General features: G+C 45.4%; 2 protein-coding genes and 1 long non-coding RNA gene across 5 annotated transcripts; 2 read left to right on the top strand and 1 right to left on the bottom strand.

Moving 5' to 3' along the window:
• The first annotated feature begins 13,919 nt into the window (after positions 1-13,919).
• On the top strand, positions 13,920-90,811 carry LOC146075480 (zinc metalloproteinase-disintegrin-like protein H3). Its single transcript, XM_083184769.1, has 25 exons — positions 13,920-14,144; positions 27,682-27,764; positions 29,450-29,526; positions 39,186-39,264; positions 41,880-41,956; positions 52,368-52,545; positions 53,805-53,867; positions 56,492-56,563; positions 59,919-60,082; positions 60,440-60,524; positions 62,222-62,352; positions 63,592-63,769; positions 65,068-65,157; positions 69,567-69,762; positions 70,534-70,636; positions 72,199-72,343; positions 73,687-73,767; positions 75,220-75,295; positions 75,621-75,720; positions 77,027-77,111; positions 78,169-78,216; positions 78,937-78,978; positions 80,815-80,850; positions 80,954-81,112; positions 88,030-90,811. The coding sequence occupies exons 1-25, from the start codon at positions 14,090-14,092 to the stop codon at positions 88,054-88,056; spliced, it is 2,430 nt and encodes an 809-aa protein (XP_083040895.1). The 5' UTR covers positions 13,920-14,089; the 3' UTR covers positions 88,057-90,811.
• Positions 76,270-100,466, bottom strand: LOC146075481 (uncharacterized). Its single transcript, XR_014473578.1, has 4 exons — positions 100,404-100,466; positions 78,678-78,737; positions 78,375-78,469; positions 76,270-76,375 (listed from the first exon to the last, which is right to left on the bottom strand). It is a non-coding gene; the product is annotated as an uncharacterized LOC146075481 (long non-coding RNA).
• An 18,252-nt stretch (positions 100,467-118,718) lies between these two features.
• On the top strand, positions 118,719-233,273 carry LOC146075479 (zinc metalloproteinase-disintegrin-like VLAIP-B). 3 transcript variants are annotated; one of them, XM_083184765.1, is made up of 24 exons: positions 118,719-118,827; positions 126,224-126,306; positions 129,412-129,488; positions 130,560-130,638; positions 141,026-141,102; positions 142,302-142,482; positions 146,138-146,200; positions 147,270-147,341; positions 149,387-149,556; positions 152,683-152,767; positions 162,704-162,828; positions 168,142-168,319; positions 184,702-184,791; positions 186,544-186,739; positions 192,305-192,398; positions 193,047-193,191; positions 217,001-217,081; positions 217,735-217,810; positions 218,497-218,593; positions 220,012-220,105; positions 221,762-221,815; positions 224,558-224,632; positions 230,466-230,528; positions 233,026-233,273. In XM_083184765.1, exons 1-24 carry the CDS (start codon positions 118,776-118,778, stop codon positions 233,050-233,052), a joined length of 2,334 nt encoding a protein of 777 aa, XP_083040891.1. In that variant the 5' UTR covers positions 118,719-118,775; the 3' UTR covers positions 233,053-233,273. The 3 variants fall into 3 exon arrangements, with proteins under 3 accessions (XP_083040891.1, XP_083040893.1, XP_083040892.1); XM_083184767.1 differs by lacking the exon at positions 224,558-224,632; XM_083184766.1 differs by lacking the exon at positions 230,466-230,528.
• Positions 233,274-250,923: the final 17,650 nt, after the last annotated feature.

Raw genomic sequence — 250,923 nt, 5'->3', positions numbered from 1 at the left:
TGGAGCTGCTGCGAATCGCGGGGGTGCCACGAATTGCGGGAGGGGGGGGTCGCGGGGGGGGGTGCCGCGAATCACGGGAGGGGGGGTTACGGGGCGGGGTTGCGGCGAATCATGGGAGGGGGGGTCGCGGGGGTGTGCCGTGAATCACGGGAGGGGGGGTCACGGGGTGGGGTGCCGAGAATCGCGGGGGGAGGTGTGTGTGTGTGTGTGCCGTGAATCGCGGGAGTGGGGGTTGTGGGGGGGGGTGGGGGGGGATGTGACGCAAATCGCCACAAGAAAAAATCAACACAGAAAGGTCAACACATGTAAATGTTGACATAAGTGTGGCACTTCATTGGTGTCCATGTCGACACATGAGAATAAATATGAAAATATTCAAAAAATGAAAAAAAAACTTCAAAAACTCATGTCAACCTTTTTCATTGTCGACCATAGCCATGTCAGTGTTTTCCATGTGCAATTTAATTCTGGAGCTGCCGCAAATCACGGGGGGTGCCGCGAATTGCGGGAGGGGGTGGGTCGCGGAGGGTGCCGCGAATTGCAGGAGGGGGGGTCGCGGGGGGTGCCGCGAATTGCAGGAGGGGGGGTTGTGGGGGGGGTGGATGCTGCGAATCGCGGGAGGGATTGCAGAGAATCGCGGGAGGGGGGTCGCGGGGTGGGTTGCCGCAAATCGCGGGAGGTGGGGTACGGGGGCGGGGGTTGCGGCGAATCATGGTAGGGGGGGTCGCGGGGGTGTGCCGTGAATCACGGGAGGGGGGGTCACGGGGTGGGGTGCCGAGAATCGCTGGGGGGTGTGTGTGTGCCGTGAATCGCGGGAGTGGGGGTTGCGGAGGGGGGGTGGGGGGGGGGGTGTGACGCGAATCGCCACAAGAAAAATCAACACATGTAAATGTTGACATAAGTGTGGCACTTCATTGGTGTCCATGTCGACACATGAGAATGAATATGAAAACATTCAAAAATGAAAAAAAAAACTTCAAAAACTCATGTCAACCTTTTTCATTGTCGACCATAGCCATGTCAGTGTTTTCCATGTGCAATTTAATTCTGGAGCTGCCGCGAATCGCGGGGGGGTGCCACGAATTGCGGGAGGGGGGGGGGTCGCGGGGGTGGGTGCCGCAAATCACGGGAGGGGGGGTTACGGGGCGGGGGTTGCGGCGAATCATGGGAGGGGGGTCGCGGGGGTGTGCCGTGAATCACGGGAGGGGGGGTCACGGGGTGGGGTGCCGAGAATCGCGGGGGAGGTGTGTGTGTGTGTGTGCCGTGAATCGCGGGAGTGGGGGTTGTGGGGGGGGTGGGGGGGATGTGACGCAAATCGCCACAAGAAAAAATCAACACAGAAAGGTCAACACATGTAAATGTTGACATAAGTGTGGCACTTCATTGGTGTCCATGTCGACACATGAGAATGAATATGAAAATATTCAAAAAATGAAAAAAAAACTTCAAAAACTCATGTCAACCTTTTTCATTGTCGACCATAGCCATGTCAGTGTTTTCCATGTGCAATTTAATTCTGGAGCTGCCGCGAATCGCGGGGGGGTGCCACGAATTGCGGGAGGGGGGGGGGTCGCGGGGGTGGGTGCCGCGAATCACGGGAGGGGGGGTTACGGGGCGGGGTTTGCGGCGAATCATGGGAGGGGGGGTCGCGGGGGTGTGCCGTGAATCACGGGAGGGGGGGTCACGGGGTGGGGTGCCGAGAATCGCGGGGGAGGTGTGTGTGTGTGTGTGCCGTGAATCGCGGGAGTGGGGGTTGTGGGGGGGGGTGGGGGGGGATGTGACGCAAATCGCCACAAGAAAAAATCAACACAGAAAGGTCAACACATGTAAATGTTGACATAAGTGTGGCACTTCATTGGTGTCCATGTCGACACATGAGAATGAATATGAAAATATTCAAAAAATGAAAAAAAACTTCAAAAACTCATGTCAACCTTTTTCATTGTCGACCATAGCCATGTCAGTGTTTTCCATGTGCAATTTAATTCTGGAGCTGCCGCAAATCACGAGTGGTGCCGCGAATTGCGGGAGGGGGGGGTCGCGGGGTTGGGTGCCGCGAATCGCGGGAGGGCGGGGTTCACAGGGGTTCCGGTGGGGGGTTGCCGCGAATTGCGGGAGGTGGGGGGTCACGGGGGGTGCCGCGAATCGCGGGGGGGGGGGGTTGCGGGGGTGTGTGACGCGAATCGCCACAAGAAAAAATCAACACAGAAAGGTCAACACATGTAAATGTTGACATAAGTGTGCCACTTCATTGGTGTCCATGTTGACACATGACAATGATTATGAAAACATTCAAAAAATGAAATAAATCTTCAAAAACTCATGTCAACCTTTTTCATTGTCGACCATAGCCGTGCCAGTGTTTTGCATGTGCCATTTAATCCTGGGGCTGCCGCGAATCGCGGGGGATGCCGCGATTTGCGGGAGGGGGGGTTGCAGGGGGTGGGTGCCGCGAATCGCGGGAGAGCGGGGTTCATGGGGGTTCCGGTGAGGGGTTGCCGCGAATTGCGGGAGGGGGGGGTCGCAGGGGGGTGCCGGGGTGCCGCGAATCGCCGGAGGGGGGGTTGCGGGGGGTGTGACGCGAATCGCCACAAGAAAAAAATCAACACAGAAAGGTCAACACATGTAAATGTTGACATAAGTGTGCCACTTCATTGGTGTCCATGTTGACACATGACAATGAATATGAAAACATTCAAAAAATGAAATAAATCTTCAAAAACTCATGTCAACCTTTTTCATTGTCGACCATAGCCATGTCAGTGTTTTCCATGTGCAATTTAATTCTGGAGCTGCCGCGAATCACGGGGGGGTGCCGCGAATTGCGGGAGGGGGGGTCGTGGGGGTGGGTGCCGCGAATCGCGGGAGGGCGGGGTTCACAGGGGTTCCGGTGGGGGGTTGCCGCGAATTGCGGGAGGGGGGGTTGCGGGGGGGTGTGACGCGAATCGCCACAAGAAAAAATCAACACAGAAAGGTCAACACATGTAAATGTTGACATAAGTGTGCCACTTCATTGGTTTCCATGTCGACACATGACAATGAATATGAAAAAATTAAAAAAATTAAAAATAAATCTTCAAAAACTCATGTCAACCTTTTTCATTGTCGACCATAGCCATGACAGTGTTTTGCATGTGCCATTTAATACTGGGGCTGCTGCGAATTGCGGGGGGGTGCCGCGAATCGCGGGAGGGGGGTCGCAGGGGGGGTGCCGCCAATCGTGCAAGGGGGGGTCGCGGGGGGGTTCTTTTTGCCGCGAATCGCGGGAGGGAGGTCGCGGGGGGGTGTTTTTTCCGCGAATCGGGGGGGGGGGTGTCACGGGGGAGGGTTTGCCGCGATTTGCGGGAGGGGGGGGGGCGCGGGGTGGTGGTTATGCCGCGAATTGCGGGAGGGGGGGTCGCGGGGGTGTTTTTGCTGCGAATCGCGGTAGGGGGGGTCGCGGGGGAGCGGGTGTTTTTGCCGCGAATCGCGGGAGGGGGGGGGGCGCGGGGGGGGAGGTTTTGCCGCAAATCGCGGGAGGGGGGCGCTCACCTGGTGGCTGTGGAGTAGCAGTGCTGGGCAACATGGGAAGGCAGTGGGTGTCTGGCACTGTCTGTGGGCTCACTGGGCTGGTTCTCTGTCACATACCTCCCAACATGACCCTCTCCAGGAGGGACACAATGCTCTGTTTCTAGACTTCCCCTTAATGTATGATTGCCATCACCTGTTTTAAACAGGTTAATTTCTCAGAAAGGTGTTCAGCACAGATGAAGGCAATCACACATTAAGAGGAAAGTCCAGGAACAGAGCGTTATAGACACAGACACCCACTTTGAGTGACAGATGTAGCCAAATATATAGGAGATACATATATATACACATATATATACATACATATATATACACTAGGTGATTCATCGCGCCCTACGGGCGCTCTTCACACCGTCGTAAGGGGCTGCGCCCCCTTAATTTGTGAACGTTTGTATATGAGAAATATGGTTAGAATTGTATGAAAGATGCCCTGTATTGCAACTTAGGTGTCCGCGAATCGCGGGAGGGGGGGTCGCGGAGGGTGCCGCGAATTGCAGGAGGGGGGGTCGCGGGGGGTGCCGCGAATTGCAGGAGGGGGGGTTGTGGGGGGGTGGATGCTGCGAATCGCGGGAGGGATTGCAGAGAATCGCGGGAGGGGGGTCGCGGGGTGGGTTGCCGCAAATCGCGGGAGGGGGGTTACGGGGGCGGGGGTTGCGGCGAATCATGGTAGGGGGGGTCGCGGGGGGTGTGCCGTGAATCACGGGAGGGGGGGTCACGGGGTGGGGTGCCGAGAATCGCTGGGGGGTGTGTGTGTGCCGTGAATCGCGGGAGTGGGGGTTGCGGAGGGGGGGTGGGGGGGGGTGTGACGCGAATCGCCACAAGAAAAAATCAACACATGTAAATGTTGACATAAGTGTGGCACTTCATTGGTGTCCATGTCGACACATGAGAATGAATATGAAAACATTCAAAAAATGAAAAAAAAAAACTTCAAAAACTCATGTCAACCTTTTTCATTGTCGACCATAGCCATGTCAGTGTTTTCCATGTGCAATTTAATTCTGGAGCTGCTGCGAATCGCGGGGGGGTGCCACGAATTGCGGGAGGGGGGGGGGTCGCGGGGGTGGGTGCCGCGAATCACGGGAGGGGGGGTTACGGGGCGGGGGTTGCGGCGAATCATGGGAGGGGGGGTCGCGGGGGTGTGCCGTGAATCACGGGAGGGGGGGTCACGGGGTGGGGTGCCGAGAATCGCGGGGGAGGTGTGTGTGTGTGTGTGCCGTGAATCGCGGGAGTGGGGGTTGGGGGGGGGGGGGGGATGTGACGCAAATCGCCACAAAAAAAAATCAACACAGAAAGGTCAACACATGTAAATGTTGACATAAGTGTGGCACTTCATTGGTGTCCATGTCGACACATGAGAATGAATATGAAAATATTCAAAAAATGAAAAAAAAAACTTCAAAAACTCATGTCAACCTTTTTCATTGTCGACCATAGCCATGTCAGTGTTTTCCATGTGCAATTTAATTCTGGAGCTGCCGCAAATCACGGGGGGTGCCGCGAATTGCGGGAGGGGGGGGGGTCGCGGAGGGTGCCGCGAATTGCAGGAGGGGGGGTCGCGGGGGGTGCCGCGAATTGCAGGAGGGGGGGTTGTGGGGGGGTGGATGCTGCGAATCGCGGGAGGGATTGCAGAGAATCGCGGGAGGGGGGTCGCGGGGTGGGTTGCCGCAAATCGCGGGAGGGGGGTTACGGGGGCGGGGGTTGCGGCGAATCATGGTAGGGGGGGTCGCGGGGGGTGTGCCGTGAATCACGGGAGGGGGGGTCACGGGGTGGGGTGCCGAGAATCGCTGGGGGGTGTGTGTGTGCCGTGAATCGCGGGAGTGGGGGTTGCGGAGGGGGGGTGGGGGGGGGGGTGTGACGCGAATCGCCACAAGAAAAAATCAACACATGTAAATGTTGACATAAGTGTGGCACTTCATTGGTGTCCATGTCGACACATGAGAATGAATATGAAAACATTCAAAAAATGAAAAAAAAAAACTTCAAAAACTCATGTCAACCTTTTTCATTGTCGACCATAGCCATGTCAGTGTTTTCCATGTGCAATTTAATTCTGGAGCTGCCGCGAATCGCGGGGGGGGTGCCACGAATTGCGGGAGGGGGGGGTCGCGGGGGTGGGTGCCGCGAATCACGGGAGGGGGGGTTACGGGGCGGGGGTTGCGGCGAATCATGGGAGGGGGGGTCGCGGGGGTGTGCCGTGAATCACGGGAGGGGGGGTCACGGGGTGGGGTGCCGAGAATCGCGGGGGAGGTGTGTGTGTGTGTGTGCCGTGAATCGCGGGAGTGGGGGTTGTGGGGGGGGGTGGGGGGGGATGTGACGCAAATCGCCACAAGAAAAAATCAACACAGAAAGGTCAACACATGTAAATGTTGACATAAGTGTGGCACTTCATTGGTGTCCATGTCGACACATGAGAATGAATATGAAAATATTCAAAAAATGAAAAAAAAACTTCAAAAACTCATGTCAACCTTTTTCATTGTCGACCATAGCCATGTCAGTGTTTTCCATGTGCAGTTTAATTCTGGAGCTGCCGCAAATCACGGGGGGTGCCGCGAATTGCGGGAGGGGGGGGGGGGTCGCGGGGTTGGGTGCCGCGAATCGCGGGAGGGCGGGGTTCACAGGGGTTCCGGTGGGGGGTTGCCGCGAATTGCGGGAGGTGGGGGGTCACGGGGGGTGCCGCGAATCGCGGGGGGGGGGGGGTTGCGGGGGTGTGTGACGCGAATCGCCACAAGAAAAAATCAACACAGAAAGGTCAACACATGTAAATGTTGACATAAGTGTGCCACTTCATTGGTGTCCATGTTGACACATGACAATGAATATGAAAACATTCAAAAAATGAAATAAATCTTCAAAAACTCATGTCAACCTTTTTCATTGTCGACCATAGCCGTGCCAGTGTTTTGCATGTGCCATTTAATCCTGGGGCTGCCGCGAATCGCGGGGGATGCCGCGATTTGCGGGAGGGGGGGTTGCGGGGGGTGGGTGCCGCGAATCGCGGGAGAGCGGGGTTCATGGGGGTTCCGGTGGGGGGTTGCCGCGAATTGCGGGAGGGGGGGGTCGCAGGGGGGTGCCGGGGTGCCGCGAATCGCCGGAGGGGGGGTTGCGGGGGGTGTGACGCGAATCGCCACAAGAAAAAAATCAACACAGAAAGGTCAACACATGTAAATGTTGACATAAGTGTGCCACTTCATTGGTGTCCATGTTGACACATGACAATGAATATGAAAACATTCAAAAAATGAAATAAATCTTCAAAAACTCATGTCAACCTTTTTCATTGTCGACCATAGCCATGTCAGTGTTTTCCATGTGCAATTTAATTTTGGAGCTGCCGCGAATCACGGGGGGGTGCCGCGAATTGCGGGAGGGGGGGTCGTGGGGGTGGGTGCCGCGAATCGCGGGAGGGCGGGGTTCACAGGGGTTCCGGTGGGGGGTTGCCGCGAATTGCGGGAGGTGGGGGGTCACGGGGGGTGCCGCGAATCGCGGGAGGGGGGGTTGCGGGGGGGTGTGACGCGAATCGCCACAAGAAAAAATCAACACAGAAAGGTCAACACATGTAAATGTTGACATAAGTGTGCCACTTCATTGGTGTCCATGTCGACACATGACAATGAATATGAAAAAATTAAAAAAATTAAAAATAAATCTTCAAAAACTCATGTCAACCTTTTTCATTGTCGACCATAGCCATGTCAGTGTTTTGCATGTGCCATTTAATACTGGGGCTGCTGCGAATTGCGGGGGGGTGCCGCGAATCGCGGGAGGGGGGTCGCAGGGGGGGTGCCGCCAATCGTGCAAGGGGGGGTCGCGGGGGGGTTCTTTTTGCCGCGAATCGCGGGAGGGAGGTCGCGGGGGGGTGTTTTTTCCGCGAATCGGGGGGGGGTGTGTCACGGGGGAGGGTTTGCCGCGATTCGCGGGAGGGGGGGGGGGCGCGGGGTGGTGGTTATGCCGCGAATTGCGGGAGGGGGGGTCGCGGGGGTGTTTTTGCTGCGAATCGCGGTAGGGGGGGTCGCGGGGGAGCGGGTGTTTTTGCCGCGAATCGCGGGAGGGGGGGGGGGCGCGGGGGGGGAGGTTTTGCCGCAAATCGCGGGAGGGGGGCGCTCACCTGGTGGCTGTGGAGTAGCAGTGCTGGGCAACATGGGAAGGCAGTGGGTGTCTGGCACTGTCTGTGGGCTCACTGGGCTGGTTCTCTGTCACATACCTCCCAACATGACCCTCTCCAGGAGGGACACAATGCTCTGTTTCTAGACTTCCCCTTAATGTATGATTGCCATCACCTGTTTTAAACAGGTTAATTTCTCAGAAAGGTGTTCAGCACAGATGAAGGCAATCACACATTAAGAGGAAAGTCCAGGAACAGAGCGTTATAGACACAGACACCCACTTTGAGTGACAGATGTAGCCAAATATATAGGAGATACATATATATACACATATATATACATACATATATATACATACATACACACACACACATATATATATATATATATATATATATATATATATATATATATAGTAGACGCAGGTGGCCGCACTCCCAAATAAGCAGTCAGGAAACAGGTCTCAAGTGGAATAACGTTTGGAGGTCTTTAATGCCTCTTCATCAGACTCTGGAGTCTGATGAAGAGGCATTAAAGACCTCGAAACGTTATTCCACTTGAGACCTGTTTCCTGACTGCTTATTTGGGAGTGCGGCCACCTGCGTCTACTATTATTGGGATCCAACATTGTGGAGTCCCTGGACCGGCACCCTGACAGTTATTAGCTTGGCGGAAGTGCTGCTTCTAAACAACGATTTCTATATATATATATATATATATATATATATATAACACTAATGCACATAAAATATTTGCCTGTTGCTTACTTAGCAGCCGTTTTGCCACCTCATAGATGTGCATGGCAAAAATCCTGCTGCACCCGCCCTGCACACGATTCAGGAAGCCTGGGAGGGGACGCGGAGAAACTTTAATACTGCTGCCGCCGCTGTTGATGCCTGTCTGTGCCTGCCGTGCACAGAACTTCCTGGAGCCTGGGAGGGTACCCGGCGACACTCTGTTACAGCCGCCGCCGTTAATGTCCGTCTGTGCATGCCGCGCACAGCATTTCTGGCGGGAAGGCAGCTGCAGCGTCATCACGTCCCCTCCCACGCTCCCTGTAATGCTGTGCGCGGCATGCACAGACGGACATTAACGGCGGCGGCATTAAATAAAAGTAAACAGTATGATGTCAATGACAAGCGGCTATGTCAGATCGGCGGGCCAGACCTAAGCGGCTCGTGTACAGTAGCTGTAGGCCATAGGTTTAACTTTTGTTGTTTAATATTGTCTTAGTTTAAATTGGCTTTGGCACAAGATAGCATATTGTTGTAGGGGACCATTACGTCTTTAGTTCTCTAAATAGATGCAACAACCCCATTTTGTTTTAGTAAGAGCACTAGACCGATAGGTCAACAGCTCATCATGTCAACATGTTGACTATCGACGTGCTCAGCATGCTGCCTTTGACCGTTTGGCCATGTTAACATTCTCACACTGGCCTGACAAGTCATACCACACCCCCTTAGATAGCAGGTATAATGCATGATGCTCTAGCATCATCTGCAAACATTTCATGTATAACAAGCTTCTGTTTTCTCCCCTCAGCAAGGCATATACTCATTGCATACAGTTTCCTTAGACCCAGTGTTATCGCTTCTGAGAAATATAAATGAATCACATACATGACATCGCCAAGATCTACTCTCCAACTTCCTCATAGACAGATATATTGTGTTTGTGTGTCTGTGTCCGGTGTATTAAGAAAGAGGTTGACTTTTCATTTGTTTATTTTTAGCAATGTATTTGTGGGTTTATCATGTTTCTCTACCAATTCCATCAAAGATTTGACCCATCACTGGGTTAGGATTTTCCCATTGTACCACACCTGCCTTCTGCCTATCTTGTAGTACTAATCCCATTCTGTAATCCTACTGAATGTAATGCTGGGTACACACCAGGACGACTAGGGCCCGATCCCCTCAATCTAGATCCAATTCCGACCAATTGGATGTAGATTGTGTGCTGATTGGGCCCTTTTCTGTCCTGGTGTGGACCGATACCGATCCGATGCGCGGTCCCGCGGGTCGGTCGGTCGTTATTGAGATCCTACCTGCTGCAGGTAGGATCTCAATGACGACCATACAGCTGGGTGCGGGTCGCCATCGGATCGGACCCGCTCACGGTGCACATCGTGAGCGGGTCGTGCCCCCCCGCGTCACCGTGAGCGGGTCGGACGAGACACTGGCGACCCGCTCACGATGTGCATCGTGAGCGGGTCGTCCTGGTGTGTACCCTACATAAGTCCCAGGCACAGATGGGTGCATTCCATCTGGGAGTCTCTCTTTGTTCTGGAATATGGTTACAGGCTGGCAATAACACCGCTGTCACCGGTAATGATCCTCGTTGGCAGTAAGACGATAGCTTTGGCATACCTTACATGGGGAAGCCTGTTTAACAAATACTGTCGCAATACCTGTCCTGTTAGTGCCCTCTCAGGATGATGATACCGCAACTACTGTGTGTGACCTCTTTCAATAATGAGTAAATATTTACAGTATAGATAGTTACAGAGACTGCATACACTCACTGCAGTTTAGAAAACAAATTAAATTAACATTGTACAGTATACACATCAATAAGAAGAATATCTGGACCGTCTACAGATAGAAGGTTACCAATGGTGGATTTTACCTATGGTTAATTCCAGCAGCCAGCTAAGTGCAATTGAAGTCAGATGCAGTCTGTGAGACTGTACTGGCTCACTGTGACTGGCAGTGACTTATACCTCCCAACATGACCCTCTCCAGGAGGGACTTCCCTCTTCATTTATGATTACGATCACCTGTGATGAAACACCTTTCTTAGCAATAAACCTGTTCAAAACAGGTGATCACAATAATATGTTAAGAGGGAAGTCCAGGAGCGTGCACCCGACGATTTATTGCTGCAGCACAAACAAATTGCTGGCAATATGGTCGCTCAGTGACCATATTGCCAGCGATATTGCACCGTGTGTACACAGCATTGTCTTTATCTCCTCATTTCCAGCTTATACCTTCTCACCGCTTACTGTTTGTCTACCCTTATTAATACTCAAGCGCTTGATCTGGGTTGTGTTTACACAGCCTTTTACTATACTTAAGGGACATTAGTGTGTAGCGTAGGGTTACCACCTAGGACCTTTAATTCCGGACACATGTTAATTACACAGGTTCTGTGGCAGTTTAAAATCAAGTGAAGTGGAGTCTTGAAGTCAGCCAGCCACAGAACCTGTGTAATTAATATGTGTCCGGAATTAAAGGGACTAGGTGGTAACCCTAGTGTAGCGTAATGTGAATCAGTGGCACTACATGCAATGTAATGTGGATAAGATTGTGCTACTGTGCATAACTGGAGAACACAGGGCCCATTTCAGCCCTGATCGGAGGGCTGCGCTTGCACACAGTCTGCGGTGCACATGTGCGAGCCCTCCGTGCAGTCACAGCCAATGAAAGCCTGTGATCACAGGCTGTATGCTGGCTGATTGACAGCTGGATTATGTTTGTGGGTGGCATCTTCTTAAAAAGGGAGGGTTGCTGACTTCATCAGTGACACGATCTCCCCACAGCCATAACAGTACCGAGTAAGTATTGACTTACGCGGTGCTGCACATGGGGGGGTCCATTCAATGGCAAGTTGGTTTCCCCCTCTCCGCACGTGAAGAGGCCAGCATGTTTTAAAAAAAGATTGCCGTTAACGCCGACAACTGGCAACATGGACCCCCAATTAGCGTAACGTGAACCCGCGCATGGTTCGCTTTGTTCGCCATGTTTCAGGCTTATTGCACCTCCACGCTCGTCACACTATTATATTGTCCCTCTGTGTCGACATGGATGGTGAAGAACAAGACGGTTTGAATAACAAATCATGAATCCTTTTTCATTTCAACCTTTTAGTGTAGACCTATGGACTGTCCATCTAGATAATGTAGATCTATCAACCGGAACCACACCTGCCCCATTGTGAGAACACATCCCGTTTTCGGGGAGCATGCCTCTAGCCTGTGCTCTTTTATAAGGAGTGGGATCGAGGGTGCAAATGTATTTATTAGTCTGTAGGTGGGTGAAAAACACCCTAGAACCAGCCCTATATATATTGGTCATAGGGCCTTACGTTCAGTGTTCCTGTGGACTCTGGTTCAAACTTTGCCATGTCAGAGCCAGATTAAGGTCTAAATGGGCCTGGAGCTGAATGATCAAGGGCCTATTATGTGCAATAATAGGGGTTGTGGCCAGCACCTAATAATGTGGGTAACGTGACCAGTGTTCTGCCCTGTCTGAAAAGGCAGGGGGATGGCATAAGAAAAATGCAGGGAGATATATTGGCGGGTGCAAAATTCACACTATGGCACACAGATTGAGTCACAATTCACGTTATGCCACACAGATTAAGGCAAAATTCACATTGTGCCACATGGATTGAGCCAAAATACACTCTACACCAGGCATACCTAAACAGTGGCCCTCCAGCTGTTGTGAAACTACACATCCCAGCATACCTTGACATAGTTTTAGCATCCCCTAATAGCAAAACTGTGGCAATGCATGATGGGACTTGTAGTTTCACAACAGCTGAAGGGCCATAGTTTGGACATGCCTGCACTATACCAAACAGATTGAGCAATAATGCACAATGGGCTTTATTCTAGTTCACTCTTTCTGACAAAATTCTTCTTAGATGGACAAAACCATGTGCACTGCAGGTGGGGCAGATGTAAAATGTGCAGAGAGAATTACATTTGGGTGGGGTTTTACTTCAAAGTGAGATCTATATTGCAATGTAAAAATAAAGCAATCAGTATTTTCCCTGCACAGAAACAAAATAACTTACCCAAATCTAATTCTCTCTGCACATTTTACATCTGCCCCCTGCAGTGCACATGGTTTTGTCCATCTAAGAAGGGTTTTGTCAGAAAGAGTGAACTAGAATAAGGCCCAATATGCTTCATAAATAGGGGCATTGGTGTGCATTAAAAATGTACACCATAATGCCCATTACATGTTAAGACACACACCATAATCGCCATTACGTATTATGTCAAACACCATAATGCCTATTAAAATGTATGCTACATAAGTGTTGCTTACCTACATGTTCATTGCCAGGGAGAGAAAACCACCCACCCCCCTTTAAACAACCAGCTATATCTTCGGAACCAACTGACCCATTTACATGTAGGCTTCAAATGATTTTGGTCCCGTGAAACTGGGCCGTTTGGTTCCAGAAAAATCTGTCAAACAACATGAACAGCCATGAAATTACATTTCAGAAATGAAAACAAATTGGTTTACCTGCAATATCTCTAGAACCAATGAACCCATATAGACCAGGTATCAGATTGAAGGCCCAGCAATTTGAGTTAGACTGAGATCAACCTCGAGCTTCTGTGATGCCGGAGGGGGAACTGGCAGCCGTTGGAACCAAATGGAAGTCGGAATTAGAGGGTCCCATGTTATCCTATGGGGAAAACGTTCCAGGTTTGCCTGGAGATATTCCAATTTCCCGGGGGATATTGACACGGGGCTGGGGGCATGGCTAGAGGCTCACAGAGCCTCTGGGTCATGCCCCCATAGCGGCAAAATGGGGGCGTGGCCTCGCGGGGAGCCGCGAGCATAGGCCACGCCCCCGAATTAGGTCACGCCCCCGAAAATTTCGGCGCGCCATAGGCGCGCAGTAGCAGCCTCCCGACTGCTGAACGCGCAAAGTTGGGAGGTATGCTTGTCCGGTCCGGTTTTTACATAGCCAGAGCCTTTTATGATAAAATAATTTGAAATAAACCAATGATACTGTACTATCAGGTGCCACTTCTACTGTATCTGTGTTGTTTTGGATTGCTGTGGAGCCCAGAGGGAATCTGGAATTGTGGAAGGGAACAGTGGTCCTAACACAAGGGCCTGTCTCTGTGAATTCACATGGAGAAACCATTGGAAATTTGTGCACTAAATTTGTTGTTTTATTATATATTTAATTATTGTTTAGATCATATAAGTCAATTTAGAGTGAGTCAAGTGTTTTGTTACAATATAATAATCTAAAACCTTGTCTGAAACGTTCTACAATGAAACACTTGTCATTGTTGGCTAATGTAACATTCCAGCACTGCACATACTGTATATGCCACTGCCTCTCTCCCATTGATCTCTCTCTCTGATATCTCAGCGGACACATGGTCAGACCAATCAGAAGAAAGCATTGCACACCTGGTGCCAAGGTAAAGAGCCCAGGTATACACAAGAAGAGAACACCCCACCGGGCAGGAACACAATAAGAAGTGGCTCAGGGACAAGCATGCTGTCACTTCCGCCGAGTCTGGATTGTTGAGTAACCTGTTTGCTCATGTGAGGCTATAAAGTGTAGAAAGCACAATGTACAGTGTGTAGTTCGTCAGTGACTAGTGCCGGGGAGAGAGTGTGTACAGGAGATCACAGACCATGCTGCAAGCTGCCCTGCTCCTGCTGCCGCTGATGGTGGGCTGCCAGGTCCTAGGTGAGTCCACACTAAAGCCACCAGCAGCAATTACATTTTATTTTAATTCATGATATAAAATGAGATGACTGTGTCCGAGCCAATGCACGTGTAAAGTGAGGCAGGATATAGTGCGGGGTCTTTGGTCTGTATATATTAATTACATGACGTCATGCTGGGGCAGTTCTAAATAATTGGATCTGATTGTTTTATGGGAACAACCGAACCTCCTACAGTGTGTGCATTGTCTGGTTAGAGTGCAGGGACTTGTGGACTGGATCATATTACCTGTAACTGGATGTCTCCTGCGGGTTGGGAGTGGACTGATAAGGGTAAAACTGCTGTGGCTGGAAGACAAGTTCATACACCTCCAGGTCTCACCTTTTCTCCTCTTGGAAGACTCCTATCCCTAGCCCAGAGCACAGAGGCTATTACGTGCCCAGGTTGCCTGTAATAGAAGGTGTGGCTGTTATTATTGTGGCTTCTCCCCGAGGGTTAGTTGGGGTCACTGAATGTAAAATGTAGCATTTGTCTGCTGATGGGGGAACTCCATTGCACAGTGGCAGAATCTGAGAATGTGAATGTTTGTCTTTCTCTTGTGGGACCTTTCCCCTATATTGAGAGTATCAGGCTGACTCTTACCTTGGCTGTTACTAATTATGATTCACACTAATGAATAGCGTGGGCATAGCAGATCTGGCAACTAGATCTATGCTGCTGCCTTCAGTGCTGTACTTGTAGTGATAAGGGGCATTTGGCACATACCACACTTGTGTCTGTGGTTGCGAAATACTGGCCACACCTGATATCGAATTGTGTTCTTATTGTACGTACTACCTAATACTCAGGTGATCTATTGGCCTGTGTGTGAGAAGCACTAACTGGCTCCAATGCCCCCAGCTGTCCTGCCTTATTGCCTGTTTCAGAATGGGTGGCAGAAGTATGGAAATCCCTATTCAGTGGTTTCTGCGCATGTGCGCGCCAGAACACACACACATGTGCGATCCCCAAAACTGCGATCACAGTGCAGTTATAGTGCTGGCAGGGTTGTGGGGGTGGCATGCGGCGTTTTGTGGTAGCATTCTGGGCAACACAGGTAGTGAGAGGGGTCTGTGTCCTGTCCTATTGTCACACTGATAGTGAGAGGGATCTGTGACCTGTCATATTCTCACACTGATAGTGAGAGGGGTCTGTGTCCTGGCATATATCACACTGGTAGTGAGAGGGATGTGTGTCCTGTCCTATTGTCACACTGACAGTGAGAGGGGTCTGTGTCCTGTCATATTGTCACACTGATAGTGAGAGGGATCTGTGACCTGTCCTATTGTCACACTGATAGTGAGAGGGATCTGTGTCCTGTCCTATTGTCACACTGATAGTGAGAGGGATCTGTGACCTGTCCTATTGTCACACTGATAGTGAGAGGGGTCTGTGTCCTGTCATATTGTCACACTGATAGTGAGAGGCGTCTGTGTCCTGTCATATTGTCACACTGATAGTGAGAGGGGTCTGTGACCTGTCATATTATCACACTGACAGTGAGAGGGATCTGTGACCTGTCATATTCTCACACTGATAGTGAGAGGGGTCTGTGACCTATCATATTGTCACACTGATAGTGAGAGGGGTCTGTGACCTGCATATTGGGCCTTATTCTAGTTCACTCTTTCTGACAAAATCCTTCTTAGATGGACAAAACCATGTGCACTACAGGTGGGGCAGATGTAACTTGTGCAGAGAGTGTTAGATTTGGGTGGGGTTTTACTTCAATGTGAGATCTATATTGCAGTGTAAAAAAAAAGCAGTAGAAACAATATAACTCACCCAAATCTAACTCTCTCTGCACATTTTACATCTGCCCCCCTGCAGTGCACATGGTTTTGTCCATCTAAGAAGGATTTTGTCAGAAAGAGTGAACTAGAATAAGGCCCATTGTCACACTGACAGTGAGAGGGGTCTGTGTCCTGTCATATTGTCACACTGATAGTGAGAGGGGTCTGTGTCCTGGCATATATCACAGAGATGAGCGGGTCCGGGTCTCCGGGATCCGACAGATCAGAATATCGCGATCCGAGTCTGGATCCGACCCGGCTCGGGAGTTACCGCCTAAATTCTGGACTGAAAACGAGGCAAAACGTCATCATAGCGCTGTTGGTTTCTCACGAGATCTGGATTCTATATAAGACGCACGCGCGCCCCGCCATCTTTACTCCAGCATAGGAGCGGGAAGAGGGTGGTTGTGCTGTGTGCTGTGCTATAATAATAATATATTATTTTGCTGCTGCTCACTCGATTAGGGTCTACAGGGGCTGCAGTGGCCAGTGTACAAGGGGCTGTACAGGGCCTGTGTCCAGTGTGTCAGGGGCTGTGTCCAGTGTGTCAGGGGCTGTGTCCAGTGTGTCAGGGGCTGTGTACAGGAGCTGTGTCCAGTGTACAGGAGCTGTGTCCAGGGGCATTGTCCAGTGTGACGGCTGTGTCTAGTGTATAGGAGCTGTGTCCCGGGGCGGTGTCCAAAGGCTGTGTCCATTGTCCACGGGCTGTGTCCAGGGTGACGGGCTGTGTCCAGGGTGACGGGCTGTGTCCAGGGTGACGGGCTGTGTCCAGAGGCTGTGTCCATTGTCCAGGGGCTGTGTCCAGGGTGACGGGCTGTGTCCATTGTCCAGGGGCTGTGTACAGGGGCAGTGTCCAGTGTCCAGGGGCAGTGTCCAGTGTGACGGCTGTGTCCAGTGTACAGGAGCTGTGTCCAGAGGCTGTGTCCAGTGTGACGGCTGTGTCCTGTGTACAGGAGCTGTGTCCAGAGGCTGTGTCCATTGTCCAGGGGCTGTGTCCAGTGTGACGGCTGTGTCCATTGTCCAGAGGCTGTGTCCAGGGTGACGGGCTGTGTCCAGTGTCCAGGGGCAGTGTCCATTGTCCAAGGGGCTGTGTCCAGTGTGACAGGCTGTGTCCAGTGTAAAGTAAGAAAAATAAATAAAAGTAATAAATAAAATAAAAACACATTTTTGGAGGATGATGGAGGAGGAAATAGTGGGAGATCAGCAACCTGATAGAAGTGCTGAAGCTGCTACCACCAGTCATGACAAGGCCGATACCTCTTTGTATTTTATGCTCTTTGGAGCATTTCTCTTTTTTTGGGATAGTTTATTAAACTGCCACCCTGTCTGCCCCTGCAGTGCCGCTCTGCCAGGTTGGAAGTGTAAGGTCCACATGTATGTGATGCCCACTGCTGTCGCTTAGCTTAGTCATCCAGCTACCTCGGTATACCCTTTTGGCCCAACTACAGTAAATGAAAACAATTTTGTAAGCTGTGAAGTGATCAAAATAGACAAGAAATGAGTGGAAACTAATGTTATTGAGGTTAATAATACTTTAGGGGCAAAAACAGGCCCAAATTCTGTTATTTTAGCCATTTTTAGCATTTTTTCATAAAAATCCAGATCCAAAACCAAAACCTACAAGGGTGGTTTTGCCAAAACCAATCCAGATCCAAAACACGGAGGGAGATCCAGATCCAAAACCCGAAAAAGTGGCAGCCGCACATCTCTAATATCACACTGATAGTGAGAGGGATCTGTGACCTGTCATATTGTCACACTGACAGTGAGAGGGATCTGTGACCTGTCATATTGTCACACTGATAGTGAGAGGGATCTGTGACCTGTCATATTGTCACACTGACAGTGAGAGGGATCTGTGACCTGTCATATTGTCACACTGATAGTGAGAGGGATCTGTGACCTGTCATATTGTCACACTGATAGTGAGAGGGATCTGTGACCTGTCATATTGTCACTCTGAAAGTGAGAGGGATCTGTGTCCTGTCATATTGTCACACTGATAGTGAGAGGAATCTGTGACCTATCATATTGTCACACTGATAGTGAGAGGGGTCTGTGACCTGTCATATTGTCACACTGATAGTGAGAGGGGTCTGTGACCTGTCATATTGTCACACTGATAGTGAGAGGGATCTGTGACCTGTCATATTGTCACACTGATAGTGAGAGGGATCTGTGACCTGTCATATTGTCACTCTGAAAGTGAGAGGGATCTGTGACCTGTCATATTGTCACACTGTTAGTGAGAGGGATCTGAGTCCTGTTATATTATAATGCTGATAGCGAGAGGGATCTGTGACATGGCATATTGTCACACTGATAGTGAGAGGGGTCTGTGACCTGTCATATTGTCACACTGATAGTAAGAGGGGTCTGTGACAATGCATCTGTGTCCTGTCATATTTTCACACTGATAGTGAGAGGGATCTGTGACATGGCATATTGTCACACTGACAGTGAGAGGGATCTGTGACCTGTCATATTGTCACACTGATAGTAAGAGGGATCTGTGACCTGTCATATTGTCACACTGATAGTGAGAGGGATCTGTGACCTGTCATATTGTCATACTGATAGTGAGAGGGATCTGTGACCTGTCATATTGTCACACTGATAGTGAGAGGGATCTGAGTCCTGTTATATTATAATGCTGATAGCGAGAGGGATCTGTGACATGGCATATTGTCACACTGATAGTGAGAGGGGTCTGTGACCTGTCATATTGTCACACTGATAGTGAGAGGGGTCTGTGACCTGTCATATTGTCACACTGATAGTGAGAGGGGTCTGTGACCTGTCATATTGTCACACTGATAGTGAGAGGGGTCTGTGACCTGTCATATTGTCACACTGATAGTGAGAGGGGTCTGTGACCTGTCATATTGTCACACTGATAGTGAGAGGGGTCTGTGACCTGTCATATTGTCACACTGATAGTGAGAGGGATCTGTGACCTGTCATATTGTCACACTGATAGTGAGAGGGATCTGTGACCTGTCATATTGTCACACTGATAGTGAGAGGGATCTGAGTCCTGTTATATTATAATGCTGATAGCGAGAGGGATCTGTGACATGGCATATTGTCACACTGATAGTGAGAGGGGTCTGTGACCTGTCATATTGTCACACTGATAGTGAGAGGGGTCTGTGACCTGTCATATTGTCACACTGATAGTGAGAGGGGTCTGTGACAATGCATCTGTGTCCTGTCATATTTTCACACTGATAGTGAGAGGGATCTGTGACATGGCATATTGTCTCACTGATAGTGAGAGGGATCTGTGACCTGTCATATTGTCACACTGATAGTGAGAGGGATCTGTGACCTGCCATATTGTCACACTGATAGTGAGAGGGGTCTGTGACCTGTCATATTGTCACACTAATAGTGAGAGGGATCTGTGACCTGTCATATTGTCACACTGATAGTGAGAGGGATCTGTGACCTGTCATATTGTCACACTGATAGTGAGAGGGATCTGTGACCTGTCATATTGTCACACTGATAGTGAGAGGGATCTGAGTTCTGTTATATTATAATGCTGATAGCGAGAGGGATCTGTGACATGGCATATTGTCACACTGATAGTGAGAGGGGTCTGTGACCTGTCATATTGTCACACTGATAGTGAGAGGGGTCTGTGACCTGTCATATTTTCACACTGATAGTGAGAGGGATCTGTGACATGGCATATTGTCACACTGACAGTGAGAGGGATCTGTGACCTATCATATTGTCACACTGATAGTGAGAGAGGTCTGTGACCTGTCATATTGTCACACTGATAGTGAGAAGGATCTGTGACCTGTCATATTGTCACACTGATAGTGAGAGGGATCTGTGACCTGTCATATTGTCCCACTGATAGTGAGAGGGGTCTGTGACAATGCATCTGTGTCCTGTCATATCGTCACACTGATAGTCACACTGATAGTGAGAGGGATCTGTGACCTATCATATTGTCACACTGATAGTGAGAGGGATCTGTGACCTATCATATTGTCACACTGATAGTGAGAGGGGTCTGTGACCTATCATATTGTCACACTGATAGTGAGAGGGATCTGTGACCTGTCATATTGTCACACTGATAGTGAGAGGAATCTGTGACCTGTCATATTGTCACACTGATAGTGAGAGGGATCTGAGTCCTGTTATATTATAATGCTGATAGCGAGAGGGATCTGTGACATGGCATATTGTCACACTGATAGTGAGAGGGGTCTGTGACCTGTCATATTGTCACACTGATAGTGAGAGGGATCTGTGACATGGCATATTGTCACACTGATAGTGAGAGGGATCTGTGACCTGTCATATTGTCACACTGATAGTGAGAGGGGTCTGTGACCTGTCATATTGTCACACTGATAGTGAGAGGGGTCTGTGACCTGTCATATTGTCACACTGATAGTGAGAGGGATCTGTGACCTGTCATATTGTCACACTGATAGTGAGAGGGATCTGTGACCTGTCATATTGTCACACTGATAGTGAGAGGGATCTGCGACCTGTCATATTGTCACACTGATAGTGAGAGGGATCTGTGACCTGTCATATTGTCACACTAATAGTGAGAGGGATCTGTGACCTGTCATATTGTCACACTGATAGTGAGAGGGGTCTGTGACCTGTCATATTGTCACACTGATAGTGAGAGGGGTCTGTGACCTGGCATATTGTCACACTGATAGTGAGAGGGGTCTGTATCCTGTCAAATTGTCACACTGATAGTGAGAGGGGTCTGTATCCTGTCAAATTGTCACACTGATAGTGAGAGGGGTCTGTATCCTGTCAAATTGTCACACTGATAGTCAGACGGGTCTGTATCCTGTCAAATTGTCACACTGATAGTCAGAGGGATCTGAGTCCTGTCATATTGTCACACTGACAGTGAGAGGGATCTGTGACCTGTCATATTGTCACACTGATAGTGAGAAGGATCTGTGACCTGTCATATTGTCACACTGATAGTGAGAGGGATCTGTGACCTGTCATATTGTCACACTGATAGTGAGAGGGATCTGTGACATGGCATATTGTCTCACTGATAGTGAGAGGGATCTGTGACCTGTCATATTGTGAGAGGGATCTGTGACCTGTCATATTGTCACACTGATAGTGAGAGGGGTCTGTGACCTGTCATATTGTCACACTGATAGTGAGAGGGGTCTGTGACCTGTCATATTGTCACACTGATAGTGAGAGAGGTCTGTGACCTGTCATATTGTCACACTGATAGTGAGAAGGATCTGTGACCTGTCATATTGTCACACTGATAGTGAGAGGGATCTGTGACCTGTCATATTGTCACACTGATAGTGAGAGGGGTCTGTGACAATGCATCTGTGTCCTGTCATATCGTCACACTGATAGTCACACTGATAGTGAGAGGGATCTGTGACCTATCATATTGTCACACTGATAGTGAGAGGGATCTGAGTCCTGTTATATTATAATGCTGATAGCGAGAGGGATCTGTGACATGGCATATTGTCACACTGATAGTGAGAGGGGTCTGTGACCTGTCATATTGTCACACTGATAGTGAGAGGGATCTGTGACATGGCATATTGTCACACTGATAGTGAGAGGGATCTGTGACCTGTCATATTGTCACACTGATAGTGAGAGGGATCTGAGTCCTGTTATATTATAATGCTGATAGCGAGAGGGATCTGTGACATGGCATATTGTCACACTGATAGTGAGAGGGGTCTGTGACCTGTCATATTGTCACACTGATAGTGAGAGGGATCTGTGACATGGCATATTGTCACACTGATAGTGAGAGGGATCTGTGACCTGTCATTGTCACACTGATAGTGAGAGGGGTCTGTGACCTGTCATATTGTCACACTGATAGTGAGAGGGGTCTGTGACCTGTCATATTGTCACACTGATAGTGAGAGGGATCTGCGACCTGTCATATTGTCACACTGATAGTGAGAGGGATCTGTGACCTGTCATATTGTCACACTGATAGTGAGAGGGATCTGTGACCTGTCATATTGTCACACTGATAGTGAGAGGGGTCTGTGACCTGTCATATTGTCACACTGATAGTGAGAGGGGTCTATGACCTGGCATATTGTCACACTGATAGTGAGAGGGGTCTGTATCCTGTCAAATTGTCACACTGATAGTGAGAGGGGTCTGTATCCTGTCAAATTGTCACACTGATAGTGAGAGGGGTCTGTATCCTGTCAAATTGTCACACTGATAGTCAGACGGGTCTGTATCCTGTCAAATTGTCACACTGATAGTCAGAGGGATCTGAGTCCTGTCATATTGTCACACTGACAGTGAGAGGGATCTGTGACCTATCATATTGTCACACTGATAGTGAGAGAGGTATGTGACCTGTCATATTGTCACACTGATAGTGAGAAGGATCTGTGACCTGTCATATTGTCACACTGATAGTGAGAGGGATCTGTGACCTGTCATATTGTCACACTGATAGTGAGAGGGATCTGTGACATGGCATATTGTCACACTGATAGTGAGAGGGATCTGTGACCTGTCATATTGTGAGAGGGATCTGTGACCTGTCATATTGTCACACTGATAGTGAGAGGGGTCTGTGACCTGTCATATTGTCACACTGATAGTGAGAGGGGTCTGTGACCTGTCATATTGTCACACTGATAGTGAGAGAGGTCTGTGACCTGTCATATTGTCACACTGATAGTGAGAAGGATCTGTGACCTGTCATATTGTCACACTGATAGTGAGAGGGATCTGTGACCTGTCATATTGTCCCACTGATAGTGAGAGGGGTCTGTGACAATGCATCTGTGTCCTGTCATATCGTCACACTGATAGTCACACTGATAGTGAGAGGGATCTGTGACCTATCATATTGTCACACTGATAGTGAGAGGGATCTGTGACCTATCATATTGTCACACTGATAGTGAGAGGGGTCTGTGACCTATCATATTGTCACACTGATAGTGAGAGGGATCTGTGACCTGTCATATTGTCACACTGATAGTGAGAGGGATCTGTGACCTGTCATATTGTCACACTGATAGTGAGAGGGATCTGAGTCCTGTTATATTATAATGCTGATAGCGAGAGGGATCTGTGACATGGCATATTGTCACACTGATAGTGAGAGGGATCTGCGACCTGTCATATTGTCACACTGATAGTGAGAGGGATCTGCGACCTGTCATATTGTCACACTGATAGTGAGAGGGATCTGCGACCTGTCATATTGTCACACTGATAGTGAGAGGGATCTGTGACCTGTCATATTGTCACACTGATAGTGAGAGGGGTCTGTGACCTGTCATATTGTCACACTGATAGTGAGAGGGGTCTATGACCTGGCATATTGTCACACTGATAGTGAGAGGGGTCTGTATCCTGTCAAATTGTCACACTGATAGTGAGAGGGGTCTGTATCCTGTCAAATTGTCACACTGATAGTGAGAGGGGTCTGTATCCTGTCAAATTGTCACACTGATAGTCAGACGGGTCTGTATCCTGTCAAATTGTCACACTGATAGTCAGAGGGATCTGAGTCCTGTCATATTGTCACACTGACAGTGAGAGGGATCTGTGACCTATCATATTGTCACACTGATAGTGAGAGGGATCTGTGACCTGTCATATTGTCACACTGATAGTGAGAGGGATCTGAGTCCTGTTATATTATAATGCTGATAGCGAGAGGGATCTGTGACATGGCATATTGTCACACTGATAGTGAGAGGGGTCTGTGACCTGTCATATTGTCACACTGATAGTGAGAGGGATCTGTGACATGGCATATTGTCACACTGATAGTGAGAGGGGTCTGTGACCTGGCATATTGCCACACTGATAGTGAGAGGGGTCTGTGACATGGCATATTGTCACACTGATAGTGAGAGGGGTCTGTATCCTGTCAAATTGTCACACTGATAGTCAGAGGGATCTGAGTCCTGTCATATTGTCACTTTGATAGTGAGAGGGGTCTGTATCCTGTCAAATTGTCACACTGATAGTCAGAGGGATCTGAGTCCTGTCATATTGTCACACTGATAGTGAGAGGGGTCTGTTACCTGTCATATTGTCACACTGATAGTGAGAGGGGTCTGTGACCTGGCATATTGTCACACTGATAGTGAGAGGGGTCTGTGACCTGGTATATTGTCACACTGATAGTGAGAGGGGTCTGTGACCTGTCATATTGTCACACCGATAGTGAGAGGGGTCTGTGACATGATTCTGTGTCACACTGCGCATGTGTCCTGAGATGCAGATCAAACTCCGATATAGAGAGATTGAATTTCAGTCGGTGTTCCGGGGAGGTAACAGGGTTATTCACAGGCGCGGAAAATGATGAGCACCCACAGATGGTTCCAGCGGGTACCCATGGGCCCATGGATAGGCCTCAAAAAATCCATCCCTAACTCTCACACAAGGAGTCCGCATTCCCAGAGGTACATTGCAGGTGCGACATACCCAGCTCTGCGGACTCGCCCATACACAGGGAACAGCCTGTGCAGACATGGCAGGCAGGGTTGGATTGCCAGAGCCGTGACAAGCAACCCCCAGCAGCCCATTGGGGCCACGCACACCACTGGGATGGACCACTAGCACAGCAGCAAAGACAGGTAGGTGGCGGCCCTCTGACCCCTAACAACCATCCCGGGACTCCGGCTGCATCCCCCCCCCCCCCCCCTACAGCAGTGTTTAACTCATTGAGCACTCGCCAGAAAAAACATAAATCGTCACCTCGGTGGTCATTGTGAAAGGAATCTGTGACATGTTCTATACCTTTATATCACACTGAGGAGTACTGATTCTGACTTGCAGGCAATGTCAGTGGTCACCTAAATTGGAAACTTTTTGTTACTGGGCATGCAGGAAAATCCTTAAAAACTTGCTTGACACACGTCTTCCATGTTGTGCACAAGGGGCCTGATTCAGAGGTGGACGCTGTTAAGGCATTGGACGCATCAGCTGTTTTTTTTTTTTTGTTATGTGCATTTGAGTTGCACTCCCCATGTATTCCATTGAATACAGGCACAGTGAATTTGGATGCAGAGAGAGGCCATTTTGGTTGCTTTTCCCGGTGTGTTGCAGCCAACGACTGCAGCCTTTTCTGTCATTTCACTGAATTCAGCAGCCATGCCGAGAAGGACATTCTGCGCCTCTATGGGGTTGATGAAATGTTCTATGAAGCATCTGATGGTGCAACCTTTTACTGACCGCAACAGATTAGCACAGCAGCCAGTTGGGGTGTCTACAAATTCCATCGGCTGCGACAATAGCATAATGGTGCAGTCGCCCTGCGTAAAAAGGCACAGCCTAGATGGCATTGGCGTCCGCCTCTAAATAGGGTCCAGTACCAAGTGAGATGCATGGTATCTGAAATTAATTGGGAGTTTGTAGTTGGTGACTGGCATGGGCCCACGACAAGTGGTGTGGCCTTGCAGGAAAATACTTCTTTATACAGTGTATTGCACCCTGCATCCTCGGACATTGGCCACCATGGGGGAAAAAAACAACACAACAAAGTATAAATCTATACAGCCCCTTGCCCGTATGTATGCCATGTCAGTGTGCAGCAGCCTGTGGAAGGGCAGTACAATCATCAATAATAACATAATGCAAATGTTGTATATTACATATCTGTTGAAGCTACAATTAAACCTTAATCATGCTACCAAATTGGGACATTCAGGATTGCAATCCCCCCTAATAGACACGTACATGCCTTCATGTTCCACCTGCAGCAGCCAGAGGATGACGGGGTCTAAAGGCCCAAACACACTGGGCGACTTTGAGCTGAAAGCCGCTCTTTTTACTTGTTTGAGATGCTTTCAACTCGAAAGCCGCCCAGTGTGTACAGGACAGCGATGAGCGCTGATGTGCGCTCCTGTATCATCGCTGGCCCGGCCACTCATCTTCTGATATTGCCAACAAGTGAGCGACAGGGTGGATGGCTTTCTATAGCGTCCTGCTGTGGAAAGTCTTCTTCCCCTGGGAAAAATGCTAAAACGTGCGAAAAACGCTCATTGTGTATGCACTGAATGTTTTTCAGCCCAGCGATGTTTTTTTTTTTTTTTCCTCCATCATCGGTCAGCAAAAATGCTCAGTGTGTATGCACCTTCAACTCACAACAGAATCTGCCTTCCTCATCTCAACCCAGAAAAGGCAGCCTAGAACTCTGGGGGGAGTATACACGCGCTGCATGCGCAACTTTCAAAAGAATAATTCAGGACTTCGTCCACCTAAAATAAACAAGCAAAAACTAAATTATCACAATACAAGAAGTACTTTGATAAATGGAGGCATAGATCACAATGTCATACCTCCCAACAGTCCCGATTTCAGCGGGACAGTCCAGATTATCAGGTCCTGTCCCGCTGTCCCTCCCACGGCAGGCAGTGTCCCGCGGTGAGGGGGGGCTGTTGGGAGTCCCCCCTGTCGGCTGCTAAGCAGCTGGGAATAAACGCTGTGCGCATGCGCACAGCGTCTATTCCAGTAGCCAGGGGGCTGGGGCATGGCTAGAGGCTCACAGAGCCTCTGGGTCATGCCCCCATAGCGGCAAAATGGGGGCGTGGCCTCGCAGGAGAGCCGTGAGTATAGGCCATGCCCCAAATTAGGCCACGCCCCCGGATTTTTCGGCACGCCTGCGGCTCACAGCAGCTCCGTCCCGCATCCTTCTCCTCCAAAGTTGGGAAGTATGCAATGTAAATACTACAGACTCCAAGCCCTCCATCCTAAAGGCCCCCATACACTAGCCGATTTTGGTCAGATTTCAGCCAGATCAGTCGGATCTGGCCGAAATCGGACCAAAATCGGCTAGTTTTGATGTCCCCTCAGATCCGATGCGCGGTCCCGTGCGCATCGGATCTGCGTCGGGTGGTCGGACCTGCTGCACGTCCGACCACCCGACTTGGGACCTTTATAGTAATTTCCTCTTTCTCCATAGTGTAGTATGTGGCACTGACTGAGCGCAGTGCTGCTCTGGCTGCTTCTCTCTCTCCCCTTTGTACACAGCGCTGCTGGTCGGATCCTGGACTAGAATAGCCTCACTCGCTCAAAGCAGTTGTGGATCGATCCCAAGTTACCCTTGGGGCGGCGCGGCGGTAGAGGGAGCAGGGGGGGCTGGGGACGCTGCGGGGGACACAGGCGGCATAGAGCCGGGCAGGGGGAGCCGGCGGGAGCTGTCAGTACTGAAAAAAAAAAAAGCCCATACAATGATTGGGCGGCCTGTGATTGGCTGAGCGCTCTCTCAGCCAGTCAGCAATTGGCTGAGAGAGCGCTCAGCCAATCACAGGCTGCCCATTCATTGTATAGGCTTTTTTTTCTAGCACTGACAGCTCCCGGCTCTATGCCGCCTGTGTCGTCCGCAGCGTCCCCTGCTCTGTAGCGCCCCCCCCCCCCCCCCTGCTCCCCGGGTTTTTTACATGTGATAAATCGAGACGATTTATCACATGTAAAAAATGGCACATCAAGTGCCAATCTAATCAAGCTCCCCCGGGGAGCAGCCGGGGAAGCTCAGGGGGAAGTCGAGGGCGACTTGTCCTAAGGACAAGTCGCCCTAGTGTATGGGGGCCTTAACTTCAAGACTAATTGGAATCCAAATCTCTAGTGAGCAGTGCACTGAGTGAGGTATCACACTGGTAGTGAGAGGGATCTGTGTCCTGTTACCTGTATAATTGTACAGTGACTCAAGGTTGATGCATCTAATGATACATTTTCTCTCCCAGCATTAGGCAGAATACCTGAGGGACAGAAATATGAGGTGGTGTTTCCTGAAAAAGTTCATTCTCTACACAAAAGAGACACCCAGGTACTGTATAAGTAGTATCGCCAGGCTTGCATTCTTATTTGCCAGATTTTGTTGTTGTACCACACGCCTGTATATTGTTCTCGGTACTTCTGTATTATGATTTTATATAGTGTGGTGAGCGCAGCGAGCCACTGAGCCTGAAGCATGGTGAGCGGACGCGGATTACTTTACATGTATTCTGCGTGCGCTCGCCACGCTTCGGGCTCGGTGGCTCGCTGCGCCTGCCACACTATATAAAATCAACTCCATGCGTACTTGGATAGTGGGGGTATGAAATCACCCATGGGTGACTATACAATGAAAAATCGGGTCTTTACAATCAAAAATCGCATCGCATGAATTGTATGCCACTATATTGCATGCGATGCAATACAATGAAAAAATCGGGCGCCCAGATATTACACAAGTACCTTGTTCTCTTGGAAAATCTTTGCATTTCAAAGCATTTTTCAAATGAAAGGTTTAGGCCACCATAGGTGTAGAGACTAGGGCAGAGTAATACTCGGGCAGCATCATATAATTATAATATATTTCCCCTTTGATGCACACAGTACGCGGCACTCCCAACAATCCTATAACCTGCCGGGAAGATAAGTTCTACAGATCCTGTTTTATAACAGTCATGTGGGATCTAGGCTGCACATATTCCCCACTGTCCTACACCAAGCTATCAGAACTGCATAATGTAAACCATGGAGAAACTACAAAAGAATGAATTGTTCAGCCGCTCCTTTTCTTATCAAGCTGTCAGGTTTAGGTAAAGGCTTCCTGCTCGTTGTTACATTGTATTAAGCCACACGATTAGACACGGTGAAATGACAATGGCTTACTGTGGCTGAAAGTGTAACTTCTGCAAACCAGCCTGACCACTTATGAGCATTAATAATAATTAATATGTCCATAGAGGAGAGAGAGCTCCAAATGTCAATGCTGTAATTATGCTAGTGTGTCTCCCAACTCCTTTATATCCAGTGTAGCGATGCAGTGGTCCTAATGGACAGGCCGCACGGAATATATTGGATTTGTACCTATTCTCCTATATTGTCTGTTCTGTGCACGTCCAGGTGTAACACTACACTCCGAGAAGTGTACACAAGAGGAACGCACACCGAGAAATGTTCCTCTCTGTTGACAAGCAACTGGTGCTGTAGGTGCAAAAGGCGCCCCATTAAAAGCATGGGACATAGGGGGTTATTCTGATTCACTCGGAAAGGCACAATCACTCTCTAATGGACAAAACCATGTGCACTGCAGGTGGGGCTGATGTAACATGTGCAGAGAGAATTAGATTTGGGTGGGGGTGTACATCAAACTGATATCTATATTGCAGTGTAAAAATAAAACCGCCAGTATTTACCCTGCACAGAAAAAATAAAACCTGTGGGAGCTGATCAGCTGCAGAAGCATTTATCATATGCAACAAGTTTTATCATTCACAAGGGGCTTTATCACCTGTTGATAAATGGGCCCTAAGTTTCATGTGTCATGGCGGTAGCTCATGTTTTGCAGTCTTCATGGGACGTTTATGACACAGAAAGTCTTTACAAAAAAATTGTATTCCTGTCACAATTGAGCCCAATGGGCCTAGAATTAATTCTAAAAGGAAAGGGAGTTTGTAGACACGGTATAATGCTGCATCTTACTGTTTACTAATACCTATTGTGTCTGTCGTCTGCCTCTCCCAGAGCACATATCCAGACCTGATCCAGTACCGTGTACACGTGGAGGGAAATCCCTTACTCTTACACCTTGAGAAGACTGAGTGAGTGTCATCACTGTCACACGACGATACATGTATCTTTATTTATTAACCGTTTCTTCTATAGCGCAGCATATTCTGTTGTGCTTTACAATTGAAGACCGTGATACAACAAACTGGGTATTTACAGTCAACAGTTATGACGACCCTGCTGGCAAGTTTATAATCTATAGGGAAATAGGCATTGATACACTAGGATGCGTATTCTCTATTTGCAGACTGCAAAGGTTCTCTCTCTCTCGCCTAATGGTTCCCATATATACCTCATGTTCTGTATACTAATGTAAGACCTATATGGCCACAGGTAACAGTATGTATGTGCCCTAACAGCCTGCCAAATCCAATCATCATCTGCGAGGGCTATTTCAAATGTCATCCAGAGCAGTTGGTTGATCAAGTCAGATGATGACCCCTCCTAATGCTGTATTTAGTTCTCATCTTACAGGGCCGAGTTCTCTATTACCTGTTCATTTGGTTGGGGCTGTTGGCTTAGAGTAGACCACACATGGGTTTATGGGAGTTAGTGAGCAGTTTAACATATGATAATGCAGGAGGAGATGCAAACCACCCCCTTCCTGTATTTGTGATCCCGCACATTATAGCGCGATGTCTGTTAATTAGGCCTAGTGATTTCCCAATATAAGGAATACTTTCTATCCTTGTTTGGGCCTAAATCTAAACGTACTCGCATGGTGACTAGCAAGGACAAGGAAACTTTGCCTCGCGGTGCAGTACTTGGCCTGGCCACTCCCAGATAATGGTGGGCCCCTTTCCGGGAGCTCTCTGTCCCTCCACGCAAACATCTCTGCCTGTCAATCAGGCAGGAGTGATCGAAATTTGCTATACGATTGCAATGTTTAGTTTGATCCGAACGCAATATTTTTGAAGGCTAGAGGCTTTCACCTTGCACTGTATTCATGTTCAGTGTTTGTCTGGTGGTGGACTCCTAAACACTGACTTTAACAAGTGCAAGGGAGGCCTGCAGGTGGGTGCCCTAGAGATCTTGTGGATTATGGCCCTTATTCAGATCTGATTGCAGTACAAATTTGTTCTCAAAATGGGCAATACCATGTGCACTGCGGGTGGGGCAGATGTAACATGTGCAGAGAGTTACATTCGGTGCGGTGTGTTGAAACTAAAATCTAAACTGCAGTGTAAAAATTTTGCAGCCATTATTTACCCTGCACAGAAACATTAATTCACACAAATCTAACTCTCTCTGCACATGTTACATCTGCCCCACCTGCAGTGCACATGGTTTTGCCCATTTTGAGTACAAATGTGTACTGCGAACAGATCTGAATCTAGGCCTATATGCATTGCCCTTAGAATGATTGTATTGGTCATACACTTATAGGGGCAGAAACAGTGATGTTATCTACGTGTCAGCGCACCAGGTGTCACTGAACCCAGAGGCGCCCCTGATATATGGGTATACTGTATCTTTGTACAGTATATGTATAATAATAAAAACGAAAATAGTATTATTACACAATGTGGGCCAGATACTGTGGCTTCTGTACTAGTCAAAGAATCAGCAATGAGTATTCTGTTTTCGGTTCCTCCGATTTTCTATGTATATCACTATGTGTTTTTTGTCTATTCTATTTTCATGTATATCCTGTATATTAATATTGCATTGTTTAGGGTGCGTGAATGGGAGTATAGAGTAATAGATTGTTCAGAGACTAGCACCCAAATCTCCTGCACGTACATTGGATATATTCCAGTATTTCCGTTTACATATAAGAACTATACCCGAGTGGTGTTGATATCGCCACAACCCCATATAGTTTCTACTGCATCCCCCCTCCCCCCCCCCCCCCCTGCAGTAGTAATGTGGACCCGATATACTGGGCCCTTTTGGTTTTCCCCTATTACCCCCTTTGCTATCCCCTAGTTTATTCCCTTTTTCTTCACATGGGATACCTGACGTTTTGGTATTTTTTTACATGTTAAGCTGTTAGTTAGCTTCAGCCCTGGTTACTTTCCTTTAAATGTTACGGGTTTATTCTCTAAATGTCAAAGGTTGAAGTAAAAATCCGTCCAATCACTGTCCAGATAAAGACAGACTCATTACTTGACCAGGTCTCTGCACAAATGTAACATAATTCATTTGCAGTAAAGACACTATCCTAAATCTGCAACATTGTATAACAGTCCTAGACAAACATTAGCCTGGGCTCTGTGCCAATAACAGAATCATACACTAGCAATATAGCTATACACAATGTATAACCAGCGCTATCTCCTCAAATAAATAAATAAATAAACGGCACAACGAATAGCTCTGTACTTTTAAATGCTATTCTTTGCACAATTTTCCCAACTTTATCCCTACACACACTAGATGTTGTTTTGTCAAAAGTATATGTGTTTTTTTTTTTTTTCCAAAGTAGTTTTTATTAAAGGTTTTGTTCCGTTAAACACGGAAGGGGAGAAGGGTACAGAATAAAGATGGGGGGTGGGGGAGGGGGGAAAGGGGTACAATCCAACATACGTCGATATACAAGGAATACAACAATAAGTATAATATGTAATAAGAATATCACAATGGACCAAAATGGAAATAGTAACATTAATATGATACATTTTATAATAAGTAGTACTATACTGAGAGGGTTCTCCAGTAAATTAGGCCATATCAAATAATATGTTTGCTCCTTCAGTTGAGGTTATATAGTCCTGCCAGCAAGACCATGACATCCCTGTAGAAGAAGGTTTGAGGGAAGAGGGTAGACCCATCGTTTCCATTTGGAATGAATGGTGAATTTTCCTGATAATTTTGCAGAGTGGGGGGGGGGGTGTGGATTTTTTCCAATGGGCTATAGTGGCCCGGGTGGCTATAAAGATGTGACCCAATACATAACATTTGAAGTGAGGAATATCTGATGGATAAACATGAAGTAACACCGACATAGGCGACTCTTGGACCAAAACCCCCAGGACCTTTGAGGCAAGGTTGAAGACTTCCCTCCAGAGTGGTCTTATTTTTGGGCAGGCCCAGAAGATGTGGAAGGTGTCTCCTATCTCATTACATTCTCTCCAGCATATGTTGGAGATTGAGGGCCAGATTCTATGCAGTTTAGCAGGGGTAAAGGTTATGTAGGAGTTTAAAATGCATTTCTATGTGATTGCTGCATTTAGATATCTTATGTGATGTAGAATAGATTTTTTCCCATTGTTGTTGGGAGAGAGAGCACGCCAAGCTCTCCTCCCATTTTGTTTGTATACGGGCTCTAACCCCTGGGGAAGCAACTTGCAGCCCAGAATATCAGAAACTTATGGAACCTTTAGAGTTACCCATAGCCAGTTTTGTTAATATGTTCGGCGGGGGGAGCAATATTGGACCTGTTGATCTTATAGCACACTTAATCCAATGAACAATTCGGTTATAAGAGAAAAGTTCACTATCTGGGATGTTAAATTGGGATTGAAGCGAGCTAAAGGAGGTTATGGTGGCACCGTCTACTAATAAAGCTATAGAGTCAATGCCGCAATCTGTCCAGTTGGTTAGATTTATATTAGGCAACAATTTCGATAGGGCCTGTATGGAAAGGGAGCGTGAGGGGAGGGAGACATGTTTTGAGGATATTACTAGCATGTCCCAAGCGGAAAGAGAATCGGAGATAGAGCGTATGTTAGCAAATAAGGGGGGTCTTAGTTGGGAAGGGGTCCAGAGTAGATCCACCAGTGATATGCGGGAGAACAGCTGGCTCTCCAAGTCCACCCATTGTTTTTTGCCTTTAGGTAGAGACCAGTCATTTATTTGGGCCACTAAACAGGCTTGTTGGTATTTCTTTAAATCCGGAACTTCCAGGCCCACGTGCCTCCTCAATCTAGTTAAACTCTTATACGCTATACGGGGAGGTTTTTTCTTCTAAATATATTTCAAGATTGAGTGGATTTGATTAATGGTTTTCTGTGGGACTTGATAGGGAATCGCACGGAAACGATACATTAGTCTGGGTAGTATTGACATCTTAAAAGCAGCAATTCTACCGAGCCATGATATCTCCAAGCTAAACCAAGCTTTTAATAATGCATCTCTTTGGGATATTAAAGGGGTGAAGTTGATTTCTGTGGTAGTAGCTAAAGAGTTGGGGATGTTAATTCCAAGGTATACAATGTAATCCTTCTTCCAGTTATATTTATAATTCTGTTTAAAAGTGGAAATTTTGTTAGCGCTCAAATTAAAAGGTAAGGCCTCAGTCTTGGTCGTGTTAAGTTTGTAGAATGATGCTGCGCCAAAGCGATCAATTATGTCATGGAGGGCTGGTAGTGAAGTGTCCGGGTTTGTTGCTATGAGAAGAATGTCGTCAGCAAATAAACTTATTTTATGGAGGGACGAGCCCACTGCTATACCTGGGAAGTCTAGAGACTGACGTATTGTCATTGCGAGGGGTTCTATTGCCAACACATACATGATAGGGGGCAGCCTTGCCTTGTTCCGTTGGAGATCCTAAAAGGGGGCGAAGTAAAACTGTTACTGTACACTAACGCATTAGGTGAACTATAGAGAGCCAGTATAGAGGAGAGAATCGGGCCCTGAAGGCCAAACCTTTTCAAGGTCTCAGTGAGAAATCCCCAATGAAGCCTGTCAAAGGCCTTCTCAGCATCTAATGATAAAAAAATCGCTTCTTCCCCTTTATGAGAGATATATTCTGCCAGGTCAAAAACTCTTCTAGTATTGTCGGTTGCTTGGCGACCTCTAACAAAACCCACTTGGTCCGGATGGACCAAGTTTGGTACCAGTGGGGCCAATCTGTTTGCGATTAGTTTAGAGAAAATTTTTAGGTCAGTGTTAAGCAAGGCTATTGGTCTGTAATTTTGACACTGTGAGGGGTCTTTTCCCTGTTTATGGATTGTAATAATACGGGCTTGTAACATTTCGTCCAGCAGGGTACCAGTATCGGTAGCGTAGTTAAACAATGAAGAAAGGGAAGGGGCGAGCTCATTAGTATATTTTTTATAAAATGAGTTGGAAAAGCCATCCAGGCCTGGGGCCTTCGCGTGGGGGAGGGTTTTAATTACCTTTATAATTTCTTCCTCTGACCATTTTGCGTTAAGCGTTATTAAGTCTTCTGGGGAGACCTTGGGAAAACTTAGGACTTCTAGGAAGGAGGTTATTAGATTTGGGGTAGGTTGGGGAGTAGCAGGGTCTGAATTGAGGTTGTATAACTTGTCGTAAAATTTAGCAAATGCTGACGCTATATCAGAGGGATTTAGGAGCTTCCTTCCTTCCTGCGTCTGGATAAGTTTAATTCTATTTCTAGATTGGCGGAGTCGGAGTTTATGCGCTAAAACTTTGCCTGATTTATTACCCAAGGAATAGAATTTCTGTTGGAGTTTGGAGTATGCATATTTCATGCGGTTTAGAAACAGTTTTTGGAGTTGATTGCGGATAGATACAATTTCCCGCTTTAGGGCCCTAGATGGGAGCGATCTGTTAAGGGACTCAGCCTGAAGTAGTTTCATCTCTAGCTCCTCTTGGTTTTCTAGTCGTTGCTTTTTTAACCTGGCTCCAATTTGAATGATAACCCCTCTAAGGACCACTTTTAATGCGCACCAGTGGGTTGGGATTGAGGTGTCAGATGTAGAATTTAGTTCCAAATACGTGGAGATAGTTTTTGAAATAGTTCCCAAGGCCTCGGGGAGTCTAAGATGTAATCAGGGAGTCTCCATGGTTTAGGGAAGAATTCTGAGGGATTAGGGCCCCACGATCAGGACACTGCTGCATGGTCAGACCATGTCATCGGGACAATATGTGATTTAATCGTATTTTGCAATGACCATTTATCTGCTAGTATTAGATCAATACGAGAGTACGAGTTGTGAACGTGTGAGAAAAAAGTATAATCTTTAGTTGAAGGGGATTGTGTTCGCCATACATCATATAGGTCGAACTCATTTAGAAGGCGACTGAAGGTGAGAGATGTACGAATATTCGGGAGTGGGTTGGGCGGGGCTTTGGAAGTTTTTCGTCTAGCACTAGGTTAAAATCGCCCATAACAACTACCCGACCATTCTGGATCCGATGGATCGTGTCAAAGAGTTTTCGTAAGAAAGCAATTTGATTTGTATTTGGGGCATACAGTGAGACCAGGGTAATTTCCACGTCATCCAATTTCCCCACCAAAATCAAGTATCGCCCTTCTTTGTCTGAATATTGAGACCGTTCTGTAAAATGTACAGAGTTCTGAAAGAGGAGTGCTACACCATTTCTCTTAGCAGGGCCATTGGAGAAATAGCCTGTGGGATAGCGAGTGTTGTGAAATTTAGGAGGGGCAGAGGCCAGGAAGTGGGTTTCCTGGAGAGCAATTACTTTGGCACGTTCAGCATGGAAAGTTTCTAAAGCTTGACGTCTTTTGTTTGGAGAGTTTAGGCCATTTACATTTAGAGAAAGGAATTTAACCATTTGGATGGAGAAATCGGATTAGTCTTGACCTAATGAAAGATGAGTTGGAGTTGGACCTCATAATAGGAAGGAGGGATGGGGAGTGGGGGATAGAGGGGGAGGGCATAGAGGAGGAAAGACAGAGCAGGAATAAGAAGACAGGATAGGCCCTGAGACCAGGGCCACAGTGTTTGTCACAGGGAAAAGGTGGTGACAAAACAAAGACCATTGGGGGGTGACCTCCAATGGGTCTCACACAACTTAAAGCAGTAAAATGACAAATAATAAAATTACCAACTTTGCTAAACAAGCGGATGAAGATTGCGGAATGTTGGGTGTCTCGTTTAGAGGCAGAGCCCCAAAACACCAAATAGGTATTACTTATAAACTTCTAGTAACTGTAAAATTAAACTTGCATCAACAGACATAGGAATAACAGTTAGGTGGTCTGGTGGGCAGCTCCCACCCCCAGGTGCAGAAAACTGCCCGGTCCATGGGGAAGGCAGCCAGCCCCAGTAAGACCACCAGAACAAGGTATAGGGGCAAACACCCCCCATTAAGTTTCATATGTGAACAGTTAGAGAGTCTTACGTTCAGGTCGGAGACACTTGCGCCAGTGCTGTAGCTTTGGTTTGCGGGATCTGGATGTCCCACTCTTCAAGCCGTTTCACTCCGGCCTTGAATGATGAAATTATGAACGTTGAAGAGTCATAGCGAACAATCAATTTGACCGGAAATCCCCACTTGTACTGGATATCATTGTCTCTGAGAGCGGTGGTAATTGGACGATATGAGCGTCTCTTATCCAGGGTGAATTGGGAGAAGTCGGGATATATTTGTATGCCTCCTAGGGTGTTGGAGGAGTCCGCGCTCCTAGCTGCTTTGAGGATATCTTCTTTCACGTGGAAAAAGTGGATTCTTAGGAGAACGTCTCGGGAAAAGGTGGTAGAGTAGCCACTTCGGGGTTTAGGCAAGCGATGGACACGATCGATGATCAGGTCTTGTGAGGATGCCGAGGGGAGGAGCTTCTGAAAGAGCTTGGTGACATAGTCTCTCAATTCTAAGGGTGCCACTGAGTCGGGGATCCCCCTTATCTTGAGGTTGTTCCTCCTTGACCTGTCCTCGATATCCGCTATCTTTTCACGTAGGGAGGCTACTTCATTTTGGGTCTCCGCGTGTGATGAGAGAAGGTCATTGTGCGATGTCACCAACTCCTGCATTTTCTCCTCGAGGTGATCAGTGCGGTTTGTGATGCTCCCAAGGTCAGCTCTGAGGGACTGGATAGATGAGTCCAGGCCTGTAAGGATATCTGTACGAAAAGCTGAAAACAATTTAAGCATCGTGTGGGTCGTCGGAGCTTGAGGGTCAATGTCCACGCCCAGGTCTGCCGGTGCAGCCGAGGTCGGGGAACTCAACATGGTTGTGGGAGTGGTGGAATGTGTGGAACCGCTCGAGGAGGAATTATGGTTCGGGGTCGTGTTTTTTGGGAGTTGTATGAGAGCAGGTATCCTAGAGGCCCTGCCCCCTTTCTTTGATGGCATTATAGGCGAGCTAAGTGGACAAGGCAAATTGTAAGGGTATAGGTCCCCAAAGTGGAGGAGCCTGGGGCTTGCCGGTGTAGTTGAAGTGTTATAGAGGATCCAGTAAGAATTTGGGGTTTAGTCTCTCATGGGGTATGAGATGTTGGTTATGGTGTGAGACCCATTTCGGTAGGTGGATTGGAGAGCCATTATATGAGGAGGACCACACAGCAGCTTGATCTCCTGCAGGATAGTAGCCCGGCCTGCGGTGCTGCCCATCCAGAGATAGTGGGCAATTACACTGGCGGAGAGGACGTCAGGCTGTGTGGATTCAGTGGGGAGGCACTGGTGTTGTTATGTGGGCTTTGAAGTTATATATATCTGTGGGCAGAGGGAGGGCTTCTCCAACCTGTCTGCTCCTGCTGTCTGCTAATGCACTCCACCAGCCACAGCATACACACAAGTTTAATGTTGGCAATAGACAGATATCAAGTGGGGTCTGGGATCCCCACCAAATACAGGGGCCACTGGTACCCAGACCTCAGTGCCCCTTTAGCTGGCTCCTGCGTGCAGTTTCTATAAGCTGCATGCAGGGCAGATCCAAGATGGCCGCCGAAGCAAGGGAAGGAGGGAGACACCCAGCGCTTCACGCTCCCCACGGGCTGGCCACAACCTCAGGTCAGGGGAGAATAGCTGGGATAGGGAGGGGGGGGTCACCGCTCACCTCACAGAGCCGAGCGGCACTCTCCAGAGTCCCGAAACTGCAGCGAACGGGTCCCGGAGCTCAGCCGCCGGGTGCGCGGCTGAGTCCCCGGCTTCACCCGAAGTGTAGGCCGCAACCCGCAGGTCAGGATTTTTCCTCCCCCGGCTCCGCAGCGCTGTCAGCTTCCGATCGGAGGGTCCCCACAGGGCAGGTGAATGTGCCTCCAAGGCGGAGGGGGCCTGGGGATGGAACAGGTGTGAGTTTTAGGGGATGTTTGGACGGAGCTCAGTAAAGGTGCGTCCTGTCTCTCTGAGCGCTAGGCCACTCCAGTATATGTGTTTTTAACCCCTTAATTCCACCGTTTCTTACCCATGTTGTGTGGCCCTGAGTTTCCTCACAATAAAAGAAAAACACAGGGGTCATTTTTAAATAAAGATTTATTGTTCAATATTGATTATTGACAATAGGTGTGCATTAAACTCTGCAACCGCTTTCTTCTTTTCTACCCCATTGTACCCAAAAGGTTGTTCTGATAGCACCCCCACCATATAAACAATAAGGTGAAACATATCCCAGTATAAGGGATTCAAGTAATCAATAAGAGTGCAGACTTATTCTCTCTCACCCCCTGACTATATGTCATTAAACCCATCGTCCTGGACAGCAGATGGGTTACATCACCTTCGTGGGTGGGTTGCCAGTTGGAGAGTTGTTCACCAGTGGCTGTTGGGTATGTGTGTGTGTTTATGATACCCTTGACCGTTCTTTAGTGCCACCACCACTTATAGTCAGATTTAATAGTCAACTTGTCAATCACTAAATTACTTTGAACTGTCAGCACTTGTGTCCGTGTCTTCTTTTAGTGGTTAAGGGATTAAAATGTTGAAGTTATTTTGAAGTGTCATGCATGAAAGGTACCTGTTGGTCAGTTTATAGTGCGGTTTTTAGTGACCCTGACCTATCGTGTGTGGTGAAAGGGTTTTTTGCTTTATGGGGAAAGCACTGCTCATTCTGATACTGTGCTCCTTTGTCTCTCCTGCAGGAATCTTATATCCAATGATTTCACAATGACCCTATACAAAGAGGACGGGACTCTGGAAATGACTAGACCGAAGGATCAGGTGCGGGTGGATTTTGTGATGTAATTTCTGAACGTTCTGTAGTTGTATCATAGAGGGAATATCAGAGACTCCAACCATTAGTTCTGCCTTCGTGGTCAAATGCCTGACTAGTGCCTTGATAGACTTTTCCCACTGATTTCTAATTGCTGAATGAAATTAAATTGTTTGTAATGATTGGCCAATGAGAAGATAATTTACACCAGCAAATTATCTTTGTTTTTGGGCTTTGGTTGCATTTCCCACATGCACTGAGCCCTGGATGCTGGGGCTTCAGTGAGGAGGGTAAGCTGGCGTAACCCTATAGAAGCCTATGGGCTTCTCTCCTCATCGTTGCTGTCAAAGGGATCTGATCGGATCAATCCCAGCATCCCTTGCAGACACCGCATCCTTCTGCACATCTGCAGATAGAGTTCCGGGTCATAAACCCGGAAATCCAGGAACAGGCCTCATAGAGCAGTTCTTATCGGGAGAACTGCCCTTTGCTTTACCATGTTCACACGTATTACAAGATTTTAATAATGTAAAGCATTTAAGATACAGTATTGGTGCTAAACTACCAAGCGTCCCTAATTCTCAGCGACTGAGCAATGCTTTACAGATTTCTTCCCAATAGTTAAGTTGCAGGGTTATTCAGAAAAATGAAATCTGTACATTTCCAGAGGAGAAAGTCTTAACAGAAGTCTCAAAACAAAAAGTTGATAAACCAGTGGGGCAAAATCATGCACGTGGGTCTCAAAAATCCAAAGGCTAAATATAGTATTAATTGCACTATTTTGGAAACTTCAGAGGAGGAAAGGGATCCAGGAGTCACTATTTCAGGGGAATTTTTAAGGCAGGTAAGCAATGAGGAAGGCAACTCAGATGTATGGTTGCTTATGGAGAGCAAATAGCAGCAGAAAATTATAATGACACTTTATATAGGTCATTGGTATGACATCATCTAGAATACTGTGCCCGGTTCTGGAGGCCATAATTAATTCATTAGAGACTGTACAAAGAAGGGCAACTAAAATGGTCCATTGCCTACATCAAGACTAAAAAACATTTCAATATTTATAGTTTGGAGAAGAGACGTGGGGACATGATAGAAACTTTGGTACTTGTGTATTATCTGGGCGCCCAAGATTTCCATCGTACAACAAAGTTTTCATTGCATGCGATCGCATTCGATGCGACCAAATAGGACCTGATTTTTAATTGTACAGGCACCCTGAATAGTGATTTTTATGTGAAATGCACCCCCATTGTTAACGCCACCCCCACTATCAACGGGCACCGGAACCATGGCGAGCGCAGCGAGCCCGCGAGGGGCGGCGGTATGCGTCCTCCGACCTTTTCATACCCCCACTATCCACGTCAGCGTGGAGTTGATTTTAGATACTGTGGGGAGCGCACGCGGATTACATGTGAAGTAATCCGCGTCCCCTCACGGGGCTCGCTGCACTCGCCACGCTTCGGGCTTGGTGGCTCGCTGCGCTCGCCACACTGAAATCAACTCCATGCCGACGTGGATAGTGCATTTAACATAATAATCACCCATCAGGGTGCCTGTACAATTTAATAACGCATTGCATCGCATGCCATTTGTAATGGCATGTGATGCGATATTTTATTGCACAGTGTGGGTCTGTGCGCCCGGAAATCGGGTCCCATCGCATACCTTAATTAGTGGTATGCGATGCGATGGGCGCCCAGATAATACACAAGTACAGAAACTTTTGAAATATATGAAGAGAAGTCTTAGAACATGAGGGCATGCAATGCAACTGGAGGGATATACAGATGGAGCACATCTCGTTCAGCACTGGGACTCGCCAGAATGCCCCCGCTGGTGAGCCGGCGCTCCATCTGACTGGGAGGCACGTCCCAGTTACCGTGCGGTCCGGGACACGAACCCTGCCTGTCTCTGCTTCATGGAGACGGGCTGGGTTAGAGGGGGGAGCACATCCCCCTTCTGGCGGGGGCTGGCAATCTGACCTCCAGCCCCTACAAAGATTAGGGTCAGGGGAAATTTGAGGAAAAATTACTTTACAGAAAGGGTAGTGGATAAGTAGAATAGCCTCCCATCAGAGGTGGTAAAGGCTAAGATAGTAGAGCAATTTAAACATGCTTGGGATAGACATAAGGACATCCCTACAAAGAAATAAGGATCAACTAGGGTTTGAGGTAACAATGTGGTTAAAAATGGGAAGACTAGATTGGCCGAATGGTTCTTATCTGCCATCATGTTCTCTGTTTCTATGTTTAGAGATTAAAGGGGGGCATTCAATCCCGGGCAAATGCTTTGCCAGGTGAAAAATCTGCAATTTTAATCCTATTCAATTCAACTGTCCATTTTTCACCTGGTTGAAAAATCCAGCATCGGTGAAAAACTGCCTGGATCGGTGAATTTGCTGCAAATCTATGTGGTTTTGTCAAATTCAGTGTATGTTGGATAGAGATACCTGTACATCTGCTCTGCAATATACTGGCAGTCATGATATGGATAAAAGACAGGGCAAATCTTGTTAAGCAGAGTTTAGAAAAATGTATTTTAAAAGTTACTAATGAATGCCTGTACCACAGAGCTTACAATCTGGTCTCTAAGGTGGAATACTTGTGTTTGCAATCTGCAGGACCACTGCTGTTACCAGGGACACGTGAAGCAGGACAGTGATTCCTCTCTCAGCATCTGTACATGTAAAGGGCTCAGGTAAGTTGTCAGAAAAATATTTGTACAAGAAATGTCATTTATAACTAGAGATGAGCGGGTCCGGATCTCCGGAATCCGCCAGATCCGAATATTGCGATCCGAGTCTGGATCCGAGCCGGCTCGGGAGTTCCTGCCTAAATTCCGGACCGAAAACGAGGCAAAACGTCATCATCGCGCTGTCGGATTCTTGCGGGATCTGGATTCTATATAAGACGCACGCGTGCCCCGCCATCTTTACTCCAGCATAGGAGAGGGAAGAGGGTGGTTGTGCTCTGTGCTGTATGCTGTGCTATAATAATATATTATTTTGCTGCTGCTCACTCGATTAGGGTCTGCAGGGGCTGCTGTACACAAGTCCAGTGTACAGGGGCTGCAGTGGCCAGTGTACAAGGGGCTGTACAGGGTCTGTGTCCAGTGTGACAGGGTCTGTGTCCAGTGTGACAGGGTCTGTGTCCAGTGTGACAGGGGCTGTGTCCAGTGTGACAGGGGCTGTGTCCAGTGTGACAGGGGCTGTGTCCAGTGTGACAGGGGCTGTGTCCAGTGTGACAGGGGCTGTGTCCAGTGTGACAGGGGCTGTGTCCAGTGTGACAGGGTCTGTGTCCAGTGTGACAGGGTCTGTGTCCAGTGTGACAGGGGCTGTGTCCAGTGTGACAGGGGCTGTGTCCAGTGTTCAGGAGCTGTGTACAGGAGCTGTGCCCAGTGTGACGGCTGTGTCCAGTGTACAGGAGCTGTGTCCAGGGGGGGTGTCCAGAGGCTGTGTCCATTGTCCAGGGTGACGGGCTGTGTCCAGTGTGACGGCTGTGTCCATTGTCCAGAGGCTGTGTCCATTGTCCAGAGGCTGTGTCCAGGGTGACGGGCTGTGTCCAGTGTGACGGCTGTGTCCAGTGTACAGGAGCTGTGTCCAGAGGCTGTGTCCATTGTCCAGGGACTGTGTACAGGGTGACGGGCTGTGTCCAGTGTATTAGCATCCCGCGTAACATGTTTCGGAGGTAACTCCTTCTTCAGACGTGGATGCTAATACGTTGAAGGCTCCGGTATTTAAACCCATTTCATCAATTCAAACGTCCCACACCTGTGGGGTACTTCCGCGTTTTTATCGTATTTGCGGAAGTGACGTTTTCTGATCTGTCCGTCTGGGAATAGTTTCCCCTTCACAGCGTCATCCATTCTAATCGCAGGACTTCCGGGTATCAGATGCCGGATATGACGTTTATGCGTGTCAAAACGCTTTTTCCTGCGTTCCACTGCTCCGTTTTGCGGAGCAGTCTGTGTTGGTACTTTATTCCTTTTAGATGTGGCTTTTATATTGGGGAAATATTCATGGTCGAAAACCGCTTTATGTTCTCTGTATGATGCCATGAAATAGATCGTTTTTTCTCTCCCTTCAAGATATATGAAACCGATTCCGCCATTTTGAAAGAGGGCATTCTTTTGCTTTTATGCAGCGGTTTTCCATACTCCTGGTGAAGGACCTAACAGATAGGATGCCACATCTAAAAACTAAGCCCTACTTTATATTCAGGCTGTGTCCATCCCTATATGTGGCATCCTCTTTTTCCGGATGGATTAACTAATAATAAAAACGATATATAAAAGAGACAATAAAGATAATATTAATAACATGGATAAGATAAGCACAAACTACAATACAAATCATTCTAAAAACCTTTTGAGTTCAAACTCTATATTTAACCCATTAGGGACTAAAGTGTCAAGTGCAAAGATCCAGCGCATCTCGCTTTGGGCCAGACGTTTTTCTGTATCTCTATCTTTCCAGCTGTTTTTTATGGTTTGAATCCCCAAAAATCTTTTTATGTGCTTTTCTTTGCTTGAATGTTTGGTTTTAAAGTGCTCCGAGACTGAATGACTTACAAGTCCTTTTCTAATATTGTAGATATGCTCGGCTAGTCTTACTTTTAGGCTTCTAGAAGTTTTGCCCACATATACATAGCCGCATTCACATTCAAGGAAATAAATTACGTTCCTTGAGTGACACGTAATGAAATCTTTGATTTTATAGTTTTTTCCTTTTATATTAAATTCTGTGCTCTTTCTTTCAATATTAGATTTTGTAGTTGTTTTGCACATTAGGCATTCTCCACATCTGTGGAAGCCTAAATTTCTTGTGCTTGGTGTTTTTTCTTGCAGGGCACTTTTAACCAATTTATTCTTCAAGGAGTTCGCTCTCCTATAAATTGGGCCAATTCAAAAGGCTCAAAAGAAACTGTGCGGACCCAGCCATCCTAAAAAAAGAATTGGGGGACATGAAAGGATGCTTCCAACAGAAAGGATACAATTAACAAAATTTAGATCAGGCCATTGTAGAACTGGAAAAAAGTAGAAAGAGACCACCTCCTTACAGAAAGGGAAAAAACTGGAAACAATAGTAAAAAACATGAGTGGTCCTTCATAAGCCAGTACGGGAGTCACTATAAAAAATTAGAACATGTGATATAGAAAAATTGGAACATACTAAGAGATGATCCCGTAATAGGTAACATCATACCCCCCAAACCCTCTTTTATTTATAGGAGAGCGAACTCCTTGAAGAATAAATTGGTTAAAAGTGCCCAGCAAGAAAAAACACCAAGCACAAGAAATTTAGGCTTCCACAGATGTGGAGAATGCCTAATGTGCAAAACAACTACAAAATCTAATATTGAAAGAAAGAGCACAGAATTTAATATAAAAGGAAAAAACTATAAAATCAAAGATTTCATTACGTGTCACTCAAGGAACGTAATTTATTTCCTTGAATGTGAATGCGGCTATGTATATGTGGGCAAAACTTCTAGAAGCCTAAAAGTAAGACTAGCCGAGCATATCTACAATATTAGAAAAGGACTTGTAAGTCATTCAGTCTCGGAGCACTTTAAAACCAAACATTCAAGCAAAGAAAAGCACATAAAAAGATTTTTGGGGATTCAAACCATAAAAAACAGCTGGAAAGATAGAGATACAGAAAAACGTCTGGCCCAAAGCGAGATGCGCTGGATCTTTGCACTTGACACTTTAGTCCCTAATGGGTTAAATATAGAGTTTGAACTCAAATGTTTTTTAGAATGATTTGTATTGTAGTTTGTGCTTATCTTATCCATGTTATTAATATTATCTTTATTGTCTCTTTTATATATCGTTTTTATTATTAGTTAATCCATCCGGAAAAAGAGGATGCCACATATAAGGATGGACACAGCCTGAATATAAAGTAGGGCTTAGTTTTTAGATGTGGCATCCTATCTGTTAGGTCCTTCACCAGGAGTATGGAAAACCGCTGCATAAAAGCAAAAGAATGCCCTCTTTCAAAATGGCGGAATCGGTTTCATATATCTTGAAGGGAGAGAAAAAACGATCTATTTCATGGCATCATACAGAGAACATAAAGCGGTTTTCGACCATGAATATTTCCCCAATATAAAAGCCACATCTAAAAGGAATAAAGTACCAACACAGACTGCTCCGCAAAACGGAGCAGTGGAACGCAGGAAAAAGCGTTTTGACACGCATAAACGTCATATCCGGCATCTGATACCCGGAAGTCCTGCGATTAGAATGGATGACGCTGTGAAGGGGAAACTATTCCCAGACGGACATATCAGAAAACGTCACTTCCGCAAATACGATAAAAACGCGGAAGTACCCCACAGGTGTGGGACGTTTGAATTGATGAAATGGGTTTAAATACCGGAGCCTTCAACGTATTAGCATCCACGTCTGAAGAAGGAGTTACCTCCGAAACATGTTACGCGGGATGCTAATACATTGACGGGAGACGATCCATCTGATACCGGTATTGATTAAGCCTGTGCGGTGGTGCACCCAGCTGCTTCCCCGGGATTACCATCTGCAAAGCACCAAGCCCACCGCACCCCCTTTGTTTGGTGAGATCAATACCTTATCTGTCCCCGTTTTTTGTGAAATACATTATATGTATATGTATTATATTGCATTTGCACTTTTGTCAAAATTGGCACTTGCAATTTTTACTGCTTTTTTAAACTGTTTTTGTTTTTATGTACAATAAAATTTCTGGTTATTATATTCCCTAAACGGGTCCAGATTTATTTAAGCATATCAGCTCAAATACCCTTGCGCCATTTCTCTGCAGACCTAAAGAAAAAAGTTTGGTACCGTGTTAGCCAGTTGATAAGAAAAGTTTTATTGTTCCTCAGTGAGAAAAACAAAATAGCAATCTAGCAAATATGATACCTTTTAATGGCTAACAAAAATAAATGTTGTTAAAATGCAAGCTTTCGAGACTTCTTAGGTCTCTTCCTCAGGCATGGTATAACAAGGTGTGTGAAGAACCACATATATATACACAGCAGAGTAGGAACAAGATGTGATAGATGGACATTCTTAAGATCAAAACAAAACAAAATAACAGAATGAGCTTGTAAATTGAGTCCTTAATTGGTTTGTAGATAAGTAGTGTGAAAGTTTTATTGTCTCTAAGTTGATGACAGACCAGAGTTAGAGCTCCGATGCCCTCACTCTCTCTGGGCCAGTGTCCTCAGATGTTGTAGTGGGCCATAAATCCCTCGGATAGATTCAGTCCTGTGTTAAGGGTGTCAAACGTTGTCATTAATTTGTATTCCCAGACCCTCCTGTCTCTTTGTGATTTGAAATTTCCTTTTAGTATAATCACTTTCATATGATCCTGATTGTGTCCTGGGCTGCAGAAATGTTTGGCCACAGGAAAGTGTGCCTTTTTTTCCTTTATTGTGTGGCGATGGGACCTCATCCTTGCCTTAACTTTTTGTCCTGTTTCTCCAACATACAGACCCCCAATAGGACATTTGGTGCACAGAATCAGGTACACTACATTGGTAGTAGAACATGTGAATGTCCCTGGGATCTTATAGTCCTGTTGTGTGTTGGGGATCCGTACACTGTCTGTAGTGAGGATATGGGCACAGGTTTTGCAGCTCCTTACATTGCAGGGATAGGTTCCTCTTTGTGTAATGGATGGCAGTGAACTTCGGATTATAATATTTTTCAGGTTTGCAGGTTGTCGGTAACATAGTAGTGGAGGGTCTGGGAATATTGTTTTCAGGCGGTCATCTTTGTGTATGATGTGATGTAGTTTTTTTGCAGTTTTTCTTAGCACCTCAAGCTGTGGGTTGTAGGTGACTACCAGAGGTACACGGTTGTTTCTTTCTCTTTCTTTATATTGGAGAAGTTGATTTCTGGGTATCCTGATGGCTCTGATAATCTGATCGTTGATTGATGTGGGATGATATCCCTGATCCAGGATACCCAGAAATCAACTTCTCCAATATAAAGAAAGAGAAAGAAACAACCGTGTACCTCTGGTAGTCACCTACAACCCACAGCTTGAGGTGCTAAGAAAAACTGCAAAAAAACTACATCACATCATACACAAAGATGACCGCCTGAAAACAATATTCCCAGACCCTCCACTACTATGTTACCGACAACCTGCAAACCTGAAAAATATTATAATCCGAAGTTCACTGCCATCCATTACACAAAGAGGAACCTATCCCTGCAATGTAAGGAGCTGCAAAACCTGTGCCCATATCCTCACTACAGACAGTGTACGGATCCCCAACACACAACAGGACTATAAGATCCCAGGGACATTCACATGTTCTACTACCAATGTAGTGTACCTGATTCTGTGCACCAAATGTCCTATTGGGGGTCTGTATGTTGGAGAAACAGGACAAAAAGTTAAGGCAAGGATGAGGTCCCATCGCCACACAATAAAGGAAAAAAAGGCACACTTTCCTGTGGCCAAACATTTCTGCAGCCCAGGACACAATCAGGATCATATGAAAGTGATTATACTAAAAGGAAATTTCAAATCACAAAGAGACAGGAGGGTCTGGGAATACAAATTAATGACAACGTTTGACACCCTTAACACAGGACTGAATCTATCCGAGGGATTTATGGCCCACTACAACATCTGAGGACACTGGCCCAGAGAGAGTGAGGGCATCGGAGCTCTAACTCTGGTCTGTCATCAACTTAGAGACAATAAAACTTTCACACTACTTATCTACAAACCAATTAAGGACTCAATTTACAAGCTCATTCTGTTATTTTGTTTTGTTTTGATCTTAAGAATGTCCATCTATCACATCTTGTTCCTACTCTGCTGTGTATATATATGTGGTTCTTCACACACCTTGTTATACCATGCCTGAGGAAGAGACCTAAGAAGTCTCGAAAGCTTGCATTTTAACAACATTTATTTTTGTTAGCCATTAAAAGGTATCATATTTGCTAGATTGCTATTTTGTTTTTCTCACTGAGGAACAATAAAACTTTTCTTCTGCAGACCTAAAAAACTCTTTTGGTCCACTACACAAGAGTCAGTGTTGCTCTTAAGATTGGTCAGCAGAGGGCAGCAGGGTTGGAGAGCTAAAATAGTGCGCAAACAGTGTCATCCAAAACCCACTTCAATAGGCTGTGTCCAGTGTAAAGTAAGAAAAACAAATAAAAGTAATAAATAAAATAAAAACACACTTTTGGAGGATGATGGAGGAGGAAATAGTGGGAGATCAGCAACCTGATAGAAGTGCTGAAGCTGCTACCACCAGTCATGACAAGGCCGATACCTCTTTATATTTTTTGCTCTTTGGAGCATTTCTCTTTTTTTGGGATAGTTTATTAAACTGCCACCCTGTCTGCCCCTGCAGTGCCGCTCTGCTTCCAAGATGTGCCAGGTTGGAAGTGTAAGGTCCACATGTATGTGATGCCCACTGCTGTCGCTTAGCTTAGTCATCCAGCTACCTCGGTATACCCTTTTGGCCCAACTACAGTAAATTAAAACAATTTTGTGAGCTGTGAAGCGATCAAAGTTGACTAGAAATGAGTGGAAACTAATGTTATTGAGGTTAATAATACTTTAGGGGCAAAAACAGGCCCAAATTCTGTTATTTTAGCCATTTTTAGCATTTTTTTCATAAAAATCCAGATCCAAAACCAAAAACCGAAAAAGTGGCCGCCGCACATCTCTATTTATAACCATGCTTACCACGCAGTCTTTATTTAGCTCCCTCCGCTTCCTTTGCAATTACACATAATTATCTTTAATTACAACAAATATTGGTGTTCTGATCATTTGTTTTCTGTTCGTATATTATGTTTAGATAGACCTGACCACCTCACAGTGTAACGCTTCTATGTTCCGAATCACTGGATTAGTTTATTACACAACCCTGTGATGTCAGACAGTAGCCAGTCCTCAGACACACCTGTGTACTATTGTATGTTACTGTGTCAGACAGCAGCCAGTCCTCAGGCATTCATTGTACTATTGTATGTTACTGTGTCAGACAGCAGCCAGTCCTCAGGCATTCATTGTACTATTGTATGTTACTGTGTCAGACAGCAGCCAGTCCTCAGACACACCTGTGTACTATTGTATGTTACTGTGTCAGACAGCAGCCAGTCCTCGGGCACACCTGTGTACTATTGTATGTTACTGTGCCAGACAGCAGCCAGTCCTCGGGCACACCTGTGTACTATTGTATGTTACTGTGTCAGACAGCAGACAGCCCTCAGGCATGCATTGTACTATTGTATGTTACTGTGTCAGAAAGCAGCCAGTCCTCAGGCACACCTGTGTACTATTGTATGTTACTGTGCCAGACAGCAGCTAGTCCTCAGGCATTCATTGTACTATTGTATGTTACTGTGTCAGACAGCAGCCAGTCCTCAGGCATTCATTGTACTATTGTATGTTACTGTGTCAGACAGCAGCCAGTCCTCAGACACACCTGTGTACTATTGTATGTTACTGTGTCAGACAGCAGCCAGTCCTCGGGCACACCTGTGTACTATTGTATGTTACTGTGCCAGACAGCAGCCAGTCCTCGGGCATTCATTGTACTATTGTATGTTACTGTGTCAGACAGCAGCCAGTCCTCAGGCATTCATTGTACTATTGTATGTTACTGTGTAAGACAGCAGACAGTCCTCAGACACACCTGTGTACTATTGTATGTTACTGTGTCAGACAGCAGCCAGTCCTCAGGCATTCATTGTACTATTGTATGTTACTGTGTCAGACAGCAGCCAGTCCTCAGGCATTCATTGTACTATTGTATGTTACTGTGTCAGACAGCAGCCAGTCCTCAGACACACCTGTGTACTATTGTATGTTACTGTGTCAGACAGCAGCCAGTCCTCGGGCACACCTGTGTACTATTGTATGTTACTGTGCCAGACAGCAGCCAGTCCTCGGGCACACCTGTGTACTATTGTATGTTACTGTGTCAGACAGCAGACAGCCCTCAGGCATGCATTGTACTATTGTATGTTACGGTGTCAGAAAGCAGCCAGTCCTCAGGCACACCTGTGTACTATTGTATGTTACTGTGCCAGACAGCAGCTAGTCCTCAGGCATTCATTGTACTATTGTATGTTACTGTGTCAGACAGCAGCCAGTCCTCAGGCATTCATTGTACTATTGTATGTTACTGTGTCAGACAGCAGCCAGTCCTCAGACACACCTGTGTACTATTGTATGTTACTGTGTCAGACAGCAGCCAGTCCTCGGGCACACCTGTGTACTATTGTATGTTACTGTGCCAGACAGCAGCCAGTCCTCGGGCATTCATTGTACTATTGTATGTTACTGTGTCAGACAGCAGCCAGTCCTCGGGCACACCTGTGTACTATTGTATGTTACTGTGTCAGACAGCAGACAGCCCTCAGGCATGCATTGTACTATTGTATGTTACTGTGTCAGAAAGCAGCCAGTCCTCAGACACACCTGTGTACTATTGTATGTTACTGTGCCAGACAGCAGCTAGTCCTCAGGCATTCATTGTACTATTGTATGTTACTGTGTCAGACCGCAGCCAGTCCTCAGGCACACCTGTGTACTATTGTATGTTACTGTGTAAGACAGCAGACAGTCCTCAGGCATGCATGTGTACTATTGTATGTTACTGTGTCAGACAGCAGACAGCCCTCAGGCATGCATTGTACTATTGTATGTTACTGTGTCAGACCGCAGCCAGTCCTCAGGCACACCTGTGTACTATTGTATGTTACTGTGTCAGACAGCAGCCAGTCCTCAGGCACACCTGTGTACTATTGTATGTTACGGTGTCAGACAGCAGACAGCCCTCAGGCATGCATTGTACTATTGTATGTTACTGTGTCAGAAAGCAGCCAGTCCTCAGACAGACCTGTGTACTATTGTATGTTACTGTGTAAGACAGCAGACAGTCCTCAGGCACACCTGTGTACTATTGTATGTTACGGTGTCAGACAGCAGACAGTCCTCTGGCATGCATGTGTACAATTACATCTTATGGTGTCAGACAGCCAATCCCCCAGGCATGCGTGAAGGGCCTGATTAAGGGTTCCAGATGCCCTAGGCTAATACAGAAGTGGTCGCACCCCACTTTCCCACAACTTTTTTTCCCCCGATAATTATATACAGTTCCCAGGAGAGATCTTAGGAGACCTTGCTTGGCCCCCAACTCCATCAGCACCAGAAATCACTCCCATCCAAGCGCAATCTATTGTGCCGGTGCTGCGCCCCCCAGGACCTAACACTCCAGGCTGCTGTCTAATCAACCTATTGGTTAATCAGGCCCTGCATGCATATGTACTGTTATGTTACATACACACACACACACATCACTCATGCGATGCAGTAGTGATGTGTGCTGACCAGTGTTCTCTGCTGAGAACGCTGGTCATCTGACTAGATGTTTACTGCATGGTGACACGCTGTCATTATGGGCTAGACACACAGGGCAATGTGTGCTTAATTTCTAAGCAATCTATTCAGATCCCTGTGTTGGATGTTTTTGATTACAATGGGCCAGATGTAATAAGCCTTCAAAAGTGATAAAGTGGAGAGTGACAATCGGCTCATAACTGACTTGTTATGTTTTTGAAAAAGGACAGCTAGGATTTGGTTGGTGGTTTATCCCTCTCCATTTACCACTTTTCAAAGGCTTAGTGCATCTGCCCCTGTATTTGAAAAATGAGTTAGGAGCTGGTTGATCTGGAAAACATGCACTGTAGGGTTCCATAATCACTGGGTATGAAAGAACACAGTTTTATTACAATAGTGAAAGGTATTGTATGAGGTGAAACGCAATCTTCTTTATCTATGGGGGTAAAGTCAAATACTTTTTTTTTTTTTTTTGGTGGGGGGGGGGGGGGTGTTTCCTGTGTGCCATCTCACAAATAGTATTTTCAATAAAATATCTGTTCTTTACCCCTGTTCCGCTCCGCTCCTACCATCGGATGGTGACTGCAGGGATACGCTCACACAGGCTGCAAAGCATTACCTCAGCCATCATATGGAACTGTACTCCAGTGATACATACATTTAAGGTCCTTTTTAGAACCCCTCAGATGGGGCCTCTATAGCCACAGTTGTGTTATAGCCGTGGTCTTTGTTTTGCAGTGGTCTCATCCGTATTCGAAACCGACGATTCTTGATTGAGCCATTGAATGGAACGGATGCTGGGGAACATGCAGTGTTTGATGCCAAGGAAGAGATCCCTAAAACCTGCGGTGTGACTAATACCACGTGGGTGGAGGGCAAGACGTCCAAATCCTCTCGATCTGGCAACAATGCTGAGGTGAGGCAGTGGAATACACCCTTTTTATCTGGCATTTAGTTAAAAAGTGAGACACTAGCTTGGCTACAATTTCCACGCAATGCAAGTACATTGCTAGCAAATCCTCCTTTCCTTTTCTTTTCGTTGAGAGTGGCATGAACAAGACTGTCGGGGGAAGGAGGAGTTATTGCCCATAGCAACCAGTTTGTTGCGATCATTTATTTAGTACAGCGCTTCTCTCTGTGGGCCAGATTCTCTAAGCTTCAAAAGTGATAAAATGGAGAGTGATAAACAGCCAGCCAATCAGCCGGGTGACCGACGGCCACCCGCTATTTTCCCTCGTGGGGGTCCACGACCCCTATAGAGGGAGATTAGAATAGGTGGCTCGCGTAGCGAGCCACCGTGCCCGCAAGGGGCTTTTTTTGCACTCGCCATGCTGTCTGACTCCGGGCAGTCGGGATCCCAACATCGGGATAATGACTGTCGGGATCCCAACTGTTGGAGTCCCATACCACACCCTTCTGGAAAGCTCTGTTATTGCTACATGGTTGTCCTGCCATTTCTATTGCTAGTAATCTGTATGCAAATGGTTAAACACTGGAACCCAGTGCTTGCAATACCTGAATGTAATAACAACATGTATATTTACTTGTGGTTTGTGGTGAGTACAATGTCTGTGTAACTTGCATAAATTATACAGTTTTACATAAATTCATGTCGCTATTCTCATACACAGTATAACTGTATTTGCCTTACAGAAGGGGCACAGAGTATGTACACGTTTGATTGGGATGCACTCCTGTTCCACAATAAATAAAATGAAATTGTACCTATATATAGGTGTATATTTTATTAATTCTCGTTTTTTTATATTATTGAGTTTTTTATTAAACTTTTATAAACTAGCAGGTCATCATTCTGTGTTGGTGCTGTATGTTACACAAAAATATATTAATATGAGACCTTAAAGGTAAGTAGCGAAAGTATTAAAAAAAGAGTATAGATATAAAGAGAAAAAGAAATATTAAAGATTACAAATCACTCTGTGATTTGTAAGCACATATAAGGCTAGATGTATCAAGATTAAAATAGTGATAAAGTGGAGAGTGGTAAACAACCAGTCAATCAGCTCCTACCTGTCATTTTTTCAAACACAGCCTGTAACATGGCAGTTTATTACTCTCCATTGTATTCCTTTTTGGTGTTGAGTTCTGATTATCCTATTAGGCTGTGGTTTTATGTTACTTTACCTTACTTAAGACTATTTAAATTCATTCCAGAAAACGGCATTTCTGAAATCCCTGAAGTTTGTACAGCTGTACATTGTGACAGATAAAACTATGGTAAGTATAACATACAAGTGCATGTATTTGTAGTATGACTGGTGCTGACGCTTTTTGGTTCAGAAAGTGTTAACAATATATAAGTACGACCCCTACAAAGTATCATAGTAATAAGAACTGTTATACATTTACAAGTTCGAGAACTCCTAACTGATTATCAGAAAAGATTAAAATATACTCTGAAATGTCATTTGGTTTTTTAATAATGTATTTGATTGTAAAGTGATAATGGGCCAGATTCTCTAAGCTTCAAAAGTGATAAAATGGAGAGTGATAACAAACCAACCAATCAGCTCCTACCTCACATTTTTCAAACACAGTCTGTGACATGGCAGGTAGGAGCTGATTGGCTGGCTGTTTATCACTCTCAATTTTATCACTTTCGAAGTTTAGAGAATCTGGCCCAATCTGAGGTACAGTGGTTCCAGATTAAAGTAAAGAAACGAAAGCTGGGTACCTGCTATACGATGTGCAAACTGTATGCTATCGCGAATGATTTCCCTTGAACTCCCAGTCAAACTACAGTATACAGTGTGCACACCAAGCCACCAATGAGCTATCATCTGTGGCCAGGCCCAGGAGGATGCTATTGTTGATGAGATCCTCAGATTGAGTTGCATGTAAGGACAGCATTGTCACAAATCTGCCGGACCATGCGCAATGTGAATGATTTATCATTACAAATCACCTTGCAATAATAAATTGTCTAATATTGCTTACTGCTAAATCTTTATCAAATGGGCAAAACCATGTGCACTGCAGGTGGGGCAGATGTAACATGAGCAGAGAGAGTTAGATTTGGGTGGGGTGTGTTCAAACTGAAATCTAATTTGCAGTGTAAAAGCAAAGCATCCATTAATTATCCTGCACAGAAACAAAATAACGTGCCCGAATCTAACTCTCTGCACATGTTACATCCGCCCCACCTGCAGTGCAGCATTCTTTTGCCCATTTGAGATTTTGTATCTGTAGTCCGGTCTGAATCGGGCGCAGTGTGTTTACCGCTTAAGGGGGTGATTTCTGCTTGGATTGGAGGGGCCGAATTCAGACCCATTCCGATGGTGGAGGGTCTGCACATGCGCACATATGCAGATTCCCTGTGCGAATGTCTTTAGCGAGGCACAGGCATTCACACGGGTATGGGGAGGGATAGCGGCGGAAATAAGTCAGCTGACTTTTATTTCCAAAGAGGAGAGAAATCATTCAATGGTGTTTGGCCACATCCCTCACATGTTATTGAGGGGATGCGGGGGGGAAGAGGGAGGGGGGTGTTGGGCGTTCAGTGTTTAGCCGCTTGCTAAGCAGTGAAAGAATGCTGCTTAGCGAGCGATCCTGAATGAGGCTTTTAATCTTGAAGATCAGAAAATTATAATTGCAAAAAAAGGGGCAGTAACTATGAAATAATGGGGCAGATGTATTAAGCCTTAACAAGAGATAAATTCAAGGGTGATAAGGAGAGATGAACGTCCAGCCATTCAGCTCCTTACTGACTTTTTTCAAACACAGCCTGTAACATGGCAGTTAGCAGGTGATTGGCTGGACATTTATCTCTCCTTATCACCCTTGCATTTATCCCTTGTTAAGGCTTAATACATCTGCCCCAATATCCCTTCCTGAGATTGAAAGTGTCAAAAAAATAAATAAATAAAGGAATCTGATGGCAGATCAGAATTACTTGGCCCATCTAGTCCAATCACATGCACACCCACTCACAGGCTAGGGTCAATTTTTGTCAGGGACCACTTAACCTAACATTATGTTTTAGGAGTGTAGGACAAAACCGGAGAACCCGGAGGAAATCCACCCAAGTACGGGGAGAATATACAAACTCTGCACAGTTAGAGGCAAGGTGGCAATGAAGCCCATGACCTCAGTGCTTTGAAGCAGTAATGCTAACCATTACACCATTTTGTATTGCGCTAATTCCCAGAAAATAAATTCTTATATATAATGATAAATGTTTGTCATAATACATATACAAGGAAAGTAGCAGTAGTTCAGTATTGATGATCCAGTAAAATTTTGGCAAAATATTACCATGTCAGTCACACACGCGGCACACACTCCCATTGGGAGGCATTGAGACTGTCATACTGGACTGCAATAAGCAGAGAGCGTGCTTACTATAGGAACACTAACATTATGCTGGCCACACATTAGACCAACTTTACTCCAATCATCCTAGTTGTTGGATGGAATAAAAATCTGGTACTGGATGGCAGCAAAGGACAATCAGTAGTGTGCTCACAAACCCAGGAAAATGGACAAAAACATTCTGCCAAATTGTTTAAATCAAACAGGTTCAACTACAGTACCATGTCTGAGCGACAGTTTTTGTCATTTTCCAGATTTTGGGAGCAAAGTTCTGAAGTAAATATTACATTTGCTCCCATTCAGCACCATATATTTATTCCATCCAAGCAACTAGTTGGATGGTTGGAGGAAAGTTGGTCTAATGTGTGGCCAGCAGCCTTTCGCACAGACCTAGCCAGCTGCAGACTATGCAGTTTATAAATGTAATGACCTATATAGGGTTAAACTGCTCCTTAGGCAACAGTGAGTGGCGCAAAGTAATGTATATGAGCATTAACATTAATGTGATTTCCTTCTTTTATTCTCCTTAGTTTGTCAAGTATAATCGGAGCACAGAAGTCATTAAACAGAGAATAGTTGAGATGATTAATTATGTGAACGAGGTAAGCGAACACACAAACTTGGTATCTGGTTTCAGAATATTTTTACATTGTGGGTGACTTTTTTTCAGCTGTATTTAGTAGGATATTAATACTGGATAGCCATTAGAAATTCTAATTGGACAATGGGCCTGATTCTGGTTCACTCGCAAAAACAAATTCTCTCTCAAATGGACAAAACCATGTGCACTACAGGTGGGGCAGATGTAACATGTGCAGAGAGAGAGAGATTTTGTTGTTGTTTTGTTTATGTGCAGAGTAAATACTGACTGCTTTATTTTTACACTGCAATATAGATTTCAGTTTGAAGTACACACCCCACCCAAATCTAACTCTCTCTGCACACGTTACATCTGCCCCACCTGCAGTGCACATGGTTTTGGCCATTAAAGAGAGAATTTGCTTTTGCGAGTGAAGCAGAACCAGGCCCTATGAGTATGTTTGGACTGTGCCCTGCAGGGAACCTTATGAGGGAACCTTATGAGGATGGATGAGATCCAGCTGATCTGTCTGAGTCCTGAATAACTGGATCTCCTCCTGTCTGACCAGACATATGCATTGCCAACCACAGCAGCTACTGTTGCAGTAATTTTGCATATGTAGCTGACCCCAGTATGTCAGAACTGTGCTTATACCCCCAAATGTACAATGTATGATTTGTTGTACTGCCCAGTTATTGTTTTATACAAGATTAAGTATTTTTTTTTTTAACGAGACCGATGGATATATTTAAAATACAAAAATGTTTATTATTTTATGATCAATAATTATCATTATGAAGATTATTATTGTCAAGAAAGCTAAATATATGGGGTTGTTACTATGGAGCTGATGAGTTAATGGGTTTGAGTAGACGTTAATTACAGATGAGGGAATGATATTGTAATGATAGTCAGTAAATGTATTGTATGGTGGACCCAATTCTCTATGTTAGGACAACAACCAATGCTTGCTGTATTATATGGTGGTATTATTGCTCTGTTTTACATGCCAGTCACTGATGTTGTGTTGTCGGGTGCTCACTATGCGGCTCATTGCTTTATATGGTATTGTGGTGATCTTTGTGTTATTATTAAGCCTAGGATTCTTACGTTCTAACCTATACTAATCCTTTCCCATTACATTCAATTTAATTTCATTTTATGTACCAGGGAATAACATACTTAATTTATATAGAACCTAAAATGACCTAATCTGGATGTTGGTTCCTAAAATGACCTACTGTATTTTGACCTTTGGAAACTAGAAAGACCTAGGGGTCCTAGACCTAGTTGATTGGCTGTCGGGCCTCGAGCCCCGATTTACTTAAAAGTTGACGCAATATTTTTAATGGACACCAGTGTCCGGAGGTGAAGGAGAAGCCTGCGCTTTGGGAGCAGTGTGACCAGAAAAACAAGGCAGTAAGTGAGGGGGGCTCAGACTAGAAGTAAGTCCTGGGCCCCAAAATTTGTAGTGGCAGCCATGCTGCATATGTAATGAGATTGGCAGCTCCAGAGGTTCACGGGTGCGAGCATTTGAACACACCTGTGATCCATTCACTTCTATGGGAAAGCTGATGCTGCAAATGGATAACCACCTCATGCCGCATGATGCTCCCACAATGCTGCAAGGCAGTAGCAGGACCCATCTGCAGTGGCATCACAAGGGGGCTGCGGGCTGTAACCGGGTCAGTGGGTGACACCCAAGTGCAGGTACTTTCTCAGTGACTGTTCCTAAGTTCTGCGCTGTATCATTATGTGCAGAATCGGCTTCTGTCAGTGTAGGACCAGGCCATTTTTGGGGACATCTGCATCTCCTGCCCCCCCCCCCCCCCCCCACCCCCCGTCGGGACTGTCATAAACTGGGGTCTTGATGCTCGATGAAAACCTGCTGAGAAATTACACCCCTGTACATGGGAGCCACACCAGATGTGGAAGGTGTTGTGACGCCACTACACATTTGAAATAAAGGCAGTGTTTCATAATGATATAATTATGGTATGGGTACTTGTGAGTTATCCGGGCTGCCGATTTTTTTCATCGCGCCCGAAATCGTGGGCATCGCGTCGGTCGTGGCCGTTTTAAGGAGCCGCGACGCGATGCCCACGATTTCCCATAGACAGTAATGTTAAAAGACACGATGGACCCGATTTCCGACCCGATTTCCCATTGACAGTAATGTTAAAAGACGCGATGGACCCGATTTCCCATAGACAGCAATGTTAAAATAAAATGACAACGTGAAATTGGCCATTTCACATTGGATCTGTTTAAAAAAAAAATGTTTCATGGCCCCCCACCACCGTTAACGCCACCCCGCTATTGACGCCAACCGGAAGCGTGGCGAGCGCAGCGAGCCCGCGAGGGGCGGCGGTACGCGTCCTCCGACCTTTTCATGCCCTACTATCCACTAGGGCGTGGAGTGAGAATAGAATAGTGTGGCGAGCGCAGCGAGCCACAGAGCCCGAAGCGTGGCGAGCGGACGCGGACACCTTCACAGGTATCCGCGTGCCCTTGCGGGCTTCACAGGTGTCCGCGTCCCCTCGCGGTGCTCGCTGCGCTCGCCACGCTATTCTATTCTCACTCCACGCCCTAGTGGATAGTAGGGGTATGAAAAGGTCGGAGGACGCATACCGCCGCCCCTCGCGGGCTCGCTGCGCTCGCCACGCTTCGGGTTGGCGTCAATAGCGGGGTGGCGTTAACGGTGGTGGGGGGCCAAATTTTTTTTTAAAACATATTGGCCAATTTCACGTTGTCATTTTATTTTAACATTGCTGTCTATGGGAAATCGGGTCCATCGCGTCTTTTAACATTACTGTCTATGGGAAATCGGGTCCATCGTGTCTTTTAACATTACTGTCTATGGGAAATCGTGGGCATCGCGTCGCGGCCCCTTATAACGGCCACGACCGACGCGATGCCCCCGATTTGGGGCTAAATCGCGGGCATCGCGTCGGTCGGGTGTCCTTAAGTTAACCAAGCTTAAGGACAAAATCGGCAGCCCGGATAACTCACAAGTACCATGGTATGTTTTTTTTTCATACAGTGGGTACATTTTTAAAACCTATAAAGTCCTAAAACATGGATCGAAATAATAAAAAAATTCATAAAATCTGGGTTATAATATACATCCTGGAAGGAACAATGAATAAAAATGTGTGTGTGTATATAAAATGCGCATATTCATCCACCAGTAAACTATGTGATCATACTGAGCCTTTTTATTGGCCCAGCGTACATACAGTATATAATTATATGCATACATTTCTGGTTGTAAAAGGCTGGCTTTATAATAACCCTTAAGAGTGATGTTCCCTTGCTAAAGATCTGTCCTTGTATCGAAAGTAATAAATCACATCTAAATACAATTGTTTCCCTAGGTGTACAAACCCTTAGCCACTTTCGTGGCATTGATTGGCATAGCATTCTGGGAAAAAGACCAGTTTGAAGTGTCGTCTGCGGCCAATGTGAATCTCGATCGTTTCTCATCTTGGAGGAAGAGCGAACTGTCAAAAATACCCAATGACAATGCCCAGTTCATAACGTAAGTCTCTTCTTATTGCAGCCCTTATGTGCGCGCATCGCTTCTCCAGCTGCCAAAGTGGGGGGTGATCTATTCATTGTGTCCCGACTCTGGGAAATGCACAAACTAATTTAAATGCATTCATTAATGCTGGCTTATGCAGCACCTATCCATAGAGATGAATGATCTTGGGGCGATCTTTCACTATTGTGGGGGACCCCAGGCTACAGGACTCCTTTTTGGTGGAAACCAGCCCGGGCTCTCTTGGGATTGATGAAGATGTGGGGACTCGGTGCTCTGCCAATAGATGCATTTTATTTGTCTTCTGATCTGTACACAGTACATTGTGCATGGTGACCATTGTATTCTATATCTCAGGAACACAGATTTTGATGGAGCTACAGTTGGACTGGCCTTTGTGGGTACCATGTGTAGCGATTCCCACTCATGCGGTGTTATTCAGGTCAGTTTGCATTTCAGTCTTGCGTTAAAATGAGGGCCACTTATGTTGGTTTAGTTTATAGAAAGTTTGTTTGATTTATAAAGCAAAAAATAATCTCTTGCAAAGTAGAACAAGGAGTAATCAGCCGCCGCCATCCAGCTAAAGGGGGCGCGCGCTCCCTGTTCCGCCGCTGCAGCTCCCCCGATGCCCCCAGCAGCTGCCTACAGATCCCACCTAACCCTTCCATGTCTCCCTGAAGCGGAGACAGGCAGGGAAAGTGCTCCCCGCCGCCGTGTTGAAGGAGACATGCGCAAGATGCTTCCGCATCCCCGTCAGATGGAGAGCCTCTCTGCTGATGATTACCAGTTAAGGTAAACTGGCGATTCCCAGCATTGGCTGAGAGGCGCTCCATCTGCACATTGTTGTAAATATCTTTTTTATTCTGAATACTCCTTGCCATGCTGATCCTCATAGTAGTGTAAGTTTACGTTCCGTCTGCCGAACTCTTTTCCAACTATTAAGTTTGAATAATGCAAAAAAACGGCAGGTATGTAATATATCTTCATACCCCACAACTTTTGTCCCAAATTAGGGTGACTGGCCACCCTAGAAAATGGGGCATGGTTGGAACATTTCTGGATGCCAAGTATATAGCATGTATATAAAAGGACTAAATGCACAAGACACCTGTCATCTTGAAAAAATCATAAAATTGTGTTCCAGACCACAGCACACACATTACCAGCACTTTACACTGCATGTTTAGATGTGCATTGTAATGCTGGGTACACACCAGAATGATCATGATCGTGAGACGGCCATACGATGGTCGCACACTCTGTTGGAGTCCATGATCTGCTCACGATCTGCATACAATCCAATCCCAACCTGTATCAAATCCTGACTGCAGCAGGTAGGATCTGCAAAATGACCAAAACCACCAGCGGGGACACACATAGAATTGGAATCAGATCTAAAACATGCCGAATTTACATACGAGATTGTATCGAAATTTGGGGAATTGAGGCCAAATCGTTCTAGTGTGCACCCAGCATAAGACCCAGATACAGATGCGACCTCATACACACAGCCTTAATACGCCACAGAGCGCAAAATGCCTGGCAGTTCTGCTAACATTGAGCATATTTTCTATAAAAATCAGCTTCCCAGCCTGCTGCCAGGTAAGTCAGTAGCTAATGACTGCCCGCTCATTAAAAGTTGGGCAGGTCCCATGTCAAAATCATCACGGCCTACCGGCGAATAGCCCGGTTCCACGCCGGGCCAATCCGAGCCTGTGGAGTCTGTATACTAATCAGAAATTGTATAGGGAAAAGAGCTGCAGCTGCTGCACTGTAGCACGTTGTGTACAGATCCAGAGACTCGGTCGTACACAAATATACAGGTGTCCTATATTACATTAGCGTAGTCTCTATTTGCATCCTAGTCACATAGCTTTTGGACAAAGATGCATTTTTGACCAAAAGACTCCCAGTGACAGAAGATTCTTGCGCAGCCTGGCATGCCAAGAGGGGCTGTTTGGCGTGACTGCAGTAAACCTGTATAAGGACATATCTGTAGGAAGATTTACTGTAGTGAAAATCTCTGAATGAATTGAGCTGCCGCTATTACCATAGATACTACGTAATAGCAAAACCAGCTGTACCTGTACTGTAAGTCTCTGTCTGCCCGTCCTGTCTAACACTCTTCTCCTCTCCTAGGACCACAGTAGGCTTCCCATCGGAGTTGGGGCCACCATTGCTCATGAGATGGCCCACAACCTGGGCATGAATCATGACACGAACAACTGCAACTGCCCTGCAGATTCCTGCATCATGTCACCCACTCTGAGGTGGGCCCTCATACATACACCGCAGCGCTGCAACATTTCGGAACACTGGGGCCGATTCAGGCCTGTTCACACAGTTCTGAATTTTTCCCCTCCGGCGACGGTGGGGGTCTGTGCATGCACATTGTCGCCAATGGGCATGCCCCGGGTGCCAGCGGTTTTGGCAACTTTTCCCTAGGCTCTGAAAACACTTAGCCTAGCGAGCAGGACTGAATCGGGCCCACTTTCCTTTTGCTTGGGCCTTACTTACAATGCACTAGCCACCTCTTTGTGTCTCCTCTCCAGGAGAAGCCCAGAGAGGTGCCGCTGCTGGCTCCTTAGTGGGGCAAGGCGTTTTGGGTAATTTTGCTGAGCCCCTCCACACTGCACTGAGGTTCTGGTGACTATCTCCCCTTCTTGCCTGCTTCAGTAGGAATGTGTGAGATCCACTTACTCTCCTGGGGGTGCGGGAGAATACCCGAAAAAATGGTCAACTTCCAGAAACAAATATGGGGAGATGGATCAAACAAGAGAAAAAGTTAATTAAGTTTCTAATCACCTTCTAGTTATCATTTATCAAGCAGCTTCCATAAAATGACAGTTAAACCCCATACACATTACCCCCCCCCTTTAAAAAAAAAAAAAAAGCTATTGCACAGAAGGGTCCTTGAGCCTGATGTATCAAGCTTCATAAAGTGATAAAAAGGACAGTGATAAACAACCAGCCAATCAACTCCGAACTTTCATACTCTCATTTTTTCACTTATTGAAGCTTGATACATCTGGCCCTTTTTGAGTGATGTCTTTTGAAAAGATTGGATAGTGTATATGCTCAATGTTGTTAACGATGCGCACTCCCATTGTTAAAGACCCTCCCCCTTGTCGGCTGAACATGCAGGTTCAGCGGGTCCCTGGGGCTTATTTACCAATAACGTTCAGTGTATATGCTTAATTTGCCCACCCGCGGCCGATATCATTAACGATATTGACTGCGTTCAGGTCTTTTAGTGTGTACAAGGATTAAGACACTGGTTGCGCCACTTTTTCAGTTTAGAAGGCTTGATCGATCTTCCCCATAATACAGTATTTTAATGTTTTTTCTCAGATTCCATAATTACTGCAGACTTTTATGCATCCCAACAAGTAGAGATACTGCAGAATTTATATAGTAATCGCCATTTCCTCTAAATGCGCCAGGCCAGGTAGATGGTCTGTAAATGACCTATGTCTCCTCACACTGTTCTCCATTTCCCTTTCGCACAGTTATAACACCCCACGTCAATTCAGCTCCTGCAGTCTCAGCAATTTTCAGGAGTTCATCTTCGACCGCATGCCGTCCTGTATGAGAGACGAACCATCAAAGCAACTTATTCAGACTCCTTCCGTGTGTGGAAATAAATTCACTGAGCTGGGGGAAGATTGCGACTGCGGCACTGTGCAGGTAATGGCTGATGGTAGTGCTGTGCAGCTGCCTGGAGCATTCATCTGAATAGTAAATTGTCACAGGGATAAAGTCACTAAGTTTCGAAAGTGATCAAATGGAGAGTGATAAACCACCAGCCAATCAGCTCCTGCCTGACCTTTTTCAAACACAGTTTGTGACATGTCAGGTAGGAGCTGATTGGCTGGCTCTTTATTAATCAGCTCCTACCTGCCATGTCACAGGCTGTGTTTGAAAAATGTCAGGCAGGAGCTGATTGGTTGGTTTTGTATCACTCTCCATGTTATCACTTTTGAAGCTTAGTGCATCTGGCCAAAGGAGTCCTTTAGATCTGCACAAGGTAGAGATGTCCATATACATTGTGTATCCATCCGTTCGACCCACTGGAAATTTGCCATGTTGTATTACCAAGGCATCAAACTTCAAAAAGTGATAAAATGGAGAGTGGTAAACAGCCAGCCAATCAGCTCCTAAATGCCATGTTACAGGCTGGGGTTGACAGGCAGGAGCTGGTTGTTTATCACTCTCCAATTTATCACTTTTTGAAGTTTGATACATCTGGCCCAGTATGTGATGTGTTCGCATAGAGGAGGAGCAGAAAATACGCGTGCAGCAAATGCTCTCTTACAGTATACACAGGATGTAGCTCACAGGGACATCATGAAACGCACAGTAATCTCACCATAAATAATCATTTATTAATAGTCCTATTCAGTTGTAGCTCTGCATTATAGATTTGTATTCATCTAGACCAGGCATGTCCAAACTGTGGCCCTCCAGCTGTTGGGAAACTACACGTCCCAGCATGCCTTGCCATCATTTTAGCATTCCCTAGTAGCAAAACTGTGGCAATGCATGATGGGACTTGTAGTTTCACAACAGCTGGAGGGCCATAGTTTGGACATGCCTGATCTACACGCTTCTATATCTATTTGATCAATCGCATACCTAAGGTCACGACAATATTAAATGGCAGCGCACATGTTACAATCTGATAGTAAGTAATGCCAGATTTCATCAGTTCACATGTATATCTCACAATTACAATAAACATATTTCGATCTGCTCAATCTACATATGATGGAATATGATTGGTTCCTCTTCGGGTGCAGCAGCCTATCAGAGAGGGAGGAGAAGTCTGTTTACACGACCTGCGGCATCAGCATACTACTGCACAGCTGCTGTATGGAAAGTTGCTTCCTTCTCTGAATTAGGGAATGTTCTCGTATGTGTGACCTGTGCCCTTGTACTTTGCCATGGTTTCCTTCAGCGTCCCTTATAGCTCACTTGTGTTACAGGAATGTACCAACCCTTGCTGTGATGCTGCCACATGCAAGTTCAAGGCGGACGTTCAGTGTGCAGACGGGGAATGTTGTGAGAACTGTAAGGTAAGCGAAAGCTTGTATAACAACATACTGCTCCTATCCCAGCAGGCACCTGTCTCTTCATAACTAGGCTCCCCTGTCACACAGAGCAGAGTGACGACATATTTGCTTTATTATCATGTCTGCTGCATAGAGCAGTTATATAGGTTCTATTCCATAACCGGTATCCGGACTATTGTTAGACAGACCTTACATCGACAGCCATTACATCGACACCATTAGTTCGACAGCTCAATAGGTCGACATGTCATTAGGTCGACATGTCATTAGGTCGACATGTCATTAGGTCGACAGGTCATTAGGTCGACAGCTCATTAGGTCGACAGCTCATTAGGTCGACATGTTTTTAGGTCGACACTACCATTAGGTCGACAGTGTCTATGTCGACAGTCAAAAGGTCGACATGGGTTTTTTCACTGTTTTTTGAGCCGACATGTGCCGACAGGCGGTATTTCATGCCCTACTATCCACTAGGGCGTGGTGGGAGAATAAAATAGTGTGCCGAGCGCAGCGAGGCACCGTGCCCGAAGCATTGCGAGCGAAGCGAGCGATGCGAGGGGCTGCGGTACACTTCAAACTGTGTCCATGTCGACTGTGTCGACATTTCGGCCAAAAAACAGTGAAAAAACACATGTCGACCTTTTGACTGTCGACATAGACACTGTCGACCTAATGTAGTGTCGACCTAATGACCTGTCGACCTAATGACCTGTCGACCTAATGACCTGTCGACCTAATGACATGTCGACCTAATGACATGTCGACCTAAAACCATGTCGACCTATTGAGCTGTCGAACTAATGGTGTCGATGTAATGGCTGTCGATGTAAGGTCTGTCTAATATCCGTCCCAGATCCCCATAACCACAGTAAGCTACACTATAGTTACCAGAAACCAACCAAAAGCCCATACCCAATATTGGTAATGATGCGTGCTCCTGCCCATCGGTAATGACCCCTTCCTCGTCCAGCATGTTAGGGGGAGGAAGGTCCTCATTAACGATGGGCATGCTGCATTGGAAGCAGCGCTGTCATCCCCGCCATTACTTATTTCAAAGCCGGCAACCTCAAGTTTGCATGCACTTGCCAATGCTGTGCCGCCGATATTGGCTTAGGCAGGGTCCCCTAGTGTGTATGGGGCTATAGAGCTGATGGCTCAGGCTAGACTAGATTTGTTTATTTTTGCAGACAAATGTTCATTTTTCTTACCACAAAAGTGCACAAATAACATATATTCTGATCTACATGCTGATGCTAGTGTATATCTCGTGCTTACTGCTTCTTATGGGATTTGGGATTGGAAGGGGGAAAAATCACAGGCCTAGTGCAGTAATGGTGTATTCATGTAACTGAAAGTGCATTAACACCATCATACACTTCTGTAAATTGGCCTCTTTTTTTATCCGATTCCGACGGATCGAGCAGAGAAAACAATGAAAATTGGGCAAATCGCAGGTGTTTAACATCTGATAAGATCCAATGCGGGTCTGAGTCAGAGGATGAGCCTGCAGCACATAGAATAAATTGGAATGAAAGTCATCTTTGCAGTGTTTTATTAACTACATTGTGCTGTAGTGGCAGTCGGGCAGCCTAAAGCCAAAGTCCCCTTCATACACCACAAGCATTAGATACATGCCAGTTATATATACCCTTCGTTACATGAACGTGGGCAGTATGAATGGCGAGTCTCTGAAGGCCCATTCACATGTGTTAAGCAGCATTACATGTATTAGCCTAGGGCACCTGGAACCTTTAATCATGCCCTGCATCAGAGGCACAGGGTGGGTGCTTTTTAGCACCTGAGACATATCTCATATCTTATTTGGTGTCCTGAGGACCGAGTTTGAGAACATATGTGCTAGTGCACTTTATATGTTGGCTAAGTTCATCAGCCCTACACTGATAATACATACTAACATATGCTTATTTGTGTGGCTGCTATGTCATGGTGTTTAGGGCAATTATTTGGATTTCATTATTTGATATTTGTATTGCGGATTGCAGCAGGATAACAAAAAGTACTTGGGCAGCTGGTGACTCCAGCATCCTTGAATGGGCTTGCAGAGGACGGCTCTCCCAATAATTGCTGTCCTTTGCAATCACTGGACTTCCGGGTTTAGGACTGGGAGTATTTCTGTGTATGTGCAGAGTGACGAGGCAACTATGTGGGATGCTGGGAGGGACCAGACTGTACCACTCTCAGGGCAGTATGAGTAAGGAAGCCCACATGTTTGTATTGCCAGCTACAGATGGCGTTACACACTGCTCTTGAATTCATCGCATTCTGGAGCTTGGTGTATACGGGAATGCAGTAAATCTCAGAAAATTTGATTTTGTGAGTTTATGCTACATTTTTGGCGTCAGTATATCCCGCACCTTCATATTGTGCCACATTACAGTGCCCCCGTTCATATTAAGTGTAGACACTATAGTGTGGTATAATATAAACTGGGGGCACTGTAATGAGGTCTAATATGAAATGGGGACACTATATTATCATGTGAATTGGTACTGTGTGGTGTAATATGTATAGACAGCTATACAAAGTGAATTAGAGCACTACTATGGTTCATAAAATAAACTGTTGCACTACCACAAGTCATAATATTAACAACTGTTAACAACATTAACAACAGAGAGGGGTCTTTTTAAAAAGATTGGGGCTGGGGTCATATTGAAACAAAGGAGAGGGTGGGGTTCCAGTTGCCCAGAAACACCTTTTGCCCTCAGCTGGGCCAGCTGCCACTGAATGCAGTATAAATGTCAAATGTTGTGAGGCTCAATAGGGTTCTGGCTAAAAAGTACTTTTTGCAGTATCTATTTTATATAGCAAAATAATAAAGACATTAGTAAAAGTCTGAAAAATGGCTACTTATATGTTAGTTGGGCGCCCACTATAGTTAGTACGCTCATATCCCCACTATCCATGTTGGCGAGCCCGAAGCGTGGCGAGCGTAGTGGAAAACTAAGCAAATAGCTTAGTGGGCGCCCAACTAACATATAAGTACCGAAAAATGAAATAAGTGATTAAATAAAATGGTCAAGAGATGCTTGTGTAATAAATATTCAATCTACCGGATACATAGCAAAACAAGAGAGTGATTATCACAAATAATTGTGATCCACGCAGTGGGTTCCTGGCAGTATTCGTATACTATGCCCATAAATATGTTAGTATCATGACCTTGTTGAAATTTATGAAGTCCCTACAATAGTTTGTATTGGTATAACCAGTTAGCGATAGTATTATTTATAAGAATGATTAAACCTTACACAGGCAGATCCAGTCATACACTTAACTTATCAATAATGACACTGACAACAGAAGTTGGCGTGAAAAATGGTCAGTTTTTTTTTTTCAAAGGAGGGCGGCCTATTTGAACTAACTAATTTTTAAAAGCTAAAAATCGAAGAATCTTAACTACCCTCACTATCTATGGTGGCGGGGAGAAGAACGGGTCAAATTTGGTAGGACCAAAAAACATTAATTGGAAAAATAAAATAAATTCTCAAAAAGGGGGCCACCTGCCCCGATGATCAAGGATCGGCCATCTGCCAATATTCCTGACCACCAAAAACAACTCACGAAGGAATACCTCAACGCCCTTCCCTCGTGGGGAAAAATAAAAGCTAAAACAAATTAGGGCCACCTGCCCGTCCTACCACATCTGGAATGATGATGCCCTCTAAAGTAAAACTGTAAAAATTAAAAGCCATTTTCTCAATTGGAGCAACCCCCCATAAAATATGCAATCAGATTAACTCCCGTTCTGAAAACCTGCCACCTGCTGACACAGCTATAACTAAAATAATCCTAACAATAGGGAGGGAGGGAGGGTGGGCAACGACCAAAAGCAAAGATGCCAGGAGTTACTAGAAGCTCCAGCATACCTATCACTGTCTCCACCCATTCACTCTCATATCACCAATTAAATCTCAGCCCTCAATCTAATGCCCTCCTTTAAACCAGAAAAGCCAAACCCCTTAAGTGTCAGTCTAATCCTGAAGGCCTGTCCTCACAAGTTTGTCATATGCACACAAGGTACCCTCCATGATCTTCTCCAGAATAGGAGAAAGCAGAGGACCGGAGTGTGGAATTTTCAATTTTCTGCATTGGATTTCAGTGCTTATTTCATTTCTTTTGATTCCCAGCACCCTACTGATAGTACAGTCCCGCTTACTGCAGCAAATTTGGACTACAGAATATAGGGATTATATAATAGGCTACTAGTTTAAGGATTTAACTAGTTCACTGCTACTTCTTTAACCTTGTTCATAAGGCTGATTAGGTCTTAAAACTAATCATCACTTAAATGTAGCTGTCAATCGTGTAGGCGGAGCTGTATACTTAGATTCATGCAAATATATTCATTATTCAAAAGATTACCTGCATCCTATCTTGTCTATGTGTAGATTAAGAAAGCAGGAGCTGTGTGCCGACCCGCTAAGGATGACTGTGATATCGCAGACATGTGTAATGGGAAATCTCCAATCTGTACCTCCGATCGCTTCATTTACAATGGCTTCCCCTGCAGCAATGGCCAAGGAACGTGCTACAATGGGAAGTGTCCAATGTTGCAAAGCCAGTGCACTGTCCTATGGGGAGCAAGTGAGTGAGCATTAATATTCATGTACTGTGACCTTACATTGTGATTGGGGGGTGAGCGACCTGAGGCTTTGTAATTGTTAAAATGATCCAGCATAATCCAAAATTCAGATAAGCCCCATCAACTGCCAGTGAGTTCCGGACAGCTTTCTTATTGGTTTGGGTCACTATTCGAAGTTTGGACTGTACTGCAGTCTCCTGAACCGCCACTGGATGTAACACACTGCCAGCTACGGTCGCACCACATACAGTAGTGCCAGGAAAGTGGTGAACCACACTGATTCTTTGGGGCAAATTTACCAAGATGGAAGTTCTATTTCAGATGGGATGTTGCTATGCGAAACTAATCCGATTATATAATCTTCTAGAAGGTAGATTCTGATTGGTTGCCCATAGCAACATGCCATCTGAACTAGAACTCCTATCTTAGTAAATAACCCATTTACGTATGTCCAGGTTTAATAAATTAAAGTACATGCCATTAGCATACCTTCCAACTATACCTTTTTGGTCGGTACAGTACTGTTTTTGGTTGTTTATTTGTAGCTTTTTGTACCAGGTTTCAGCATTTCCCAGCTCTATTAATTCCTATGAGTGCCACAAGGCCACACCCCTTTACCTGTGGCCACACCCCTTTTAAATTTGTACCGGTTTTCTGTGTTGAAGGGTATGCATTAGCCCATAACATTGTCCCAGATTGTCTCCTAGATTATACAGTACATGACCTGTCCGCCCCTGCCCAGATCGCTCTGCTAATCACTTTCTTTGCTCCAGGTGCTACAGTTGGAGAAGACTCTTGTTTCAATACAAATAAAAGAGGTACCAATTACGGGTACTGTCAACTCCTGGAGGGCAGCTACATACCATGTGCCACTAGGTGAGTGCTAGATTGTCTCTGCCTTACAAATTGCCATGTAGTCATCTCTGCTTACGTAGGGCTCATGCTTGTTGGAAACACATGGAGATTTATCAAAGCGTGGAGAGATGTAAAGTACTAACAGTCAATGTCTGTCATAATATTAACACACAGGGCCAGATGCACCAAGCTTCAAAAAGTGATCATGTGGAGAGTGATGAACAACCAGCCAATCAGCTTCTGTCATGTTACAGGCTGGGTTTGAAAACTGACAGTACCGATCTGATTGGCTGGAAGTTAATCACTTTCCACTTTATCACTTTTTGAAGTTTGGTGCATCTGGCCCAGAATGTGACATGGCAGTTAGGAGCAGAGCTGGTGGTATCTTTTCTCTCTCCAAGCTTTTGTGATGATATGATCACCCAAGTCCTAAAACTAGTTCTCAAGAATAGCGAATGAATCAAACCACACACAAAAGGAAATACTCATTTATTACTAAATTCATCAGAATGATCCAACTTTACATCTTTTTTTTTTTTTTTTTGGGGGGGGGGAGTTTGAACACCTAGTATCCTGGAACATCTAGGATTATCTGTCCGAATCAGTGGATAAGTCAGGAGTGACCACTGCTGGGGGCAAGAAGATACTGTCCTACTTTGTATTTTTGGAGTGCAAGATTTGGGGACATGTGTTTGGTTAATATATATATATATATATATATATATATATATATATATATATATATATATATATATATATATATATATATATATATTAGATAAGAACTTTCTAACTCAAATGAAACTTCTATGGGAAAAACCAAGCACTACATTCCAATGTAACGTCTTTCCAGCCATGAAACCCATTGGTGACTGTATCATGGTTTCGATGCTCTCTCTTTGATGGAACAATGTTTTCTGGATTGCTCCGGAAAACTGTACAATAGGCCTTAACCACACAGAATGGGCCATCATTCTTCCAAGGCGCACTTGGGTGCCTTCAAAATTCTGTGTCCTGATCCGTGATGGGAGCTGGATACTGCACTGTAACATTCCGTGCAGCACCTGGCTCCTTTCACAGAGTAGGAGCCGGCACTGCAGATGAAGCAATCTATGAGGGGAAGCCCACATCACCGGGACCTTCGGAGTAATGGAAACAGGGGTCAGGATGTTAAGCCATGCCCTTCCTGTGATAGCACACCCCTCCAATGAAGCTATGCACTTCCCACAAAACCAAGGTATTTTTTCAGTGCATGTCTACAGTGTAGGCATGGACCCCCCTCTGCCGCACCAGGTGTCAGGCAGGTGAGGGATCCCACTGGGGATGGTCGTAGTTTTGTTTAGGCTTATACAAAGGTTGTATGCCCAACGTTGCATAAGCCACATAGGAACATACCCTCCAACATCTGAAGGGCAGAAAATGGTACAAATTCAGAAAGGGGAGTTACGGCAGGTATAGGGAGCATGGCTGGCCAAAAAGGTACAGTTGGGGGATATATAGGAATTATAATTTATAACCAATGATATCTTGTCCGTATCAGCACTGCAGTAACATGCTGAGTGTCCATGTCTGTCTTTCCACAGCGATGTGAAGTGCGGCGTAATCTACTGCTATGGCGGCAGTGACACTCCCACTGTCTATGCTTCTGTTGCTTCATTTTCAAAATGTCGGGGGGTTATGGCTGCCGCCGGATTGGTACAGACTGGAACAAAGTGTGAGGAAGGAAAGGTAAGTGCGCAGTGCAGCAAGATGGAAAGTGCTGTCTATCTCCAGATTTTGCTTTATTGGCTTGTACATACCATAATGCAACATTTTATTATAAACATTCTTTCTGTGACTTTCCAACATGGTATAGTTACTCCCTTAACAAAATAGGCAGAGCCACCCCACCACCTAGACCCTTGATGGCTATCCTTGACACTTCAGATGTTTTTAAACTACACATCCCAGCATGCTCTGCTTCAGTTTTGCTATTTTGGCCATGCAAAATCTGATGCAGAGCATGCTGGGATGTGTAGTTTAAAAACATCTGGAGTGTTAAGGTTAGCACACTGCTCCATAGCCACACACACACCCTGCACCACCCCTTGGAGCTCCATTCTCTTCTTGTTACCATTCTGGGTGCTGGTTGTTTTAGTTTGAGAGCTGGTGGTCCATGCATTGAGAGAGGACCCAAGTGGCAGCATGGTTGATTGAGACCACTGGCAGACAACCAATGGGGGGGGACAGAATTAGTTGTGGTATTTAAAAAAAACATTCTGACTGTGAGACAGTCTTGCTTGTGGGCTTGCAGCCAATCAGGATCTTGGCTGCTCATGATTTGCTCCAGGTCTACAAGCTCCAATTGGTTTGTGGCTGGCACTAAAATCAAAATAATGCTGCTGGCTCTGTCCATCCATAATTGTCTGTCGGCGATCCCGATCTACCCTGTTGCCACCGGGCCCCTTTATGGTCTGGGCCTTGAAGCATTCAAACCCACAAATTCTGACATATGTATATGGCTGCAGTAGCATAACGATAATTGCAGAGCTACAACCGCTGGCATTCTGGGCATTTGGCAAGGCTCTGTCATGCCTTATAATAAAGTGCAAACACCCTCCCCCTATCCGAAAAGACCCACTGTAATAATAGTACTACAGTTTTTGTAACTCTCCACCAGTCCGCATTTTTCAATGCTTCTTTTTTTTTTTTTTTTTTTACTTTTTTATTATTTTATTTGTTGTTTTTATGCCAAATCAGTGGTCAAGAATGCATAAAAAAAACCTTGTCCTGGCAGAGCTTCAACACAAATGACACCTGTGTGCAAGTAACCAATCAGCAGCAGCACTGTGAAGAAAGACAATCGTATTGTCTTTTTATGTATTATCCAAATGTGGGGTATCTGTTAACTTTGGTGTATCAATAAGGCTCATTGATTCATTTTGAATAAACCTTTTTGATCTAATCTAATACTACATTAAACACCCCATTCCTTATGGAAGAAAAATAACCTCACATTCTAGCTCTAGGTGGCCCTATCTTATGTTTGCATTTTTTCTAATAATGGCCTGTTTCTGTCTCTGCTTGTTCAGGTCTGTTACAGTGGAAAATGTGTCGACGCCGACAGTACCTATCGGTCAGCAGATTGCTCTGCCAACTGCCCGGGACATGGGGTGAGTGCCAGGACGTCATCTGTCCAGCCTGTTCTAATAGAACCAAATAGCAGCTCAACTGAGTAATACTGGCAGAGAGACTCCTCAAGCAGAGCAATGTCCTTCCTGTATAGTGTGGTCCATTTGCCTGTTTGCTATGTGGGATGATCGCAACTACATTCCATTTACATTGGCCTTGGTATTGTAAGAAAAGGGACTTTGCCACAGGGATGCCACCCCAGACTCCCCTCCTATGAAAACGCTCTTACATTAAAGTTCACATCCACTCAGTATGGTGATGTCACATATGTAGCAATGTCCCAAGAGTTTGGAGAAACTGGTTCACTGTCCGCACAATTGTGAATCTCCTGACTAAGGGCCTAATTCAAACTTGATTCCAAAGCCTATTTTTTTCTCAAATGATGACGCACTGCAGGTGGGCAAAATGTAACGTGCAGAGAGAGAGTTAGATTTGGGTTAGGTGCGTTGAACTCTAAATTGCAGTGTAAAAATAACGTAGCCAGTATTTATACTGCACCGAAACAATCTAACCCACCCAAATCTAACTCTCTCTGCACATGTTACACGTGTCTCCCCTGCAGTGTAGCATGGTTTTGCCCATTAGAGGAAAAGTTGCCTTGCGATCAAGTCTGAATTGGGCCCTGAACTGGGACAGATTAGAGGAATATATTTAGGGGGAAATTTACTAAAATGGCAGTTCTATTTCACATGGGATGTTGCTTTGGGCAACCAATCAGAATCTACTTCTTATTTCAAATCTAGAAGATAATAGTATCGGATTGGTTATTCTTAGCAGTGTACTTTCTATGTGACTTTGAGAACTCGCACATTAATAATACAGCCTATGTATAAATCTAATTAAAGGGTGTTCATTCCATACACCTATATCATTCTTCAGAATAGCTGCTATAAAATATATCCCACTTTTTTTTTTTGCATTATAAATGCTTTAGAGTTCATGTGATCATTGCGAGCCAATGTCCTGCGAGCTGACAGCTTGATGATGTCACAGGTTGTTTCTCAGGAACACACTGCGCCTGCACCTGCCTGTACACAGGCTGTCCACACTTCCACAAATACTCAATATTCATTATAATACAGAAACTAGGTAGTCTAGAATACATAGTACAGCTCTAACAGTATATGTTTAGTTTATATATCTATGTGGTCTGGTTAGATACCTCCTAGGTTAGGTTATTCACCCCGGCTGTACAAGTCTCAATTTCAGGGACTGTATAGCTGAAATGCTGAGACATATGTGCCATTCACCACTGCTCTCCATAGAGGCCCCATATGAGATGGCCCCGCCTCCATTATGACCACGCCTCCTTTTAGTGTTGCATGTCCCACTATGTTATAATGTAGGTAGGTATGGTAGCCTATGCTCTGCACATTTGGTTTGTATAACACAGCACTTACAGGCTGATTGACAGCTGCCTTGTTCTCCTCCAGATTTGTGACCATGAGTTGCAGTGTCAGTGCCAGGAGGGATGGGCACCCCCCAACTGTGATGACACCTCAGGATCTAGTACGTACTTAATGTGGGTTGTGCATGGTTGTATTAACAAATCTGTAGGTTTTCACCTGGGGAGTGCAGGAAGTCCTAGTTCAGGGACAGTGGGTGCGGGTTATGTCACTGTACAAGGTGGGATCATGTTCTGCTTACACTTGTACACTGTTACATATGTAAAACGACTTATTGTATATAACCTATACGAAAGCTTCTAGTAGTAATAATATTGTCATGTACAGAACATTATGTAGAATAAGGTTGTTACATAACAGTCTCCTAAAATAAGGAACTTATTGCATCCCAGCGTGCTGCGCTTGACCTAGTGTTATTGCCCTTGCAGATATTGTTATCATCGTCGTGGTGATCCTTATTGCCCTGGCGCTCCTGATCGGACTTGTACTGATGATTGTGTTCCGCAAGAAGAAAATGTTCTGCAAGAGGTAAGAACGGTAATAATGTCGGGGAAATCGCAGCTCGCACATGTAAGAACTAGCAAGACTACCGTACAGCAGGCCCATCTGCAGCTGGCCGGGGCCCCACAATTCTAGGGACCGTCAAGGAGGGGCAGGTTAGGTCCCCCCAGGCCAATGCCTCTGGATATTCTTCAGAGGCAGGCAGAGAATGCTGCTCGGCTGCTCTGATTGTGATTTGCACAGAGTGGCCAGGTATCTAATTTCCCAAGCGGGGGAAGTTGGCGGCTGCAGCTATCCACCAATCAGAGTGCAGCATTCTCTACCTACCTGCCTTCCAGCCTGCAGCCAGACAGTGAATGAATGCCAGCATGCTGATTGTTGGGTGGCTTGATCTATCTATCAATCAGAGTGCTTACTGCCATGCACTGTATGGAATCATGTGGAGCTCCCAGAGAAGTGTAAGCAGAGCGAGAGCATACACCTAGCGTGCACCTCGCTATGCTGTGAGCAACGCAGAAACCATTCAAAAGTCACACCTGTGGTTCACAATGTTACCTATATAGTACATCCTGTGCTGGAAGGGTTAAAGTGTAAATGAAAGGTTAAATGTGGACATTCAGTTATTTCCTCTTTTTGGAATCCTACGGCTTCCTGTGCATGGTTACAACGGAAGACGTTCATTCTGATAAATTGAAGAAAAATAACATTATTAAAAAAATGATTTATTGTGAGGGAACCTATTTAGGGAAATGGGTTATAGGCTAAACAACCGGACCGAGAGAAGTGTAGACTACAGATTACAGATCTGATATTACTTATACCCCTTTCACACTAGCAGAGCCGGGTCATACCCGGGAATGTGTTCCCAGATGCTTCCGGGACACTACCCAGGAATGTACCCTTTCACACTGCACTCAGACCTGGGAATTGACCCAGGACAGCCCCATTCACACTGATCCCGGGAAATCCCTGCAAATACATATGCATGTCATTAGAAATGGACTCCAGGGCTCTGAAAGATGACATCAGCATTTGTGAGCCCAAGAAAGCTCTAATCAACAGCTTTTTTAAAGTCCCGTGTACCCAATCCCGGGTACGGGACCATTCACACTGACCGCATCCCGGGTCGATTCCGGAATCGACCCAGGTCAGGATATTCTTTTAATACCCTTTCACACTGAGCTAAATCTCAGGTTGATGCGCGTTCATGTACAAAAACCTGGGATATTTTTGCAAGTGTGAAAGGGGTATCAGATAAAGGTGACAGAGGATAAGTTGCATGCACCTAGTGTCCCCTATCAGTCTAGGATGACCATTATCTGTTCTGTTACAGGGGTACTGCTGCCACTGTATCCGGTGCAACAAACCCTGCATACCTGGAGCAGGCGCGGAAGAAGTCTAATGTGTCTGCGCCAGAGGTAAGAGAGACAGAAGCAACAGAAATATCCCCCATTATATGCAACCAGATACGGAAGACATGGGCAGCTGTTATCCAGAGTGGTGGGGCCAAAGAGATCAGTGACAGGCCTGGGTGATAGTGGAAGCCTGGCCAAATGTTGGGGTGCGTTAACCCCTTCCCCTCCAAAAAGGAATTTTACAAAATATGCACGCCCCCTGAGAGGGAGGGGGTCATATTTCTCAATGCAGAGGCAACTTTTACCCTGCAGGGCTCTTTATATAAGCCTGGATAATAAGTACCAGCCCCCTGTTCCCCAGATTAAATCCACAATATTCATGTTTGTTAATACAACACTGGCTTCTGTAAGCTTCTTTACAGATACCTGCTTCCAGGTTCGTAACTAGACGTTGGTAGGCCCCATAGCTAAACTTTGCAAGGGCCCCCTATTTAGCAACTGATAATAAATGTATATAGCACATATAACTTAAGCTGGTCATACAGCTACAGATTTATTGTCTGATCTGGCTGGTTCCTACTAATATCTGAATGACCGTTTTTCTGTTTTCTGCATTTCGAAACAAATGGTCAACTGTCATTTGCTCTCATCCATTACCAGGTTTTTGTTCCAACCAGCCAGATCGGACAATAAATCTGTAGATGTATGGCCAGCTTAAAGCTGTAAAGACAGGCCCCCTTTAGCTCTGGGCCCCATAGCAGCTGCACCCCTTGGATTTATGGTAGTTACGCCCTTGCCTGCTTCCCATTTTGTGGAGAGGTATCTCTGGGTGACACTGGTTTTGGCCACAAATGGCCTTTCTCAGGACACAGCAACTCTCACAACTGTTCAGGTGTACACCCTGGTCTCTGGAGCTGAAGAGTTGTGAGAGTTGCTGTGTCCTGAGAAAGGCCATTCGTGGCCGAAACGTCCACCCAAAATTACTTACTATTGTGTAAGAAGTCCACAGTTCTGCATGCTTAGCAGCCAGATACTCTGTCTGACAATAGCGTAAGCAAGCCCAATACCTACATTTACATATGCCTGTGATTAATCTTATCCGTATTTCTTTAATGAGCAGCAGACGTCCAGGAACCTGCTTCACCCAGTGCCAACTGCTCCGATGCATGTAAGTTTCTTCTGTTCACTTCAGTTGTTGACTAATAATATACTATGTCCTTATGGGCAATGGAATATCCACTGTGGTACACTGTCTGTCTCAGCAGAAGGTAGACATCGCAACAGTGATCTATAGACTACCATGAGCAATGCTTTATCTGTGCTTACCGGGCTTTCTCATGACATCAGTGTCTGTACAGACCAAGGGTTCACATCAACAACTCTCAAGTACTTCCAACAGGTCATGTTTTTAGGATTTCTGTCTGTGGAAGCAGGTGGAATAATTACTGAGAAGGTTAATTAAGAATGGCATACCAGAAAAAATATGACTGTTCTATATTGGAATAACTATAATGCCAAATAAATAAAGGATATTATTGTTCAGGAAATAGATCACAATCTACTTAAATAATAATACAATCTACTTAAAGTGTCTCAACCTTCTAGTGAAAGCCAAAGAGGTTATCTTACCATAGGAAGACCTACAGGTAACCTTGAGTACTGTACATGCCAGATCCACTTCATTGTACTCTAGGTGGGGAAAAAAATTAATGATCTTACAGTATATAAGATATTTAGTTAATCTTTACTAAATCAGTGGATATTACAGATCTATTGTAGAATATCTTTCTGCTAATTTATAACATCTGAATATAACCATTCTTTCCATAACGGCACTATCGTTCTTTATGGATTCCCCTGTTTAAGCTGCTTCTCTCCTCTCACACAGCCCGCCAGCCGCGATGGATACCATGGCCCTCAGTACAGTGTGGTAAGTACCTATTCACTAAACTTGTTACACCATCCAGCATTGTTTTCTGATATGCAATCCATGAATCACCCGGTTTTATTATAAGAAAGTATAAAGGTAGAAAAGTTAGAGCAGTGATGTTGTTAGTTTTTTTTCTATTTATTGAGATATGAAAAGGTATTAATATTTCAATTTGGAAAACAGGGAACAATTGTTTGGGATCCATGACCGTTTTGTGATAACTTACTGTATATTTAAATCCTATAATTTAAAACTTCTTAGAACACATCCAGTAATTTCTTGTTGGTCCGGACACACTCACTGCTCTACATTTTTAATTATTCCTGCGCCCCTGCGCCCAATAGGTCCCTTTGGTACTTGTTTCCTAGCACGGCGCCACAGATTTTAATCTTATGGCATCGGGTCTATCAGATCAGGTCGCATCGCATACGACTAGATCGCATGCGATGTGATGCGATTAGACCCGATTTTTTAAATTGTACAGCCGCCCTGATGGCTGATTCCTATCAACGCCAACCCGAAGGGTGGCTAGCACAGCATACCCGCGAGGGGCAGCGGTACGCGTCTTCCGACCTTTTCATACCCCTACTATCCACGTTGGCGTGGAGTCTATTTTATATAGTGTGTCGAGCGCAGCCCACAGATTATTTCAGCGAGTCCACAGATTATTTCACATGTATTCCGCATCGCCTCGTATTCAGCGCTCGCCACACTATTTAAAATCGACTCGACGCCGACGTGGATAGTAGGGGTATGAAAAGGTCGGAAGACGCGTACCGCCGCCCCTCGCGGGGTCGCCGCGCTCGCCACGCTTCGGGTTGGCGTTGATACTGGGGTGGCATTAAAAATGGGGGGGCATTTCACATAGTAATTACCTATCAGGGTCGGTAAGTACCGTCCCTTTTATTCATGATGGAAAAGAGCCACGCCCCCTGAGCGTTCTCCTACTTGCATTGAAGTGAAATCCTCCGTATCCATGCATATGCGCCCTATAGCAGGTGCAAAATATTGTTAATATCCTTGCAGGCATATACGAGTGTTTCTTCATGCCTTACGGAACCGTATTTATGTAAAGGCACCTTAGCTGTTTGCTGCATAAGTTCTTGTCCCTTACCTCTCTGTCACATGTCTGCAGGGGCGGATTGGGGGCTAATTGGTGGAATAATGCAAGTCTACATACAGATGAAGTCATCCTCATCTAGCCATCTCTGGATAGCCATGGCGAGCCAAGGCTATCCAAGGCCTACTGTTCTCAGCTGCAATACAATACAGTAGGGGATTAGCAGAGTAATCCTATTACTCACTTAATTCTATTAAAGGGTTAGATGAGGATGCTCCATCTGTATGTGTGCATCACTTTCTAAGCATGTGTACAGTAAATGTACACAAACTGGCCTGAGACTCTCCCAGTATCATCCCCATGGTATCGCAGTACCTTGGGTTACTGCAGGGTTGCCGACTTTAATATTCTCCTCTCTGGGAGAAGCCCGGACCATGACGTCACTAAGCCCCGCCCCCATGATGTCAAATAGGTGAATTTGCGGATATCTGTGGAGGGGGCAGGGCTAAAATGACGCAGTTTTGCCATTTTAGCTCCGCCCCCTCCTCTGAGACCCGCAGATTGCGGCATTTAAATGCCGCGATCGGGGGCACAACGGGGGGCCCCTGAATCCGGGAAGGTTGCCCACCCTTCCGGGGGGCTGGGAGGGGGACCCGATTTTCGGGAGACTCTCGGCCATTCCCGGGAGGGTAGGCAACCCTGGGTTACTGTGGCAGACAGGAGAAATGTGAACCATTACTGGCTTTTCTTTACATCTTTATTTATTTTGTTTTCAGACCACAACATCCGTTGAACTCAATAAAAAATCCCCGGTAAGACACAAATATACTTTATGTTCAAATGTGTGAGGAGATTTGTGTGTGTGATGGTGTAATGCAGTGTATGAAATGGATTGGTATTGTCATTGCTTTTTAGGCATTACAGAGGCCGTCTACTGCTCCACCCCCAGTACCCAGTAGCAAACCAGCTGTGCCGAATCCTCCACCCGAAGTACCTGCCAACAAACCAGCGCTTCCCAATCCTCCACCCAAAGTACCTGCCAACAAGCCAGCACTGCCCCTTCCGCCACCAAAGGTATGTGAGGTTGTTGTACCTGGCCAATGGTATAATGCTGATGTCCTTAAAGACTCATTCAGGATTCTGAATAAATCCAGCTGAGGGCTGCAGATTCACCACTAGACAGACAAGTATGACTGCAGTTCAAGAGATGCGAATGTAAGATTATATTTGAATTTGGGGAACATGCAAAAACTGTTTCGATCCACTTTGCGAATTCGTACAACGGCAATTAGCCCCCTTAGTTCAATTCAATCCCTGGAGGGAAAATAGCACCCCCCACCTATTCACTGCTGCCGTTTACGACACCAGTGGAGGTGAAATTCGACAAAACAGATCCGACTTGTCAAAAACGGCTGGGGATTGTCAAATTCACACCCATTTTTAGACAATCCAATGCCATTTTCACTGAACTTTCCCCTTTTCCTTTGCCCTTTTCAACAGTGGACAGGTGGAACATTGAATTCCGCATGTCGAACTGTTGAGCAGGGTGAAAACGGCCTACGATTCTGAGTGTCAGGATGACCGACTGTAGGAATCGCACATTGAATACCCCACTAAATCTGTCTGCACATTTAAAACTTGTCTATATAAGTGAGACTTTAAAATCCATACAGATGTGTACTCATACATTCATCCATCAATACACTATGCCCCACAAGAAGCCTGCTGGGAGTGAGCCACCAGGTCCCGTGCAGCATTTGTGTCTTAAATACAACACAATGCAACTAGGACTCATGAGGACACTGTGCTGATTTATATGATCTAGAACACTTGTATATCTGTGTACACAAAGCCTAACAGAATTTTGTATTGATAAAAAGTCAGAGCTGATACAATGTAGCACTTCAACTTCATGCACAGACTGTGAGGTTAGTGATATAAGCTCCTGCCCGGATCGGCCTGTTCCTATCGCAGCCACCGAGTAAGTCCTGGGTTACGCACAGACTACACGCACTGGGAAAACCATTAGCTGGTGAGTGAGCTGTGTATGGATTTGCAGGTGCGACATTTTGCGGGGATTTCACTGTGGCTGGTCAGCGGCTATCTGATCGCAGGGAAATGCAAAGTAACAGCACAGCAATCATCTGTCTGAATAACCCCCTCAGTCACATACCTGGAGTGCCATGGGGGTCTCTGTTTGTATGACAACACCTCTGTATATGGCTTTCGGAAATCCAGAAGCAAGCCTCCGCAATATACACACTTTGTATGAGAGACGTGACATAACCAGCAGGTGCACACGGGTGCATTCATTACTCACTGACACATTCTTTTTTTAAAATTCAATCATTTTTATTGAGTTTTACAACGTAAATCGAGCCAAGAAAAAATAAACTCCAAGAACTCCAATAAAATAAACTCCAATTATGCGAAGGTAGACATAATGGACCAAAGAGACTAGTATAGTATGACACTAAAGTACAGTAACGGACACAGATGATATCAAGGCATCCCTTAAACCATTCGCGCCAGATCAGTAAACTGGAGTATTTAGGGCAAAAAACATGTATAATATAGTAACTCCTACCTAATTAATAAAAATAAGTTGCATACAAATAAAACAAAACTACCCAAAGCAAACCTTCACATAACCCCCCACCCTGTATAGCCCACCCCCAACCTAGGTATACCTGGGTCCCAAAAAACAGTAGTCCCTATTCCCACTAACTATACTATCTAACTAATGAGTTTGTCACTGTTTGTTGCTGTCAAAGTAGACCTCCCCATATAGGGCCTTATTCTAGTTCACTCTTTCTGACAAAATCCTTCTTAGATGGACAAAATCATGTACACTGCAGGGGGGGGGGGGCAGATGTAAAATGTGCAGAGAGAATTAGATTTGGGTGAGTTATTTTGTTTCTGTGCAGGGTAAATACTGGCTGCTTTATTTGTACACTGCAATATAGATCTCACTTTGAAGTGAGATCTATATTGCAAATCCAAATCCCCACCCAAATCGAATTCTCTCTGCACAAGTAAAATCTGCCCCACCTGCAGTGCACATGGTTTTGTCCATCTAAGAAGGATTTTGTCAGAGTGAACTAGAATAAGGGCCATAGTTTAGCACCTAAACCCTGCTGCACTTGGCACAATTGTAGGTCACGAAGGGAACTTGCACCTCCCTCAGGCTGTTCACAATTCATTAATAGAACTCCTACTTTATTGCAGCATACATAAAAAAAAAAAAAAAAAAAAAAGTTTTCAGATAATCATACAGAGAAGTACATTAATACATTTTTCTTTTAGTAAAAGGCAATAGCTGATCATTTTGCTTTTGAAAATAAATGTGATGGACAGTAGAGGGCGCTGCTTGCTGTTGATATTTGCATGCTGCTTTATAATCCTATGCAATGTACAGTACTTACTCAAACAAATCCCCAGTTCACCCAGTTTTTTATTGCTCTCCATTTTATCACTTTTGAACCTTAGTACATCTGGCCCACAGTGCTTGAGCTTGCGAGGAAAATCTGCTTAACGTGAGGATGCAGGAGTTAGCCATGGTGTAATCCTTGCAGCTAATTTTGATATGCCCCTTAGTCTTTGCCGTCAAAGTTATTTTAGATCGGGGCTTATTCCATGAAATAATTACAAAACAAAACCCAAAAAATTCTTCATTTATAAATCTAAAACTGTCATATCAATTTTATATCTAACTATGACTATCATAACTATTCTCTGTAAAGCGCTGCGGAATATGTGTGTGCTATATAAGAAACTTAGTAAATAAATAAATATATTCTAATAATGAGACTGTTATTTATAGTTGCCTACCCTACTGCATTCGGGATACGGTCATTGGGTCACCACCAAGCAGGTCGACATGCAGTAAGGTTGACAAGACTTTAGGTCGACATGGTTTTGTTTTTTTACTGTTTTTTGAGCCGACATGTGCCGCCAGGCGGTATTTCATGCCCTACCATCACTAGGGCGTAATGGGAGAATAAAATAGTGTGCCGTGTGCAGAGAGCCATGCAAGTGGATGCGGTGGTACGTTTCGGTGTCCATGTCAACACGACATGTGCCGACAGGTGGTATTTCATACCCTACCATCAACTAGGGCATGGTGGGAGAATAAAATAGTGTGCCAAGCATAGTGAGGCACCGTACCTGAAGCATGGTGAGTGCAGCAACCCATGCAAGCACATGTGGTGGTACGTTTTGGTATCCATGTCGACACAACATGTGCCGACAGGCCGTATTTCATGCCCTACCAGTGGTACGTTTTAGTGTTTGTTGACTGTGTCAACATAAGAGTAAAAAAATCAATAAAATAAAAACCATGTCGACTTTTTCACTGTCAACCTTACCCCTATCGACCTAATGACCCTGTCGACCTAATGACCCTGTCGACCTAAACCATGTCGACCTTCCTGCATGTCGACCTAGACACATGCCGACCTAAATGCATGTCGACCTAATGACTGTCTAGCAACTTGCTGGTGACCAGCTGATCCACACCCCTGCATTTTGCAGGAGACTCCCTGAAATAGTAGCAATCTCCCAGACTCCCTGAAAGATCTAACCATCTCCCTGATTTCAGCTAACTTACATTACACAGTGGTTACATTTTTATATCTGCCCCAATGATCCCTAGGGCTGAATGCATTCTAGGTATGGTTTCCCATGGCCACTTAATTGGAACGACTTGTAAAACACAATACATGAACAAGCCCTGACACATATCATTTCTTCAACAAGTACAGTAGATCTTACTAATTGCTTTGGGGCTCATTTGCATTATGATGGAAATCATTTTAGGACACACCTCTCGGATGTAGTAATGCTTAAGTGCTTCTAAGGTGCCACCTTCCAGGGCCTGCCTAAGCCTCCCCAATTCTCTCCCCTAAATACTTTCAAAAGTAGGTTAAGGATGGTTAATTGCATTTGGAAGTTATTGCAAAGGCATCAAATATAATACGCTGAGTTAAAAGAAAGTAAATATCACTCCGGCCAAAGGGCCCCTTATGACAGGAGGCACTGACACCCTGGGCCCCCCACTTAATCTGACTCTGGTCCATATACGGAATTAGATATGCCTTTTTGGTGGTTCATGACACGCCACCCTCAAGGGGGGCACTGTGCAAAATTCTAATACCAACCATAATCTCCCTGAAACTAGGTTTCAAATGTATGTTGTTTTTTTATTTTTAGATACAAGGCTATATTTTTTGTGTGTGTGTGTGTGTGTGTTTTAGAAATTATTCTTTCTGTTTTATAAAATTTCCGTTAAACTAAAAAAATTTGGAATGCATTTAATTGTTAGAAGTATAATTTACCAACAGCACCCTCTCCGAGCTTCTAACCACAAAGCACATGGTGGCAGATGTATTAAGCCTTAACAAGAGATAAATGCAAGGGTGATAAGGAGAGATAAAACGTCCAGCCAATCAGCTCTTTACTGAATTTTCAAACACAGCCTGTAACATGGCAGTTAGGAGGTGATTGGCTGGACGTTTATCTCTCTTGCATTTATCTCTTGTTAAGGCTTAATACATTTGCCCCAATATGTGCTAAACAGGATAATCAGTAGATGCTGTTTCTTATACTGAATCTTCATGTCACTTGCCGTACTGACGCTGTCATTAATAAAGCGCTTATCCGTTCTCCTAAGCATTGCCCTTCTGTTAGCTCACGTCACTTCTTGAAGTCCTAGAGCTCATGCAGATTGCTTGTCAACAGCACATTACTTGTCACAGTTATCTTAAACAATAGCATATATCTAGTAATATGGGGCAAATGTAACATGTGCAGAGTAATGCTGAGTACACTCTTGGTGATTCCTGGCGCTGCTGATATTGATAACAATATTGGCGGTGCTGCGGGAGTTAGTTATCACTCAACAACAGCACATTACTTGTCACCGTTTTCGCTGAGGAACAGCACATCATTTACAGTATAAGTTGATTTCTGAATTGATCTTTTGAATATGAAAAATTATGTCTCAAAATGGACACTCTATACACAGCGTTGAGTTTCTGTATGCAACATAATCTTATAAGAATACAGCCAGGGGATTTTCCTCACTGTGGGGGAGATTCTCTAAAACTTGCCACCCAGCTCTGCCCCCCTTTGCCGCCCATCGCAATCATAATTATCGCATATGTTTTAACATATGCGATAATTATAGCAAAGGACAGCTCTTGCGTTAAGAGCTGTCCTTTGCGGTGAGAGTCGCCGGGTCCCAGCAGGTCCCGGCGGCTCCCCCCTCCCTCCCTGCACCCGGAAGAGGATCAGTGCAGGGAGGAGGTCACAGATCCGGGAAGCACAGCTCTGTGTTTTGCCCGGACACAGGTGAGGGGGCGGCGGGGGTCCGTGCGGGGCGGCGGTGGGTTTGCGTTAGAAGCCCATTGGCTTCTATGGGGCATCGCCAGATTTTTCTGGCGATGCCCCCCGCCGGGGTAACCCGGCGGGGGATGCTTAGAGCATCCCGAAATGCAGTAAAAACCCAGATAACAGGGTTTTTACCGCATTTTTACCTTCGAGAATCTCCCCCTGTGTTCAGAAGCGCTGGTGACACATACAAAGTAGTGGGGGTGAATACAGTATCTCTATCTCTGGACTACAATGGTGGGTTTGCAGGACGGCACTCCACGAAGATACGTACTTGCCGGTGCCAGGTCTATATTGAAGAAATGCAGTACACTTACCCCCCCGCAGAAGAATGAAGACCAGCACTCAGGCGAATTTCAGGTGAAGAAAATAAGAAGTTTATTCCATGTGCAAGTAGATAGCAACAATGGCTTTCCCGACAGCCGTTTCAACTGGGCTTTAGCCAGCTAAAGCCCAGTTGAAACGGCTGTCGGGACAGCCATTGTTGCTATCTACTTGCACATGGAATAAACTTCGTATTTTCTTCACCTGAAATTCGCCTGAGTGCTGGTCTTCATCCTTCTGCGGGGGGGTAAGTGTACTGTATCTCCGGACTACAAGATTTTCTTATGCACAGAAAATGGGTTGCTATGGGCAACTTAACCTAATTTAATTTTTAGAAACTATAGTAAATTTACCCCAAAGTGTCCCTTGTTGTTGATGTTATTATTCTGTGTCATTTTTTTGTAGACATTGGATGATCTCCTATTATTATTGTTATTATTATCATTTTATTTATAAGGCGCCACAAGTGTTTTGCAGCGCCGTACAAAGGAACAGTACAAGGAGACAAAACTTGGCATAACATTGAATAAATAACAAAAATAGAGTACAAATAAAGAGCGTCACAGTTCAATACACATTACAGCTTAAATATAAATAGTGAGGACTCAATCAACATACTATAAGCGACTTGAGGCCAATCATGGAGAGGAGTATGCGGACGAAGATGGTCACTGAGTGTATGAGTATAGGAGAGCTGTGAGTGAAATGTGAAGAGAAGTGGGCTTTAACAACAGGAGGGAAGAGGGCCCTACTCGGAGGAGCTTACAATTATGACATATGGCCTTCGATCATCGGTAATGGGATGACCTGGAGCCGTCTAACTTGCCCCGATAAGGGGACACTTGGTTGCAATTCCTTGGTGGGCATGGGGTCATCAAGTCTTGGAGGCTCCCTCCAGCTTACAGGTTCTCAAGACTAGCTAGAGCACAGGTTCTCAAAGTCGGTCCTCAGGACCCCACACAGTGCATGTTTTGCAGGTTTCCTCACAGAATCAAGTGACATAATTAGCTCCACCTGTGGATGTTTTAAAAATGTGTCGGTCAGTAATGAGTGCACCTGTTGTGTGACCTGCAATACATGCTCTGTGTGGGGTCCTGAGGACCAACTTTGAGAACCTGTGCTCTAGCTAGTCTGGAAACCCTACACCAAACCTGCATCATACCACCTGTATACATATTTACATTTCATTCCGTTGTTCATTTTTCCTGTTCTCCCATTACTCTTGTTATCAATTATGTTGTCGTCTAACTATAATAAAACTCCTGTTCTAATTTCAGCCATTGAAACCCCCTGTGAAAAAATAATATAGACCACATTCGAAACGTATCTCCATGACGCTCCATTTGAGGACTAAGGTTTTGTACATTAAGTTTGTTAGTCCTTTGTGAACTGAGAAACAGCCCAGAAGCCAAGAATCAGAGAGAAGGCAGTGCAGCATTACAGCAGCCTTCACCTGTGGATTCCAGCTCATCAGGGATTGCTAATATTTCAGTCTTCTGTCCCTATGGTCCTTTATTACTGTCAAGACAATGTACTGTCTAAACAGGGTTATGGAAACCGGTGATTCTTCGCCGCTTTCATGTAATACGCTACAGTATATTGTCTATTTTTTTTATATATATATATATTTTTTTTCCATTTTGTTTTATTTTTAATGCCATGTAAATATTTTTACTGTTTAGATGCAAATTTTTGTACTATGTAAAAAAAAAAAAAAAGTGTTGGTAAATAATATACCTTTTTTATGTGTTTTGCCTATGTATTTCATCTCAGGATACTTGCAGAAAAAATTATGGTACACATAGAGCTGCTATGTCAAGGGGTAACTGCCATATTCTGATGGGTATAATTTGCACTTTTTATTAATGTTATAACAGATAAGTACTGTATGTGACCTATGTCCTTTCGTATCATAAAATATGCACAAATATGGAAAAGAAAATTGCTGAGCTTGCACAGGGAATTATGGGGGAAAAAGCATTAACCAATAGGAGCCCTAAGCAGACTCTTGATTGTCACAATGTAACTTTACCGCTAATTGCATATTCCTTTTTTTGCTTTACTTCTAATTGATCCCAGTGCTTTCAGGTTCCACATTAACAGCAGCAAACTTCAGGTAAGATGGAAATCCTGCATTTTAAGTAAAAAAAATTTGGAGGACCTAATAATGCAGACACTCCGACCCCCAAAGATTGCCAACATTTTTCATAGTAACAGTTTAGAACCCAAAAATGTCATTGTTGGTGCAATAAAAACACAGTTGGTGTAAATGAAATGACTGGTGCTACATTGTATTGGGCAGAAATTCAGGGAATATGTCCCAGTAGCAGCAAAACATTAATGTACAGTAATATTGGATTGAATGTCTTCACAGAGCCATTTAGACATACAGATGGACAAAAAGGCATTTCTACACAGAGACGGACTGGCCCATAGGGACACAGGGGAAATTCCAGGTGGGCCCTCTGCCTGGGGGCCCACCCCGTACTCTATGGATCAGGTTCCAGACCTGCTTTTGAATTATACAGTAATCACATGTACAGTATACTGCAAAGGACTTTGGTGTATTGTTATTACTAGTACAGGCCTGGCCAACCTATGGCGCTCCAGCTGTCAAGCCCCAGCATGCACTACAACAGTTTTGTTATTATGGAATGCTAGAACTGTGGCAAAGTATGCTGGGATGTGAAGTTTCACAACATCTGTAAAGCCAGAGCTTGGCCAGGCCTGTACTAGTGAGTTATATAATTTTTGCTATGATGCTGGTTGAGTGGAAGTATTTCATATACTTGCAGGATAATACACTACATTATAATGTCCTAAGGCAGTGATTTTCAACTCGCAGCACGCCAAATAAGATTTTTAAATTGCCAACGCACACCATCAGACCCTCCACAGGGAAAAACACATGGTCCCCACAGAAAAAAAAAAAAACACATTGGCCCCCATATGAAAAAACAATCACACTTGTCCCCACGGTTTAAAAGAAAAATACATTTGTACTCACATGAACAAGTGAATAACCGTTGAACTGGTGGTGGTGGTTGTAAACTGGTGTGGTCATCTCTAAATCGGGTGGCACACTTGAGAACAGTAGTGTGCCATGACCCAATGGTTGAAAACGCTATTCTAAGGACTAGTAAAAATAAGGTATCTTACTCTTCTGTCTCTCTCTTCTGTTAAATTCCCAATAAAGCTTGTTGCTATCTTTTTTGTACAGAATGTAAATAAATTAAATGAATATTTTATTATGACACTGTGGAAAATTTAATGGATTCCGATTTGGCATATACAGTATGCTAATCTGATTTTGTTTTTGCTGTGGGACTTAAAGCTGCACATTTTTTAAAAGGCAAAGCTAACCTGGGGTATCACAGATGGTGTAATGGTTAGCATTCCTGCCTCGCAGCGCTGAGGTCATGGGTTCAATTCCCACCATCTCCCTAACTGTGCAGAGTTTGTATGTTCTCCCTGTACTAGTGTGAGTTTACTCCGGGTACTCCGGTTTTCTCCCACAATCCAAAAATATACTAGTAGGTCAATTGACTTCCAACAAAATCAACCCTAGAATGTTCGTGTACATGTGTTAGGGAATATAGATTGTAAGCTCCACTGGGGCAGGGATGTGAATGTTCAACCATACTCTGTAAAGCGCTGCAGAATATGTGTGCGCTAAATAAGAAACTGTTAAGAAATAAATCTTTTTTAAAAATGTGCTGATTTAAATCCCATAGAAATCTGACAAATCTGAACCTACTGTATTACATCACCCCTCGTGTGTCTTACTGTATCGTTATGTGGTATGAGTACTGTATGTCAGTGTGCGGGGTGACTGGTTACTGGTGTCTTATGATATTTAAAAAGCACAACACTGCTGGCTGCATTTTTTTCATAGCTTAAGAATAAATTTGGTACTTGTGAGTTATCTGGGCTGCCGATTTTTTGATTGTATGCCTTAAGTTAAGGCATACAATCAGATGCGATGCGATATCGCATCGCATCGCATGCGACCATCGGATGCGATGACCCGATTTTTCCATAGGAATCAATGTTAAAATGGACTGAGTCCATTTTAACATGGAATTCAATGGGAAAAAGGGGTCCTTTTCATACCCCTACTATCCAAGTGGGCATAGAGTTGGATATAAACCTGTGGCGAGCCCGAAGCGTGGCGAGCGAACGGTATTCTGTGTCCCCTCGCGGGGCTCGCTACGCTCGCCACGCTTCGGGCTCGGTGGCTCGCTACGCTCGCCACAGGTTTATATCCAACTCCATGCCCACTTGGATAGTAGGGGTATGAAAAGGACCCCTTTTTCCCATTGAATTCCATGTTAAAATGGACTCAGTCCATTTTAACATTGATTCCTATGGAAAAATCGGGTCATCGCATCGCATCCGATGGTCGCATGCGATGCGATGCGATGTGCCCAATCCGACCCGATTTAGAAATCGGCAGCCCGGATAACTCACAAGTACCATAAATTTCACTCTTACTTTTTAAGAAGCTTTGAAAAATCTACATGTCTACATATAAATGTCTACATATGTCTACATAATCTACATATAAATGCATAATGGTAAATGCATAATGGTTTTATTTTTTTTAATAAGGTGACAATATGAAATAAATGGTTTATACCATAACCAGTTTGATGCAATGCATTTTTTTTTCTTATTTTAATAAATATGGTAAAGTAATACACTAACATTTGTCTTATAATATAAAAGCAAATCTGAAAAAACCTTCTGAGTATCTGCATGCACATAATATTGTGTGAATGTAAAGCCCCGTACACACGGTGCGATTTCAGCCATTATCGCAGGGGATATAGATGCTAAGCGTGCTCCCGTGGTTGCTGAGCATGCTCCCGCGACCAGCCCTGGGGTGGTCGTTGGTTTTAGGAGCATGCTCCTGTGACCAGCGGCTTCCCCCGGCAATCATCTCTTTACCTGTGCGCAGAGGCGTAGCTACCGTCTGCTGTACGGGGGCAGCCATTTTGTCGTGTCATTTTTCATTACTGCAGGAGACGGAGCCCGGAGGCTATCTGTGGTGCCGGACTGAATGCGGGGCCAGCGGCGGCGGCATGCGGAGGGGTAAGGTAATTTTTTGGCGGGGGGGCGCCACAATATTAGTTATGCCTCTGCCTGTGCGGCTTCCCCCAGCAATGTCTCCTTTCATCAGCAACCATCTCTGGTCACTGATGAAAACGGGACACTGAGCAATATAGTGCTCCGTGTGTACGGAGCTTTAGAATAGTCAGACCAGGCCATGAACGGGTAGCACTGGTTTATCAGCTAGTTAGTTTTGTGAGTCCATAACAACCAATCCTGGTTCTTTTTATAGCACATTAACAAAATGAATGAAATGCCTTGCTGGTTGCTTTGGGCAACAGTACACATAGGCCCTTATTCTGGTTCATTCGCTCGGATGCGAATTCGCACTCTTACGAGTGAATCAGAACCCTCCTTACAAATGGTGTTACGCCGGCGCACCATTCGCAATATGCGTACGTTCGCACTGGTTGCGAATTAATGTTTTACATAAACGTCCATTCGCAGCCTACGGGTAACATCCTACGTGGAACGTTCACGTAGATATTAGATTCCTCAGAGCAACTTTAGATCTGCGTGCACATTCGGAGGGAAGCACCCGCGTTGTTGGCCCACTACCATAGGAATGCCCAGCGTTTTCATGGGAACGCCGCTGGGTGTTTCCATATGGTAATGTCCTGCCCCCACCCTTCGTCTGCAATGCAGAAACATCGGCCCCGTGCGAACATAGACGGGCCTGCGAACGGACCATAGTCTAGACAATTTCCTGTAGAACTGTTTTTTCTTAAAAGTCCACCGTTGTCGATCAGGCCAAAGGGTACCAAATGATTTAGACCACACAGTATTATTAAGGGTACATTTTTAAATAATGGAAGGATAGCAAAAGTTATTTTTTTGGGAACGTTACAGTACTAAGTGACATTTTACTTTTGGCAATTTAGAAAACACCGCACCTGTATTAACACTAGTTTTAGCTCTTTGCTGCAGAATTTACAGCAGTGTGCTGGATGTTGTATGTTGGGTTCAAGCTGCGAGAACTGTTGAAAGAGACTGGGAGAGATGGAGTTGTGGGTGAGTATCCTCAGTCAGGGCTTTGTCACCGAATGTAAGGTCCACTTCACACTGCTCTATTTCTGAAGATAAAGCCGTATACATGTAACAGTAGGGGACTACCATACTGCCAGTGCATTTGTATGGGATCGGAAAGGGGAGAATAGCATCTCTTTGCAATATATATTCATATTCAGGGTCATAAAGAACTTTTTGGGGGAGTGGCTGATCACTGGAGTTTAAAAAACAAAAAATCTGTGTTTTTGGATGCTGCAACCCGATGCTTTCTGGGATGTTGTTTGCTTGCCTCCGATAAAATCCCTGATAAATTACAGCACATGCCGGATTACCGGGGCTGATTGGGTATCCCCCGGCGATCACGGGTAATTGGCATTATTTAAATGCACATAGTATCACCTTGTCCTGGAGCTATAGTTATTCCCCTGATGAGCACACAAAAAATGTATTTGCTTCACCATTTAATACCAATTATATTTACAATATTTCTCGAATATACAATCTGAAAAAGCATAAAATGTGTGTATATATAAAAACATTTGGTTCACAAAATTAAAATAAAGCATAAAATAAATGTAAGGCTTATGGGGTGTACACATGGGGGGTGATTCTGGTTGGTTTGCAAAACCATGTGTACTGCAGGTGGGGCAGATGTGCAGAGAGAGTTACATTTGGGTGGGGTGTGTTCAAAATTAAATCTAAATTGCAGTGTAAAATAAAGCAACCAGTATTTACTCTGCACAGAAACATAATAACTCACACAAATGTAACTCTCTCTGCACATGTTACATCAGCCCCACCTGTAATATACATGGTTTTGTCCATTAAACAAGGAGTTTTTTTGCAAACCAACCAGAATGGCCCCCACGGTGCAACGTTCTTTATATTCGATACCGATTCAATCCCGATCAAAGCACACCCTTTACACCTTTGATTTAGACTATATGGTACAGATCTGTACCATATAGTCTTGCCTGCACAGTCTATTTTTATTATTAAATTTGATGCCGCTGGGCCATGTATCAGGATCGAAAGTGTTTTGATTTCGATTCAATTTTGCTTATATAAACAAAATCAAAATAGACTATATGGAACCTTGTATATGCTCTACTACTCATTGTGTAGTTACAACACAGTACATCTCACAGACGTTCTAGATTCTCCTACCAATCTCACAAGAGGAGGAAAAAATGAATTTGTTTTTGCCCCTGTGGTGGCCAATGTCTGTGCGTGCAAGGGTTTCTTTTTCAGCATGGCCACACCCCTTTCCAGTGAGGCCGCACACCCATTTTGGAATATGAATACGGCAAGTGCACAAATATACTTGATTTTGAAATTGTCTAGAGGGCAGGGCAAATTTGTAACCGTTCTCACTAATTAGAAACAGTCCTGGGGGGGGGGGGGACGACCGATGGTGTGCATCTGCGCAGACGCATTTCTGCGCATGTGCAGATGCAGGTCTGTTCGCCGGGTGCACCCCGGACAGCGAGTGAGGGGCGGAGAGGGGCAATGGGCAGCTCTATTAGCATATGGGAACGCCCAGTGTTTCATGGGCGTTCCCATAAGAACTCTGGGCATTCTCATACATATGAGACTGTGAAGCAGGGGAGGGGGGGGGGGAGGGAGGCATAGCTGATGTCACCGGATGTTAGCTGACCGCCCATTTCCTTCGCATCATACATGCATATGTAATGTAAGTGACATGAAACTTCCACATCTTTCAATGGTTGGCGACCATCGAAAGATGTGGGTGTTCTCTGCAGCATGCGAATGGATGTTTGGTAAACCTTCGCAGCCTGTGCATGGGAACACATGCAGCAAAGGCGGGGACAGCGGGGGGGGGGGGGGCACTTTGGTGAACTTGCAAGGCTATGAATTCTGGAATCAACCAGAATAAGCCCCCCAGTGTGCTGTGGCAACTGTCCTGCAGCAAGCAGGTTACCATTGAATGTGCTCCTAGTGATTAGTGGGATGTTCCAGCTGAATGCTGATCTCAACTTCCTTTTTTACCAGAAAAACCACAGAATGACGCGATTGAGAAATAGTGTGAGCTGTGCCATTTATTTTTATCAACTGCGATGTTGTGCACAAAATGTAGCACTTCTAAAACCAGTGATACCATAGAACCGGAAACAGTACTTCCTTGAATATCAGTTATGCGTCTTGTTTGGGATGATGTGTTGTAGTTGCTCACTTCCACTTAACTGGACAGAATAAGATTTATATATGAGTGTACAGTAAATCAGTAGTGTTGATTATACAGTGGTCATACTAAGAGCTATTGAGTGCCCCCCTGGGAAGACGATACCATAATTACATATTAACAGTGGTGGTTTCAAACTTGTGCAAGAGTTATTGTGATATCTCCACCAATGCTGCCTGATAAAAGAGCTCAATCTCATTCAAAATAATTGGTATAGTCTATGAACTTCGGTCTTTAATGATATGACCTTAATATACTGAACCTTGTTTTTCCATGAAAATATATGAAAATGTTGTTGTACTAAAATATCAATATAGGGACAAGGTTAAATCCGTAACCAGAATGGGATACCGTACCCGAAAAGCACCATTCTTCAATTCCTGCCATTTCCAGAGTTTGTAGTGCATGTCCCCATCTGGAGGGGGGGGTCCTGTCCAGGTGGTGCCTTTGAGCACTGTCTTCTGAGAAATCGCATACGATGCGATATTTTATTGCACAATATCGCATTGCATACCATTGTATACCTTATTTAGCACAATGGTATACCATGCGATGGGCACCGTGCTAGGAAACATGTACCGTAAAATCTTATTGGTTGATTGTTTACTGCTTTCCATTTGGTAATTTTTTGATGCTTGATACATCCAGCCCTATAACTCCTTTCCTGAAATCCAGGCTGGAGCCTCATCTCTTCCTGCACTGTGTATGGAAGCTACGCAGAGCTGCAGTGTCAGTGCGTCCCTCGGAACTTCATGCAGAAATGATAGTGTGACAGTTATGATGAATGGATTTTTTCATATTGAGTTCCTGAGTTACAACTTTGACTCCTCTCTACAATAATAAATTCCAAACCTCCTCCTGGCATACCATGAACCAAGGTAGAAGACCCCTATCTCTATGGACCAGTTACCATCCTGACATCTCCAACGCTGTTGACAACTCGACAATCCACCCTACCCCACAAGCTCGTTGCTTAGGGGTCATCCTCGACTCTGAACTGTCCTTCCCCACATTCAATCTGTCTCCAAATCATGTTACATGCATCTAAAAAACATATCCAAAATACGACCCTATCTCACACAAGACACTACCAAATCTCTTATCCATGCACTCATTATATCCCGCATTGATTATTGCAATTGTCTCCTAACTGGTCTCCCCAAGAACAGACTCTCGCCAGTGCAATCCATTTTAAATGCTGCTGCTAGGCTGATCTTCCTTGCAAGACACTCATCATCTGCCGATCCTCTCTGCCAGTCCCTCCATTGATTGCCTGTATCTTACCATATTCAATATAAAACACTTCTACTAGCATATAAAGCTATTAACCATACTGCTCCAGCATATATCTCTCTACTTGTCACAAAATATCTCCCATCTCGACCACTACGCTCTGCACAAGATTTGCGTCTCTCTTCTGAGCGGATCAATAGCTCCCATTCACTATTACAGGACTTTCATCGGGCTGCTCCCATCCTATGGAATGCCCTTCCACGCACAATAAGACTTTCCACTAGCCTCAAGTGTTCCCTGAAAACTCACCTCTTCTGACAAGCCTGTCATATTTAAGTTCTGCACGCATAACCCTCTGAGGCACTTATGTATTATATAGTTTCCCTTCTGGACTTGTAACTTGGTGGGACTGCTATGCTATTACTGGTGCCTGTCCTTGGCCCTTATTCTGATCTGTGCGGCCGGAGCCGCATACGTTGCTCCGGCCGCACAAACCAATCCCCGCCTACAATACGGATCGCCACGTACGCGGACGGCCGGCGATCCGCATGAAAAATGGTGGGGCGTACGCCTCCACCATGGTGGGAGCTGCCCCCTGCATTCGATGGTCGGCGACCATCGAAGGCAGGGCCGCACGCTCCAGCAGCTCACGCAAGCTGAGACCACACGGACACTTGTCCGTGTGAAAGCTTGTTTGGGGGCGGAGAGCTGACATCCGGCGATGTCAGCTTTCCACCCCCATCACTGGCGTCATAGCCTCATTACCATGCATACGCCCCGCGTTTGCATGGGAACGCCCATAAAACGCGGGGCGTATACATAGGTAAATGAGGCTATCAAGCCCCTCACGCCCCTATACGCCCCCTTTGCGGCGTATAATTTTTGTGTGCGGCGATTTCGCCTGCACATGCGCAGAGTGACCTCTGCGCATGTGCAGAGTGAAAACATCGGCGGTACGGCCGCACGCGGGCCGTACCGCCCAGTTCAGAATAAGGGCCCTTGTGTTTTCCTCCTATGTCGTTATAGATTGTAAGCTTGCAGCAGGGCCCTCTAACCCCCAAGTCTGTCTGTTGTTACCCAATTTGTTTTATCACGGTCTACTATTGTAAAGCGCAACGGAATCTGTTGCGCTATATAAGAAACTGTAAATAAATAAATAAAATGGACAGCAATTGAGTTAAATTGCTGCCAGCACCAGCATAATGCTGCAGAACCAGCTAATGGCCTATTGAGTCCCCAGCTTGCTTTGTGGAAGTTTCCTACCACTGAGCTTAGCTCTGATAGGAGTCCAGTGGTAATTAGGATAATATAAATCACAGTGATTATGTAGGGTCACCTAACCCAGATGGCAGCAAGGTCATGCCCCTTGAACAAAGCCATGTCCTCTTATGTGTAGATACCCCCAGCCGCACAGGGTTTCATCGGGGAAGTGACACCTCTGAAGCAAGAGCCTAAGTGCCTGATACAAAGGGGACAGAATTCAGATAGTTCAGATGATTTTTTCTACTGGGCATGTATCTGAGTCACATTGCATACAAGCTGCGATGGTCTTGCAATGGCGGTGGTAGTGTAGATTAGGACCCACTGAATGACAGATGCCAACAATGTCGGACAGTTCATGATAGCTGGCAGGAATAACATTGGTACAGTATGTAACAACCATTTTGTGGGCATGTCCCAGCCTGTGACCGTGTCCCTGTACGCAGTCTCACTGACCGGGCAGCTTAGTTGCAAGTACATTCCCAGCTACCATAGGGTCGTTCAAAGTTCCAGTGGTGCAACCGATGTTCCTCCAATGCTGCATCTTTGTTTTGAAAGTGGTCCGTCTGAAAAGCTGGTTGTGGGCATTTCTGTATGAAAAAATATGGTGGCTGCAAAATCACGGGTGCGACCCGGCTTGCTGGTATCAAAGTGGTATTAGTTACACTTTGCAAGTTATTTTTAAATTTGACTGTGATAACTGTACTGGTATATGCAGGCGTTAATAGGTAAGGGTGTAAGTCTTGATTAAAGGGTAAAGGTGCCTTACATGGTGTGATGTGCTCCATGCATTTTGTACTAGATCGCATCGCGACCCTCATTCTGGTTGACTCAAAGCTCGGACTTCACAGCTTTGCAAGCCAACTAGACGCTGCCCACACTAACGTCCTCCCCCCTCTCGCACCGTGAATGTCCGACCATCAAATAATTTCCTATGCGCTCGCAAATCTAAGTCACTTTCTGGTGACTTAGTTTTGCAGCACCTTGATACGGAACAGGGGCGTAACTATAGCACCGCAGCCCCCGCCACCGCGGGGGGGGGGGGGGGGGGGGCGCTGTGCATGTGGGGGCGCCGGGGGCTGCGGTGCTATAGTTAAACCCCCCCTCAATCCCCCGCAGACTTACCTATCGCGCTGGTCCCGGCGGCTCCGTTCTTCTGCTGAGGACCACCACAAAATGGCCGTCCCCATATAGCACACAGTTCTCTGAAACTGTCTGCTGTATGGGGGCGGCCATTTTCTGGTGGTCCTCAGCAGAAGAACGGAGCCGCCGGGACCAGCGCGATAGGTAAGGCTGTGGGGGATTGAGGGGGGGGTTTGCATGGGCGGCGGGGTAGGGGTGCTCGGCGGGGCGGCGATGGGGGGGGCGCCCCCCCCCCCTAACGGCGGGGGGGCGCCCAAAACGTAGCTACGCCACTGATACGGAAACAGGACGGGCTGACATCCAGTAAAATCAGCTGCCCGCCCATGACACCCACATCATAGCGCAATTTTAATAGCGTTCCCATGGGCTCTACCTGTGGCAAATAATTAATTTGCCTCTACCATACGCACAAAGAGGCTGCAGATGCGCAAAAATGTTCTTGCGCATGTGCAGTTGCACAACATCGATTTTTGTACTTTGCGATGTGATGTGCACGGGAGCACAAGGCAAAAATGCACCATGTATGGGCACCTTTAAGTCTTCAATTGGCAGGATCCAATAATGCAACCGCCTACAATAAAGAACCTTAGAGATTAGCATGGGACTTATAGGGAGTATTGCATAATGCTGCTCCTTACAGACAAATATTGTAATTGTTGCCATCTAATATGTATTTATGAAACCATTTTTAAAATGTATTGTTGACGTTTTGACATTGTTGCAAAACTAACTGCTGTGTAGGATCATCCAGACCTGGTAGAGAAGAAGTCTAGTCTGATAAAAACGAACCTGTAATTCTTTACATTAGGTTTAGTAGCGACAACTTCAAAACACCTTTTTGTTATTTAACAGCAAGGTTAAATCACTTGGTAACAAATCCAACATAGTTTTATTTATAGCACCAGAAATACAACATACGGCCCAACAGTTGGGACTGCTTGGCCGCTGAGCCTGGTATGGCAGAGAGCAAGAGCGGTCTCCCTGCCTCCTGCTGCAGTCCGACACACTGCACATACTGTAGGCCAGCGTTGGTGCTGAAAGCTGACAACAGCAGTCTCATCCTAGCAGACCCTGTGCAGCTGCCTCCATAAAATTGAATGTAAATAAAAAAAATATGGCAGGGGGGCAGAGCACTATGACTCTGGAGGGCCAATGGTACCTAAGACACGGGGCCCTAAGGTCTAAAATTCATCAAAATCATAAAATAAATATATATTATATAAACACTCACATTTTATAGCTATCTAAATACAAATATTTACACACACACACACCTGGGGTGCACCTAGAACTCCAGAAGTCTTTTGATAAACTCCAGACAAAGATGATTGTAAAAAAACATCTCTACATGTGATAGCTTCTTTACACTCTTCAGTTTTCAGTTAGCAAAGTGATTAGTGTATTGTACACAAGAAGGGTTACATATGGATGTTCAGTGGTCAGTATACTGTTGTGGCATCCTAAAGGAGAGATTCCTGACAGAGGCCAGGTAAGTATACTTGCCCTTCCCTTGCCCCCCTAACCCTCCCTTCTAGCAGCCCTCCCTAATCATCCCCCCCCCCCCCACAACCTAAACCTAACTCCCCCTTCTAATTGCATATCCCTAACCCCCTCTCCCACAGCCTAATTCTAAATCCACCAACTATTGCCTAAACCTAACCCCCTGACCACACGCTACCGCTCCGAACATACTTTCCAATCGCGTTGCCAGCTGTGAGTTTTCCTGGCATCAGCAGCTTGATCGATTCGATGTTGTTGCTCCGGCAACAGGAGTTGGGATACCGGTGGCAGCATCTTGACTGCCACAATGCTTACTGTATCTCCATAAGAAAATAACATACTGTCGGTTTTGTGTTACATTAAAAACAAATAATTTAAAAGACTGTATCTATGCTATAATACTGCCACGAAACAGGTACACCACCAATTTTCTGGCAACCGATGGTCCCGAACCTACTTTAATCCGGACACATTGGTGGAAGTTAGTATTGTTGGGTTGTTAGACATAGAGGGAATTGTGGGAGGGCTTAGAAGTAGTTACGAGGGCAGTGGGAAGGTTTACAGAGGCAGTGGGAGGGTATTGGGATGCAGGGGGGATCGAGGTGTGTGTGTGTGTGTGTGTGTGGTTGTGCTGCAATGACTGATATGCGGGAGCTGGAATGCCCTCTGAGCTGGAGACCAGCTTTGGGTGGTATGGAGGGGGAGCGAGCCAGGCTGCGGGGGTCACGCTGCTTTAAAATGGTATCACCAATTATCCGGCAAATTCAGTAATTCGACTTAATGCTGGAACAGACGATGCAGATAATCGGTGTTCAAACTGTACTACCTTTTTGCTAATTAACTATAATAATTAATCCTTTCTCAATAGTCCTACCACTCTCTTTTACTTCATCCTTTACCCTCTCTTACCCATATTCCCCAGATCCCAACCTACCTCTCTTAAATCCTAGCTCCCAATCCTAAACCCTACAGAAACTATTCCAACCTTATATACTGTAGGTCTGTCCCTGGAGGCAGTCAGTGGGCACACGGGCGGGCTCAACTTCACGATGAGCAGACGAGGATCTGAAGAGGACGGATACACTTCCTGGCCTCTCTCCTTGGCTTCAACTGGGTCCCCGTCTCCTTCACATAATGGCAAAATCAGCCGTCACAGCCCTCTCTGCTTGTCAGCACCGTAGGCTGTGACGGCTGTCATTAGAGACAGCAGCACTGCTGATTGGTTCATTAACAAAGATCCAATTTGTGGCTGTTGGAGAGGGGCCCTTCCAGAGAAGCGGTTCTGGGAGTACATACCCCCAGAGCCCTCCCCTTAATCCGGCTCTGCAGGGGGGAATGTGCCTGGGTGCCCCCCCCCCCTTAAATACACCCTGTTGGCAACCAATCACTATTATACAAACCATAATAAATTGACCATAAATAACTTGAATTGGTCCTGGACCACCAACCCAAGGCACAGGTGTGAATTTAGGGCACAACTTTTTTCAGGACAAAGGAGAATATAAGGTGTGCAAAACAAGTGGCATTTGGTAATCTAACAAGTGTAAATTATCTTTGTGAAGTGACATATATACATACTGTCACGGGGGACTCACGGGTGGCCATGCACTGTACATCAGCCGGCTTTGGCGGTAATGGGGAGAGGCAGCACAACCCGCTGCCCATGTGTGTGTCGACCTTGGCTAGTACAAGTCCCAGGCAACAGCAGCAGTGCCAACACACGCTGCCATTATCTTCATCCCAATATGTCCAGACACCGCAGTGCTACACACACACGATCAGTCATCGGGATCTGGTAGAACATAGGACAGAGGGACAGGCTGATCATGTCAGCCGACCTCTACGGTCGGCTGATGACTGTTGTCTCTCCTCCACCCTGATCACTGCTTCCCATGCTAGAGTACAGGACTTTGCCCGTGCTGCACCCCTTCAGTGGAACGCACTCCCTCGCTCCATTAGACTCTTCCCGACCCTGCAAAGCTTCAAACGGGCACTGAAAACTCACCTATTCATCAAAGCATACCCTCCCACTGCATAAACCATCTGGTTCTCCGACCCCTTGCCTGTTTACATCCTGCTATCTAACCACCACCCACTTGCTTGCACCTCTTGTAATCTGTCTGTCTCCCCCTCCTACTAGATTGTAAGCTCCTCTGAGCAGGGCCCTCTTCCCTCCTGTTGTCAAAGCCCACTTCTCTTCAAATTTCACTCACAGCTCTCCTATACTCCAACACTCAGTGACCATCTTCGTCTGCATACTCATCTCCATAATTGGCCTCAAGCCTCTAGTTGTATGTTGATTGAGTCCTCACTACTTACTTTTAAGCTGTAATGTGTATTGATCTGTGGCGCTCTTTATTTGTACTGTATTTTTGTTATTTATTCAATGTTATGCCAAGTTTTGTCTCCCTGTATTGTTCCTTTGTACGGCACTGCGAAACACTTGTGGCGCCTTATAAATAAAATTATAATAATAAATAATGTTGCTGGTCAGGGAACAGACAGCCTGCCACCCGTAAAAGCAGGGCCGGATTAACAATGGGCCTGATGGAGCTACAGCTCCAGGTCCACTCTCCAATATTTGTAGCTGAGAGCCAGGGCTTTCCAATGAGCCCAGTCCCGTGTCACTAGCCCCCCGGGAACCGGAGATACAGCCAGGCAAAGCTGGAAAGTTTTTCCCATAGGATAACATGGGACCCGTTAATTCAGACCCCCACCCAGTTCTAAAGGCTGCCTGTTCCGCCTCCAGCATCACAGAAGCTTGGGGTTGATCTCAGTCGACCTAATATCGCTGGGCCTTCAATCTGATACCAGGCTGGTCCATATGGGTTCATTGGTTCTAGAGATATTGCGGGTAAACCAATTTTTTCATTTCTGAAATGTAATTACATGACTGTTCATGTTCTTTGAGGGCAGATTACTCTGGAACCAAACGGCCCAGTTTCACGGGACTAAAATCATTCGAAGCCCACATGTAAATGGGTCAGATGGTTCTGAAGATATAGCTGGTTGTTTAAAGGGGGGGTTCTTCCCCCCTCACACCAGAATTGCAGAAACTAGGCTGGTGTAAAAGGGGCCAGCCCTACATTTTCTGGTGTGAAGGGGGTATTATTTCAAATAACCTGGACCTGCAGTGCTCTGAATACAGCCGGGTAGCTGCCTGCTCTCTGCCCGGCTGTCATTTCTGCCCGGCGTCGGCTGTCCCCTGGTTACCATGAGCATGTATTCCCCTTTGGCAATGAGCATGTAATCTCACATGGCAATGAGCATGGAACCCCTGGCAATGAGCATGGAACCTCTGGCAGTCAGCATGTAGGTAAGCAGCACTTTTGTAGCATAATTTTTAATAGGCATTATGGTGTTTGGCATAATATGTAAGGGACATTATGGTGTGTGGCTTAACATGTAATGGACATTATGGTGTGTGGCTTAACATGTAATGGACATTATGGTGTGTGGCTTCACATGTAATGGGCATTATGGTGTGAATTTTTAATGCAAGCCTTTGACGCACAATGCCCCTGTTTATGAAGCGTAATGTGCATTATTGCTCACTCTGTTTGGTATAGTGTGTATTTTGGCTCAATACATGTGGGAAAATGTGAATTTTGCCTTAATCACTGTGGCATAATGTGAATTTTGACTCAATCCATGTGCCATAGTGTGAATTTTGGCTCATTATGGGTGGGATGTACTATGATGAAAATGTGGTAAAACCCCTGTTTTACCGCATTTTTTAATTTACCAAAACCTGGCCGCACCGTCTTCGGCAGGCAGGGTATCGCCGCCTTTGGGTGGCGATACCCTATAGAAGCCTATGGGCTGTCCGCACCCCCCCCCCTCCCCTCCGAGCTGCTCCTCCTCCCCCAGCAACATGTCACAGCCGGGGATGTCCTTCCGGCTGCAGGGGGGAGGAGGAGATGCCGGGAACGCCGCAGATGCGCGCTGGCATCTCAGCGGAGGCGTGGCAAGGGGTGGGGATGTATGGTAATACATCCCGCCCTCCATGTGGCATAATGTGTAAGAGGCAAGTACAGTATAAGGGGTTACTATTGTGTTGCATGATTTGTATAAGGGTTATATGGTGTGGTAAACTTAGGTGACCACATAAAAGGTGCTGAAATGTTGTCTACCAAGTTTCGGCTTTCAGTATTTTTTTATGACTGGAGTGCCGCCTCACCTTGCAAGTATCTTAGGACATCGGCATACTGCAGGTCACCTTTGAAGGGCACCCGCCAATATATCTCCCTGCATTTTTCCTATGCCAGCCCCCTGCCTTTCCTAGGCATATAGAATTAGTTGAAAGTATTTACACAAATAGAGACACACCCATGAGCAGACCACCCAACCAGAACACTGGTCACGCCCCCCACATTATTAGGTGCTGGCCACAACCCCTATTATTGCGCATAATAGGCCCATTTAGACCTTAATTTGGCACCGCGTAAAAGGTGCCGCCCCTAGGCCCGTGTGGCTGTGCCTCACAGGCCTAGTGACAAATCCAGCCCTGCCAAGGCACCCCTGCTGTAAGTGGTCCAATGCACAGAGGTGCAGGAAGTCTCCAGACTCTATGGTAATTAGCAAACTATGCAACGTACAGTAATTGACTTATTTTGGCTTTTTGTGATGACAAGTTCTCTTACAGTACAGTATGTGTGTTTTCACAAATAAACACTCAAGGATGTTTAATCACTGTGCTCATATAAGGCTCACATCATCTCTTGCCCAACTAGTTGGCATTGTTTCTTTATGTATAAACTGTTATTCACGTATTGAGTATGTCATTATATATTATAACACCATAAAATAAATAAATAAAGTATATAAGTCTCCAGGGTCTGATGGTCCATTGGTAAAAGCATGATAGGAAGTCTGTGCACAAACATACAGTACCTGCTTCCTGGTTTAAGAAGTCAAGGGATCCAATCAGATCCCTATTTAAACCCCAAACCTCCTTCCTATAGGTCAGTGGTTCCCAACCTTTTTTGTCTCCCGTACCCCTTGATTAGGCTTTTCATTTATGAGTACCCCCTCGTGAAATGGTTTAGGGGCGTGGCCTAAAAAGGGGTGTGGCCTCATTTGAAGGGTGTGGCTTAACAGGGACAAGTCATACTGGCAATGACGAGAAAAAAAAGTGCAACCACTTGACCACAATATAAGCTCAGCCCATTCTGCGGACAGCATATAAAATAACAGAACACTGTCAAATCTCTATTACTGAAGCAACAGACATTCCAACGGATCACGTTAGCCTTCCAATAGTGCCAGATACACATATGCCCCCAAAAGTGCCAGATACACATATGCTCCAATGGTGCCAGGTATGCCCCCACAGTGCCAGAAACGGGAATGCCACCACGGTGCCAGGTATGACCCCATGGTACTGGGTATGCGCCAACAATGCCCCACAGTGCCAGCAACAAGTATGCCCCACAGTGCCAGCAATCCCCCACAGTGCCAGCAACAAGTATGCCCCACAGTGCCAGCAATCCCCCACAGTGCCAGCAACAAGTATGCCCCACAGTGCCAGCAATAAATATGCCCCCACAGTGCCAGCAATATGGTATACCCACACAGTGCCAGCAATGCCCCCATAGTATTTCCCAGCAGCAGCACACTCACCATTGATGCTGCTGCTGGGGAGAGGACAGTCCAGTGTCCTCCTGCTGCAGCCGCTGCTTCTCTCACTACAGCACACTGCGTATCTCTCCTTCCCTTCACTGTGACTGGGCTGCCCGCCAATCAAAGTTTGCGGGCCGGCTCCTGATTGGCTGCCGGCCCGCAAGCTCTGATTGGCGGACGGGCGGCCAGTCACATGGACGCACACTGAGGGGTAGGAGAGATGCGCAATGCACTCTCCTCCCCTCAGTCTCAGAAGCCGGCGCCGCATTCCTCAACCTCCAGCAACCTGTCTGACTGCCACGGCCGCCATTACAGGCCAGGCCGCCGCGTACCCCCGAGCGGGTGGACACGTACCACAGGTTGGGAACCACTGCTATAGGTAAAGCAGGGATTCAGGAACAAACACCCTCTGAATATGGCAAAGGTTCTCACTGTAATAGCAAAACAATGTAATATTTCTGATGAATTTTGGTCCCCACCAGTGGCAGCTGAAGAGGTGGACGAGCAGCACAGTACATATAGGGGAGCAACACCAACTGACACCACAAGTACTGCCAGCATCGCCATCTGGGACTCACTGGCAGTTGGTGTGGCTCCCCTATTTAAATTTTGGACTGTGCTGTAGCTGCTACTGGTCATGGGGACTGAAAGGTAAGCATTTGTGATATCTACACATGATCCTATATCCAATGGCTAAACATTTGGACAATGCATAGGTGTATATGGCAATTTTAAAGCTTAAGGGACATACACACAGGATGAGTTCAGTCCCTTTTCTGAGCGATCTTCCTAGATTGTGTGGGGATTTGCTTATAAAAACAATAGTGAAAAAAGAGGGTTTGTGCTGAGCTCGGTCCTGGTGTATAAATGTTTAAGGCATAAATTCCATGAAGAAGGCTCTCAGAAGCTGAAACACGTTGAGGAATCACTGACACTATACACATTCAGGACCCCCCACGGACAATGCCCGGCAACACTGCTGTGCAACCCCAGAAGATCGTGCGGCAAGCGCCAAATTGGAGGATGCAGTACACCGGCTGTGAGAAAGAAGGGTTCGTTGGAAGCAGGGACTGCACGAGAGGCAGGAGGGCTCCCAGTCAGGCGGCGGGACACTGCGCACACACCGACACCATCAGTGTTTCCGTCCCCTGCTCCAAGTGCAGACGCCTCTCCACATCAGGGGCCTTATTCTGGTTGGAGCGTCCGGGCCGTACGCGTACGTCCCGGGTTTTTTTACGATCTGCGCATGTGCAGATACGCTAATGCGCCGGCGCGAGCACTCCACAACGCTTACGGCCGGTGTCTCAACGTGCGAAAAAACCTGTACGCGAGCGTACGGGTAATGGGGCGGCATAGGGGCGTGTTGATGGGAGCGGCCGAAATAATGAGGGAAAATGGGCGTAAATATGGGCGTACACGGGGGTGTGCACCAGAAATGAGCGGTGCTACTACCGCACGATCGACTAAGGCACCGTTCGTTTCGGACACCAAACAGGCGGCCGCCAACCGACAGCTAAAACCACTCCTACAGATACCGCTTGCCAGCGTGCGCCTGAGTTGGCTAATTAACGCTGATTAGTACTCAAACACATACACCTGAATGTAATAAGCAATGCTGCAGTCTATTAACTCCAAACCATGATTTCACTGCCTGCAAGCCACACATGCAGCACGCAAACACATTGGAAGCTTATGTTTCTATACTTCTCCACATTTAAAGGTTTGTTTAATTTAAGGTAAGAATCTTTTTATACGCTAAGGTAGGTATTTGATAAACAGACACATTCACTACCTGCTTTCATAGACTTTACGCAGTAGCACACTCAATCTACACAAGTCGACATGTGTCAACGTGTTCACTCTAATACTAACATAGGTTTTGTATTTAGGATACAATAACATAAACCACATCTAACACCTACAAACGATGTTTCTGCAATGTTTGAAGCACATGACCACTATTTTCAACACAATCTTTGTATAGTACCCCAAATTATGACCTGTACCACTATCTCATCTGCTATGATTTGGATTTCACTACACTCTGGATGTAAGATGCCACCAATCACATTATTGCACTCTCATCTCTCTAACAAAGGATTCCTACATCTGCTTATGACACTGTCAAATCATATATATTTTAAAAGTTATGCATGTTTGTTCACAAGCTAATTTATCATGTTTGGCCCATTCACACATCTTTTTTTAGGGAGGACACATATGAATTCCTACACAAATGTACCTTTTCACCCTTGTTTGTCTGCCTCACCCACTCCATGAGGAAAGCATTGTTCTGGACCTGCTTTTACCTACTACTGTAGGAGCTACCTCACCTGCACACAAACTGCTTTCTCACCTATTAAGTTGCTCTGCACATGTGCTGACACAAACTAATTAGCAGGGAAAAGTTGGATAGGAACATGGGAATGGCCATGGAGAGGGTTACACATGGGAAACTTCCACCACACTTCAACAAATGTTCAAAAATACCCTGGTCAGTAAGTACACATAAATCTAGTATTTGTTTCACACAAGAAATTACACATACCACCATTTAGATTTAATTTGTAAAATTAATTTATTTGCTGTTCAGCATCACAGCTTGACACTTTAATGTGAGAAATCAAAAAAAAAAAAAAAAAAATATACACACAAATAATAAAACAGCCAGAACAAGAGGTTGCATATCTCCAAACATGTGTTACCCTGCAAATGCAATGGTGAAAGAAATGGGGACACCAGAATACGTACTGCAACAACCAGGGTGACTACTAAGCAAGATACACACCACCAAAAAAAAAACCTGCATTTGTAGAGGTCAAAATACGAACTTTCATGCCCATGGCACGCAAATGGATCGATGGGCAACTCAGGAAGCGGATGTCCAGTGCAATTTAAACCTTTGGCCTCCAACCACAGAGGAAGTGACCCAGGTCTCATTTGGGCCCTTTTTTGCCCCTTTTAGATGGGGCCTTGGGGACAGGGGCCTTTGGGTCAGCTGGCTTTCGGCGTCTTCCCCTAGTCGCCACAGGAGGGTCAGCCGAGGTGGAAGGTTGGGGAGCAGCTTGGGGTGGGGCAGCAGATGGGGGATTGTCCCTTAGGGACCTGGCGGTGGACAGCTGCTCCGCAAGAAGTTCATTCTGGCGGCTGAGGTGTTGGCCAATGCTTAGCATGCCAGCCGCCAGAGTTTCATTAATGCGGTTCAACGCCTCAACCTGCAGCTGGTTTGTGGCCTTCCACTCCGCCAGAAAATCCGCCACCTGCTGCTGACGGATCGCAGCATCCACCCCTTGCTGCTCGATCCTGTCCAGCGTCACCAACAGGCTCTCATCCCATGTCTCCTGTGGCTGGGGCTGGGGGCGACGTCTTGCTGGAGGCTGGACCACCTGCTCCACCTGTGGCTCTGCAGAGGCCGATGCTGCCGGTACATCCTGACTTTCTGCTTCTGCTAGGATAAGAATTGAAAACAATGTCACCATCACATACGCAATAAAAAATATCTTTCTAAATACAATGCATTACTGTGACTTACCATCAAAAGCAGCAGCAAAGACCTCCACCGGGAGCTCACTGTCCATATTGGAGATCCCCCTGATCTCCCCCACATCGATCACGTCACAGGAGTCCAGCTCCAGGGGGGTAAACTCCAAATGGTCAGGCATAGGACCGCTCCCGGTGGACATGCTGTGGTTGTACCGGTCAGTCATCTTCCTCTTCAGGGCACTTTTGAAGTCAGTCCACCTACAAGTTTAAAAATACAAATATCACCATGAGATATGTGCACCACTGTGCTACGTGTAGGGTTACCACCTAGTCCCTTTAATTCTGGACACATGTTACTTACACAGGTTCTGTGGCAGTTTAAAATTAGGTGAAGTGGAGTCTTGAAGTCAGCCAGCCACAGAACCTGTGTAATTAATATGTGTCCGGAATTAAAGGGACTAGGTGGTACCCCTAGCTACGTGACATTTCCTAGTGTGGGTGATCTTTTGTGCCATGTGTGGCCAAATATTTCTTTGATGGACCAAACATGTGCACTGCAGGTGAGGCAGGTGTAAAACCCCACCCAAATCTGATTATCTCTGCACAAGTAACACCTGCCTCACCTGCAGTGCACATGGTTTTGTCCATCTAAGAAATATTTGGCCAGAAAGAGAGAACTAGAATAAGGGCCTCAGTTCCTGCTGGAGACTGCTGAACAAATTGCCCTGACAAACACACTAACCTTTCTTCACCGCGTCCCAAGTTCTGACCACTGGTGACACCTGGTTCACTTCCTCTGTGATCTTGTCCCAAAGGTTTCTCCTTGCACTGGCACCTGGCTTCCTGGTTGCCAATTCAATCCATTCGCGTGCCCTGGGCACGAGAATTCGCATTTCGGCCTCTACAAAATGCAGGGGTTTCTCCTTCTGGTGGTGGTATCCTGCTCAGTCATCACCCTAGATGTTGCAGCACGTTTTCTGGTGGCCCCAGCTCTCTCACCATGCACCTGCTGGGTCACACCTGTTTGGAGAGATGCAACCTCTTGTTCTGGCTGGCTGCTTGGCCCTTGTGGAGCTGGTGGAGGTTCACCAGGGCCTGTTACTGAGGGGCCCGCTTGATCTTGCAGGCGACTCCTCTCTTGGGCCCTCCTTCTCCGCTCCTCTTCCCTCTTCTGTAATGCTTGAAGCATGGATTCGGCTTGTGCTCTCTGCAGAGCGTCCTCTGCTGCTGAATCGTCAGAGTCAGACATGTTTGCAGCAATTGTGGCCTGCATCTGACTGAATATTTATATGTTAATCTCCCGCCACGAACAAGGGGGCGTATATTTTTCCCGCAAGGTAGATGCAAATTTACGCCGATATTTCCCGCCGATATTTGCCGCTTAAATTACGCAGGTCTCAATGCACCTGATCAATCACCCGTATATGTATCTACACAGGTTGTGGAGCATTGTGGGCTACATCGTGAAATGTGTGCACCTGTCATTCCAATGATGAGTGTTGTCAGCTGGTATCTGTTGGAGTTCGTGTATGCTTTGTGAGTCACATTTCAAAACATCACGTTATAATGCTTTCCTTACATATGTAATGTGTATGAAATTGTCATACAGCAACATGTTGCATTGTGGCCCTTTAGGCAGCGTAGTTATAAGTAGAGTGTTGCGTGTATCATTTTCCGCCTACTGTATATACAGTACTCCTCCCCATGCATATCGCTGTATCGTGCCCCCTTTAAGCAGCGTAGTTATAAGTAGACGGTTGCGTGTATTAATTTCCGCTTAATATATATACAGTACTTCTCTTCATGGCAATTGGTGTATTGAGCCCCCTTTAAGCAGCGTAGTTAGGAGTAGACGGGGTGCGTGTATTATTTTCCGCACACTGTAAATACAGTACTTCTCTTCATTGAATGCATGCTGTTGGTTGTGGTGTGTATATCGGAACGGTCCGCGTAAGTTTCTATTCGCATCCAGTTTGTTAATATAAGAGGGATTAATAAAGTTAATACCAAACAAACAATTTTTTCGACCAATCAGCAAGCACCAAAAGTGATATATGTACCTGCAATTAATAACTGCGCCATTGCCAATATGACTTCTACAAGAGCCAGGCCCTTTTCTACATGTGAGCTTTTGGCCCTGGTGGAAGTGATGGATCGTCACCTGGGGCCCAGGGGCCCATATGTAATGCGGACAAGCGGCGGGCGTATAATGCTGCCCGCCGCCTGATATTTTCAACAACCGGCGTCCGCAGAAGCCTGGGCCAGGTTGAGCGGCGCTGGTCCGACCTGCGCCGGCGGCAGCCGGTTCTACTCAGCAGCCTTCGCCGCCATATTGCCCGATGTAAGTTTTGATTACTAGTATGTCAGCGTTTTTTAGCAATGTTTGGTGTACTTTTTATAAATATGTTCCTGAGTATGGGGGTGTATATGGGGTGTATAGGGGGTGTATATGGGGGTGTATATGGGTGTATATGGGGGTGTATAGGGGGTGTATATGGGTGTATAGGGGGTGTATAGGGGGTGTATATGGGTGTATATGGGGGTGTATAGGGGGTGTATATGGGTGTATATGGGTGTATATGGGGTGTATAGGGGGTGTATAGGGGGTGTATAGGGGGTGTATAGGGGGTGTATATGGGTGTATATGGGGTGTATAGGGGGGTGTATATGGGTGTATATGGGTGTATATGGGGGTGTATATGGGTGTATATGGGGGTGTATAGGGGGTGTATATGGGTGTATAGGGGGTGTATAGGGGGTGTATATGGGTGTATAGGGGGTGTATAGGGGTGTATATGGGTGTATATGGGGGTGTATAGGGGGTGTATATGGGTGTATATGGGTGTATATGGGGGTGTATATGGGTGTATATGGGGGTGTATAGGGGGTGTATATGGGTGTATAGGGGGTGTATAGGGGGTGTATATGGGTGTATAGGGGGTGTATAGGGGGTGTATATGGGTGTATATGGGGGTGTATAGGGGGTGTATATGGGTGTATATGGGGGTGTATAGGGGGTGTATATGGGTGTATATGGGGTGTATAGGGGGTGTATATGGGGGTGTATAGGGGGGTTTAAGTAGTTGATCAGTTTTTGGGTGTAGGATATCAAATAGTTTGCATGATAAATGTCTGAAATTTCACAGCAATGATAATTTTGAAGGTTATGAGCATGACTAATGTGAATTTTTCTTTCCCCCTTTTTTATGAAACCCAATCTTCGATTTCTATGCCATCAACATGAACATTTCAGCACGGGCAAGGGCACGCATTGAAGCCCGGGAGCAGGCAGCCCGGGACCAGGCAGCCCGGGACCAGGCAGCCGAGGAGGAGGAGGAGGAAGAGGAGGAGGAAGAAGAGGAGGAGGAGGAGGAGGAGGAGAAGAAAGAGGAGGAGGAAGAGGAGGAGAGAGGAGGAGGAAGAAGAGGAGGAGGAGGAGGAGGAGGAGAAGAAAGAGGAGGAGGAAGAGGAGGAGGAGGAAGAGGAGGAGGAGGAAGAAGAGGAGGAGGAAGAAGAGGAGACCCAGGGTGCAGTTTTCACCCACACAATTTCCCCATCCCCCACCCCCTCCACAACCCCCACCCCCTCCACAACCCCCCCCCCCTCCACAACCCCCCCCCCTCCACAACCCACACCCCCTCCACAACCCCCACCCCCCCCCCTCCCCACCCCATTTCCAACCCCCCTACACCTCTCCACCACCCACCCCCAAACCTCTCCACTCCCCAGTAACACCCAGTACCTCGGGCCAAAGACCAGGACCATCCTCCTTGCTCCTGCCTTCCCCAACCACTCCACAGCCAACCAGCGGCGCCCAGGATGGCTCAAGTAGCCGTAAGTAAATAATGTGTCTAATGTTGACCTACACATTTCTACACATAAGCAATCACAACAACCACATATGTGTATCCAACATCAACATTAGTTGCAACATATCACTGCAGGGCGACCATGAGGTGTGTCCTGTCCTTCTCCAGGAACAAGGGTCCCCTTGGTGGTTTTTTTGAGTGTGGCCATGCCTCACCCCTTGAATAATTGACATAACAGTACCAATGAGATATCCGACATTAGTGGTGTGGTAGTTATGTGGTGTTGGGTAACTCCAGTTCCCAGCATGATGTGCAACACAGGGCCAGATTATAATGGAGGCGCAAGGGGTCAGTGCCCCTGGGACCCCCTCTAGCTATGGGCCCCCTGTGGTTGTCATTTTTTTTTTTTAAAAAGACAATGTTTAAGTTATGTTTTTTTTTTTTTGCTAAATGTTTTGTGCATGGGTGGGGTAGTGCTGCAGCTTCACCTATCTGCCAATGTGACAATGATTTATGGTGCTGAGCATCGGGAGGCAAGGCACACTGATTGCACAAGTGTGCAGTGCTTTTCTGGGAGTTGACTAAGTCCCATGACACTTTGCACCAGAGGACAGAGGCTGAGAAGTTTGTGCTGAGCTCTGATTGGTGGAGCTCATTACATACTTCTCAGGTCCATGGAGAACAGCAGCAGCAGCTTAGTCATAGGAGGGTTTTTAATCAGAGGCAGCACTAGGACTGTGAGGTCTCCTCCAGAGTAAGGGGCAGAGGGACAAACACAGGCTTTTCATGTGGTGTGTGTATATATATATATATATATATATATATATATGGTGTCTATTATTATTCCGAGTGCCGCCAACCCCCTGTCTATATATATATATATATATATATATATATATATATATATATATATCCCCTGCAGGTAACCATTGACCAAGTTTATTCTGCCTTTACTCTATGTTTTGACAGTATAATATTCGGCCATGCAGTGTGCGGCCAGTAATGACAAGTGCAAGGGGGCCCCCCGCTCTAAAGTACCCCGGGCCCCCCAAAGGCTTAATCTGCCACTGGTGCAACTTAAATGTCGAGATTGTTTTGGTAATAGTGTGTGAGGCCATGCGGATGCATGCTTTACAAACATAGCTGTAGGCCTATAATTTGTACAGCAATGTCCTAAATTTAAAATAGTAAGGAGTGCTTAAGCCACAACAATGTCATAACCCTTAAATAGCACAGGCTAATTGTGAGGTTAGAGGACAGTCCCCCAAAAACAAAGTACCAATTGGGATACAGCATACATTCATTGATGAAGTAGTAATTGAATTAATGTTATTTACTATGTACAGTATGTGTGTGTTAACATATTTTTTTTTAGTACTGTGTTTACAGCAGACCCATCTTCAATGTAGTTTAAAAATGTATGTGCCCTTCACACATAACTCACAACTTTTTATTATGTACAAATACAACAAACATTTGTTTATGTTATATATTAATTTTTTTTTTTATCCCTTCACTACAGACACTGAACAGCAGCAGGAGGAGGTGGCAGCCCTTATTCGGGAGATCTTCCTGACCCTTTTTTATTTTCAACTTCTTTTTGGCCTACTGGAGGCCCGCATTTAATTTTTTTTTCATCCCCCCCCCCCCCCCTTATTATGTTTGTAATAAATAAAAGTTGATATTGTATTATAAATTGCCTGTGTTTTTAATAATAAATATGTTAGAGGGCTTGTAAGGGTAGGTACATACAGATGTGTAATGTAAGTTATATTAGTAATTTGAGGTGAGGGGTAATGATTGATGTGTAAATGTGTGTGTTTTGGAGTAAAATAACACATAGTGAAAATGCATGAATGTTTAATGTTTTTCGATTAAAACATCACACATAACATCAGGGTAGGTATACATGTTACACATTTTGGACAAACTAATTATGGACATAATTTAGTACATATACAGAAACACCAACATAACTTGATTTAAAAGTAACAGCAATATGGGGACACATAGATAGTGATTAAAATGCCACATTAGAACATAACAAATATACATGTAATGTGGTTTAAAATGTAGTTTTATTAGGTCTTTATTAAGGTAGACAATTGAGTTAATAGAAAACAATAAGTGAATAACAAATAGATTAATTAATCAATTGTCAGATTAGTAGTTGAGAGGCAAGATTTGCAGGTCCATATATGTGAAGGGTATGCCAGCGTGCACGGACGTACGCTCACTCTCACGAGCGGTGACATAAGCTGAGTTTTCCATTGAAAACAATAGGGACCCGTCCGTGCAAGCTGGCGTACGCTCAGATCGCCGCAAGAAGGCGGTGGGGAGACGGAGGAAAGACGGCCGTAGACGGCGCCGTACGCTCAGTCGTACGCTAGTCGACGGAGTGTAAGGGCTGGGCCGACCGCGTACGTTGCCGTACGCTCATTTGTACACCACTCCCCTTCTACGTTATATCTGCCCGTACGCAAGCGGCCGATTTGTGGGTGGACTTAACCCTAACGGCCGCGTACGGCTAGCGTGCGGTAATTGTGAATGTACGCACGTTTGGCCGCTCCGATCAGAATAAGGCCCCAGGATCGCTACACGCTGTGGTTACCACACGCGTGCGGCGCTCTTACCGTGACAGGCTGACCGCACACTGGCATACCTTAATCTGCACCATCAGTCACTCTCCCGAAAACCCGCACCTACACCGCGGCCACGTAAAGGGGTACCCGAATTCCTTATATTGATCTGAGCTGTGGGACGCAACACTCAGAGACTTCCTGCATTTGCTATTTCATCTACTAAACTTTTGGGACATTGACTTTAAACAAGGAGACCACCCTGCACACCCCCATTCACCTTGGCAATACGGGCTGCGAGCCCGGTGCGCAAGCTTTCTGGGGAGACAGTGGTCTACACCTATCATTCACCATCTAGACAGGTTACTGTTGCAGACTGTAACCTTTTTGTGTAACACCTTCAATTTTTATATTTATTATTTTTTTCTAAGTAAAGCATTGTTACATTGTACCACTGTGTCACACATCATTTATGCCTTAAACATTTATACACCATGATCGAGCTCAGCAGGGCTGCCACTAGATATTGTGGGGCCCAGGACAGCCCAGACAGACCGCCCCCCCCCCCCCCCCCAAAGAAACACATTGGTATCGGAGTCCCCTCGCGGCCTTCACAGGTATCCGCGGCCCCCGCTTCGGGCTCGGTGGCTCGCTGCGCTCGCCACACTTTCTATTCTCAACTCCACGCCGACGTGGATAGTGGGGGTATGAAAAGGTCGGAGGACGCGTACCGCCGCCCCTCGTGGGCTCGCTGCGCCCGCCACGCTTCAGGTTCACGTTTATAGTGGGGGGGGTAGCGGGGGGGTGCATTTAACATTGTAAGCACCCATTAGGGGGCTTATACAATGATTAATCGCATTGCATCACATTGTATATCATTGTATGCCATATACAATGTCATACAATTTTAAAATTGTATGGCATTGTACAATATCGCGCGATATCGCGTCGCATCGCATACCATCGTATGCCTTATGGTATGCGATGCGATGGGCGCCGCCAAAATACACAAGTACCCAAGCAACATTTTTTAAAGAAAAATAATGTGTTGTCCAATAACACAGTAATAATAGAGATATAAGGATTGCTAAACAACTAAATGAGTGTTGAGGAACCAAAAGAAAGGAAAATAAGGGACAGGAGTCGTCTCATTATACACCAATATGCTAAATCTATACAAGGTCATCAAAGCCGCTAGCAAGTACCAAGCACAGTAGTTTTCGAAGTCATCTCATATCACGGAGTATATAAAATACTAGTAAAAAATTTGGGTAAGGCAGCAGTGCAGGGAGGAGGAGCTCACAGGTCTGGGGAGCACAGTGGTGTGCTGCCCGGACACAGGTGAGGGGGGGGGGTCGGTGTGAGGCAGTGGGGGTCCGTTTGGGGTGGCGTGGGTGTGTTACAAAGCCCATAGGCTTCTATGGGGTATCGCCAGCTTTTGCTGCATATTAAAATGACAGATAACAGGGTTTTTACCACATATTTAGATGAGAGAATCCCGCCCATAGTTAGGAATGGGATAAGGAGTTTCTTAGAGTCAGAGAGGTTCCAATTACCATGAGGGTGAGGGACAGTTTTTCCTCAGATGCAAAAACTTTTACAAAGCTGAAACTGCCAATGTTTGTTTGATGACATAACACACACCGTAATTCCCATACCGCATTAGACCACACCAGAGAGGAAGACCGAAGAGCCACCGTGAGAGGATTCAGGGCCAGAGCAAACAGTGGGTATAGGCGACAGCCCTGGTTCGTTCTACGAAGTATAGAAAAGGGGGCAGACATCAGGCCATTACATATTATACGGCAACAGGAGCCATTGTGAAGAGTTTGTGTCCAAGAGATAAAAATATCCTAATGGTCCCAATGCATAACACTGGCCCTTATTCTGGTTGGTGCGGTAATGTCCGCGTGCGGTCGGTCCGCCGATGTTTTGTGTCTGCGCATGTGCAGAGGCGTCTCTGCGCATGTGCGAGCGGGGCGTACGGCCAGATCCCGCATGAAATGTGAACACTCCGAACAGGGGGTGGAGAGGGGCGTGAAGGGCTATTTGGGCTCATTACCCTATGCATACGCCCCGCGTTTCATGGGCGTTCCCATGCAAACGCTGGGCGTACGTATGGTAATGCAGTCGTCACGCACGTGTAGGGGGCGGACATATGACATCGCCGGATGTCAGCTGCCCGCCCAGATCCCTGCTTTTGCACGGAAAAATGTCTGTGTGGTCTAAGGTTGCGGGAGCTGGTGGACCACTCGGTCTGCGACCATCGAATGATGGGGGAGGTTCCCTGAGATGGAGGAGGCGTATTCCATGAAAAATACACGTGCGGTCCGTTTGGCCAGCTTCTTACCGTGTACGGACGGAGTTGGCGACCCGTATGGAAGGCGGGGTTTCGCACACACGGTCCTGGCCGCATATTCGGATCCGGCCGCACCGATCAGAATAAGGCCCACTGAGAGGACTCTCCTGATACTCCACACTGGATTCTTGTCCATGACAAAGCCAGTCTGATCAGGATACACTGTGGAGGGGGTATGGATCAATAGGTCAACAGCAAGGCTTACGATCTACATGACTTAAGTTCGACATGCAGAAAGGTCGACATGACTAAATGACGACATGGGTTAGGTCGACAGGGTCATTATGTCGACATGGGTAAGGTCGACAGTGAAGTCAAAATTTTAATTGAATGTCGACACAGTCAACATAAACACTAAAATGTATCACCGCGTCCCATAGCATGGCTCGCTACTCTCGCCATGCTTCCGGCATGGTGCCTTGCTACGTTTGGCACACTATTTTATTCTTCCACCATGCCCTAGTGGATGGTAGGGTGTGAAATACCACCTGTCGGCACATGTCGTGTCGACATGGACACCGAAACGTACCACAGCTTCCCCTTACATGGCTAGCAAGGATTTGGGAAATAACATTGATACGCTGATGCAGTTGTCAAGAACACTTCTGTATGCAAAATAATTGCACAACCCATTGTACTGTGCAGGATTTGTACACTCACAGACACTTCCTCCCTCACTTGAGCTTCAGGGCATTGGAGCAGCACATTGACAATGCTGAGACCTGCGCTGTTATTACTTGTACTGCTGGAGGTCCCGGCTCTAGGTGAGTCCTTACATTTAATCACCTTATTCAAGTCAATGGGGCAGATGTTCTAAGCCTTAGAAAGAGATACAGTGGAGAAAGTACCAGCCAATCAACTCCTGTTATTTTTCATACACAGCCTGTAAAATGACAGTTTTTGGCTGATTGGCTGCAACTTAATCTTTTTCCACTTTATCACTCTTCAAACTTTAGTAAATTTTCCCCAATATGTTTTCTCCCTATGGGAAGATTAACGCTTTGTTTGCCAAGGGAATTTGTTAAAATAGGTGTGAAAATTGGAACACATTCCTTTTTATTAAACCCTTTGAGTGCCAACGTTGCTGTGAGAGATCCTCAAAATATCCGGTAAAAATGCCAGCGCCGCTCACAGCGACTGTTCTTTGTTTGGTCGCAATATTTAACTAAACTTCAATGAATTGAGTTGGCTGTAATTGTATTTATTTTAGGGATGAGCTGGTTCGTATTAGGGTTCCGAACACCCCCAATCTGAACCCGCTTCCGGGCCTGTTCGGGTATTCCCGCCCAGATCCAGAGTGAAGCCTCCGGAGCTTGCGAAATCCCGCCATCGGATCACGTGAGATCCGGACCCTATAAAGGGGCAGGCGGCCGGGCGCCATCTTCGCTCCAATTTAGGAGAATGAAGACAGCATGTGTGTCCTGGCCGCCTGCCCACCCGCCAGCGTGCTTACCTGCTCACCCGCCCGCTGTCCCAGTAGTAGTTTCACTACTATTATACTGCAGCTGTTGTGTTGTGTTGGAAGAAGTGTAACTTGTCCCCTCTCACCCGCCCCCCGCCCACTGTTCCAGTACTATTATACTGCAGCTGTTGTGTTGTGTTGGAAGAAGTGTAACTTGTCCCCGCTTACCCGCCCCCGACCGCTGTCCCAATAGTAGTTTTCACCACTATTATGCTGCAGCTGTTGTGTTGTGTTGGAAGAAGTGTAACTTGTCCCCGCTCACCCGCCCCCGACCGCTGTACCAATAGTAGTTTTCACTACTATTATACTGCAGCTGTTGTGTTGTGTTGGAAGAAGTGTAACTTGTCCCCGCTCACCCGCCCCCGACCGCTGTACCAATAGTAGTTTTCACTCCTATTATACTGCAGCTGTTGTGTTGGAAGAAGTGTAACTTGTCCAGTCCAGTGATACTGATAGTACTGTAGGCCAATCCAGTGAATATGATAGTGCTGTATAGGCCAGTCCAGTGGCACTGACGTTAAAGTCCATTGGTACTGCTGCATAAGTCCATACTGCAGTTAAAGTCCAGTGATATTGCTGCATAAGTCCAGTGGCACTGATGTTATAATCCATTGGTACTGTTTCATAAGTCCGGTAATACTGCCCTTAAAGTCCAGTGATATTGCGGCATAAGTCCAGTGGCGTAACTATATATTTTGCGCCCCCCGCCAAACTTTTTCGGCACTCTGCTCCCCCTCTCTCTCTCCCTCCCCTCGGCGCCCCTCCCCATGCCCATACCTGACAGAGCCGCATCTGCAGTCACTGTCCCGTCCAGTCTCCCGGCGCCGGCTGATAATGAAAAGTGACTCTTAGAAAATGGCTGCCAAAACTGTCTGCAATACGGGGGCAGTCATTTTCTAAGTGTCAGTTTTCATTATCAGCAGGAGCCGGCGCCGGGAGCGAGTGACGGGACAGTGAACGCAGATGCGGCCGGGCAGCAGCGCAGCGGGTAACTATAGCACCGCAGCCCCACCGGCGCCCATAGTTACTCTGCGCCTCCCCGCCACGGCGGGGGCTGCGGAGGCATAGTTACGCCACTGCCAGTGGAACTGATGTTATCGTCCATTGGTACTGTTGCATAAGTCCTTACTACTGTTAAAGTCCAGTGATATTGCCGCATAAGTCCAGTGGCACTGATGTTATCGTCCATTGGTACTGTTGCATAAGTCCGGTAATACTGCCATTAAAGTCCAGTGATTTTGCTGCATAAGTCCAGTGGCACTGACGTTAAAGTCCAGTGATATCGCTGTATAAGTCCATACTGCTATTAAAATCCAGTGATATATGCTGTATAAGTTCATACTGCCAATAAAGTCCTGTGATATTGTTGCATAAGTCACATTCTGACGTTAATGTCCAGTGATATTGCTGCATAAGTCCATACTACTGATAAAGTCCAGTGATATTGCTGCATAAGTCCATACTACTGATAAAGTCCAGTGATATTGCTGCATAAGTCCATACTGCCGTTACAGTCCAGTGATATTGCTGCATAATAAACAATATCAACAGGTCCAATTATTCGTCCTTTGATTTTATAGTCTTCTATTGTATATTGTATATTATACATAATAAATTGTGTTATATGATAAATTGGTTGAATCATTACAATTTATGAGCGCTGCAATACCATTTTTTTCCTTTTTGCCATTATCAAGGGGCCTGACTAGTCCCTCTTGCAGCTGCTCCGTTTGAGTAACCAACCCTGACCAGCGCTCTGAACAGTTTTCTGTCTTTTTCTTATATTGCTGCATAAGTCCATACTGCCGAGACATAAGTCACCTTCTGCTGTTAATGTCCAGTGATATTGCTGCATAAGTCCAGTGGAACTGATGTTAAGTCCAGTGGTACTGCCAACAGCTGTATATGTCCAGTGACAGTCCAGTGTGCACTGTAAAAACTAAAGATTTATCTCAATCCATGTAGTTTTTTCAGGCTTTGCCGTGAGTGTGTGATACACTCTCCTATGCCGCCCGCATATAATACTTTTTAAATAACCCCAAAATAAAAGGGGTATTAATCCGTCTAATTTTTTCAGGCTTTGCCGTGTGTGTGTGTGTGTGGTTTAGGGGTACACTCTCCTGTGCCGCCCACATATAATAATTTTAGGGTTAATAATCCGTCTAATTTTTTCAGGCTTTGCCGTGTGTGTGTGGTTTAGGCGTACACTCTCCTGTGCCGCATATTATTTTAACTTCAGAAAGATAATGGAGAACAAACTTTGGAGGACCACTTCCTCCTAGTACTGAAGCTGCTGCCACTAATCATGACATAGAAAATAAAATGCCATTAACGTCGTCTGCCAAGGCCAATGCCCAAAGTCATCATAGAGGGCATGTAATATGAAAACTGGCAAAGTTCAGTAAGTTGAAGAAATAAAATAAATGTAAATAGTTGGAGGAGAAACGTAAGTTTGCCAATATGCCATTTACGACAAGGAGTGGCAAGGAACAGCTAAGGCCCTAGCCTATGTTCGTGACTAGTGGTTCAGCTTCACACAATGATCGAAGCCCTCCTCCTCCCCCCCTGCTAGAAATTTTCAGAGAGTTAAGCTGTCATCAAAAAAGCAGCAAACAACTGTGCCTTCTAAAGACATGGTATCACAAATCCCCAAGGAGAGTCCAAGGGTGTTGGTGGTTGTGATGCCTAACCTTCTCATCACTGTACAGGAAGAGGTGGCTGGAGGAGGATATTGATGCAGATGGCACTGAGGAGGATGCTACTGATGGTGATGTGGTTTGCTTAAATGAGTCACCGGGCGAGACAGTTGTTGTACGTGGGATGCAAAAGACCGGGGCAGAAGACCAATAAATCCACCTCTCTGGCCTGGAATTATGTTTATCCAGATCCGGACAACAATTGTCTCGCCATATGTAGCTTATGTAAAGCTGTAGTAAGCAGGGCTAAAGCACCTAGGAACATCCTCGCTTATGCATCACTTGAAGTTAGTTCATAAGTCACTGTTTAGTTCTGTGGCTAGGACCGTAAGCATTCCAGGGACACCTAAATCCCTTGATCCTGTTGTATCCAAGCACCTGAAAACCACACCAGCAAGTCACTCCTCATCAATTTCCTCCTCGATCCGCATAGGGCGTAGTCCTGCAGATCATGTCATGACTGACTCCTCTTCTATTCAGGATTCCTCGGGAGTCGGTCATCATCCCAGAGGGGAAGTCGGAACACTGCTACATCTTTCACTTAGCAGTCAATTGTCCAACAGTCGTTTGCGACTGACAGCAGTCATCCTACGGCAAAGCAGATAACTGCGGCCTTGATGGCTATGTTGGTGATAGATGTGCATCCCGTGTCCGCCATCAGTGGAGTGGGATTTAGACAATTGATGGAGGTATTGTGTCCCTGGTACCAAATCCCATCTAGATTCCATTTCACTAGGTAGATGATAACCAGGATGTACAGAGACATCAGAAAAAGTATACTCAGTGCCCTGAAAAATGCAGTTGTACCCACTGTCCACTTAACCACAGACATGTGGACAAGTGGTTCAGGACAAACTAAGGACTATATGACTGTGACAGCCCACTGGGTAGATGTATCACCTTCTGCAGTAACAGCAGCAGCATCTCCGAAATGCCAGCTCCTTCCAAGGCAGGCTACGCTGTGTATTACTTGTTTCAGTAAGAGGCACAACGTCGACAACCTCTTAGAGAAACTGAGGGAAATCATCTCACAGTGGCTTACCCCACTTAGATTATCCTGGGGATTTGTGGTATCGGACAATGCTATTAACATTGTGCGGGCATTACATATGGGCAATTCCAACACGTGCCATGTTTTAACCACACAATAAATTTGGTGGTACGGCATTTCTTCAAAAGTGTGTAGTAAATGCTTGTGGTGGCCCGCACAATTGCTGGACACTTTCGGCATTCTGCCACTGCCTGCAGAAGACTGGAATGACATCAAAAACTCCTCAACCTGCCCTGCCATCACCTCAAACATGAGGTTGTGATGCCCTGGAACTCCACCCTCTATATGCTGCAGAGGATGGAGGAGCAGCAAAAGGCCATTCAAGCCTGCACAACAACCTACAACATAGTCATAGGATCGGGGATGCAGAGGAGGCTGATTTCCGTGTTGTTCAAGGTTCTCCAGCCGTTGAACTTGCCACACTTGAAGTGGGGTCAGACACTGCCAGCTTGAGTCAGGTCATTCCCCTGATCAGGCTGTTGCAGAAGAAGCTGAAGAAAGTGAAGGAGGAGCTAAAGCATTGCAATTCCACAAAGCATGTAGCTCTTGTGGATGAAGCCCTTCATACGCTTTGTCAGGAAATGAGGGTGGTCAGTCTATTAAAGTCAGAGGAATACATTCTGGCCACTGTGCTGGATCCTCAGTTTAAAGCGTATGTTGTGTCTCTGTTTCCAGCGGACACAAATCTACATTGGTGCAAAGACCTGCTGGTCAGGAGATTGTCATCTGAAGTGGACCGTGACACGGCAACTGCTCCTCCTTAATTTTCTCCCACACCTGTGGCTGTAAGGAAACAGCTCAAATTTCCTACCCGACCCGCTGGCGGTGATGCAGGGCAGGCAGGAGTGAGTTTGGACATCTGGTCCGGACTGAAGGACCTGCCAACGATTGCTGACATGTCTAATGTCGCTGCATATGATGCTGTCACCATGAAAAAATGGTGGAGGATTACTTTGGTGACAGCACCCAAGTAGACATGTCAGACAGTCCGCACCTGTACTGACTGTACTGACAGGAAAAAAGGCAGTTTGGAGACCGATGTACAAACTGGCTCTATTTTACCTGAGTTGTCCCCTCTCCAGTGTGTACTCCTAAAGAGTTTTTAGTGCAGCCAGGAACCTGGTCAATGAGTGTCGTAGGAGGTTGCTTCTGCAAAATGTGGAGAAGATGATGTTCATCAAAATGAATGATCAATTCTTCAACGAAGACCAGCAATTGCCTCCCGAGACTACAAATGGACATGTGATTGTGGAGTCCAGTGGGACAAATTGATAATGTTTGAGTATGAGGAAGTACACACTGATGGGGGTAAGGAATCGGAGGATGATTACGACATCTTACCTCTGTAGAGCCGGTTTGTACAGGGAGAGATGAACAGGGGAGGATTGGGACTGCAATCCAGCCCGGGAAAAAAACTTTTGCAGCTGCAAAGGCAGGCGTGCCGAAGGGTTTTCAGGGAGGCTTTGTGACATCAGCTCTGACCCCACTTTGGGAATCCACATCCACGGATGTGATGGATTAAGTCAACAATGTCTACGTTAAGTCCAAAAAGTCGCTATGTGCATGGTCAACCCTGAAAAAAGGTCAAAACCAGCAAAATGTCAGCACATGAAAAGGTTGACATGAAACATTTATTTTGTGTCCGTGTCGACATCTGAGCACGTGGACACTCAGGTAGTACACCGCATTGCTCACCATACTTCGTGCTAGGTGCTGCGCTCGGCATACCTGTCCACGTCGATGGTAAAGTATGAAAACATTTTTTAAAAATAAAAAATATCCCAAAAAATTCATGTCGACCATTCCATGTCAACCATTGCCATGTTCACCTTTTGCTTGTGTTGACCTTTTGACCTTGTGGATCCATTGGCTGTTGCCTAGAAATTGGGCCTGCCCTGCTGTTACCTTAGTTACCATAACAGCCAAGAACTGAAAGTGCTCCTCAGACTGGGAGTATGGCGATGTCCTTAATACCTGTGAAGTTATTTCAAACACAATCTGTGACATGGCAGGTAGGAGCTGATTGGCTGGCTGTTTATCACTCTCCATTTTATCACTTTTGAAGCTTAGAGAATCTGGCCCTTTACCAGAGATTTGTGTGGACCCCCCGTGTTTTGATTTTTGGTACTACAGTATATTAATCCTTGTGTTTTGGTTTTGAAAGACCACCCTTAAGCGTTTTGGTTTGGAATTGGGTTTGGGTTCAAATCAATGAAACAAATAATAATATTCACAGATAGAATAAAATAGATATTTTGCTGTAATCCAAAATTCGATATTCTGAATTGTGAATGTTGGGAAGATCTGAACCAGGTTATGCTGTTTAATGACAACTAATTTACGACTAAAGCTTAGGTTCAGCCAATGATACCATTGATTGTCTCTGTTGCTAACGTCTTTGTTGCTAAAGGTCACGCAAAGCAAAATCCATGATAACCAGCCCTTAGAGACATATTTTTCCACAATAACACATGAGTCTGGGGACTTATCTGGAATCCTGTGTTATCACCTGTAAACAGCTCACTTACCGCACAGTAAAACTGGTAAATATTTGGATAACCCAATAATTACCATTGGTCAAAAATCTTGCTAAAAGCCTGTTTTTGCTGTGTGGTATATTACTACTGGCAATGGGAATTCCTCCAATAAATTCACCTCCCAATACAGGAGGTGCAGTGAAGCAATTTGCATAATCATTGCCACGCCCCTACTGAGTAATGCTGTGATTTGCTATGATGATGCAACTGACACCCCCACAGAATAAGCCCAACCCATTGCATTAGGGAAGAGGGCAGTGTCTGGGATTTTACACTACTTTTCAAGGAACCCAGGAGAACAATGTCCCAGACATTCCAGTAGTGTACTGTAGGCAAGCATGGTACGCTGTCACAACTGTACTCAGCCTTAAATGTTTCATTGTGTAATCAAATTAATATTCTTGTGTCTTGTAGCATTCCATCGAGTGCCTGCAGGACAGAAATTTGATGTGGTTTTTCCTAGGAAACTTCATGCGCAACACAAGAGAGACACAGAGGTACTGTACTGTTATGTAGGAAAATGATTATGTGAATACTGTAGTAGAGTTTCGTTATTTGTAGAGAAAGAGGATCTCAGCAAAGAGGTATACAAATTATAGAGAAAAAGTCTTCACATGGAGGTTCAGGGTTTGTCTATGGTAAGGGAGAGTCAGCGGGAGGAGGCTTGGGTCAGTGTACAGGACAGAAGTGATAGGGTTATATTTCGGGAGTGGAGGGTTAGGCTATAGAAGACGAGGACTAGGGTTCCATAGCGGGAGTGGAGGGTTAGGCTATAGAAGTGAAGGGCTAAAGTTACATTGCAGGAGTGGAGAGTTATCATTAGGGTACAGGAAGTGAGGGTTAGGCTATGAGAAAGGAGGTTAGAATTAGGCTACAGAAGAGGAGGTTTAGGAGTAAGCAGTGGAAGTGGAGGGTTAGGTCAGAGCTGGCACTAGCCTAAATGATGCCCTAGGCAAGATTTTGGCTGGTGCCCCCTAGCACCGCCACTAGTTCCGCCTCTGACCCTGCTCCCCTTTCCCAGCACCATCAACCCTCATCATAGCATTGATGCTCCTACCCGCAATATTTTAAATAGAAACAGGGCACACATTTGGTGCGCAGCCCAAACAGGGGTGTGTTCTTGCTGGGAAGGGGCATGGCCACACAATAGTACCCCCAATTCAAATTATGCCACACAGTAGTGCAACTTTATTCACATTATATCATGCAATGGTGTCCCTTATTCACGTTACATCACACAGTAGTACCACTTTACCTTATGTACATTACTCCTCATATTATTCACATTATACCCTTAGGAAAAAATCCTGAGAATATTGTATTTTAAGCACCTCCATGGCCACACTGCAACCAAGCACAAAACAGTGTGTGCTGGGCAGAGGAGAAGATCTGCAGCTGCTGCTGTCACTTAAGAGGACGGGGCCCGGGGCCCCCACTGGGCCCTTCCATCAGACTTTGGTCTGGGTAATTTGTACCCCCTACCCCTTTTGGTACTTGTGTACTAGCACGGCGCCCAAGATATTTGGTCGCACGACATATAATCGCATCGCATCGCATGGCATACACCCGATGCACTGCGATGCGATTTAAAATTGTATAAGCACAATAATGGGGGCTTACAATGTTAAATGCACCCCCATGCCACCCCCACTATGAACGTGAACCCGAAGCGTGGCGAGTGCAGCGGTATGCGTCCTACGACCTTTTCATACCCCCACTATCCACGTCGGCGTGGAGTTGATGTTATATAGTGTGGCGCGCGCAGCGAGCCACCGAGCCCGAAGCGTGGCGAGTGCAGCGAGCCCCGCGAGGGGACGCGTATTACTTTACATGTATTCCGCGTCCCGTCGCGGGGCTCGCTACGCTCCCCACGCTTCGGGCTCGGTGGCACGCTGCGCTCGCCACACTATATAACATCGACTCCACGCCGACGTGGATAGTGGGGGTATGAAAAGGTCATAGGACGCGTACCGCCGCCACCCGCAGGCTCACTGCGCTCGCCACACTTCGGGTTGGCGGTAATAGTGAGGGGTGCCATTGGGGGGTGCTTTTAACATAGTAAGCGCCCAACACATTTAATTAACTTAGAGCGGCCACTTTTAACATGGGGAAACCCTTTAGGGTGCTTATACAATTTTAAATCGCATACCATTGTATATGCGATAGAATGGCATACAATGCCATACAATTCGATGGTATACAATTTAAAATTGTATAACATCGCATCGCATACCATCGCATGCCTTATGGTGTGCGATGCGATGGGCGCCGTGCTAGTACACAAGTACCCCCCTTTCTCTCAGCACCCCTGATAATACCACACAGTAATGCCCCTTACACATGACACACATAATGGCCATTACACATATGTTGCACATTATTAATGCCCTTATACACATGACACACATAATGCCTGTTACACATATGTCGCACATTATTAATGCATTTATGCATGACACACATAATGCCCCTCACACATATGCCGAACACTATTGCACAACCAACCCACCCGCAGACAGCACTCGCACAGCCGCTAACACTGTGGCCTCTGCCTCTGCTTGGATACAGATGTCTCCTCATACATCTTGACTCAATAGGCCATGCAGCTCCTGGCCAGTTCTGCTAACGTTGGGTGTCTTTTTTGCTGAAAATTCGTCTTATTTGCATTGTTATGATCAGCACACACAAGGAGCTTCCGATGATTAAAATGATATGTGGCATGCCTATATTCTGTGTGCGACTGTGGCTGTACCTGCATACAGAATGCTATGTTACAGTGATTTCCATGAATACACTATTTCATATGCAGATACAGCCTCACTCACACACAGAATATAGGCATGCTGCATATCATTTTAATCAGCAGGCAAATGCCCTAGGCAATTGCCTAGTTTGCCTATGCCTAAGGCCGGCTCTGGGTTAGGTTACTGGAGGAGAGGGTTAGAGGTAAACAGTAGAAGTGGAGGGTTAGGTTACAGGAGGAGAGGGTTAGGTTATGAGAGTGCTGGTGATTTGGCACTAGATGTGGTGTTGGTGGTAAGGGTTAGTTATCACTGGAAGTGATGCTAAGATCCACCAGAATTCATTCTGCTGTTACTGCCGGACCCACAACATACGCTGTATGCTGACATTATGACCAGGTCAACAAAATATATCAGACTGTGTGGGACAGATAAGAAACATGACAGTGCAGAGCATTATGCCTGTGCTGTGGTACCATATGACGGCTTTGACATACTTGGCACCTACTGTTATGCTGCATTCATTTATTAGGGAAGATGATGCCTTCAAGAAAGAAAAAAAGTTCTGCTATGGACATCCAACCAGAATGTTCTTACCAATACTAACAACATAATTATGAAGATATTCTGATCCTAAATTGAAAAATGCCGTGTTTATTGTCAAAGTATCAATTTTCTAAAATTACCTATTATCTGCATTCTTGCCAACAGCCTTCAAAATGACAATTGTATTAAAAACAAAACCTGTCATGTTTTTAGAGATTGTCATTTACACCTTGAACCCCACAGAAATTATCCCTCTTATTGTATGTGTGTAATTCCTCCCCTCTGTACATGTGACTGCGTCCACTCTCTCCTCAGGGGAGGCATCCGGATCTGGTGCAGTATGGCTTTGAACTGACGGGCAAACATTTGGTCCTTCACCTGGAAAAGACTGAGTAAGCGTCCCCTGGCCAATACCATGCACTTACCAGGGACCATATAATGAGACAGCCAAGGGCAATACAGGGGGTTCATTCAGTAATGTCAATACCAAGAGTATCTGGTGAAAACAGTTATAGAAGATTTACTGGTATTCGGAGGAACATTTAACTAGTGGTGATGCCAGTCTAGAGATTCCTGTTGCAACCAGTAAAATAGCTGAAATTGGCAGAAATGTGCACGGCAAAACATAGGGGATAATTCAGCCTGGATCGCTATATAGAGTAAATGAAGTGGATGGCGAGCAAAAAGCCAACGCCCAGAATTAAGGAAAAAATTCACCTTGCAAAATTGCATTTTTAGGTGCAATTTAATGTCTCGTGCGCAATCAACCGATAATTGCTTGATTTGTGTTTTCTAAAATTAGCGGTCCATGCTGAACTAGCCCCATAGAAACATATAATTTGAAGGCAGATAAATACCATGTGGCCCATCTAGTCTGCCCTTTGTTTAACCTTTAGTTACTGTAACCTCAACCCTATTTCATCCTTAGTTGTTTGTAAGGATATTCATAAGCCTATCCCATGCAAGTTTAAATTGCTCTACTGCCTTAGCCTCTACCACCTCTGATGGTTGGTTATTCTACTCTTCTGTGAAGTAATTTTTCCTTAAATTTCCCCTGAACTTACTGTACCTCTCTATGGTGTCACTGCATGTCCTTGTGTTCTAGTATTTCTCTTCCTTTGAATAATATTTCCACCTGTTCCTTGCTAAACCACCTGATATGTTTGAAAGTCTCTACAACGTCCCCGATTTCGCTTTCTCTGTTTGAATATAAATACATCAAGATAATGAACACTGAGCAAAATAAATATTTAGATGTAATTATTTACATCTATTATTACCTTTGTCTAATTTTTCAAAAATATTTTGATTTGTATGAATCTACTAATTGTTTAAAAACCATACTACTGCTGAAAGAGACTTCCCTGTAGGAGTCCCATGTATATTTGCTGTGACAAATGTTCATATAGAACAATTACTGCGCACACTAGTTTATTTTTATTTGATTCCTGTTCTAACAATAGAGACCTGATATCTGCGAATTACACTGAGACATATTATCTAGAAGATGGCACGCCAGTGACAATCAGCCCTCAGGAGCAGGTATGTGTCTATGTTGGGTTGTTGCTTCTGTGTATGAGGCCTATTCATCTCTCAATATTTGAGGTTTTTTTTCTCCATGAAAACAACTATTATAGTATATATTAAGTATCCCCACAAATATTAAGTATCCCATATCGGTATGAAGGAGGGACCGAAACTGATATTTCTTTTGTGGTCACTCAAGTTCACTCAGGTTCCAGCAGATCTGACAGTTCTCATAGGTTTCGATGGGGACTGCGATGCTATCAGACTTACCAGTATCGTCCCGACAGTTAGCGCCATCTGAAGAATGTAGCCTATGGGTTATATTCTACGAAAAGTGCCACCAGGGGGTTGGTCAGTAGACCACACATGGGCAGTAGCGTGCAGAGGCAAAAAACAGAGGTTCCTTTCCGAGCCCCCGTTCCTGAATGTGCTCTTGAACATTTAGATAAATGTAAATTTTTTATTGTCATATATTGGAGTAATTACAATTTATAATTATTGTATCTAACCTCGATAATTGATACATATGCCAAGGAGGCGGATGTACTTCTGTTTTTGCTCTAGAAGGCAATACTTTCTGACGCTGGTATTTGAACACCATTTATATTTAGCATTATGTATAGAAGCCTTTTCATGTAATTCCCCCCTAGAGGGATCTGACAGGATCCCTCCTGGTGTCTTTGTGTTTTGCACATTTTACTATATAAATAATGGGTGCCTAAAACTTGTATCTAGAACCCAGACAACAATGTATACCAGAGGGGAAATGTAATAGGGTGCAAATAGACAGAGGTGCGGGAGTTTGTTCAGCTCCCTCCAGTTTCTTGCACCTGTTAATGGTGATTAAACTATGACCAGAGATACAATATGTGAAAAGCGCAGGTTACGTAATGTGTCCGTAACCTGCTTACCCTTTATACCTAACTGCGTGCGAACAAAACGTAGCGCAGCGCAGCGTACAGTCTATTGTATGTTATACACCAAGAACCGATACCTTAATAAGAGATCCTTTCGCAGGACTTGTCTCCAATTGTGAGAATATACCTTAAAGGACAGAGTCCGCAATGTAAGGACAGAGTCCTTAATGTACCTTATCGCTATTATGCGAATAACTAGACACGACCACGGAATAGAAATAAGGAGGTTAGAACTCCATAAAGAGATTGTATTAAAGTCCCTAATGGACAAAAGGGGGTTACAGAATTAAGAATAAACAGGTATAACAAGTGATACAATACAATAACAATGAATACTAAACACTCTCTGCTAAGGGGAAAGAATACAAATACAAGACACAATCAGCCAACAATAACTACAAGGATAAATACCGTGATAAATGCAACCGTTTACCGTGGTCATCTAGTATGTGAAAAGCAGTCCGGTCAGAGCTCACTATCGTTCAGGAATGAGCGATAGTCCGGTAGGAAGGTCCAGGGAAAGTAGTTGTGCCGAAAAGACCCTGGCTGCTCTGTGTCGCCTATCTTATAGGGTCAGAAGGGGGAGGTCAAAGGCCATTCTCATTGGCCAGAGATCATATGTCCGGTCCACTGCAATTGGAGGTTAGACGCTGTACCTGGTCTGACCAGGTGTAGGGGAGTGAACTTTAAGAGTCCTTTGTTTGGTGGTTTCGGCGTCAGCAAGGATAAGAACCGGTTTGAGCTAGTTTCCTTTGTTAACTACTTACAACAGAAACTGTCTCTGGAATATGGATTTAGTCCATAACTATCGGACAGTGTACATTGCGAAATATTCGCAATGACCGGAATACTTTGCATGATGAGCTGAGCGGAATGGTACTAAACACGATACAGACAGCTGTGTGCAGGGCTAACTAAGCTATGTGTGGCGTTCTAAACCTTTTAACTATATTTCCTTTCGTGTAAGTGTGTTATTATGAATTTATGTGTGATAGTATGTCTACTCTTCTGGTCCACATTGTCACACATACTCGGGTATGGAACTTTATTTGCGCAACTCTGCGAACCAAAATGGCGGCCATACTATCACAAAATGGCGTGTGTGTACCTAGACTTCCACAGTCCACCCTTTAACAGTAAATATAAAACTGTTACATTACAAAATATTTCACACGACAAGACAGAAATTCATAATCCTAACAGAGAAATTGGGATACATGAAATAAACATATAAGGGGAGTAAACCATCTGCTCTCGGCCGATCCAGGATCATGGATAAACGATGGGCCGCATTTATCGAACAATCTACTCAGGGTCACGAAGGATAATGTACAATTTTTGGGATAAAAATAAAAACAGGGGTGGTTACAACATATACACGTTCTTCAGATATGGCATCCTTTGGTAGGTATTGTTTGTGACAACAGACTCTTGAACTCTTTGTTGTCTCTCTTTTTGATATGCTTTTAAGTATGATGGTATTAAAACATCCGGTCCTGGGTAAGGTGTCAAGTTTATAGATTCTACCTTGACCTAAGCTGGGATGGGTAACACACTCTCAGAACTCTGTATCGTCCGTCCAATGCCTGGCAGCAGGGCGGCGGCGGTATCCTTGATTTGGAAGATGAGAACGGATAGTGGGGGGGGGAAAGACAAGAATAGGACCCACAACAGTAGAGAAAACTGAGAAAGGAAAAATTTTGTTAGTGATCCTTTCAACCTGTTACCAGTGGGGTGTGTCACAGTCCCTTTTGTAGCTTGTACAGGTTGCTTGACCTTAGCTGCTCTCCAGTCCTCCCGAAATGGTGCCTCTTAGCGATTTCTTTCTTTCGCCCTCGAGTGTAAGGACCTTCTGGTTTTCAGTTCCTTTGGCAGTAGGACGAACGTACCCGAATCTCTCTCTCTGCGACTTTGTTATTGAGGTAGTGCTGGTCAACAAGATTTTGGGGTGGTTCTTTCCAAAGGTCTATCAAGCAACCTGTATATGGCAAAGCAGGGGAAACAACAACAACATCTCCTGGTTCATGGTTATGACAGTTCACAACAGGTGTCAACAAAGTCCTTTTGCTGCAGTTTTCCAGGTGTGGATACATCACTTGCATTTGTGGTCTAGGATCTTCTTGTGGGATTACCATAACCTGTGGCTGCCCGCCAAGCAATGTTTCGATGGGGACAAATTTTGGTGGGGTTCTGAGAGTGATTCTACTATTACAAAAGGAGTTTTATGGGGTGTACCATCAGTCCCTAAAGGTTCACACATGACTTAAACCTTTTATATATATATTTGCATACTCAAGGGTGCTTCTGGGCTGCCATATCTATACACACAAACGTCAACACCTACATATATATATACATAAAAAACTAATAATAAATAAATAACTATAATGATTCTAGAGTGGACTGTGCAAAGCCAATTTTTGTATTACCTGCAGAGGATCCTGCTGGAGGAGGGATGTGGAGATGGCTCTGTGGGAACAGCCGTTGCAGTTTCTTTCCTCCAGACAAGTAAGGCATGATTCTGTCGTCTTACCTGTCTGTGGCCACACCAGTAATTTCGGACTAATTTTTCCACATACCTTCCCTGTCAAGACAAGTCAGGCCATGGGCTATCTCTGTCCTGACAGTTTGGCATGTTCTCAGAGTCACTGGTTTTCCTTGTCCATCTTTCTATTCCTGTCCACATCCCTTCGGCTTCCAGACTGCTTCTCCTGCAGGGGACACAAATCTTGTATTACTATGTGAATATACTGACATTTATAGGGGGAACACAAACATTATCCGCAGAGCGCATGGCTCACCCAGCTGCCTTGCCAGCATGTTCATTATCAAGTGACACTGAATCCTCATTGAGGATGTGGTTTTTACACTTGATAACAGCCACTCTGTCCGGCAGCTGTATGATTGTCAAGAATCTTTTAAACTTACAACGCTTGCGCCACTGGAGTGCCAGCTACTGAAACAGAACATCTGAGGCGCCATAGGGCCTAAGATCTTTTGTATTACCCCAACAAACATACTTGGAGTCGGCATGAATATTGACTGTTTTTTTTTTCTCTCAGTTCGCAGTACTATTAATGAGACTGCTGCTGCTGAGTGAGATGTCCAATGGGTTCAGCCTCTACTATGCCTTTTCCATCTATTACAGTATAGCCAGTGTACAATTTTCCCTCTCGGTGTTGTGGAAAGAACGAGAAAAAAAAAAAAAAAAAAAATGAATTACCTCTTCCAATGGGTTGTTACCACCCTTTGGGGGCATGCTGCAAAGGTCTGATTCAAACATGTCATGCAATCATATTCATCTCGGCTCCCACTAAATTCCACTATTCCAGCAACCTCAGCACCACTCCACCCTTTGTGCCTTAGTGGGCACACCTGGTAAGAGTGTTGCTGGGTTTACAATATTACCCATTTTTCATGGTAACATCAATGCAAGTTCCCATTTAGTGAACTTGGCTGATGAATATTTTTCACATGTTTTGGCAGAATTTTAGGAGTGTCCAGACTATACGAGGAGCATAAACAGTTAAAACACACCCCAACACCACATTCTCAGTTTTGTTTACCAGTAGTGCTATGGCAACTACACTGTGTAGACAAATATGAAGTGCTTAAGTAATAGGGTTTTAATTGTACACTGCAGTACGACATTGGTCAGGCTGGCATCACCAGGTTTCTTACGTCACTATATCTGTCGCCCCCTCAGCAGGTCTAATACTCTAAATCACATGGTCTCTTGTGTCAGTTTTACCCATGGCAAAAAGCTGTAATCAGGCCTGTTTCTCCTTCTTTATTGTCCACATCTGTCTGTGAAGACATGGGTATTGTGATTGCACCTATTTATATGTAAATGCGTTTTACAACCCTTTTCATTCTTTGTAGAAGGGAAATGCTTTGTGTATTACTTGGACTGCTTTTCACAAGATGGTGGCTGTGGTTGCCCTGGGTAACATTAGGAGTAATGCTTACAGTTATTGGGACTTTGTTCAAAATTTACTGAAAAATATCTATATTGTGACTACTTGCTTTACAGGGTACCGCATATTCACAATGGTATTTCTGTGCTGGGGGTGCGACAGATTCTTCGAACTGTTTTTCTATGATTTGTGGGTCTCTGGAACAGAAGGGTAGGGGAAGGAGAAAAAATTGGAAAAAGAGAGAGAGAAAAACTCAAAAAAAAAAGGGTAGAAGATATTAATGACAGTAATGTGTACATTTATTTTCAACAGAAACATTTTTCTTTTATTTTGAGGACGCCAGGATTTAGCACTATGGGGGAATTGGCTCTCAACTATTTGGTTCTTACCCTTTTCAACTCCTGTTCTGCTTCTTAAGCCCTCCCTTTCTTTCTGTTTCCCAGTGTGGTTGTGACTATGGGCTGTGTCTAGGGGTATTTAGCTAAAAGTTCTCTTTTGGGAACCTTGTTATTTCACTGGGTATTTTCCCAGCTCAACCTCAGGTTTCGAATGGTGAAGCTGTACTTTGGGGCGCTATACTTTCTGTTTTTTAACAGGGTTTCTATTGAAGCTATGGTTGCCATTGATCCTGTGTCCTTCCCATCTTTAGTTCAAAGGGAACTCGGTATTTGTGCTGTAGTTTTTAGCTACCTTAGATGGATTTGACTCTATAACAGTGGAATACAACATTAGCCTCTGAGGACTGTCCAGCATATCTTGCACTTCTTGTGTAAGATTTCTAGGAGTGTCCAGAAATACCCCATCAGGGGTGCAATAGATGACACATCCCATTTTACATAGTAAATCTCTACCCAGGAGGTTAGTCGGGCCGCTGCAGCCAACAGAAAAGAGTGTTTGGTATGCAGAGGCCCGCTTGTAACATCTGCTGGTTTCGTCAGTGGGTAATGCTGTATTTTTCCTGTTACTCCAATTGCTGCTACTAATTGCTTGACACAACCTAGACCAGGAGGGAATGTTGTTAACGGGTTAGGTACAAAAAACTTTATATTTAAACTATTCCACTTACCCATCTCTGAGGCTCCTCCCTAAGGTATTGAATTAGTCTAACTGGTTGTAGGATGCAGGTATGACCTGCTTCCTATTGTCTGACCTGGGTTGCCCTCAGCACAGTGTCAGTCATCAGATGGGGAGGAGGCATGTTGCGTGACCTGTCTGTCTCCTCCCATTGTCTAGGGGCTGGGTATCTCCGTGTCTCACCTTTGTGAGATTCCCATTCTCGCTTATGTGTCTTGATAACTCCTGGGGTTTCCTGACCTACAATGAGCTGAGTAATGACCTTTCCTATTGCAGTTGTAACAGATAATTGGCTTTCTACCTGTGTCCCTGGTGTTTCGTTGGTAGGCAGCTTTGTTTGGGGCATTAGTAAGGGCTTGGATGCTAACCATCATCAGTTTGTCAGTTTGCAGTTCCCTGTGCTTCTTAATGTTGCGGTCGTGGTCCACAGCAGATTCCCGTAGGGCATCCACTGTCATTCCACGCCAATTTGGGAAAGAGGTTTGGACTCTGGCTCTCAGGTTTTCCCTAAGCCCTTCCACCAGCACAGAGACAATCATCTCCCTCAGGTGGGGGTCGTCCTTAGGCTCGGAGACACCAGTGTACTTTGATACCTCCAGTAAGGCTTTTGTAAAATAATCAGCAGCAGTTTCGCCATCTTTCTGTTTGATGGTGAAAATCTTGCTATATTCTACTGCCGCAGGAAAATATACTCCCAACTGTAAGTTAATCAGGCGTATATTCTCCTGATTGATCTCATCATTTATCTCCTTGTCCACTTTCAATCCACTATCCTGAATGAATTTCGGGATGTCAATGTGAGTGGGGAGACAGGCCCTCAACATGATTCTCCAATCCTTGTTGGTGGGCTCATCAGAGTTTCCCAGATCCCTTACAAATTTCCGGCATATTGCCAGATCTTTCCTAGGATCAGGGAAATCTGTAATGATGGACCGCAGCTCTAACCGTGTCCATGGGTTTAGCATGGTCATCTTTCTGGTAGGTATCACACCCTCTCTGTCTGCCTTACCATAGGGAACCTCCAGTGTGCGTACAGGGTATGTTTGTACCACCTCTGCATTACTGGGACCTGCTTGGGAGTCGTCTGTGTCTGTGCTGTGTAGTGCATCCTTACCTGAGTCCACTTCTATGCCGTTGGCACCAGCTGCCTCCTCCTCCTGTGCTGGAGCCCCAGCAGTGGGTTGAGCTTTACCCTCAAGCATATTAAGTGCATGGGAGACGGCCAGTGCCAACAGCTGCTCGTTTTCCTCTCGGGTTTCCTTATAAGGGGATAAAACAGGATACAAGTTAGTAACTGTTGCATTATTACTTAGGTCTTTCTTATGAGACATTAACCCCTTCGGCACATATGGGGGTGGGGGAGCTGATTCTATTGCGGCAACGGTTGCATTTTTATTGTGGCTGATTGTGTCCGGCACTGCCAGACCTTTGATTCCCCATTGTTCCTGTCCTTCCTTCTGCCACAATTTAAGAATATCTATATGCTTCACTCTCTCCTTACGACTGGAGAGTAGGCATATTTCATCTTTTACTGCCGATAAGATTTCTGGATCGAAGCTACCAACACTGGGAAATTCTAACTTGCTGCCTTGTGTCATTTTTCTCCATTTATTTTGGTAAACAACTGCGAGTTCACCGTGCTTCTTGCACATAATAAAAGCAGCCGATCCTCCTGGCCAGCTTGCTTCCTCCCTATCCTGCACGTTATCACAGCGTGACCCGTTATTACCCATAGTTACAGGAATAAACGTTCACAGCTTAATAGATAATCGGTGGGTTATTAATTATCTGAGAGCTCCCCAAACACTCACTTCTCCACACAGCGACACTTCGACGCAATCAAGCGAAGAGCCCACAATGCGAGGTATGATACTCAATCACCAAGCTCTCAACTAGCAGCGAACTTCTAGCCAACTTGCTTGATGCGGCACAATTTTTCCAGGGTATAACAAACTTGCTTTCCTATACCCCCAAAAATCGGATTTCTAAAGTAGCTAATCGGAAACAAGTGCGTTCCGATATATCTTCTTGTACCCTCCTAGCGGAATTAATTCCACTGAAGGGGCAGTTCCTATGGGCACGTCGTCACGTGAACCCGGGTCCTAACTGGACTGTCCTACACTGGACTACACTGCGCTGAGTCGTGCCGTCACACACCCGTTCGCCTCAGTTATTTTTCACACTGGGCGCTAGTTACACCTTGGTCTTATGCTAATTTGTGAAATATTTCTGTACAGAAAATTTTCCCAGGCTGGTAGCTTTTCACTAGATTCTTATGCAGGTATAAATCCCTTATAATAAACTATAGGAATCTATTAAAATAATGCTTGAGTTGCTTGCTTATGAGAAAATGAACAAAAAGAAAACCTTATTTTCTTTTCTTAATCACCGCTTCATTCGCAGTATATTACTATACTGTTTAAATAAAGCTAGTGGTTTAAATACTGTTCACTTCTTCCTATGTGTGCTGCGTGTGCAGTACCAATGAACAGCCACGTGCGTACGTGCGCTTGTTCACAGGCCGCCGATGAATCGGCCACCCACGTGTTCTATAGTGTATTTGCAAGGTTGCGCTCGGGTTTCGATATACGCAGTAATTGCGCCTAAATGTGGAATAAATCCCTTAACTCTGTCCGAGAGTTACGTATCAAGATGCGAAATAAATCCCGCACTTAATCCGTAAACCACGTACAAAGATGCGAAACTTTCCCGATGTGGGCACGTGCGCGCGCACCTTGCGTAATACACAATAGACGCTTTACGTTACTGCAAAAAGGCCCAGGACTTGTCGCCACGTGGCGGAGTCCCTGTTTTTGCGGTAGCTAACAATAAACAATTATAGTTTTTGCACAGAGGGGATCCTCTATGTACTATAATAAACACAGATTCCACGTGTGCGAACCTTATCGCACGTGGTACATATACTGTAATAAACAAGCAACCCAAGACACTATACCCCGTTAAACTACTTGTGGCAGGCAGAAGTACAGTTTACTAAACACTTAGGTATGATATACTTTAAAACACGTGGCTTTCACCTATTGTACTCCGGGTTCAGCGCTAGCACTTCCCGAACCCCGCACCGCCGCGGACCTGGCCTATCCAGCAATGGATAATACTTCCACCCTTTTGCTGGTATAGGTCGGGTCGCACGCCTGGTACTGAGTTCTGGAATGTGGAGCGGACGGACGTGCCCCCAATTGTTAATGGTGATTAAACTATGACCAGAGATACAATATGTGAAAAGCGCAGGTTACGTAATGTGTCCGTAACCTGCTTACCCTTTATACCTAACTGCGTGCGAACAAAACGTAGCGCAGCGCAGCGTACAGTCTATTGTATGTTATACACCAAGAACCGATACCTTAATAAGAGATCCTTTCGCAGGACTTGTCTCCAATTGTGAGAATATACCTTAAAGGACAGAGTCCGCAATGTAAGGACAGAGTCCTTAATGTACCTTATCGCTATTATGCGAATAACTAGACACGACCACGGAATAGAAATAAGGAGGTTAGAACTCCATAAAGAGATTGTATTAAAGTCCCTAATGGACAAAAGGGGGTTACAGAATTAAGAATAAACAGGTATAACAAGTGATACAATACAATAACAATGAATACTAAACACTCTCTGCTAAGGGGAAAGAATACAAATACAAGACACAATCAGCCAACAATAACTACAAGGATAAATACCGTGATAAATGCAACCGTTTACCGTGGTCATCTAGTATGTGAAAAGCAGTCCGGTCAGAGCTCACTATCGTTCAGGAATGAGCGATAGTCCGGTAGGAAGGTCCAGGGAAAGTAGTTGTGCCGAAAAGACCCTGGCTGCTCTGTGTCGCCTATCTTATAGGGTCAGAAGGGGGAGGTCAAAGGCCATTCTCATTGGCCAGAGATCATATGTCCGGTCCACTGCAATTGGAGGTTAGACGCTGTACCTGGTCTGACCAGGTGTAGGGGAGTGAACTTTAAGAGTCCTTTGTTTGGTGGTTTCGGCGTCAGCAAGGATAAGAACCGGTTTGAGCTAGTTTCCTTTGTTAACTACTTACAACAGAAACTGTCTCTGGAATATGGATTTAGTCCATAACTATCGGACAGTGTACATTGCGAAATATTCGCAATGACCGGAATACTTTGCATGATGAGCTGAGCGGAATGGTACTAAACACGATACAGACAGCTGTGTGCAGGGCTAACTAAGCTATGTGTGGCGTTCTAAACCTTTTAACTATATTTCCTTTCGTGTAAGTGTGTTATTATGAATTTATGTGTGATAGTATGTCTACTCTTCTGGTCCACATTGTCACACATACTCGGGTATGGAACTTTATTTGCGCAACTCTGCGAACCAAAATGGCGGCCATACTATCACAAAATGGCGTGTGTGTACCTAGACTTCCACACACCCTATTACATTTACCCCCAGGTATCTCCATACTTCATACACCCTGTATGGTCTAATTGTATGTACTGTACTTGCTTCTTGCAGGATCACTGTTACTATCAGGGCCATGTGAACAACGACAGCAGCTCACAGGTCAGCCTCAGCACATGCCATGGATTAAGGTGAGACATTGGACACAGAGTGATCCCATTTTACCTTCAACAGTTAATGTAGCTATTCATATGGGACAATGTTTATTATAAGTAACAAATCCAATGTGGTTGATTTATTAAAGACATTGTTAAAAATGATACATAATACATGGTACTATTATTGTCTGGTCCTCAGGGCATTCTAACAGTCCAGGTTTTTTGGATATCCATGCTTAATTATTACCTCAGTCAATTTAATTTAAGTTGGAATGGCCAATTCTGGGATCCCAGGATTTAGGGCCTAAACTGTTGGCAATTGAATACCAGGATTGCTTTGTCCAATCCTGGGATTTACAGATTAGGTGGCGCATGCACACTCTTAGGGCCTTAATCTGCTTGTTGCGGTTCTGTCCGCGTGCGGTTGGACGGCCGATGTTTGGTGTTTGCGCATGTGCAGAGGCATATCTGCGCATGTGCGAATGCCGCGCACGTCCAAATACAGCGTGAATTTTGTACACTCCGAACAGGGGGAGGAGAGAGGTGTGAAGGGCTGTTTGGGCTCATTACCATATGTGTACGCCCCGCGTTTCATGGGCGTTCCCATGAAAACGCTGGGCGTATGTATGGCAATGCGGCCGCGATGAACGCGTGGGGGGCGGACATTGACATAGCCGGATGCCAGCTGCCCGCCCATATCCCTGCTTTTGCACGGAGAAATGCCCAAGTGGTCTGAGCCAACCAAGCAGCCATGATTCCCAGTAGTACCGCACCATACTATTTGAAGTGAAGTTGGGACTCCCCAGTTGCTGTTCTTTTGGATTTAGACAGTCGAAGAGGGTAAGTCAACTCAGTGAATATATGTTATTATATTGTGTTTAGTCTGGTGTTGGGAACACAGGGATGGCCATGATTAGGACTATGAAAAAGTAAAGAAAAAATTATATTTTTATAGGCCCACTCAATCCAGGGATTGCGAGTTTTTCAATCCCAATTCCCTATATTGCAAAAACGACACGGGATTGGCATCTCAATTTAATCTGGTGTCCAAAAGCATGAATATCCTTAAAACCTGGAGTGCTAGGCTGCGTAAAAGAAAGAGGTTGTGTGCCACAGAGATAACACCTAATATCTGAATTAGGACCTAAATAATATATACCATAAATAGTAATTTACAGATACTGTATGTAGAATGATGAAAGCGTATTGATAGTCCCTGTGTATTCTTATAGTGGCATGATTATGACTGAAGAACAGAAGTTATTGATTGAACCACTAAATGGGACAGAGACTGGAGCACATGCAGTGTATCCGTATCAGGCCCAGGAGATGCCAAAAACTTGTGGTGTGGACAACACAACATTCAGTGAAGCAATGATTACTAAAACCGCTTTCTCAGGCACTAATACAGAGGTAAGAGGATGTGCGTGCACGCCTGTGTGTGTACTCGCCTGTGTGTGTGTGCGCGTGTGCCTGTGTGTGCTCCTGTGTGTGTGCATATTTTTTTCCAACTCTAGCGAATGGCACTCCCCAGATTTTAAAACTACAGTATGGGGCGGATTCATGGAGGTGCCCACAAAAATGGTGGGTGCACACATGAAAATCCGTGCCAATGTCTGCTTGGGGTGTGTGGCTGATGTCGCATCCCCGAATTCGGCCATCTCTGGAAAAAATAAAACTCAGTCTAGACCTGGGGTAGCCAACTCCAGTCCTCGAGAGCTACCAACAGTTAATGTTGCCCTGAGGAAGCTCGTTCTTGAGAAGCGTACGTCAGCTCCACAAGAAACATAGCAACATAGAATTTGACGACAAATAAGAACCATTTGGCCCATCTTATCTGCCCCTTTTTGTTATCCTTCAGGTAATCTCAACACTTTTTTATCCTTTTTTCTTTGTAAGGATATTCATATGCCTATCCCAAGCATGTTTAAATTATACTACTGTATTTGCCTCTACCACCTCTGATGGGAGGCTATTCCACTTATCCATTTCCCTTTCTGTAAAGTAATTTTTTCTAACATTTGCCCTGAACTTACTTCCAGCTTCAGTGCATGTCCTCGTGTTCTATTACTTCTTTTCCTTTGAAGAAAAATTCCCTCCTGTACTACTGTATGTTAAAACCCTTGATAAATTTGAAGATTTCTATCATGCCCCCCCCCCCTTTCCCTTCTCTGCTCCAAACTACTGTATACATGCTAAGATCTTTTAGTCTTTCCAGGTAAGTTTTTGTAGGCCATGTACCATTTTAGTTTCCCTTCTTTGTACATTCTCTAATGTATTTATAGCCTTCTGAAGATATGGTCTCCAGAACTGGACACAGTATTCCAGATGAGGCTGTACCAATGACCTATGAAGTGGCATTATTACTTATTTTTTTTCTGCTACTGATTCCTCTCCCTATGCAATCAAGCATCTGACTAGCCTTCCTCATTGCTCGTATAATACTGCTACTTCAACAGCAGTACTATACGAGGGCGGAGCTCTTCTGTGTTTTTGTCTTTCATATTCTACGACAACTACCCGAGAAGATCTAATCCAGTTGTGTCTACATAAACAGGGGAGTTACATTTATCTTTTAGCGCTATTCTGAGGTGGAGGGCAACCCTATATTCTGTTGCATTCTATTTTTCATTGGAGGTGTGGTGTTTCCTCCAAGCCCTTACCTGGAATTGCTGCTTGGTTGTGCAAAAAAAGAATCTCATCAACCCTTTTACTTCACTTATGATCTCCCTGCAGTAAAACCATGCTGTTTTGGATCCTGTAAGTTGTTTAATTTAAGATATTCCACTATTTTTTCTTTTAATAGTGTTTCCATTAATTTCCCTACTACTGGTCTGTAGTTACTTGCTTCTTCTTTGCTTCCGTTTTTGTGCAGTGGAACTACATTTGCTCTTTTCCAGTCCTCTGGAACTGCACCTGTATCTAGTGACTGGTTGAATAAATCTGTTAATGGCGCTACCAGCACATCTTTTAGTACTTTTAGTATCCTTGGATGTATTCCATCTGGCCCCATTGATTTATCCACTTTCAGTCTTGAGAGTTCTGTTAAGTCTCCTTAGTAAATGTACTTCCATTTACCTTGTTTTTATGAATGTCCTTGCAACTTAACTGTGGTCCCTTCCCTTCGCCTTCTATAGTGCTTGTGCCTTGGCACGCCTGATCACTTATTTAGCCTCCTTGCATCTGGCAAGATACACCTCTTTGTCGTTATTATTTTGAGTCTGCTTGTATGTCCTAAAGGCCATCATTTTTGCTTTTACACTAGTTGATATCTCTTTAGTAAACCACACTGGCTTCCTTTTCCTGGTGCTTTTCTTAACCCTTTTGATACAAAGGTCCGTTGCCTTTAGGGGATGCAGTTACAATCCCGGCGGTCGGGATCCCGGCGTTCAGAATCCCGACGCCGGAATCCCGACCGCCGAAATGCCGACACTTTCTCCCTCCGTGGGTGTCCACGCCACCCCTGGAGGGAGAATAAATTAGTGTGCCGAGCGTAGCGAGGCACCGGGCCCGCTGCGTGGCGAGCGCAGCGAGCCCGCAAGGGGGGGCGATCCACGTCCCCCCCTTGTCGGCATTTCGGCTGCCGGGATTCCGGCGTCGGGATTCTGAACTCTGGGATCCCGACCGCCGGGATTCAATACTGAATCCGCCTTTAGTATTGCACTTTTTCATTGTTTCCACCTCTCCTGCACTCCTTTCAATTTCCACCAATCTGCTAATGAATAGCTTAAATATCTCCCCATTTTTGCAAAGTCAGCCTTCCTAAAATCCAACACCTTAGTTTTGTGTGACTGGAGTTGGACCCTGCCTTGATACTAAACCATACTGCTTGATGATTAGTGGATCCTAGGTTCTCACACACATATATGTCTGATATCCTGTCACCATTTTTGAGTATTAAATCTAATACTGAGTCTTTGCGAGTAGGCTCCCTCACCAATTGCTTGAGAGATGCTCCCTGTAGGGAATTTAGAAATTTGCTGGGCGTTTGTATGGTAATGCGGCCGTGACGCACATGTGGGGGGCGGACAACTGACATGCCGGATGTCAGCTGCCCACCCATATCCCTGCTTTCATACGGAAAAATGTCCGAGTGGTCTGGAGCACTTAGTGCTGTCTGACCACTTGGTCCATCATGCGATGGTCAGCAAACATCGGAGGACGGGGGAGGTTCCCACAGATGGAGGAGGTGTTCACATGAAACATCCACTCGCAGTCCGTACGCTCAGCATCTAACCGCATTCGGACGGTGTCAGCGATCCGTACGGTAGGTGGGGCTAAGAACACTTGGTTCCTGTCCGAAATACACATCCGTCTGAATCAACTAGAATTAGGGCCAGAGAGTGGATAACATCAGGTGAGCGGTGTATACATTTTTAAAGAGCAGTTACAGTCATACGTTCTGTAGATGAAATCAGACAGAGCATGTCACAAACTCAGTGTCTCCATGCCAGTCAAACCTATCTAGCAGTGACATCACTAGGGCAGTTCAGGAGTTGCTGGCTGCACTTGGGTGTCACTCACCAGGTTACTCCTGCTCAGCAAGAGGAGCCAGGTGCTGCGCTTTAACATTAAGCGCAGCACCTGGCTCCTGTCCCTGTGTGGGAGCCGTCACAGTAGCCAAGCCATTTCCCAAGATCAGTCTGCATCATCCGGACCCCATAAATCCCATAAAAGCATGGGAATCTGTGCATAAGACCACACCCTACACCCCAAGGCCACATCCCTTTTCCCTGCATGCACCTTTCCCATACGGATTAAACAGGTAATTGACCTTACTGCCCATTGTTATCCAGTCAGCTTATGATTTCCAGTATACAGACATTTGCAGAAGCAGGAGGACACTCCCCTTACATGTTTCATCTGAAGAAGTTGCATATTATTCTGGTAAGAAACAAACACCATTGGTTAGCCACCAGAGAAGAATGATAGCAAGTAAATAGAGATGAACTAACATAATGTAACCAAATAGCAAGCCATATTTAAATGATAAATATCGTGTAAAATATTAACTATAATAATTACCGTCCCGGCTCCTCTGTAATACCAGTCTCCTCTTTTGCTTCAGAGACTGAAATTCGTAAAAGCAAAAAAATTTGTCCAGCTCTATATGGTGGCCGATAATTCCATGGTAAGTACTCATTGTACCCAGCATATGTATCATATCGGGTATGGAACATATACTATTTATATATGGAATACATTTAAGCGGCACATTATACTATTCTTGTGCTCTCTACATACAGTAAAACCCCATTTATAATGAAATGAGTAACACCTTTGTGATTGTCTAGTGGGGACTTCGCTGGAAGGGGTACGGTATGATTTCCCCACCACTGAGAATGCCGATGGTCATAATACCAACAAGCATTGGCAGACAGTCAAAATATCGACATGTTCAAAATGCAGACATTCATTATGCAGACATGGTGAAAATATCAACACGTTCCAAATGCCGACATTTGAAATGTCAACATATCAAAAACTCATCATGTTTTTTTGTGTCTATGTCGACATAGGTTGACATGGACTCCGTATAAATGTACCACATCTCCTTGCTTCAGGCATGGTTTTTATATAACTCTATGCCCAGCTGGACCGTGAAGTAAGAACAAGTCAGTTTCAAAGAAAAAAAATCATGAAAAACCCATGTCAACTTTTTGACATGTTGACAATTTAAATGTCAGCATATGGCCGTGTCGGGATTTTGACCATGTTGGCATAATGAGTGTCGGCATGTCAGTGTTTTGACTGTCTGCCAATGGTTGTCGTTACTTTGTCTGTCGGTAAATTGACTTCATTCCATTGGAAGTAACTCTTCATATCAAAGTGTGTGTCTTTCATATTTTATTCGGTAGCATATTGAATTAAATTTATCTTTATTGTATGATCATTAGTTAAGGACGGCCGACACTGGCAAAAAATAAAAAAATATCTAAATTCTTTCCATAGTTTTATACCATTTGGTCAATAATTAACAGTGGATGTTTTTTTACTAACTTCTATCTCTGCTTGTGAACGAACCCCCTCCCCATACCCCTTTCTGTCTCCCTATTAGGTCCATGAACCACGCTAGGTATAATTGCACATGCGAAACTCATGCAGAATACTACTTTTTGATCTATGTGTTGTCTTAATATATTTGTTTGGACCTGTCTGGACCATGTGTTCGTTACTAAACAGAGTCTTCTTACTCCCAGTTGATTAAGTATAAACGAAATAAAGAAGAGATCAAGAAAAGGATATTTGGAATTGTTAATTATGTTAACCAGGTGAGTTATTGAACATATGCAGCGTCTGCTGTCCTTACCATTAAGGAAATGCCATGGCAGAAATTATTCCATTCCAGAGGCCTCGAGGTATTTTGTCTGCTCCCCTGTGCATAAGCGAAGTGTGTGTGTGGTGGTGGTGGTGGTGGGGGGGGGGGGGGGGTGTGCTTCTGAATTCTTTCATTATGAATGGCTAAAACAGGGGTGGCCGAACCGGTCCTCAAGATCTTCCAACAGGTCATGCTTTCCATCTTCGGTTAGGAATGAATGTAGCACATGCTTGTAAATGTCATTTAGCATAGACTACACCTGTGCACCAGCTAGGGCAGGAGTGGCAAACCCACGGCTCTCGAGCCGCATGCGGCTCTCCCCCTGTTAAAGTGTGGCTCCTGCATTAACCCCTTGAGTGGTTTGTTTTGCTGGGGCAGGACAAACCTACCAGGGCAGGTTTGTCCTGCTCCAGCAAAACCCATCACAGGACGTTGGAAGCCCCCCTGTCCACCCCCCACTTATCTCCGCTCCAGCGTTTGTACGCCGGAGCTTCCATGCCGCCGCTGCCCCCTCTGCCTTATCCACCTGTCACATTCAGCAGTGACATCGGCGGCAGGCTGGGGGATGTTGGCGGCGGCTTGGCAGGACTCGGGTGCCTGAGCACTCCCGAGTCCCCCCGAGCCATGCCGAACATACCCAAGCCTGCCACTGATGCCATTGCTGCTGTAAAATGGCGGCTGGGTAAGGGGAGCTCCGACATACACCGGAGCAAAGGTGATGGGGGGGGAGACCGGGGGGGGGGGGGTGGCGGAGGGGGGCTCTAGAGGTGCTGCGCCAGTGGTGCACACCTGGACACCACCATAGGCATGCGCAGCACATTTTATTAGGGGGTGCACTGTCAAAGTGGTGTGCCTAGCACCCTCTATTGGGCATGTCTAACACTGCCATTGGGTCTGTCTAACACCACCAATCAGGCGTGCACTCACTACAATATAAAACATCTCTCAGCCACACCATTATATCCTGCCTATTTCAGTTTTAATCTTCTAATTACTCTGTGTAACAGTACATGCAAATAAAGTCAAAATCATATCTGGATGACACAGATATGTAGTGATATGACAATGGTGTAATACAATTAACAATGCAAAACACACATAAATGATTGATGGGCGCTTATTTTAATGGAATACAGGTCTAAAAAGAAAAAGTCTTTGGTAAACAGTATTGCTGGTATTACTAGCAGCAATAAGTGTGGGGGCGGGGGCACAGCATTAGGGGGTGCCTGTGCACCCTTACCACTCAATGTGCGCACGCCTATGGACACCACTGACTCGCACCTATTCTAGATTAGTGGTATTGCTGTTAATTTTCTGAGACAGCCCGCTGCAGCAGCGCAGCTGAGCCTGGAAAATTTCCGGGTATACCACCCAAGGGGTCCTAATAGACCACGCCCCTTTTTTGGCGCGCATGTTGTTGGCTCTTTAGCTTGACTACAGTTTTTTTTGGCTCTTTACCTCTGACCGGTTGGCCTCCCCTGAGCTAGGGGGTCTGGAAACCATGAACTGGTAAATTTTGAGGACCGGTTTGGCCACCCCTGGGCTGTAACATCAGAAAAAATACAACAGAATTTTGAAATGAAAAGAACTCTGTTGGCCGAAGACATGATTGTATGTAAAATAATAATTTTCTATTTCTCAACCAATCAACTGCCACCTTCTGTGGAGACAAAATGGCATCTTTGGCCAACTGCAATACAGTGATCAACTTTATCAAGTTTTTTTCTGTCTTGAAAAGAACAATGTTTTAAGGTGCCCATACACGGTATAATAATTGTATACAATATCGCATCTCGGTTTTGTGATGAGATGAGATCTAGTACAAAAAGTATGTGCACCACATACTTTTTGTACTAGATCTCATCTCATTGCAAAACCGAGATGCGATATTGTATACAATAATTGTACCGTCTATGGGCACCTTAAGTCTATTTTAACTCTAAAAATTGTTGAATTTGCAGTAGTATACATCCCTCATTAATCCAATGTCATTGACAGGTGTATAAACAAATAAATACTTTTGTGGCTTTGATCGGAGTAGAAATCTGGGACACAGGAGACCAATTCCCGGTCGTTTCATCATCTGAGACAAATCTAGACCGCTTTTCTTATTGGAGAAAGGAGACACTGCTGCCCAGGATCGCTCATGACAACGCTCAGTTCCTAACGTAAGACTCTCCTGAGAACTTCCAGATCTTCAGATGAATTAATTTATTCTGTCAACAAAACTACATGTAGCTGGTACACAGGTCTTGCAGCAGGATTAGGGAGGCAGCAAAATTAATTTAAAAGGAGATATCTATAAGGTGATGCCCTATTCACCACTGGTGGTTCTCTAACAGATAAAACTGCTGCTAATAGAATGATCATTTATAACATTATAAGATCACTGATTGGTCGCACACAGAGAATCAGTACAGATGGGGGACATCACCATTGGGCATCTACCGCTCTGATACTCAGGATGGAAGAGTTAATATAATGTGTTTTTTTACCTTCGGGAATATTTTCTGTTATAGATAAATAGATGTCAGTTGTGTATATTTATATGCTTCAGAAGAGGGAAACAGGTTATATGAATATGGGCCCTCATTCTGGTTGACTCGGTAAGCTGCGAAGCTCGCAGTTTACCAAGTCCCAGAGTGCATGCCCTGTCACCCCAGTGAAACCCCCCTACTGCCGTATCCCCCAGAAACCATGCAAGGGGATGTGGACAATGGAAAATAAGGTGTCCGCTGATATAAAGCTAGTGAATGGTGAGCCTATAAAAGACACCTTCTCAATTAAACAAGAGAACAAGACTTTCCTTGTCTTACGCGCCTGTCAAATGGTCTTTTCAAGATGTCCTGGGTTTTCCAGAAAACCAGTCTCCAGGTCTTCTGACAGCACACCAGCACTGGAACCCTCTTCTATATAGTATAGCACACTCCAGTCCTTCAGTACAACACGTATCAGGAACCTTGTATCCCTCCATCAGGCAGTGCACTGGAAGTGTCAGGACCCAGGGAACCATGGGTGCACAGACCGGTGCAAGTTCGGCCACCACAGGGGTTCCCCGGTGTCCAGTGCCTGCAGGCGCTGTTCCTGCTGCAGGGTTGTTCCTTCTGGAGTGTTGTCTGACGGTCATTTGCCCTTCCACACCATTATGTGCTACCTCACCGCGGCCACCTTCGGATTCCGTATTCCACGGCTTGTCGCTGTCCCTTTTTGTGTGGTGTTATTTCGTGTATTGTGTGGTGTATTATTCTTGTATATTGGCTTAGTGTATTATATTGTGCGTTTAGGGGTCTAGATCCCCATGTGATTGTGCACGAGATTGTGTATCTTTGCGTTTGTGACAAGGTGACGGTATCTTTAGTTGTGCGATGAGGTCGCTGTTTATTCTGTTTAGTTACAAGGCCGCACATTGTTTAGTGACTTTCTGGTAGGTAGATCCGCTAGTTAGATCCTCATGCCTGCTCCCAGGAATTCCAGATCCTTGTCCCATGTAAGACCTGTCGGCACCGGAGTTGGGGGCGGAACTAATTTGCCCCTTCTATACTATACTAGAGTTCATAGATCCATATAAGATGATATCCTTATTCATATAAGATTATAATAATAAAACAGTAAAACTGTCCCTATGCAGGAGATACATTATAAATAAATAAATATAAAAAAAACATTATATTCTAGTCCTCCTTTTACTAAAGGCCTTACTCCATTTGCCCAGTGTGTAGGGCAATGACTTTAGCGATTACCTTATAAAAGGTTATAGCTTTAAAAAGGAACTGGGAAGTTTACATTTATGAATAGCGGCTTTGGAATGTATCTGAGCTCTGTGTGAAAAAGCACCGCCATTAGACCGGAAGCCGAAGTTCATGTACGCATGTTATTGCTGCTCTCTGTGATCAGTGGGGTTTTCCAATGGAGTGCAATGCAGTGAAACACACCGCCATTTAAACTGGAGGGGAAGGACCATCTCGCAATTCCGTTTAATATGCGCGTCATCGCGTTCAGGTGCAACGCACCACCATTTTCATTTGCCTCCATATAGTCCTCTGGATGCCTTCTCTTGCGGAACGCACAGACATGTAAAATTGGTATTCCCAAAATACCTCCATCCCTTTCTGTTAGTCTGTCCCAAGTGGACCCTCCCTGTCAGATGGAGCTCCTGTCCACAAGCCTGCGCCAGCTCAGGACATCTGCCAATCTTGCAGGCTGTTTACCTGATGATGGGGGTTTGCACCCGAAATGTATTTAAAAGTTCACCCTTTTTTCGAAATCTCTTGGAGTGCCATGCCAAGGTTAACCCTGTGGGGTCCCATACAAGCCATGTATATATATATATATATATATATATATATATATATATATATATATATATATATATATATATATATATAGCAGTTTTAGTTGAAGCAGGCACTCACCACAGGTAATAAATCATAGTTGAAGAAGATTTATTTCATAAATGCAGTCAACGTTTTGGTCCACAACAGGGACCTTTGTAAAGACAGGAACATGTCAATCCAAGGACAGGAAACACCAGGCAGTGTACATATGCAGTATCCCAGGCGACTATTTATGGCATCACTGAATTAATTGATGGTAACTCCCACTTCCTGTCATTACCATCAATTAATTCAGTGATGCCATAAATAGTCGCCTGGGATACCCTTTATATCTGGGGTGGCTGCCTTTTCTTCAAACGAGGTGACGTCACAAGGTCCCTCAGAAATTGAATCTGAAATAAAGCATAAGAAAATGGCGCCTCCTAGTGCATTACCCTTATAATAAGGTTTCAACCCGACACCAATGAATCTACACCGTAATGGGTGTGAAAGTACCGTGAAAGGTGGTTCTCCGACCACTCTTTAAACGCTTGTGGATTAAACCAAATAATTTGGAGATATCCCAGCATAGAAAATGATGCAGGGAGATATATTGTTGGACGCCCTCAAAAGGTGCATTCGCAGGACGCTGATGTCCTAAGACACTTGCGGGGTGAGGCGGCACTCTAGGCATAAAAAAATTATGGTCCGCACTGCATATCCAAGATACTGCAGGAGCCTGAAGTAAATATCTATAACATATGTGATCTGCCCTCAGATGCCCAGTGCATAACCCCCTGGAAGGCTATATATATATATATATAGTTCATCCAATATCCAGCACCCACGGACTCAATAATTAAAGACACATACCAACAGGCTCAATTTCAGACAAGCTTTCACAGTAGCTTTCATAGTTACTCCACTGATTAATAAATATATATATTGCATCTAGATTATTTCTGTCTCTGTGTATTGCAGTAACATTGAGTTTGACGGTGCCAAGATCGGACTGGCCTGGATCGGTTCTATGTGCAGTGATCAGCAGTCATCAGGAGTTAACCAGGTAAGGCAGGGGTGGCCAGACTTTCAGACTTGGGGATTTATCTAAATTTAAAATCTTTTTTGATCTACCATAGTACAAAATCATAGGGAGCTCTACAGCAATAAATACATGAAACAAACTAAACATCAAGGTTAGCCTAATTAAAGGGTGTTTTTGCACATAATGTTATTGGAAGTATGAAGTTGATGACGCATGAGGCTGCGTGTCTTGTATTAACTAGATAAAAGATGGTTCCAAATCAGTTAGGAACATACAGTATGAAGGTGATATTTTAAATGTTCATCAGTTATATGGCTTCTGTATCTTGATTTAATTATATTCATTTGGGAAAAGCAGATTCAAAAAGGTACGTTGACCCCAAAAATGCTGTGCTTCACTTAGTAATTTCCAGGAATGAATATCAAAGGCTCTTGCTTGTATAAGGATAGCAGCTTGCAGCTTTAATATTTATTCCTCTACATCTGATGTATTCATATCGAACATAGAGGAGATATTACCAAAAATCTCAGTAGTGTCAACAAATGTAAATGACATGAAGGCTAGGATTGGCTCAAGCTACTTATACCCCTTTCACACCAGCCAAAATTCCCGGGTTGGCCCTGGGAACAACCTGGCACTAATGCTGGTGTGAAAGGGTTCTGGGACAAAATCTAGGGACTGATGACCCGGGATTTCAACCCTGCTAGCTACCAGGGTTGCTACCTGGACCTTCCAGGGTTTTAATGTCCTGAAATCACCTCTCTAGTTCTTCCCAAAGATTTGGATTTCAGTACATGATGTATTATATGTGATGCTGCTTACAGGGTTTTCTTCTATCACTTTCTCAAAACTAGGGAAGTTCCTTAAAATTCCTTTGGCAAGCTGTGACTTAATTTTTTTTTTTCATTTTTTGAATAAATAAATTGGATAATATTTGTATCCTTTCCCTAAAGTTCCAGGTTGAATGCATTGCAGTGACTGGTTGAGGGCCATATGCACTAAGCTTCAAAATTGAGAAAATGGAGAGTGATAAACCACCAGCCAATCAGCTCCTGTATGATATTTTTCAAACGTAGTCTGTGACATGACAGGTCACCCTGGGGTGCCTCGGGTTGGTCGTCCAGGACCAATTCAAATTATTTATGATCAATTATTTCTAGACAAAACCAGTGGCTGCCAATAATAAAATGTGTACAATCAGAACCAAATCCTGCCCTTTACCACATGACTGAACCTAAGAAGCACATATAAACACAATCTACTTAATTTGATATATATATTTTTGGGGCCTAGGGGTGCCGTGGAAATTTCTGATACTCTCGGGTGCTGTGATTAGAAAAGATTGGGAACCCCTTATGTATGGTATATGTATATCCCAAATTATTTCCAACTGTTGAAAGCCTCGACCATAATGTTAGAATGTGTTTGCATTCATACTCAATGACAGCAATGAAATCAGGTGTGGTATTGTTTTTTCAGAATCTGTTTCTCAGATCATCGATTTTTTTTTCCAGATAATCAATCAAGGCAAATTGAATCTTGGTGTTTTTAAATTTCTAAGTGAAATTTCTTCTACGATCCCCATGGCAGCCTTAACACTGGGATATTCCCATCCCCCATAGATTCAGACAGGACATTTTTCTCTAGGACCGCCCACCTTGGGTATAATAGCCCCCTCCTTGCTCTCCTCTGTGTCTTTTTTCCTGTCTCCGTTAAGAGTAGGACAGAGTAGGTTATTTGATTTTGTTTTAACCAGGGTTACCTCTATGCAGTGAATGGGGTGGCTCCCCGGGGAGAAGAGGATGCTAAGGTCAGTATACTGCCCTTATGCATAAAATGCCTGCCGTTTTTACAGGGACTCTACTTCATACAGTTTGTCCCTATGAGAAACGCTGTTAAACCCAGATATGCGCTATCGGAGGAGAGATTGTACATACCCAGCAGAAGAAATATGCAGACTGTTTGGTAAGCCACGCGGTGTCTGACAGAAGCGCTGACGCTGGCATTAGCAGGAGAAGGGAGCCATCAGACCGGGCTGCAAGCCGCGTCTGTGTGCTCCGGAATACAGGCAGAAGGGGCGGAAGTGTGCGGTACGCGTCACTTCCGCCCACAAGCGCCGGAGGTGCGCTGATAAATGCTTCCCCGCGGAAACAAGGGGAAGCACTTTTTGTTCCGCTTGGCCATCCTGAATAGGGAAAGCGGCTATCAAAGGGTTAAGGCGCCCTATTTAAAGAAACGCCAGGATGAATAGCATGTGCAGCTATTCTGGATTCTCTGGACATTGTAGCACTGAAGCAGAAAGCGATATGGATACACCTTCTCCCCACAAGCCGGTTGATGCCCCAGTGAGGTAAGCCCTTTGGTTTTGGGCATTAGTTTCTTTTGTTTTTACAAGATATTTAGTGTAGTTTTTTCTTATAGTGTGCCTGTTGCGGATACAGTTCCCAAAAAGAAAACGGCTAAAAAGAAGTTTTTGGAGACTAGATGCATGTCTTGCGCGCCAAAGAGATCTAGAGCTCAGGCGGGGTTTAGTGGTGAAGAGGGCTCAGCTGATGAAATAGAGCATCAGGAGCCAGAGAAAAACTCCACAGATGAAGGAGAGTTAGAGGAAGCCAGAACCTTTAATCTGGATTTAGTTGAAGGTATACTAAAGAATATATACAAGGCAATGAATTACAAGGAAGAGCCTAGTACGTCGGGAGTGAAGAACCCCTTATATGATGAAAAACCAAAAAAGGGGAGAACATTTCCGGTCCACGCCATGGTGAGAGATATGATCGCTAAGGAATGGACGAACATGGACAAGAAATTAACATTGGGTAATCGGGTCGACAAGATGTACCCATATAAGGACGAGGAGTTCTTAGGCTGGTGTTCACTGCCGAAGGTGGATGCCGCGGTGGCAGAACTTACATCAAGGTCCACCATCCCAGTGGAAGATTCGGCGGCCTTTAAAGATTCCATGGATAGGAAGACTGAGAACGCCTTACGTAAGGTCCATTCGGCCTCGGCAGGGGCACTGAAGTCCACGGTGGCAGTGGCATCTGTGGCAAGGGCTTTAAGGCTATGGGCGTCTAATCTCCATACAGATGTAGAAGAAAGAATATCTAAGCAATACTTATTGAAGAGCCTTGAAGTTATGCAGAAGTCAATAGACTACCTATGTGAGGCTTCATTAGACTCAGTGTCATTTTCAGCGAAGACTATGGCCGCTGGGGTCACAGCCAGGAGAGCGCTATGGCTTAGACCATGGAGTGCGGATGCCAACTCTAAGAATAAATTAGCAACGCTGCCCTTCGAGGGTAAGTTCCTATTCGGGTCTAAATTGGATACAATGATCCAAAGGTTGTCAGGAGGAAAATCGATTCGGCTGCCTCAAGATAGAAGAAATCGTTTCCCTTACCCTGCTTCATCTAAACAGTCGTACAAGGAGGCTAAGACGTACAGACCGGGCAGGCCGTACTATAGAAGAGGCTCCAGCACTTCAAGGCAGTCCTTTCGTCAGTCCTTTCGTGGGCGATTCCAGACGGATAGAGGAGGAAGATCATGACTATCCTCGGGAATTGGAGGTAGGAGCCAGACTGTCACTGTTTTTAGAGGAATGGAGAGTCACTATAACAGACAAGTGGGTGTTGGGGATAATTCAAGAAGGTTATCACATAGAATTTGCGAAGTTCCCAGCTCACAGCAGATTCATGAAGTCAAGGGTACCAGAAGATCGGCAGAAAAGATCAGCACTCTGGGAGAAGATAGAACAACTATTAGAGCTGAAAGCAATCGAGAAGGTACCGCAGACCCAACACAAGGAAGGCTTTTACTCCAATCTCTTCTTAGTGGAGAAAGCCAATGGTGGGTTCAGGACCATCCTGGACCTAAGAGAGCTGAATTACTTCATAAGGAAAATAAAATTCAGGATGGAGTGTCTGACTTCAATACTATCAGGCATAAGGAGAAACGAGTTCCTAGCCTCAGTAGACCTAAGAGACGCGTACTACCACATTCCAGTATGCAGAGATCACAGGAAGTTTCTGAGGTTCTACGTGGCAGGTCAGCACTTTCAGTTCACATGCCTACCGTTTGGACTGAGAGTCTTCACAAAGGTTCTGATCACAGTAATGGCGGAGCTGAGAAAAAGGAAAGTCCAGATCTGGCCATACTTAGACGATTTACTAATTGCTGGGGACTCAGCGGAAGAAGTAAGGCTGAGCCTATCTCTTACTCTAGAAACACTGACAAGACTGGGGTGGATAATAAACGACGAGAAGAGTCAATTCAATCCTACCAAGATAATACAGTTCCTGGGTGTCAGAATAGACACTGGAAAGTACTCAGTGGCCTTGTCGGTGGAAAGATGTACGAGAATAAGAGAGCTGACGGAATGGATACTACTGAGGGGAAGAATCCCACTTCTAAAAGCGGTTCAATTGCTGGGGATGATAGTGTCGTGTATAAAGATTATACCTTGGGCACAGTGGAACTCAAGACAGTTACAGTGGTATCTGCTCCCGCTGTTGAAAAGAGGGTACAAAGACCATCATATTGTACAACTGCCACAACCAGTGAGAAGATCCCTGAGGTGGTGGATAGAAGATCTGGAGAGCAGAACCTCCAGCCTAGAGAATCCAAGTTTCCAGATACTGACAACAGACGCCAGTTTGTCAGGATGGGGAGCCCACATGGGCGAATCGTCGGTTCAAGGAAACTGGTCTCAGGAAGAGGCGAGGAATTCCTCAAACGCAAGAGAACTGCAGGCTGTTTGGGAAGCAATGTCTATGCTCAAAACGAAAATTCGAGGCTCTCATCTCCGAATTATGACCGACAACGTGACAGTGGTGTCCCACGTAAATCATCAAGGGGGAACCAGAAGTCAGAAGTTGATGAGATTATCGGAGAAGATCATGAACTGGGCAGAATCGAATCTGTTGTCGATTTCAGCGGTTTACATTCCAGGGAAGGAGAACATAGTGGCGGATTTCCTGAGCCGCAGGGCGATACTGCCTGGTGAGTGGGAACTGAACCAGGAGGTGTTCCGAGAGATCGTGAAGAAGTTTGGGGTGCCAGAAGTGGACCTGATGGCCACAGCCACCAACAGAAAGGTGAGCAGATTTTGCTCAAAGTTTTGGCATCCTCAGGCGGAAGCACTGGACACTTTCGCGATCAAATGGTCGTTCAGCCTGGGTTATGTTTTTCCCCCTTTCCCAGTAATAACCAAGATACTGAAGAAGATACGGGAGGACCAGGTGCAGGTGATAGTAATTCTACCGCATTGGCCAAGGAGGGCCTGGTATACCAATGCCCTGAGGATGTCGATACAGCAACCTTGGAGATTACCGAACAGACCAGATCTGTTGAGCCAAGGGCCACTGTGGTATCAGAATCCAGCAACATTGTGTCTAGAGGCATGGAAATTGAGCGGCAGATTCTGAGAAAGCATAATCTATCGCCACAAGTCGCGGAAATGATGATGAAGGCTAGGAAGAAAGTTTCTTCAGCAGCCTATTATAAAACTTGGAATAAGTTTATTACCTGGCGTGAATTCAAAGGAGACTTTGCATGTATTCCCACAGACAAGGTGTTACAGTTCCTGTTTGAAGGATTTCAAATGGGCTTAGCCACGGCCACGATCAAAGCACAAACTTCAGCTCTGAGTGTTCTATTGGACAGGCCTCTGGCGGAGGACAAGATGGTCAAAAGATTTGGTAGGGCGATGAAGAGAATCAGACCACCAATCAAAGCCATTGTAGCACCTTGGGACTTGAACCTATTACTGACGGTCTTAGCTAAGGATCCGTTTGAACCTTTAGCGGAATGCGCATTAAAATTCCTTACCTGGAAGGTGGTGTTTCTGGTTGCAGTCACTTCTGCTAGACGGGTCAGTGAGCTGCAGGCCCTGTGGATAGAGGAACCATACCTGGTGATATATCCAGACAGGGTAGTTCTACGTACACACCCAGAGTTTGTCCCTAAGGTAGTCTCTTCCTTCCACTTGAACCAAGAGATAACACTACCTCAGTTTTGTACCAATCCGCAAAACGAGCAGGAGGAAGCCTGGCATACTCTAGACTTGGTCAGAGCAATATCCATTTATCTGGAAAGAACTAAATCTTTCAGAACTTCTAATCACTTGTTTGTCATTCCAGAAGGAGTAAAGAGAGGGAAGGCACCGGTGAAGCAGACAATATCCAGATGGATCAGAGAAACCATACTGTTTGCGTACAAGAAGGCCGGTAAAGCAGCTCCTCCTATTGTTCAGGCACACTCTACCCGGGCAATTTCCACTTCCTGGGCAAATAAGGCGAAGGCGTCAGTGGCAGAGATCAGCAGAGCAGCTACTTGGTCGTCAGTTCATACCTTTGCGAATCACTACGCACTTAATGTATCAACTGCCCACTTTGGGAAGCATGTCTTACAAGAGGCTACTTCGGCTGTTTAAGAGCCTACATATATAAATAAATATTACATGCATGAATCAGCCCTCCAGTGTGTTTACTTGGGTATGTCCCAGTGTTAAGGCTGCCATGGGGATCGTAGAAGAAAGAGGCGAATTATACTTACCGATAATTCCTTTTTCTTCATAGAGATCCCATGGCAGCCATTGGTTACCCTCCCTGTGTATTATGCTATGTTGTGTTTTTCTCCAGGACCAGTGTTACGGAGACATCAAAAGACACAGAGGAGAGCAAGGAGGGGGCTATTATACCCAAGGTGGGCGGTCCTAGAGAAAAATGTCCTGTCTGAATCTATGGGGGATGGGAATATCCCAGTGTTAAGGCTGCCATGGGATCTCTATGAAGAAAAAGGAATTATCGGTAAGTATAATTCGCCTCTTTCCCAAATACGGCTTTGAGGTGCACACTACCAGGTCCAGAGGTATCTTGTTGCTGAATTTGGTGGCTGTGAGTGCCACAGTGTGTCTGCAATGCGACAGACACTCACACACACACACACACACACACACACATTCTTCAACTTATTATATAGCAGGGACGTGCAGACAGGGGAGGCAGTGCCTACCCTGTCATAAATGATTAAAACAAAATACAAAGATATTTAAAACACATATACAGTGCAATAAATATCTTATTGGTATTTTTTAAATCATTTTTGTGATAAGACGCCGTGTAGGAGGCTGGGAGGCAATGGCAGCCATGCCTCCCGCTGATAATTGAGATCTGTCAGCCGCGGGGGGCGGGGCTTAGGACGGGCACAAAAAGAGGCTGAAAAGCCCATTAAAAAACAATGTGGAAGCGGCACCAACTCCTCTGCCTCAGTGTCAGGGACTGTGTCTTCAGCCAACATCAAAGCACGCCCCTGTCACTGTGACAGTTGTGATTGGACAGCGGATCAGTCTGTCACACATTGACAGACTGATCCGCTCCACTGTCAGAGAATGGCAGAGCAGACACCTTGCCCCCCCCCCCCCGCGTGGCTATTCCGCTTTTGCAGCTATTGCAGGGGGGCATTCTGATTCTCCAGCTCACCTGCTGGCTGCTTGCCCCTTGAGGGTGCTGCTGCATTAATAGAAATAGTGGCGGCTGCAGATCCTTACAGCCGCTGGCACCCGCCATCCCTGGCCCCACTGTAAACAATCTCCCTGCATTGGGGCAGGTGAGACACAGGGGAGTGAGGAGGGGTACCTAGGGGATCACCATGGAGAAGAAGACCACATAGTTCTGCGTGTCCTCCAGTCCCAAACTGCAGAGAAGGCTCAGCAAAGGCTGGAGTCCTATGACCCGCCAGAGTCGTAGGACTAAGGGACTAAGGGACATTAGTGCATTAACCCTTGCACTCGACACTGCCAGGGTGCATTAACCATTGCACTGCTATATACTGCATTCACAGGACAATTGCACTGCCAGTGTTAGACAGTATTACCCTATCCTTGCACTGGCCATGTACTGATTCATACCTTGGAAGGTGCACCTGGCAGATATAGTTGGTTTGCAGCTTGTCCCCCTGGGATGCCCAGCGGTCCCGCAGCCTCCTGCACATTACATGCACACTGCCAGCTACGCATCAGCCCCCAGCACTGGCTGTATCGGGCATTCATGGTAGGGGTAGCGGTAGGGTGACCAACTCATCCCTTTAATCCGGGACACATATTAATTACACAGGTTCTGTGGCTGGCTTTCACCTGGTTTTAAACTGCCACACCTCAAAACTCCATTTCACCTGGTTTTAAACTGCCACAGAACCTGTGTAATTAATATGTGTCCTGGATTAAAGGGATGAATGATCACCCTAGTTAGCGGGCGGCAGTGGTAGTGGGACTCGTTCCCATTTGAAAAATGCAGAGCCTCACCAGTCACTGATCTCACCGCATGTCACTGTTATATAGATACGGAAAGATTCTTCAGTTGCTGCCTGTTGCGCTCCTAGTTTATTTTTTATAGATTTCAGTTTAGTCTTCCTTAGCTCACTATTAGGAGGAATGTATTGATCATATTTCTGATGCAGACTTGAGTAATGTCTTTGCAAATTCCCCTTCTTCACCAGACCAACTTTAGCATTGTTAAAAATATTAATTTGTCTTTGGCCTTTTAGAAACACTTATGTTCAGTAGGCGTGCTAAAGCACAATTTATATATTAAAAATATTTTGGAATGAACATTACAGCCAGTACAGCGAGCTTTGTGCACATGTCTGCTCACTGTCAGTGTTCCCAGCAAATGGTGGACGGTAAGGAAAACAATGACGCAGAAATATTTCACATACAAACTCAATAGGCTGGCACTGTACCATATGACCTGGACAGCGGCCAATAGAAGTCACCTACCCTGTCTTCCAATTACTGCCTGGAGGCAGAGTGTCTGAGGCAGAGGGGGAGTGGCTACCATACATTGCAGTGAAGGGGGTGTGTTATATTTTCCACCCTTTCCCTGCTGCACTACAATATGGGCTATGTGTGGGTGTGACAGGCTGGCAACCAGCGCCGAGGGAGTTAATGGACCTATGCTGGGCACATGGAGCTCTGCATGAGTGTTACCTGGCTCCCTGGCCGCAGCACACCACCGCTGCTGTGCTGCTGACACTGCCACTGCTGACAGCTCAGTGTGTGCCACGGGCGGTGGTTCACTATCTCTATGCATGTAGCTATTGACTGTTTGGCCACCCCTGAGGTAGGGCATATAACACTGTCCATTATACTGAAGGACAACTTGGACCCTCTGTGCCACCCCTGCCTGTCTCCAACACCTCATTACTATGTAAGCTCTCAGAAGCAAGGCCCTCATCTCACATGTGCTTTTCCTTTCCTCATTTATACCATCATCTCCTCCCCACTGCCAACAACAGCACCAAACATTTGGACTTGGCAGCTCCGTTGTGTACTTGGAAGTGGCATATTAGCAGATGAGGGTGCCTGTGTACAGACCCCTCCTCTTCTCTGTGCTGTAGACCTTGTGCCAGAGCCAACTGCACATGTGCAGGTCTCCAGAAACATGGCACCTCTCATGATCCGGAGACAAAACTCCCTACTGTCCATGTACAGCGGCCATTTTGACAGTTCTTTTTTTATCTTGAGTGCAGCTCTAAAGTGGGACTCCAGAAAGTTAAGTAATAAAGCAGTGTGTGTGTCCCCTGGACTCATTGGCTTGTGTGTGGCATACACATAGCACCCATTATAGAAACGCCATGGTATTTGGGTATTATAACTGCAGCGTTCTGTACTATAAGTTACTATTTTCTTGTTTTTTTTTTTCATATAGTATCTATTTATGTACTATGAAAAGTGCTACAGATCCTTCTAACACCATATAAATGCATAATAATAATACATTATTTTCTTTTGTCCTCATATGCATACAGCTGTTGATAACCACTTTAATATTAGACCTGTAAATACATATTTAAGGAAGCTGATGTGATTATATTTAAGGAAATCTGTCCAATAGGCAAGAGAAACAGAGACCAAGAAATTGGAATTCATGTTAAGATCATGTCATTATATGTTCTCAGGATCACAGTAAGAATTATATCTCTGTGGCTGAAACAGTTGCTCATGAAATGGGACACAACCTTGGAATGTATCATGATGACAGAGCGTGTGGGTGTAATTCTTGTATCATGGCGGAGTCTTTAAGGTGGGTGAGATAAACCACAGACATTTTGAAAATAAACACTTGATAGTATTCATCTCTGTTCCCCTAAATCATGGGTCCTGAAACTGCGGCCCTTCAGATGTTGTGGAACTACAAATCCCAGCATGCCTTGCCACAGTTTTAACACTCCCTTATAGCAAAACTGTGGCAAGGCATGCTGGGATTTGTAGTTTCACAAACATCTGGAGGGCCGCAGTTTGAGGGACCCATGCCCTAAATGATTGATAAATACTTGTGCTACAGATCATAACCCCATGCTGCTGTATTATCTGCTGTATTATCACATAGAGGGTCAGATGTATCAAGCTTCAAAATGTGATAAAGTGGAGAGTGATAAAAGTCAGCCAATTAGCTCCAACCTGTGATGTTACAGACTAGGTTTGAAAAATGACAGGTAGGAGCTGGTTGTTTATCACTCTCTACTTTATCACTTTTTGAAGCTTGATACATCTGGCCCACAGCAAACTGTATATGATACTAGCTAAGCACGCTGAAAGCAAAAGCTTTGAAAGCTAGTCTGCTGCCTTGTGATTGCCTCTGTGTTTCTGTATATGTGAAATAGATGTAGATAATATCTTATTGCTGCTTTCCGTCCCAGAAATGAACGGTCACCCAGGGGTACTTATAAAATACCCCTTGGGACAGAGGCTAGATATTAAGTAATCACTAATGCAACCACTTCACTTCTCCTTCAGGATCTATTCTAGACACTCTACTGCGCATACATTGTCTGATGACACCACACATGCAAATGAATAGTGATGGGGAGGGATCCTACAGATCCTTCTCTTAGTGATGGCAACAGAAATCATGGGGTCCATTACACTCATATTTTTGGGGCTCCAAAGTCAACCTCACTGCTGTCTCTCCAGCCTCACCCCTCACCTGTGTCTCTCCAGCTCTATCCCTGTGTATTCAGCCTCATCCCGCCCATGTCTCTCCATCGCCAGCCACCCATTCATCTTACCTGTGTCTCTCATCCTCCCCATCCCCAGGTCTCTCTGCATCCCTGTCTCTCACAGCCTTCCTATCCCCATGTCTTTCAGTATCCCCATCCTCCTGTGTCTCTCAGCCTCCCCATCATTCTGTGCCTCTAAGCCTCCCCATCCCTTTGTGTGTCTCTCAGTGTCCCCATCCCCCTGTGTGTCTCAGTCAGTTCTACCCCTGTCTCCAGGATACTATGTACATACTCCTGTAACTGTGCCTCCCTCCATACAGTTCTACCCCTGTCTCCAGGATACTATGTACATCCCCCTGTAACTGTGCCTCTCTCCATACAGTTCTACCCCTGTCTCCAGGATACTATGTACATACTCCTGTAACTGTGCCTCTCTCCATACAGTTCTACCCCTGTCTCCAGGATACTATGTACATCCCCCTGTAACTGTGCCTCTCTCCATACAGTTCTACCCCTGTCTCCAGGATACTATGTACATCCAGGGACGGTGCAAGGCACCGGAGCACCCCAGGCGAGTCGGGGTGGGGGAGCCCCGGTGCCGGGGGGAGGGAGGTAGGGGGGGGGGTACCTGTGTAAAAAAATTGCTGCCCCGGCGTCCCTGCAGTGCTGGGGCGGTCAGGGGTGTCCGTGCCGTAGGGGTACCTGCGGCGCCGTCATGTGTATAAAGCTGGCTGCGGCCGGCGGGGTCCCTGTAGTGAATAGCAAATAACTAGCGCTTCCGGCGCCGCTGCGCGCATAGCGCTAGTTATTTGCTATTCACTACAGGGACCCCGCCGGCCGCAGCCAGCTTTATACACATGACGGCCCCGCAGGTACCTCTACGGCACGGACACCCCTGACCGCCCCAGCACTGCAGGGACGCCGGGGCAGCAATTTTTTTACACAGTTCGCTGGGGGTGAGGGGCGAACTGCCGCCCTCCAGGTGCCGGCGCCCTAGGCAAATGCCTAGAGCTGCCTAGTGGTGGCGCCGGCCCTGTGTACATCCCCCACTATAAATATTACTCCCTCCGTACATTGATTCAACTGTCTCCAGGATGCTATGTACATCCCCCTGTACTGTGGCGTAAGTTCGTTACAGTTGCCTGGAGGCAAGATACATATTGGTGCCCCCACCCCCCCCACCCCCACACACACACATACGCACACACACAACCCTATATAACCTTATACAAATTATATATTTCTGTTAAGATAGATAGATAGATAGATAGATAGAGAACACATATATCTTTACGAACTCAGCCACAGGAGTAATATCATTGGCTTTTAAATAACTGATTTAAACTTGAAGGTGGAGTAGAGGTGCCCCCTTGGGAGCAGGAGCCCGGTGGCAGATGACTCCATTGCCTCCCAGAGTTCTGCCTCTGCCCCTGTAACTGTCTCTCCCTCCATACAGTTACACCTCTGTCTCCAGGATGCTATGTCTATTCCCCTGTAACTGTGCATCTTTCTTTATAGTTATACCTCTATCTCCAGGATGCTATGTACATCCCCCTGTAACTGTGCATCTTTCCTTACAGTTATACTCCTGTCTCCAGGATGCTATGTATATCCCCCTGTAACTTAGGGTTGCCGACTTTCAAAAACTCCTCTCCGGGAGAAGCATTACGCGTTTTGGGGGCGGGGCTTAACTGTGATGTCATTAAGCCCCACCCCCATTATGGCAAATAGCCGAAATAACTGGTAACCATGGAGGGGGCGTGGCTAAAATGACACGATTGTGCCGTTTTAGCTCCGCCCCCTCCCCTGAGACCCGCGGATTGCGGCATATAAATGCCGCGATCGGGGGGCTCAGTGGGGGTCCCCCTGATTCCGGGAGGGTTGCCCACCCTTCCGGGGGCCGGGAGGAAGGACCCGATTTTCGGGAGACTCCCGCAAACTCCGGGAGGGTCGGCAACCCTGCTGTAACTGTGCCTCTTTCCTTACAGTTATACCCCTGTCTCCAGGATGCTATGTATATTCCCCTGTAGCTGTGCATCTTTCCCTACAGTTATGCTACTGTCTCCAGGATGCTATGTACATCCCCCTGTAACTGTGCCTCTTTCCTTACAGTTTTACCCGTCTCCAGTATGCTATGTACATCCCCCTGTAACTGTGCATCTTTCCTTACAGTTATACCCCTGTCTCCAGGGGATCCGATATGATTTCCCGGCGGTCGGGATCCCGGCGGTCGGAATCCCGACACTGGAATCCCGACCGCCGAAATCCCGACAAGGGGGGGACATGGATCGCCCCCCCTTGCGGGCTCGCTGCGCTCGCCACGCAGCGGGCCCGGTGCCTCGCTACGCTCGGCACGCTATTTTATTCTCCCTCTATGGGTGTCGTGGACACCCACGGAGGGAGAAAGTTTCGGGATTTCGGCGGTCGGGATTCCAGTGTCGGGATTCCGACCGCCGTGATCCCGACCGCCGGGAAATAACCGCATCCCGTCTCCAGGATGCTATGTAGATCCCCCTGTAACTGTGCATCTTTCCTTAAAGTTATACCCCTGTCTCCAGGATGCTATGTACATGTCCCTGTAACTGTGCATCTTTCCTTACAGTTATACTTCTGTCTCCAGGATGCTATGTAGATCCCCCTGTAACTGTGCCTCTTTCCTTACAGTTTTACCCGTCTCCAGGATGCTATGTACATCCCCCTGTAACTGTGCATCTTTCCTTACAGTTATACCCCTGTCTCCAGGATGCTATGTAGATCCCCCTGTAACTGTGCATATTTCCTTACAGTTATACCCCTGTCTCCAGGATGCTATGTACATCCCCCTGTAACTGTGCATCTTTCCTTAAAGTTATACCCCTGTCTCCAGGATGCTATGTATATTCCCCTGTAACTGTGCATCTTTCCTTAAAGTTATACCCCTGTCTCCAGGATGCTATGTACATCCCCCTGTAACTGTGCATCTTTCCTTACAGTTATACCCCTGTCTCCAGGATGCTATGTACATCCCCCTGTAACTGTGCATCTTTCCTTACAGTTATACTCCTGTCTCCAGGATGCTATGTACATCCCCCTGTAACTGTGCATCTTTCCTTACAGTTATACCCCTGTCTCCAGGATGCTATGTACATCCCCCTGTAACTGTGCATCTTTCCTTACAGTTATATCCGTCTCCAGGATGCTATGTATATCCCCCTGTAACTGTGCCTCTTCCTTACAGTTATACCCCTGTCTCCAGTATGCTATGTACATCCCCGTTACTGTGCCTCTTTCATTACAGTTATACTCCTGTCTCCAGGATGCTATGTACATCCCCCCTGTAACTGTGCATCTTTTCTTACAGTTATACTCCTGTCTCCAGTATTCTGTGTACATCCCCCTGTAACTGTGCCTCTTTCCTTACAGTTATTCCCTGTCTCCAGGAGGCTATGTACATCCTCCCTGTAACTGTGCATCTTTCCTTACAGTTATACTCCTGTCTCCAGGATGCTATGTACATCCCCCTGTAACTGTGCATCTTTCCTTACAGTTATACCCCTGTCTCCAGGATGCTATGTACATCCCCCCTGTAACTGTGCATCTTTCCTTACAGTTATACTTCTGTCTCCAGGATGCTATGTACATCCCCCCTGTAACTGTGCCTCTTTCCTTACAGTTATACCCCTGTCTCCAGTATGCTATGTACATCCCCCTGTAACTGTGCCTCTTTCCTTACAGTTATACTCCTGTCTCCAGGATGCTATGTACATCCCCCCTGTAACTGTGCATCTTTTCTTACAGTTATACTCCTGTCTCCAGTATTCTGTGTACATCCCCCTGTAACTGTGCCTCTTTCCTTACAGTTATTCCCTGTCTCCAGGAGGCTATGTACATCCTCCCTGTAACTGTGCATCTTTCCTTAAAGTTATACCCCTGTCTCCAGGATGCTATGTACATCCCCCTGTAACTGTGCATCTTTCCTTAAAGTTATACCCCTGTCTCCAGGATGCTATGTACATCCCCCTGTAACTGTGCATCTTTCCTTACAGTTATACCCCTGTCTCCAGGATGCTATGTACATCCCCCTGTAACTGTGCATCTTTCCTTACAGTTATACTCCTGTCTCCAGGATGCTATGTACATCCCCCTGTAACTGTGCATCTTTCCTTACAGTTATACTCCTGTCTCCAGGATGCTATGTACATCCCCCTGTAACTGTGCCTCTTTCCTTACAGTTATACCCCTGTCTCCAGGATGCTATGTACATCCCCCTGTAACTGTGCCTCTTTCCTTACAGTTATACCCCGTCTCCAGGATGCTATGTACATCCCCCTGTAACTGTGCCTCTTTCCTTACAGTTATACCTCTGTCTCCAGGATGCTATGTACATCCCCCCTGTAACTGTGCATCTTTCCTTACAGTTATAAGCCTTCGCACACTTTTAGTTTCTGCAGTCACCAGCACTATGACCGTTTTCTCTGGAACCGAATGCCCCTGTGTATGACAGACGTGCCTGAGAAAAATGATATCCTGTCTACCCCCGTGTGTGGAAATGGATTCACAGAAATAGGAGAAGAATGTGACTGTGGCACAGAGCAGGTAAGTAGGCCTGGTCACACATGCTCCTCATGAGGGCATCCCTGCTATATACCATGGGTTTATTCGGTACTTGTTTCCTACCACGGTGTCCATCGCATACCAAATTTAGTGGTATGCGATGGTATGCGATGCGATATTCGCTTGAAATTAACACGAATGCTTGTACAATGAAATATCGCATAGCCACGCTCTGGGCTCGGTGGCTCGCTGCGCTCGCCACACTATCTAAAATCGACTCCACGCCGACGTGGATAGTGGGGGTATGAAAAGGTTGGAGGACGTGTACCACCACCCCTCGAGGGATCGCTACGCTCACCACGCTTTGGGTTAGCGTTGATAGTGGGGGTGGCGTTGACAATGGGGGTGCATTTAACATTGTAAGCACCCATCAGGGTGCTTGTACAATTAAAAATTGCATGCCGCTATATTGCATAAGATGCACTTCGATCAAAATCGGGGGCGCCTTGCTAGGAAACAAGTACCATTTATTCATTACCTGTCTGAGGGCAATTATTCAAAAGGAAATCCTTCCATGGAAAATAGCTCTGAACTGACAACCATTGCTGTCTCTGTATGGGGTAATACTAACTAATAGATAAAATGTATAATGTATATTGCACAAATCCCAACAAAACCTGGAATCCATAGATTACCTGGGCATGCTAATCTTTGTAGAACTGCAAGCCATACTTGCCTACTTTTGAAAATGAATTTCAGGGAGATTATAGTCAGTAATAGAAATTTGCAAAGCACCCCCATTGAGGGGGCGTGTCATGCTCCACCCAAAGGGCGTGTCGCGTGCCATATATGGAGAGATTGGGAAATGAGATTGTGAACATGGCACCTAGAAGCATGGGTGTGTACTGCTACATCTGAGAGGAATCTTTTAAAATTACTTATATCCAAGTGTAGATGAGCCTCAAAGCTGTTAGTAAAAGCTACTATACTTGGTAAAGTGCTGGGAAATGCTGCTGATGATTCAATGTAAATGTATCTATCTCTCATTCCTTTTTTCCCCAAATATGTAACAGTGTAATGTGGGCTAGGTGAAATGAGGGAGATTGGTAGACTAATGAGGGAGAGAGGGAGATTGCTGCTATTTCAGGGAGTCTCCAGGAGGGTAGGCAACTATGATACAAGCACAATCATGTCGAGGCATAGGGATTCTGCTAGGAGCTATAACTACACAGATTATTGGTATTTAAGAATCCTGTCGTGTTTTGGACCTGGATTGGTTTTGGCAAAACCACCCTTTCGGATTTAAAAAAACAAACCAAAACATAGAAGCAGCTAAATTATCTAGGGATGAATGCATTCGGATCCTAGACATCCGAACGCACCAAAACTTACCTGATCTGAGGCGCAGGGCCGTTTCTAGACAATTTAGCTCCCAGGGCAAAGAAATAAAAATGCGCCCCCCCCCCCCACACACACACACACACAAAAAGAAATAACATGACATAGAAGAAATTGAAACAGGGGGCGTGGGTTATTTTAAAAAGGGGTGTGGTTTATAATAAGGGGCGTGGTCTAGCAGGAAAACAATTACCTTACATCTCACTTTTGCAACCTGCATGTCTAGACATTGGTTACCTCAGGAATTGTCATTGTACTCCCGCACTTAAGTTGGCGGGCTGAAGGCCACACAGTGACATAAAAATATAAAGGCCCACACAGTGACCTAGTACGCCTCACAGATCAAGGCCAAACAATGACAGGCTACTGAATCATTATACACTTTTTATCCGTGATGCCAATTACACATTACGCTGCACACTGTGATGACAATTACGCCGCACACCATGATGACAATTACACATTATGTCGCACACTGTGATGACAATTACATATTATGCCTAGGGTTACCACCTTTGTGTTGAGAGATTCCCGGACAGTGGCCCGCCCCTAGACACACCCACAGCCCACCCACTTACCCGCCCCTCGACCCGCCTTATGTTGTTGTTTTTTTAACCTTTGCTTCAATTTCATTTTTTATTTTGCACACCATAATGCCAGTTACATGTTACATCCCACAGTAATGCCCATTACAAGTTATGCCACACACCGTGATGCCTATTACATGTTAAGACATACACCGCAATGGCCATTACACGTTATGCCATGACTCAACAGAATTTTTGCAAACGAGGGAAAACATGGACAGTGCGCGCCCTCAAAATTTTCGACATAATGCCAACACACCACACACCCATTACATAGTATACCACATGCCATAATGGCCATTACATGCTATGCCACACACCGTAATGCCCATTATACATTATGCCCATTACTCGTTATGCCAGGACTCAAATATTTTGTAAAGTTTCCCCCTGGCCTGCGAATGGATGTTTATGTAAAACATCCATTCGCATGCCGGGCAAACAAGCACAGCGAGCGAATGTCGTGCGACCGCCCCGGCATTCGTAGGGCGGTGTCTGGTGGACCCGCAAGGCTGCGAATATGCCACCTTGCGAGTCAACCAGAATAAGGTCCTAAATGTAATGGCCGGCAAGTTACAGGAGCCGGCGCAATTCCGGTGAGATAGGCTTTAGATTTAAAGCCGCAAACCCAGGTTGGTACCATCAGGAAAAAAAAAACCACAGCACCTGGGATAATAATAGCAACGGTATCCAGGGATTCTCAACCTGTATTGAGAAAACGTAGAGAGGATCAGGCCTATTGGCCCAATGACCTGTACCTGTACTGTACCTGAAGAGCTACTGGGCACAGTATGATTAACCAACTACAGACCACTGGACACAGTATAAGTAGCTACCTACAGTTATGCTGGGCACAATATTGAAGAAGAGAACAACACACGCTGAGCAGCTCTGCAGCACACCAACTGCACATTACTGGGCAGCCCTACATACACACACAAACACATTGGGCACATCAGTGAGGAGACTTGTTGCAGACACAATGGCACATTAGTGGGCAAACCCTGCAACAGACACACTGGCACAGAGAGGAGACCTGCTGCAAACACACCGGACACATTACTGGGCAGCCCTGCTGCAGACAAACCGGGCACATTACTGGGCAGCCCTGCTGCAGACACACCGGGCACATTACTGGGCAGGCTTGCTGTGCACACACACTGGGCATGATACTGGGTAGACCTGTTGCAGCCACAGTGGGCAAATGCCCTAATCGCACAGGATAGAGTAGTGGGTAGTGCCCCTGGTGTACACTTTACAGCCAGAGCAGTGAAGAGCAGGCCACAGTAACACATAGTCCTGACTACCTGGCACCACCAGTATGTAACCAGGTACAGTCAGAACTGGGCATAGCAGTAACAGAAGTACAGGGCACAGCAGCTTGCCCGGTGGTAGTGGTGGCAGTGGCACTCACCTGGCAGACACAGGAGGAGAAGCAGTGCCAGGAAGCAGCCCTCCAGAAGCCTCATTCCTGCAGGATCGCTCTCAGTCTTCCCCTAACACCTAGATCCTCCCAGTGGGCACGGAGGTGGCAGCAGCAGCAGGTGATCCACAGGTAGCCTCCCTCTACGCCAGCACAGCCCGGGTGTCAGGGTGTGCACCCCTGGGCTGCCATTGTCAGCTGCAGTCAGTCCTGTTCCCGGGTGCAGAAGTCAGGATCCCACATGCGACAGTCCCGGAGTCCTCGGCCCAGGGTTACTGCAGCAGGAGCCTCTCACCCTAACTCCCAGAGACAGCTGCTCCCCTGCCTGCCCGGTGCTATGCCCCCATTGCAGTGCCCACTCAGTGTAATGCAGTGTGTGCCCCCTGCACTGTGCCCAGTATAACGGCCTGTCCCCTGCTCAGTATCACTGCCTGCCCCCTTCCTGCACTCTGCCCAGTATAAATGCCTGTCTGCTGAGCGGGCCGCGGCACCACAACTCACCGGCGGGCCAGCGCCGTCCGTCACGTCATGTACTGTCCAGGCAGCCGCACTGTGTCACTGTCCCGTCGGCGTGTGTCACGTGCTGCAGCCGCTGCAAGAGGAGCCGGGGAGGAGGAGACGGACACATCACAATGACACTCACAAGTCTGTGTGTCCCGCCTCCCTCCTCCTCCTCCCTGCAAGCGCCGCGGCGGAGTGACTGTGTCACTCAACATCAATCTCTGCTCCCCTGGCTTCCTCATGTGGTGGTTCGGGTTACGTATCGGATGCATGATGGCTGCCCGCTGTAATCGGCGGTGCCAGCCGGGCATCAATAAATTCCCGGACTAAGTATAGTCCGGGACAGCCACCCTTCCGGACTCCGGACGCCGGTGTCAATTACCGGACTGTCCGGAGTAATCCCGGACGGGTGGTAACCCTAATTATGCTGCACATTATGATGGCAATTACGCAATACTCCCCACAACGTAATGCCTTGATGGTCCCCACAACGTAATGCCTATTACACATTATGCCCCACGTGCCGCTGACGCACAACTGATGCCATTTACTAATATGCCCCAACAGTGCCAGATATGCCCCCACAGTGCCATATATATGCCCCACAGTGACAGATATACCCCCACAGTGCCACACATATATGCCCCCACAGTGCCAAATATGCCCCCACAGTGCCACAGATATGCCCCCACAGTGCAACACATATGTCCCCACAGTGCCAGTTAGGCTACTGGGGGGGGGTCTATTGCTTGTTAGGCTTCAGGGCCGGGGGATGTACAGTTAGACCTGTGCTGCAGGGAGGGAGGTGTATGGTTGATTAGGGTTATATTTCAAGTTTATTTCTGCTAAAATGCCCCCCCCCCCCCCCCATACATTTTAAAATGTAACTGTGCCTCCAGCCCCCATTTTTTAAGTTGTTGTATGTGACACACACACACACTAACCCACCCCCCTTGTGATTTGAGATATTCAGTTTCAGCCCTCCCCTCCTCTGAAGGTAGCTTACCCCTGGGCAGCAGCTGCCTCTGCTCCTCCTCAGTCCTCCGTGCTCACTCAGTGCAGCCAGTGCTCAGTTTCAGATTAGGCAGGAATTCACTTCCTGTCTGACTCCGGGACTAGTGAGAGCAGCAACATGTAGCCTTGCGATAGGCTGCCTGTTGCTATGGCTACCCAAGGAGACCAGTCACCATACGGAATGGATGCACTTGCTGCCCTGCCCCCTCTCCCCCTCCCCCACACGCTCGCGCGGTGCACCCATTCAAATTAAATAAAAAAGGAACTTGTCATGCCGTGCGGATGGCTTGGGAGCCTTGGTAGTTCCGCCCCTGATGTGGTGCACTCAGGAGGGAGGGAAGAAGGGGCGCGCGGCTACAGGGACCGTTCAGCAGCATCCTGACCCGGCGCCCCCGCAGACCCGGTTGGCACTGGCTGCCCCAAGCGGAGGAAGGGGGGGCAGCGGCGTGAGGGGAGCTGCCGGGTGCCCCGGCTGTTCAACAGAGGCAGACAAGCCGTGCGGCGCCCCGGGCGGCTGCACGGCTTGTCCGCCTCTAGAAACGGCCCTGCTGAGGCGTTTCTGAGCGGCTTACTGTTATGAGTGTCACTGACAGACAAACACTGGGGACAAATGGGGAACAAACAGCAGGGCCGGTGCAAGGTTTCTCAGCACCCTAGGCAAATATTCTGCGAGCCCCCCCCCCCTCCTTCAAAACACACACACACACACACACACACACACATATATATATATATATATATATATATATATTACACACACACGATTTATAGATGTGGCAATCTTTAGGCAGCTGACACCTCTCAGGCACTAGAAAGGTGCAGCTGCTGAAGAAAAAAAACTTTTGCAGGGGCCCTCCGTGACCAAAACATATCCCACCTTCAACACATAGCTGCCCAGGACATCACTGTTGCCACCAGCAACCCTCCCATTCCTGAACACTGCCACTACAGACAGCACACACCACGTTCCTACTAATGCCTCCGCAGACATCCCTACCAGCACCCCCCTTCCCCCAAACACTGCTCCTGCCAATAGCACCCCTGCCTGGACAAGTGCACATTACTGCAGACAGCACCGCCGACAGACTGTCTGTCGGCGGTGCTGTCTGCGGTGATGTGCATTGTCCAGGCAGGGGTGCTATTGGTAGGAGCGGTGTTTAGTACAGGGGGTAGCCTGTGGTAAGGGGTGTTGGAGCTGTGAAGGGGAGGCAGTAGAGGGTAGCCTGTGTGGGGGATGGTGGGGGGGATCGCTGGTGCCACAAATGGGGGGAGGGGGTGGTTTGGAGTTTTGAGGGGAGAGAGAGCATGAGGGGGTAACCTGTGGGGGGGCTGTGTGGGGGAGGGGGGGCGTGGGTGCCATGAATGGGGGGGTTTGGAGCTGTAAGAGGAGAGAGAGAGAACATGAGGGGGGTAGACTGTGTGGGGGAGGGGGGGTCGCGGGTGCCGCGAATGGGGGAGGGGGGGGGGGTTGAATTTGTGAGGAGAGAGCATAAGGGGGGTAGCCTGTAAGGAAGTCCATTTATTTATATATGCAAAGTCTATCTAATTTATTCATGCCGCACGCAACCAATAAGCGAATGTCCAGAATTATAATCAATGAATATTATTTATGAATGTAAGCAGATGAAACTGTAGTACGGATTGTACAATATAACAATACCGATATTATAATTAATATGATTATTACCCCAGCATCCTTAAATACAGTTAACCTCAGTGTTATATATGTGTATGTGAATACAGTGCGGGAGGCGTGGCTATACAGTAGCATGAACGAACCTGATTGTCGGCCATTTTGGCCAGAGCACATATTGGTCTGCCGCATGGCATTCCGCCATTTTATGGTAGACAATGATGAACACGACCCTGCATCAAACAACACTCACAATCCGGAATATAACTTGCACATTCAGCAAACACACTAAACCTGCAGCATACACAATTTGAATATCATTAAGCTACAATGTACTTCTCTGAACAGAGCACCTAAATGGCACTATACAATCCAAGGCCTAGCTATACCATAATCACATCACATGGCATTACACTCACCATCCGAGTACAATGCAAACAACACTTATTACATTCAATATAGTTTTATCCGCCAGTTTACCTAGATATTCTTACTGGATATTACACAAAGCATTCACACACTTAGGTAGAAACAGTTCAGAGCTAATCCATTCTGGGACATAGACACACACTCGATTAAGCACAAATGCTGGAATCCATACATGCTCACGCATAGCCTAACACAGGCTTTCAAATACATGCGTCCCTTTGTAGCAAACACACACACTTGAATACAAAGAGTCCATACAATATACTATAAAACTCTTCTACAACCACACTAGGACACACATGGGCCAGTTCAAACACCAATGTTAACCGTTTACCTACACAAAGGCCACACTGTCTACAATTGACTCCAGGCCTCATTCTGTCCAACCCTCTGGTATGATACAGGATAGTATCTCAATCTAACAAGCCAAACATATCCTCTCCTAACAGATCAAAACACCACACTTCCAACACAATAAACCTCCATATGTCTAGGGGCAACATCCCATTGATCCTGCTGATCCACATATACTCCACTCACGATTCCTAATTACAGGCTAATAACACAGCACGTTTCAACCATCAGATCTATGTATGATATATTATTACGATGCCTTATCTCAATGATCCTGGCTAAACATTATTCACACAGGTCACTCTCAAACACAGACACAAGCTTTCTTTGTGTAACTATATGTAAACATACTCTGGGCCTAAGCACATGTTAATATCCGAAGATAACTAAGAATGGAAGTTAACTGCTCCTAAACTTTCTAACATAATCCATGTTCCATAACCGTGGGTCCTTTTACACAATTCATATCAGTCCTACAAGTATACATTACTCAAAGCCATGTGTCCAATCTTATCCATCTTCTCCAGGACTGTTGCACTGCATCTTATCTGGGCCAGGTTCCAATAGCAAGTAAGTGTATCTCAATATTTTACTTCCCAAGAAAACTATCTAGGGGGAGGGGTTGATCCTATTGTCTTTCCAGGGACCATTCAGTCACCTTCTATCAATAGCCTGCAGCCACGCCCCTTGTTACTGTATCTTGAGTGGTTCAGGTATTCCTTTTGAAAGTTAATGGCCACACCTCTTCTGCTGGTCATCTATGATTACTCTAATGTGAACTTATAATTTGTATAACATGTGAGTGCAACATGATATGGAATTCTAATAACTGTCATCTGACAGCTAATATGATTCCAATCATTTAGAGACTAAACATGGCATATGAGCTGAAATGTGTAACTTGATATGCAATATTTCCTGGTTTATGGGATAAAAGATTATTTATCTCAGACTATATTAATGTTATGGGCATGGTTAAAATTATAATTATGGAAATTATATGCTGGGGAAAATTAGGCATTGACACCTGTGTGGGGGAGAGGGTAGCTTGTGTGGGGGAGGGGGGGGGTCACGGGTGCCGCGAATGCGGGGACGCGGGTGCCGCGAATTGGGGGAGGGGCGGGCGTCCACTGGAGATTGATGAGGATTGCTGCCAGGGCCTGGTGGCTGACGACCAGCCAGGGATGGGGGCAGCAAGTTTAACATGGGCAGGCTCGAGTGGGGTGAGGGAGGGCACGAATGACTCACCGAATAGCTGAGTAAGTGCTTGAAGTTGGCAGATGTAGCTTCGCTTCCTTCCTCCGGCTCTCCTCTGCGTAGCTTTCCTGCTGCTGGCCTGCTGCTCCTCCTGCAGCTCACTACCGCCCTCCAAATGCCTAAACCTGCCTAGTGGTGGCGCCGGCCCTGACAAACAGACACACCTAGCAATATGTAATGTGCTTTCATTAGGAGCAGCAATGCTCAGGAAGGAGTTAATAATAACAAAACCATGAACTTCCTAGCCAGGAAGAATTCCCTCTGCGTTCAAGTGTAAAAGTGAGATGAAACTGACACACTTGAACCGCAGGCAGGCTGGAAGTAAATCACGGAATGGAGTCTGGATTGGAAGCACTTACTCTGCAGGAGGGAACAGCAGAGCCCAGTGCCCAAGATCAATCCAGACACCTGCTCTCAGAGGGTATTAGAGCTAACCTCTGGATGTGGAATCTGAGCTGAAACACTGGCTCTGAAGATGAAGATAGCAGAGCGCAGAATCCAGAACCAGACCAGAAACCAATACACAGAAGTGACAGAGTTTATAGTCTCTGGAGGATGATGACAATGCTTTCCAAATCCTGCTCCACTCTCCTGTACTGGCCAGATCAGGGGTGGCCAACCGGTCAGATGTAAAGAGCCGAAAAATATTGGTAGTCAAGCTAAAGAGCCGACATCATGCGCGCGCTGAAGGCGCATGCGCAAAAAAAGGGGCGTAGTCTATTTTGACCCCTTGGGTGGGTATGCCTCCAATAGTGCAGTGCCATATATACACATATGCCCCCAATAGTGGCAGATACACATATGCCCCCCACGGTGCCAGGTATGCACCACACGGTGCCGGGTTTGCCCCTACGGTGCCAGAAAGCTGGTATGCCCCCACAGTGCCAAAAAGCTGGTATGCCCCCACAGTCACACAAACTGCTATGCCCCCACAGTGCCACAAACTGCTATGCCCCCACAGTGCAAATTTCCCAGCAGCAGCACTCACCGTTGTTGCTGCTGCTGCCGGGCAGCAGCAAGTCTGGTGTCCCCCTGCAGTCCTCCTGTCATGTCACCGATGGGAGGAGAGCACAGCACACTGCGCATCTCCTTCCCCCTCACTTCCCTGTGACTGGGCCGTCCGCCAATCAAAGCTCGCTGGCCGGCTCCTGATTGGCTGCTGGCCCGCGAGCTCTGATTGGCGGACATCCCAGTCACAAGGATGCACAGTAAGGGGTAGGAGAGATGTGCGATGTGCACCCTCCTCCCCTCAGAAGGAGAAGGGATTCAGGGAACCGGCAGCAGGGGGGACTGGGACGGACGGTGGGCGGCGGGCAGCAGTGGGAGCAGGAGCCGCACTTTACAATGGGGAGAGCCGCATGAGCCTCGAGAGCCACGGGTTGGCCACCACTGGGCCAGATGTAAAACCAGCACAGCAAAGAGAAGCTAGGAATAAACAGAGACTGAACTTACAATATTGCTACTAGGTGTTGCAATCCAGTGAGGGAAACCCGTCACTGACTCAATAACCTATATTGTAGCTATGGCAGTACAATTCTAACACAGGCTAACAGGTACAATACACAGCAGAGCTCTGGCATACAAATTCAGCAGCAACCCCCTGCTCTCTTAATGAGCCTTATGCCCCCCATACACGGTCCGTTTTTTCAGTCCGTTCTGTACTTTTAAAGTACACATCGGATCAGATCGCATCCCTAGTGCATGCAGTGTGCATGCACTGCGATCCGTTCCGATGTGTACCTAGTACAAAAAGTATGTGCAGCACAAACTTTTTGTACCGTACTATGTGATGCACGGGAGCGTGCATCGCATAGTACAGAACGGAGCAGTACACAACGGACCGTGTATGGGCTCCTTCATAAAGGGAGTGCTGCTGCAGACATCAGGGAGTGTGCCCTGCCCAGTTGCCATGGTGATCCGGGGAGGTGTCCTCTCCCTTGCTAGAGCCACGCCCCCCTGTGTCATGCTGCCTTTGGGTTGCTCTGACAACCTGGCCTGTAACACTTACTTCAGTCCCGCCAATAATCCGAGTCATAAATTAGGCCAAACGTCATCTTCCCGCTGTCGATTCTCCTGATACCCAGAATCTATTAAAGTCCAAGAAATCGGCGCCATCTTCAGTCCACATGTGTGTGTCCGTGCTGTCTGCAGAGAGGGAAAAGGCTGCAGGTAGAAAATCTAACTAATGGGGGAAGAACTAATGGGCATAGGCGAATCTAGAATTATGGTAATGGGTGGTCCCAGATCTAGATAAAAGGGGGCGTGGCCTCATGGGAAGGAGGCATGGCATCACAAAAAGGGGTGTGGTATTACACTTTAGACCATACACAGTAATGCCCATTACACATTTTAGCAAACTCCGTAATACCCATTACACATAAAGCCACACGCCGTAATGCCAATTACACATAAGGCCACACACCATAATGCCCATTAGACATTGTGCCACACATCATGATGCCCATTACATACTATATAAAAAACCGTAATGCCCATTACATATTTGCCACATAAGTGCTGCTTACCTACGTGCTCATTGCTAGGGGGTTATTGCTTGATGGCACCATAGTACCCATTACACATGATGCCGCACACCATAGTACCAATTACACATGATGCCGCACACCATAGTACACATTACACATGATGCCGCGCACCATAGTACCCATTACACATGATGCTGCACACATAATGTCCCTTACACATGATGCTGCACAGATAATGCCCCTTACACATGATGCTGCACACATAATGCCCCTTCCACATGATGCTGCACACCGTAATGCCCCTTACACATTAAGCCACACATTATGCGTAATGCCCCCACATACTGTACCGCCACTTGTAGCGTCCCTTAAGCAATGCCCCAAAAAGTGACACTTACTGTAAATTTTTATATGAGCCTTCGCTGCTGCTGCAGGGAGAGATGGAGAGCGGTGCAGCTGCATCTATGGGTAGAGGAGCAGAGCGCAGGGCAGAGCACGCTCCCACTCCCCTCCTGGTGTCCCCTCTAGCCGAGAGGACATTTGAAATATTGTGCGCGCTGTTGTTGTGTGTGACGTCGGGGGAGCACACTGGGCGCCGGCACCACATGATTAAAGGGGGGTCGGGCTGAGGTGAAAGCGGGGAAAAGAATTGGAGCGGAAGCTGCAGGGGAGACAGTCATTGACAGCTGGGCAGAGAGCAGGAGGCTGCCCGGCTGTATTCAGAGCACTGCAGGTCATGGCTGTTTGAAATAATACCCCTTTCACAACAGAAAATGCAGGGATTTACCCGGGAATATGGTCCCAGGATCATGCAGGGACATTCCCAGGCTGACCCCTTATACACCAGCCTAGTACCTGCATTTTCTGGTGTGAGGGGAAGAGACAACCACTCCCCTCTCCCTACCCCCCTTTAACCAACCAGCTATATCTTCAGAACCAACTGACCCATTTACATGAGACCAGTATCATATTGAAGAACTTTTGAGTTGGCTTCGAATGATTTTGGTCCCGTGAAACTGGGCTGTTTGGTTCCAGAGAAATCTGCCCTCAAAGAACATAAACAGTCATGAAATTACATTTAAGAAATGAAAAAAAAAAACGGTTTAACCTCAATATCCCTGGAACCAATTAACCCATATGGATCCAGCTGGGCTCATTGGAAAGCCCTATCCCCCAGCTACTAATGGTGGTCCTGTGCACCCCCGGACCACCCCCTAGATTCGCCTATGCTAATGGAGGAACTAACAGGCTACTGTAGATTTCTCCAAAGAGGAAAAATAATTGCACTGTGTATGCACACCAATACAGTTCTTTAAAACTTAGGGCGGGATGTATTAATATACATTGCCGCCCTTCGCCTAACAGCCGCCGCGATCAGTGGTGTAACTATGAATTGGGCGCACCCCCCGCCCGCAGCCTTACCTGTCTTACTGGTCCCGTCCCGGCTCCCACGCTGTCTTGCGAGCATCCGATGCAGGACGATGACGTTCGGCTGCGCTCGGGTTTCCAAACAGAGCCGAAAGCATCGCGAGCGGCTCGAGGGCCAGTGTTGGGAGCAGTTCGGATTTCTTGGAATCTGAACCGCTCATCTCTAATCATAAGTGTTGTTTACACCATTATGTCCATTACACGCTAAGTTACATGCCATTATGTCCATTATGTATTATGCCAAACACCATAATGCCTATTAAAAATGATGCTACATAAGTGCTGCTTCTCTACATGCTCATTACCAAGGATTCCATGCTCATTGCCAGAGGTCCCATGCTCGTTGTCATGTGGTATTACATGCTCATTGCCAAGGGGGAATACATGCTCACAGCAGTAAATGGGGGACAGCCGCCGCCAGGCAGAAGTGATAGCCACTGACTGTATTCAGAGCACTGCAGGTCCTGCCTATTTGAAATAATACCCCTTTAACACCAGAAAATGCATTCCCAGGTTGGCCCCTTTTACACTAGCATAGTCCCTGCATTTTCTGGTGTGAGGGGGAGAGAAACCCCCCCCCTCTTAACCAATTATCTCATTTAACCGGCTATATCTTCGGAACCAACTGACCCATTTACATGAGACAAGCAGGGGAGCCGAGAGAGGGGGGGAGCGGGTACTAATTACCCGGGCCCACACTTGCTGAAGGGGCCCCGCAGGGGCCTGGTCTGACCCCTCCCTTCCCCCTCCATCCCTCCCGGGTAGCAACAGTAGCACACACTTCTACAGCATGTGCTGTGCTGACAGCAGGCTCAGCATGAGTGTCTCACTGACAGCGTGAGAGGTCATGCTGAGCCTGCAGTCAGCACAGCACATGCTGTAGGTGTGTGCTGCTTCTGAGATTACAGTTTTTAGAGTTTTCTTTCACCCTCCTCTAAACATTTTGGAGGCATGGCCTAAGTGTGGGAGGTTCCCACAACACACACTTAGGCCACGCCCCAAAATTTTAGCGGGGCCCGGCATTCCTCTTGGCTGCCCTGGAGACAAGTATCATATTGAAGAACTTTTGAGTGGGCTTTGAATAATTTTGGTCCAGTGAAACTGGAACGTTTCTGCCCTCAAAGAACATGAACAGCCATGAAATTACATTTAAAAAAGAAAAAAAATCGGTTTACACGCAATATCTCTGGAACCGATTGACCGATATGGACCAGCCTGATATCATATTGAAGGCCCAGCGATTTGAAATTGAATGAACCACAAGCTTATGTGATGCCAGGGGGGGGAACTGGCAGCCATCGGAACCAGGTGTCAGAATTGACGGGTCCCATATTATCCTATGGGGAAAAAAACGTTACAGCTTTGCCAGGCGATATCCCAGGTTCCCGGGGGGCGAGAGACACTGGGCTGGGCTCAAGCCCCCCGGGTGAAATGACGGGGGGGGGGGGGGGGGCACGTGCCCAGGTGCTTCCCCCCCTGAATCCGCCACTGAGTATATTAGGGTATTCATGGAAGCAAATCTTTGTGCTATGTATCTTTGAGTCACAGAAAGACAGGTAAGTATTAATGTTTGTTCTTTTCTTTTTGGATTTTATAGTACTATCATTGAGTATATTGGGGTATGGAAGCGAATTATTGTGCTATGTATCCTTGAATAGCATAAAGACAGGTAAGTATGTGTTTGTTCTTTTCTATAGGGGGTTTTATTATTACTAATTAACATCATACAATGTGATTAAGATGCACAATGTCTGGACAAAAAAGATAATGTAAGGAACAGGGGAGGGGAAGGAAGAGATGAAGAAGATTTCTCTCCAATTTTAACAGTGGTTAGATTTTGAATAGATGACCCTTTGGGGTGGATATAGATTTTTTCTTTTTCTTCACATATTAGGAGGCTGATTGACCTCAACAGATGTGCATTACTTTAGTAAAAAGGACAGGTAGCTGCTGATTTATAAGAAGTGTAGGTAACTGTTATGCTCGTGCAACCCGTTTGGTTGCAAGCTATCCATAATGAAGATCATTTTTATCTGTTTTCAGAAGTTCTTGGTGTAAATCACCCCCTCTGATGCCTAGTCGTACATGCCTCATTCCAAAGGTTCTGAGACCATTAGGAGCACTGCTGTGATATCTGAGAAAGTGTTTAGCCACTGGGGAGAGTGGTTTAAATGTACTTTGATCGTTTGGTGCATTGCGTATACTACCGACATGTTCCAGTACTCAGACTTTAAATGCCCTGGTGGTTTTCCGATGTATACTTTCTCACATGGGCATTGGAGGTGGTAAACTACACCTATTATTGTGCAGGGTATGAATTCTGAGATGGTCTTTTTTTTTCCAAATTTGTCAACAAAGGATTTAGTTGTCTCTAAAAGCGGCACGCCTTGCATTGTCTGTTCTCATATAATCTCAGAATTCATTCCGGAATATCGGCAGGGGGCGCGGCCTCAAGGACACGATTACATTTGTCACGCCCCCACACTGATGATCTGCCGGCCGCCCTGTCAGTGGCTCTGCCCCCCTGCCTCACTGAACTGGCTGACCAGCCAGGAAGTAGGCAAGCATGCGTATCAATCCAGCTGTGCTGCCCCCAGTGTCCCGTATCAGTCTAGGGAAGCTGCCCCCCATTTTTTTCAATTAAAATAAAAAAGGTGTATGGGTTGCTGCTAAGTCTGCCATATCAGTCCTGGGGTGCTACCCTTTTTTTTTTTAAATAAAAGAAAAAAAAAAGTTTTTTTTTACTGCCAGGGATGTTAAGTGTGCCATATCAGTCCAGCAGTTCTGCCCAGTGTCTCGTATTAGTTAAGCTGTGCTGCTTAGTCTCCTTAATGGCAAGGGTTCCCAATATTTTTCGAATCACCGCACCCTAGAGTATCAGAATTTTCTTACTGCACCCCTAGGCCCAAAATTAAATAGATTGTGTTTATATGTGCTTCTTAGGTTTAGTTATGTGATAAAGGACATGATTTGCTTCTGTGTGTACACATATTTTATGATAGGCAGCCACCAGCACTGGTTTTGTCCATAAATAATTTGAATTGGTGCTGGACCACGAACCCATGGCACCCCTGCAAGTGTCCCGAGGCACCCCAGGGAGCAACGGCACACAGTTTGGGAACCACTGCCTTATGGCATTTTTAGCCAATATTTTGCATATCTCTTACAGAGATGTTGCCATTTTTAGCGGGATAATTTACATATCTCTCACAGAGATGTTGGCACTCAAAGGTTAAGCATAGTCAAACCCATATGTTGAAACAAGACATGTGTGACACGACCCCTTGACAGCGCACAACGCTTTGCATGGTACATCGTACTGCAATCTCCTTGTTTCTAGTTTTCAAAAGAATTGTAAGCAAAAATGATGTGTGGTCAGGTTCTACAGTGCGCTATAAGGAGTGCCCTATACATACTGTAACACAGTAATTTAATGAATCATTGTTAGACATAATAGAGGTTGGTAAGATTCAGCAGGCAGTATGGGGTAATTAGTAGAAATAATCATGTATGAGAAGGTATATAGTAGGAATCAGCAGGCATAGGGGGTATATAGTAACAATCTGCAGGCAGAAGCGGGTATTTGGTAGGAATCAGCAGGCAGCAGGCAGTAGGGGGTATATAGTAGGAATCAGCAGGCAGAAGGGGGTATATAGTAGGAATCAGCAGGCAGTAGGGGGTATATAGTAACAATCAGCAGGCAGTAGGGGGTATATAGTAGGAATCAGCAGGCATAGGGGGTATATAGTAACAATAAGCAGGCAGTAGGGGGTATTTGGTAGGAATCCACAGGCAGTAGGGGCTATTTGGTAGGAATCATGCAAAAGTGTGTCAATGGTAGGAAAGGCCGGGGATAGACAGCTATAGATAATGAATAAGCATAGTGTAACCAGCCATTGCTGTTGTATTTACAGGAATGCACCAATAAGTGCTGTGATGCCGCCACCTGCAAACTAAAACAAGATGCTCAGTGTGCAGAGGGGGAATGCTGTTCACACTGTCAGGTGAGTAATGTATACAACATTGGGGGTGATTCAGGCCTGCTCGCTAGGCTGTGTATATTTGGAGGTTAGCGAGCAGGTTAATGCAGCCTGACAAATGCAACCCCTGCCTCCCGAATCCCCTCCCTACGCTGCGAGTGGATGTGTACACTTACACATCCACTTGCAAGCGCCTGCACATATTAAAAAATCATTGGTATGTCAGCCTCCTGCCCCAAGCAGGCAGGGGAACGCCAGTATTCCCTGGGACCTGCCCAGCGTTTCTATGGCCGCGCCCACCGTTTTTGCTGGCACACCCATGAAATGCCGGGTGTCCACCCCGGAACGCCCGGTGAATGAAAATATTGCCAAAGGCGCAAATTTGTGAATGCATCGCAGATCGCCGCACATTCAGTAGGACTGAGGCTGACACTATAATCTGCGTCTGAGACGGCCTGGAAGAGGTCAGAGCTGACGTCGGAGACAAACCTTATAAACAACTTAGCATGCCAGCGGTTTATCAGAGACACCCAGAAAACGCCATGTTTCCATCCCCAAATGCCGGCTTCTTGTCATGTCAGTCAAACTGCGGCTACATTGTGATTTGATAATAAATTAGCAAATTGTCCAATTTGCGATCCATCTTGTATTACACCCCTTGTGCAAACAATCTCGTATTATACTGTAAAGGTTTTTGTTACACATGATTGCTAGTATTTTTATATTTTGTTTTTGGTGGTGGTGGTCACATGTGCAGAGGGTATAATCAGCCAGAGGTGTCACCGGATGTGGTGACATCGGGTGCACACTTTGCATTACTCACATCGTGTTTCAGAGGCACTGTCACCCTCCAAAAAGGGGCATTGCTGAATAGAAAGAGGCGTGTCCTTGTGGTGATCTCTGTTCCGTCACTCCGGGGGTCATGCCCAGCGTCACTGGAGATGCTGGCTGCCTCCTGAGACTGGACTGTGGGCCTCACTCTGATCTGCTCATAGGCTGCAGAGCTTGCAGCTTACCAGGCAGTTATGGTGCCATCCCGCTGAATCCCCCCCGCTGCCGATTCCCCTCATTAACATGCGAGGTGATGTGTAACAGAGACCTATCCCTTTACTTGTCTCCACAGTAGGGGAAATCATTTGATGGTCGGCGACCATCTAATTATTTCCCCTGCCTTTGCAAGTCAGTGGAAAGATTGGAGATTATATTTGTGGACAGCGGGATGAAGACAGGGCGGGCGGCTGATGTCATGTGATGACAGCCACCCGCCCATGGGAATGGCCTGCATTTTTATGGGGACGCTTATGAAACGCCGGGTGTTCCCATGTCCCAGCGCCGCCACTGCCCCGTCCGCTTCCATCTGTTTGAGCTCCATGACGACTGTGCAGGTCGGCAAAGACGCCTGCACAGAAGCCCTGCACATGCTCCTATGAGAATGTGCGCAGGGCAAAACCATTGGTCCCCTGTGCGATCAAGCGGCGACCGAATGGATTAGAATTGTCCCCTGTGTGTGATGCTGACCTTTCCTATGTGACAGGAGCCAGATGCTGCAGGAGAATATCACACTGCAACATCTGGTTTCTGTCACTGCAGGAGAGCCTGCGCCCCCCCAGTATGATGAAAAAAGGGGAAAGAAGTTGCACTCTCACCCAAAACAATTTTCCTGTGATTGTCGGGTGGGATTTGGACTGCACCCCACAATGCTGCCACGGAAGGTGTGATCCTGCACTGTGCAGATGGGGATACATGCTTGACATCCATGTCATTATTTCTCCCCAGCTGAAGAACGCAGGATCTGTGTGCAGGAAGGCCAAAGATGAATGTGACTTGTCCGAAATGTGTGATGGAAAGTCCAACAGCTGTCCCTCCGATCGCTTCCGGGTAAACGGATCTCCATGTAGCAATGGGCAAGGGTACTGCTATAATGGTAGATGTCCCACACACAGGAGTCAGTGTGAGAAATACTGGGGGCCAGGTGAGTACTGAAAATCCATACACACACTTATAAATAGCCTCACATGTGTTTCTACCCTCCCACAGGTGCCTTCATTACTAAGAGGCTAAATATAAAAGTTGTGTATGTAAAGATGGAGCCACTCTTATCTGAGTGGCTCCCATCGCACTGAACCACTTGGCCCATCTAGTCTGCCCATTTTTTAAACATGTTACCTCAAACCATATTTGATCCTTTAGCCTTATAGGCTAAATGGAGTTATTATAGGGAATTCTGCTGTAGAGAAGTACTTAGGGGTCATCATAGATGGTAAATTGGGTAATAGTGCACACTGCTCAAATGCAGCAAGCAAAAGCAAATCGGACACTGGCATGAATTAAAAGGGGAATGGATTCAAGGGATGCCAATGTGATAGTGCCTCTTTACAAGGCATTGGTGAGACCGCACTTGGAATACTGTGTTCAGTTCTGGGCACCGCACCTTAAAAAGGACATACATGAATTGGAACAGGTACAGAGAAGGGCGACTAAACTAGTAAAAGGTCTCCAATCACTAGAAGACAAAGATAGGTTAACCAGGCTGAATATGTTTTCACTGGAGAAATGAATGTTGAAAAGTGATATAATTAGTATGTTCAAGTACAGTATTGGGAATCATATAGAACTGGGAGATGATTTGGTCACTAACAGGCCAATACTTAGGACACGCGGGCATGTACTAAGGCTCGAGGAAAATAAATTCCATACTGAATTAAGAAAAGGATTCTTCACGATTAGAGCAGTCAACTTCTGGAACTCATTCCCGGTGTGAGTGGTTACAGCAACTACTGTTAATGAATTTAAATCAAAACTGGAAACATTTTTGTCCACTAAGGGAATCCTATAGATATGACTTAGTCAAGTCAGTAGTTACAAGTCAAATAGGTTGAACTTGATGGACTAACATCTTTTATCAACCTTAATTACTATGTTACAATGTTACTACAGTATGTTACTGTTAGGAGTCAGTAGTTATGACTTCTATCTGTCTTGCCTGTCATGGGTTAATGTCTGCCTGTGTCGGTATCGAGTCTCTGGTGGCCTCCAGTGGTGAGTCTGTGCCATTTCAGCCCAGTCGTCTGTGCATTGATTATGCACAAGTGTGATCTCATCAGCTCAGCTAGCCTGGAGGTCGCAGCTGCTCTGATCACCTGAGGCCTTGATAAGACATCCTGACCTGTGCAAAGATGCCAGTTATACTTCATTGTTCTGAGTCCTAGTGCGGTGTGCAAGTCTGTCTGTCTGAGCTCCTGGTTCTTGCCTTGTATCAGTTCCCAGTGGTGGTTCCTGGCTTCCCTTCAGAGCACCCTGCCTGTCGGTTCCTGTGCCTGTGTCGCAGCTGGAGACTTCATCTGTGGTTTAGTCATCTCCCAGATAAGTCAGGGGTTCTCCCTGCATTGGTTTCCTGTGTTTATTTATATACCACCTCTGTGCATTGTTGCACCTGCACCGTGTCTCTCGCAGCTGGAGTCCACGGGTGCACCATTATATTCCATCACCGTGCATTGTTGCATTTACTTTGTGTTTGTGACCACCACTGTGTATTATTGTCACACCAGGGGTTGTTCCCCATTCCCAGGGTTGTTCTAGGGGTGTCCCAGCCTGCCCTATCCGGGTTATTTAGATTTCCTCTTGCACTCTCCTTGCCTTGGCGGGCACGTTATCCCACGTAAGACCAGGCGGCATCGGGGATGGAGCCAGCATAACCAGCTCCGTCTAACGCGGCTGTTAATGGTGAAGCCTAGCAACGCACGTGTCCACCAATTACCAGGAGAGGCAAAAGAGTTAGAGGCAGGGCCGGCTCTACCACTAGGCAGCTTTAGGCAGCTGCCTAGGGCGCCAGGATCTGGGGGCGCCACCAAGTCTGCAAATCAAAAAATCAAGGATGTCTATGAGGATCCTTGTTGTACTTAATGCAGATAAGGGCTGTGGAACTTCTAAGACCTCACCTCCATACTTTCCCTTGAGTCATACTTCCTACATTTCTGCCCCCTCCTCCTTGTACTCTATTGTGGATGGCAAAGGGGAGGGTGCAGAGGAAAAGCAGGGGACTTGGCCATATTTTTTTTGGGGGGGGGGGGGGGGAGTAGCTTGAAGTTTTGCCTAGGGTGCTGAGAAGCCTTGCACCGGCCCTGGTTAGAGGGAAGGGCTGGTGGTACCCTCCAGAGCCCTAACAGTTACTATAAGATGTGATTGGCATCTCCCTGCCCTGCCAACCAATGCTCAATGATATAATTTTCAAATAGCTCAATCAAGCTCCTTTACTGCCCACTTTGCAAATGGAGTGGGGGATTCATGAGGCTGGTTGGTTGGAGTCTGGGGGATCTCCTCAAAATCCTGTAGCCTGTCATATATTCTAGCAGAATAGGAACAGACTCAGGGGTCTATGGGATCTATGGGGTCTGTTTACTAAGACTTGACAAGAAATAAGGTGGACAGAGATAAAGTACCAGCCAGTCAGCTCCTAACTGCCATTTTCAAAGACAGCCTCAAACATGGTAATTAGGAGCTGTTTGGTTGGTACTTTATCTCCAGACACTTTATACTAGGTGAGAGATATAGTGAACGGATATAAAGCACCAACCAACCAGCTACAGAACTGTCATGTTGTAGACTGTGGTTGATAAAAATACAGTACCTTCCAACATTCTGGTTCAGGGACCTGGGACTTCCGTGCACAGAGAACCCACACACATCCAAAAAGGGGGTGTGGCCACATCAAAAGGGGGCTTGGCTTTGCAGGAACTCTGCTATAGGGAGACACGCCTCCTGTATGCTGTCACTGTGGGGGCATGCCCAGCGATCTGTGAGCTGCTGGCCATGCCCCCAGTGCCTCTGACTCCTATGAATAGATGCTGTCTTTTAACTACTTTAACATTGAGCGATAGGGGGCCTCCTAAATGTCCGACCATCACTACCCTCACCACCACCAAGGGACAACAGTGGTTGACTGGCACTCTCGTTGATGGGGCAATGCGCCGAGGTGCCTTCCTCTGAATTCAATATAGACAGCAGGGTTGATCTGAGAGTCCAGAGGGGACCCCCAAAGAAACAGGCGGCACTCAGTCAGCTGGATGCAGAAAATCCAATTTTTATGTGCAGTTGTTAAAAATATACAAGCATATTGCCGACGTTTCAAAGCCGGTGCGGCTTTATCTTCAGGGCTTGTGCAAAGAAAAGGTGCAGGTGATGCTGTGAAAAAAACATATATATATATATATATATATATATATATATATATAGGTTGATGTCCGGCACTCCTCATTCCCATGAATTAACTTGCTGGAGTGCCATCCAGAATTCCCTGGTGGGATCCATATAAAGACGTAAAGTAGTGGCACTCCTCAGGCTGGCTTAAGTGTTTAAAATTCCTTTATTGTCGCCCTTTGACAGCATTTCGGGGAAGAGTTCGCCCGTTTTCAAGGGCACAGGATACAAACTGACATACTATACAATCAACATTTATACACGAGAAACAATGCATATAATTAAAATCATTAGAATCATGTGGTGCTCACCTGTCCGGCGCCGCCGCTCTGCTTGGATCCCCACACGCTGAACTCCACTTGTCATACGTAATCTGCATGAGATGGAGGCGCCGGCCAGTGACATCACCGCAATGCCCTCAGTTAGTTGCCTGGTAACCGCTATAAACAAAAAAGAAAATGTTACTGAAGCGGACCTAGGTTGGGCTATTGCACATTAAAAAACACATATATATTTACAATAAGAACATGATAAAAATATCGGAGCCTGCTGTCAATAATCCTGCCGTTAATTTCATATAAATATGAGGATAATTAATATTGCAAAAAAATAAATATAATTTCAACAATAAAGCAGATATCTGTGCTTCCCAAATGGACCTCACATACAGACTAGATAGCATAACATGACCTAGCTAAGATCATAGATGAACATGGACAAAAAACAACAATATATATGAATTATATGTAAATAATTGGACATAACCCGATCAGATTAGATTAAAAAGAATTCCACAAACGTATCTTATGTTTATAAAAAACACTGTAAACCCAGCGATTTATTTAAGCCCTTGGGGGCCAAGGTGTTGAGGTTATAAATCCACCTGTTCTCCTTTTGCAGAAGGATTCTACCTCTGTCACCCCCTCTAAGTGTGGGTGGTACATGGTCTATGATTATGGCTCTTATGCTGGAAATACTGTGTTTCATAAGGGCACAATGTCTAGCAACAGGTTGTTCACTGGTTCCACTGATAAGTGCATATTTAATCGCACTTCTATGTTGCGCCATGCGTTCACGGAACTGTCTTTGGGTTTTACCCACATAAGACAGGCCGCATGGGCACGTCAACATATATATTATGTGGGTAGTAGTGCAGGTTACTGCTGAGGTAATGTTGATGCGTTTCCCTGTGTGGGGATGGTTGAATGATTTGCCTGGGGTGAGTGAATTACAAGTGGTGCACCCCAGACACCTATAGCATCCCGATTTCTGAGTTAAGAAATGGGACTGCTGTTTCTTCATGAGGGGGGGTAATATCCAATTTTACCACTTTATCTTTTATGTTGCGCCCTCTAGTATAACTGGGTAAAAGTTTGTTGTCTTTTAACAATGGTAGGTCTTTATCGGTGGTGACCATCGGCCACCATCGTTTGGCGCACCTAACTGCTGCGTTGGTTTGCGTGGTGTACTTATTAACCCAAGGTACCACATCTTTGTTAGTTTTCTTTGGGCAGGCCGTCATGGTTTCAGATCTTGGAATAGATAGCACATTACGTTTGAGGGTGTTTAACTCTGTTCTATTATATCCCCTTTGTACGAACTTATTGACCATTTGGTCCATAGCCGCTTCCACCTGTGTGGAATCTGATGTTATGCGGCAGACTCTTAGAAGTTGGGAATGGGCAGACCCTTTTTAAGGGGTTCAGGATGGAAACTGTTAGATTTTAACAAAGTGTTCCTATCTGTGGGTTTTAAGTAAATGGCTGTGGATATGGACCCTTCTTTGATGGTTATGTCCACATCCAAAAAGTGAATGTTGGTGTCGCTTATATCAAAAGTGAGTTTGACCTCACTAGCTGTATTATTATGTGTTTCCAACAATGTTGTAAGCTGTTCCTTGGTTCCTGACCAGAATATTATAAGGTCATCAATAAACCTCTTAAAGAGGTATACCTCCGAGATCATAACACCACTGTCATAAAACATGTCCTGCTCTGTGGCATACATAAAGGCGTTGGCGTACGATGGGGCCACTGAGGACCCCATCGCACACCCCGCCACCTGCAAATAAAATCGACCATTGTAAGTGAAGTAATTCCGCGTCAACGCCAACATGAGTAATTCCAAAAATACATGTATTGGCGGACCCTCATAATCACTGTTGTTAGTTATGAGGCACCTAACCGCCTCTACAGCCTGAGGAGAGCCACTACTTTACGTCTATATATATATATATATATATATATATATATATATATATATATATATATATATATATATATATATATATATATATATATATATATATATTATTGTAACTTTTTTTTTTTTTTTTTTAAAGGGTCTGATGCACCAGATGACTGCTTTGAAAATAACAGAAGAAGTGGCCAGGGCTATTGTCTCCAATCTGGAAAAAAAATTCCTTGTGCAGCCAAGTAAGTACAGCCTAAGGTCATCAGGACAGTATTAGGCCGACAGTCAAGGTCGACACACATTAGGTCGACCACTCAACATGCTTAAGGTCGACATGGTTGGAAGGTCGACACAAGCATTAGGTCGACAATCAAAAGGCTGACATGGGTTTTTCACTTATTTTTCTTGAGCCGACATGTGCCGACAGGCAGTATTACATGCCCTACCATCTACTAGGGTGTGGAGGGAGAATGTAATAGTGTACCGAGCATAGTGAGGCATCGTGCCCAAAGAATGGCAAGCTAAGTGAGCCATGCAAGGGGAGGTGGTGCACCAATATCATCTCCATGTCGACCATGTCAACATTTGGGACAAAAAATAGTGAAAAACACACGTCGAATTTTTGACTGTTGACCAAGACACTGTCGGCCTAATGCATTTGTCAACCTTCCAACCATGTCAACCTTAAGCATGTCGACCTATTTCAAGTGTAGACCTAGCCCATATCCACCTTCAGTGGTCGACCCAATGTATGTCGACCTCCAGTTGGTCAACCCAATGACACATACCCCTCAGGACTTGACCAGGCATATGTGAAGGTGTTGCTGTCCAGAGTTATGTCTCAGGGACTTACTGTACATGTCTGACTGCTGTCATCTGTATATACCTAGGGATATCAAATGTGGAGTCTCGTACTGCAAGGGGGGCACTGCTAAACCCATCCTAAATATTCCTTATTACATATCCACATCACATTGTAAAGCCTTATATTCCTCACAATTGGTGGAGAATGGAACAAGCTGTGGAGAAGGAAGTGTGAGTACTGTTGGGTAATATATTGATTACATGAACTTGAATGTACATTTATTGCATGTAAAAAGTGCCCCCAGTGGACCTGCCAGAATGGGCGGACGGTGATTGCCAACTCTCTCAACCAATCACCGTCCGCCCATTCATTTGAATGGGAGTTTTGAAATCTCCTGCCTGCCCACCACTACCACCACTATCCCCAGAGGATGCAGAGCGAGGAGAGCACTTCTGCTGCCCGGTGCTTTCCCACTCTGCAGACTATAGGTGTGTGCCAGCAGGGGCACCACTGGAACGCACCTACGAACCTGATCATATGCGATACATCACGGGTGCTAAAAGCACCCGCAACGTACCACTGATGGGTCAGATTTTGACTCCTCTTATGTACTACCTGTCCAACCTCTGACATACTGTATCTGATGTGCATGGGATTGCACATCGGATTGGATGTCAAACACATCAGATTTGGTCTGATATTACCCGATTTCTCCACCGATCCGTCTGAATCAAGTGAAATCAAGCCCAAATCAGAGAAGTGTATATATATATATATAATCCGGGGTGTGTCTACACCTATATTGGTGTAGACTATCCAGCACTCTCCAAAGTATGAATTCCAAACACGTTGGTAAAATCCAAATAGCTGAAGTTTATTCAATTTGCACACGGTTTATTCAATTTGCACACGGTGTCAAGTAGATAAGTTCACATGTGTTTTATAGAACATGCCCCGACGTTTCGATCCCACTAGAGGGGATCTTTCTCAAGAGGCCTACAATACACAGTGAAGATAACCTATCAGTAAATTTTATCAAAAAAAACATTTTTTTCAAAAGAAAAAAATAAATATACACATAATCAAAAATGAGGCAAAAGAACAAAAGGTATCTTACTTTAAGTTCAGTGGTACAATGAAATCAACGAGGAGTCAAGGGGAAAACCCTGGGTGACCGGAGCAGCTGCTACATGATGCTGCCCGGGCCCAGCTATTTATTCACTCTGTGGGTTAATGCAGCACACGGACGCAGCGTCCGCGTGCTGACAGCGCTACTTCCGGGACCGGAAGTTGACGTGCGGTGACCCGCACTGCTGGAACGCACGGCTACCTGTCACTGACAGGAGCCGTGTGTGCGCTCTCAGCAACGATATTCAGGTGACCCGCACTGCTGGAACGCACGGCTACCTGTCACTGACAGGAGCCGTGTGTGCGCTCTCAGCAACGATATTCAGGTGGCTCTAAACAATATGGGTGATATAAGGAGCACTAAGGATTTGGATATGCGCTGTGGATCTTTGTGTCAAAAAGGGGTATATTAATGTCCTCAAAACAGTGGACTAATATAACAGAGTAAAAAGCTGGGGGCGGCTTTAAAATAAGAGCCTAGTATTAACATTCAAACAATGTAAAGATATTCTCATTAGAGATTTAATAATAGACAATTTACTGGCTAATATTTAGTTGAACTGTTGCTGGAAAAATACGTTATTTTAAATAAAGATAATATTAATGTATTTTTTATTTAAGTTATTTTATTTATTATTTATTTTTTATTTTATTTTATTGGCTTTATTATTCTAATTACAGAGGGAAAGTCATTAGTATCCCAGTATAAGCTGTAAAAAAATAAAAAAATATTTTTAGCGTATATATACACACACAAAAAGAAAATGTTTCTATAATAAGAAACTATTTGTATATATATATATATATATATATACATTTTTGCACACATCCTCATATATATATATATATTTTTTTAGCTCAAAAAGACCCAATAAGGGAATTCTTGTGAACCAATCACTACAAGGGTATAGTCAAGATGAATAATAAGTATGTTTTGGAACAATTTATAAGAAAAGGACTGTTTCTCTCAAAAAAAACTCCTATGGTCCAGTAACCTGTCTATAACAGAAAAAATATTTTTTTATATATCAAAGATAAATGAAAAGTGGGATATTTGCAAAAAAATGTGGTGAGAGGATTCCCCAGTATTGTACCTATAAATAAGTTTTAGTTTAGGCTAAAGAGAAGGGGGGGAAAAGAAAGGAGCAAAGAAATATATATATATATATATATATATATATATATATATATAAAAAAAATATACATATACATAAAAAAACGACACTGAAAAGAAGTCCATAGTGTGATGGTATTATTTTAAGAAAATATTGTAAGGATTGTTCTCGTTAAGGCCCCTCGGGGCAAGTGTCCCAAGTTGATGGATCCACCTGCTTTCTCTCTTCTTGAGTAGCAGGCCACGGTCCCCTCCGCGGATAGGTGGTGGTATCCAATCTATCAATCGGCAACGAAGTGTGGATACCTGATGGCCGGCTTGTAAGAAGTGACGAGGTATCGGAAGGTCAGCTTTACCTGTCTCTAAAGCTGCTCTCACTGATTTTCGGTGATTGGCCATGCGTTCACGGAATTTCCTAGATGTCATCCCGACGTATGCCAGTCCGCATGGGCAATTTAATAAATATACGACATAGTCCATCTGGCAATGGAGTCGGTGTCTAATCTTTATGGCTTTACCAGAGTGTGGATGAGGGAATGTTGTCCCTGAAATCAGACTGTTACAGGTGGTGCACCCTGTGCAGCGAAAACAGCCTGGTCTTCTGGAATGTAGCCAAGTGGTGTTTTGCTCCAAGTTCGGAGTGGCCATTGGTCGCATGAGAAGCTCTTTTAGGTTTGGACCTTTCTTATAGGCCATCATTGGGGGTCCAAATCTTTGGAGTTTTAGAGTGTGATCCGAAGCTACAATTGGCCAATGCTTCTTAATGCTCTTTTGGATGTTAGCTGAAGTGTGGTCATACTTATTCACATAGATCATCCTGGGTGGCGCTTTCTGTTGCTCGATTTGTGTTGGAGCAAGTTGTTTTGCCCTTATATTATGTCTGGCTTTGCGTAAACATCTTTTCAATGTGGTTTTGGCGTAGCCTCGTTCGATAAATCTATCCGTCATTTCTGCCAGTTGTCTTTCCATTACAATGGGCACGGTGTTATTCCTAATCACCCTCATATACTGCGATATGGGGAGATTTTCTTTCAAAGTAGGAGGATGCTGACTTTCTACAAAAAGCAAAGTGTTGCGATCTGTCGATTTCCGAAACACACTAGTCTGTAAAGTGCCGTTGGAGAGGGTCACAGTGATGCCCAGGAAATTTATTGATTTAGGATCGATCACGTGGGTCAATCTAATAGGGCCATTGGTATTATTAAGCTCGAACAGCATTTCCTCGAAGACTTCAATTGAACCGGACCAAACGAGGAAGATATCGTCTATAAACCTTTTATAGTACCTGATGTACTTCTGATATTTCGCCAGTATGTTCGTATTTTCATAGTCACACATATAGAGACCCGCATACGCTGGAGCTAGATTAGAGCCCATAGCGGTGCCAGACACTTGGACGTAGTATTTCCCGTTGTACAAAAAATGATTACAGGTGAGTATGAGCCTTGCTAAATCGACCAAAAAGGCTGTTGGTGGTACACACTTAGGTCTTGTGTCAAGATACTTCTGTAGAACCTTAAGGCCTTCTTCATGCGGTATCACCGTATACAGCGAGCTGACATCCATAGTGGCCAGTAGTAACTCCCCTGTGAGTAATATCTAAAAAATTTTTTTTTTTTGGGAGGACAGCGCTCTACTGTGGATATATAAACAATTTCAATTTTGATAATAATTTACCAACTCGGAAATCCTGGACTTTTTCCTTTCCTGTGTTACTCCATAAGGTTTACATGCAAAAGAAAACACAGAAAAATACGCAAAATGTGTAGTAGTCCACAAATAAATATTGTCCTTATATATAAAGGGGTCCTTTGGAGCTAGATAGATGTTGTGGTTTCCACTATGTCCCTTGTGTAGTGGTAAATTTACCACTACACAAGGGACATAGTGGAAACCACAACATCTATCTAGCTCCAAAGGACCCCTTTATATATAAGGACAATATTTATTTGTGGACTACTACACATTTTGCGTATTTTTCTGTGTTTTCTTTTGCATGTAAACCTTATGGAGTAACACAGGAAAGGAAAAAGTCCAGGATTTCCGAGTTGGTAAATTATTATCAAAATTGAAATTGTTTATATATCCACAGTAGAGCGCTGTCCTCCCAAAAAAAAATTTTTTTAGATATTACTTGTGTTCTGACCGGGTTGATAACCTCTGGTTGAGGAGGCCAGCAGCACTTTTGTTTGCGCATCAGAATTTCTATCTATCTGTTTTTGTAAACTCCCCTGTGAGGTCAACGCATTTCAGCTTGTCAATAAAGTCCTCAGTGTCACGAATATATGTATCGCTATTGGTGATCAATGGTTGCAAGTGGTGATCTACCAATTTAGCTAATGGTTGGAGTAATGATGCTCTAGCAGAAATGATTGGCCTGCCCGGCGGTTGGTGCAAAGATTTATGGATTTTTGGTAGGGTATAGATAATTGGGCATACTGGGAAATTTACTGTTAAAAAGTCATGATTCTCTTTGGACAGCCAGCCAGCCATGAGTCCTTGTTGGAGAAGAGAGTCAACTTTTCTTTTAAATTCGGGTATAGGGTTTTGTTTAACCAATTTATATGTACTCTCATCAGAGAGTTGTCGGATGATTTCATTGTGGTAATCCTGCCAATCTTGAAGAACAACGGCACCGCCCTTGTCGGCCGGTCTGATTACTAAGTTGTTATTTAGTTTCAATTCATTGAGGGCTTTGCGTTCTTCAAGACTCAGGTTGTAGTATCTTGGTTTTTCTGGGAGTTGTTGAGCTTCTTGTTCAATTAATCTATTGAAGGTTCTGATACTGGGGTTCGTGGAACAAGGGTCAAAGGTTGAAACTGGTCGAAATCTGGATCTCTCTGTTGGCGTGTTGGAGTCTCCGAATTGTTCCCGTAGTCGTAGTTTGCGGCTAAACTTAAATAAATCAATTGAAGTGTCAAATTTGTCGTGAGTGGAGGTGGGTACAAAGGACAGACCCTTTGATAAAACAGAAATCATCGCTGGTGTGAGGGAGGTGGAGGAAAGGTTGTAAATTAGGTCATGACTGGTTTTCTGTTTCGCTTTCCTAGTACCTCCGCGACGAGGGTGTGGTCTGCTCCCCTTCCTCTTGGTCGTCTGGGGGGTTTTGAAGCGCCACTGTTCCCTTCTTCTAAAAAATCTGACTGCTGGCTAGAGAAGTCTGTGTCCGAAGCTGAGGCCGATGTAGATGACCCTCTGTTGGTGGTGTACTGATTCCTCGATTGTTGTTGTTGTTGGCGTCTAGGTTTATATGGCCTTGTCGTACGTCTGGTGTTAGTGTTAGGGCCTCCTGCTAGCCACCGATATACTGATGCCCTATACTGATGCTGCAAATTTTCTTGCTGGATATGTTCTTCTAAAAAAATAAAAAATAAATTTTAAAAAACTAAAAATAAATAAAGAAACTAATTATAAAAATATACCCAAAATAAAGCTCCCAAAAACTACAAGGAGGATCACTCACATCATCTACCATCATTATTATTATCATCTCTACTGTGACTCCCTACCCCAAAAATTTTAGCATAACTCCAATTCTGAAACTGACTAAACTGTGGTCTCATTAGGGGCTAGTTTAACTCCACTAGCTTCGGCTCCATTCACATCAAGATGGCAACCGGGGGATTGGGCTTTCTTAACGACAACCTGCTCCTACAAGCCGAGCAGGGAATAATCTCATTAACGGACGATGATGCCGATAAGGTGCTATTTGACCAATCGGACTTTGATACGCTTCCAACTGAATCAGCTACTGATCTCTATCAAAGATTACTGAAGCTCAGAAAAAGAGAGATAGATTTGTCAATGCACGGCCACTTTTTATCTGAGTACCACCGAAAACGACATATACCAAGAGGTTTTAGGGTCCCCAATGTACCCACAATTGGGAGGAACAACCCCACATTCTGCAGCCGCTGGTGTGGGGTGCTTAACAAATGTTCCTTAGACCTTATGTTACTGGTCGTTGAAGAAGTGGGAACAGAGCTCAAAAAAATCCAAAAAGACATCGAGGACTTCAACACCATACACCTGACCACAATCAGGAATGACAAAACCAGCAACTTGATGGACAAAATCACGACACAATTGGAAACATACAAAAATGAGCTAATCTCTTTTAAAAGGAGCAAATTGACGGCAGTAACATCAGACTACCAAAATCACTCAGTATATCGGTGGCTAGCAGGAGGCCCTAACACTAACACCAGACGTACGACAAGGCCATATAAACCTAGACGCCAACAACAACAACAATCGAGGAATCAGTACACCACCAACAGAGGGTCATCTACATCGGCCTCAGCTTCGGACACAGACTTCTCTAGCCAGCAGTCAGATTTTTTAGAAGAAGGGAACAGTGGCGCTTCAAAACCCCCCAGACGACCAAGAGGAAGGGGAGCAGACCACACCCTCGTCGCGGAGGTACTAGGAAAGCGAAACAGAAAACCAGTCATGACCTAATTTACAACCTTTCCTCCACCTCCCTCACACCAGCGATGATTTCTGTTTTATCAAAGGGTCTGTCCTTTGTACCCACCTCCACTCACGACAAATTTGACACTTCAATTGATTTATTTAAGTTTAGCCGCAAACTACGACTACGGGAACAATTCGGAGACTCCAACACGCCAACAGAGAGATCCAGATTTCGACCAGTTTCAACCTTTGACCCTTGTTCCACGAACCCCAGTATCAGAACCTTCAATAGATTAATTGAACAAGAAGCTCAACAACTCCCAGAAAAAACAAGATACTACAACCTGAGTCTTGAAGAACGCAAAGCCCTCAATGAATTGAAACTAAATTACAACTTAGTAATCAGACCGGCCGACAAGGGCGGTGCCGTTGTTCTTCAAGATTGGCAGGATTACCACAATGAAATCATCCGACAACTCTCTGATGAGAGTACATATAAATTGGTTAAACAAAACCCTATACCCGAATTTAAAAGAAAAGTTGACTCTCTTCTCCAACAAGGACTCATGGCTGGCTGGCTGTCCAAAGAGAATCATGACTTTTTAACAGTAAATTTCCCAGTATGCCCAATTATCTATACCCTACCAGAAATCCATAAATCTTTGCACCAACCGCCGGGCAGGCCAATCATTTCTGCTAGAGCATCATTACTCCAACCATTAGCTAAATTGGTAGATCACCACTTGCAACCATTGATCACCAATAGCGATACATATATTCGTGACACTGAGGACTTTATTGACAAGCTGAAATGCGTTGACCTCACAGGGGAGTTACTACTGGCCACTATGGATGTCAGCTCGCTGTATACGGTGATACCGCATGAAGAAGGCCTTAAGGTTCTACAGAAGTATCTTGACACAAGACCTAAGTGTGTACCACCAACAGCCTTTTTGGTCGATTTAGCAAGGCTCATACTCACCTGTAATCATTTTTTGTACAACGGGAAATACTACGTCCAAGTGTCTGGCACCGCTATGGGCTCTAATCTAGCTCCAGCGTATGCGGGTCTCTATATGTGTGACTATGAAAATACGAACATACTGGCGAAATATCAGAAGTACATCAGGTACTATAAAAGGTTTATAGACGATATCTTCCTCGTTTGGTCCGGTTCAATTGAAGTCTTCGAGGAAATGCTGTTCGAGCTTAATAATACCAATGGCCCTATTAGATTGACCCACGTGATCGATCCTAAATCAATAAATTTCCTGGGCATCACTGTGACCCTCTCCAACGGCACTTTACAGACTAGTGTGTTTCGGAAATCGACAGATCGCAACACTTTGCTTTCTGTAGAAAGTCAGCATCCTCCTACTTTGAAAGAAAATCTCCCCATATCGCAGTATATGAGGGTGATTAGGAATAACACCGTGCCCATTGTAATGGAAAGACAACTGGCAGAAATGACGGATAGATTTATCGAACGAGGCTACGCCAAAACCACATTGAAAAGATGTTTACGCAAAGCCAGACATAATATAAGGGCAAAACAACTTGCTTCAACACAAATCGAGCAACAGAAAGCGCCACCCAGGATGATCTATGTGAATAAGTATGACCACACTTCAGCTAACATCCAAAAGAGCATTAAGAAGCATTGGCCAATTGTAGCTTCGGATCACACTCTAAAACTCCAAAGATTTGGACCCCCAATGATGGCCTATAAGAAAGGTCCAAACCTAAAAGAGCTTCTCATGCGACCAATGGCCACTCCGAACTTGGAGCAAAACACCACTTGGCTACATTCCAGAAGACCAGGCTGTTTTCGCTGCACAGGGTGCACCACCTGTAACAGTCTGATTTCAGGGACAACATTCCCTCATCCACACTCTGGTAAAGCCATAAAGATTAGACACCGACTCCATTGCCAGATGGACTATGTCGTATATTTATTAAATTGCCCATGCGGACTGGCATACGTCGGGATGACATCTAGGAAATTCCGTGAACGCATGGCCAATCACCGAAAATCAGTGAGAGCAGCTTTAGAGACAGGTAAAGCTGACCTTCCGATACCTCGTCACTTCTTACAAGCCGGCCATCAGGTATCCACACTTCGTTGCCGATTGATAGATTGGATACCACCACCTATCCGCGGAGGGGACCGTGGCCTGCTACTCAAGAAGAGAGAAAGCAGGTGGATCCATCAACTTGGGACACTTGCCCCGAGGGGCCTTAACGAGAACAATCCTTACAATATTTTCTTAAAATAATACCATCACACTATGGACTTCTTTTCAGTGTCGTTTTTTTATGTATATGTATATTTATATATATATATATATATATATATATATATATATATATATATATATATATATAGTTCGTGGGAAAGACCGCACTCGCACTATGTCTTAATACATCAATCTGGGGTGCCAGACAAGGGAAAATGTGTTTTAACACACAATCCCAATTGTAGTCCGAGGGTATCCTCTACAGTTGTTTGCAGAGGATGTCGGGCACTCGCCTTTATAATTCAGATAGAAGACTGATTATAAAATCCAATTTGGGTATTTTTAATTTCATCCAAAGAATTTTCAATCAATTAAACAGCAATCATTTTGTTTATACATCCACATATGCCCCGACGTTTCGGTCCATATAGCGGACCTTTATCAAGGAGCCTATAGATATATGGAAAAAAAAGCATTTTAGAAACCCACAAAAAAGGTCCAAAAAATGCAATACAAAACATTGTAATTACAAAAAAATTTTTTAGCATAATACTTTACTTGGTTATGTAGAGGTTACAGCCATCAACGATGCAGCAGCAGGAGACCCATGGTGAGAGGAGCAGCAGCTACCTCACACTGCCCGGGCCCGGCATTTATACCCTGCACATAGCGCTAGTTAATGAGGACGCCGCCTCCTAAACAGCTGTAGCGAACTTCCGGCTAAACCGGAAGTTCGGGGATACGGAAGTGTCAGCTAATGACACGCATAGATGGACCGCATAAGCTTCCGGGGTTTCCGGCAGCTGTGACGTTGCCATCTCAGGTTGCTGGGAGACAAGGACGCTGTGACTGAGTCATAGCAGGCACCAATAGTAGCGTGATGTTACGGGGGTGTGCGCGCTGCGTTCTCCCTCAGAGCCGCAGCGCAGCTTGTGACGTCGCCATCTCAAGTTGCTGGGAGACAAGGACGCTGTGACTGAGTCACAGCAAACACCAATAGTAGCGTGATGTTACAGGGGTGTGCGCGCTGCGTTCTCCCTCAGAGCCGCAGCGGCCTGATTAGTGATTCAACTGATGGTTAGATAGGGTTGGTGAACTATGTGTGGGTGAGCCGGGATCGTGGAACCTGGTACTATAGAGCACAGTGAGTGGCTGCAGAATCCTGCAGATAGAGTAATAAACATTATATGGGCTTAACATGGTAAATAAAGTAAATACACTATCGCTGTGCCCAAATCGGACCAAGGTTAAAAATGGAATATTATTGGATATGCTACTTGTTTACTTGCAGTTTTACCAATAATCAAATTTTTATGGTTTTATTTTATATAATATTATTGTTTTTATATTTTTTATTTTTTAATTTTTTATTTATTTTTTTATTTTTTTATTTATTTATTTTTATTTTTATTCTGGAAAAAATAAATCAAATTGCTGTCCAGCGGGACAGGTGATCTATTCTGATGAGGATCTATGTGATGAAAAAATTCTAAGCATTGCTCGCAGGGAAACTAACAATATGCACACACATGCGTGGATGTCCATCCAAGAATGAGCACACATACATGTATGTATGCACGTGGCCATCCAAGGGGGAACACACACACACATATATGCGTATGTTCTTTATATTTTAAACATACAGGCTGAACCAACTTCTCATTGTACCTGATATATCAATATATACAAATGAAGTTTGATAAATTTCTCTGATAGGGCACTGCCAAGCAATGAACAGATATTTTGAAAAAAGGGAAAAAAAGGGAAAAAAATGCATATATATACACACACATACACTAAAAAAATATATATATGTGTATACACACATGCATTCTTAAAAATGAGGAAATTAATTTAAGAGAGGACATAAACAAATGGACATAAAAAATGGACATAAAAAAATGGAGAAAAGTAATACAGTGGGCTGATGACACTATTAAGAGATGGCCATACGAAAACTGTGCATGTATTTGCCACTAGAAAGGTTTTTTTTAAAAAAAAAGTTTCTCAAAAAAAAGTTTACTTAAGAAAAATATTCAGGGGATTATTTTCATTCAAGCCTCTGGGGGCCAGTGTCCCGAGCTGAAAAATCCATCGGCTTTCTTTCTTCTTGAGCATCAAACTTCGGTCGCCTCCTCGAGGGGGTGGTGGAACCCAATCTATCAAACGACAGCGTAGAGTGGATATCTGGTGATTTGCTTGTAGAAAGTGCCTTGGTATTGGCAATTCGGCCTTCCCCGTCTCAAGTGCTACACGCACGGAATTGCGATGGTTAGCCATGCGCTCCCTAAACTTACGGGTAGTCATCCCCACGTAAGCGAGACCGCACGGACAATTAAGTAGATATATCACATAGTCCATTTGGCAATGTAACCGATGCTTGATCTTAATGGCTTTACCCGAATGTGGGTGTGGAAATGTAGCACCTTGAGTCATACTGTTGCATGTTGTGCAACCAGTGCAGCGAAAACACCCCGGTCTTTTCGTGTGCAGCTAGGTAGTATTTTCTTTAGTGGTTGGTGTGGCCATTGGTCTCATCAGTATCTCTTTAAGGTTTGGGCCCTTCTTGAAAGCCATCATAGGCGGTCCGTATCTTTGTAACTTTAGGGTATTATCGGTTGCCAAAATGGGCCAGTGCTTTTTTATGCTCTTTTGGATATTCTGTGAACCATGATCATATGTGTTCACAAAGATCATTCTCTGCGATGTTTTTGGTCTTACTGAGGTGTCCACTACCTGCTGGTCTTTATTCATATTTCGTCGTGCTTTCTGAAGACATCTATTGAGTGTTATTTTTGAATATCCTCTCTCAAGAAATCTTGAGGTCATTTCTTGCAGCTGCTCTTCGGTTTTACAGGGCATGGTGTTATTTCTAATGACCCTCATATATTGCGAAATAGGCAGGTTCTCTTTTAGGGCCGGGGGGTGCTGGCTTTCAACTGATAGTAGTGTGTTTCGGTCTGTTGGTTTCCGAAACACGCTTGTCTGCAATGTCCCATCAGCCAGAGTTACCGTGATATCCAGAAAATTGATCTCTCTGTTGTCAATTTGGTGCGTCAGTCGGATAGGATGTTCCAGAGCATTCAGATCTTGTATCATGGTAAGGAATTGATCTTTGGAGCCAGACCAAATCACAAAGATATCGTCAATAAAGCGTTTGTAATATCTAATGTACTCTCCGTACTTTGTTAATATATGGGTGCTCTCATAGTCGACCATATATAGTCCTGCATATGCTGGGGCTAAGTTTGAGCCCATGGCAGTGCCAGACACCTGGACATAATATCTGTTGTTGTATAAAAAATGATTGCAACTCAAGATCAAGGCCGCCATGTCGACCAAAAAGGCAGTTGGTGGTACTTGGACAGGTCTTTCGCTCAATTTTTCTTTTAACACTCTAAGACCATCAGAGTGCGGGATCACGGTATAAAGTGAACTAACGTCCATCGTAGCAAGAAGTAGTCCACTTGATATTTCTACCTGTTGAACGGACAACACCAGAAAACCAAAGAGGCAGCCGCGAGGAAGGGGTGTAGACCACACCCTCGTCGCGGAGGTACTGGGAAAAAGAAATCGAAAGCCAGTTCAAACCTAGTCTACAATTTGTCCAGTACACCATTAACACCAGCCATGTTGTCTGTCCTCTCAAGGGGTTTGTCTTTCGTACCCACGACTACACACGACAAGTTCGAGACCAACATAGACATCTTTAAATTTAGCAGGAAGCTTAGATTGAGAGAACAATTTGGCGATTCATTAATGCCAACCAATAGATCAGAATTCCAGACAAAGTCAACCTTCGACCCTTCTTCAGGGAACCCAAGTATAAAAACGTTCACACGATTGGTGGAACTGGATTCGCTGCATTTACCTGACAAACCAAAATATTACAACTTGACTCCCGAGGAACGCACAGCTCTGAATGAGCTAAAACGTGATACTAATTTAGTAATAAGACCTGCGGACAAGGGAGGTGCAGTGGTTGTACAGGACTGGCAGCAATATCATGAAGAAATTGTCCGACAACTGGGAGACAACAACACTTATCATTGGGTCAAACATAACCCAATTCCAGACTTCAAAAAACAAGTCGATAATCTGCTGGCGTCAGGTTTGTCGTCCCAATGGCTGACAAAGGGAGAATTTGATTATTTGACAGTACAACATCCGGTTTGTCCAGTAATTTACACGTTGCCGAAAATTCACAAATCCAACACGCAACCGCCGGGCAGGCCTATTATTTCCGCCAGATCTTCTCTCCTTCAGCCGCTTGCTAAATTTGTTGACCATCATCTCCAACCTTTAATCACAAACAGCGAAACCTACATCAGAGACACTGCTGACTTTATTGATAAACTTCAACAGGTAGAAATATCAAGTGGACTACTTCTTGCTACGATGGACGTTAGTTCACTTTATACCGTGATCCCGCACTCTGATGGTCTTAGAGTGTTAAAAGAAAAATTGAGCGAAAGACCTGTCCAAGTACCACCAACTGCCTTTTTGGTCGACATGGCGGCCTTGATCTTGAGTTGCAATCATTTTTTATACAACAACAGATATTATGTCCAGGTGTCTGGCACTGCCATGGGCTCAAACTTAGCCCCAGCATATGCAGGACTATATATGGTCGACTATGAGAGCACCCACATATTAACAAAGTACGGAGAGTACATTAGATATTACAAACGCTTTATTGACGATATCTTTGTGATTTGGTCTGGCTCCAAAGATCAATTCCTTACCATGATACAAGATCTGAATGCTCTGGAACATCCTATCCGACTGACGCACCAAATTGACAACAGAGAGATCAATTTTCTGGATATCACGGTAACTCTGGCTGATGGGACATTGCAGACAAGCGTGTTTCGGAAACCAACAGACCGAAACACACTACTATCAGTTGAAAGCCAGCACCCCCCGGCCCTAAAAGAGAACCTGCCTATTTCGCAATATATGAGGGTCATTAGAAATAACACCATGCCCTGTAAAACCGAAGAGCAGCTGCAAGAAATGACCTCAAGATTTCTTGAGAGAGGATATTCAAAAATAACACTCAATAGATGTCTTCAGAAAGCACGACGAAATATGAATAAAGACCAGCAGGTAGTGGACACCTCAGTAAGACCAAAAACATCGCAGAGAATGATCTTTGTGAACACATATGATCATGGTTCACAGAATATCCAAAAGAGCATAAAAAAGCACTGGCCCATTTTGGCAACCGATAATACCCTAAAGTTACAAAGATACGGACCGCCTATGATGGCTTTCAAGAAGGGCCCAAACCTTAAAGAGATACTGATGAGACCAATGGCCACACCAACCACTAAAGAAAATACTACCTGGCTGCACACGAAAAGACCGGGGTGTTTTCGCTGCACTGGTTGCACAACATGCAACAGTATGACTCAAGGTGCTACATTTCCACACCCACATTCGGGTAAAGCCATTAAGATCAAGCATCGGTTACATTGCCAAATGGACTATGTGATATATCTACTTAATTGTCCGTGCGGTCTCGCTTACGTGGGGATGACTACCCGTAAGTTTAGGGAGCGCATGGCTAACCATCGCAATTCCGTGCGTGTAGCACTTGAGACGGGGAAGGCCGAATTGCCAATACCAAGGCACTTTCTACAAGCAAATCACCAGATATCCACTCTACGCTGTCGTTTGATAGATTGGGTTCCACCACCCCCTCGAGGAGGCGACCGAAGTTTGATGCTCAAGAAGAAAGAAAGCCGATGGATTTTTCAGCTCGGGACACTGGCCCCCAGAGGCTTGAATGAAAATAATCCCCTGAATATTTTTCTTAAGTAAACTTTTTTTTGAGAAACTTTTTTTTTTTAAAAAAAACCTTTCTAGTGGCAAATACATGCACAGTTTTCGTATGGCCATCTCTTAATAGTGTCATCAGCCCACTGTATTACTTTTCTCCATTTTTTTATGTCCATTTTTTATGTCCATTTGTTTATGTCCTCTCTTAAATTAATTTCCTCATTTTTAAGAATGCATGTGTGTATACACATATATATATTTTTTTAGTGTATGTGTGTGTATATATATGCATTTTTTTCCCTTTTTTTCCCTTTTTTCAAAATATCTGTTCATTGCTTGGCAGTGCCCTATCAGAGAAATTTATCAAACTTCATTTGTATATATTGATATATCAGGTACAATGAGAAGTTGGTTCAGCCTGTATGTTTAAAATATAAAGAACATACGCATATATGTGTGTGTGTGTTCCCCCTTGGATGGCCACGTGCATACATACATGTATGTGTGCTCATTCTTGGATGGACATCCACGCATGTGTGTGCATATTGTTAGTTTCCCTGCGAGCAATGCTTAGAATTTTTTCATCACATAGATCCTCATCAGAATAGATCACCTGTCCCGCTGGACAGCAATTTGATTTATTTTTTCCAGAATAAAAATAAAAATAAATAAATAAAAAAATAAAAAAATAAATAAAAAATTAAAAAATAAAAAATATAAAAACAATAATATTATATAAAATAAAACCATAAAAATTTGATTATTGGTAAAACTGCAAGTAAACAAGTAGCATATCCAATAATATTCCATTTTTAACCTTGGTCCGATTTGGGCACAGCGATAGTGTATTTACTTTATTTACCATGTTAAGCCCATATAATGTTTATTACTCTATCTGCAGGATTCTGCAGCCACTCACTGTGCTCTATAGTACCAGGTTCCACGATCCCGGCTCACCCACACATAGTTCACCAACCCTATCTAACCATCAGTTGAATCACTAATCAGGCCGCTGCGGCTCTGAGGGAGAACGCAGCGCGCACACCCCTGTAACATCACGCTACTATTGGTGTTTGCTGTGACTCAGTCACAGCGTCCTTGTCTCCCAGCAACTTGAGATGGCGACGTCACAAGCTGCGCTGCGGCTCTGAGGGAGAACGCAGCGCGCACACCCCCGTAACATCACGCTACTATTGGTGCCTGCTATGACTCAGTCACAGCGTCCTTGTCTCCCAGCAACCTGAGATGGCAACGTCACAGCTGCCGGAAACCCCGGAAGCTTATGCGGTCCATCTATGCGTGTCATTAGCTGACACTTCCGTATCCCCGAACTTCCGGTTTAGCCGGAAGTTCGCTACAGCTGTTTAGGAGGCGGCGTCCTCATTAACTAGCGCTATGTGCAGGGTATAAATGCCGGGCCCGGGCAGTGTGAGGTAGCTGCTGCTCCTCTCACCATGGGTCTCCTGCTGCTGCATCGTTGATGGCTGTAACCTCTACATAACCAAGTAAAGTATTATGCTAAAAAATTTTTTTGTAATTACAATGTTTTGTATTGCATTTTTTGGACCTTTTTTGTGGGTTTCTAAAATGCTTTTTTTTCCATATATCTATAGGCTCCTTGATAAAGGTCCGCTATATGGACCGAAACGTCGGGGCATATGTGGATGTATAAACAAAATGATTGCTGTTTAATTGATTGAAAATTCTTTGGATGAAATTAAAAATACCCAAATTGGATTTTATAATCAGTCTTCTATCTGAATTATAAAGGCGAGTGCCCGACATCCTCTGCAAACAACTGTAGAGGATACCCTCGGACTACAATTGGGATTGTGTGTTAAAACACATTTTCCCTTGTCTGGCACCCCAGATTGATGTATTAAGACATAGTGCGAGTGCGGTCTTTCCCACGAACTGTATTTGGGAACAGTAATGTTATGCATTGTTTCCCTTTGACCGGTCACCCACGCACCCTTGGACACCCAGATTGGCAGTCGAGCAGCTCTATCTGACACTGCAAAATTGGAATTTCCAAATTGGATGTCTAGGTATAAACCTAGGATTAAAAATTGCTACTTTTTATACAAAAAATTTTTTCTGGAATGAACATTTCATATTCACGGTAAAAATACATCTGAATCTCCGTACCTTTAATTTATTAACAAAATGGCGGTTGGAGGTTTGGGCTTCCTAAATGATAACTTGCTCCTACAGGCGGAGCATGGGATAATATCCCTTACGAATGACGACGCGGACAAAGTCCTCTTCGATCAGTCCGACTTTGACACTCTACCGACAGAATCTACAACTGACCTGTCGCAACGACTACTAAAGCTCAGAAAACGTGAGATCGACCTAACAATGCATGGACACTTTTTATCAGATTATCATAGAAAAAAGTTCATACCAAGAGGCTTCAGAATACCAAATGTACCCACCATAGGGAGAAACAATCCCACGTTCTGCAGCCGCTGGTGCGGTGTGCTGAACAAGTGTTCGTTTGATCTAATGCTTTTAGTGGTGGAGGAGGTCGGCACCGAACTGAAGAAAATAAAAAAGGACATTGACGAATTTAACACACTGTATCTAACCATCATAAAAAATGATAAGGCATGTAATCTACTGGACAAAATTGCTACACAACTTGATACCTATAGGAATGACTTGATCTCCTTTAAAAGAAGCAAACTTACAGCCGTCACGACAGACTATCAAACACACTCTGTATACCGATGGCTATCAGGAGGCACCAGCGGAAATCCCAGACGTACTCAACGTCCGTATAAGTCACGCCGTCAGCAATATCAACATCACTCTAATAAAGGCTCATCAACTTCAGCCTCAGCATCCGATACTGAACTCTCAGGCCAACAGTCTGATTTTTTAGAAGAAGGAACGGACAACACCAGAAAACCAAAGAGGCAGCCGCGAGGAAGGGGTGTAGACCACACCCTCGTCGCGGAGGTACTGGGAAAAAGAAATCGAAAGCCAGTTCAAACCTAGTCTACAATTTGTCCAGTACACCATTAACACCAGCCATGTTGTCTGTCCTCTCAAGGGGTTTGTCTTTCGTACCCACGACTACACACGACAAGTTCGAGACCAACATAGACATCTTTAAATTTAGCAGGAAGCTTAGATTGAGAGAACAATTTGGCGATTCATTAATGCCAACCAATAGATCAGAATTCCAGACAAAGTCAACCTTCGACCCTTCTTCAGGGAACCCAAGTATAAAAACGTTCACACGATTGGTGGAACTGGATTCGCTGCATTTACCTGACAAACCAAAATATTACAACTTGACTCCCGAGGAACGCACAGCTCTGAATGAGCTAAAACGTGATACTAATTTAGTAATAAGACCTGCGGACAAGGGAGGTGCAGTGGTTGTACAGGACTGGCAGCAATATCATGAAGAAATTGTCCGACAACTGGGAGACAACAACACTTATCATTGGGTCAAACATAACCCAATTCCAGACTTCAAAAAACAAGTCGATAATCTGCTGGCGTCAGGTTTGTCGTCCCAATGGCTGACAAAGGGAGAATTTGATTATTTGACAGTACAACATCCGGTTTGTCCAGTAATTTACACGTTGCCGAAAATTCACAAATCCAACACGCAACCGCCGGGCAGGCCTATTATTTCCGCCAGATCTTCTCTCCTTCAGCCGCTTGCTAAATTTGTTGACCATCATCTCCAACCTTTAATCACAAACAGCGAAACCTACATCAGAGACACTGCTGACTTTATTGATAAACTTCAACAGGTAGAAATATCAAGTGGACTACTTCTTGCTACGATGGACGTTAGTTCACTTTATACCGTGATCCCGCACTCTGATGGTCTTAGAGTGTTAAAAGAAAAATTGAGCGAAAGACCTGTCCAAGTACCACCAACTGCCTTTTTGGTCGACATGGCGGCCTTGATCTTGAGTTGCAATCATTTTTTATACAACAACAGATATTATGTCCAGGTGTCTGGCACTGCCATGGGCTCAAACTTAGCCCCAGCATATGCAGGACTATATATGGTCGACTATGAGAGCACCCATATATTAACAAAGTACGGAGAGTACATTAGATATTACAAACGCTTTATTGACGATATCTTTGTGATTTGGTCTGGCTCCAAAGATCAATTCCTTACCATGATACAAGATCTGAATGCTCTGGAACATCCTATCCGACTGACGCACCAAATTGACAACAGAGAGATCAATTTTCTGGATATCACGGTAACTCTGGCTGATGGGACATTGCAGACAAGCGTGTTTCGGAAACCAACAGACCGAAACACACTACTATCAGTTGAAAGCCAGCACCCCCCGGCCCTAAAAGAGAACCTGCCTATTTCGCAATATATGAGGGTCATTAGAAATAACACCATGCCCTGTAAAACCGAAGAGCAGCTGCAAGAAATGACCTCAAGATTTCTTGAGAGAGGATATTCAAAAATAACACTCAATAGATGTCTTCAGAAAGCACGACGAAATATGAATAAAGACCAGCAGGTAGTGGACACCTCAGTAAGACCAAAAACATCGCAGAGAATGATCTTTGTGAACACATATGATCATGGTTCACAGAATATCCAAAAGAGCATAAAAAAGCACTGGCCCATTTTGGCAAACGATAATACCCTAAAGTTACAAAGATACGGACCGCCTATGATGGCTTTCAAGAAGGGCCCAAACCTTAAAGAGATACTGATGAGACCAATGGCCACACCAACCACTAAAGAAAATACTACCTGGCTGCACACGAAAAGACCGGGGTGTTTTCGCTGCACTGGTTGCACAACATGCAACAGTATGACTCAAGGTGCTACATTTCCACACCCACATTCGGGTAAAGCCATTAAGATCAAGCATCGGTTACATTGCCAAATGGACTATGTGATATATCTACTTAATTGTCCGTGCGGTCTCGCTTACGTGGGGATGACTACCCGTAAGTTTAGGGAGCGCATGGCTAACCATCGCAATTCCGTGCGTGTAGCACTTGAGACGGGGAAGGCCGAATTGCCAATACCAAGGCACTTTCTACAAGCAAATCACCAGATATCCACTCTACGCTGTCGTTTGATAGATTGGGTTCCACCACCCCCTCGAGGAGGCGACCGAAGTTTGATGCTCAAGAAGAAAGAAAGCCGATGGATTTTTCAGCTCGGGACACTGGCCCCCAGAGGCTTGAATGAAAATAATCCCCTGAATATTTTTCTTAAGTAAACTTTTTTTTGAGAAACTTTTTTTTTTAAAAAAAACCTTTCTAGTGGCAAATACATGCACAGTTTTCGTATGGCCATCTCTTAATAGTGTCATCAGCCCACTGTATTACTTTTCTCCATTTTTTTATGTCCATTTTTTATGTCCATTTGTTTATGTCCTCTCTTAAATTAATTTCCTCATTTTTAAGAATGCATGTGTGTATACACATATATATATTTTTTTAGTGTATGTGTGTGTATATATATGCATTTTTTTCCCTTTTTTTCCCTTTTTTCAAAATATCTGTTCATTGCTTGGCAGTGCCCTATCAGAGAAATTTATCAAACTTCATTTGTATATATTGATATATCAGGTACAATGAGAAGTTGGTTCAGCCTGTATGTTTAAAATATAAAGAACATACGCATATATGTGTGTGTGTGTTCCCCCTTGGATGGCCACGTGCATACATACATGTATGTGTGCTCATTCTTGGATGGACATCCACGCATGTGTGTGCATATTGTTAGTTTCCCTGCGAGCAATGCTTAGAATTTTTTCATCACATAGATCCTCATCAGAATAGATCACCTGTCCCGCTGGACAGCAATTTGATTTATTTTTTCCAGAATAAAAATAAAAATAAATAAATAAAAAAATAAAAAAATAAATAAAAAATTAAAAAATAAAAAATATAAAAACAATAATATTATATAAAATAAAACCATAAAAATTTGATTATTGGTAAAACTGCAAGTAAACAAGTAGCATATCCAATAATATTCCATTTTTAACCTTGGTCCGATTTGGGCACAGCGATAGTGTATTTACTTTATTTACCATGTTAAGCCCATATAATGTTTATTACTCTATCTGCAGGATTCTGCAGCCACTCACTGTGCTCTATAGTACCAGGTTCCACGATCCCGGCTCACCCACACATAGTTCACCAACCCTATCTAACCATCAGTTGAATCACTAATCAGGCCGCTGCGGCTCTGAGGGAGAACGCAGCGCGCACACCCCTGTAACATCACGCTACTATTGGTGTTTGCTGTGACTCAGTCACAGCGTCCTTGTCTCCCAGCAACTTGAGATGGCGACGTCACAAGCTGCGCTGCGGCTCTGAGGGAGAACGCAGCGCGCACACCCCCGTAACATCACGCTACTATTGGTGCCTGCTATGACTCAGTCACAGCGTCCTTGTCTCCCAGCAACCTGAGATGGCAACGTCACAGCTGCCGGAAACCCCGGAAGCTTATGCGGTCCATCTATGCGTGTCATTAGCTGACACTTCCGTATCCCCGAACTTCCGGTTTAGCCGGAAGTTCGCTACAGCTGTTTAGGAGGCGGCGTCCTCATTAACTAGCGCTATGTGCAGGGTATAAATGCCGGGCCCGGGCAGTGTGAGGTAGCTGCTGCTCCTCTCACCATGGGTCTCCTGCTGCTGCATCGTTGATGGCTGTAACCTCTACATAACCAAGTAAAGTATTATGCTAAAAAAATTTTTTGTAATTACAATGTTTTGTATTGCATTTTTTGGACCTTTTTTGTGGGTTTCTAAAATGCTTTTTTTTCCATATATCTATAGGCTCCTTGATAAAGGTCCGCTATATGGACCAAAACGTCGGGGCATATGTGGATGTATAAACAAAATGATTGCTGTTTAATTGATTGAAAATTCTTTGGATGAAATTAAAAATACCCAAATTGGATTTTATAATCAGTCTTCTATCTGAATTATAAAGGCGAGTGCCCGACATCCTCTGCAAACAACTGTAGAGGATACCCTCGGACTATATATATATATATATATATATTTCTTTGCTCCTTTCTTTTCCCCCCCTTCTCTTTAGCCTAAACTAAAACTTATTTATAGGTACAATACTGGGGAATCCTCTCACCACATTTTTTTGCAAATATCCCACTTTTCATTTATCTTTGATATATAAAAAAATATTTTTTCTGTTATAGACAGGTTACTGGACCATAGGAGTTTTTTTTGAGAGAAACAGTCCTTTTCTTATAAATTGTTCCAAAACATACTTATTATTCATCTTGACTATACCCTTGTAGTGATTGGTTCACAAGAATTCCCTTATTGGGTCTTTTTGAGCTAAAAAAATATATATATATATATGAGGATGTGTGCAAAAATGTATATATATATACAAATAGTTTCTTATTATAGAAACATTTTCTTTTTGTGTGTGTATATATACGCTAAAAATATTTTTTTATTTTTTTACAGCTTATACTGGGATACTAATGACTTTCCCTCTGTAATTAGAATAATAAAGCCAATAAAATAAAATAAAAAATAAATAATAAATAAAATAACTTAAATAAAAAATACATTAATATTATCTTTATTTAAAATAACGTATTTTTCCAGCAACAGTTCAACTAAATATTAGCCAGTAAATTGTCTATTATTAAATCTCTAATGAGAATATCTTTACATTGTTTGAATGTTAATACTAGGCTCTTATTTTAAAGCCGCCCCCAGCTTTTTACTCTGTTATATTAGTCCACTGTTTTGAGGACATTAATATACCCCTTTTTGACACAAAGATCCACAGCGCATATCCAAATCCTTAGTGCTCCTTATATCACCCATATTGTTTAGAGCCACCTGAATATCGTTGCTGAGAGCGCACACACGGCTCCTGTCAGTGACAGGTAGCCGTGCGTTCCAGCAGTGCGGGTCACCTGAATATCGTTGCTGAGAGCGCACACACGGCTCCTGTCAGTGACAGGTAGCCGTGCGTTCCAGCAGTGCGGGTCACCGCACGTCAACTTCCGGTCCCGGAAGTAGCGCTGTCAGCACGCGGACGCTGCGTCCGTGTGCTGCATTAACCCACAGAGTGAATAAATAGCTGGGCCCGGGCAGCATCATGTAGCAGCTGCTCCGGTCACCCAGGGTTTTCCCCTTGACTCCTCGTTGATTTCATTGTACCACTGAACTTAAAGTAAGATACCTTTTGTTCTTTTGCCTCATTTTTGATTATGTGTATATTTTTTTTTTTATTATTTATTTTTTTCTTTTGAAAAAAATGTTTTTTTTGATAAAATTTACTGATAGGTTATCTTCACTGTGTATTGTAGGCCTCTTCAGAAAGATCCCCTCTAGTGGGATCGAAACGTCGGGGCATGTTCTATAAAACACATGTGAACTTATCTACTTGACACCGTGTGCAAATTGAATAAACCGTGTGCAAATTGAATAAACTTCAGCTATTTGGATTTTACCAACGTGTTTGGAATTCATACTTTGGAGAGTGCTGGATAGTCTACACCAATATAGGTGTAGACACACCCCGGATTATAATTGGACATACGTTTCACACGCATCTTCTTTATCTGGCACCCCGTGACATCTCAATGACTAGTGAGAGTGCGGTCTATACTTGGAACTATATATATATATATATATATATATATATATATATATAGAGAGAGAGAGAAGGCCTATATATCTCACTCTATGCATAAGATGGTGTCAGTGTCATCAGCATTTTTTGACAGTCGGCTGTGGACACAATTTCAGCTGCAAATACAACTGCATCCGCCTCTGAATCAGGCCGTCTGTTGAGCGCAGGCCAGGCCACATCAGAAGAATGACTACACCAGAAAGACTCCAAGACACTAAGGGCCTTATTCTAGTTCACTCTTTCTGACAAAACCCTTCTTAGATGGACAAAACCATGTGCACTGCAGGGGCAGATGTAACATGTACAGAGAGAATTTGATTTAGGTGAGTTATTTTGTTTCTGTGCAGGGTAAATACTGGCTGCTTTATTTTTACACTGCAATATAGAGCTCACTTTGAAGTAAAACCTCACCCAAATCTAATTCTATCTGCACAAGTAACATCTGCCCCACCTGCAGTGCACATGGTTTTGTCCATCTAAGAAGGATTTTGTCAGAAAGAGTGAACTAGAATAAGGCCCTAAGAGACAATTTTCTGCATTTTAGCGCAATTTCCATAATTTTACCCATGATGCCTTTTGCGTTTCTTAATTGACTTCTGAAATAATACAATGTGGCCTGGCAACGCTACTGCTGTGTTCTTTTAATGAATGCTGCCCATGACCAGGAAGTCTCATTTACTCATTACATTGAATAATAATATTTTTTTTTTCAGGTGTGCAAAAACGGGGAATGTGTCCTTATAGAAACTGCGTACAGCGCTACAGGTTGCTCTGCCAAGTGCCCAGGACATGGGGTGAGATCCGTGTGTACAAACTGTAATTCATCATTAGTTCTATTCTGTCATTTAACGCTTAACCAGTTCTGCGCCTCTGATTTCAATATTTAGTTTGGATAAAACAAAGCATCTAAATGACAAACCCAGAAGCAATGAAAGAGGACAGGGGCAGTAAGTAGGTAGCACTATGTATAGGGACTAACGCTCAAGTTTGTAGATGACAAAATGAAATAATCCTCAGGGGTTGGACTAAGGCAACTGGGGCAGCTGTACTAAGCAGCAGGAGTTCGAGAGCAGATTCTACATATATGGCACTGAAGGATCACGTGTGGTTCTTTGAATTCCACATACAGTATATACTGTATATCGGTTTATGTAAGGGGGTGAGATGGGTGCCACCACAGGAGACACCCCAGGCAGAAAAAATCTCCCAGCCCAAGCCCATGTGAACATCCCTTAACAAGATACATTTCTTTGTCTTCATTATTCTCAATCTCCTTCAAACTCGATGGACTCAATCAAACTCGATGGACTAACGTCTTTTTTCAACCTTAGTTACTATGTTACTGTGTTACTACAGTATGCTTATATTTCCTAGAGGCCATCTTGTTTCACAAACCATAATTTCCTCCTTATCCTTGTACTTTTTCTATACCTTGTTCTTCCTGCAGGTTTGTGACCATGAATTGCAGTGCCAGTGTGAGGAAGGCTGGGCACCTCCCAAATGCGAGAACAGAGCTGATTCCAGTAAGTGGATATTGGTGGATGGATACTTAGGTCCAGGGGTGCCACTAGGAATTTTTTGGCCCGGGACTGATTACCCGTCCGTGCCCCGCCAGGCTCTACCCCTCCCTTCACTTACCGTCCGACTCCTGCTCCCTCATCCCCTCCTGCTGAACGCATCAGGCCCTGAAGCACAGGCTTCTTCAATGCAGGATGCCGGCGGGCAATTAAAATGCAGCACCGGCTGGTGAGCCAATCAGAGCTTGTGTACCGGCAGCCGCTCTGATTGGCTAATGGTACACGAGCTCTGATCGTCTCAAAAGCCAGTGCAGCATTTTAATTGTCCACCGGCATCCTGCATTGAAGAAGCCTTTGCTTTGTTCAGTGTACCAAGTGCAGCAAAGGCAGCACAGTGGAGGCAGTCAGGGGGAGGGGTGCGGTGGGCAAAGTGAGCTGCCTGGGCCCTTCCAGAGGCCGGGGCCAAGGACAGCTGTACCCACAGGCCCCCCACCCCCCACCGCTTAGGTCAACCAGGATCCCGTCGATGCTTACCTTCCGGCAATCTCCTGTCACTGTCTATCTAATTAGACGCTTTCGACCTCTAGTGGTCAACCATGGTGTTCAGTGTGTGATAGATCAGATTATTCTGAATCTTGTAAATTCAATGAAACACGTATTCCTAAATATGTTCTCCTGCTTTGTGCCCGCAGACTATGGATACTACATCGCCCTCGCTGTCATCATTGTACTGATCATTGCAGTCGCAGGATTTGTGCTATACAAGAGGACACAGCGCAGGAAGCAGAGGTATGACAGGAGGGGGAAAGGGACCCGTGTCACCATTATGCTGGGCACACACTGGCTGATATAGCACTGGCCTGTCGGCAGTGTCTACCAGCAGCATGTCTGTGATTGGCATTGTTCAAAGACCAATTGAGTCAGCAGTGTAGCACAGCCAATGGCTTCACATTCACTGACATTGAATACCGTAGAACACGGAAATAACATTGGTAAAGTTTTATTAGGTTATATTTGCACTTTCATGTATGTATTCCAACATGAGAACTACACACTGATATAGAATATTACTAGGAATTGAAAGACTTTTAACAGGGAATGCTTTCGCGCATCATTAAAGAGACTCTTCCTCATCAACGACGGTCATACTGCAACCACAGCATGACCGTTGCTCCCCCTGCCGACGGCCCCATTGCATGTGGCATCGGGGGGTGTTATGCACTTGCCAATACTGCATCCCCCCCCCCCGCTGGGTCCCTGCCGCCACCATTATGGGTGGCTGTGACAGCCTGGTCACTCTGTTTGTGTGTGATACACAATCAGAGCAACCAGTCAGCATTCACTACTGCCTCAAAAGAAGCTAGGGAGGCAGATGCCCACAACTGAAATCTGCCCCAGCTCGAAGGCCCCAAGAGTTGGGTGGCCCTTGTGCAGCTGCCCATTGAGCCCATATGTAAAGATGCACTTAGCATCTTAGCGGCAGGTCTCATAGGATGGAGGCGGATGGATCTCTCTTTGCATCCCTTACCTACATCCCATAGGAAAGGAGTGTGGTCCTGAGAATCAGCACCACCTGTAGATGGCAGTGTTTCCCACTAGCAGAAGCTGAAAGCTTACAGTTGTTGAGGTTTGCTGAATGCTAGATGACCCTATTGGGCCCCTAATAATGAGTGGGTCTGTTACAAAAAAAAACAGGAAGAAACTACTCTTGTGTAGCGCATCATTAAAGAGACTCTTCCTCATCAACGACGGTCATACTGCAACCACAGCATGACCATTGCTCTCCCTGCCGTCGGCCCCATTGCGTGTGGCATCGGGGGGTGTTATGCACTTGCCAATACTGCATCCCCCCCCCCCCCGCTGGGTCCCTGCCGCCACCATTATGGGTGGCTGTGACAGACTGGTCACTCTGTTTGTGTGTGATACACAATCAGAGCAACCAGTCAGCATTCACTACTGCCTCAAAAGAAGCTAGGGAGGCAGATGCCCACAACCAATGATGGCAGTGTTTCCCACTAGCAGACGCTGAAAGCTCACAGTTGTTGAGGTTTGCTGAATGCTAGATTACCCTATTGGGCCCCTAATAATGAGTGGGTCTGTTACAAAAAAAAACAGGAAGAAACTACTCTTGTGTAGCGCACCCGTAATGGATCATGATTACTGCTCTGAGAGCCAGCAGCTCTGTATATTTTGCACTTGTATTTCAGGAGAACTGCAACTGCTACAGGTGTGACCAATCATGCATTTAACATCCAGAAGCAGACACAGACACCACCGTTATCCTATCCATCTGCCCAGCGGGTAAGCGCAGTGTGTCATGTCAGATGGCCACAAACTGTTTTACTTCTGTTTCAGTCAAAGGAACCATTGCATCTTCTTACAATGCTGGCCCGCGTAGTATGATCCAATCGCTTTGTGTTTTGGAGCAAGGCGAGTCTTCAGTTCATGTTACTGGATGATCCTAATGGGGCGTAGCAGAGGGCGATTTCAGGGCATTTTCTGAGCGATCTGACTAGATTGCTTAGAAAATGCGCCTACTTCGCTCCATGTGTAGGGGCCATAGCGATAGTGCTGCGTGGCCCTGCGCATCGCTATCGCCCCGCCATTAATATCCAGCATGCTGGATGAATCTATAATTGTCGGTGTCAGGGCCAGTGTTCTCACAGGAGAACACTGGCCCTGACAGATCGCTCAATGATCAGTAGTTGGGAGGTATGCACATGTACGGATGGAGCCGCTCCGGCGCGATAATCACCTACTGCTGCCAGCATGCTCCATACTACAGAATGGGGCGCACGTGCTTGAGACACGCGCGCTCCATTCTCAGCAATGGGACACGCGAGCGAGCTACTCACGCATCCCCGTCCGCCAGCCAGCCCACCTCCGCCAGTGCTCGCCAGCTAGGGGGATTTGGTGAGCGCTCGGCAATAACTAGGGCGGCTCCATCTGTATTATGTATAGTTGTATGATTCTGCGTCTTGTGCCAACCATCACCTGGGATGCAGAATTGGGGAAAAAGGGGTCCTATTGGATAAGCCAAGTATACAATTGTGAACATAGAGATGGAGCAGCTCCTATCGGAGCTGCCCCTGGTGATCGAATCGCCAACCGCCATCCGCGGGGGGCACGTGCACGAGACGCTCACACGCCCCGTTCTGATAGAGCCCTCTGCCACCCACTGCTGCTCCTCCGATGCCCCCAGCAGCTGCCCCCAGCTCCCCCCTAAGCCTGCCGTCTCACTGAAGTGGAGACGGGCAGGCAGAGTGCTCCCTGCCGCTGTGTTGATGGGGACGCGCTTGCATGTGAGACCGTCAGATGGAGCGCCTCTCCGCCTCCCTGTGTGCAGCTCAGGACACAGGTGATAATCAGGACACAGAAGCCAATTATGCTAAGAAGAAAAAGGAGTATCAGGGTACTGTAGGTGCAGCTGATGATGACCGTTACTAGCATCGCTGTTTGTGAGTGCAACGATGGCCCTGGTTGGTTTTTCGTTCATTGTATGGGTCTATGTGAGACAAGGACGTGTTCCTGAGGTATGAGAAAAGTATATTTTTGTATAAATGTGAGAGACAGTGTTTATGATCCATGCATGGTGTACTACACCATACACTACTGTAATCGCTGAAGCTGTACATGTATAGTAGATAGCACTTCAGCATTTATAGTGGAATTTAGGGCACAGATGTGGGCAAATCTGCAAGTGATGACTCTGGACACTCTTCCTCCTCATTGGATGTCACGCTTCTTCCTGTAAATGGGGGCTATAAAGTGTGGTGCGAGGTATAGGATGCACAATGTGGGAACGGAGTTGATCTGAGGCCTTATCTCTTTCACCCTAAGAATGCTTTCTGCCTGAGCTGTGGACACGCCTCATGGGAAGATTGGGACTGTGGTCGGGGCGATGACTGACCCTTGCTTTTTTATTCGTCTAATGATGCCCTTTCTGTTTAATTTTAGACATATAAGAAGCCATCCTCTGCCCTTTCACCCAGACCAGCATACCCACCACAGGTACACCGCATGTCATTAACATTATCAGAGGGGCTTATGTACTAATTAAGAAGGATGCTCTGGTTAACAGCACAAGTATTTATCATATGGGCGATATATGAAAGCAGTGTAGAGGTGCTATGAGAGGGAAGTGTATATAGTTCCGCATTCCTCACCGGTACAGATAAATGGCAGCAGCCAGTAGTGTCCCATGGGTGACAGGAAAGCATAAGATGATGGAAGACAGCTCAGCGAAGCAGCAGAAACCAGTGTCATATAGGGGGTTATTCTAGTCCATTCTTTCTGACAAAATCCTTCTTAGATGGACAAAACCATGTGCACTGCAGGGGGGCAGATGTAACATGTGCAGAGAGAATTAGATTTGGGTGGGGTTTTTCTTCAAAGTGAGATCTATATTGAAGTGTAAAATCATGCAGTCAGTATTTTCCCTGCACAGAAACAAAATAACTCACCCAAATCTAATTCTCTCTGCACATGTTACATCTGCCCCCCTGCAGTGCACATGGTTTTGTCCATCTAAGAAGGATTTTGTCAGAAAGAATGAACTAGAATAAACCCCATAGTGACTGCATAGGTTGTAATGCTCTAGTGGTGATAACACTATTTTACCATGCAGTTGTAGTGGTCAGTAGTGATGCAATAAATAATGAATACGTGCAGGTTGGTACAGTATGTACAAACCAGTTCCTTGCCTGAAGGTGAATCTGTTCTTTAATTGCTGAAAATAAAAGTATCATGTATTAGAGTTATCCAATATCTGTATGGTACAAGTTACAAAGGAATGCCTTAATAAATGTAACAGTGCATTGCCATAGGCGAATCTAGAATTATGGTAATGGGTGGTCCCAGATCCAGACACAACAGGAGGGGGACCTTTGCGCGGCGTAGCCGCGCAGCAAAAAGGGGGTGTGGCCTCATGAGAAGGAGGCGTGGCATCACAAAAGGGGTGTGGTATTACACTTTAGACCATACAAAGTAATGCCCATTACACATTTTAGCAAACTCTGTAATACCCATTACACATAAAGCCACACGCCGTAATGCCAATTACACATAAGGCCACACAGCATAATGCCCATTACACATTGTGCCAAACATCATGATGCCCATTACATACTATATAACAAACCGTAATGCCCATGCCCATTACATATTTGCCACATAAGTGCTGCTCACCTACGTGCTCATTGCTAGGGGGTTCTTGCTGGATGGCACCATAGTACCCATTACACATGATGCCGCACACCATAGTACCCATTACACATGATGCCGCACACCATAGTACCCATTACACATGATGCCGCACACCATAGTACCCATTACACATGATGCCGCGCACCATAGTACCCATTACACATGATGCCGCGCACCATAGTACCCATTACACATGATGCTGCACACATAATGTCCCTTACACATGATGCTGCACACATAATGCCGCTTACACATGATGCTGCACACCTTAATGCCCCTTACACATTAGGCCACACATTATGCGTAATGCCCCCACATACCGCCACTTGTAGAATCCCTTAAGCAATGCCCCCAAAAGTGCCACTTACTGTCAATTTTTCTATGAGCCTTCGCTGCTGCTGCAGGGAGAGATGGAGAGCGGTGCAGCTGCTTCTATGGGGAGAGGAGCAGAGCACAGCGCAGAGCACGCTCCCACTCCCCTCCTGGTGTCCCCTCTAGCCGAGTGGACATTTGAAATATTGTGCACGCTGTTGTTGTGCTTGACGTCGGGGGAGCACGCCGGGCGCCGGCACCACATGATTTAATGGGGGGCGGGCTGAGGTGAAAGCAGGGAGAAGAATTGGAGCGGAAGCTGCAGGGGTGACAGTCATTCACAGCTGGGCAGATTCAAAGCACTGCAGGTCACGGCTGTTTGAAATAATACCCCTTTCACAACAGAAAATGCAGGGATTTACCCGGGAATATGGTGCCAGGATCATGCAGGGACATTCCCAGGCTGACCACCTATAAACACCAGCCTAGTCCATGCATTTTCTGGTGTGAGGGGGAGAGACAACCACTCCCCTCTCCCTACCCCCCTTTAACCAACCAGCTATATCTTCAGAACCAACTGACCCATTTACATGAGACCAGTATCCCATATGGATCCAGCCTAGTATCAGATTGAAGGCCCAGCGATTTGGGTTCGACTGAGATCAACCTCGAGCTTCAGTGATGCCGAAGGGGGAACCGGCAGCCGTTGAACTGGGTGGGGGTCGGAATTAGCGGGTCCCATGTTATCCTATAGGGAAAACGTTCCAGCTTTGCCTGGCAGTATCTCCGGTTCCCAGGGGGCTAGAGACACGGGGCTGGGCTCGTTGGAAAGCCCTATCGATCAGCTACTAAATGGGCTAATGGGTGGTCCTGTGCACCCCCGGACCACCCCCTAGATTCCCCTATGTGCATTGCCAGGCCCCATTAGAAAATGTAGGTTGGGTGCAGGGATGCCTGTCTAGAGTGAGTGAGAACTTATTTTAGTTATGCATGCTCTGTTAGTGAAGAAAAGAAGCTGCAGGCACCTCAGGGGCAGGGTGATCACACTAAACACCCCGCCCCATAGCAGCCACGCCCCTGAAGTTCCTCCAATGCCTTCATATTCGCAGGCCCTGTTCGATCATAAACATATTTGCATATGACATACATGATACTTTTTTAGCAAATTATGCCTAAAGTGACACAGTGTGTTACTAGTGTAATTGATGTTTTCACTCTCCAATTTTGTTCCTATAGGTACAAATTAGCTACAAAAATGCAATGTACGCTCCGCCACCTCCTTCCCAGTCTCAAAAGCCACAGATTCCCCATGTAAGTATAGGGGGCAGTAACAGGGCTGTATTAAGGTTTGTGAGGGGCCCTCACAAACCACAATATTATTGTGAAAAATATGTTATAACTAAGTGAAAAGCGTATTGCACATACAGGAGAATGCCCCATTCACATTATGCCACACAGAGCGCCCAACTCATATTTTGCCGCAGTTCCCCTGCACGGATAATGTAGCTGTGTCATACCCTCCAACTAGACCGATTTTGCCGGTACAGTACAATTTTTTAACGGTCTGTACCGGCAAAAAACAAAGTATACCGATGTACCGAATTCCAGCCTGGTTCCAGGTGGTCTTCCTTCTTTCTTGGTCGGCGATCGGCTCCGGCAGGTAGTAAACACTGTAATGTAGCTGTAGTCCTTCCCATTCCCAGTGGTGCTTTGCAGGTCCCGGCTCCGGTGCGTACCCTCCCGCACTCCTCCATGTGTGCCCGCCGGCGCATGTTCTGTTGAGTATACAAGAGGCCATGGAGCAGGAGGACTTGGGAACACCTGTGGCGGCTGGCGGGACGTGACGGGACACAGTGAGAGGGGAGCATGGTTCAGCGGCACACAGTGTACATATATATATACATATATATATATACACACATACGCACACAGGTATATAATATATGTATATTATAGGAATTTAACTTCATGCATTAAAAAAATGCCCAATACAGAATCGGAAAGGGGGCGTGGTTCATGACCATGCAAGCTTTACCCGTGGCCATGCCCCCTTTTCGGATGTGTACCGATTTCTGCCCTTCAAATGTTGGAGGGTATGCTGTGTGTGTGTGTGTGTGCGTGGTGGGGGAAGAGGTCCTATGAGTGAATGCCTTCCTGCTGTCCTGTTGTTATTCCTACACCAGGGTTGCCTACCCTCCTGGAATGGCCTAGATGGTCCCGGAAAGCGGGACCCCCTTCTGGCCCCCCGAAAAAGGGGGGCAAGCCTCACCCCTTCCGTCCGTGAGATACTGTGGGACAAAATGACACATTTGAGTCATTGTTGCCCCTCCCCCGCTGTGCAATGCCTGCAATACCAGCATTGCACAGCAGGGGCGAGGCCACGAGAACATGCTCGCACTAGCCACACCCCTCAAACTTCATCATAACTAAGTAGCTCCAACCCATCCTGCCTCTTTTCACACCCCATCAGCAGCCTCAAAGACCTGGCTCCCCTCTCCCAGAGAGGGCAGCGCAAAAGTAGGTAACTCTGCCATCCACTGGGGAAGAGCATGGTACACTTAGGGCCTGATTCAGACCTGATCAGCAAAGTTGCATATGACTGCAAGTTGATAGCCACCACCCAGACAGAAAGAAAACCTGCCCTGCGCAAATTGGCCGGTCCCCTGTCAGACTACAGGGCATTGGGATTATGATCCGTCTGCTATTTCTGTTGCTATTTGGGCTCACACATGTATGAGGTGATCTTTGCGCATACGCAGTCATTTGATATTTTGTCGTTCTGCAAATTCACACAAAAATGATGAACTCTGAATCGGTCCCTTAAGCAGGTATAGCAATACTTGGATCAATATTTAGTTGACTGCTGATGCATAAAACATCACACAAAGATTTGCATTAGCAATACAGACCTTAATTGCACATATATCCACTGAGAAAATAGGTGCATGTACAGTACATGAAAATGAGAAAATGAGACATGTTTTTTAATGCGTCTTCTTGTATGCAAGTTTTCATGTACAGTATGTGCTTTCACCAATACCTTCTACTGATCTGGTAACATGCTCTAATCATAGGTGTGCGCAGCCCATTTTCTTAGGGGGTGCACCATTGGAGGGGCGTGCCCATCACGCCTACTGGGCGTGTCCATCACCGCCTACTGGTCATAAATGCAAACTAAATAAAAGGTGACTTATTTATGTACATGGGCTTTTCCACCCACACATACCAGAAACAGGGTCAGTGGGCACCGCAGGCACACTAAAAATTTAAACTGTAATGCCCATTTCACATTATGCCATGCACAGTAATGCCCATTCCACATAATGCCGCACACAGTAATGTCCATTACACATAATGCCACACACTTTAATGCCCATTACACCTTATGCCAGGGCTTGACATTTTTTTGGTAAAATAGTGACAGTACGCGCCAAAAGCATGCGCCAAAAATGCTCATTGCCAGTGGTAGTTGCATGCTCATTGCCAGGAGGGATTACATATTCGCTGCCCATGGGGGGATACATGCTCATTGCCTGGGGGATTTCATGCTTGATGTCTGGGGGGATTACATGCTTATTGCCCACATATAATGCCCCCTTAGTTCTATATACATAATTCCCTCCCGTATTGCCACACGCATAATGCCCTCCATAGTGCCACATGCATAATGCCCTCCATAGTGCCACATGCATAATGCCACCCATAGTGTCACATGCATAATGCCCCCCGTAGTGCCACACACATAATGCTCCCTGTAGTGCCGCACACATAATGCTAATCCTTTCATGTCATACACAATGCCCCAATAGTGCCATAGACATGCTGCACCCCATAGTAAAACACACATAATTCCCCCTGTAGCGCCACACACATAATTCCCCCTGTAGTGCCACACATAATGCCCCCATACTGCCACGCAATGTAATGCCCCCATAATGCTGTATACACAGCTCTGTCCCATATACACAGTGGCGTGTATATGGGACAGAGCTGCCTTGAGCCTGCGGAGGGGGGAGAGCTCTGCCACGGGGAGTAAGCTGCCGTTTTGTCAGGCAGAAGAGGGAAGGAGGCGCCGGGTGGAGGGGGGGACGGCCCTCCTGCTGCCTGGTGAAGGGGGGAAAAAGCTGCCGCTGCCGGGCGGGCGGAGGAGGGATAGAGGTGCCGGGCGGAGGGGGGACGGCCCTTCTGCTGCCCAGCGAAGGGGGGGAAAGCTGCCGCTGCCCGACGGAGGAGGGATGGAGATGCCGTTTGGAGGGGGGGGGAGGAGGCGCCGAGCGGGGGATAGCATCGCATCCGCCCAGCGTTTTAAAAGTGAAGGTGGTGGCGGCAGCAGCAAGGGGGGCGTCATTAGGAGGTGCCTGTGCACCCCTGGCACCCCCCGTGCGCACGCCTATGGCTCTAATACAGGCATGTCCAACCTGCGGCCCTCCAGCTGTTGTGAAACTACACATCCCAGCATGCCTTGCAATAGTTTTAGCATTCCCTAATAGCAATACTATGGCAAGGCATGCTGGGATGTGTAGTTTCACAACAGCTGGAGGGCCGCAGGTTGGACATGCCTGCTCTAATACATGGGAAATAGATTGAGTCATTTTTAACATTTAAAAAGCAGCAGGACAATGTTAGAACGCATGCATCCTGTTTGTGCTTCTCATGGTGTATGTACTAAGATTTGGAGAGCGATGAAGTGGATGCATATAAAGTAACAGCCAATCAGCTTTCTTGATTTTTCAAGCACAACCTGTAACATGCCAGTTAGGTGCTGGTTGGATGATACATAGGAGGAAATTAGACATCACATGCGATGTTGCTATGGGCAACCAATCAGAATCTACTTATTTATTTAGCACCCTCTAGAACACAGGTCTTCAACCTGTGGCCCTCCAGATGTTGTGGAACTACATGTCCCAGCATGCCCTGGCAGTTTTGGCATGCTCTTATAGGAAGAAAATGTGGCAATGCATGTTGGAACATGTCATTTCACAACATCTGGAGGGCCACAGGTTGAAGACCCATGCTCTAGAATATAGTAGACAGGATCTGATTGGTTGCCCATGGTTGCTTAGTCAATTTTCTCCATTATCTCTCTACAAGGCTTAGTACACAGACCCCATAGTACTTAAAGATGCGCCTTTAGTTTAGCATTATGGCTGATAAAATGATGACTAGCCGGATATGTCTGCCACCAGGGCCGGTGCTAGGGTGTTTGGCATCCCCCGGCAAACTATAAATTTGCGCCCTCCCATACTTTACAGAGACAGCACATGCCGAATATGCATGCTGAAAGAAAAGGTGTATAATGCCTGCAGTCGTAGTGCCTCTTATTCACATGACATGCCCAGTGGCAGCAATGCCGTAAATAGAGAATTTGGTACAGATAAGAGATTAGCGCCCCCCTATCCCCCCCCCCCCCTCACCCACACACACACACACCAAAAACACAGAAAGTGTGCCCCGTGGGCACGCAAAAATAGATTAGGGCTTGGCTTTGTGGGGAAGGCCCATGGCCACATAATACAGGTTAGGTATCCCTTATCCAAAATGCTTGGGACCACTGGACCAGAGGAACTTTGGATAATGGATTATTTGGTATTTGGGAATATTTTTATATTTGAATGAGGTATCTTGCATTTATGTTTTATAAACACGTCAAATACATGAAATACACACAAATATATTTTATTTGTGCATGAAACAAGGTTTTAAAAAATGAAACACAGTTTGTGTATAATCGCAGACACTGAATTTGAATGCCAAACAACCATGTCCTTGCACATATTTAGTGCCAGTTACATGTTATCTCCTCAGGAATGTCAGCTACAGATGTAGCCAGTAGGTAGCAAAAAATAAACAATACAAGTACATTTTGGAGACTATGGTTTTCAGAATATTTTGGATAACGGATATTTGTATAAGGGATACTCAACCTGTAGTATCAATTCACATTACACCACACAGTATTGTCCGTTTTTCACATTACACCATACAGTAGTGCCACTTATACACTTTGCACCAGATACAGCCCCATAGGCACACTGCACCAGATACAGCCCCATAGGCACACTGCGCCAGGATTATGTACACCATAATGCCTATAACACATTGTCACACACGATAATGGCTATTACATATTATACCACACACCGTAATGCCCATTGCACATTATACCACACACAGTAGTGCCCATTACACATTTGACCACAGACCGTAATGCCTATTACACATTATACCATATACCGTAATGACCTTTACACATTCTACCACACACAGTAATGCCCATAACACTTTATACCACACACCGTTATGCCTATGTTATGCCACACTCTGTAATGCTCTTTACATATTATACCACACACCGTAATGTCTATTACATATTATACCACACACTTTGTGTTGGAGCACAAAGAGGGTGTGGTAGAGTCATAAAATATAAGGAGGGTGACAGAAGACAGAGGGGTGACAGAACACTGGGGGTGATAGCATCACAGAACAGGGGTTGACAGAACACAGAGAGGGATGTGATAGTGACAGAACAGAGGGATGTGTGATGGAGTCACAGAACACAAGGGGATGACAGAACACAGATGGGGGTGTGATAGTGACAGAACAGAGAGTGGAGGGTGTGACAGAACACTGAGGGGGGGGGGTGTGATAGTGACAGGGGTGTGTGATAGAGTGACAGAACACAGGGGGGCCAACAAAACACAGAGGGGGGAGTGATTGTGACAGAACATGAGGGGGGTGTTTGACAAAGTGACAGAACAAGGGTAGGTGGGTGTGACAGAGTATGGCAATGCCTTCCGTCCCCTCCCCCTGCCCAGTGACCTGAACTTTGGCGTGGCACTGATCTCCCACTCGGGAGGCTTGGTTCTGTCTCCAGCGCTGCCTATCGCTGCCCACGATGCTGCCTTGTATAGCTGGGGGAGCACATTTTCTCTTGTGTGCCGATGACAGTTATGTACAGCAGCACAGTCACAGAGCAGGTATAGGGCCTTCTTCAGCCTGGTGCCTCCCTGCTTTGCAGGCTCTGCTGAGCGGGTTGAGCCTGCCCTGTTTGCCATATGCGGCTGGCCCTGTGCATAAATGCCACCTTGCCGCATGGGAGGACAGGTCATCTAACTGTATCCTTTCTGTTTCATTTTAGGCTTATAAGCAGCGATCCACTGCCCGTCCATCCAGGCCAGCATTCCCCCCGGTGCCACCACAGGTATGCCATGTAGGGCATCCTTTATTAACACAGTGGAAGCACATTGAGAGGTTGTGTACATAGAAACCAAATATCACATTGCAGCAAATATGTGAAATCAGACAAATGAGAGCTAATACCTGGATTTGAAACTGTTTTATTTAAGTCATGTAATGTAGTAATCATACAAAGATCCATACGCTATTAGCACTTCACAGGGTAGGGAATACTTCTGAGGAGCGTAAGGACAGGCACCACATCACACCTCCCTAGATCCATCCGCTCACAGGGTCCCTCTGCCAGTGCAGGAGCTTCCTCCCATCCTGGCACTGTATTGGAGCAAAGGGTGGCTCTGGTGCCTTGGGATGTATCACCTGTCAGGTAACATCAAAACCGGCAAACTCAGTGCGACCAGTCCTCGTACCATCATGCTGCGCATCAGAGGATCCACAGCAGAGAAATACGCAGCCTGATTAAGGCTGGATCAGACGGGAACGAATTCGGCCCCGTTTCCAATGATGGGGGGTTTGCTCATGTGCATGCGTGACTACATGCATATGCAAAGTCCCGGAGCTAACAGCAGAGGAGGGGGGGGGGGAAGAGGAGGCAGGCAGTGGGAGGGAGCATGGGAACGTCCCCTAAAAATGCTGGATGTTTCCCTGGGAACGCAAGCGGGCCGATGCCTGCGTGGGGAGGGCCGTGATGGCACATGATGTCAGCACCCGCCCCCTCTTCAGCGTTCTCCAACAATCAGTTGGGACGGAGTTTTATTACCAAAGTGGAGAGAAATCTTTTGGTGGTCAGAGGCCACATGCGAGGGGATGTGTTCTGGTACGCATGCAAGGGATGCAGGCGGCACGGGCATTTGGTGTGGAGGCGGGTGGCACTGACAAGTCTGAATCAGGCCCACAGTGAGCAAAAACAACTACAAGCAACAACTAATAATGAGATTATTTTCGATCAGATCTGACCTCTCCACAGAAGCATGTAGTGACCTCTCCACAGAAGCATGTAGTGACCTTGCCACAGAAGCATGTAGTGACCTCTCCACAGAAGCATGTAGTGACCTCTCCACAGAAGCATGTAGTGACCTCTCCACAGAAGCATGTAGTGACCTCGCCACAGAAGCATGTAGTGACCTCTCCACAGAAGCATGTAGTGACCTCGCCACAGAAGCATGTAGTGACCTCTCCACAGAAGCATGTAGTGACCTCTCCACAGAAGCATGTAGTGACCTCTCCACAGAAGCATGTAGTGACCTTGCCACAGAAGCATGTAGTGACCTCTCCACAGAAGCATGTAGTGACCCTTTCCACAGAAGCATGTAGTGACCTCTCCACAGAAGCATGTAGTGACCTCGCCACAGAAGCATGTAGTGACCTCGCCACAGAAGCATGTAGTGACCTCTCCACAGAAGCATGTAGTGACCTCTCCACAGAAGCATGTAGTGACCTCTCCACAGAAGCATGTAGTGATATAAAGACCGTGGGGCAGATGTATCACCGTCCTCAGATGCAGATGTGCTCCGATAATATTGGCCCAATCCGCAATGTGATTGATCACATGCGGATGTATCAATCAGTTATGGTATTTTATATCTACAATGTCTAGGTCTACAGTCATAAGGGTGACCACTATAGGTCGACAGTCAAAATGTTGACAGGGTCAAAAGGTTGACAGGGTCAAATGGTTGACAGTCAAAAGGTCTATATGACCAAAGGGTTGACATGAAAAATGTGTTTTTCATGTTTTTTTTTTTGTTTGTTTCTATGTTGACATAGGTCGTTACGGACACCAGCTAAGTGTACCACTTCACTCAGCACGCTTCGGGGACTATTATATTCTCCCTCCACGCTGTAGTGGTGGGGCAGGAAATATTGCCTGTCGGCTCAAAAAACCCCCAAAACCTCATGTCAACCTTTTCCATGTTGACCTGGTCGACCTTTTGACCATGTCGATATTTTGACTATCGACCTTTTGACCCTGTCCACCTTTTGGCGGTCGACCAATAGTGGTCGACCTTATGACTGTCAACCTAGAGTCAATCTATCATGTCCGCCCCATAACCTTGATAATACATAAACTATGGATCATCACTGATCAAAACACCTGGAGGGCTACCGGTCACCTGAATTTGAAAATGCTCCCTGGGATCCCGCCCCCTTCACATCACTTTGAAACGTGTCATTATGGTTCCAGGCCTGTATGTAACGAATGCCAGCATCTTGCTGCCTGGCAGAGTCTCATGATGACGCGTTTCAAATGTAGGAAATAATATATCCCCAACATTTCCTACCTGTGCTAATCTCAGACAGCACCAAGTTAAGTATAGTATTGATCATTACAGAAACGTACAGGAGTGATCACCCTTTGCATATGTGTTTATTCCTTTATATAGTTAAAGAATATTACAGGTTAGTAATATTTCATGTTTGAAATTAAACGAACAACAGACTTGATGATTGCCTGGGTCAGGTGACTGTGGATAATGTGACAAATTCTTTTTCAATTATTACAGGCTTTGAAACCCAACTTGAGAAGATAGTATGAGTTCTGCACCACAGATGAAGCCTTCATTTACACCGATTTTTACAACTGTATTATTGTCTGCTATTTATTATTAGGAAAATTAATAACTTAGTTATCTTAGGGGCGTCTTGTATTGAGGTGCTTGGCCCAGCAGCAAACAAGAAAATGGGGTTGTTACACCCCATAAAACTATAAAAAATACACAGCAAGAGAGATATGCCTATATGCAATTTTTAAATGCCTTTATTTTTTTTTATTTTTTTTATATTAATATCATTATCATTAATAAATTCATTTGTTTACTACATGCACACTTGAATTTTATTTAGCGCAACCTATCTGTGTTCTTTTATATTTGTTACTATAGCGGTGTAATGACCTCCTTATCAATTTTCCTTTTTTTCTTCACTATACGTTGATTTTGGGCTTCGCTAAATGTGAGCTAAAAGATGAATTTCAACAGTTAAAAAATCTGTTAAAACTTGAATTGAGACATTGGCTGGATAGTGTAAATTCACAAAAATATCTAGATAAAAATGTAATACCAAGAGGCTTAAGATTGTTTAAGCCGTCTATGTTCCAGCCAGGGTCTGAATTCCAGAATGAATGGGAAAATATTTTGGACAACTGTTCAATTGAACTAATGAAGATGGTGGTTAGATATAGAACGAAACAGACAGAAAAAAACTATTAAAGAAATTAATATATTAAAACAAAAACTTGATATGCATAAAAAGACCCGAGAGTACAAGGAGAGAGATGAATATGTAAATTTGTACAGACATTAGTAGAAACAAAAAGCAAAACATTTAAAAAAGACATAGAGGACAGTGGGGCAGATGTATTAAGCCATAACAAGAGATAAATGCAAGGGTGATAAAGAGAGATAAACATCCAGCCAATCACATCCCAACTGCCATGTTACAGGCTGTGTTTGAAAAAAGTCATTAAGGAGCTGATTGGCTGGACGTTTATCTCTCTTTATCACCCTTGCATTTATCTCTTGTTAAGGCTGAATACATCTGCCCCTATAAGATTGGAAACGTTAGATATTATAGAGATAATCATATAGAGGAATACCCTCAATACCCAATGAAATCAGGAGGATCCTCGTAAACCAACATACGTTGGAAGAAATTAAAAAAAGTCAGCTGCAAATCAAAATCGGCAGAATCAGTATAGGAGAAATTCTATAACCATAATCTACATCACTGGACCCCCCACCCCAAGTCTGATAACATCTACTGTGGAGGAATACACAAAAACCACCGTGTGGGGAAGAACATTTCCTATCCGGCAATCTTGCTATTTATAGAACCTACTCTGTCAACGTCCTGGAATCATCCTATCGTGCTTTATAGGAAGGGACACAAGAAGATCTGCCAATTCCCTGGCACAAAGGGATATCATAAATCTATCAGAAATACACCGCAACAGAGTTATGCTTATATGCAATTTTTAAATGCCTCCTTTTATTGTTTTTTTTATTTTAATATCATCATTTTATAAATTCATTTATTTACTACATGCACACCTGAATTTGACTTAGCGCAACCTACAGGTATCTGTGTTCTTTTATATTTGTCTACCGGACAATCCTAGAAAGCATTAGAGCCTGTGACCATGAGGCAATGATTTGGGTCGCAGCAGCTGTGTGGAGTCATGTAATCACCTAGCCCCCCTCCCACACACACACACACACAAAAAGACACCTGTGTCATCCAGAAAATGCCCCCACAATGCCAAATCTACACCCCGTTGTCCCATAGATTGTGGCTGCATTTTCCGCATGCGACCACAGATTGCCAGTGCGTAGACTATTGAATTAGGCCCACAGTCCATAGAGATGGAGGGCATTGCATTGAGTGTCAGAAAATAGTGTAGATCGTAAGTAGATTAGACTAAACTAGTGATTTTTACACCAGTGATTTTTTTTTTTTCATTTTTTAGCTTTACAAAATTATATTTGGACTAGTACAGCTATTGTGTATTTGTTTCCGTGCACGCCACACATGTGACCGAATAAAGAATTATTGTTAACCAATTTGTTGAATGACTCGTTATCATCCTGAGAGGGTCTTACTATTACCTTGTTTGACAAGGACATATTTATTCATAATAAAACAATTGCACTTTTTTGTTTGTTTTTGTTTAGTTAAAAGTCTATTCTATTCACAGAGCATCTCATGATGCCACATGCACAGACCAAACACAGTTATATGATCACTGTTGAGAAAATAACAATGTTATGCTATACTGAGGGCTTGTTGTGGCTAGAATCCTCAACAGGAGCAGCTGATGGTAGGAGTAGTCAGATACCAAAAGATGAAAAACAACACAGGACAAGAAAGCCGCGTTCAAAATATGTGACGACAAGTGAATAGATGATAAAATACCAAATTTAATTGCACATAAATGTTACACTAATACAATAAAATGACATGATAACAAGACTTGGTACCTTAAAAATGGGAGTCTTATAGATATATAACCTGCGCTGGTCCAATGAGCATGGTTCCCAAAGGATCGGATAATCCAGAAAGAAGCTTGGTTTACTTTAGCAAGTTCTCTCTAGAATATGGCTTACATCCAGAAGGTGGTGGTGATGGTACTCCAATTAGGGAAAGCAGGTGCATATAATTAAGCAGGTAAGTGTCCAAGTGGCTGAATAGGGGTGCCAAGGACACACCAACGTGTTTCCCTACCACCAAGGAGCAGCTTTATTAAGGTGACTTGTTGGAGCTAGGTCTCAGGTATAAACTCCCCAGTCACTTAAGAGGATGACCTTTAGAATTACTTCCGGGTGTTAACTACCGGGTCAAAAGGTTATGTAAATAAAGACAGTACAAAAACATATTTAAAGAGACTCCAAACTGAATCAGTAATGCAGCAGTTTTATTGAATTGCCGCGTTTAAAGAAGAGGGCCAGGGAGAAGAGCAGTTAGGGTCCCCCTTTGTCCACTAAGTTACAGACATATACCGGAAGTATTGTTCCATGTGATGACCAACCACAACATGTGGGAGACACTTACAGTAATTGGACCGCAGGACCAGATGTCCCACTGGTGGATCTCATCGCCGATGACAGACACCCCTGGCAAGCATCACTTCCGCCCGATTAGACGCAAATCCAGGAAGTGATCCACAGAAGGAATCCCATTTCAATAATATTATGCATTTTTATTTAATGAGCAAAGAGTGATCTGAATGAAGTGGATAATAAATTAACATTGAGTAATAGAATATTGTAGGTTTGTGATTTTAATATTACTAATATAATTATTAGTGATGCAATAAACTCTTCATAACACTCTTGTAGTCAACCACAATAGTAAAGAAGGGGAGGGGGGATCTAGGATATCCTATTCATAATAAACACTGATAAATTCCAATCTGGATATGTAACATATATGGGAATAATTAAAATTTCCCCGGAACAGATGAAAAACAATGATATAAAATCATAGAACTACAATGACTTCTAATAGTAGCTCAATAATCTATTGCATAAAGGTCACCACAATAAATTAGGGACAGGGAAAGTATAGATGTAAACTTTAAGGATCACAAGACAACATTTAGCTCTAAGGATTCATTGAGCCCCTTAGGTAACAATAAGTCAATTTTGAAAATCCAATAGATTTCTTGGTGACGTAATGCTTTAAACCCTTTCGCGACCACGTTATGTTATATTAACGCATTCAAGACCCACCAGTCTCAGATTTTTGGGGTCACTATTGTGACACTCAGCATGGTGACGCGAAACACCGTGCAACAAGATTTTATTCAAAATGTTCCTTCGGTGTTTGAGGAACCTGACCCGTAGCACCCTTGTGGTCCTACCCACATACCTCAGACCACAGCCGCAGGTAAGTAGATAGATCACATAGGTCCTATTTTGGAAATAGGTACACGTAATGCAGGAATTATGACCACACTTATAACAACCGTGAGTCTTGGAAGGTAACCATGAGAGAGAGGGTCCCTTATCAGTTGTAGTTTGTTCTTCTCTGAGGGAACTAGGGCCCAGAAGAGAATATAAGGACCTATTACTGTATATCTAAATATAAAGGTGGGTGGGTCACATAGTATTGGATTTTATTGTAGAATATTGAAATTATTTGGGACAATCTTTTTAATGTCCACAAAGTGACTATTTAATGAAGATATAAAAGACAAGTTTTTGGTGTCATGTTTGGTAGTCCTTGTATGGCAGCCTTGAAGCAGTTAATTTCTATCAATCCCGCTTTCCTCTTGTACTGCATCATTAACTAGCTTAACAGGGTAGCCATGTTCTAAAAAAGATTGTGATAACTCAGTGACCTGTTCTTCAAAAACATGTTGATCTGAACAGTTACGTTTCAGTCGTAGTATTTGGCCTTTCGGTATGTTTCTGATTCAGGCTGGGTGATGGGCACTATCATATTGAAGATAATCATTGGTGTTGACCTTTTTTTTGGAAATTCGCAGTTTGAATATTGTTATCTCATTCTGATCGACTAATGTCCAAGTAATCAATTTTAAATGTGGTATAAGTACTGTATGAGTAAAAATGAAATAAAGTAAAATAATTAGAATTAAGGTGATAGACAAATGATAGTGATGACATGATAACCCCATCCCAAATAATAAATAGATTGTCACTGTAGTGGCCATAGAGGACCAGATTTATGTCCCAGTCATCCTCCCACACAATGTGCTCCTCAACCTCTCTATGTAGAGGTTGGCATAACTGGGTACAAATCTGGTCCCCATGGCTGTCCCCATTGTCTGCAATTTACAAGTGTTAGAAAAGACAAAATAATTGTGCTAAATTATAAAGGAAATATAATCTAACAGAAATCGAATGTGTTCCACACTCCCGAGTAGATTCCCACATGTTTCCACAATAAGATCCCACATCAAAGACACCTATAATTTTTTTTTATTTAATCAAATCTATAAATTGGCAAGAATCTTAGGCTTTTCTTACAGTGAACACTGATTCTAACATCACTCATGATTTAAGCAATAGAGAAACCTCTAAACCGAGATAGGGATTTTGGGGATTTTGGTGTGGAACACATTAGATTCATCATTAGTTTCATCGGAGAAGTGACACCCCTAGAATCAAGAGTCCAAATCCTGATCTAACGGGGACACAATTCAGATATTTTTCTACTTTGCATGCATCTGAGTTGCATTGCATACAAGCTGCGATGGTATTGCAATGGCAGTGAGTCAGTTCACGATGGCTAGCTGGAAATTTTTTTGCTTTGTATCAACCATTTTGTGGGCATCTTGGCAGGCTTAGTTGCATCTTGGTGGCTTAGCTGCAAGTACATTCTCTGGTTGTTGGCGTTTCTGTATAAAAAAAAATGGTGGCTGTGAAACTCCTCACTGTGCCCAACATAAATCCTCCAATCTAGCTCCAGTAGGTCCATTAAGGCCATTGTCTATTCCCAAGAGGCCTTGGACTCATCTATCGATGGACTTTATTACTGACCTTTCATCATCAGATGGCTATACCACCATTTGGGTCGTTATAGACAGATTCTCTAAAATGGCTCATTTCATACATCTACGAGGTCTACCTTCAGCTCCAAAGTTAGCAGAACTGTTCATTAAAGAAATCTTCAGAATCCATGGGTTACCTGAGGAAATTGTGTCTGATCTAGGGGTGCAATTTGTTGCAAAGTTTTGGCGAGCTTTATGTAAAGTTCTCAAAATTCAGCCTAATTTCAGTACAGCATACCATCCGCAATCTAATGGCCAGACGGAAAGAGTCAACCAGGATGTAGAGACTTTTCTTCGTCTGCATGTCTCCTCTTCCCAAGATGACTGGGTTGAGGTGTTGCCATGGGCCGAATTTGGGCATAATAATCAATACCATTTCGTCTTCTTCTTCTACTCCTTTCTTTGTTAACTGTGGCTTCCATCCTAGGGTTCCTGATTTCCAGCAATTACCTTCAACATCTGTGCCAGCGGTAACTTTTTCTCTCCAGAAACTCCGACAACACTGGAGGAAAGTCAGGAAATCCCTAACCAAAGCCTCACAAAGGTATAAAAGGTTTGCTGACCGAAGAAGAAGAGCTGCTCCTACTTGGAAAGTGGGTGACAAGGTATGACTGTCCACTCGAAATCTTCGTCTTCGTGTTCCCTCAATGAAATTTGTACCTCGTTTCATCGGGCCATTCCCGATAGCACGGATCATCAACCCGGTTGCCTGCAAATTAAAATTACCAAATTATTTAAGGATTCCCAATTCCTTTCATGTGTCATTATTGAAACCTCTAATATTGAACAGATTCCATGTTGCCTTGTCTAAGTCTCCTAAAGTTTTTACCCATAGGGGCATCGAGTAGGAAGTGTCCCATATCCTGGACTCTCGCATCCAGTACAAGAGATTACAGTATCTAATCGACTGGAAAGGTTACTGGCCAAAGGAGAGGTCCTGGACTAACGCCTCTGAGGTACATGCTCCCAGAATGGTAATTAACTTCCACAAAAAATTCCAAAACAAGCCTAAAGAGTGTCCTGGGGCCTAGGTCCTCTAACAGCATGTCTAACACTATGGCACTCACCTCCGCTCTGGTTCCTGGTCCTGGTGGGTTGCATGTGCCCACGCTGTCACCGCGTGGTAATAATGGTGCTGTGTGCTCCGGTGCCATGCTGGGCATGAGCGGCGTGAGAAATGAACCGCCATGTGTGTTTGTGCCTGGTTAGGCCTCTGATTGAATGCCGGCAACTGTGCAGCTGCGCACACTCACTGCTGGCTGAAACCTGTCGCCCCCCATTGGCGGCCGCCATCTTTTCGGATACCTCAGCCTGTCCTGTGTGGCTCCGCCTCTCCTGTCAAATAGGCTAGCCAATAGCCGCACAGCTCACTCCTTAAGTTCTGACTGGCCGGGTAAGACCGGCAGTCAGTACAATGATGTCTATGCCTAAGCATCATTACTCCTTCCTGGCTCTGTAGTTCCCGCTACAATCCTGTGTCTTTGGTGAAGTTCTACTCCTGCTGATCGTCTCACTGCTCCTCTCGTGTACCACGGACTCTGCTGCTGCCAATGCGGACTGGATAAGGTTAGCCCCCCAAAGGGGTAATATCTTTCTCTTTCCCGACGGTTATTTCCACGGTCACTCCTGTTGGCAGCTACAATCCAATCCAGCAAGGAGACAGACTTCATTATTGTTCTTTCATTTATTATTATCCAATCTTCCAACCAATCATCCAAACCTCCAACCAATCATCCAATCTTTCAACCAATCATCCAAACCTCCAACCAATCATCCAATCTTCCAATCAATCATCCAATCTTCTAACCAACCATCCAATCTCTTCATCAATCATCCAATCTCTTCATCAATCATCCAATCTTCCAAACAATCATCCAATCTCTTCATCAATCATCCAATCTTCCAAACAATCATCCAATCTTCTAATCAATCATCCAATTCTTCAACTAATATCTCAATTGTCAATCACTCGTTCAAGCCTTCAACCAATTATCCAATTCTTCAACCAAGCCTCTAATCCTTCCGTCAATTCTTCAACTCTTCAATTAACTCTCCAATATTCTTTCCAATTACCAAGCATCATCATATTCTACAATAAAGTATTGGACTATTGACTTTTATCATTGCATACCCTATATTATTTGTGTCACCATTATCAACTTGTATCGCAGTATCTTTATTAAACCAGATTTATTTTATCTCATTGCTTCACTCCCCTCTGCCGTTGATGCAACAACCTTACATTAAAGCACCCAGCCTCCGTTACACTCCAGCTGGTGCTTCAAAGAACGTGACAATGTGTGCGCTATATAAGAAACTGTTAATAAATAAAATAAATATATTCTGCTCATGCCCGAAGCTTCATCCTTTATGGAACAAAGTGTTTGCATTTGTGTCTAAAGTTCTTAAAACTGTTATCCCAGAGTCTCCAGTGATTGCTCTTTTTCATATTTCCCTAAAGATCTTACCAAGCCTGATTGTTATGTATTGGGCCATATTTTATTAGCTACGAGAGCTGCAATAGCTCAAAATTGGAAAAATCCAATGCATCCGCTCTTGGCTCAAATTATTCACAAAACTCACCAGGCCTTTTCAATGGAGACTCAAGGGCTACCTTACACATTCAATGCGACATCTCCTCTAGTTAAGTGGTATTGCTGGCATGATTATTCTATTAGCGCAGAATGTAGTATGTCTTACATCAGATGACTGATTTCCTATTATTCTTAACAGGGCCAGTGCTAGGGTGTTCGGCACCCTCCTGCACAATCTATATTTGCGCCCTCCCTCTGCTAAAGGGACAGCACACACAAATAAAGGGTGTGGTATCATAAGGAATGGGTATAGCCCAATTAAATTAAACCATACAGTAGAACAATCTTACTTACATTGCATTGCACATGGTGCCCCTGATTTTTAATACCCCACTTACAGTAGTAGTGCCACTTTTACATAAACCACACAGTAGTGCCCTATATACACAATGCCCACAGAAGTAGTGCCACTTAAACACAACGCTCAGTACTGCCACTGAAAACACCCACAATAGTACTGCTTCTTATACATAACACCCACAGTAGCACCCAATACACATAACATCCACAGTAGTAATGCACCTTAAACACATATGCTGGGGAGAAAGTGGGGAGACAGATGCTGGGAAGAGGGGGCAATTGCTGGGCAGAGGGGTCAGATGGTGGGGAGATGGGGACAGATGCTGGGGAGATACTGATAGGGGAAAAAGATGATGGGCAGGAAAATGGGGGTACAGATGATGGGCACAGAGGGATATGGGGGATGTGATGGGCAGGGAGATGGGGCAGATACTAGGAAGGGAGAAGGGGAAAGGTGTTGTGAAGAGGGGGGGGCAGATGGGCATATGCTGGGAAGAGAGGAGGGACAGATGTGGAGAGAGAGGGGTGCAGATGCTGTATAGAGAGAGGGGGGGTACATATGTGGTGAGAGGGAGCATATGCTTGGCAGAGATAGATTGGGGACAGATGATGGGCAGAGAGAGGGGGTACAAAGGCTGAGCAGAGAGAGTGGGAATTATGCTGGGCAGAGAGAGGGGGGACAGATGATGGGCAGGGAGCGGGAGACAGATGGGCATGTAGAGGGGGGACAGATGCTGGATAGGGAGAGGAGGATATATGCTGGGCAGAGAGAGGGGGGACAGATGGTGGGTAGGGAAAGGGGGGATAGATGATGGGAATGGAGAGGGGGAACAGATGCTGGGCATGGAGAGGGGGGGACAGATGATGGGCAGAGTGGGGGGCAGATGCTGGGCAGGAAGAGGGGGGGACAGATACTTGGCAGGGAGAGGGGAGACAGATCCTGGCCAGGGAGGGGGTGAGAGATAGAGAGAGAGAGAGTGAGTGACGCTGCAGGCAGAGGCAGGAGGTCAGAGACAGTGGAGGCACATACCTCCCAACATGACCCATGCCAGGAGGGACAGAATGCTCTGTTTCTGAACTTCCCTCTTAATGTATGATTGCCATCACCTGTTTCAAACAGGATAATTGATGAGAAAGGTTCTTCAACACAGGTGATGGCAATCATAATTAAGGGAGAAGTCCTGAAACAGAGCATTGTGTCCCTCCTGGAGAGGGTCATGTTGGGAGGTATGGAGGCAGGAGACATTACTCACAGGCACTGGGTTAATGCTGTTAGATCAGTGGTTCCCAAACTTTTTTGATTCACGGCACCCTAGAGCATCAAAATATTTTCAAGGCACCCCTAGGCCAAATGCTTCTTATCGAGAAATTCAGAAAAAAATATATAAACGTAAGTACATTGTGTGTATATGTCACAGTTATCTGGTGAGGGACAGGATTTGCTTCTGTTTGTCCACATATATTATGGTTGGCAGCCACAAGCTCTGGTTTTGCCTGGTACACTGACCATAAATAATATGAATTGATCCTGGTCCACCAACCCAAGGCACCCCTGCAAGTGTCCTGAGGCACCCCAGGGTGCCTAGGCACACAGTTTGGGAACCACTGTGTTAGATGATGATCCTCCATGTTCCATGGATCAGAGGAGCTCCTCCAATCAGGGGCACTTCCTATTTCAGCATGTGCCAAGCATCTCCTATCACAGCTCGGCACATGCTGTCCTGTCACTGTGCTGAGTTGAAGGTGGGAGGGGCTGGCACCGCAGTGAGTAAGAACTAGGAAAATGCAGCGACTTCCCCTGCTGCTTCTGCTCTCAGCACCCGATGTAAGCCCTCTCCCCTCTGCTTTCGGCACCGCTGCTGTCCTACAACTGACAGATGCAGCAGCGCAAATCCTTTCAGGCAGCAGCAGAGTCGCAGAGCAGGGAGAGCGCCTATAAAGCCCAGCGCCTCCCAACTTTGCAGGCTCTGCTGAGCGGGTAGAACCGGCCCTGATTCTTACGAAGTTGTACATATATTCTGCTGATGACACTTTTGTTATAGCTCAATGTAATTTGTTCTAATTATCAAGATAGATGTTACCTTATTGTACATTGTTGATTAATTTTTTTTAACTCCGTACTCCCCTTCCCTTTCCCTTTCTGTAGCCTTACCCTTTCCGTGTAAAGAATATAAATAAAAATCTATTGATAACAAAAAAAATCCCAGCGTTGCTCACAGCAACTGTTCTTTTTTTGAATGCAATATCTAGATAAACTTCAATTATTGCCTTGGCTGTATTTGTATTTATTTATACCAAAAGAACAGTTGCTTGTTATAGTATATACATTTCTCTAATTCTATATTTCTTATTTTAATAGGACAAAACATTTTTTTTTTATTATTATTACATTATTATTTATATATAGCGCACACATATTCCACAGGACTTTACAGAGAATATTTGGCCATTCACAAGCAATCCCTGCCCCAGCAGAGCTTACAATCTATCTTCCTTACCACATGTAAACACACACACATTCATTCTAGGGATCCTTTCATGTTGGGACCCAATTAACTTACCGATATATTTTTGAATTGTAGGAAGTTCCCTGAGGAAACTCATGCAAGCACAGAGATAATATACAAACTCCACACAGATAGGGCCATGGTTTGTGCTGAACCGATGACCTCATGTCATGAAGTGATGCTAGCCAGTACATCAGGCACAGCTACAACTAAATATGACACAAGGAATTGGTATAGTCATTCGCACACTGTCAGCAGTACCTGCCGCCAGTATCAATAAAAAACAAGTAAAGTTGTATCTGTAATATTGACCCCTTTTGTCTACTTAATACCTGTTATATAGACTAAAAGACACAGAATTTGACTCATATTTTGATTGTTAACAAATAAAACTGGTGGAAAAAAGATGCAGGATGTGAAGAAAAACCACAGCGGTTATTACTGTGCATGTGGGAGAATGGCGTGTACAGGAATTACAGCACATGTAGTGTAAATGTGGCTTACTCAGTGTTGTGTGAGATTCAGTCACAATTGCAGCCACATCGTATGGACAGAACTAAGGGCCCGATTCAGCTTTGAAAGCAAAGCAAAAAAGCACACAACTGGGTAAAAGCACGCTGCACTGCAGGTGGGGCGGATGTAACAAGTGCAGAGAGTTAGATTTGGGTGAGTTGTTTTTAAACTTAAACCAAAATTGCAGTAGATGCAAATACAGGATGTGACAGTGCTAAAGTACAGTGGTTCAAGGGGGCAGCTGAACCGGAGTGGTCCAATACTCCTAAGTGGATTGCAGAAAAGGTTAATTGGTTCTGCGTTAAAAATTGCAGTGCAAAAATAAAGGAGACAGTATTCGCCCTGCACAGAAATAAATATAAATATCCAAATCTAAATATACTAGTAAGCCCACTCAAATCAAAACCTTTGAAAGCTAGTCTGTAACCTTCTTGTGTTTATGTGAGAATGAGATGTAGTTTCACTCTCTGCCAGCAGATGGCAGTGTTTGGGAGACTCACGGGCACTAGACACATATACTGTATATTGGTACTAAATCCCGGCGGTCGGAATTCCGGCGTTCAAAATCCCGACACCGGAATCCCGACCGCCGAAATCCCGACAAGGGGGGAACGTGGATCGCCCCCCCCCCCCCCCCCCCTTGCGGGCTCGCTGCGCTCGCCACGCAGCGGGCCCGGTGCCTCGCTGCGCTCGGCACACTAATTTATTCTCCCTCTATGGGTGTCCACGAGCAAGTGTCAGGATTTCGCCGGTCGGGATTCCGGCGTCGGGATTTTGAATGCCAGGATTCCGACCACCGGGATTGTAACTGCATCCCCTGTATATATATAGATGATCCGCACTTTACATCTGTCCACCTGCAGTGCAGCATGATTTTGACCAGTTGTGTTGTGTTGTGTTGCTGTGCTAACAAAGATGAATCAGGCCCTAAATGCAGATGACCACACAGCCCTTATCATTATGCTTGGTTTCATAGTGTTCCATCTACTTGCACAGCGTTATACCTGCCGCAGGAAATATGTCTGAGGAAACGGGAAAATCTCTACATATGTATTATCAGTGGCAACATCAATGAACGATATCCTTTACCGATATCGTTCAGTGTATACACTCTATATCGGTGATGGCCAGGGTCGTTTAGTGTCTATAGGGCTTAACCCTAACCACCACAATGTATAGGCACACCATTGACCCCAATGACTATTACAGCAGAAATGTGAAGTGTAGGAAATGTGGGCGTGTTATATGACGGAGATGGGATAAATATAAAAGTGTATTTTTAAACATGAAAACTGTCCCTTTGCTTCCAAATATAGAAGATTCAGAATGACCAATGCACATCATAGTCACACGCTAGCATTGTATGTATTATGTATATGACTCTACATCCGGTGTGCTGTGCCACCTGTCCTGGTGCAAGCAAGTTACCATTGAATGTGCTCCTAGTGGATGTCCCAGCTGAATACTTTCCTCGGCTTCCTTTTTTACCAGAAAAACCACAGAATGAAGCGATTGAGAAATACAGTGTGAGCTGTGCCATTTATTTTTACATTGTTTTTTCCAGCGGTGATGTTGGGCTCAAAATGTAGCACTTCTACAACCAGTGATACCATAGAACCGGAAACAGGGCTTCCTTGATTACCGGTTATGCGTCTTGTCTGGGATGATGTGTTGTAGTTGCTCACTTCCACTTAACTGGACAGTTTAAGATTTGGTACTTGTGAGTTATCCGGGCGTCCGATTTGTAAATCGGGTCGGATCGGGACATCGCATCGCATCGCATGCGACCATCGGATGCGATGCGATGCGATGCGATGCGATGACCCGATTTTTCCATAGGAATCAATGTTAAAATGGACTGAGTCCATTTTAACATGGAATTCAATGGGAAAAAGGGTCCTTTTCATACCCCTACTATCCAAGTGGGCATGGAGTTGGATATAAACCTGTGGCGAGCCACGCTTCGGGCTCGGTGGCTCGCTACGCTCGCCACAGGTTTATATCCAACTCCATGCCCACTTGGATAGTAGGGGTATGAAAAGGACCCCTTTTTCCATAGGAATCATTTTAACATTGATTCCTATGGAAAAATCGGGTCATCGCATCCGATGATCGCATGCGATGCGATGCGATGCGATATCGCATCGCATCGCATCTGATTGTATGCCTTAACTTAAGGCATACAATCAAAAAATCGGACGCCCAGATAACTCACAAGTACCTAAGATTTATATATGATTGTACAGTAAATTAGTAGTGTTGGCATACCTCCCAACAGTCCCGATTTCAGCGGGACAGTCCCGATTATCAGGGCAAGTCCCGCTGTCCCTGTGTCGCTGTTGGGAGTCCCCCCCCTGTCGGCTGCTAAGCAGCGGGGAATAAACGCTGTGCGCATGCGCACAGCGTCTATTCCCGTAGCCAGGGGGCTGGGGGCATGGCTAGAGACTCACAGAGCCTCTGGGTCATGCCCCCATAGCGGCAACATGGGGGCGTGGCCTCGCGGGAGAGCCACGAGTATAGCCCATGCCCCCAAATTAGGCCACGCCCCCAGATTTTTTGGCGCAGCAGCTACGTCCCGCGTCTGACTCCTCCAAAGTTGGGAGGTATGGTGTTGGTCATACAGTGGTCATACTATGAGCTATGGAGAGCAGCCCTGGGAAGACGATACCATAATTACATATTAACGGAAGGAATTAGAGGATTTAGAGGATTAGAGGAAAGGCCCATACACACCAGACGATATTGATCACAATATCGTTCAGAAAGGGCTTTCTGAATGATATTGTGAACTATCGTCCAGTGTGTATGCTGTGCATCACTAAAGATGCACGCCTCCACGAATCGTTAACGACCCCCTCCGTTGACCAAGCATGTTTGGACGAGAGGACATCGTCATAAACGGCCGTACTGCAGCTGCAAAGTCAGCGAAAACACATGGGCATTGTCTGAGCGATGGAAGGGAACGGCACCGATGTCAGGGCCATCACAGGGCCGTAAATAGGAACCTGGAGAATACAGAAGTTTAGGAAAAATGTACTTTATTCTCCATTCATATTTTTGGCCGATCTCGGTTGTACCCGATCGCACACATGATCGACCATAATGGGCCTTCTTAGTAAATCTCCCCACGGAGAATTTTCCAGTGGTATTTGCCTGAAGCCAGCATGGATCGGTCAGATCAGACCTACTCTGTGTAGGAAAATAGAAAATAAAATAAATAATTGAAAAAAGGTGTGGGGTCCCCGCCCATCTATAACCAGACCCGGGAAATACAGTGCACGTGGATTTGTCCATTAAAGAAGGAGTTTGCTTTTGCAAACCAACCTGAATCAGGCCTTTAATATGTGACAGCGGGGATAACTGTGTGTGTGGAATGTTATGTGGCACAATGGGCATTTCTATATGGTGTGTAATGTGGCACAGAGGGAATTACTTTGTGAGGTGCCAGGGTGTCATAATGTTGCACAATGAGCATTAATGTGCGGGGGCACAATCTGACAAAATGGGAAATATTATGTGGGGCATAATGTAGTACAATGGCTTTTCTGTGCAGGGCATAATGTGGCACAGTGGACATTACTGTGTGGATTGTATTGGGGTGCAATGAGCATTAGTGTGCGGGGTATATTGCAGTGCAATGAGCATTAGTGTGTGGGGTGTATTGTAGTGCAAAGAGCCTTAGTTGTGGAGCAGTGGTTCCCAAACTGTGTGCCGTGGCTCCCTGGGGTGCCTCGGGACACATGCAGGGGTGCCGCGGCTTGGTGATCCAGGACCAACTCAAATTATTAATGGTTAATTATTTAGGAGCTAAACCAGTGCTGGTGGCTGCCAATCATAGAATGTGTACAAACAGAAGCAAATCCTGCCCTTTACCACATAACTGCCGCTAAGAATCGCATATAAACCGAATCTAATTAATTTTTTTGGACCTAGGGGTGCCGTGAAAAAACTTCTGATTCTCTAGGGTGCCGTGAATCAAAAAAGATTGGGAACCTCTGGTTGTGGAGTGTATTGTGGCGTAACGGTTACAGGGGCAAACGCAGGATTTTCAGAAGGGGGTTTCCAGAGGGGCGGAGCAAAGCACGGAGATGGACACTTAGGTGACCCAGTATATGCCGGGTCAGTTAAAGTATTATAGATAGACCAAATGTATATAAATAATAATAATAAATATATATCAATATATATACATAACAGCAGTGTAGCCCCCTGGGCATAGCAATGTATTGGGGCCCCTACCGATCCTCAAGCGGTAGGGGTGGGGGAAGCTTTGATGTCCCACGAGTGGTAGGGGGTATTATATCAACCGCTCAGCATGTAGGGCCTGGATCAGTAATTTCCACTAATTACCCCTTTACTGCACAGATGGTGGGAGATGGGGTGGGAGAAGGGGGCATTGGGCTGAATGAAGGGGCCCTGACCTACCAACTTCCAGGGTGGTAGAGGATGTTTAATATGCAGAGGAGGGGTGTATAGTGGAGTGGGCTTATTATTCATAATTTTCTGGTGGGAGGACAGCTTGCTTGACTGCAGATATCTCCAGTTCCCGAAACTAGATTTCTTAGCTTTTAATAAAATTGAAAACTAGAGAATCCCACCTAGCAAATGGTACTAGGGGATCAGAGTTCAGGAGGCAGAGCAATCTGCCAATGAGTATATAAAACTACATACCAGGTGTGTGGAGCTGGAGCAGTAACCAGCTGCTTGAAGGCTGATATCTCTGGTTCTGGGCACAGTAGAGACCAGCTTCTAGTATCCCTCAAAGGGGGAGAGTCCCAGCTTTTGGAATATATCCTCAGAAAAACTCTAAGTCAGACAAAAACTGAAATATCTGACTGGGGAGAGCAATTAACAGGCTTGGATGGGGACCACTGATTGAAGTCAGATATCTCCGGTTTTCCAGGGCCGATTTTAAAATTCTTGTACCCATGGAAAGAGGGGACCCTCAGCTTTCAGAATAGGGACCTCAGATTCCTGGGGGTGGGTTCTGGGTACTCAGAAACCCCCCCTGCGTGCGCTACTGGGTTATTACTATGTGTGATGTGTAATATGGTGAAAAATGTTGTTTTGTAATTCCGTGAAAGAATCATGCATTCAATACATCAAAGTATGACTCTTTCACAGAATGACAAGACTCTGAGCGCCACCTTCATTCATATCGCTGTATACACCACCCTCCACTGTCAGCGAAAACACATGGGCATTGTCTGAGCGATGTCACCCCTTCTATGTTTTTTTGATCCCTACCAGCTTTACACTGCCCCCCCCCCCCCCCCCCCCAGCCTGTAAGCCTGTGGCTGAGGCTAGTTCTACCATAATCACCAAATTAGGAGAGATTTACAGAGAAAATCCCCAAACCAAGGGGGCGGGTGATGGAAGTGATGACACAAATGGCACTATATATATAGGATACCAATGGTTTTATTAGCAGATGTAACAACAGAGGATTTGGGAAATAACATTGATACGCTGATGCGGTTGTCAAGAACACTTCTGTATGCAAAATAATTGCACAACCCACTGTACTGTGCAGGATTTCTCCCTCAGACACTTTCTCCCTCACTTGAGCTTCAGGACATTGGAGCAGCACATTGACAATGCTGAGACCTGCACTGTTATTACTTGTACTGCTGGAGGTCCCGGCTCTAGGTGAGTCCTTACATTTAATCACCTTATTCAAGTCAATGGGGCAGATGTTCTAAGCCTTAGAAAGAGGGGATTCAGGTTTATTTGCAAAGCAAAAGCGCAAATGTAACATGTGCAGAGAGAGTTAGAATTGTGTGGGGTCTGTACTTCAAACTGATTTCTATATTGCAGTGTAAAAATAAAGCAGCCAGTATTTACCCTGCACAGAAACAAAATATCTCATCCAAATCTAACTTTCTCTGCACCTTACATCTGCCCCACCAGCAGCGTAGCATGGTTTTGTCCATTATCAAACCAAGGGTCCGATTCCGGTTCATTTGTAATGAACTGAATTCGGCCCCTGCCCCGATGGTCAGGGTTTGTGCCTGTGCATATTTGCGATGGCAGGAGAAATCATTTGATGGTCGGCAAACATCGAAGGATTTCTCCTGCTGCGGGCACATGCGAGGGGATTTGTATTCGTGACACATCCCCTCGCATGGTTTCGAGGGGATACAGCGGAGGCGGGGGGGGGGTGACAATTCGGCGGGGCGGGCCCCTCTGTGACTCAGTAAGCTGCGAGCTTAGCAGTTTACCAAGTCACCCAGAATGAGGGCCCAAATGTGCTTCGCAAACCAACTTGAATCACCCTCAAGATACAATGGGGAAAGTACCAGCCAATAAGCTCCTAGCATTTTTCATACACAGCCTGTAATATGACAGTTTTTAGCTGATTGGCTGCTACTTACTAGGATAAAACTTAAATTGTGCTTAATTTGTTATGGTATATACATTTCTCTAATTCTATATTTCTCGTGTTAATATGGCAAAATATAAAATATTATTACAATA

This window comes from Crinia signifera, chromosome 4 (genome assembly GCF_055691185.1).
Source record: "Crinia signifera chromosome 4, ASM5569118v1, whole genome shotgun sequence".
Taxonomy (NCBI): domain Eukaryota; kingdom Metazoa; phylum Chordata; class Amphibia; order Anura; family Myobatrachidae; genus Crinia; species Crinia signifera.
The sequence above is the reverse complement of the archived record's forward strand: the minus strand, read 5'-3'. Positions and strand labels throughout refer to the sequence as shown.

Coding starts and splice junctions, on each gene's coding strand:
- LOC146075480 (XM_083184769.1), top strand. CDS start 14,090: ATGCTGCAAGCTGCCCTGCTCCTGCTGCCGCTGATGGTGGGCTGCCAG. Junction 52,546..53,804: donor GATCTGGCAACAATGCTGAG/GTGAGGCAGTGG, acceptor AATTCATTCCAG/AAAACGGCATTTCTGAAATC. Junction 56,564..59,918: donor TGATTAATTATGTGAACGAG/GTAAGCGAACAC, acceptor TTGTTTCCCTAG/GTGTACAAACCCTTAGCCAC.
- LOC146075479 (XM_083184765.1), top strand. CDS start 118,776: ATGCTGAGACCTGCGCTGTTATTACTTGTACTGCTGGAGGTCCCGGCT. Junction 126,307..129,411: donor AACACAAGAGAGACACAGAG/GTACTGTACTGT, acceptor CTCTCTCCTCAG/GGGAGGCATCCGGATCTGGT. Junction 168,320..184,701: donor GTGACTGTGGCACAGAGCAG/GTAAGTAGGCCT, acceptor TTGTATTTACAG/GAATGCACCAATAAGTGCTG.